This window comes from Tubulanus polymorphus, chromosome 11 (assembly GCF_964204645.1).
Source record: "Tubulanus polymorphus chromosome 11, tnTubPoly1.2, whole genome shotgun sequence".
Classification (NCBI taxonomy): Eukaryota; Metazoa; Nemertea; class Palaeonemertea; order Tubulaniformes; family Tubulanidae; genus Tubulanus; species Tubulanus polymorphus.
This window is the reverse complement of record NC_134035.1, coordinates 8676939-8964541: the sequence shown is the minus strand read 5'-3', so window position 1 is coordinate 8964541 and position 287603 is coordinate 8676939. Positions and strand designations below refer to the sequence as shown.

General features: G+C 39.8%; 25 protein-coding genes and 1 non-coding gene across 35 annotated transcripts; 13 read left to right on the top strand and 13 right to left on the bottom strand.

The window, feature by feature from the left end:
- Positions 1-20762: 20762 nt before the first annotated feature.
- Positions 20763-24218, top strand: LOC141913278 (protein lin-7 homolog C-like). The gene is made up of 6 exons (XM_074804758.1): positions 20763-20924; positions 21267-21308; positions 21467-21615; positions 22087-22296; positions 22812-22866; positions 23262-24218. Exons 1-6 carry the CDS (start codon positions 20888-20890, stop codon positions 23354-23356), a joined length of 588 nt encoding a protein of 195 aa, XP_074660859.1. The 5' UTR covers positions 20763-20887; the 3' UTR covers positions 23357-24218.
- A 30236-nt stretch (positions 24219-54454) lies between these two features.
- Positions 54455-67276, bottom strand: LOC141912582 (uncharacterized). Its single transcript, XM_074803871.1, has 8 exons — positions 65653-67276; positions 63154-63361; positions 62456-62503; positions 61203-61606; positions 60190-60346; positions 59542-59677; positions 59317-59455; positions 54455-58725 (listed from the first exon to the last, which is right to left on the bottom strand). The coding sequence occupies exons 1-8, from the start codon at positions 67163-67165 to the stop codon at positions 58457-58459; spliced, it is 2874 nt and encodes a 957-aa protein (XP_074659972.1). The 5' UTR covers positions 67166-67276; the 3' UTR covers positions 54455-58456.
- A 494-nt stretch (positions 67277-67770) lies between these two features.
- On the top strand, positions 67771-71262 carry LOC141912513 (very-long-chain 3-oxoacyl-CoA reductase-like). The gene is made up of 10 exons (XM_074803761.1): positions 67771-67982; positions 68111-68157; positions 68301-68376; positions 68463-68573; positions 68659-68723; positions 68822-68866; positions 68957-69073; positions 69573-69638; positions 69724-69873; positions 70373-71262. The coding sequence occupies exons 1-10, from the start codon at positions 67796-67798 to the stop codon at positions 70487-70489; spliced, it is 981 nt and encodes a 326-aa protein (XP_074659862.1). The 5' UTR covers positions 67771-67795; the 3' UTR covers positions 70490-71262.
- Positions 71263-71443: 181 nt separating this feature from the next.
- Positions 71444-75602, top strand: LOC141913027 (transmembrane protein 237-like). Its single transcript, XM_074804465.1, has 6 exons — positions 71444-71884; positions 72285-72400; positions 73208-73401; positions 73799-74120; positions 74488-74665; positions 75331-75602. Exons 1-6 carry the CDS (start codon positions 71444-71446, stop codon positions 75511-75513), a joined length of 1434 nt encoding a protein of 477 aa, XP_074660566.1. The 3' UTR covers positions 75514-75602.
- A 177-nt stretch (positions 75603-75779) lies between these two features.
- Positions 75780-78519, bottom strand: LOC141913060 (uncharacterized). The gene is made up of 5 exons (XM_074804502.1): positions 78393-78519; positions 77495-77616; positions 76787-76901; positions 76563-76696; positions 75780-76101 (listed from the first exon to the last, which is right to left on the bottom strand). The coding sequence occupies exons 1-5, from the start codon at positions 78438-78440 to the stop codon at positions 75927-75929; spliced, it is 594 nt and encodes a 197-aa protein (XP_074660603.1). The 5' UTR covers positions 78441-78519; the 3' UTR covers positions 75780-75926.
- Positions 78520-78747: 228 nt separating this feature from the next.
- LOC141912885 (uncharacterized) lies at positions 78748-81348 on the top strand. Of its 2 annotated transcripts, none has more exons than XM_074804307.1 (4): positions 78748-79249; positions 79829-79889; positions 79975-80071; positions 80818-81348. In XM_074804307.1, exons 1-4 carry the CDS (start codon positions 78792-78794, stop codon positions 80949-80951), a joined length of 750 nt encoding a protein of 249 aa, XP_074660408.1. In that variant the 5' UTR covers positions 78748-78791; the 3' UTR covers positions 80952-81348. The 2 variants fall into 2 exon arrangements, with proteins under 2 accessions (XP_074660408.1, XP_074660407.1); XM_074804306.1 differs by having other exon boundaries at positions 79802-79889.
- A 2124-nt stretch (positions 81349-83472) lies between these two features.
- On the bottom strand, positions 83473-86250 carry LOC141912664 (lysoplasmalogenase TMEM86A-like). Its single transcript, XM_074803988.1, has 2 exons — positions 86144-86250; positions 83473-85927 (listed from the first exon to the last, which is right to left on the bottom strand). The coding sequence occupies exons 1-2, from the start codon at positions 86162-86164 to the stop codon at positions 85211-85213; spliced, it is 738 nt and encodes a 245-aa protein (XP_074660089.1). The 5' UTR covers positions 86165-86250; the 3' UTR covers positions 83473-85210.
- Positions 86251-96802: 10552 nt separating this feature from the next.
- On the bottom strand, positions 96803-103560 carry LOC141913169 (uncharacterized). Its single transcript, XM_074804633.1, has 15 exons — positions 103490-103560; positions 102524-102689; positions 102328-102403; positions 102107-102194; positions 101684-101827; positions 100603-100930; positions 100264-100338; positions 100049-100182; positions 99740-99832; positions 99582-99650; positions 99166-99267; positions 98419-98663; positions 97718-97890; positions 97539-97634; positions 96803-97213 (listed from the first exon to the last, which is right to left on the bottom strand). The coding sequence occupies exons 2-15, from the start codon at positions 102659-102661 to the stop codon at positions 97118-97120; spliced, it is 1857 nt and encodes a 618-aa protein (XP_074660734.1). The 5' UTR covers positions 102662-102689; positions 103490-103560; the 3' UTR covers positions 96803-97117.
- Positions 103561-104046: 486 nt separating this feature from the next.
- LOC141913025 (uncharacterized) lies at positions 104047-105030 on the top strand. Its single transcript, XM_074804462.1, has one exon. The coding sequence runs from the start codon at positions 104047-104049 to the stop codon at positions 105028-105030; it is 984 nt and encodes a 327-aa protein (XP_074660563.1).
- Positions 105031-108818: 3788 nt separating this feature from the next.
- Positions 108819-155495, bottom strand: LOC141913095 (CD9 antigen-like). The gene is made up of 7 exons (XM_074804548.1): positions 155242-155495; positions 140429-140629; positions 122675-122749; positions 116270-116365; positions 115338-115529; positions 114039-114122; positions 108819-113045 (listed from the first exon to the last, which is right to left on the bottom strand). The coding sequence occupies exons 1-7, from the start codon at positions 155305-155307 to the stop codon at positions 112941-112943; spliced, it is 819 nt and encodes a 272-aa protein (XP_074660649.1). The 5' UTR covers positions 155308-155495; the 3' UTR covers positions 108819-112940.
- A 439-nt stretch (positions 155496-155934) lies between these two features.
- LOC141912648 (trans-1,2-dihydrobenzene-1,2-diol dehydrogenase-like) lies at positions 155935-161296 on the top strand. Of its 5 annotated transcripts, none has more exons than XM_074803966.1 (8): positions 155935-155980; positions 156478-156583; positions 157114-157225; positions 157799-157962; positions 158839-159088; positions 159713-159837; positions 160412-160562; positions 160646-161296. In XM_074803966.1, the coding sequence occupies exons 2-8, from the start codon at positions 156485-156487 to the stop codon at positions 160738-160740; spliced, it is 996 nt and encodes a 331-aa protein (XP_074660067.1). In that variant the 5' UTR covers positions 155935-155980; positions 156478-156484; the 3' UTR covers positions 160741-161296. The 5 variants fall into 5 exon arrangements, with proteins under 5 accessions (XP_074660067.1, XP_074660068.1, XP_074660069.1 ...); XM_074803967.1 differs by having other exon boundaries at positions 155937-155980; positions 156481-156583; XM_074803968.1 differs by lacking the exon at positions 155935-155980 and adding an exon at positions 156034-156125.
- Positions 161297-163272: 1976 nt separating this feature from the next.
- Positions 163273-171476, bottom strand: LOC141912781 (caprin-1-like). Of its 2 annotated transcripts, none has more exons than XM_074804176.1 (13): positions 171257-171476; positions 170410-170559; positions 169650-169811; positions 169485-169561; positions 168748-169025; positions 168253-168380; positions 167583-167757; positions 166972-167037; positions 166682-166893; positions 166075-166198; positions 165258-165446; positions 164900-165031; positions 163273-164437 (listed from the first exon to the last, which is right to left on the bottom strand). In XM_074804176.1, exons 1-13 carry the CDS (start codon positions 171368-171370, stop codon positions 164319-164321), a joined length of 1926 nt encoding a protein of 641 aa, XP_074660277.1. In that variant the 5' UTR covers positions 171371-171476; the 3' UTR covers positions 163273-164318. The 2 variants fall into 2 exon arrangements, with proteins under 2 accessions (XP_074660277.1, XP_074660276.1); XM_074804175.1 differs by having other exon boundaries at positions 166075-166201; positions 171257-171445.
- A 697-nt stretch (positions 171477-172173) lies between these two features.
- Positions 172174-172263, top strand: Trnay-gua (transfer RNA tyrosine (anticodon GUA)). The gene is given in 2 exon segments: positions 172174-172210; positions 172228-172263. It is a non-coding gene; the product is annotated as a tRNA-Tyr (tRNA).
- Positions 172264-173292: 1029 nt separating this feature from the next.
- On the top strand, positions 173293-182061 carry LOC141912680 (uncharacterized). Of its 2 annotated transcripts, none has more exons than XM_074804009.1 (12): positions 173293-173445; positions 173651-173821; positions 173908-174073; positions 174860-175008; positions 175469-175648; positions 176155-176269; positions 176962-177379; positions 177943-178091; positions 178190-178293; positions 179484-179695; positions 180422-180644; positions 181181-182061. In XM_074804009.1, the coding sequence occupies exons 2-12, from the start codon at positions 173784-173786 to the stop codon at positions 181398-181400; spliced, it is 1974 nt and encodes a 657-aa protein (XP_074660110.1). In that variant the 5' UTR covers positions 173293-173445; positions 173651-173783; the 3' UTR covers positions 181401-182061. The 2 variants fall into 2 exon arrangements, with proteins under 2 accessions (XP_074660110.1, XP_074660109.1); XM_074804008.1 differs by having other exon boundaries at positions 173905-174073.
- A 661-nt stretch (positions 182062-182722) lies between these two features.
- Positions 182723-187523, bottom strand: LOC141913084 (small ribosomal subunit protein uS2-like). Its single transcript, XM_074804527.1, has 7 exons — positions 187414-187523; positions 186429-186595; positions 185338-185543; positions 184433-184591; positions 183670-183798; positions 183451-183573; positions 182723-182995 (listed from the first exon to the last, which is right to left on the bottom strand). Exons 2-7 carry the CDS (start codon positions 186559-186561, stop codon positions 182816-182818), a joined length of 930 nt encoding a protein of 309 aa, XP_074660628.1. The 5' UTR covers positions 186562-186595; positions 187414-187523; the 3' UTR covers positions 182723-182815.
- Positions 187524-188001: 478 nt separating this feature from the next.
- Positions 188002-193772, top strand: LOC141912808 (uncharacterized). Its single transcript, XM_074804210.1, has 6 exons — positions 188002-188969; positions 190098-190140; positions 190673-190865; positions 191388-191551; positions 191836-191929; positions 192388-193772. The coding sequence occupies exons 1-6, from the start codon at positions 188260-188262 to the stop codon at positions 192510-192512; spliced, it is 1329 nt and encodes a 442-aa protein (XP_074660311.1). The 5' UTR covers positions 188002-188259; the 3' UTR covers positions 192513-193772.
- Positions 193773-194975: 1203 nt separating this feature from the next.
- On the top strand, positions 194976-196760 carry LOC141913024 (glycoprotein 3-alpha-L-fucosyltransferase A-like). Its single transcript, XM_074804461.1, has 2 exons — positions 194976-196042; positions 196400-196760. Exons 1-2 carry the CDS (start codon positions 194976-194978, stop codon positions 196758-196760), a joined length of 1428 nt encoding a protein of 475 aa, XP_074660562.1.
- A 4153-nt stretch (positions 196761-200913) lies between these two features.
- Positions 200914-204714, bottom strand: LOC141913022 (uncharacterized). The gene is made up of 8 exons (XM_074804460.1): positions 204707-204714; positions 204562-204624; positions 203147-203239; positions 202973-203054; positions 202605-202698; positions 202310-202507; positions 201700-201917; positions 200914-201560 (listed from the first exon to the last, which is right to left on the bottom strand). Exons 2-8 carry the CDS (start codon positions 204608-204610, stop codon positions 201284-201286), a joined length of 1011 nt encoding a protein of 336 aa, XP_074660561.1. The 5' UTR covers positions 204611-204624; positions 204707-204714; the 3' UTR covers positions 200914-201283.
- Positions 204715-205257: 543 nt separating this feature from the next.
- Positions 205258-207627, bottom strand: LOC141913021 (uncharacterized). Its single transcript, XM_074804459.1, has 5 exons — positions 207566-207627; positions 207170-207317; positions 206371-206568; positions 205950-206167; positions 205258-205531 (listed from the first exon to the last, which is right to left on the bottom strand). The coding sequence occupies exons 1-5, from the start codon at positions 207625-207627 to the stop codon at positions 205258-205260; spliced, it is 900 nt and encodes a 299-aa protein (XP_074660560.1).
- A 3198-nt stretch (positions 207628-210825) lies between these two features.
- LOC141913020 (angiopoietin-1-like) lies at positions 210826-211821 on the top strand. Its single transcript, XM_074804458.1, has 2 exons — positions 210826-210868; positions 211193-211821. Exons 1-2 carry the CDS (start codon positions 210826-210828, stop codon positions 211819-211821), a joined length of 672 nt encoding a protein of 223 aa, XP_074660559.1.
- Positions 211822-211919: 98 nt separating this feature from the next.
- LOC141913019 (uncharacterized) lies at positions 211920-216936 on the bottom strand. The gene is made up of 9 exons (XM_074804457.1): positions 215362-216936; positions 214936-215004; positions 214635-214832; positions 213735-213929; positions 213531-213606; positions 213199-213379; positions 212926-213123; positions 212584-212801; positions 211920-212339 (listed from the first exon to the last, which is right to left on the bottom strand). Exons 1-9 carry the CDS (start codon positions 215465-215467, stop codon positions 212069-212071), a joined length of 1512 nt encoding a protein of 503 aa, XP_074660558.1. The 5' UTR covers positions 215468-216936; the 3' UTR covers positions 211920-212068.
- Positions 216937-217023: 87 nt separating this feature from the next.
- On the bottom strand, positions 217024-220070 carry LOC141913066 (putative G-protein coupled receptor 139). Of its 2 annotated transcripts, XM_074804509.1 has the most exons (3): positions 219836-220070; positions 219512-219589; positions 217024-218921 (listed from the first exon to the last, which is right to left on the bottom strand). In XM_074804509.1, exons 2-3 carry the CDS (start codon positions 219562-219564, stop codon positions 217856-217858), a joined length of 1119 nt encoding a protein of 372 aa, XP_074660610.1. In that variant the 5' UTR covers positions 219565-219589; positions 219836-220070; the 3' UTR covers positions 217024-217855. The 2 variants fall into 2 exon arrangements, with proteins under 2 accessions (XP_074660610.1, XP_074660611.1); XM_074804510.1 differs by lacking the exon at positions 219512-219589 and having other exon boundaries at positions 219836-219845.
- Positions 220071-221498: 1428 nt separating this feature from the next.
- LOC141912703 (melatonin receptor type 1B-like) lies at positions 221499-222966 on the top strand. Its single transcript, XM_074804040.1, has one exon. The coding sequence runs from the start codon at positions 221551-221553 to the stop codon at positions 222577-222579; it is 1029 nt and encodes a 342-aa protein (XP_074660141.1). The 5' UTR covers positions 221499-221550; the 3' UTR covers positions 222580-222966.
- On the bottom strand, positions 222895-227381 carry LOC141912702 (uncharacterized). The gene is made up of 3 exons (XM_074804039.1): positions 227294-227381; positions 225012-226555; positions 222895-224901 (listed from the first exon to the last, which is right to left on the bottom strand). The coding sequence occupies exons 2-3, from the start codon at positions 226546-226548 to the stop codon at positions 223121-223123; spliced, it is 3318 nt and encodes a 1105-aa protein (XP_074660140.1). The 5' UTR covers positions 226549-226555; positions 227294-227381; the 3' UTR covers positions 222895-223120.
- Positions 227382-227429: 48 nt separating this feature from the next.
- LOC141912700 (testis-expressed protein 52-like) lies at positions 227430-230266 on the top strand. Of its 2 annotated transcripts, none has more exons than XM_074804038.1 (3): positions 227430-227672; positions 228591-229152; positions 229438-230266. In XM_074804038.1, exons 2-3 carry the CDS (start codon positions 228597-228599, stop codon positions 229749-229751), a joined length of 870 nt encoding a protein of 289 aa, XP_074660139.1. In that variant the 5' UTR covers positions 227430-227672; positions 228591-228596; the 3' UTR covers positions 229752-230266. The 2 variants fall into 2 exon arrangements, with proteins under 2 accessions (XP_074660139.1, XP_074660138.1); XM_074804037.1 differs by lacking the exon at positions 227430-227672 and adding an exon at positions 228259-228413.
- Positions 230267-244734: 14468 nt separating this feature from the next.
- LOC141913018 (homeobox protein DBX1-A-like) lies at positions 244735-252668 on the bottom strand. The gene is made up of 4 exons (XM_074804456.1): positions 252299-252668; positions 250091-250327; positions 248596-248795; positions 244735-245861 (listed from the first exon to the last, which is right to left on the bottom strand). Exons 1-4 carry the CDS (start codon positions 252666-252668, stop codon positions 245523-245525), a joined length of 1146 nt encoding a protein of 381 aa, XP_074660557.1. The 3' UTR covers positions 244735-245522.
- Between the last annotated feature and the right edge of the window lie 34935 nt (positions 252669-287603).

The following is a 287603-nucleotide window of genomic DNA, read 5'->3' as shown; positions in this document are numbered from 1 at the left end:
TAAGATTTGGGATATTTTGCCAAACTAAGGGTAGTTAGTGTTGATATACACTACCACCCGTCCTCACCTTCACGACTAGTTAGCATTGGCAACTATTCCTTTTACTTACAATGAAGACAGTCAATTACCTCGATTGTCTTCAGGGTGGCCACTTTCTGACCGTATACAAATCACCAGAGTTTTCACTGATTTTTCCGTGTGATTACACACAGAATTCCCGGAGCGAATCAGAGGAATTTCTAGGTTTCAAACGCGTAACAATTCATTTTTCATCGAATCATGTATCGATAAAAAAACACCTGGTAAGCAGCATTATCCGAATTCCTTGAGTTCTCCAGGTTTTTGGTAAAATTTGTCAAATTCATTGAGTTTTCCAGTAATTTTTTCATGAATTTTTCCAATCTCTGTCAGTATCAATCAAATTGCCTGGCTTGTCAACAAGTCAAGTCGCTTGGTTTCCGAGGAAAAAGAGTCAATACCCGTCAACTGCCAGGACCGGGCAGTCAACTTCCCCCTTGATTCATAACAAGGTCCGGTAGTCTACTGGTTTCTTAAAAAACACTAAGGATAGTCCGCCATGCAACTCGTCATTTTGTCAGCAAATCCCACCCATAACATGCAACAAGGACGATCATCAAGGCTCTCCACTGTAACGAGGACAGTTTCAAAGAACCCGCGCCCTTGCATCCATATAAATACATTTTGCGTGTGCAGAGTCGATCCAATTTTTGTAACATAAGTGCTGCTGATACTGGAAAAAGATGTACCCCATTATGAAACTGTTCGTTATTGATGGCCGCCCCGAGTCGCGTTCTTAAATCCGGATTAAGTAGGTTCGCATGGCTGCCGGGCGAGCAACAAGTTTCAACTTTTAATCACCATAAACTAATAGAAAATCGCTTGAAAGCGCGCGCGCGCGCACGCCAAGCGAGTTCGTTTAAACTGGATATAAAAACTGTATAATCCTATCAACTCAGCCGTTATCTCGCTCGCTAAGACGATCCATACCGCCATCGAAAAGTCGCATAAAAATGCAAATTTACGACACGTTTAGTCGAATTAGACGACGAGCTTAAAAGCGAAATTTTTCCGACGCGATCAACTTTTAAGCATGAAGATAAATGGCTCGAGTTATTTGCATGTCTGAATACGATAATCCCTCGTAATAGATTTCATTTCAGACACTAATTCCGTGAGTACTGAATAAAATCATCCCGACTAATGCGCTGAATTGATGGATCTTAATAACAAAACGGCAGACAATGAATCATCTAGAAAATACTATTATCATATCAGTTATATCAGAGCTGTACAACCAGCTCTAGCGGGGCATCTTCCTATTCATCCACATCTAGCGGGGCATCTTCCTATTCATCCACACCTAGTGGGGCATCTACCTATTCATCCAGATCTAGTAGGGCATCTACCTATTCATCCACATCTAGTGGGGCATCTACCTATTCATCCACATCTAGTGGGGCATCTACCTATTCATCCACATCTAGCGGGGCATCTTCCTATTCATCCACACCTAGTGGGGCATCTACCTATTCATCCAGATCTAGTAGGGCATCTACCTATTCATCCAGATCTAGTGGGGCATCTACCTATTCATCCACATCTAGTGGGGCATCTACCTATTCATCCACATCTAGTGGGACATCTACCTATTCATCCAGATCTAGTGGGACATCTACCTATTCATCCAGATCTAGTGGGACATCTACCTATTCATCCACATCTAGCGGGGCATCTACCTATTCATCCACATCTAGTAAGGCATCTACCTTTTCATCCACATCTAGTGGGGCGTCTACCTATTCATCCAGATTTAGTGGGATACTATCCATTCACCAGATCTAGTGGGATACTATGTATTCATCCAGATTTAATGGGATACTGTCTACTCATCCAGATCTAGTGCGATACTTTCAATTCACCAGATCTTGTGCGATACTATCAATTCACCAGATCTAGTGCGATACTATCAATTCACCAGATCTAGTGCGATACTATCAATTCACCAGATCTAACGGGGCATCTACTATTCATCTAGCTCTAGTGGGGTATTTATCTATCTATCCAGATCTAGTGGGGTATTTATCTATCTATCCAGATCTAGCGGGGCATTTACAATTCATCGGAGCAACTATCTTATGTAACCTTTGTATTATAAGGAGCAATAAAATAAGAGTTCAAGTTCAAGTATTCATTCATCCAAATCTGCGGACATATTCATCCTGCCCTAGAGGGGCATCTAGCAGTGCTGCTTCGAAATGATACAGTTAGGATGTATTACAGCTGTCCCCGGATAATAATTCAACTCGAATTTAACACGATCAGGTTAATCGGTGCAATCCCGAGTTCTTATCATCGAAATCCAGACGGGCAGGAATTTGATTATACCTCTTGATCGGAATACAACATTTCATAGCTATTTCATTCATCTGATGGGGTCCTGCTCGACTGGCCGTATCATTTCCCATTTTATTAGCAATTCAGCCGCCGATAAACATCTATTTCCTCATAAAACGCGCAAAAATATGGAACATTTCTCACCGCAAATACAGGATAATTGTAGGCCTCTCATCGGATCTACCACGAAGAGAGAATATAAAGAGCTAGCACTGATCATCATTATCTAAATTCACGTCTACCCGGGCTAAACATAATTGTAAACCAGAGTCGCAATTTAAACAGTATCCGCGTTGATCAGATGTTACGATTCGTCTTCATTAATGTCGAACTTAATTGGTTTAACTGCGCTTCGTAACCACCGAATTACAAGACTGCTAATCGATTAACGATAATCACTGCACGAAGCTATTCATCTCGCGACACAGATAGGCAGGAAAAGAGGCGGGATGGTTTGGGAAATAGGTGATCAGGAGGTGGAGGGAATCAGTAGGTGGACAGAATCAGGAGGTGGAGGGAATCAGGTGGAGGGAATCAGGACGTGGAGGGAATCAGGGATGGGGGAATCAGGAAGGGAGGGAATCAGGGATGGGATGGGGGAATCAGAAAGGGAGGGAATCGGAAGGGGAGGGAATCAGGTGGAGAGAATCAGGAAGGGAGGGAATCAGGTGGAGGGAATCAGGAGGGGAGGGAATCAGAAGGGGAGGGAATCAGGAGGTGGGGGAATCAGGAGGTGGAGGGAATCAGGAGGTGGAGGGAATCGGGGGAATTTTTTTAGGAAAGGGAGCCTCAGGGGGAGGCAGGACAGTGAGGGACACAAAAGACCCAGATGGTGTAAAATTTCTAAGAAATAGAGCAAAAGACAGATATAACATGTGAGGCAATTAGAAGCAGAGAGGGGACGAGAGAGAAGAGAGAAGAGAGAAGAGGGAAGAGCGGAAAGAGAGAATAAGAGTTGCCGGTAAGCGCCGGGATAGAACAAATTCCACCTAATCTCACGAAACAATTCCCAGCAGTAATTTGACTATTCCCCGCGGATGTACATTAATTTCGGCGCTATTTTTCATTCGCGAGGAATCTATTGTCAACTTCAGTAGATTAGTTTCATCTAAACGTGCGCGGCTCTAAATGAATGGCCGTATAAAACGCCGACGCCAGAAATTGGCCGAATCTTATGTCGTATTTATGCCGCAACAGTAAACCCTGATTACTATGCGCGGAACTCATCCCCGTACGTAGGTGGTCGAATGACTGAAACGGAATGTCATCAATCCCGCGTTGTCGTTCTCGTTGTCAGCTTACCGAGGTTAAGACCGCCAACGTACTGCGCTTTATCTCATTCCATATACACGACGAACGCTTAACACGAATTGCTGAAAGTCTTTTTTTTAAATGAGTCAAGTTATTCAGTCGTGTATTTTTCGATGGCTCGTCATCAGTCTGGAAGGTAACGTACTCATCTCACGCATGGATTCCATTAATTTGAATAGCTAGTGTGAGAGAGGGACAGAGAGAGGGAAAGGGATAGGGAGAGAGGGAGAGAGGGAGAGAGAGAGAGAGAGAGAGAGAGAGAGAGAGAGAGAGAGAGAGAGAGAGAGAGAGAGAGAGAGAGAGAGAGAGAGAGAGAGAGAGGGAGGGAGAAAGAGAGAGGGAGGGAGAAAGAGAGAGGGAGGGAGAAAGAGAGGAGGAAGAAAGAGAGAGGGAGAGGGAGAGGGAGAGGGAGAGGGAGAGGGAGAGGGAGAGGGAGAGGGAGAGGGAGAGGGAGAGGGAGAGGGAGAGGGAGAGGGAGAGGGAGAGGGAGAGGGAGAGGGAGAGAGAGAGAGAGAGAGAGAGAGAGAGAGAGAGAGAGAGAGAGAGAGAGAGAGAGAGAGAGTCTCATGTAACGCAATTAGAAAACTAAATCAATTTTCGGTTTGGAAGAATGAACTAATAGTTCATCAGGAGATAATTGAGATTTCAGTAGAGTAAGATGAGAACTGGCAGTTAATTTGCTGTCGAATCATAGCGAGATGGTAATAGTAACTATACCGGGTAGAGTAGTAATTAAAGGAAACCTAAAAATAACAGCGGTTCCAGGGAAGACAGAGAATTGAAATATATGACGGACAAAAAGGGAATATTCAGTCGAAAACAGGGTTGGAACCAGAGGGTAATTTTGAAGGGCACGTTATATCCCAAAAGGACACTTTGATATCCAAGAAGGCAATATTAGGGGGCACGTAACTTCCCAACTTGCCCGGTACAGAGATCTAAGTGGAAAAACCTAAAAAAAAAACGGAAAATGGTGAAACCCTAAAGAAATAAAGGCCGATGGCCGATACCAGAGTGAGAGATCATTTGAAAACAGCAAGTTTAAAAACATAAAACGTACTCATCTCTGTCAGTAAAGGCTTAGATGTAAGAGGTTTTTGGTTCTAGAGAAACCGTCCTAACAACAAGGGAGGTGGTTCACTCCCACCTCCTAGTAACAACTTAAGACCAGCAGTCAACATTGCTTGAGACCACGAGTCCCAAGTGGGCCCATGAAGAAGGCCGGATATAAATGGACAGAATGGACCTGAAATGAAAAAGGTTTATTTTCTATTAGCGCACCGACAGATGCCTTGTACGAAGACGACGCGGTCAGATAAACTGGCTTTGACAGCAGCACAACACGACAGCCTGTGGGTAGAACGTGATGTAGGTGAAGGCCTAGACAATACATACAGAAAACCCATAAACTAACCATAAATAAGCACGCAACAACCCATGTTTTTATAACGAAGAATTCTTGTGACTTCTTCTCCGCTGCCGGGAGTCAGTCGGTGGATTGAGTTGCGGTAATCAAAGACATTAGGTACTACAGAAAGAAGCCACATACGCACCTGCTGCTGAAGAGACGGCAGAGATGATTGTTTTTGTACACAACGTGCATAACTTTTGGTAATGACATCTTAACTCGTGTATAGAGAATCATACACCCAGCAGAGCTTCTAGTCAACAGATGTTGACGTATGTCTAACACATTAAAAGGGCCTTCCATATCTCTCAAATTATAATACATATACACATCGATGTTCCCCTAATTCCAGGAGGAAAATAGTACAGTCTTTCCTCGGGAAGACAATAGCCGTGTTCACATGGAGATGATTCGGCCCGGGCCAAATTCGTACGGATCAGACCCGAGCCAAACTCGTCCCGCGTCTAATTAGAGAAAGCGTTCACACACAAACCACCACTCACTCGACACTTAAGCGAAGTGAGTCACTTCCGGAACCAGTAGTAATTCATAAGCAATGATTTGACCACTGCTAAAATTCGGCTCGTTTTTGGTCAGGCCAAATTTGTCCCAGGCTAAATAGGCATCTGGGCCAAAAACGCTCGCGTGATTGTGGATTATGCTTCCTATATACTATTGACGTGATCAGCATCATCAGGTTTAGCGTGCTTGTCTGGCACACAGGTGCGCCTTGAAGAACCAATTATTTCAAGATCGAAGCAATTGTTATGCATATCTCCAATATCTATTCAAAATGTTATACACTTTAAATGCATTAAGATATTCGCCCATTTCATAACGAGATCCACACGAGATCTTCTCTGAGGAACTGAGGGAATCAATTCAGTTATGATATATACGATACATATATATATCTATTAAGACGCACATATTCGCCGACATCTTTCGAACAACAGTCACCGGATCTACATGAAATTAGTTTCGTGAATAATTCATTAGTTGTTTCGGTGTACGCCGACGAACCGAGCGGGCATTCACGTATTCATATCATATCAATATGATTCGAAGACTTCCGCGAGGAGCGATGACTTCTCAGAATGAATACGTATAACGGCGTTTCGTAGAAAACTTTACCGAACTTCAAATTCACTCCGACCATGTTTAGTTATCTAGAGAAATACGATTATAAATTCAGCCAAAAATGAAAAAATCTATATCAAAATGATGTATATATTTCATTCTGTTCTCAGTACGCCTGATGATGGCTAATAGTATTTTGCCGAAACGTTGCTCAAAATATATATTTCAATATAGAACTTTTCATTTCTGGCTGAATTTATAGTGGGATTTCTCTCATTATTCATCATACACAGATATCGTGTATCTTCTCGTCTCAGGTTTAGTCAAAAGTTCTATCGACGTTGAAGTGAAGTTACGCGACGTGTTTCAAACTTTTTAAACCGCGATCCCATAAACCTGAAACAAAGACGACGCGGTAGACGGGGTCGGAAATCTTAGAGGACTAATCTTCAATTCACACATCGAAATAAACGTTCTCTTTAACTGTAGAACGGCGCTGCGGATAAAATGCTAAGTTTTTAAGCCCGTTTCGACCGAATCTCCCGAATCAAGGCTTTAGAAACGGCGTTCGAAGATTCATCGCGCGATTGTTGAAGGATGGCGGGGTTCGTTTTCAGGGGGTTACGTCCGCGACTGTCTGATGGTAGAATTGCGTAACAATTTCTTCTCTTCGACAAATCTACCATAAGCTTGAAGACGCGAGTCGGCTGCCGTTCGCTATCGGCGCGGCTAATTCCGGTTCCGTCTATGACGGAAGAAGCATTTTGATTTCTCTAGCGCGAGTCCTAATTATTGGCCCCTTTAGCGGTAACGATGTCGAGTTGGTAACACACGCGCGCGCCAGTCATTCCAATAACAGACCAGTTTTGCCGAGTTTTCGCGTGGAGCCAGTTTTCTAAATGTACGAACCCTTAACGTCGTGCTGAAGTAGACAACCTTCCACAAACGACGAAACACTCGTCGTTTTAGTTCCGTGACATCGATACCGTTTTGCTGCTTAACGAAATCGAAAATATCGCCTAAGCAGACGACGGAACCGCAAACATTATCCAAATAACCTCGCACCATCAAATCAAATCTTAAAGTATCTAAATCAGAAATGTCTTCTGCGTAACCCGGCGAGTCTCTTCAACACCCGTAGAGGTTTCTATCGCGATCAAAATCATCGCAAATATTCGAACGGGGTTCGATTTTAATCGCGTTCTACAAGGCTTGATTCGTACAACTCGAGATATTATCTCCTCCACATACGAGATCCTCCATTGTCCAGTATGCGGGCCGCGTCAATGTTCGGTGTTATCCCAGTTTGCCTTCGATCTAAGTTTCTTATCGAGAAAACACAGGAAAAAATCTAATCGAAAATAATCCGTGAAATGATCTGCAAATATATGCTATGTGCCGAATGTAAAATCATCTACGATCTTCTAATCGCGTAACAATTTATCTTGCAAAATAGATTCATTCATTTCTAATGGTAAAATCAGAATTCCTGTAGAGAGAATCCCACAATAATAACGAAAAAAGAGTCCGAAAATGTCATATTCAGGGTTAATCACATTATTCCTGAAGATGACTATTAGGATAGTCGAAACGTTGAATTAACTACTAGCTCAAAGTAGCATTTTCGGACTATTTTTCGTTATTGTTGTGGGATTCTCTCTACATCGCTTCAACACGGATAAAGTGTTTTATCATAGAACTATAAGCGAACGGGAAGGCCAAGTCCTCAAAAATCCGCTAGTAATCTTGTGTTTTGTTCAGCGCCCTCAACGTTGGCGATAAACAATAGATGTTGTAGACTGGTTGCCGGTCTCTTTTCTTAATTTAGCGTTTTTCATTGATTTGTTTAAGTCTTAATACGAAATCTTCAAAAACGGTAATGTTCAATGCTCGCAGAGATTAATATAATCGAACATATTTCCGAGAACCTATTGTTCATCGCCACCGGTGAGGGCGCTGATCAATTTCGAAGATAGCAAATGCAAATGTATAGTGACGTAACGGAGTTTGACGCGCTTTTTCGTCTTTTTTCAAGTAACATTCGAGAACTGAATCGAATCGAACCGATGCGTTTTACGGAGATAAACCGATCATAAGATTTTCAATAATCGTCGTCCGACTACGTTATCATCGTCGCTCTCCTCCTCGATTCAACTGAGAATCTCTTTGATATTCCTCTTATTAACCCTTTCAGTGCATCTACACCGCAGTGCGTTGTACGAAACAGTGATGGATTTTGCTAGTACACTGCACTGCGGTGTATTGATTTAATTAGTAATTACTAATTATCTCTATTGAAAGATGGCAGCACCTGTCAAACAAAGTGAAATATTAGCAACTAACGATACACCGCGCCGCGGTGTAGAGGCACTATAGTGGTATTCCCGTTATTCAACACACTAGGGTGGAATTTTTCAGAATTTTCAAATTATCTTCAGCACTATAGGGTATTGATTAGTCAGCACTGAAAGGGTTAAGCAAAATCGACCGTTTTCATTCAAACCGATATCTCGCGGTCCTCGCCGTCGAGACGAGGACGTTTACCTCGTCGTTCACGAGACTGAAACGAATTTAAATTCCGACGGTGTCAGCAGACGACGACGTCGCGCTCTCCGACGAATATGCTCGTATTTATCTACGATGATTGATCGTCCGGGGACGCCGCGCGCCGCCGCGGAAACCGCTTATCGAAAAGAAAAAACAACTTGAAGTATCAATGAAATCTACGCGTAACGGGAAACTTCGATTTGATTCAGTTCTCGAATATTACTTGAAAATGACACGAAGCGCAATGAAGAAAATGATGTTTTGTCGGTAGAATTTCTATTAGTCATTGAGATATTATTGAATGAACGAATGAATCTCTGTTTCGTGGTATCAATGATTATATAAATATCATAAGCAATATATACGATATTCTATAAATTACCACCTGGCACGCTGATGGCTGGCTGTACATTTTAGAAAAGAAAAAGAGATAACAATTAGATGCGCATGCTCAATAAAGGCCATGCATTGCTCAATTTTCAAAATGGCGTTTGACTGTGTCGCACAGGGACAGCGCCACAGCGCAACTCCGCACAAGTACAGCGCCATAGTGCGACTCCCAAAGGGACAGTGTCACGGCGCAGCTCCGCATAGGGAGAGCGCCACAGCGCACCTCTGCACAGGGGCAGCGTCATACCGCGACTCCGCACATGGGCCGCGTCACTGCGCGACTCCGCACATGGGCCGCGTCACTGCGCGACTCCGCACATGGGCCGCATCACTGCGCGACTCCGCTCAGGGGCAGCGTCACAACGCGACTCCGCACAGGGGCACGTCACAGCGTGACTCTGCACAGGGACAGCGCGACTCCGCGCAGCAGCAGTGCCACAGCCCGACTCCAGTTCCTGCAGCCAATTCTTCATATTCCAGCCTCACTTATCCAGATATCAAAAAGTAACTGATCAGGCAGAGTCAAATGAAACACGGCCTAGCTCCGTAGAAGTAAGCTTTTTATTTGACTGATACAAGATAGAAAATAAAATCAGTTCCCCCAAAGACAAATCTGTTCTAGATAACTAATAATAATAATGATAATAATAATAATAATGATAATAATAATAATAATAATAATTACAAGCCCGGTAGTTACTGGTTGGGCGGCGATGCTATATCGCCGTCGTCATCGGCGACTTAATGGATACAACGGATAAAAACGATGTTTCTTTATCAGAACAACCGACATACAGCGAGAGCTTATTAACGAGCTATCATTGAAAGCCCAAAGGGATGTTACTGGTTCGTGAAAGCTTACAGTAGAAAACGTTGAGTAGATATTAAGCAGAGGCTATTAACGTTATTTGCCTGCAATTTTCATCCACTTCATTACCGGATAATGATTTTTTTTCTCTCCGTCGTTTCTCGTTTATCTGGTCATCCGACCCGGTTTCAATGAGATCAAAATATTCTCGATAATCCATCTCCCTCTACCCTCCCTCTCTCCTCGCCCTCTTCTCTCCCTCCCCTCCCTCTCCCTCTCTCTCCTTGCCCTCTCTCCCTCCCTCTCTCTCTCTCTCCTTGCCCTCTCTCTCCTAGCCCTCTCCCTCCCTCCCTCCCTCCCTCCCTCCCTCCCTCCCTCTCCCTCCCTCCCTCCCTCCCTCCCTCCCTCCCTCCCTCCCTCCCTCTCTCCTTCTCTCACTCCTCCGCATTCAAAAATAAGAACAATTCATATGCGCAATAAAAAATAAACAGATTATCTATTACTGTTTGGCCCGACCAAAAATGTAGGACCAGCATGCGACAAATGACCGTGTTTGAATTGCAACTGGTTCGGGAAATGATTCACTTCGATTTGTGTGATTGGTTTACGTGTAAACGCGCTTTCTTATTTGGCTCGGGACTGATCTGTGTCAATTTGGCCCGGGCCAGTCTCCGCATGATGGCCGCTGTTGATCTCTAGTATGCCTAGGAAACGGGTAGAAAAGCTTAGTAGTCCAATAAAACACTTTAATCCTTTAACAAAATTTATCAAAACAAAACTACAATATTTCAACATTAGTCAACAGCCAAAATGTTGTGGTTTTGTTTTAATAAATCTTATCAAATACAAATCTACTATGGGACTTATTCATTCAGAAAAGGTTATGTCCATTGATCCAGTTCTACCGAAAACCTCGGTGATTTTTTTAATGATAATTTCTTTGAACCTACAAGGGTCAGCTTCTATACTTCTTGGCATTTCCCTTGAACTCTCGAAGCACGCATATGATCCGTGTTATCATCGGATTTTTCTAACAAGTCTTTCGCGTCCTCATAGTCCTCACAGTTCACTCGAGGCATCACTTCTGAATAGTTACTTCGACTTCTAAGGAGATCAGATAGAAGAGGCCTGAAGTATTTTCTTATATCTCGGCGTAATAATCAATTGACAGAGGTCTTCAAGGGTTATGTAAGATTTAGAGGGAGAGAGGTGAGAGAAGAAGACCACGCGCCAGGTTGAGAGATGGAGAGGCGAGGTGAGAAGGAAATGAGAGAACAATGCCAGAGGAGAAAGAAAGGGCAGAGAGGTGTCAGGAGAGAAAGGAATGAACATGGACAGGATGAAGAGAAGAGGAAAATGGATAGAGCTAGAGGGCAGGGAGGTGTCAGGAGAGAAAGGAATGAACATGAACAGGATGGAGGGAAATGAATAGAGCTAGAGGGCAGGGAGGTGTCAGGAGAAAGGAATGAACATGAACAGGATGGAGGGAAATGAATAGAGCTAGAGGGCAGGGAGGTGTCAGGAGAAAGGAATGAACATGGACAGGATGAAGAGAACAGGGAACTGGATAGAGCTAGAGGGCAGGGAGATATCCGGAGAAAGGAGTGAGCATAGACAGGATGAAGAGAAGAGGGAACTGGATAGAGCTAGAGGGCAGGGAGGTGTCAGGAGAGAAAGGAATGAACATGGACAGGATGAAGAGAAGAGGGAAATGGATAGAGCTAGAGGGCAGGGAGATATCAGGAGAAAGGAGTGAGCATAGACAGGATGAAGAGAAGAGGGAAATGGATAGAGCTAGAGGGCAGGGAGGTGTCAGGAGAAAGGAGTGAGCATGGATAGGATGGAGAGAAGAGGGAAATGAATAGAGCTAGAGGGCAGGGAGATGTCAGGAGAAAGGAGTGAACATGGACAGGATGGAGGGAAATGGATAGAGCTAGAGGGCAGGGTGGCGTCAGGAGAAAGGAGTGAGCATGGATAGGATGGAGAGAAGAGGGAAATGGATAGAGCTACTTAACTGAACACAGAGTTAGAGAGACAGATCCATTTGTTATAACAGATAGTCTCGAATCAATTTCCTGTGTATCCGATAGTCTAACCTCGGCTAACGATTTTCTGACAAAAACTAAACTAAGCAACTAGTCGATATATCTGTCAATTAGGCTTAAATCACAGCTGATTAGGCAATCAATCGCCTCGGCGCTGGTGGGTACAATGCCCTTTCAAAAAAAAACAACAACGGCATCGCTGCTGATAGACAGGGTCTCTACAGATTGGCTTATCCTGGATTTAAGGCATTTCAGAGAGGAAAATTTTAAATTTCGAAGAAGCATTTGTATCATTTTCTTATCCCAATTACTGTATACTCCTCGGCGGTCTTGTTGTAGGCATATTTTTATCCTATACACTATCTAAACTCGATTTCTAATTCGGTATCGTCTATAATTGAGTTAAAAAAATCCTGGTCCCAACTATACCGATTTAGGCGAAGTCTACTGTACAACTACAAACTAGACAAAAATGTCTAATAGTCTAATCTCAAAATTGAAAGTTTTAAAGGAGTTTTTGGCATTTTGCTCAAAGTTTTTTGCATTTTGCTCAAATCGAAGGAGTTTCGAGCAAATTTAAAAGCATTTTCTGTTTAGAAAGAGTTAAAAAGGAATCAAGGAGTCGTAACGACCGCGATAGACGTTCATTGCGACGATGATTTTCCGATAAGACAAGAATTAACCACCGGCGACAATCGGTTCAGAGCTGCAACGATCGCGCGGCACTGATTAGCGCGATCAATTCATTCGTAATCCGATCGAACGCGAAAAGAAGGATAAAAGAATTTGCCGATACGAGTTCGAAGATCGCGTTAACGCGCGAGTCTGCGCCGCGTTTGAGAAAGAATCAACCGGCAATCAGACCACTATACGCCGAGGAGAGAACGCCGCGCAGTCTCGGCAGACGACCCGTGCGGTAATTGCGACGAGCTTCAAACGAACGTAAATCTATAACGCGCGCGCGCGAAGATGAACAAACGAATCGAAAAAGACGACGATTTGTTTTTCGTTTCTCGACGACCGAGACGAGAGAAGAAAAGATTAAAAGCAGTTACGGTTTAAGACGGTATCGTGAACCGTATTCAGCCGCGGATTAATGACGCGAGCATTCGATGAAACGACCCGCGCAGGTAAACAACCACAGCGGATGAAAATATAACAGCATCTCCGGATGCGTTTGAAACGCTGCTGTGCGTATATATTGTATTCCTGCCATAAAATAGATCAAAACAAGGCTCAGTTTTTATGAACTTTTGATAAAAGCCTTTGCAATGTATTCACTGACTTGTCATGATTTTCATGCGTGTGCTTGTCCAAATGCGATAGTTTGGTGAAAGGTTGTGTGCGTGTGTGTGCGTGTGTGATTTCCATGGGTGCCAGGGCCATGTTTTATGGTTACAAGTTTTTAACTTCTCCTGGTATCCATCGACTCATATTACATTACCATATTATTATCTGTAATTTTCTAATTTAATTTAACCCTTTCAGTGCCTACTAATTAATACCCTATAGTGCTGGAGAAAATTTGAAAATTCTAAAAAATTCCACCCTAGTGTGTTGAATAATGGGAATACCACTATAGTTACTAATATTTCACTATGTTTGACACTTGCTGCCATTTTTCAATAGAGATAATTACAAATTACTAATTACATCAATACACCGCAGTGCGGTGTACTAGCAAAATCCATCACTGATTTATACACCGCACTGCGGTGTAGACGCACTGAAAGGGTTAATTCGTAAATAAAGAATAATAACAATAATGTTTTCTACCTAAGAACTTCTAGTGTCATAGCGCAATGGAACAAATTCAGACAAAACTTGTAAAATCTTGCCCCGAACTTGATTATCATAATCACAGGGTGGCCACAAATAATCATCAAAATTCATACAAAATAAAATGAGTTAAAATACAAATATATTTAACGACAAAATAAATACCAAAATTCACAATTGTATTTTTTTATCATGAAATGCCAATGTTGATGATGTAGCGCACATCGACTCACACAGAACCCCCTTAGATAACATCGTGCTAGGTATTCTTATAATGATATTATTATAACAGTTTTATGGTGTAGAAAACCCACATAATCTTCGTGATCAAAATTGATAAATTGTTCGGCAGAATTAATTGCAGGCGAAATTCGTCAAACTCTTAATACGACAAACCGGTAATGAGAGCGCAAGACGTAATTGAGTGGAATTGAGTAAATGTTTGATTAGCAGCCGGAAATCCAGTTTGAAAACCATACGCAATCATCGCGAGTAATCATCTACTGAAGAGCACACTTCAATTGATTCCTCTTCGCTCGATTTTTATTGCCGGGCAAAACTTAATCATAATCATGTATCGATGAATGCTTCAGAGATAGAGAGGGAGAGGGAGGGGAGGAGGGAGAGGAGAGGGGGAGAGAGCACAATGAGAGGGGAGTTAAGGGAGAGAGCGCAGAGAGAGGGAAAGGAGGGAGAGGAGAGGGGGAGAGGGCACAATGAGAGGGGAGTTGAGGGGGAGGGGAGAGCGCGCAGAGAGGGGAAACGGGTAGGGGGCACAATTATAGGGGAGTCGAGGGGGAGGGAGGGGAGAGAGATAGGGAGGGAGAGGTAGGGAGGGGAGGTAGGGCAGGGGAGAGTCAGGAGTGGGAAGAGTGCGCAGTAGAAATCGAGCTCTCATCGCGCACTGAAGAATAATTGCATCTGAATTAAAGCCCTTTCAAGCGACGAGCGAGCGAACGAGATGAAGTTGAGCGCAGATGGTCGGATCTAACCTCTCCGTATTCGATGATACTTCTCGTCATCCGGTGTCGTATTATAGAACAATTTTTCAATAAAAGCGAAATATCTGCGGCGCAGCTCGCCGCGTGGAATTGATATAAATTTCTAACGGCTCTTTGCGGGTTTCCAGACGGTAACGAAGAATTTCAAACAACTCGGTCATTATTGATATTCGACACGCGGGAATTTTCATTCGCACGGTCCTAGATTCCGGACTAGCCTTGCTTAAATTTGAAGACTTCTTTAAGAACCTAGTCATTTCAAACAAATATCAATCATAACAGACCTATCTCATCTAAATTAGACCTAATCGAGGAATTTGGCCCGGAACAACTGTATCATACAGGGGCCAAATGGACCTGTGCCTGTTTGGCCCGAGCCTAATTTTAGCACGGGTCAAACGATTGCGTTTGAAGTGTTTCACTTTGCATTCTTATAATAGTATCGAGTGAGTGATTTTTATGTAAACCTGCTCCCTAATTAGGCACAGGCCAAATTTGACTGTTTGGCCCAGGCCAAATGGGTGCAGGCTTAATCGTCTGTGTAATCTTGGCTATTGAAACACTTGTACAGGGTCCATACAAATTTTGAGGAGTGTCTGCATCACTTTTATAACCTAATTAATGTAGACTCCTCCTAAATCAGCACTATTTATCTCGGTAAACTGTTAATCCTGCGGTTTTATGAGCACATTTTTTTATCCATCACACTCTAAACCTGGTTTCAAATTGGGTAACAAAAAGATCATGGTTCCAAATGTAGCGATATAGGGGTAGTCTACTTTACTACTTCTGAAGTATCCTATAGGCTATTTCTCAAAATTGATTGAGATTTAAAGGAGTTTAAGGCATTTCGCCCATTAAAGAAGTTTCAAGCACCTTTAAAAGCATTTCTATTAAGATACTTTTACGGAATCATGGATTCGCGGGGACCCCGTTTCAAAGCCCTCGTGGTTTCAATAATCCATATCCGATGATCGATTCAAACACTGAAAGCTTCGAACATCTATGAATACTTACTCGATATAGTAAACAGCGCCCTCTGGCGTGACGCTTAGTTCCCATCCTGTAGGTAAACCTGAAAACGGTAAGAGATAAGATTTTTTACAAAATGCAAGATGCGAAATATCTTGAAACGAGCCATCACTAAATTCTATAATCAGGGATCGTCGCGGTCAGACTAAGGCGAGCGCTTTCTTCCTGAATCCACAGATCTTCCCGGCATCTTTTAACATCAACAATTTAATTAAGCCATGGAATAAAAGAAGATGCACTAGCATTCAAATTCAAACTATATTATGAAGAAAACATGATCACTTAAGTTTTTTGAATAAGTTTGTGTATAACCACAGTAGACGGCAAAATGTCAGTACAAATTTTCTGTTCAAAAAGTCAGTCCGTTAAAGCTCTTTTGGGATTTTACCAGTTAAGCAAGTACTCATCAGCGCCTCCCAAATGTTTATAAAGTAAGCACTTGACAGAGTTTGTCAGACGTGCTACAAACCATGATTATTTCTATCACAGGGTTCTTACGGGTTGCCCAATTTCATTTTCCATACTTTTACCATACCCGGATAATAAATTTTCTATATCCCTAAATTACCTATCACCAAGCTAGAACAGGCAATATAGGCCTATTCAAAGTGCCAATTATCAATATACCATCAACAAAGTGGTGACTACCATGAACAATAATGCGTTATCCGGAAAGTGAGAATTCCCTTTTTGTCAACAAAATTTTAAGACAATTACGCATAGCCTAAAGTTCAAAATAGAAGTAAAATAATATTTTGGGACCATTTTCTGATTTTCCATAGCAAATTTCCATAGCTTTTCAAGGGCCAGGAAAAAAATTCCAGACATTCCAAAACCCATAGAAACCCTGCTATTAGAAAAAAAACTTATTAACAAATTCAGTGAACGTTTGTTCCGGTATCCTAAGATCCACGTGTCGTTGGAAGTCGGGTACTTTTTCTACGCTCGCCGCAAAAAACAAGAGGCCATCGCTTTTGAACAGGATTACGTCGCGGCTTCAACAAGAGACCCTTAATGTTCATATCGCCCGGCGACGACAGCACGCAGGAAGTAATAAAGAATTTACCCGGACATCAACAGGAAAAACCTACGGCGATTTCTTGCCAGAAATAATCCGACAAAGGAGCAATTTTTCTCACAGTCGACGGCGTGCATTAATAGCCGCTAGTTTTAACGCAATCCGCAGCAGCTCAATTATCACAGCTCCGTTAAAGACCCAACGTGTTACGTGTGCCATAATATGTGTTCTGTTTATAAGACAGGGTTTGCTTGCTTTTTTGGCACCCTCTTAAGACATTACATAAATCAATGAGAACCATAAAAACTTTTCATAAGCCACTACAAATGATTTTTTTTGTTGTTGGTAAATTTCGTTTGATTTTCTGATTGAGTGTCTTACAGACCCACCACACCTGCCGGGAGCGAAACAGGGGGTTTGATTTTGAAATCGGAAATCGAAGTACAGATATAGTTGTGTGATCGGCGGTCGAGTTTACATATTTTTTTGTTTAAATCGAAGTACATGATTGGGAAATTCGGTTCCGGTTCATTCAAACAAATGAGAGATTTGAACAGTCACATAAAACGTCATCGAAACATCTGCATTATAGTTTACAACCAGCAGTTACAAGCAATTAACCCACTCTAATACTGTAACCTACGAGGCACTGGGTGCAGCAAACATGAAACAGCTGCTTCTTTCCTATCATTCCTAAAGGCAGCAAATTTGATAATGACAAATTATTGCAAATAATATATAAACCATGGATTGACACACCTAATGAAAAGTTATAACATTTAGTTAATGACAGCTGACGTATTGTGGGTGATGCCTAACTTTAATATACACCAGTATTATAATCACATCCATTTTTTCATTCATTTGACAAACTTCTGATCATTTATAATACAAAAACAACAGGTTATAACGTTATAACATAAGTTTGTCTGGGGATTCAAAAAAATCCGTTATGATTGTCCAGTTGAATCCCCGAACATAAGAAAATTAAACAGTTGTTCACCAAGTAAATAAGGTAAGAAATATACATCTTTACGTATGTGACTTTACAAGTATATATAGTGGCAATGGTGACATAAAGTAATACACCCTATTAGAATGATTAGAGAACACAAAAGGCAACGTGACCAAAGTGACCATGGTGTCCGTGGACCCCTAGTAACATTAAAAATCCCCAAATACACAAACCTCCATGTCACATTTCACCTATATCTACATATTACTACATTCTCCATTTTTCCACCAGGCGCCAATATTTTCTTTGTAAGTATTTTTCTTGTCCCTGACTATTCCCTGAAATCTACGTTGTTTTCCCTGACTCAAACTGCTAAGAATCCGATCAATTAACACAGTCTAATACGTTAAAAATAGACAGAAACGGTTTAATTCTATGCGCGATCTAGCAATCTCAGCAAATCTCCCAGACTTTTCACTGATTTTTAGCATTTTCTAAAAATGAAATTCCTTTTTTTTAAGGAAAATAAAATTCCCTGATTTCCAGGTAAATGGCTGTAAGGACATAAACGCACTGGTGAATAATTTGTTTAGTGTGCACCTTATCATGGTCTCTAAAAAGGTTTAGAGTTATTATAACTGTGACAATGAAGATCTTGTCAAACGCGAATATTGAAGAAATTACACGAATATTGCAATTGCCTTTTTTCAGATTTTCACGAAATTGCAGGATTTCAACATTTTTTCACATCATACAATAACATTTTGAGCGGTTCCAAAGAGATTCAAATGAAATCTGACCCAGCTAGTGCATGATTTCTGAACGGCATAAAACAGAGATCTAAATATTTTGAGACACTTTTCTTGAATTTTCACACATTTGCGTCGTTGATTATAGATTTTTCTTATTTCAAAATTTTTCCAGGAGAAATCTATCTTCACGATCGATCCCAACGACTGCGATTCAGAGGAATTTATTACAACAGCAAATAAGATAAAAACGCACTATTTACAGATTAAAATAATTTAAAAACAAGAATTTATTTATTCAATCTAAAATATATATTAGACACGACGTTTCGATCTCACCCTAGAGATCATCGTCAGGTGTGACGAGTGTACTCTGACGATGATCTCTAGGGTGAGATCGAAACGTTGTGTCTTATCAGTGTTTTCAATAAGAAATTAACAAGCCAGGTCCCTTTGAAAAGCAGGAGGGTCCCCCCTATGTCACAGTCCCTGAAACGAAAGCTGGTTTGAAAAAACAGGCGGGTCCTTTACAAACAACAGACAGGTCTGGGACCTGGGATCTGGCTCTTATTGAAAACACTGCTTATATATATATTTTAGATTGAATAAATAAATTCTTGTTTTTAAATTCTTTTAATCTGTAAATAGTGCCTTTTTATCTTATTATCCATTCACCATTGTTTGAGTGTGGTCATCGTTCTATTATTACAACAGCGCTTTTTCATGAGACAATAGTAGTTAGAGTGCTCGTCGTTAGTGACGGGAATTCCACAGTATCGGTGTCACGACTCTTGTGACAAGATCGCATAAATGTCAAACGGACTTTCAGAGCACGATGCTGGTCTAGTAATAGGAAATCAGCTGATGAAAGATCTCTCCAAGAGAAGGCAATTAACATTGAATAAGTCCGTATTCCGGAGACTGCACAGTTTACATTATACAAGTTCTACTCAAGAACGCACCATGTAAACAACCGATGTTAATTAAGATTTGTAATTAACGGAATTTAATGAATGCCGATGAGATGAGTTAAAGATAAATATAATTAAGGTTAGAAATTAATTGTTCTGGAAATAGCCAGCAGAAAAACTCAGGGGATTCAACTGGTTGGTTGTAGATATGATTGTGAAGTATAGGATAAAAATACATAAGCTAAACTAATGTGGTCCAATCGTTAATTCTTTTTTTTTCATATCAAACACCAATCTACTTAAAATATGCTACCCGTAATAAAGATCCGTAATTGAAGGCTCCCTTTTTGTTTACATGATTTTATTTAAGTTTTATGCTATTGGACTCGACATAATCATTTATCATGTAAATGATAATTCACATTCGATTTTAATAATAAAGGAAATTCATGCTAATAATTCTCTTTTATCTAAATTTCAAAGGGCCGGAATGCAAGTCAATGCCCAAGTTCAAACCTAACTGTAAACATTGACATGTGGTCTCAGCACACTTTACCTGTAGCTGTCCTGAAACCGGTTTGGACAGGATTCCGGGTTGCAGGATGAAGCCAACTCGTCGTCTTTGTCTTATCACTGAAAAAAGACAGATTGATAACGATAAAGAAAGTGTAGTCTACACTGGCAGTTGAGGATAATGTATCAGTGTGTATAGAAGTCTCACAGTGATATGACGACAATCGTGCCAAAAACTTCTTTGCTATCTGATTTCTACTTTGACAGCGTATAAAAACTACAACAAAAATTCAAAGGACGTAACTCACTTTATGAAATAAATCCGGCCATCGCTGGTAACGCCGTAAATCCACGGATAAGGCAAAAATCCACGAGTTAAATCGGCGGCAATGATCGGCATGTCTCAGCCGCGAAATCCGCGAAAAATTCTGACCCGCAAAAATTATCTCCAGTTTCGCGCGCGCGATCTAAAACGTAGACCGTCTAATCGGAACGAAGGCTCGACGATGAATGACGATGACGCGCGAGAATTCATCCTCAGTCTCCTCCAAGCATTTCCGCTGGTTACGAATGATATTGACTATTTTCTTCTGATACTACATTCTATGTGGCACTTTCAAAAAGATTTAATGTTTCATTTTTTTTGACGAATTGGATTATGAGGGCACTGACGATCTCGCTGGAAAGTCCGTTGAGGAGGCCTCATACGGGAGGCCATCACTCAGCCCGAAACTCGTGTTTATACCAGCACGTGCTGCCACCTAGACAAGTTCAACTGAGCTGAAGGTCGTGTGGATCTGTTTGGCATAACATTAGGTTTTTTGTCAAATATTTGGCAACTAAATCACCGACAGGGCGTTTATTCTGAAGTTCATAGCCACGTATTTAGTTTAAACACTGAATTAAAGGATAGTTCTACATATCTATGTCCAGGATGGCTGAACCCTTAACGTTAGAAAGAGGTAAAATGCAATTTAAATGAATCGATAATCGTCCCTTGCGTTTGGTTTCCGGGTTTTTGGGTTCGAGCCCCGCTTTAGCTGCTGATAACTACTAAGATATTTCTAAGTTACAAAACTTTTTAATGAAGAATTGTTCAATCAGCCTCTAAATTTGCAAGGATATGCCAGTGTTTGCAGGGCGGGCTGCTTCGCTGGGATGTTGTTCATCCGATCATCCTTTCAATAGACATTTCGCCCCCATTGACAATCAATGCCAGAAGTGGTTACGTCCACTAATACATACAGATACAGATACAGTTGTTTGCCATCTGTAGTTGCTGATTTTTCTATTGTTGATTTCAGATGTTAACCGAGCTATTGAGTTACTTGAAGATTTACAAAAAAGTGAGTGAATAATTAAAATAATACTCTTTCATAACTGATTTTCAATTTGCCCGTCCTTCAGTCAAGTAATCAGTATGATTCTGTTATTCCGACGTTGGACCAGCGCTGATCAGTGCTCAATCATGTCAAATAAATTCGTCATACTGATGTTTCTTTAGATGACAACATTCAATCCGCGAAGCTAGCCAGTCTTCAGAAAGTATTACAGAGTGATTTCTTCCACGCCGTGCGCGAGGTTTACGAACATGTTTACGAGACTGTGGATATTTCCGGTAGTCCCGAAGTGAGGGCGAATGCTACTGCTAAGGTACGGTAGCCATTACATGATTGAAAAATCATGAAAATGAATGAAAAATCGGAGGAAAGAGTCCGTGAATCACTAATCATAAAAAAACTCAAACGTCCTCATGATCGTACAGCCTTTACAGGCTCTGTTCAGGTCCCTATATCAGCAATCTACTAGTTCTGGACATTCCATTTGTGATATTGTATTCCTTTAAATTGATGATGAAATAGATATTATTATTATTTATCCCCTTTCTATGGAAAAAACTATACTATAGTGTAGCTCAGAATAGTCTTAAGATTTTATGTACTACAAGCTGAGTCAAAATTGAAGAAATTTTATTTTGATCCGTCGAAATTGTGATTGGTAACCGCTGAAAATGTTACTTGCACCTTGAGTGATGTGAATTTATGTACACATGAATTTATGCACATTTATGTAGAAATATGTGAAAATTTCAGACTTCATCAATCAGATCCGCGTATATTTCAGGCGACTGTTGCAGCGTTCGCGGCAAGCGAAGGTCATTCTCACCCTCGCGTAATCGAACTGCCGAAAACAGAGGAAGGGCTCGGTTTCAATGTGATGGGCGGCAAAGAGCAGAATTCGCCGATTTATATTTCGCGTATTATACCACAAGGTGTCGCTGATCGTAACGGTGGACTGAAACGAGGCGATCAACTCCTTTCCGTTAACGGTGTGGTATGTATTGACATGGTCCTTACCCCTCCTTGATTCCTCAGAAACTCCTTAACGGAAAAATGCTGTTTAATGGTGCTAGAAACTACATTCATTCAAGCAAATGCATAAGAATCCTTTCCAATTCCTTCAATTTTGAAAAATTGGCAATTAGAAATGTTTACGGTTGTACTGTAGACTACCCCTAAATCGATACAGTTGGAACCAGGATTTTTTTCACCGGTTACCGAGTTAGAGACCAAGTTTAGGCAGTGTCAGAGATTAAAAAAATTGCTTACAAAACCAACAAATTTACGGTTTGCCGAGATAAAAAGTATGATTTAGGTGAAGTCTACAGTAGCTGGGATATGAAAGTGGTGCAGATGCTACTCAAAATTTGAAATATTCTCCTTTAACATTCCATATTTTCAGAATCTCCTTTTATCCTAAACGTTTCTTTAACGTTTTTTGTCTTGTTCATATTTCATTAACGGTAATCCTGTATATCTCAAATATGGTATTGTTTTCTCTGTTTGCAGTCAGTCGAAGGAGAACATCATGAAAAAGCAGTTGATTTACTCAAAGCTGCTCATGGTTAGTACATTCAGATCTTAGTTTCAGTGCAGTAGTCTCTGCTGAAGTCAAATCTGATCAACTCGTATAACCTTTTAACAGTTTGTTGAAATACTATTGTGATACTTAATATGAACTAAATATGAAATCTATGGGTATCTTGGTTGTCACTCAAGTCACACAAATTTTCACGTTTCCAAAAGATCTGACTTGAGCGGAGTCTACTTTATCATCCAACCTAGATATCACTCTCAAGTCAAAAGATCCAACTCGAAAAAGGCTTTAGTATATGGATCCGATGGCACTTGCCTGAAGCCTCATCTCATTTAACTTGTTCTTGATATGAGTAATATGTGATCAGTTATTTGATGAATTCATTCCCAACAATTATCGCTTTTCATAATTCGACTTTTCAGGTACGGTTAAACTAGTTGTACGATACGCCCCGAAAATCTTGGAAGAAATGGAAGGACGTTTCGACCGACAGCGAAGAGCGAAATTCGATAAATAAACACGATCTACACCAGTAACGCTCATACGTATCAACCACAAACACTAAAAATGTTTGAAATATCGCAGAAAATATTACATTGTAAGTTTTGTAAACCTTTTATATGATAATAGTGTATATCTTAACTCGATTCGGAAAGAACACTTTGAATCATTAAAATAAGCTATTCAACCATCGGTGCTTAAGATGAATAATGGAATGGGAATGTGATAGAATACGTGTTGTTCGCGAGTCCGTTATAACTGGTACCTTCATCATATGAATTGTATATATACATACATATTCAAACTTCTTAAAAACATATCACCGAAAATCTTTTTCATCTATTTATAGTATTATAGTATATAAATGTCTTTAATGTTAGTCTTACACGTTATAGTGCAATCTTTCACTTGATGATACTGTTGATACAGTTTGTTTAAGTAATCATTAGATAAGTCGTATTACGTGTAAGTCATATTACCTGAAATACCACTATTTTGAGTCCCAATTTGTGTATTTCCAATTCTCAATTTACTTAGTATAAGTTGTCATTTGGATAAGTCATTATTAAATGATGGTCTCACCTACGATGACTGATGCAAGTTTGACTGTAACAACAAGTTTTTAGAAATGTTTGCGATCTCGAATGAATCGTGTCTAAATTGATCTCGATTATTGAACTTTGGAAGGAATCTATTTGTAAATTCCACCTACAAGTGAGTAGCGTTTGAAAGTTTCAATTTAAGTTTATGAATTCAAATCTGTTCCATCAATTTGTTGTGAGGGTAATTGTTCTTGAAATTGAGTTGTATATAGAAAGATTGTCGCCCTGATTTATGTAAGACCTTATATTATGATTTTACCAATAAATTCATATTTATACCTGATCTAATTCTTGATTTTGATATAAGAGTATATCATCTTTCATCTGTGGAACCGAGCCCAGGTTAAGGATCTTTACCGCAAGGGTTGAAGTCATGCCCATGATAATTTATGAGAAATTCCAAAAGTTTTTTGATATCAACAGCTGTTGACTTAATGAAGCATCCTTGTCATCAGGGGTTGATATTCTTGAACATTTCATAATGATTTTGAATATAGAAAACCTGAAGGATATCATATGATTTAATCAGGGAATTCTTGGCCACAAGTCAGGAAAATTGTCGATTTCCTGATCTGTAAGAACCAAAGAAAGTAAAATTATTTTAGAACATACAAACATTATTTACAACAAACTATTAACAATATACATACTATGGGAGGGATCTATATATATCCAGACCTGTTTTGATAAATTAAGCCAAAATTTAAGTTAGATTTTTTTAAACATTTTTTGATTTTTTGTAATTTTTACGGCATTCTTTTTTATCAATTTCAACTGATCACTGAACATTTGAAGACACTGCAACATATTATACGGCAGTATACCATGAGCTACGTGTGTGTATCATGAAATTGCCAGTGTCTACAGTTTCTGGTTTAAAAACTGACAGCGGAATAATTGATTTCGCATACATGAATGTCGTTTCATCTGTTGTACATCACGGATTATATGAGTTTCTTAGGCGTACCCTGTCAGTATACACTAAGTGATGGAAACTATTTCTGAAAATGCAATTTTGACAACACTGCTCCACACTGCTGCAGCTTGCATTATGTGCTGCATGTGCCGCGCAATATTCAATTTATATTGAAATAGCTAAGTGTCATCGGATTTAATTTAGCACGTATTCAGCATGATAACTTCATCTTTAACTTCATATGCCCACAAATGGGTTATGATAGGATTCATTTTGCCTCCTATACTGACAGTCGGAGTTGGTTTAAACTTGATCGTTCTCATTGTATTCGTCAAAATGAAGACTAAAAACCGCTGCATCTATTTACTGAAATGTCTCGCTGTTGCTGATAACATGTTTTTGGTAACGAAATTCATCCAGGGCCCGGTTCGCTATTATATTCACTACGCTACGTACGGTGATATGACCAAATATTTCAATGCGACGTGGGTCTGCCCTCACATATACATATGGATGACTATGTTTAACAACGGATTTCAAATGTTCCGTAACTATTTAACTGTTATAATTCAATGCGAAAGATTAGTTACGATGATTTTCATCTTAAAGGTTCAACGCAATATCTTCATTAATTTTATCGTTGCCTTTGCATGTATATTTTCAGTGGCATTGTGCTCATATTACCCTATACTTATGCGAGTTATATTCCAAAAACGATCCAGACTCGGTCCTCACTACAGAACGTACTACTCACCTGACAGTAGTTTTATCCTCATGAACCGTTACGTTGACCCGATCTTCCGAATCATTATACCGAATATATTAGTTTTCGCAGCGAATATAGCGCTAATCATTGTTTTACGAGTCAAAGCAAAACAACGGAAATTTCTTACAGCGACTAGTAAACCAGAGTCAGAAAAACAGGGCATGTCGAAAGCGACGAAAATGGTGCTGACAATGAGTATCATATTTACGGTTTTGGAATTTCCAGGTTTACTCGGTAAAATGGGAGGACGCTTTCCTTTACAGGAAATATTGAACACAACCTACCTCTTGACATCGGTCGTCAATTCTTCTGTAAATCTACTCATTTATTTGATTGTAAACAAACAATTCAGAAAAACTTTCTTTCAGTTGTTGAAATGTTGACAATAAACTGTCAGCGCGACGTGGTGCATCCAGTCTAATGTAATACGGTAAGAAAATCCCTGGTAACCTTTTGTGTTTCTGATCATGGCGATTATGGCAATACATAATTCGTCATCGGATTCAATAGAGTCGGTTTCAAACAAGATATCATGTCTGAAATTTCGCTAGCCCCTTCAAAAATCAACTTGCCCTTCATTGCAGTTGTTTAGTTAACCAGTGGATAGTTGACATAGTGACAATTAAAAGTTCATTGTCACTATGTTATTTATCTGCCGGTTATCTTAAACTAAACTCTTGAGCGACTGGCCCCTGTTGTATCGAGTGGCAAAAAAAGCTTTGAGACATAATATTGTACTAGTCCAGTGTCTGAGTGGACAAGTGATAAAATGATAACCTACTTGCCCTAATGAAAATACACTTATCCCGGGCTATCAGACTAAGTGCTTAGATTGGACCCTGCGTAATATTACCTACATTTTTGATACATTCTACTAGATAACTTGTATAAGTCAGAAAGTAGCTCTCTTCAGCACTTTAGTGAGAAGTAAGCACTAATCAGGGCCTTCACAAAGTTTTCCCCAAGAAAGCGCACTGTGTAACGCTGAAGTTTCATTCATTGATTACGTGCGCACAAAATTTGAATTTTCTAACTCCCCTCCCTGCCATTTTTTCACATAGGTACATTAAGCCCTCTCCCTCACAAAGTGCACGCAATAAATGAATGTCACTGAGTAGACTTCAAAACATAAGAACTACGTTAAGTCCAAAGAAGTAGAAGTTTTTTTGGAGTCACGCACTTTACTGATTCATATCACTTGGCAATTAACAAAACTAACAATACAAAGTGTGTACATTTCAACAAGAAATTAAAACAAAACAGAATTTCTATAGTTATCTGTTTATCTCTATAAAGTCTCGGGACTTAGTTTCTGGTTCAACCGAATGTTGAGTCGAAATACGTATCAAAATGATAAAAAATTGTACTTAAAAATCTATCCAATCTTTAACCCTTTCAGTGCGTCCACACCGCAGTGCGGTCTATAAATAGGTAATGGATTTTGCTAGTACACCGCACTGCCGTGTATTGGTGTAAATAGTAATCGGTTTTTATCTCTATGCATGGCAGCACCTGTCAAACAAAGTGAAGTATTAGTAACTAACGATACACTGTGCCGCGTTGAAGATGCACTGAACACACTAGGGTGGAATTTTTCAAGTCAACTAAAAAGTGAACATTAAATGTGCCTCAACACAACAATAATGAGTTTAGGGGGGGGGGGGGCATTCCAGGATTTTGGGCCAATGAGATGTGGGGCTATATAAAGCAGAGTAACCTGATCAAAAAACAAAATCACAAATATTTATTAAACACCAAATCATATTCCCATGGCATAAGGAGGAAAACTTAACTCCACTAATACTTGTAGGTTATATGGGAATATTTTGTTACTTTCATGATAAGATAAGATAAGATAAGATAAGATAATTTTATTCATCCTGACAAAGTCAATCGTATAAGGACAGAAAAACATGCATATCGATACACTTAAAAAAATATTTACAGAACATCTCAACATATCTATAATATTATTCAATAATCATTTAGTGTCATTCGTATTCAATAACTCGTAATATTTTATCTAGGTCGGATTTTCGTTATAATAACTAGTAAGGTATCTTCTTCTCAGCTTGGTGTGAGAATCCTGACAGATCAATGGTGTTCATCACTAAATTCGCCTGAATTGCATGTCACAATAATCTTACCATAATGTTCTGCCGCTATGCTCATCGTTGGCGGATTTTTCATACACTAACAAGAGTCGACTCTGGCAATCGTACGTATGTGATTGCCAGAGTCGACTTTTGTTAGTGTTTGAAAAGTCCGCTAACGATTAGCATAGCGGCAGCACCTTACGATATAATGAGACAGCACGTTGATCGCGTAGCGTGAGTCATTCCGTTCGTTAATTTAATGAATTTAGTCCGGGTTTCACAAGAAGTTAAAAAGAATGATAACATTGTAAGATTGATAAACATCTCAGTTTGAATTACAAAATGCTAAAAATGAATTAGAAATGAAAAGGTAGGTGTATAGGAACAACATTTGACACTAATCAGATCAAATCGTCAAGGACTGATCAGATCCCAATGGTGAACATCTGAAGACACTCGGCAACTTATCATACCGTAGTATATACCATGAGCTATAGATTTGTATGTGATACCTGTGTATCGTGAAATTGCCAATGTCTACAGTTTCTGGTTTAAAAACTGGCGGCGGAATAATCGATTTCGCGTACATGGATGCCGTGCTGTTGTACATCACAAATTATATTAGTTTCTTAATCTTAGGTTTACTCTGTCAGTAAGTGGTGGAACTATTTCTGAAAAGGCAATTTTGACAACACTGCTGCACAATGCTACAGCTTGCATTGTGTGCGGCATGTGCCGCGCAATATTCAATCTATATTAAAATAGCTGATCAGATTTAATCTAGTACGTATTCAGGATGATAACTAATTCTACTTTAACTTCATATGCCCACAAATGGGTTGTGATAGGATTCATTTTGCCTCCTATACTGACAGTCGGGGTTGGTTTAAACTCGATCGTTCTTATTGTATTTCTCAGAATGAAAACTAAAAACCGCTGCATCTATTTACTGAAATGTCTCGCCGTTGCTGATAACATGTTTTTGGTAACGAAATTCATCCAGGGCCCGGTTCGCTATTATATTCACTACGGTACATACGGTGATATGATCAAATATTTCAATGCAAAGCGGGTCTTCCCTCACATATACATATGGATGACTATGTTTAACAACGGATTTCAAATGTTCCGCAACTATTTAACCGTTATCATTCAATGCGAAAGATTAGTTACGATGATTTTCATCTTAATGGTTCGACGCAATATCTTCATTAATTTTATCGTCGTCTTTGCATGTATATTTTCAGTGGCACTGTGCTCATATTACCCTATAACCATGCAAGTTATATTCCAAAAACGTTCTAGCCTCGGTCCTCACTACAGAGCGTACTACTCACCTGACAGTAGTTTTGTCCTCATGAACCGTTACGTCGACCCGATCGTCCGAGTCATTATACCGAATATATTAGTTTTCGCAGCGAATATAGCACTAATGATTGTTTTACGAGTTAAAGCAAAACGACGGAAATTTCTATCTGCCGCTTGTAAACCGCCAGAGTCAGAAAAACAGGGCATGTCGAAGGCGACGAAAATGGTGCTGACAATGAGTATCATATTCACAGTTTTGGAATTTCCAGGTTTACTCGGTAAAATGGGAAGACGCTTTTCTTTCCAGAAAATATTGAACACAACCTACCTCTTGACATCGGTCGTCAATTCTTCTGTAAATCTACTCATTTATTTGATTGTAAACAAACAATTCAGAAAAACTTTCTTTCAGTTGTTGAAATGTTGACAAACTGTCAGCGCGACGTGGTGCATCCAGTCTAATGTAATACGGTAAGAAAATCCCTGGTAACCTTTTGTGTTTCTGATCATAGTGATTGTGGCAATACATAATTCGTCATCGGATTCAGTTGGAGTCGGTTTCAAACAAGAAATCATGTCTGAAATTTCGCTAGCCCCTTCAAAAATCAACTTGCCCTTCATTGCAGTTGTTTAGTTAACCAGTGGATAGTTGACATAGTGACAATTAAAAGTTCATTGTCACTATGGTATTTATCTGCCGGTTATCTTAAACTAAACTTTTGAGCGACTGGCCCCTGTTGTATCGAGTGGCAAAAAAGCTTTGAGACATAAAATTGTACTAGTCCAGTGTCTGAGTGGACAAGCGATAAAATAATAACCTACTTGCCCCAATGGAAGTTTTTTTTGGAGTCACGCACTTTATTGATTCATATTACTTGGCAATTAACAAAACTAACAATACTAAGTGTGTACATTTCAACAAGAAATTAAAACAAAACAGAATTTCTATAGTTATCTGTTTATCTCTATAAAGTCTCGGGACTAAGTTTCTGGTTCAACCGAATGTTGAGTCAGAAAAACGTTTCAAAATGATAGAAAATTGTACTTAAAAATCTATCCAATCTTTAACCCTTTCAGTGCGTCTACACCGCAGTGCGGTGTATGAGTAGGTGATGGATTTTGCTAGTACACCGCACTGCGGTGTATTGGTGTAAATAGTAATCGGTTTTTATCTCTATGAATGGCAGCACCTGTCAAACATAGTGAAATATTAGTAACTAACGATACACCGCGCCAGGGTGTAGATGCACTATAGCGGTATTCCGCCCGTTAATCAACACAATAGGGCGGAATTTTTCAAGTCAACTAAAAAGTAAACATTAAGTGTGCTTCAACACGACAATAATGAGATGGGGAGAGGGCATTCCAGGATTTTGGGCCAATGAGATGTGGGCTATATAAAGCAGAGTAACCTGATCAAAAAACAAAATCACGAATATTTATTACACACCAAATCTTATTTCCATGGCATAAGGAGGAAAACTAAACTCCACTAATACATGTAGATTATGGGAATATTTTGTTACTTTCATGATAAGATAAGACAAGATAATTTTATTCAACCTGACAATGTCAATTGTATAAGGAGAGAAAACATGCATATCAATACACTATGTAAAAAAAACAAAATATTTACAGAACATTTCAACATATCTATAATATTATTCAATAATCATTTAGTGTCATTCGTATTCAATAACTCGTAATATTTTATCTAGGTCGGATTTTCGTTATAATAACTAGTAAGGTATCTTCTTCTCAGCTTGGTGTGAGAATGACAAATCAATGGTATTCATCACTTATTTCGCCTGAATTACATATCATAATAATTTTACCATAATGTTCTGCCGCTATGCTCATCGTTAGCGGATTTTTCATACACTAACATGAGTCGACTCTGGCAATCGTATGTATGTGATTGCCAGAGTCGACTTTTGTTGGTGTTTGAAAAGTCCGCTAACGATGAGCATAGCGGCAGCACCTTACGATATAATGAGACAGCAGGTTTATCGCGTCGCGTGTGTCGTTCGGATCGGTAATTTAATGAATCTAGTCCGGGTCTCACAAGAAGTTAAAAAGAATGATAACAAAGTAAGATTGATAAACATTACAGTTTGAATTACAAAATGCTGAAAATAAATTAGAAATGAAAAAAATGAAAATGTTAGTGTATAGGAACAACATCTGACACTAATCAGATCAATCCGACAAGGACTGATCAGAACCCAATGGTGAACATCTGAAGACACTCAGCAACATATCATACTGTAGTATATACCATGAGCTATAGATTTGTATGTGATACCTGTATATCGTGAAATTGCCAATGTCTACAGTTTCTGGTTTAAAAACTGGCGGCGGAATTATCGATTTCGCGTACATGGATGCCGTGCTGTTGTACATCACAAATTATATTAGTTTCTTAATCTTAGGTTTACTCTGTCGGTAGTTGCTTAAGTGGTGGAACTATTTCTGAAAAGGCAATTTTGACAACACTGCTCCACACTGCTACACTTGCATTGTGTGCGGCATGTGCCGCGCAATATTCAATCTATATTAAAATAGCTGATCAGATTTAATTTAGTACGTATTCAGGATGATAACTAATTCTACTTTAACTTCATATGCCCTCAAATGGGTTATGATAGGATTCATTTTGCCTCCTATACTGATAGTCGGGGTTGGTTTAAACTCGATCGTTCTCATTGTATTTCTCAGAATGAAGACTAAAAACCGCTGCATCTATTTACTGAAATACCTCGCCGTTGCTGATAACATGTTTTTGGTAACGAAATTCATCCAGGACCCGGTTCGCTATTATATTCACTACGCTACGTACGGTGATATGATCAAATATTTCATTCCAAAGTGGATCTTCCCTCACATATACATATGGATGACCATGTTTAACAACGGATTTCAAATGTTCCGTAACTATTTAACCGTTATCATTCAATGCGAAAGATTAGTTACGATGATTTTCATCTTAATGGTTCGACGCAATATCTTCATTAATTCTATCATCGTCTTTGCATGTATATTTTCAGTGGCACTGTGCTCGTATTACCCTATAACTATGCGAGTTATATTCCAAAAAAAATCCAGACTCGGTCCTCACTACAGAGCGCACTACTCACGTGACAGTAGTTTTATCCTCATGAACCGTTACGTTGACCCTATCTTCCGAATCATTATACCGAATATATCAGTTTTCGCAGCGAATATAGCGCTAATCATTGTTTTACGAGTTAAAGCAAAACGACGGAAATTTTTATCTGCCGCTTGTAAAGCGCCAGAATCAGAAAAACAGGGCATGTCGAAGGCGACGAAAATGGTGCTGACAATGAGTATCATATTCACGGTTTTGGAATTTCCAGGTTTATTCGGTAAAATGGGAAGACACTTTCCTTTCCAGAAAATATTGAACACAACCTACCTCTTGACATCGGCCGTCAATTCTTCTGTAAATCTATTCATTTATTTGATTGTAAACAATCAATTCAGAAAAACTTTCTTTCAGTTGTTGAAATGTTGACAATAAACTGTCAGTGCGACGTGGTGCATCCAGTCTAATGTAATACGGTAAGAAAATCCCTGGTAACCTTTTGTGTTTCTGATCATAGTGATTGTGGCAATACATAATTCGTCATCGGATTCAGTTGGAGTCGGTTTCAAACAAGAAATCATGTCTGAAATTTCGCTAGCCCCTTCAAAAATCAACTTGCCCTTCATAACAGTTGTTTAGTTAACCAGTGGATAGTTGACATAGTGACCATTAAAAGTTCATTGTCACTATGGTATTTATCTGCCGGTTATCTTAAACTAAACTTTTGAGCGACTGGCCCCTGTTGTATCGAGTGGCAAAAAAAGCTTTGAGACATAAAATTGTACTAGTCCAGTGTCTGAGTGGACAAGTGATAAAATGATAACCTACTTGCCCTAATGAAAATACACTTATCCCGGGCTATCAGACTAAGTGCTTAGATTGGACCCTACGTAATATTACCTACATTTTTGACACATTCTACTAGATAACTGGTATGTCAGATCAGAAAGTAGCTCTTTTCAGCACTTTAGTGAGAAGTAAGCACTTATCAGGGCCTTCACAAAGTTTTCCCCAAGAAATCGCACTGTGCAATGCTGAAGTTTCATTCATTGACTACGTGCGCACAAAATTTGAATTTTAACTCCCCTTCCTGCCATTTTTTCACATAGGTACATAAGCCCTCTCCCTCACAAAGTGTACGCAATAAATGAATGTCGCTAAGTAGACTTCAAAACCACATAAGAACTACTTTAAGTCCAACGTAGAAGTTTTTTTTGGAGTCACGCACTTTATTGATTCATATTACTTGGCAATTAACAAAACTAACAATACAAAGTGTGTACATTTCAACAAGAAATTAAAACAAAACAGAATTTCTATAGTTATCTGTTTATCTCTGTAAAGTCTCGGGACTCAGTTTCTGGTTCAACCTAATGATGAGTCAGAAAAACGTTTCAAAATGATAAAAAATTGTACTTAAAAATCTATCCAATCTTTAACCCTTTCAGTGCGTCTACACCGCAGTGCGGTGTATGAGTAGGTGATGGATTTTGCTAGTACACCGCACTGCCGTGTATTGGTGTAAATAGTAATTGGTTTTTATCTCTATGAATGGCAGCACCTGTCAAACATAGTTAAATATTAGTAACTAACGATACACCGCGCCAGGGTGTAGATGCACTATAGTGGTATTCCGCCCGTTAATCAACACAATAGGGCGGAATTTTTCAAGTCAACTAAAAAGTAAACATTAAGTGTGCTTCAACACGACAATAATGAGATGGGGGAGGGCATTCCAGGATTTTGGGCCAATGAGATGTGGGGCTATATAAAGCAGAGTAACCTGATCAAAAAACCAAAATCACGAATATTTATTACACACCAAATCTTATTTCCATGGCATAAGGAGGAAAACTAAACTCCACTAATACATGTAGATTATGGGAATATTTTGTTACTTTCATGATAAGATAAGACAAGATAATTTTATTCAACCTGACAATGTCAATTGTATAAGGAGAGAAAACATGCATATCAATACACTATGTAAAAAAAACAAAATATTTACAGAACATTTCAACATATCTATAATATTATTCAATAATCATTTAGTGTCATTCGTATTCAATAACTCGTAATATTTTATCTAGGTCGGATTTTCGTTATAATAACTAGTAAGGTATCTTCTTCTCAGCTTGGTGTGAGAATGACAGATCAATGGTATTCATCACTTATTTCGCCTGAATTACATATCATAATAATTTTACCATAATGTTCTGCCGCTATGCTCATCGTTAGCGGATTTTTCATACACTAACATGAGTCGACTCTGGCAATCGTATGTATGTGATTGCCAGAGTCGACTTTTGTTGGTGTTTGAAAAATCCGCTAACGATGAGCATAGCGGCAGCACCTTACGATATAATGAGACAGCAGGTTCATCGCGTCGCGTGAGTCGTTCGGATCGGTAATTTAATGAATCTAGTCCGGGTTCCACAAGAAGTTAAAAAGAATGATAACAAAGTAAGATTGATAAACATTACAGTTTGAATTACAAAATGCTGAAAATAAATTAGAAATGAAAAAATGAAAATGTTAGTGTATAGGAACAACATTTGACACTAATCAGATCAAATCGTCAAGGACTGATCAGAACCCAATGGTGAACATCTGAAGACACTCAGCAACATATCATACTGTAGTATATACCATGAGCTATAGATTTGTATGTGATACCTGTATATCGTGAAATTGCCAATGTCTACAGTTTCTGGTTTAAAAACTGGCGGCGGAATTATCGATTTCGCGTACATGGATGCCGTGCTGTTGTACATCACAAATTATATTAGTTTCTTAATCTTAGGTTTACTCTGTCGGTAGTTGCTTAAGTGGTGGAACTATTTCTGAAAAGGCAATTTTGACAACACTGCTCCACACAGCTACAGCTTGCATTGTGTGCGGCATGTGCCGCGCAATATTCAATCTATATCAAAATAGCTGATCAGATTTAATTTAGTACGTATTCAGGATGATAACTAATTCTACTTTAACTTCATATGCCCTCAAATGGGTTATGATAGGATTCATTTTGCCTCCTATACTGATAGTCGGGGTTGGTTTAAACTCGATCGTTCTCATTGTATTTCTCAGAATGAAGACTAAAAACCGCTGCATCTATTTACTGAAATACCTCGCCGTTGCTGATAACATGTTTTTGGTAACGAAATTCATCCAGGACCCGGTTCGCTATTATATTCACTACGCTACGTACGGTGATATGATCAAATATTTCATTCCAAAGTGGATCTTTCCTCACATATACATATGGATGACCATGTTTAACAACGGATTTCAAATGTTCCGTAACTATATAACCGTTATCATTCAATGCGAAAGATTAGTTACGATGATTTTCATCTTAATGGTTCGACGCAATATCTTCATTAATTCTATCATCGTCTTTGCATGTATATTTTCAGTGGCACTGTGCTCATATTACCCTATAACTATGCGAGTTATATTCCAAAAAAAATCCAGACTCGGTCCTCACTACAGAGCGCACTACTCACGTGACAGTAGTTTTATCCTCATGAACCGTTACGTTGACCCTATCTTCCGAATCATTATACCGAATATATCAGTTTTCGCAGCGAATATAGCGCTAATCATTGATTTACGAGTTAAAGCAAAACGACGGAAATTTTTATCTGCCGCTTGTAAAGCACCAGAATCAGAAAAACAGGGCATGTCGAAGGCGACGAAAATGGTGCTGACAATGAGTATCATATTCACGGTTTTGGAATTTCCAGGTTTATTCGGTAAAATGGGAAGACACTTTCCTTTCCAGAAAATATTGAACACAACCTACCTCTTGACATCGGTCGTCAATTCTTCTGTAAATCTATTCATTTATTTGATTGTAAACAATCAATTCAGAAAAACTTTCTTTCAGTTGTTGAAATGTTGAAAATAAACTGTCAGTGCGACGTGGTGCATCCAGTCTAATGTAATACAGTAAGAAAATCCTTGGTAACATTTTGTGTTTCTGATCATAGTGATTGTGGCAATACATAATTCGTCATTGGATTCAGTTGGAGTCGGTTTCAAACAAGAAATCATGTCTGAAATTTCGCTAGCCCCTTCAAAAATCAACTTGCCCTTCATAACAGTTGTTTAGTTAACCAGTGGATAGTTGACATAGTGACCATTAAAAGTTCAGTGTCACTATGGTATTTATCTGCCGTTTATCTTAAACTAAACTTTTGAGCGACTGGCCCCTGTTGTATCGAGTGGCAAAAAAAGCTTTGAGACATAAAATTGTACTAGTCCAGTGTCTGAGTGGTCAAGTGATAAAATGATAACCTACTTGCCCTAATGAAATTATACTTATCCCGGGCTATCAGACTAAGTGCTTAGATTGGACCCTGCGTAATATTACCTACATTTTTGACACATTCTACTAGATAACTGGTATGTCAGATCAGAAAGTAGCTCTTTTCAGCACTTTAGTGAGAAGTAAGCACTTATCAGGGCCTTCACAAAGTTTTCCCCAAGAAATCGCACTGTGCAATGCTGAAGTTTCATTCATTGACTACGTGCGCACAAAATTTGAATTTTTAACTCCCCTTCCTGCCATTTTTTCACATAGGTACATATTAAGCCCTCTCCCTCACAAAGTGTACGCAATAAATGAATGTCGCTAAGTAGACTTCAAAACCACATAAGAACTACTTTAAGTCCAACGTAGAAGTTTTTTTTGGAGTCACGCACTTTATTGATTCATATTACTTGGCAATTAACAAAACTAACAATACAAAGTGTGTACATTTCAACAAGAAATTAAAACAAAACAGAATTTCTATAGTTATCTGTTTATCTCTGTAAAGTCTCGGGACTCAGTTTCTGGTTCAACCGAATGATGAGTCAGAAAAACGTTTCAAAATGATAGAAAATTGTACTTAAAAATCTATCCAATCTTTAACCCTTTCAGTGCGTCTACACCGCAGTGCGGTGTATGAGTAGGTGATGGATTTTGCTAGTACACCGCACTGCGGTGTATTGGTGTAAATAGTAATTGGTTTTTATCTCTATGAATGGCAGCACCTGTCAAACATAGTTAAATATTAGTAACTAACGATACACCGCGCCAGGGTGTAGATGCACTATAGTGGTATTCCGCCCGTTAATCAACACAATAGGGCGGAATTTTTCAAGTCAACTAAAAAGTAAACATTAAGTGTGCTTCAACACGACAATAATGAGATGGGGGGAGGGCATTCCAGGATTTTGGGCCAATGAGATGTGGGGCTATATAAAGCAGAGTAACCTGATCAAAAAACCAAAATCACGAATATTTATTACACACCAAATCTTATTTCCATGGCATAAGGAGGAAAACTAAACTCCACTAATACATGTAGATTATGGGAATATTTTGTTACTTTCATGATAAGATAAGACAAGATAATTTTATTCAACCTGACAATGTCAATTGTATAAGGAGAGAAAACATGCATATCAATACACTATGTAAAAAAAACAAAATATTTACAGAACATTTCAACATATCTATAATATTATTCAATAATCATTTAGTGTCATTCGTATTCAATAACTCGTAATATTTTATCTAGGTCGGATTTTCGTTATAATAACTAGTAAGGTATCTTCTTCTCAGCTTGGTGTGAGAATGACAAATCAATGGTATTCATCACTTATTTCGCCTGAATTACATATCATAATAATTCTACCATAATGTGCTGCCGCTATGCTCATCGTTAGCGGATTTTTCATACACTAACATGAGTCGACTCTGGCAATCGTATGTATGTGATTGCCAGAGTCGACTTTTGTTGGTGTTTGAAAAATCCGCTAACGATGAGCATAGCGACAGCACCTTACGATATAATGAGACAGCAGGTTTATCGCGTCGCGTGAGTCGTTCGGATCGGTAATTTAATGAATCTAGTCCGGGTTCCACAAGAAGTTAAAAAGAATGATAACAAAGTAAGATTGATAAACATTACAGTTTGAATTACAAAATGCTGAAAATAAATTAGAAATGAAAAAATGAAAATGTTAGTGTATAGGAGCAACATTTGACACTAATCAGATCAATCCGAAAAGGATTGATCAGAACCCGATGGTGAACATCTGAAGACACTCACCAACATATCATACTGTAGTATATACCATGAGCTATAGCTATAGATTTGTATGTGATACCTGTGTATCGTGAAATTGCCAATGTCTACAGTTTCTGGTTTAAAAACTGGCGGCGGAATAATCGATTTCGCGTACATGGATGTCGTTTCATCTGTTGTACATCACAAATTATATTAGTTTCTTAATCTTAGGTTTACTCTGTCGGTAGTTGCTTAAGTGGTGGAACTATTTCTGAAAAGGCAATTTTGACAACACTGCATGTGCCGCGCAATATTCAATCTATATTAAAATAGCTGATCAGATTTAATTTAGTACGTATTCAGGATGATAACTAATTCTACTTTAACTTCATATGCCCACAAATGGGTTGTGATAGGATTCATTTTGCCTCCTATACTGACAGTCGGGGTTGGTTTAAACTCGATCGTTCTCATTGTATTTCTCAGAATGAAGACTAAAAACCGCTGCATCTATTTACTGAAATACCTCGCTGTTGCTGATAACATGTTTTTGGAAACGAAATTCATCCAGAGCCCGGTTCGCTATTATATTCACTACGCTACGTACGGTGATATGATCAAATATTTCATTCCAGAGTGGATCTTCCCTCACATATACATATGGATGACCATGTTTAACCACGGATTTCAAATGTTCCGTAACTATCTAACCGTTATCATTCAATGCGAAAGATTAATTACGATGATTTTTATCTTAATGGTTCGACGCAATATCTTCATTAATTCTATCGTTGTCTTTGCCTTTATATTTTCAATGGCACTGTCCTCATATTACCCTATAACTATGCGAGTTATATTCCAAACACGATCCAGACTCGGCCCTCACTACAGGGCGTACTACTCACCTGACAGTAGCTTTGTCCTCATGAACCGCTCCGTCGACCCTATCTTCCGAATCATTATACCGAATATAGCAGTTTTCGGAGCGAATATAACACTTATGATTGTTTTACGAGTTAAAGCAAAACGACGGAAATTTCTATCCGCCTCTTGTAAAACGCCTGAGTCAGAAAAGCAGGGCATGTCGAAGGCGACGAAAATGGTGCTGACAATGAGTATTCACGGTTTTGGAATTTCCAGGTTTACTCGGTAAAATGGGAAGACGCTATCCTTTCCAGGAAATATTGAACACAACCTACCTCTTGACATCGGCCGTCAATTCCTCTGTAAATCTACTCATTTATTTGATTGTAAACAATCAATTCAGAAAAACTTTCTTTCAGTTGTTGAAATGTTGACAATAAACTGTCAGCGCGACGTGGTGCATCCAGTCTAATGTAATACGGTAAGAAAATCCTTGGTAAGCTTTTGTTTCTGATCATGGTGATTATGGCAATTCATAATTCGTCATCGGATTCATAAGAGTCGGTTTCAAACAAGATATCATGTCTGAAATTTCGCTAGCCCCTTCAAAAATCAACTTGCCCTTCATTGCAGTTGTTTAGTTAACCAGTGGATAGTTGACATAGTGACAATTAAAAGTTCATTGTCACTATGGTATTTATCTGCCGGTTATCTTAAACTAAACTTTTGAGCGACTGGCCCCTGTTGTATCGAGTGGCAAAAAAAGCTTTGAGACATAAAATTGTACTAGTCCAGTGTCTGAGTGGACAAGTGATAAAATGATAACCTACTTGCCCTAATGAAAATACACTTATCCCGGGCTATCAGACTAAGTGCTTAGATTGGACCCTACGTAATATTACCTACATTTTTGACACATTCTACTAGATAACTGGTATGTCAGATCAGAAAGTAGCTCTTTTCAGCACTTTAGTGAGAAGTAAGCGCTTATCAGGGCCTTCACAAAGTTTTCCCCAAAAAATCGCACTGTGCAATGCTGAAGTTTCATTCATTGACTACGTGCGCACAAAATTTGAATTTTTAACTCCCCTTCCTGCCATTTTTTCATATAGGTACATATTAAGCCCTCTCCCTCACAAAGTGTACGCAATAAATGAATGTCGCTAAGTAGACTTCAAAACCACATAAGAACTACTTTAAGTCCAACGTAGAAGTTTTTTTGGAGTCACGCACTTTATTGATTCATATTACTTGGCAATTAACAAAACTAACAATACAAAGTGTGTACATTTCAACAAGAAATTAAAACAAAACAGAATTTCTATAGTTATCTGTTTATCTCTGTAAAGTCTCGGGACTCAGTTTCTAGTTCAACCTAATGATGAGTCAGAAAAACGTTTCAAAATGATAAAAAATTGTACTTAAAAATCTATCCAATCTTTAACCCTTTCAGTGCGTCTACACCGCAGTGCGGTGTATGAGTAGGTGATGGATTTTGCTAGTACACCGCACTGCGGTGTATTGGTGTAAATAGTAATTGGTTTTTATCTCTATGAATGGCAGCACCTGTCAAACATAGTTAAATATTAGTAACTAACGATACACCGCGCCAGGGTGTAGATGCACTATAGTGGTATTCCGCCCGTTAATCAACACAATAGGGCGGAATTTTTCAAGTCAACTAAAAAGTAAACATTAAGTGTGCTTCAACACGACAATAATGAGATGGGGGAGGGCATTCCAGGATTTTGGGCCAATGAGATGTGGGGCTATATAAAGCAGAGTAACCTGATCAAAAAACCAAAATCACGAATATTTATTACACACCAAATCTTATTTCCATGGCATAAGGAGGAAAACTAAACTCCACTAATACATGTAGATTATGGGAATATTTTGTTACTTTCATGATAAGATAAGACAAGATAATTTTATTCAACCTGACAATGTCAATTGTATAAGGACAGAAAACATGCATATCAATACACTATGTAAAAAAACAAAATATTTACAGAACATTTCAACATATCTATAATATTATTCAATAATCATTTAGTGTCATTCGTATTCAATAACTCGTAATATTTTATCTAGGTCGGATTTTCGTTATAATAACTAGTAAGGTATCTTCATCTCAGCTTGGTGTGAGAATGACAAATCAATGGTATTCATCACTTATTTCGCCTGAATTACATATCATAATAATTTTACCATAATGTGCTGCCGCTATGCTCATCGTTAGCGGATTTTTCATACACTAACATGAGTCGACTCTGGCAATCGTATGTATGTGATTGCCAGAGTCAACTTTTGTTGGTGTTTGAAAAATCCGCTAACGATGAGCATAGCGACAGCACCTTAGGATATAATGAGACAGCAGGTTTATCGCGTCGCGTGTGTCGTTCGGATCGGTAATTTAATGAATCTAGTCCGGGTCTCACAAGAAGTTAAAAAGAATGATAACAAAGTAAGATTGATAAACATTACAGTTTGAATTACAAAATGCTGAAAATAAATTAGAAATGAAAAAAATGAAAATGTTAGTGTATAGGAACAACATCTGACACTAACCAGATCAAATCGTCAAGGACTGATCGGATCCCAATGGTGAACATCTAAAGACACTCGGCAACTTATCATACCGTAGTATACCATGAGCTATACATTTGTATGTGATACCTGTATATCGTGAAATTGCCAGTGTCTACAGTTTCTGGTTTAAAAACTGGCGGCGGAATAATCGATTTCGCGTACATGGATGCCGTGCTGTTGTACATCACAAATTATATTAGTTTCTTAATCTTAGGTTAACTCTGTCAGTTAGTGGTGGAACTATTTCTGAAAAGGCAATTTTGACAACACTGCTGCACAATGCTACAGCTTGCATTGTGTGCGGCATGTGCCGCGCAATATTCAATCTATATTAAAATAGCTGATCAGATTTAATCTAGTACGTATTCAGGATGATAACTAATTCTACTTTAACTTCATATGCCCACAAATGGGTTGTGATAGGATTCATTTTGCCTCCTATACTGACAGTCGGGGTTGGTTTAAACTCGATCGTTCTTATTGTATTTCTCAGAATGAAAACTAAAAACCGCTGCATCTATTTACTGAAATGTCTCGCCGTTGCTGATAACATGTTTTTGGTAACGAAATTCATCCAGGGCCCGGTTCGCTATTATATTCACTACGCTACGTACGGTGATATGATCAAATATTTCAATGCAAAGCGGGTCTTCCCTGACATATACATATGGATGACTATGTTTAACAACGGATTTCAAATGTTCCGCAACTATTTAACCGTTATCATTCAATGCGAAAGATTAGTTACGATGATTTTCATCTTAATGGTTCGACGCAATATCTTCATTAATTTTATCGTCGTCTTTGCATGTATATTTTCAGTGGCACTGTGCTCATATTACCCTATAAACATGCAAGTTATATTCCAAAAACGTTCTAGCCTCGGTCCTCACTACAGAGCGTACTACTCACCTGACAGTAGTTTTGTCCTCATGAACCGTTACGTCGACCCGATCGTCCGAGTCATTATACCGAATATATTAGTTTTCGCAGCGAATATAGCACTAATGATTGTTTTACGAGTTAAAGCAAAACGACGGAAATTTTTATCTGCCGCTTGTAAACCGCCAGAGTCAGAAAAACAGGGCATGTCGAAGGCGACGAAAATGGTGCTGACAATGAGTATCATATTCACAGTTTTGGAATTTCCAGGTTTACTCGGTAAAATGGGAAGACGCTTTTCTTTCCAGAAAATATTGAACACAACCTACCTCTTGACATCGGTCGTCAATTCTTCTGTAAATCTATTCATTTATTTGATTGTAAACAATCAATTCAGAAAAACTTTCTTTCAGTTGTTGAAATGATGACAATAAACTGTCAGCGCGACGTGGTGCATCCAGTCTAATGTAATACGGTAAGAAAATCCCTGGTAACCTTTTGTGTTTCTGATCATAGTGATTGTGGCAATACATAATTCGTCATCGGATTCAGTTGGAGTCGGTTTCAAACAAGAAATCATGTCTGAAATTTCGCTAGCCCCTTCAAAAATCAACTTGCCCTTCATTGCAGTTGTTTAGTTAACCAGTGGATAGTTGACATAGTGACAATTAAAAGTTCATTGTCACTATGGTATTTATCTGCCGGTTATCTTAAACTAAACTTTTGAGCGACTGGCCCCTGTTGTATCGAGTGGCAAAAAAGCTTTGAGACATAAAATTGTACTAGTCCAATGTCTGAGTGGACAAGCGATAAAATAATAACCTACTTGCCCCAATGATAATATACTTATCGCGGGCTATCAGACTAAGTGCTTAGGTTGGACCCTGCGTAACATTACCTACATTTTTGTCAAATTCTACTAGATAAATTGTATAAATCAGAAAGTAGCTCTCTTCAGCACTTAGGTGAGAAGTAAGCACTAATCAGGGCCTTCACAAAGTTTTCCCCAAGAAATAGCACTGTGCAATGCTGAAGTTTCATTCATTGACTACGTGCGCACAAAATTTGAATTTTTAACTCCCCTTCCTGCCATTTTTTCACATAGGTACATAAGCCCTCTCCCTCACAAAGTGTACGCAATAAATGAATGTCGCTAAGTAGACTTCAAAACCACATAAGAACTACTTTAAGTCCAACGTAGAAGTTTTTTTTTGGAGTCACGCACTTTATTGATTCATATTACTTGGCAATTAACAAAACTAACAATACAAAGTTTGTACATTTCAACAAGAAATTAAAACAAACAGAATTTCTATAGTTATCTGTTTATCTCTATAAAGTCTCGGGACTCAGTTTCTGGTTCAACCGAATGATGAGTCAGAAAAACGTTTCAAAATGATAGAAAATTTTACTTAAAAATCTATCCAATCTTTAACCCTTTCAGTGCGTCTACACCGCAGTGCGGTGTATGAGTAGGTGATGGATTTTGCTAGTACACCGCACTGCGGTGTATCGGTGTAAATAGTAATTGGTTTTTATCTCTATGAATGGCAGCACCTGTCAAACATAGTGAAATATAGTAACTAACGATACACCGCGCCAGGGTGTAGATGCACTATAGTGGTATTCCGCCCGTTAATCAACACAATAGGGCGGAATTTTTCAAGTCAACTAAAAAGTGAACATTAAATGTGCTTCAACACGACAATAATGAGATGGGGGGAGGGCATTCCAGGATTTTGGGCCAATGAGATGTGGGGCTATATAAAGCAGAGTAACCTGATCAAAAAACAAAATCACGAATATTTATTACACACCAAATCTTATTTCCATGGCATAAGGAGGAAAACTAAACTCCACTAATACATGTAGATTATGGGAATATTTTGTTACCTTCATGATAAGATATGTATGTGATTGCCAGAGTCGACTTTTGTTAGTGTTTGAAAAGTCCGCTAACGATGAGCATAGCGGCAGCACCTTACGATATAATGAGACAGCAGGTTGATCGCGTCGCGTGAGTCGTTCGGATCGGTAATTTAATGAATCTAGTCCGGGTCTCACAAGAAGTTAAAAAGAATGATAACAAAGTAAGATTGATAAACATTACAGTTTGAATTACAAAATGCTGAAAATAAATTAGAAATGAAAAAAATGAAAATGTTAGTGTATAGGAACAACATCTGACACTAATCAGATCAATCCGACAAGGACTGATCAGAACCCAATGGTGAACATCTGAAGACACTCAGCAACATATCATACTGTAGTATATACCATGAGCTATAGATTTGTATGTGATACCTGTATATCGTGAAATTGCCAATGTCTACAGTTTCTGGTTTAAAAACTGGCGGCGGAATAATCGATTTCGCGTACATGGATGTCGTTTCATCTGTTGTACATCACAAATTATATTAGTTTCTTAATCTTAGGTTTACTCTGTCGGTAGTTGCTTAAGTGGTGGAACTATTTCTGAAAAGGCAATTTTGACAACACTGCTCCACACTGCTACAGCTTGCATTGTGTGCGGCATGTGCCGCGCAATATTCAATCTATATTAAAATAGCTGATCAGATTTAATTTAGTACGTATTCAGGATGATAACTAATTCTACTTTAACTTCATATGCCCACAAATGGGTTATGATAGGATTCATTTTGCCTCCTATACTGACAGTCGGGGTTGGTTTAAACTCGATCGTTCTCATTGTATTTCTCAGAATGAAGACTAAAAACCGCTGCATCTATTTACTGAAATACCTCGCCGTTGCTGATAACATGTTTTTGGTAACGAAATTCATCCAGAGCCCGGTTCGCTATTATATTCACTATGCGACGTACGGTGATATGATCAAACATTTCAATGCAAAGTGGGTCTTCCCTCACATATACATATGGATGACTATGTTTAACAACGGATTTCAAATGTTCCGTAACTATCTAACCGTTATCATTCAATGCGAAAGATTAGTTACGATGATTTTCATCTTAATGGTTCGACGCAATATCTTCATTAATTCTATCATCGTCTTTGCATGTATATTTTCAGTGGCACTGTGCTCATATTACCCTATAACTATGCGAGTTATTTTCCAAAAACGATCTAGACTCGGTCCTCACTACAGAGCGCACTACTCACGTGACAGTAGTTTTATCCTCATGAACCGTTACGTCGACCCGATCTTCCGAATCATTATACCGAATATATTAGTTTTCGCAGCGAATATAGCACTAATGATTGTTTTACGAGTTAAAGCAAAACGACGGAAATTTCTATCTGCCGCTTCTAAACCGCCAGAGTCAGAAAAACAGGGCATGTCGAAGGCGACGAAAATGGTGCTGACAATGAGTATCATATTTACGGTTTTGGAATTTCCAGGTTTACTCGGTAAAATGGGAGGACGCTTTCCTTTACAGGAAACATTGAACACAACCTACCTCTTGACATCGGTCGTCAATTCTTCTGTAAATCTAATCATCTATTTGATTGTAAACAAACAATTCAGAAAAACTTTCTTTCATTTGTTAATTTGTTGACAATAAACTGTCAGCGCGACGTGGTGCATCCAGTCTAATGTAATACGGTAAGAAAATCCCTGGTAACCTTTTGTGTTTCTGATCATGGCGATTATGGCAATACATAATTCGTCATCGGATTCAAAAGAGTCGGTTTCAAACAAGATATCATGTCTGAAATTTCGCTAGCCCCTTCAACAATCAACTTGCCCTTCATTGCAGTTGTTTAGTTAACCAGTGGATAGTTGACATAGTGACGATTAAAAGTTCATTGTCACTATGGTATTTATCTGCCGGTTATCTTTAACTAAACTTTTGAGCGACTGACCCCTGTTGTATCGAGTGGCAAAAAAGCTTTGAGACATAACATTGTACTAGTCCAGTGTCTGAGTGGACAAGTGATAAAATGATAACCTACTTGCCCTAATGAAAATACACTTATCCCGGGCTATCAGACTAAGTGCTTAGATTGGACCCTGCGTACTACATTTTTGATACATTCTACTAGATAACTTGTATAAGTCAGAAAGTAGCTCTCTTCAGCACTTTAGTGAGAAGTAAGCACTAATCAGGGCCTTCACAAAGTTTTCCCCAAGAAATCGCACTGTGTAACGCTGAAGTTTCATTCATTGATTACGTGCGCACAAAATTTGAATTTTCTAACTCCCCCCCCTGCCATTTTTTGACATAGGTTTATTAAGCCCTCTCCCTCACAAAGTGCACGCAATAAATGAATGTCACTGAGTAGACTTCAAAACATAAGAACTACGTTAAGTCCAAAGAAGTAGAAGTTTTTTTTTGGAGTCACGCACTTTACTGATTCATATCACTTGGCAATTAACAAAACTAACAAAACAAAAAGTGTACATTTCAACAAGAAATTAAAACAAAACAGAATTTCTATAGTTATCTGTTTATCTCTATAAAGTCTTGGGACTCAGTTTCTGGTTCAACCGAATGTGGAGTCAGAAAAACGTTTCAAAATGATAAAAAATTGTACTTAAAAATCTATCTAATCTTTAACCCTTTCAGTGCGTCCACACCGCAGTGCGGTCTATAAATAGGTGATGGATTTTGCTAGTACATCGCACTGCGGTGTATTGGTGTAAATAGTAATTGGTTTTTATCTCTATGAATGGCAGCACCTGTCAAACAAAGTGAAGTATTAGTAACTACGATACACTGCGCCGCGTTGAAGATGCACTGTATTCCCGTTATTCAACACACTAGGGTGGAATTTTTCAAGTCAACTAAAAAGTGAACATTAAATGTGCTTCAACACAAAAATAATGAGTTTGGGGGGGGGCATTCCAGGATTTTGGGCCAATGAGATGTGGGGCTATATAAAGCAGAGTAACCTGATCAAAAAAAAAGATCACGAATATTTATTACACACCAACTCATATTTCCATGGCATAAGGAGGAAAACTAAACTCCACTAATACTTGTTGGTTATGGGAATATTTTGTTACTTTCATGATAGGATAAGATAAGATAATTTCATTCATCCTGACAATGTCAATTGTATAAGGACAGAAAAACATGCATATCAATACACTAGAAACAAAATATTTACAGCACATCTCAACATATCTATAATATTATTCAATAATCATTTAGTGTCATTCGTATTCAATAACTCGTAATATTTTATCTAGGTCGGATTTTCGTTATAATAACTAGTAAGGTATCTTCTTCTCAGCTTGGTGTGAGAATGACAAATCAACGGTATTCATCACTTATTTCGCCTGAATTACATATCATAATAATTTTACCATAATGTGCTGCCGCTATGCTCATCGTTAGCGGATTTTTCATACACTAACATGAGTCGACTCTGGCAATCGTATGTATGTGATTGCCAGAGTCGACTTTTGTTAGTGTTTGAAAAGACCGCTAACGATGAGCATAGCGACAGCACCTTACGATATAATGAGACAGCAGGTTTATCGCGTCGCCTGTGTCGTTCGGATCGGTAATTTAATGAATCTAGTCCGGGTCTCAAAAGAAGTTAAACAGAATGATAACAAAGTAAGATTGATAAACATTACAGTTTGAATTACTAAATGCTGAAAATAAATTAGAAATGAAAAAAATGAAAATGTTAGTGTATAGGAACAACATCTGACACTAATCAGATCAAATCGTCAAGGACTGATCAGAACCCGATGGTGAACATCTGAAGACACTCAGCAACATATCATACTGTAGTATATACCATGAGCTATAGATTTGTATGTGATACCTGTGTATCGTGAAATTGCCAATGTCTACAGTTTCTGGTTTAAAAACTGGCGGCGGAATTATCGATTTCGCGTACATGGATGCCGTGCTGTTGTACATCACAAATTATATTAGTTTCTTAATCTTAGGTTTACTCTGTCGGTAGTTGCTTAAGTGGTGGAACTATTTCTGAAAAGGCAATTTTGACAACACTGCTCCACACTGCTACAGCTTGCATTGTGTGCGGCATGTGCCGCGCAATATTCAATCTATATCAAAATAGCTGATCAGATTTAATTTAGTACGTATTCAGGATGATAACTAATTCTACTTTAACTTCATATGCCCACAAATGGGTTGTGATAGGATTCATTTTGCCTCCTATACTGACAGTCGGAGTTGGTTTAAACTCGATCGTTCTCATTTTATTTCTCAGAATGAAGACTAAAATCCGCTGCATCTATTTACTGAAATACCTCGCTGTTGCTGATAACATGTTTTTGGTAACGAAATTCATCCAGGACCCGGTTCGCTATTATATTCACTACGCTACGTACGGTGATATGATCAAATATTTCAATGCGACGTGGGTCTTCCCTGACATATACATATGGATGACTATGTTTAACAACGGATTTCAAATGTTCCGTAACTATTTAACTGTTATCATTCAATGCGAAAGATTAGTTACGATGATTTTTATCTTAAAGGTTCAACGCAATATCTTCATCAATTTTATCGTTGCCTTTGCATGTATATTTTCAGTGGCATTGTGCTCATATTGCCCTATAACTATGCAAGTTATTTTCCAAAAACGATCCAGACTCGGTCCTCACTACAGAGCGTACTACTCACGTGACAGTAGCTTTGTCCTCATGAACCGTTACGTCGACCCGATCGTCCGAATCATTATACCGAATATATTAGTTTTCGCAGCGAATATAGCGCTTATCATTGTTTGACGAGTCAAAGCAAAACAACGGAAATTTCTTAGTGACTAGTAAATCAGAGTCAGAAAAACAGGGCATGTCGAAAGCTACGAAAATGGTGCTGACAATGAGTATCATATTCACGATTTTGGAATTTCCAGGTTTACTCGGTAAAATGGGAAGACGCTATCCTTTCCAGGAAATATTGAACACAACCTACGTCTTAACATCAGTCGTCAATTCTTCTGTAAATCTAATCATCTATTTGATTGTAAACAAACAATTCAGAAAAACTTTCTTTCAGTTGTTGAAAAGCTGACAATACACTGTCAGCGCGACGTGGTGCATCCAGTCTAATGTAATACAGTAAGAAAATCCCTGGTAACCTTTTGTGTTTCTGATCATAGTGATTGTGGCAATACATAATTCGTCATCGGATTCAGTTGGAGTCGGTTTCAAACAAGAAATCATGTCTGAAATTTCGCTAGCCCCTTCAAAAATCAACTTGCCCTTCATTGCAGTTGTTTAGTTAACCAGTGGATAGTTGACATAGTGACCATTAAAAGTTCATTGTCACTATGGTATTTATCTGCCGGTTATCTTAAACTAAACTTTTGAGCGACTGGCCCCTGTTGTATCGAGTGGCTAAAAAAAATCCAGACTCGGTCCTCACTACAGAGCGCACTACTCACGTGACAGTAGTTTTATCCTCATGAACCGTTACGTTGACCCTATCTTCCGAATCATTATACCGAATATATCAGTTTTCGCAGCGAATATAGCGCTAATCATTGTTTTACGAGTTAAAGCAAAACGACGGAAATTTTTATCTGCCGCTTGTAAAGCGCCAGAATCAGAAAAACAGGGCATGTCGAAGGCGACGAAAATGGTGCTGACAATGAGTATCATATTCACGGTTTTGGAATTTCCAGGTTTATTCGGTAAAATGGGAAGACACTTTCCTTTCCAGAAAATATTGAACACAACCTACCTCTTGACATCGGCCGTCAATTCTTCTGTAAATCTATTCATTTATTTGATTGTAAACAATCAATTCAGAAAAACTTTCTTTCAGTTGTTGAAATGTTGACAATAAACTGTCAGTGCGACGTGGTGCATCCAGTCTAATGTTATACGGTAAGAAAATCCCTGGTAACCTTTTGTGTTTCTGATCATAGTGATTGTGGCAATACATAATTCGTCATCGGATTCAGTTGGAGTCGGTTTCAAACAAGAAATCATGTCTGAAATTTCGCTAGCCCCTTCAAAAATCAACTTGCCCTTCATAACAGTTGTTTAGTTAACCAGTGGATAGTTGACATAGTGACCATTAAAAGTTCATTGTCACTATCGTATTTATCTGCCGGTTATCTTAAACTAAACTTTTGAGCGACTGGCCCCTGTTGTATCGAGTGGCAAAAAAAGCTTTGAGACATAAAATTGTACTAGTCCAGTGTCTGAGTGGACAAGTGATAAAATGATAACCTACTTGCCCTAATGAAAATACACTTATCCCGGGCTATCAGACTAAGTGCTTAGATTGGACCCTACGTAATATTACCTACATTTTTGACACATTCTACTAGATAACTGGTATGTCAGATCAGAAAGTAGCTCTTTTCAGCACTTTAGTGAGAAGTAAGCACTTATCAGGGCCTTCACAAAGTTTTCCCCAAGAAATCGCACTGTGCAATGCTGAAGTTTCATTCATTGACTACGTGCGCACAAAATTTGAATTTTTAACTCCCCTTCCTGCCATTTTTTCACATAGGTACATAAGCCCTCTCCCTCACAAAGTGTACGCAATAAATGAATGTCGCTAAGTAGACTTCAAAACCACATAAGAACTACTTTAAGTCCAACGTAGAAGTTTTTTTTGGAGTCACGCACTTTATTGATTCATATTACTTGGCAATTAACAAAACTAACAATACAAAGTGTGTACATTTCAACAAGAAATTAAAACAAAACAGAATTTCTATAGTTATCTGTATATCTCTGTAAAGTCTCGGGACTCAGTTTCTGGTTCAACCTAATGATGAGTCAGAAAAACGTTTCAAAATGATAAAAAATTGTACTTAAAAATCTATCCAATCTTTAACCCTTTCAGTGCGTCTACACCGCAGTGCGGTGTATGAGTAGGTGGTGGATTTTGCTAGTACACCGCACTGCGGTGTATTGGTGTAAATAGTAATTGGTTTTTATCTCTATGAATGGCAGCACCTGTCAAACATAGTTAAATATTAGTAACTAACGATACACCGCGCCAGGGTGTAGATGCACTATAGTGGTATTCCGCCCGTTAATCAACACAATAGGGCGGAATTTTTCAAGTCTACTAAAAAGTAAACATTAAGTGTGCTTCAACACGACAATAATGAGATGGGGGAGGGCATTCCAGGATTTTGGGCCAATGAGATGTGGGGCTATATAAAGCAGAGTAACCTGATCAAAAAACCAAAATCACGAATATTTATTACACACCAAATCTTATTTCCATGGCATAAGGAGGAAAACTAAACTCCACTAATACATGTAGATTATGGGAATATTTTGTTACTTTCATGATAAGATAAGACAAGATAATTTTATTCAACCTGACAATGTCAATTGTATAAGGAGAGAAAACATGCATATCAATACACTATGTAAAAAAAACAAAATATTTACAGAACATTTCAACATATCTATAATATTATTCAATAATCATTTAGTGTCATTCGTATTCAATAACTCGTAATATTTTATCTAGGTCGGATTTTCGTTATAATAACTAGTAAGGTATCTTCTTCTCAGCTTGGTGTGAGAATGACAAATCAACGGTATTCATCACTTATTTCGCCTGAATTACATATCATAATAATTTTACCATAATGTGCTGCCGCTATGCTCATCGTTAGCGGATTTTTCATACACTAACATGAGTCAACTCTGGCAATCGTATGTATGTGATTGCCAGAGTCGACTTTTGTTGGTGTTTGAAAAATCCGCTAACGATGAGCATAGCGGCAGCACCTTACGATATAATGAGACAGCAGGTTCATCGCGTCGCGTGAGTCGTTCGGATCGGTAATTTAATGAATCTAGTCCGGGTTCCACAAGAAGTTAAAAAGAATGATAACAAAGTAAGATTGATAAACATTACAGTTTGAATTACAAAATGCTGAAAATAAATTAGAAATGAAAAAATGAAAATGTTAGTGTATAGGAACAACATTTGACACTAATCAGATCAATCCGACAAGGATTGATCAGAACCCGATGGTGAACATCTGAAGACACTCAGCAACATATCATACTGTAGTATATACCATGAGCTATAGATTTGTATGTGATACCTGTATATCGTGAAATTGCCAATGTCTACAGTTTCTGGTTTAAAAACTGGCGGCGGAATTATCGATTTCGCGTACATGGATGCCGTGCTGTTGTACATCACAAATTATATTAGTTTCTTAATCTTAGGTTTACTCTGTCGGTAGTTGCTTAAGTGGTGGAACTATTTCTGAAAAGGCAATTTTGACAACACTGCATGTGCCGCGCAATATTCAATCTATATTAAAATAGCTGATCAGATTTAATTTAGTACGTATTCAGGATGATAACTAATTCTACTTTAACTTCATATGCCCACAAATGGGTTGTGATAGGATTCATTTTGCCTCCTATACTGACAGTCGGGGTTGGTTTAAACTCGATCGTTCTCATTGTATTTCTCAGAATGAAGACTAAAAACCGCTGCATCTATTTACTGAAATACCTCGCTGTTGCTGATAACATGTTTTTGGTAACGAAATTCATCCAGAGCCCGGTTCGCTATTATATTCACTACGCTACGTACGGTGATATGATCAAATATTTCATTCCAGAGTGGATCTTCCCTCACATATACATATGGATGACTATGTTTAACCACGGATTTCAAATGTTCCGTAACTATCTAACCGTTATCATTCAATGCGAAAGATTAATTACGATGATTTTCATCTTAATGGTTCGACGCAATATCTTCATTAATTCTATCGTTGTCTTTGCCTTTATATTTTCAATGGCACTGCCCTCATATTACCCTATAACTATGCGAGTTATATTCCAAAAACGATCCAGACTCGGCCCTCACTACAGGGCGTACTACTCACCTGACAGTAGCTTTGTCCTCATGAACCGCTCCGTCGACCCTATCTTCCGAATCATTATACCGAATATAGCAGTTTTCGGAGCGAATATAACACTTATGATTGTTTTACGAGTTAAAGCAAAACGACGGAAATTTCTATCTGCTTCTTGTAAAACGCCTGAGTCAGAAAAGCAGGGCATGTCGAAGGCGACGAAAATGGTGCTGACAATGAGTATCATATTCACGGTTTTGGAATTTCCAGGTTTACTCGGTAAAATGGGAAGACGCTATCCGTTCCAGGAAATATTGAACACAACCTACCTCTTGACATCGGCCGTCAATTCCTCTGTAAATCTACTCATTTATTTGATTGTAAACAATCAATTCAGAAAAACTTTCTTTCAGTTGTTGAAATGTTGACAATAAACTGTCAGCGCGACGTGGTGCATCCAGTCTAATGTAATACGATAAGAAAATCCTTGTTAACCTTTTGTTTCTGATCATGGTGATTATGGCAATTCATAATTCGTCATCGGATTCATAAGAGTCGGTTTCAAACAAGATATCATGTCTGAAATTTCGCTAGCCCCTTCAAAAATCAACTTGCCCTTCATTGCAGTTGTTTAGTTAACCAGTGGATAGTTGACATAGTGACCATTAAAAGTTCATTGTCACTATGGTATTTATCTGCCGGTTATCTTAAACTAAACTTTTGAGCGACTGGCCCCTGTTGTATCGAGTGGCAAAAAAAGCTTTGAGACATAAAATTGTAGTAGTCCAGTGTCTGAATGGACAAGTGATAAAATGATAACCTACTTGCCCTTATGAAAATATACTTATCTGGGCTATCAGACTAAGTGCTTAGGTTGGACACTGCGTAATATTACCTACATTTGTGTCACATTCTACTAGATAACTTGCATAAGTCCGAAAGTAGCTCTCTTCAGCACTTTGCTGAAGTTTCATTCATTGATTACGTGCGCACAAAATTTGAATTTTCTAACTCCCCTCCCTGCCATTTTTTGACATAGGTACATTAAGCCCTTTCTCTCACAAAGTGCACGCAATAAATGAATGTCGCTGAGTAGACCATCCAAAGAAGTAGAAGTTTTTTTTGGAGTCACGCACTTTATTGATTCATATTACTTGGCAATTAACAAAACTAACAATACAAAGTGTGTACATTTCAACAAGAAATTAAAACAAAACAGAATTTCTATAGTTATCTGTTTATCTCTATAAAGTCTCGGGACTCAGTTTCTGGTTCAACCGAATGTTGAGTCAGAAAAACGTTTCAAAATGATAAAAAATTGTACTTAAAAATCTATCCAATCTTTAACCCTTTCAGTGCGTCTACACCGCAGTGCGGTGTGTTGGATTTTGCTAGTACACCGCACTGCGGTGTATTGATGTAAATAGTAATTGGTTTTCATCTCTACGGATGGCAGCACCTGTCAAACATAGTGAATATTAATAACTAACGATACACTGCGCCGCGGTGTAGACGCACTATAGTGGTATTCCCGTTATTCAACACATTAGGGTGGAATGTTTCAAATATTCCAAATTATCTCCAGCACTATAGGGTATTGATTAGTCAGCACTGAAAGGTTTAAGAATCCCGACATGAACCGTGCTTTAAAGCACATACTTTTTTCGTAAATAATTTGACAATCAAGATCCCGGACCTTTCATGCGATGAACTAATATGATAGAATCTGGCACCGGTACAACCCTGCAGCTATCCGCAATAGAAAATTCTCTCTCACTACAAAAAGTGTGAAAAAACACAACATAAAAAAACTCTAAATTTACAACGAAAACAAATCATCGAATCGTTACACAATATATATATATATATATATACGTAAATATATATGTACGGGGTAATAATAACCTTTAAGAATGATAACCAATACTCTACCAATACTCAATAGTTAATGACTGAAAGGGGACAACAAAATTCACTCCTGATGTTCATCGTTATAAAGACCAGGGGCCGGTTGCACAGTCACGGCTTAGACTTAAGACCAGTCTATGACCAACTTAGTTCTATAGCCAATCTAACAACTTAAGACTGGTCTTAAGATTTAAGACCACTTTTGGACCTAAGTCATGACTGTGCAACTGGCCCCAGGGTCCAGTTTTACCGGTACGAGAAAGTTTAACTCAAATTTGTTGTGTAATTGCTATTGGTTACTGCATTTCTTCGATGACGACAACAATTCAAACTTAACCGTTTTAGGCTTACCCTTTTTTGTAAAACTGGGTCAAGTTTCACGAAAAACTTTAAAACCCAAATTTCTAGTTAAATCGCTATATCAGCTACATCGTCGTGTTTTCGCCGAGACCAACAATGGGATCATTCATTTATTACGTACGCATAAAATTTGAAATTTTCAACCCCTCCTCCCCCTCTGTACACAAAATCGGCCATTTTTTCATATACATTAAGCATTACAGTACGCAATTGCACTGACCCCCTCCCCCTCCCCTAATGCGTACGTAATAAATGTATGACCCCAATTCAAACGTACCCGTTTAAGGTTAAACTTTTTCATGAAATCGGACCCTGCGACCAATTACTCAAAGAAGAGTTGGATAGAGTAAACTGAGAGATAAACAGCATCGATGAAATCGTAATTGTCATTTTAGTCAACTATTCACCAGTCTCAACTCTACAGCGGAACTTCGTTACGACGACCTCAGATATAACGATCTCTCAGTAAGTACAAATCTAGCATTCCATCCCGAATATCGCAAATTCAATATTTTTGTCCGGGATATAACGCATAATAGCTAATATGAACAGATTTTCCGATCTCCTGAAGTTCGTTGTAATGAGGTTCCGCTTAAATCGAGGTTTGAGCAATGGCCCCTGTACGATTAGAAGAGATTCAATGAAAAATTCTAGCTTACAACACAATTAATAACTTTAGGCATACCTGATGACCTTCCAACTGTTTTGACCCTATCCCCTAGTTAAAACCGGTACTTTGAAATGATGAAATTTTCTAAACGGTCAATAATCCCGAGTGCAGAACACTGACTCTTGAAATCTAAGATATCTGTGTTATCACTGGGATACTGAATCACTGTATTTCTGTACAAGGCTCTCGCTCTCTGTTTTCTCCATTGTTTTAATATAGCAAAATTATTTAGAGGCGTATTATGCATGATTGTCAATTCAAATATAAACAACATAGCAAAATGAACCGCTTATTTCATCATAGTAGTCGAAGTTTAGAGGCTTTATCACATATTTGCTGAATAAGGAGAACATAGCCGTGTCTACACTATAGAGCCGACATACCCGCAGGCGAGACATCCCGAGCGGTTCGCAAGAAGCAAATCCAGATAAAAATGAGATCTGTCATTAGGCGGCCTATAAAATGCCGGGGTCGGCTGCTGAAAAGTTGGTTAAGATAACCAGCGGGTGAATACCATAGTAACAATGAACTACTAATTGTCAATATGTCAACTACCGGGTATCCACTGATTAACTCTAACCAACTTTTGAGCAACTGCAGACCCTGATTTATCGGCTCACAGACTCTCTCTAGTGTAGACAAGGATCATTCATTTTTATACATTTGATAATATTAATAATAATAATAATTATAATATCTATGATGATAATCATAGTTATTTTTTTCATATATTGATTGCCTTTTCATGATTTTACAATATCAAAGAATATAAACACTAAGTGTATTTTCACCACTATAATTTACATTATTATAATACGTCCCTCCATAAAAAGACTAGAAAACCTTATTTGTCACCACAAAAAAAAAACGCACTTTGGACTATGTACAACATATTACTGGTACAATGAATGCAAGCTGGACTGCACTTTGTTGAAGTACTTTACAAGTAGAAATTAGAGGTTTCACTTAAGTTTACCTTGCTTAATATCCGGACCTGATGTACATTGCTCGTAGACTTTAACAAAATATCGAAAATAATTGAGAAAATTCTGTAATCGACCAGTTTTGACCAGATTAATTACTGGTCGACTTAAAACCCCGAACATATTCAAACAGGTCGTCGGAATTAGGCGAGGTTCAACTTTCATTAGAATATAAACGGGTACATAGCGTTATCATGTGTTAAATGCAACTGATATGATGATGATGATGAAATTCAGGCACTGCTAAGAACAGATATTTTTCAGATAAGAATAGCACGAATGAATGCCTTATATCATAGTAGAGAAAAAATACTGATTTTAGAAAAAATATTCCACACATCGATCGATGAAGCTTGAATATAAGTGAAGTACTCGATAAGGCAATTGTAACAACTGTTGAAGAATTTCTCGTATTTCGTTTGCTGCCGACGTGTTCGTGTGAAACCATTATTATAAAAAGTTTTTCGCAACGAATGACGAGATTGATCGAAAAATCCTGTACAAATATTTGAAATGACGCGGTTGAGTATTTGTATATGTGAGAGATTGAGAAAGGACAGGGTTGGGTTTCAGTAGTATAAGACTCCATTCGCTACACGGAGCTGATGACCTCGAGTAAGCGAATGCCCCCGGACGATATATCCGAAATTCTCCTCCGCATGCGAAGTTTCTCGGACTGGCCTGGAGATTTATTGGTCCCGCGTGATTCAGGTCAGGCGGGGTCTAACGTGAATCGAATTTCAAAAGTCGAATCAAATCTCATAACAACGAACGGATTTCCACAGTCAAGCCGAACTCAGGTCTCACTAAGATCTGATCCGATCCTGATTCCGATCGTCTACGATTCAGTCTTTACAACGCTCATATCATATCAAGAATTCGAGTTGCTGATTCGGGCACCGGGTCACCCGCGATCATTTTGAACTGTCACTTGACGTGTACATCGTGGTTCATTGGCTAGTTACGATTGGTCTAAAGTACACTCGGGTCACATAGGATCCGATCATCGTAAGAAATGCAACATGTCCGATCGACTTACGACTGGTCTGCGACCGGTCTGATCTAAAGTTCATTCACGTCGCAAAAATTCCCAGACTGAAAAATCAGCGACTTGTTTCCTAACGCTCTGATGACCGAGTCGAATCTTAGGTATCCTGAGTTAACCGAGACAAATTCTGCATCGGACGTAGCTCCGGTTCCGTATTCACCCACGAGATTCTCAGACCACGTTCAGAGGATCGGCGTCGACGGTTGACACGACCGTCTGAACGCACCCGTAAAACACTTCCTGCAAGTTTTTACTCAACACGTGTAGATACCCGCGTTCCGTGTTGCTATGGTCACACAGTATCACGCTGATACCCTTCGATACGGCGTCCAATACGTCGTGGTGCGACATCTCGCCGGTGAGGTAAAGGTCGGCCGGCGTACCTTTCAAAACGCTCGCGCCCGATCCGGCGCACACCGCTACTGAACTCACTAACGAATCTATAATTAAAATACAAAATACACTAAATCATACATTCAATATTAGATATTTTGATAGGCCTGAACTAGTTTCTAGTTGAACTTCAGTTTCTTTGGCCGAAACTAACAATTGAATTGTCAATCTAACACATTTCACAAGTGCTTTCTTGCAACTAGGAGGTTGTTCCCATTTTCTGACTATAATTTGGACTAATAATCTGTATCACTTTTCACAGTTCTCTATTTTCGAAGGTTCTCCATTCATTCTTGGTGTTACTTCAAGGTGTAACATTGCGTGCACAAAAGACAAATTTTTAGAGGCTTGGAATTTGATTGAAAAGGAAGCTTAATTTTGGAGCAATCTCACATTAACCTACTACTTTTTATGATATTATTATCATAGAATTGATAGCAAAATAATATAGAACATTGACATCAACAAGAGGGAGAGCAGATCTTTTTACAGCAAATCTTCAGAGGGGTTGGTGTAAAAATAATAGGGTCGGCGTATGGAGAGAACATTAGTTGATGAATTGCAAATACAGAAACACGCCTAGCGACTGACACTATGAACTGACGCCATCTGGTGGCAATATAGATCAAATTGCTTACCCATATCTAAACCGGTACCGATGGCGAGACGAACGTGCGGAATTTTCAGATGAGTTTTCACTTTTTCGACCATCATTCGCAACGAAACGTCCTGATTCAATTCGCCCACTTGACCCATACCAAAATCGGGCATCGGTGGCTGAAATGAATAAATGATACTTACAGTCAGAGACGAGGTCTGACATTGTTTTCATGATATAGAACGAGCATTTCTGAAAAACGTACCTTTTTCAACTGGAATATTTCCATACTACGACTGACGGACGTGTTACTCAAACGTAAACACTGTACGGCTTTACTCAACATGTTCTCCGTACAATTCATACTCAATTTCACTACATCTGAACCGTTACTCTTAATCCTGAAAATACAATATTATCAGTATTATGGATCAGTTATCAAGGGGGGTCAAACGTCGCGCTAACATTATTCATATATGAATTAACTGATATCAAATCGTTTGAGGTGTTGTAATCAAGCACTTCAAATAGCTCATTCTCTTGTTAGAGCACTTCCATTAGGTGGTATCATTACCCTTAGCCTATATCCATAACTTTTGATCAGTCATCTCTCCCTGAAGACAAGTGATTTTGGTTTAATTACCCCTATATTATATCAGTAACTGTGTATCAATCATCTCTCCCTGGAGAGAAGTGACATTGGTATTGTTACCCCTAGCCTATATCTGTATCTGTGTATCAGTCATCTCGTCATAGGGACATCTCTGCCCGGGAAGAAGTGACATATCTGCCTGGGAAGAAGTGACATCTCTGCCTGGGAAGAAGTGACATCTCTGCCTGGGAAGAAGTGACATCTCTGCCCCGGGAGAAGCTATCGTACTACAAAAGCGGACTGAAGAATTATCGTACATACTTGTTTTGACACATGACGTCCGTGCCGGTGACCGTTTTCAATTCGTTACGTAACGTTGAACTACCCGACGCGTCGGCCCACGCTTCTAAACGGAATTCACCGGTGCAGTGGTGCGTCGATGATTCCGACTGTTTTATCGGACGACTCGACTTGACGGCTGGAAATAACATGATAATTGAATAAAGATAAGATTTGAAAACTGGTTCATATATGGTAACATTGATTTTAAGGAGGGCCTGTTCCACCGTTGAAAGCAAAATTCAGTACTTAAGGATTTCAAATATCTAACCCTGAATCAAAGTTTGAGTAATGAACTCGAAAATCCATAATTCAACTGTTTAGTAAAATCTTAAACCCTAACTATTGAACTGGATCCAGGGGGATTTGTAGTTACACGATAATCGTGAACTGACTCGTGACATTGTTTAACCCTTTCAGTGTGTTGACACTGCAGTACAGTGCATAAAAAGGTGATATGCTTTGCTAGTACACCGTATCATGGTTTTATCGATGTTACTAGCGATTAGTTTTTATCTTTATTGCCAGATGGCAGTACCTGTCAAACAGTGAAATATTAGTTACTAACGATACACCGTACTGTGGTGTAGACACACTACAGCAGTATGCTCGTTTTTTAAAACACTGGGGGTGGGATTTCTCAAATTATCTCCAGCACTTTCAGGTATCAATTATTCAGCACTAAAAGGTTTTAACCCTTTCAGTGCGTCTACACCGCAGTGTGGTGTACGAATCAGTGATGGATTTTACTAGTACACTGCACTGTGGTGTATTGATGTAATTACTAATTATCTCTCTTGAAAGATGGCAGCACCTGTCAAACATAGTGAAATATTAGTAACTAACGATATACCAAGCCAGGGTGTCGACCTATTCCGGTTATATAACACACAAGGGTGGAATTTTTCAGAATTTTCAAATTATCTTCAGCACTATAGGGTATTGATTATTCAGCACTGAAAGGGTTTCAACAGGTTATTTTTCAGGGTACTTACAGAATGCAGATATAAGCCATTTATTAACGCCTTTATCGAGAGCGTCGTACGCAGTGTGCGGCGAATAAACGGCTAAACGATTCTCGATGCATTTCACGATGATTCGTTCTTTCACCGACGACTGCGTCAGTCGTTTCAACGGCGCAAAAATCGGCGGATGATACGACAAGATCATGTCGCACTTGGCGCTGATCGCCTCGTCGAGCACCGGTTCGGTAAGGTCGTTCGTCAGTAGCATCTTGCGGACGGTATGCGGCGCCGACGGTTCGACCAGTAAGCCGACGTTGTCCCAGTCCTCGGAGAGACTCGACGGCGCGTACGTCTCTAGACAGTTGACGACTTCTTTCAGATCCATTCCCGGTGCCGTCGATAGGTGCCGATGCAGCGTAGGATTTGCACGCGATCTGAAAATGACGAGGAATGACATTGCAGTTTTAATCTTTTTCTTTCCAATTTTACGTTAAGTGCAGAGATTACATGTTCTAACATTAACCAAAATGGAGCAGTGAAAAAAAAAAAATTTCAAATACGATATTTACAACAAACTTCACTAAAAATGATATTGAATAATCTAGGCCTACTAAATTACATGACTTTTCGTCGCAATGTTTTCATATCATACCATATCACTGAATTCCATGAGTAACCAGATTTCTAGGGAATTGCAACTCGTGATGAACGTCAAGAGCCAAGAAATTGATAATCAATAGAGACCAGAAAACATGAAAATGTGATTACAACAAAAATTCCCCGACGTGAGGGCTTAAGAGCTGAAATTCCCTAACTATCAAAAAAGACCTCAAAAACTAGTTTCAAATTCCATGACTTTCCAGTATCTCAACTGACAGGAACCCTGCTCTATTTATTTGTCCGAGTATTCCAAATTCGTTACATTCGATTCAATTATGATTCGTGGACCTGTACTCTATATATCTATCTATACATACGTGTGTGGCTATGGTAAAATAACAACCTGGCAAAATGAATAAGTATCCGTCTGAAAGCTACAGAGGTAACACATGTTCGAGAATAATGCCATTTAAAACAACGTTGTCGCAACATCTGCCGCGAAGAGAAATATTGACGTATAAAACATCGCCGCAAATATTGATCAGACAAATTATATCGGGTGATCGAGACAATTATATCGGTAATCATCGTCACAAATCAAATACTGACTTCATTATACTGAAAACCGTATCAGCGGCTCGTGGGTAGTAAAAGTGGTAAAACCATGCGACGTATACACTCACCTGAATTTCGCTTTAAGCAATGATTTAGCGCTTTGTGAACCAATAGCCCTGTAAAGCAAACTCAAAACGCTCATGCACGTGACAAAATGAATCAAGGAAACCAAATCAGAAACATCCGAGTCGAAAACCGCTTAAATCTCGATTTCGATAAGAATATTTCGACGCTATTTAGACTACAGGACCCGGTTCCGCAGTTGTGCGAGTTAAGATTTGACTCGGGAGTTAAAACATTGAAAATGAACTGATTTTAACTCGAGAGTTTAACTCGGGACTGTGGAACCAGTTGTACCGAAATATACGCGCTAAGAAACTGTGATCGTTTTATTTTTGTCGAATCAAAATGATCAGTGATTTAAACGGGTTTCGCTAGAAAATACGAACAAAGCCAAAACAATGACGAAAATAAAGATGAACAGAATATACTACTACGGAATTTATAAAATTAAAGAACAGCGATAATAAAGCTTTTTTTAAATCTTCCAGAATCTACCGCTTATGCGCGATGAAATTAAAATAAAAAGTTCGGAACTAGGAAAAACTCGATAACCGAGTGATCGACAACAAAAAAAAGATAAACGAAATTTATCGAAATAAAAAAAAGAATTCACGACATGCACAAACACACCACACGCACAAAAACACCGTAACAACGTCGTATATATATATAGATATATATATATATATCGTTTCAAACTCACAAGGGCGTCATTATTTTACTCGTCGACGAAATACGCTCTTCTCGCAACGGTTGTAAAGTCGTGATCGGCGATGGCTGGAACTCGGTGAGCGGCGTGAGACTGTCGTCCGAATTGTGTCCGTTGATCGCTTCATGTTCGGCGATGCTGGCGATGATCTGCTGTTGACTAGACGGCTGTTCTAGCGGCGCGTACACGTTATACTCGTAATCTACAACGAAATACACACGTACGCACGTTCAGAGACAAATATCACGATTTTAAATCATCTTCCGACTTTAACTGCCGCGCGCGTCGTGTTCGGTCGTCTCGTCGAAGATCAGAAATCTCCTACGTTGTGGTAGGGCCTGATGGTGACTATCCGAATATAGTTGAAACGTCGAATAAACTACTAGCCCCAGGAAAAATTTTCGTTATTATTGTGGGATTCTCTTTATACATTAGAAATTTCTTATAAAACAAGAAGACAGGCATTTCAACAGCAAGAAATGACACGAGACAATATTCGACAATATTGAAGACAAGCGGCGGATACCAGACCAGACCTGATATACCAGTTTGTAGTTAAGTTTTCACCAGAGTTTAATAGTTTAATAGAAAATGAGCTCGAAATTATTCTGATTTTCTAGGTATTTTTATATTTGTTGAGTTCTTAAAAAGAATGGAAACTCTACTCTCAAATAGAAGTCGTAGTCAGATGTGAGATATCGTTAACAAAACTTGAGGTCCTCATATTCATATAATTCTCTAACTGAAAGAGACCTAGGCTTATCGATAGATCACGTAGAGTTCATTTAAAGAGATCCCTCGGAATCCCTCGGATCATCTGGTTCAGACTTGAAACTAAACGTGACTGCTGTACGATGGTGCCCTCTAGTGAGCCAGTCACTAGTTACTGAAAGCAGCTCTCAGTGGGCATGACCGACTGAGATCTACTCAGATAACGGTTACCGCCTGTTCCCCGCCCTGATGCTTATGTCAGCAGTCAGTGTGTATGAAATCAATTCCTAAAGCCTGTAGGCATGGCTACAGCAGCGAGAGCTGAGCGCCGAGTAGTACAGATGAATAGAGTGGCGGACTGCAGGCGTTGTACTGTATACAGAGCATATACATCGCCGCAGTTATTGAGAGAAGCCTGATGTTTACTGTGTATGTGAGAGAGAGAGTGTACTGTAACCCGCTATACACTAGCCGTATACGTGACTCATACATTATTGGTCATCTCTAAATGTCAGCCTTTTACCATTATCGCATAGCATAGCATAGCATACCGAGTCCATCCGTACTTTAAAACCAGCCCTCGAAATATCCACAAACCAGATCCATCAGTAAATCAAATAGCATCCGCAACGAGGGGGCATAGATTCCTGATAAAATTATATCGCTTCTCATTTGACCTAATTTTTTCACCGTATTATTTATCGAACAAAGGTTCATTTTGCCTAATACAGTAATCCAGCCTAAATCAATAATAAAGGTTCAACTATCAATCATATAGGGAGACTAAATGCATTGCGGTCGAATTTTCAACAGGAAAAAGTCACTCGATGAATCGATCAAGCACGACCACTCAAGATAATAGAAAAACCTAATTCTCACAGAACTTCGCAATACATTCTATTCGGCGATTCTGCGTAACGATCAACCCGTATAATCTGTATAGGGCATCAATAAAGTAGTGATGGTCTTACATAAAGACCATTGCGATACACAATGACTAGCATGTGATGCACCGCGCAACTAGCCACAGCTGCTACAAGCGAGGCCCAAACTATGAAAGTGGGTCCTATTCTTATAATAACAGGGCGATTCAAGAGAAATTCTAACACGTTTCTAAGCAGGCCTGACATCATCGATTAGCCATACTAAACGCGCGCGTAGAGGCTCTCAATCCTTCTCGAATATTCTCATATAACAGGGGCATTGAAATTGTAACCCGTAGCAACTGTGCCTCTGAGGAAAATCACCTGCCACATACATCCACCAGCAGAACAATAAACCTTGACCAACTCAGAATAAACTGGTTACACCTTAAACTGCATTCACAATATCAGCTAGTGGTCAATACTAATTTGACCCATACTTTGTATTGACCGAATTAACACCAGTAGTTTTCGAAGAATTTAAGCTATTCTCGCCGGTCCAGCTGGACACGCGGAGAAACGGCCCACTCTGAAATTTAGAATGAACCTCGATCAGACTTTTCGGTCCATTCGATGGAACAGATCTAACCTATATAGGACAGGCTTTTCAAATAAATGCTAATGCTTAATCCGTTCCCAATAAATACTACCTAAGAAAAATACTACCGACAAGAAATACAACCGATTAACAAAAGACACCAATATTTTTCGAAGAATTTAAGCTATTCTCACCGGTCCAGCTGGACACGCGGAGAAATGGCCCATTCTGAAATTTAGAACCGACCTCGATCCGTCTTCTCAAGTCTTATTTGAACTAGTCTGAATTTCAGCGGAACCCTGTAAACGATCGAATACTTACCAGAATCCGGAGTGTCGCACGTTACGATTTCGACTTTATTTTTTTTCGTCGGCGTCCGGCGCACCGGCGTGTCCGACTTACGTTTTTTGTTCGACGACGTACGTTTTTCGATGGCGGCGGTCGGCGTTTTGACGGGCGGCGTCGGCGGCGCGCGGTACTCTTCGCCGTTCGTACGACACGTACTGCCCGACGTGTATCCGAGCTCCTCGGCGACCGTGTCGGCGATCTGTCGTTTCAACGTCGCGAAGTCGGCGTACTTCGACGAGATCGCCGCGCTGAACGGCGTGAACCCGAACTCGCCGAGCACGTTCAAACACGTCACGCGTATCGAATAGTTCGTGTAGATCTGCGACAGTTCGGCCTCCTTCGAGATCACCTGCATCATCTGACCGAGATTGTTTTTGCCGACCGGACGGTTTTCGAACCAGACGCCGTCGGTTCGCGAATACGTGTCGCGCGGGTACTGAAAAAATGCATTGCAACACGGGTTCAACTTCGACACGTATAATTCGAACGCTTTCACCGGGCAGAGCGGGTCGCCGGGCCGTTCGAACATGACGGCCCCGCTCACGTCGGCCGTATCGTCCTCCTTCCAACCGCTGATCAGATCGCCGAGGTAGTTAGTTCCGTCCGTTAGCAGCACGTATTTCTGACCTGTGTCGTCCTGGCGCACGATGAACACCTCCGTCGACACGTGTCGCAACGCCTCGCGACCTTTAAACCCTAAAAACGTGATGAAATCGTAGAATATTTTCTGCTGCAGTTTCTTGTTCGATTTGTCGTAGTCGAGGAAATACGTTTCGATTTTTTTTATGTCCGATTTGATGAGAAGCGGTTTTTGAATCTGAACCGACTGCGCCGTGTTGTTGCGCGCCGGGTCTTTGCAGACGGTCGCGAAAATCACGTTCGCGTCTTTGAACTCTTCGTCCTTCACGATGTCGATACCCGTGCCGAGGTTCAGAAAATGGCGCTGTAACCCGTGGCGTATGCACTGCAGCGATTTCTTCGTATAGAGGGCGCCGCGTCCCGTGCGAACTTCCTGATAGAAACTCGTCAACAACGCTTGTAAACAGGACGACGTAAGTTCGTCGACGGCGGCCGGCGAATAGCTTTTACCGACGCAGAAATCTTTGAAAACCGACACGGCGTATTTGGTGGCGTTTTGCGTCGAGATTCCCGACGGCGACGACAGCTGAACGCACGCCTGATCTAACAAACTTGAGTCCTCCTTCGCGAGCAGCGAATCGGCGCCGGTCAGATCGGAATCGAGTTGATCGGCGTTCACCAGCGAGTAAGGTTCGCCTATAGCTAATCCGGTCTCGTTGATATCTCCATCAGTAACGTCATCGGCATCAGTGGGTAACACTACATACGTATCTTCATCTATTACAAAAGCTGTACCATCACCTCCTGCATCTCCGTATTCAAAATCCAAAGGCTCTGTTTTGATCATAATGGCCGCCATTGTAGCGTTCCCTGCAACGGCTCGAGATGCTGCACAACTAACAACCATCAATGCCCAGCACCAGCTCTAGTCTACTCTATCTTTGTTCAGAGAATCGGGTCATAGCATTGGCCGGTAATTGACCTGGTGATGACGTCGACTATTCATAGCATCAGCCAGTCAGCATCACGTGTCGGACCGCCGCCGCTGCCAGTCAATCATCATCTCATTATGCATGCAGCCCCCGCTCAGAGCGGACCCGGTCTCTTCAACTCATACACTACTCAAACACAATCCGATAACATCCAAACACACGCACGACACACACTAACACTAACAAGACACACTAATTACACCCAAACTCACCTGTTAATTACTGAGTATACTCCACCGGTAACTGGTCGATGTATTATTAGGACCGAGCTGATTAATTTTATGCCTCGCATAATACATTCAACGGGCGGACCTCACTATTTACGGCGATACCGCTGTACCGCGATTTCTCTACCTTTCAAACTCGTCGAACTGTCATTCGTTCAGGATCAAAGTTTGATATGAAATGTTCTTTAAAAATTATGAATAAATAAATAGAATCGGTTATTGAGCCGGAAAATTGAAATTCTTTATCGGTATAGTTGGGTTTGCTAAGAGATAAATAGGTTTCCTGCGAAGCCATCTTTCTTTACGACAATTGAGAAAATGGGGGCGGTCATCGACTTGAACTTTTTGGGCAATTTTAGTCAGATTTTCACTCTGATCGGCACTGCAGTGTCCGGTTATTACAGCGTAAAGCTTCTACTGAAAGCATTCCGTATTGCCCAGCTGTATTTATTTAATGGCATCCTCGGGCCGGCTATAAATTTGAAGAAATGTGGAGAATGGGCCGGTAAGTTGAACCCGGAAATAAAAACGATTTAACCCTCTTTTCGCAGGCACTTCTTCATGTCCATCTCTTATACAGGGATACTTATACTAGGTTACATGGATACATTTTAAGTTTTATATTTTCTATAGTTGTGACAGGAGCTACTGATGGAATAGGAAAAGCCTACGCTCATGAGGTGATTACAGTATTTTCCTCTTCTTCTTGCCCGGCTCATTACTAATTACTTTCGAAAAAAATGTTTTCTTTTTTAGTAAGATAAGTTGTCTTCAAGTTCAATGTCAAGAACAAAATGTACAATTTCTAAATATGATTTTCCAGCTAGCGCGGATTGGTATGAATGTGGTTCTTATTAGTCGAACATATGAAAAACTATTGGATGTCGGGCAAGAAATTGGTGAGCATTTCATAATTTGATTTCTGATAATCAATTGACAAACGCTTGTTGCAAGTTAACAATGTTTGTATTTCAATTTCTTTCAGAGGCAAAACATAAAGTGAAAACAAAAGTCATCGCGGCTGACTTCACGAAACCAGATATTTACGATTCAATTATTAGACCCGGTTTAGATGGACTCGATATCGGAATTCTAGGTTAGGTTTTCGGTTTTCGGCGGAAATGTTTGCCCCAGTCCAGATGCATGAGAGAATATAATTTATATATTTGTTTATTTTGTAGTGAACAATGTTGGCATGGCTTATCAATATCCAGAATACTTTACTGAAATAACCAACCGCGAAAAGGTAAACGATTAATCAATTGATTAGCGCTAGGATTTGTATAGACAACTTATTATTTTGGTTACGCTTTAAAAAACATTTTTTACTTAATTCATTTTCAGTTTTTCTTGAATATGATTCACTGCAACATGACTTCTGTAACAATGGTAAGTCGCACTGAAAGAATTGTATCGATCTTCGGGATTTCATGTAAAGCTCGTCTTGAAATTACTGATAAATTACTCTATTGTTTTCAGATGACCAGTATAGTTTTACCAGGGATGGTTGAAAAGAAAAAAGGAGTTATCGTAAATGTTTCATCCGCATCAGGAGCGATGCCCACACCTCTACTTAGCGTGTACTCTGCTACTAAGGTAATTCAACAATTTAGCAGACCTGCCTACCATATTCATAAACGCTTACTAACTTAGTTAGTTAAAGTAACTAAGGAACTGAGCTACGCTTTTTACAAGAATATGGCTTCTGGCTACCAGTACTATTTGAGAGCAATAACTACTACTTTGAAAGCTAATTTATCTTCTGATATAGCGCAGTACTAATTCAATTAGGCCTAAATCACAGCATTTTACAAAGTATAAAAGTATAAGAATCATTAAGGTACAATAAAACATTGAGAAATTAAGTAGGATATAAAAAGATAATCACACACACACAGAAAATGATGAAATAACTCAAAATAAGAATCATTTCTAGTTCATTCGACAATAACTTGAGTTGAGCTGAAAACTACTACAAATGGAGGTAGCCAGGTTTGAAAGATGCTTCAAACAAAGCCTGGGTATTTGAGTGAGGAGTATTAGGGTTACTAAGTGTACTTTAAAATCTTTTAACGTATGATTTTCATCATTTTAGGTTTATGTCGATTTCTTCTCTCAAGGACTTCGCAAGGAATACGAATCTAAAGGAATTACAATTCAGGTATTATGTTTCTCGATATCAATTTCGACGAAAAGTCGTTATTTTCTCTCAATCGTTCGTGCGTAATTTGTGTCTTTTTCTGCAGTGCGTGATGCCATTTTTCGTCGCGACGAAATTGAGCGGAATTCGTCGTTCGAATTTCATGGCTCCGACCCCAAAAACGTTTGTTGAACAGACGATGGCTACGATTGGACGACAAGGAAGAACATTCGGCTGTTTGTCACATGCGTTACAGGTAAACGATCATTTATCCACTCCCTGTGGGAAACTGAAAACATGCAGAGGATCTCTACACAGGGTCCCTATGACTTCTTAATTCCTTAGAAACTCCTTATAAACAGAAAATGCTTTTGAAGGTGCTTGAAACTCCCTTTATTTGTCCAAAATGCCTGATACACCTTCAATTTTGAGAAATAGGTTATAAGATACTTAAGAAGTTGTACAGTAGACTACACCTAAATCAGTATAGTTGGAAACAGGATCTTTTTTTACCCTAATTGGCGGTTACTGAATTAAGCAACCAAGTTTTGGTAGCGTAAAGGATGAAAATTTGGTAATATAACCAATGGTTTCAGAACCGATTTAGGAGGAGGCTACAGTAATTTGGATGTGAAAGTGATGCAGAAACTTCCTCGAAATATGAAATTTTCCTTTAAAACTCATATCCAGGAATGAGTGATCTGTAGGGACCCTGTAAAGGTACTCGGTATGTATTTCAATGTCATATTTTTCAGAGCATGGTCACGTTGCAAGTGCCAGAAGATCTGCACATGACGCTGTCGAAAATGATTCTTAGCGGACCGAGGGCAAAGGCCTTGAAGAAAATCAAAGCCCAACAGAAAAAAGAATAACTTCATGCAATTGTAACAATGAGGCCAAAATGTGTTCATTTTCGATGGACTGGATTTTTAGGTTCGATCAAATCCAAATATCAAAAAAAGGATTGTAAAATTGACTTTTCCACTCAATTGTAAGGTATACTTGGTCACAGGCACTTGAATATGGGATTTGATGACTTGCAGAGATTTGTTATTTCTGCTTCGATCATCTGCTATGCTTTGTTAGGAATTTACCCAACATGCGCAACATGTCCTTTCTATACTATATCGGTTTAGTACAGATAGACGATTAGTGTGTATTGGATCATGGGCAAAACAATTGTCATCATGGTCAATTAAGATGGCGAATCTGGTGAATTTTCTATTTATAAATGAAGATTATGGTAAATTTTCATCATTTTCATACACCAACCACGTCATTCAAGTACCTGTGACGTTACGAAATACTAGAGAAATACTTGGTGGATCCCTGAAGATTCCTTGCACGCACCTCATTGTTTTAGCATTTTTAGATCTCGATGAAATGTAGAATACATCTGATTATCTACACATATCTGAACAAAACTGATTGAAACGATTAAACATCGAATGAAGAACGTTCAAACCGTGATTTTTGTTATTTAATTAAATCTTTTTGTAAATTCTTGCACTTTTTGTGAATGATATAGTTGTTATACATGTGTTTAACGAATGGTTGAAATGTATTTTACGAAATTACGAAATATTGTAAGCTGAATGGGTTGAGTATGAACGCTAGAATTATGATAAATATTCAAATACATTATATTTATAATTGAATTTTATGTGTTTGATTTCTTGTTTCTTGGCGAGGACTTTTTAACATTCTTTTGTTTAATTGGGGTTATTTCCGCAGTAGGTCTGTTCGTGTCGATAAATAATCTCCGCGCAACAATCTTATCATTACGATTCGTTACAGCTACTGCGCTACAATATTTTTGTTTAAAAATGGCGGACGATGATAGCAACAAACTGGACGGAATTCGTCGAAAATTGCCCCCTTTAGCGGGTACAGGCGAGGGCGCAGGACCCGCAGAACCGACAGAAAATAAACCGAAAACAAAGAGAAAGAAAAAACGTCCAACTTCAGCCAGTAAACCGGACGAGAATTCGGCTAACCTGGATGAAACTAAAGATGCCAGCGAAAAAGTGCCAACTCCTCGTAAAAAGAAACCCGCTGTTGGTGGCAAGAAAGGTGCAAAGAAACAACCGCCAGACGGCGAAGACAAATCAATGACGGCAACCGACGGCGAAGAACCGATAAAGAAAAAACGAACGAGACCAAGAAGTAAAATGAGAGACGAAGATAGGGATGGAGCAACGACACCCGACGATGAGTTAGATGAGACGCCGCGACGACGGAAACGATCTCCACGCAGAAAAACTAAAGTACGTCATTCATAATGACTTCACCTGAAATCCTTATTACGACTAACAACACTGAGGAGGTGCTGTAACCTTCTCCCTTGCATTTTAGTTACCTAATCATTGGTGGTAAGCTTTAATAATCGAATGAGCTTATATAAATGATAATAAGGGCCAAAACACTGTTGGAAAAAGTAAAGCTTCAAAAGTGTATTATCTATTGACATCAGTCCACAATTAATGGGTTACTTCACAAACTAGCACTGGTACCTTTTGAAATACGCCGAACCTTTTGTGGTTTGTGAAAATATCCGATCGTGAAACTAAACCACAGACAGGTTACCGACTAACTTGCACTGAAACATACTTTTTCTCTTTTTTGTTTGTTTAATGATGATGATCTGTTTTTTATTTGTTACAACAGGAACCACACGGGAGTCAGAATAGTTTATTGAGTGGTGCTGATCAAACCGGCGAAACAGCCGGAGAGAAACCGAAAAAGAAGAGAGTCAAAAAGAAGAAACCAGTAGAAGCTTCCGGGTAGGTCTACCGGTAAATTGAATGCACCAATATTTTTGTTGTTTTTAGCGTACAATTTTGAAGTCTATACCGCTTGTGGCCCCTTGGGTGTTGTTCTTGAGCTACTCAAGTATGTAATGGTGTAAGAGTTATGACTGCAGTGAACTGATGTAAATCTCAGTGTAAATAAAGTTAACGAATAAAACCCACAATTACTTCTGTAAAAACAGTTTATTACCTTACAGTTTTGAGGTTCAAACTATAAACCTCATCATCAGGACCCAGTTCCACAGTCGTGAGTTAAGATTTGACCCGGAGTTAAAACATTGAAAATGAACTAATTTTAACTCAGAGTTAACTCTAACTCAGAACTGTGGAACTGGGTCCTGGAGGAACAAAAAATACGGTATAAGAGTTATCTCTAAGGATAACTGGTCAGGTATCGATGTCGCTATTAGTGACCTTTAATCTTTGTCGGTAAGTCTTTACAATTAAATGGGCTTATACAGTGGAACTTACTTAATTTGCATTTTTCAATCTGGATTTCCATTTAATTCGGATGAAATATTCGGTCCATTTAACCTGGAACCTTGTATAAACTATAATTCATAATTCGGAGAAATCTGGGCGCAGTCTCTAGTCATCCGAATTAAGATAGGTTACTGACTACAGTGTGGCAAACATGTAAAAGCTATGACAAGGATGAACTGAACAGTCAATTTGTTCTCAAATTCTTACCCCTAACTTTGAAACTGGATCCAGAATGTGTGTGGAGTGAAATACTTGCATTCATTGTTAAAACTCGTATCCGTTCTCTCTAATTTATAGAGATGAAGAGTCGCATGAAAATCAGGGATTAGCGGCGGAATTAGCCGATCTGAAAGACGACATCATCGTCGACAAACCGAAAGAAACCGAGGATGAAGATGAAGAGGAGGATGAGGATGAATCGTCGAAGCCTCAAACGACGGCTGCTGCTCTGAAGAGTCAACCGGTCGGGCGTTTATTCATCGAGGAAAGAGGTCGGTTTAAAAGTCAACCAACTGCTATTGCCTATCTTATCATAAATACAGTCAACCCCCCGATATATCACCCTCACACCTGGCTACCGCCCGGTTTTCTCATTGTACATCTCAATACAAATACATAGTAGTAAAACACCCCCGATGTACTGTCCTCCCATGTACCGTCACCACCGCATACCGTCAGGTTTTCTCAATATACATCTCTCTACAAATACATAGTAAAACATCCCCGATATACCGCCCAAATTGTTGCGCACCGATGATGGCAGTATATCGGCGGTTGACTGTACTTACCGTAGGATCAACTCTTGAAGTCAAATACTCTCGCTAAAAGAATAAACTCTCACTAGAATCGCGTCTATAAAATCTATTTTCTTTACTATGGACTTAAAAGGTGGATTTCGCAGCGAGAACAAAGATAAACTGGCTCGAAAGTGGGAGGAATTACAGTCTCAACTAGACGACGAATACCTAGATCAACCGGACCGGACGACGCTGGCACTGGCGCTGACTACGCACAAGGTTATCCAGACGTTTTCTCTATTCTGTCACGGGTTGCTGGCCGGTTTCGCGTTCTGGCATTGCATCATGGTGTTCGTGTTGGCTTTGAATTTCGATTACATCGACTTTTTGAAACACTATCAACGCGTCGCTTTACCTACGCAAGCTCTCTACTACTTACTGTTTATCATTTGTACAGTTTCCGCCTTCGATCGGTAAGTTTAATTCCAGCGACCACCTCAATATACTGCAGGGTGACCACTTGCCTGGAAATCAGGGAATTTTATTTTCTTAAAACATGTATGGGAATTTTATTTTCTTTAAAATATCATGTTGATGTGAGAAATAGGGAATTTTGTAACAAAGCTAAAAATCAGGGAAAAGTCATGGAAATATATTGAGATTGTTAGATTGTGCATACAATCAAACTGTTTCCATCTATGTCTTACGTATTTGACTGTGTTGATTGATTGGCTTCTTAGTAGATGGATAAAGTCCAGGAAAACAATGTGCATTTCAAGTAACCATCCTGTATACTGTTGTTCGTAATATTTGATTGTTGGAATCGTATGTATTTTTCAGCTATGATATCGGCCGACCGACGCGACTGTTTTTCTTGCGCTGCATCACGTTACAATCCGGCGCGATTTCGTGCATCGTTTATTTCATCACGATGATGTTGAGTTTGAGTATCGCGGCGATCGATGATAAAATCAACTTGTTCGAGGATATCAACAACACTTTATGGAGTTCGCAACAGGTCAGTGTCGGCTTGCCTTCCGTTTATTGTCCCTACGACTCCTTGATTCCTTAAAACTAAACAGAAAAATGCTTTTAAGCGTGCTTGAAATCACTTTGAGCAAAATTCCTGATTGAGAAATAGTCAATTGGAGATATTTAAAGTTGTACGGTAAACTACGCTTTAATCAGTACAGTTTGGACCAGGATTTTTGTTTACCCAATTAGACGGTTACCGAATTAGAAACCGAGGTTAGTCATATAATTTATAAAGTATAAAAATTTGCTTACACAACCTTGGAATTAATGGTTTACTGAGATAAACAGTGCTGGTATTGATTTAGTTTGAGTCTTCGGTATATGAAAGTGATGCGGACACTTCCTCAATATTTTGAATTTTCTTCTTTAAAACTCCTTTATATCCAGGAATGATTGATTGATCTGTAAGCATTATGTAATAAATGTGTAATAAGTTCATGAATGGATCTATGTTACGATAGATGAGTTGTTTCCTGGCTCCAGTTCCACAGTTCTGAGTTAGAGTTAACTACGATTCAAAATTAGTTCATTTTCAATGCGTTAACTCGGAGTTATATCTTTACACAGAACTGTGGATCTTGGTCCTGCATTTTAACCAACATACCCGTGAAAATGAAAACATAACTAAATTCATCGATATATTTGTAGGAATCTGAAGCGACGTTGAATACGTGGAGAATAATGAACGCGCTACGAGCTGCGGGAGCTGTTTTCGGTTGGATAATAATCACTATTCAACCGGTGAACGATCGATTGCGTAAAAACCTCGAGTCTACCGATAGTATTATCAGTGGAGCCGAAAACAAGAATGTAATGATATCTGCGGCTTGATTCAATTCTATATTTACCGCAAGAGATTTGTTTGTAGACTTTTTTAGCCGAAAGAATGAATATTTATACATTGTATACAGCTATTTGTGTTATTGTACATAGAAAAATATATATGAAATATGTTTAGTATGAATGAAATTTCTTGTTTTGTTTCCGAGAAGGAATCTTTATCGTCGGGAAAAAATTGTCGGCATCGAGTCAACAGCAAAAGAAGAAGAGGGAACTAAAAACCGATGATTGATAATTTTAAATTCGTATCTTCCAGACATAATAAATGATATAAATAAAGATTTTATTCATTAAAAAATTCAGTATAAAAAAGTTTTGAACGAAATATGAAGAAATGTATGTAGTTTAGTACCATCCGGTAATTGTGAACAAAACGGAATCGAGTGTCGGAATCGGCGTGAGAATCAGTCGGAATCACTATCCGAATCTTCGTGTTTATTCACGGATTGTCGACCGAATATAGTCTTTTTATGAACATCTTCATCTTCAAAACTGATCACACCGCATTCAGCGAGCTTTTTTTCTAATTCAGACGTTTGGAAATCATCCGTGCTTCCGAGATCTTGAAATCCAGTGAGTCTGAAAGAAACGATAAATACCTGTATTTAGGCATTTCATTTTTCTAAAATTACTCGGAGCACGCATTCTGCCCTCTCCCAGAATTCTGCAAAAATTATCAAATTTAGAAAAAAGATTTTTAGTTTTTAGGCTTTCACGTTTTCATTAGAATTCAAAACCCTGCCTGACTAGCCCGAGTGCGCAACTGCACACGAAGCTTCGATGTCTTTGATATTAGCAAATCAGATATTCCGTTTTATTTCAGCCTGGGTTTTACCGTGAATAGTTCTTCCATGAAATTTATCTCAGCGAATATACAACAAGCAATCTGATCAGTACTGCCAAGTTTTCATGCAGCAAACCTGTGCACCCGGCCTAGTGTGGGAGGGTTTCGTGCTGTGGCTGAGTGTAGCGAAGCCACAGGTTCAAATCCCTGCCGGGGGAGGATGTCATGGTCCTGGCAATATGTTATAACATATTACCTTTTTACGACAATGCCTTTTTTAAAGCAGATAACCGTAGGCAGCACTTGGATACTCAATTTCTTCCTGAAAAAATCAGCTTTTTCCGCGTTGATTTTCGCGAATTTCACCTCGAAATATTTTTCCGCTAACGTCTTAAGATAAAAACACAAAACCTCGATTATATCTAACTGAAGAATGGATGAAGCGGCATCAGAATTAGCGACAGAATCGTGGATACTCACGCTCAAATGTTTATCCATAATCGCGCATCTACGGAAGTCGGAGTGATAAAAATGCACTACGCAGCTGTCTTCAGACCGCGATAAATCGAAGAAATCTTGTTCCGTGCTGAGATCACTGAAATATAAATATTGACGCTTCATTACTCGGATTATGGACGAAGCAGTCGCTGCTCTCATATCTATAAGACATATACATGTAACCTATAGAGTAGTTAGTTACCTATAAATCATTGGTGGTAAGCTTTTTATAATCGGATTATATATGTGGTTTGTGAAAATATCCGATCGCAAAACTAAACCACAGTCAGGTTACTGACTACCTATAGAGAATCCCACGATAACGGCGAAAAAATATTCAAAGTCTTAGAATGATTCCTCGAGGTACTAGTTTATTCAACATTTCAACTGTATACTAATAGTCATCTTCTGATAGTCCTCTTCAAGAATACTGAGTTCTAACATAAGTTATGAAATCGATATAGAATCCAGAGACTAATTCCAGTAATCAGAAGTGATATGAACTAAAGGAAAATTAACATACAAACAGGTAACAAGTTAAACAGATTAGAGGAGCAAACTGGGGGTAATATAAAAATTACTAGTTCAAGATTTTCAGACTTTCAATTATTTTTTCACTATTATTGTGGGATTTCTCTATATATTATCATTACAACACGTATATAGCGTTTCATCAATGGTTATACATACCGATATTTTCCGTGCCCTTCTTTAGAAAGATGAGCGTGTCTGATTTCTTGTTTCAATGATTCCAGTCTGGCGTGTTCTATATGCGCCGGCATTGCTTCATTTTCAAGCATCTCAAACAATTGCTGCAACAATGAGGAGCAGAAGAGAGTGAGAATTAAACATCCCTGAAGTCCACAGTCACCACTGCCGCGGTCTTCCTCTATTTGATAACTTCATAAACGTGCTAAGCAAGTGGTTGTGGTTGCGAGTGGTTAGAGCGTTCGACTCTGGCAAGCCAGGTCGTGGGTTCGAACACTGTACCGTTGTGTCCTCGGGCAAGACACTTATCCTCATTGCCTCTCTCCACCCAAGGAGTAAATGGGTACCTGGCCTGATAGATGACTCCTGAGCACCTAGCAGCTGCCCGGATGTTACCTCTCCCCGGGCAGGGAGAGTTGACTGATACGTGGAATAGAGTTACGTGCTGGGAGGAGGGGGATAATAATACCAAATTTGGAGCGCAGTTGACCTTTGGGATACCTGCACTATATAAATGACAATTATCATTATCATCATTAATACACTTATGCTGAAGGTATATCAGCAATGATAAGAGATTGTTGTTTATGATGCTGTTACCATGGTGATATTCACTTTTAGAAGTTTTGGTGCCAAGAAAGGCCTTTCTTCAGCAGCACATAACATGTAACTGAAAGCCCAAACAATCACTGTTCCCATTATAAGCATTTTCTGTGTTTCGGGTGATGATAGTTATGGATTATCTCAGATTGGGCTAGTGCAGGGGTGAAAACACGCCGCACGGTATGATTGTTGTTGACATTTTTGACAATTCTTTATAAAATAAATCATCAATATCATTTGGTGATCGAGACTTGCTCGGGGCGGGGTTAGTATTTACCTCATCGGTCAACGATTCATGTTGTTGATTTTCGTTGGCTTCGTTCATGATAAACGGTGATAAACGGTGTTAAACAGTGATAAAATGATGAATTCCTGCGAACAACTACTTCACTTTCGGGTTTACGGCAGGTGCTGCCCTCTCTAGCGAACTTTCAAAATTACCCACAAAAAACTGCTGACCCATCGCCAAAAAAGGTTTCAAATGATACAGACTGAGAACTAGTTATTCACATATAAAACAATGATCAAGAAGGGCTTTATTGTAAAATGCAAGCGTCAATAAACTTCTATTGAATTGTGTTGTATGAGCCGACCCTGGCAAGCAAACTTTCTCGATCAATTCAATCAAAATTTATTTCAAGAAAAGTTCTTTTTAGTTTTCGTGCAGTATTAAACGATGGATTGTGAAAATAAAATCGTGGAAGAAGTGAAAATAACGACAGATTATGACGAAGTGAAAATAAAAGTAGAAAATGACGAATTCGAGCAAGATGAGAACATGCAGGAGGTTGTTAATGTTGGTGAAAAAAGTCGAGTCGAAAAAAAATCCTCTTCGAATTGTGAGGAATCTGCTGAGGAAAAGCCTATCCTCCAGCAATCTAAGAATACAGATGCTGGAGCCCCAAAAACCGAAAAATCGGTGCCAGTCGTCGATGAAAAGGATAAGAAAAGTTCGGATCGTGGAACGACAAGTGGCGATAGCGGAGCTACTGCGCCTTCTGCCGCACTCTCGACCTCGAAGACGACTCAAGGAGAAGCTGCCGCTGCTGCCGATGAGGAGCGCAATGATGATGGTCAAGTGGCTGCGGCTAAATCCAGGAAAATCAAACAAGAGGAAGAACGTCAAAAACTGCAGTACGTGTTGCAGGGGGTTCTTGCGATCTTATGGACGAGATCATACGGGGAGGGCGTTCTAATGGTGTGATAAAAGGGGGTAGTCAGGACCTTGTCTGTCGTTAAATTTCATGATCGGATATTTTTAAAACATCCGATTATAAAAGCTTACCACCAAAGATTAGGTAACCAACTCGTCTGAATACCAGTCGTTGTTACGGGTTCACAACTGATTGATTGATTGATAGATATTCTTTATTTCTGAATGATTTGAAATTACAAGTAAACATAAAAACATTATACGTAGAAAAAACGTAAGTTACACTATATAATAGTCTAATGGGTGGTAAATAATTCCAATATAACAGCAAGGATGCCAAAAGAAAGCCAAAGCTTGTCAAATTGATGGCACCTTAAAAAAAGAAAAAAAAATTTTTGGGAACAACAGCTAGGTATGAGACTAAAGCTGATCCAATTATGAAAGCTAAACTACAAACGATTAGTTTGCCAGGGCTTGTTTGTTGCTCTTGCACTTTCCTGATTATAGAGTCACAAATGTTTATTATCTCACAGATTACTTGTGTCTAATTTCTCGGAAAGTCAGCTGAACAGATATGAAATGTTTCGTCGAGCGGCTTTTCCGAAAGCTGCCGTTAAAAGAGTAAGTAACTAATGATAATAATTGGGTCTTCTCGTTAAAATCTGTTCGAAATTGAATGAAACGTGATTTCTAATTACATTTCTAGTTAATGCAGTCTATTGCTGGTACATCCATCTCTCAGAATGTAGTGATAGCCATGTCGGGAATTGCCAAAGTTTATGTCGGTGAAATAGTCGAAGAAGGTAAATAGTAGTTTCTCATTTGATCGGATTGTACAGGGTCCCCATTGGAATATTCTGTTTTCAATGAATCTCTTGATTACAAAAATTTTGTCCTTTATGGATGTTCAGTTGTCTTATTCACTAATCACCCTCAAAGACATCGGTCCAATAGTGGTGGATAACTCACTGATAGTTGACTTCACCAGTCTTGTTTTCCGTGATGCAGTAGATACCAGTTATCACTTACGTATCTTTCACCTGCCAATACTATAGAACCCTCTTGTTTCAAAACACTAGACTCCTAGATATCAGTCACTCCACTCGGTGCCCATAGAACCCTCTTGTTTCAAAACACTAGACTCCTAGATATCTGACACTCCACTCGGTGCCCATAGAACCCTCTTGTTTCAAAACACTAGACTCCTAGATATCTGACACTCCACTCAGTGCCCATAGAACCCTCTTGTTTCAAAACACTAGACTCCTAGATATCTGACACTCCACTCAGTGCCCATAGAACCCTCTTGTTTCAAAACACTAGACTCCTAGATATCTGACACTCCACTCAGTGCCCATAGAACCCTCTTGTTTCAAAACGCTAGACTCCTAGATATCTGACACTCCACTCAGTGCCCATAGAACTCTCTTGTTTCAAGACACTAGACTCCTAGATATCTGACACCCACTTGGCTCTCTATTTAAAAAAGCAAAACTCCTATTCAATTGTTTTTATGATGTTTTTTATTTTTTGTTTTCTATTTTTGCAGCATTGAATATGAAGGAGAAGTTAAATGAAGAAGGACCCCTTCAACCGAAACACTTACGAGAAGCCGTACGAGTAATGAGACAACACAACGCAATACCTAACACGAAATATAAAAAGAGAGCGCGATTTAGTTGAACGAACTCGGAAGTTTGAAATCAGAGATTCGAGTTCGTTCATTGAAGTTGAAATTTGTCGACCAAATGAACTCTATAAACAGTGAGGGCTATTCCGCACTGACAGTGGTTGTTAGTAATAGTAACCTCAGAGCTCATCCAGTCATAGATAGTTGAATGAATTTTTTTCATCAGAAAGATGAGATATCTTACAGTACGCCATGAATTCGTCAGATAAAGTAATGGTTCCAGTGATGTATGTATTGCATAAGCCTGAAGCAAGTATGCTAAATTTTGTGTGTTGTTACTTCAAAACATTGATCAATTCTCTCAGACATTGCCTCAGTCCTTTATACGCCTAACTATAACATCAAAAATTGTTACATTTTCGGATGCGAATATGAATAAAAGAACATTTTATCGTGGAAAAAAATATTTTTTTGACAATTTTTTCTTTGAATGCGTTTGCTGTATAGGTGATGTCTATGGCGTAACATATGATTCGATATGACGCGGGGAAAAAATTCACGCAAAAACAGTTGTCATAATGTGCGTATTATAGTACATGTCATACAACAGCTGTTCAGTTGTCAAATATAGAACCCTGGAGTGAGTTCACCCAGCAATGAATTGAACAAAACTAATCAACCGACACAGGTGGTTCCATTTCTGAGAATCTGTAAAGCACTGCCCTAGAAAAAACTGCACGATCAATGTGTACCAGGACTACCAGCTGACATCAGTAAGACCACCAGTATGTCAGCACTACCAGGACCATCAGTTGACATCAATTGGACCAGGACCCCCAGTTGACATCAGTCGGACCAGGACCACCAGTTGATGTCAGCAGTACCAGGACCACCAGTTGACAGTAGTAGGACCAGGACCCCTGGTTGACATCAGTAGGACCAGGACCAAGTTCCACATATGGATTTAATAGTTATTATCATGGTTAACTACATCATGATACCATGGTAACTAGCTGTCGCTGTCTATTCAAAAATGTCCCCCGGGGTTTTGTCAGTAGCAAAACCTGGAAATCTACACCAATGAATCAATCAATACGTGTACCATTGTAACGGGTAATTCCATGAAATACAAGCGATTACACGCCTTTTTCAATTGAAGTGGAAATACGTATGAAACCAGTTCTGATGGGTAAAACACTCAATCTATCCATAATCATTGTAATCATTGTCGTTGTAATACAATAAGGAGGCTTCATAAACTTCAGTAGTAAAGGGGTCGATCTCTGAATCCATATCTCGTTTCTCTAATGCCCCCGATATGCAAAAGAATCAAAACGAAAGATCGTTTTTGAGGAAAATTCACTAAATTTATTCAGATTTCTCAAAATTTTATGAACAACAACAAGAACGATGAGTACAAATATGTAAGACGTGCTTCGCTTGTAAGACTTTAAACTTCCAATACTATATATTCTCATTATAACAATAGAAATAAAGTGTGCTATTAAAATGTACTTTGGAATCAAAAAATTTATCTGGTATTTTAGTGGTGACACAAAAAATCTTCAGGTTACAATAAGTTGACACGACTTAAACAGATTAGATTAGTACACGATATTACAAAAAGCATGTGACGACTTGACTCATTTTCACTTTTCGTTTGGCGAACAAAAAAAAATCGCAAAGGTTGGCAACCTCTAACAATCAAACGAAGCTATAGTCTAGAAACCTTACATAGAAGTATTGACAATCGGGGCAGTAGTATTCTATAGTAATAATACATTTTTGGGGCGCACAAAAAATTCATACAAATATCCTTTTATTCATTCTTTCATTCACCGGGTCTAACACCGACTACCGACTGAAATATTTACATTACAGTCTTTTTTCATAACACGAACAGAATATTCATACAAAATACAGCAATTCGATCTACTTTACACATATACAGATATATATATTATAATTTTGCATTGATAGATGAAATTGTGGAAATGACGCACGTCTAGAGACTATGTACATCAAAATGAAATAAATACCGGTATTTAAATGTCGTTTATACCGTTATAAGAAAACGGCGAACCTCTTCTATCGTGTTGATATGTTATGTATCTTCGCTTAAAATGCAGAAATCTGAATATTTTCCGATCGAAATCGAGGCACATGTTCGCAGATTGTGACGTTATCTACGTAATTATCTTATCCGACTCGCGACTTAAATGCCTTTGATTCATTTGGAAAACAGGCAGCTGTACTACATATTTACACGCTAGTTTTATTTTCCTTTCTGCAGCGGATTATTATGTTTTCAATGACTTGACAATGGACCAGCTGTTCCTGATGCGAACAACAGGATTTCGACCATCAATGTTTTAATAACAAAACATGACGCGCACCTCGACAAATCAGATTGAATCCCCCCAAGAGAATTTAATTTAGTTCAGTGCCAGATTTATAATAATTCAAACATATTCTCTCGTAACAACAAATATGGCTCGAGTCCAAATGGCTCAAGGGTTCTATTGGGCCCCCCCCCCCCCCCCCGTGAAAATGAATTGAAAACATTACAATTAGTTTAAGCTCCTACTTTATGGACATCAGCCAAATTAGGAGAAAACATTAGGTTAATTCTGCCCCTAGTTAATGGACATTAGCCAAATTTGCTGAGAATATTATGACCGATGGTACACGCACGTGATGAAACTAACAAACCGAAAAAAAGTTGGAAAGGTCAAAGATAGATCATGATGACATGAATGTACGAAAAGAAACCCTTTATCTTTTTAAGTATCGAACAAAATCTGATTGACAAATTTAAAACGCTGCCTTATTCTTCAACACCTTATTTGTTCCTTTATAATTAATTTATCACTATAGGCTCTATCTGCACTATTCATCATCCCGGTAAAACTAAGTGTTCTAATTCTCTCGCCAAACATTCAGTGCGCATATATTGGCTAAGAAATATTGGTGAAAAAAACCTTACATGACATTTATATTATGAGCCAAAGTATACTTATACATTACGCAACCATGAACTTTGCTTGACACTTAACCCCATATTTAACTTAAACGTATCATGTGCCTTACAAGGATATCGTGCCAATTTTTCAAGCAGAAAACCAAACATTTCAATTACAATTAAAAACCGTAAATGCTAGAGCCAGTCGCTCAGAAGTTGGTCAAAGATAAGCTGCTGGATAAATACTATAGGTCCAGGTCCACAGTTATGAGTGAAGATTTGACTAAGAGATAACTCATTGAAAATGAACTAACTTTAACTCAGAGTTAAGTCACAACTGTGGAACTGGGTCCATATTAACAATTCAGATTTAAACGTCACTATGTCAACTATCCACTGGTTAACTCTAACCATCTTTTGAGCAACTGCAGCCCCTGGATTTTTGTTACAGACCATTTTTAAACGCATCGGATAGAACTTAAACCTAGAGGCTATCCCCCCATTCTAAGTAATCATTTACATCAAGTCCTTTTAATCATTACTCGGTTATCGATACAAACACTTTTTACAAATAATGTCTCGTTTTAAGAGGATAAAACTGTACAGAAAAATGTCCCTGAGTGAAATCTGGCTAGTTTATATTTAATCCCACTCCGGTACAACACGCGCAACTTCAATATCGACGGAATATTCCGTTGAAGAGAGAAACTGCTTTACAACCAACAGGACAGCCACAGCACAGACCAAATATTGCTATATTCCTATAGTATCATTAACAATCTAAAATGCCCCTTTTTTGCTTACATAGGTATCAATCTGCTGCCTTGACCCTGCAGCCCCTTTCGATATTTTATCGCCCTTCTTCTAATTTTTGATCATCCAGGCTTCGGATTTCACCCGACACATTTTAAGTAAAACCAGATGTTATACATTCTATCAGATACTTTCAAAAACTGATCGTCCACGCTAAACATGTTTTCAGCATTAAGAAATAGCTAATTGAAAATGAACTACGAACACCAGGCATAAGACATCTTATCAGCACACAATCAAAAACTGATCGTCCGCACTTCACTTGTGTTCAGTACTTCACCCGAGACATTTTCAATCTAAAATGAACTATAAGAACCTGATTTTATCGACGCGTTTTCAAGAACCGAGTACCAACGCTTCACGTCGAGGGGGAGCTGGATCCAGGCTGTAGATTGATACCCAAACTTACGCGATCATTCAAAATAGCAACAACTTTCAGTTGCTTTCAAAAGATGTTATGATAATACTGAAGGTCTACTGCTCCTAGTTCGTAGTCCTTAATAGGCCTAGTTTATTTTACGTGCGATAACTGTCTTTTTAATCGACCTTAATCGGTCGCGGCTTCGTCGTTTCGATGAGGGAATCGACGTGACTGTCGACGACCGAAAGCGTAATACCCAACTGCGCTCCGTAATACGTGATCATGATGATCGTCTGCGACAGCGGTATGTCGATGACGAATTTATCCAACGCGATTATCATGTCGGAAATCCCGAACAGGATCGCGCCGCCGCAGCTGCACAGCTTCGTCCACGTCCACAAGTCGTCGAATAGCTGTACGCGCGAAACGGCGCGCCATACCATTACGCCGATCAGCGCCATGTACACGCCGATCGCCGGCGATAAAACACCGGTGATCGCCGGGTAGAAAACGAACGTGTAGATTATTACGCCGAGGGACGCGACCACGCCGCCGGCCTTGAAGTTAAAAGGGCGCATACCGAACGCCGAGGCGTATAGTAGCTGAGCGACGCCGAAGAGAGCGACGCCGTGAAGGAAGTAACCGGCCGTTTTATAAACCATGCAGATGTCGCCGAGTAGCGAGAACACGAGACCGATCAGGATGCGTCGCGAATACGAGTAGACCTCGGAGAAATTCATGCCGTGCAACAGGACGAAAAATATCAACGATATTATCGGCAGGCACTTGAATATCGCGTAGAATATCGACGAGTACGATTCGCCGCGGTACAACACGAAGAACAGCGCCACCGTTTTGAAAAACGGAACTAACTTCGGTCCGACGCTCTTCAACTGCGAAAATATCAGAGAGAAATTAAATATTATATAAGGACTTGCTATAACTTGAAATACTCGTTTAGTAGCTTAATCTGAATTCAAATCAAACCAAACAAACGATTCGTGACAGAAAGTTTTTAACAGCTGATGCCTGATGGCGGATTGGCAAAATCCACTTTTTAATTTTCATTTAAAAATGATACGCAGATAAAAAAACAGCAAAACACTTACCACTGTAAGTGGACGCGTCATGTTGTTTTCGTGCTTTTTATGTCGAGCTTCTCTATCTATATAGTATTAGTGCAACGAGTGAATGAACTGTTGGTTCAATCAAACTGGTTCATGTGTGTGGTACTGATTTCATGTGACTTTTCTGTTTATAAATCTCTCTATGACGTCATATATCGACCCGGTGACCTCGATGTTTTGACAGATTGCCAGCTTGAAGATGGCAGCACTGTACGGTATATGCGAGTATTCAACAGTGGCGGGATGGAATGTACCGATTACCCTACTGATTAAAAAGAATTTTGAGTTTGAAAATACATACCTCATTGAGTCATTATTCAATGATCTGTCATTCTCACAACACTGAGAAGAAGATACCTAACTAATTAGTTATTATTGCGAAAATCCAAACCGGGCTCGAGTCCGGCCTGAGGACCCGAAATTATCAATGAATTTCATGGGGGATATGTTGAAATGTTCTAACAGAATTTGGACCCTATTTTAAAGTATCACCATAGCCCGAATAGCTAAAAGCGGCCACAGACAGCCATTTTGATGATTTTCTGACAGTTTCGAAATGTACAGTTGTTATAAGCATTCCTTCATTAAATGCGATATGAAATACAGTGGTGTATGATTTCAGGGTTTGTTCAATAGGTGACACAATAAGCAGCAAACCGGGTTTTAAATACCCGCTAATGTTTCATGTTATAAACACATGATTTGATGTTTATCCTCTGTATTTAGGGCGTCAAAATATAATTATTGAAGAACTATATCTGGGCGGAAGGATTATTTGCCCTCCGGTATAAAATCGTTAGGCCGAATATAGTTCTGGTCACTCTAGCGCGAAACACAAACTACTGGACACGGGCGACGACACCGCACCGCACCGAGTTCTTCAATTATTAAAACCTTTCTTTTGAATTTGTACTACAAATGCAAACGACGAAAGTTTCTCGCATGGAACAACTATCGAAGACAGTAAGTATAATTCTCGATTTTATCAATACTTTAATGATCTAAATCAAACAAAATTTGTGTCGGTTTAGATTTTGTTGCTTCCTTTTGATTTTACGCGCTAAACTTAAACTCTCAAACAGTCAAACTCTTTCTGTGAAAACTGTATTCGATTGTTCTTTTTAGAATCGACATTTAACTTATTTTATCCTCTGAAATATTCAACATCGGGAGACTTGTTCATCCATAGCATTTACAAGGCCCGTGTTTCATGATTTCAGACATTCAATACTTTTTTAAATTCGTTGAAAAAATCCAGCAAATTCCGGATGATTCAATGTTTTCAAGATATTACAATGTATGGCTTTCGATAGCAAGATTTTGTTTTAAAATCTCTGATTTCATTTTTGTGCACAGGTTCGCGGTAATACGTCATATCAGCGCGGTACGATCCATGCTTCAACGAACTTCTATATAACCTATGTGACGTAAGCAAGAAGACACTCAATTCGGAACGCGACTGTAAGGATATTTATTGTTCTACAACAACTTGAATGTTTGCTCCACAAACCACTGGCCCACAAAGAGAACAACTCAGCCGTAATGTGTCAACTGATCCAGTAATGGTGAGTATAGAAACCATTGATATTTAACTTTTGCAACTTAAAAGATGATCCTATTATCGACGTGCGTTCATATCTAAACTTATAGTATATATAAAAACAACATAGAATTATTGAACAAGCAATGGATCTATTGGACAAAATAAATAGGCTTCATCAATTTAGAAAAAAAGACAGCGAATGAAGCGTTTCTATATCGCCGGTCACTCGTGTAGCTTTAAGTTTAGTTTATTGTTCCTAGATATACAATTCTTCCGATCGAGCATAACAAAATATGATATGAATACAACTATATACGAATCGAAGCTGGCTAATTTGTACATAATAAAAGCTCTAGCTATAACAGCCGGGTAGTAGTAATCTATTTAGATAGACTGTTATCTGATTAAATTCGAAGTGATTTGCACAATTTTTTATATCTGTTCGATAAACACAAATTCCTAACATCGCTGAAAAATTCACACTCCACTATAAAATGGTATTCGGCGCCAATTGTATTCAGTTTGCATTTATTGCAAACTCGTTCGTTCCGTGGTTTTTTTTCCATATCTACCACAGAGTCTCTAATGGTAATTCATGGTTGATGCAACATCTAAATCTACAGAGTGAGATTTTTTGGCTTCACCATATAATGATGTAAAGTATTGTTCTTGTCCTCGAATCATTTTGTACATTCTGTATCTAGAGGTATTCATTCTATGCAGAGGTATTCTACATTTCATACGTACATTTAGAGGTTGATATCATCAATCCATGGCAAGTCTGTTAGAATTCAGATACAGTATATCAAATAACAGCCCGTCGATACAGGACCGCTGGCTGTCTCACTTTATTTAATTTCGAATGCAATAACTTTAGTTTTACTAATATCAATTACCAATTTTCACTTTACATAAGCGATTAACATTTCAAGGATTTTCTGAAGTGTAGTTGCGTTGTCGGTCATTTAGATCGTATCATCATCTGATGATGATACGATATCAACAATATACTAGCAGCTGATCTTCCTTCGGACGGTCGCAATCTCTAACCACTCGGAGTTGATTTCTAAGTCGCAAGCTGTTGAATTTGTCTCTTAGTTCTGGTTAGTTCTATGTTACCCGGTAATGGTTTTAATTTTGATCTAAGTTTTGTAGGATTACAACTCTTGTAGGATTACAACTCTTGTAGGATTACAACTCTTGTAGGATTAAAACTCTTGTAGGATTAAAACTCTTGTAGGATTAAAACTCTTGTAGGATTAAAACTCTTGTAGGATTACAACTCTTGTAGGATTAAAACTCTTGTAGGATTATAACTCTTGTAGGATTAAAACTCTTGTAGGATTAAAACTCTTGTAGGATTAAAACTCTTGTAGGATTAAAACTCTTTCAGGATTATAACTCGTGTAGGATTACAACTCGTGTATAATTATAACTCTTGTAGGATTACAACGTAGGATTACAACTCTTGTAGGATTACAACTCTTGTAGGATCACAACTCTTGTAGGATCACAACTCTTGTTTGATCAATGTTCTTTCCGAGAGAGGGGGCTAGTCTGTCCAGCACGGGTCGCTGTCGGGAAGAGTCAGCTAAGGTTTGTAAAGGGCCGCTACATTTCTCAAAAGGTTATTACATTAAGAACCTTTTTAACTGTTTGAGTTGAAGCTTTTGAAGCGTGTATACAGAAACTCAGCTTCGAATATGACACACTTTGAGAAGTATCATTCCTGATATTTTGACACATGAAAATCTTAAAAGATTGACACATTCATTTCTTTTTCCGTTGGAAGTATTTTGAGTCTTGCGTGCGCTTTTGTTTTCCTCGTAAAACCGCGAATATACTCGTCAAACGGATGTCAGTCAGTGGTGGTAAATTTCAAGGGCTGCTACATTATTTTTCTCAAAAGGTTTTTTAGAACCTTTTTAACTGTTTGAGTTGACGCATTTGAAGCGTTTACAGAAACTCAGCTTCGAATATGAGACACTTTGAAAAGTATCATTCCGGATATTTTAACACTTGAAAATCTTAAAGATATTGAGACATTCTTTTCTTTTTCCATTTGAGGTATTTTGAATCTTGTGTTCGCTTTTTTCTCCCGTAAAACCGGAAATAGACCGGTCAAACGGATGTCAGTCAGTGGTGGTAATTTCCAGGCTTTAGTTAGAAGAATTTCGACAGAGGCTCCGCCGTTGCTTATCAGATACTAGTCCAGGGTTCACACGGTTTTCATCGGTAGGTCTGGAGAGGGGGCTAGTCTGTCCAGCACGGGTCGCTGTCGGGAAGAGTCAGCTAAGGTTTGTAAAGGGCCGCTTCATTTCTCAAAAGGTTATTACATTGAGAACCTTTTTAATTGTTTGAGTTGACGCATTTGAAGCGTTTACAGAAACTCAGCTTCGAATATGACACACTTTGAAAAGTATCTTCCCGGATATTTTAACACTTGAAAATCTCAAAGATATTGAGACATTCATTTCTTTTTCCATTGGAGGTGTTTTGAGTCTTGCGTGCGCTTTTGTTTTCCTCGTAAAACCGCAAATATACTCGTCAAACGGATGTCAGTCAGTAGTGGTAAATTTCAAGGGCTGCTACATTATTTCTCAAAAGGTTTTTTAGAACCTTTTTAACTGTTTGAGTTGAAGCTTTTTAAAGCGTTTACAGAAACTCAGCTTCGAATATGATACACTTTGAAAAGTAACATTTTGGATATTTCAACACTTGAAAATGTCAAAGAGATTGAGACATTCGTTTCTTTTTCCATTTGAGGTATTTTGAATCTTCTGTGCGCTTTTTTTCTCCCGTTAAACCGGAAATAGACCGGTCAAACGGATGTCAGTCAGTGGCGGTAATTTCCAGGCTTTAGTTAGAAGAATTTCGACAGAGGCTCCGCCGTTGCTAATCAGATACTAGTCCAGGGTTCACACGGTTTTCATCGGTAGGTCTGGAGAGGGGGCTAGTCTGTCCAGCACGGGTCGCTGTCGGGATGAGTCAGCTAAGGTTTGTAAAGGGCCGCTACATTTCTCAAAAGGTTATTACATTGAGAACCTTTTTAACTGTTTGAGTTGACGCATCTGAAGCGTTTACAGAAACTCAGCTTCGAATATGATACACTTTGAAAAGTATAATTCCGGATATTTTAACACTTGAAAATCTCAAAGATATTGAGACATTCATTTCTTTTTCCATTTGAGGTATTTTGAATCTTGTGTGCGCTTTTGTTTTCCTCGTAAAACCGCAAATATACTCGTCAAACGGATGTCAGTCAGTGGTGGTAAATTTCCAGGCTTTAGTTAGAAGAATTTCGACAGAGGCTCCGCCGTTGCTAATCAGATACTAGTCCAGTGTTCACACGGTTTTCATCGGTAGGTCTGGATAGGGGGCTAGTCTGTCCAGCACGGGTCGCTGTCGGGAAGAGTCAGCTAAGGTTTGTAAAGGGCCGCTACATTTCTCAAAAGGTTATTACATTGAGAACCTTTTTAACTGTTTGAGTTGAAGCTTTTGAAGCGTGTATACAGAAACTCAGCTTCGAATATGACACACTTTGAGAAGTATCATTCCTGATATTTTGACACATGAAAATCTTAAAAGATTGACACATTCATTTCTTTTTCCGTTGGAAGTATTTTGAGTCTTGCGTGCGCTTTTGTTTTCCTCGTAAAACCGCGAATATACTCGTCAAACGGATGTCAGTCAGTAGTGGTAAATTTCAAGGGCTGCTACATTATTTCTCAAAAGGTTTTTTAGAACCTTTTTAACTGTTTGAGTTGACGCATCTGAAGCGTTTACAGAAACTCAGCTTCGAATATGATGCACTTTGAAAAGTATCATTCCGGATATTTCAACACTTGAAAATCTTAAAGATATTGAGACATTCTTTTCTTTTTCCATTTGAGGTATTTTGAATCTTGTGTTCCGTTCTTTTCTCCCGTAAAACCGGAAATATACCGGTCAAACGGATGTCAGTCAGTGGTGGTAATTTCCAGGCTTTAGTTAGAAGAATTTCGACAGAGGCTCCGCCGTTGCTAATCAGATACTAGTCCAGGGTTCACACGGTTTTTCATCGGTAGGTCTGGAGAGGGGGCTAGTCTGTCCAGCACGGGTCGCTGTCGGGAAGAGTCAGCTAAGGTTTGTAAAGGGCCGCTTCATTTCTCAAAAGGTTATTACATTGAGAACCTTTTTAACTGTTTGAGTTGACGCATTTGAAGCGTTTACAGAAACTCAGCTTCGAATATGAGACACTTTGAAAAGTATCATTCCGGATATTTTAACACTTGAAAATCTCAACGATATTGAGACATTCTTTTCTTTTTCCATTTGAGGTATTTTGAATCTTGTGTTCGCTTTTTTCTCCCGTAAAACCGGAAATAGACCGGTCAAACGGATGTCAGTCAGTGGTGGTAATTTCCAGGCTTTAGTTAGAAGAATTTCGACAGAGGCTCCGCCGTTGCTAATCAGATACTAGTCCAGGGTTCACACGGTTTTCATCGGTAGGTCTGGAGAGGGGGCTAGTCTGTCCAGCACGGGTCGCTGTCGGGAAGAGTCAGCTAAGGTTTGTAAAGGGCCGCTTCATTTCTCAAAAGGTTATTACATTGAGAACCTTTTTAACTGTTTGAGTTGACGCATTTGAAGCGTTTACAGAAACTCAGCTTCGAATATGACACACTTTGAAAAGTATCTTCCCGGATATTTTAACACTTGAAAATCTCAAAGATATTGAGACATTCATTTCTTTTTCCATTGGAGGTGTTTTGAGTCTTGCGTGCGCTTTTGTTTTCCTCGTAAAACCGCAAATATACTCGTCAAACGGATGTCAGTCAGTGGTGGTAAATTTCAAGGGCTGCTACATTATTTCTCAAAAGGTTTTTTAGAACCTTTTTAACTGTTTGAGTTGACGCATTTGAAGCGTTTACAGAAACTCAGCTTCGAATATGAGACACTTTGAAAAGTATCATTCCGGATATTTTAACACTTGAAAATCTCAAAGATATTGAGACATTCATTTCTTTTTCCATTGGAGGTGTTTTGAGTCTTGCGTGCGCTTTTGTTTTCCTCGTAAAACCGCAAATATACTCGTCAAACGGATGTCAGTCAGTAGTGGTAAATTTCAAGGGCTGCTACATTATTTCTCAAAAGGTTTTTTAGAACCTTTTTAACTGTTTGAGTTGAAGCTTTTAAAGCGTTTACAGAAACTTAGCTTCGAATATGATACACTTTGAAAAGAAACATTTTGGATATTTCAACACTTGAAAATGTCAAAGAGATTGAGACATTCATTTCTTTTTCCATTTGAGGTATTTTGAATCTGGTGTTCGCTTTCTTTCTCCCGTAAAACCGGTAATAGACCGGTCAAACGGATGTCAGTCAGTGGTGGTAATTTCCAGGCTTTAGTTAGAAGAATTTCGACAGAGGCTCCGCCGTTGCTAATCAGATACTAGTCCAGGGTTCACACGGTTTTCATCGGTAGGTCTGGAGAGGGGGCTAGTCTGTCCAGCACGGGTCGCTGTCGGGAAGAGTCAGCTAAGGTTTGTAAAGGGCCGCTTCATTTCTCAAAAGGTTATTACATTGAGAACCTTTTTAACTGTTTGAGTTGACGCATTTGAAGCGTTTACAGAAACTCAGCTTCGAATATGAGACACTTTGAAAAGTATCATTCCGGATATTTTAACACTTGAAAATCTCAAAGATATTGAGACATTCTTTTCTTTTTCCATTTGAGGTATTTTGAATCTTGTGTTCCGTTCTTTTCTCCCGTAAAACCGGAAATAGACCGGTCAAACGGATGTCAGTCAGTGGCGGTAATTTCCAGGCTTTAGTTAGAAGAATTTCGACAGAGGCTCCGCCGTTGCTAATCAGATACTAGTCCAGGGTTCACACGGTTTTCATCGGTAGGTCTGGAGAGGGGGCTAGTCTGTCCAGCACGGGTCGCTGTCGGGAAGAGTCAGCTAAGGTTTGTAAAGGGCCGCTTCATTTCTCAAAAGGTTATTACATTGAGAACCTTTTTAACTGTTTGAGTTGACGCATTTGAAGCGTTTACAGAAACTCAGCTTCGAATATGAGACACTTTGAAAAGTATCATTCCGGATATTTTAACACTTGAAAATCTCAAAGATATTGAGACATTCTTTTCTTTTTCCATTTGAGGTATTTTGAATCTTGTGTTCCGTTCTTTTCTCCCGTAAAACCGGAAATATACCGGTCAAACGGATGTCAGTCAGTGGCGGTAATTTCCAGGCTTTAGTTAGAAGAATTTCGACAGAGGCTCCGCCGTTGCTAATCAGATACTAGTCCAGGGTTCACACGGTTTTCATCGGTAGGTCTGGAGAGGGGGCTAGTCTGTCCAGCACGGGTCGCTGTCGGGATGAGTCAGCTAAGGTTTGTAAAGGGCCGCTACATTTCTCAAAAGGTTATTACATTGAGAACCTTTTTAACTGTTTGAGTTGAAGCTTTTGAAGCGTGTATACAGAAACTCAGCTTCGAATATGACACACTTTGAGAAGTATCATTCCTGATATTTTGACACATGAAAATCTTAAAAGATTGACACATTCATTTCTTTTTCCGTTGGAAGTATTTTGAGTCTTGCGTGCGCTTTTGTTTTCCTCGTAAAACCGCGAATATACTCGTCAAACGGATGTCAGTCAGTGGTGGTAAATTTCAAGGGCTGCTACATTATTTCTCAAAAGGTTTTTTAGAACCTTTTTAACTGTTTGATTTGACGCATCTGAAGCGTTTACAGAAACTCAGCTTCGAATATGATGCACTTTGAAAAGTATCATTCCGGATATTTCAACACTTGAAAATCTTAAGGATATTGAGACATTCTTTTCTTTTTCCATTTGAGGTATTTCGAATCTTGTGTTCCGTTCTTTTCTCCCGTAAAACCGGAAATAGACCGGTCAAACGGATGTCAGTCAGTGGCGGTAATTTCCAGGCTTTAGTTAGAAGAATTTCGACAGAGGCTCCGCCGTTGCTAATCAGATACTAGTCCAGGGTTCACACGGTTTTCATCGGTAGGTCTGGAGAGGGGGCTAGTCTGTCCAGCACGGGTCGCTGTCGGGAAGAGTCAGCTAAGGTTTGTAAAGGGCCGCTACATTTCTCAAAAGGTTATTACATTGAGAACCTTTTTAACTGTTTGAGTTGACGCATTTGAAGCGTTTACAGAAACTCAGCTTCGAATATGACACACTTTGAAAAGTATCTTCCCGGATATTTTAACACTTGAAAATCTCAAAGATATTGAGACATTCATTTCTTTTTCCATTGGAGGTGTTTTGAGTCTTGCGTGCGCTTTTGTTTTCCTCGTAAAACCGCAAATATACTCGTCAAACGGATGTCAGTCAGTAGTGGTAAATTTCAAGGGCTGCTACATTATTTCTCAAAAGGTTTTTTAGAACCTTTTTAACTGTTTGAGTTGAAGCTTTTAAAGCGTTTACAGAAACTTAGCTTCGAATATGATACACTTTGAAAAGTAACATTTTGGATATTTCAACACTTGAAAATGTCAAAGAGATTGAGACATTCATTTCTTTTTCCATTTGAGGTATTTTGAATCTGGTGTTCGCTTTCTTTCTCCCGTAAAACCGGTAATAGACCGGTCAAACGGATGTCAGTCAGTGGTGGTAATTTCCAGGCTTTAGTTAGAAGAATTTCGACAGAGGCTCCGCCGTTGCTAATCAGATACTAGTCCAGGGTTCACACGGTTTTCATCGGTAGGTCTGGAGAGGGGGCTAGTCTGTCCAGCACGGGTCGCTGTCGGGATGAGTCAGCTAAGGTTTGTAAAGGGCCGCTACATTTCTCAAAAGGTTATTACATTGAGAACCTTTTTAACTGTTTGAGTTGAAGCTTTTAAAGCGTTTACAGAAACTCAGCTCCGAATATGATACATTTTAAAAAGTATCATTCCGGATATTTTAGCACATTAAATCCTAAAAGATTGAGACATCCATATCTTTTTTCCATTAGAGGTGTTTTGAGTCTTGTGTGCGCTGTCGTTTTCCCCCGTAAAACTGCAAATATCCCTGTCAAACGGATGTCAGTCAGTGGTGAGTAAATTTCGAGGGCTGCTACATTATTTCTCAAAAGGTTTTTAGAACCTTTTTAACTGTTTGAGTTGAAGCTTTTGAAGCGTTTACAGAAACAGAAGAGATTGAGACATTCATTTCTTTTTTCCATTGTAGTTATTATCAAGTGGACAGGAATTGTTCCCTGATTTCTAAACTGTGTCTGACTTGAATGATTCCATGTGTTTTGTATACGTTTTTTTCCTTTTAAATTTTTTTTTTTTTTTTACATAGTATATCAATATGCGTGTTTTTCTATATCCTTATACAATTGACATTATCAGGATGAATAAAGTTTAATACCGTATCTGAGTAGGCCCGACTTCGAATTCAACTTCGCGGGCGAGTAATGCGCGAGTATCCAGTATTCACGTGTTGGGGCACGGGACACTTTCCAGTCTATAACTGAATGGTTTTAAGTTAATGAACTAAAATCTTAGATTTCTTTATATTTGATGGATTCATATTCAACATACAAAAATCGGTTTAGGATCTGTCAATCGGTATTTTTCACAGGGGTCTGACACGAAAAAGTCTTTGAAGCTGAATCAAGGATAGTACTTAAATTCAGAAATCAAAACCCTATCAATGATGGCCAAAGTCATGAAAATCGTCCAAAACTTCCCTCAACTATTATCAATTGTTTAGACGAGAATAACTTGTCTTTTACGCAGTGCGAATCGGGTCAGGTTATAATTGACTGTTTTATTGATAATGCTCTGACGAAATATCGTACTTTATCGTTATCACGGGTTCTTAAGCCAAGAACCTGAAATGGCAGAGTACCTTTCAACCAACTGTACAACGATCAATAAATCGTATCAATTTTTCTTGGTTATATTGGTAGTCTTATCAGGCATGATACTCGGTAAGTACAATTACCACGAAACCGCGGTCACGAGTGACGAACCGACAGGACAATACCCTACTGACATTTTAATTCAAGGCCAAATTCATATTCATATCCTGCTCTTGACATCGTGACAGGAGATCCCAAAAAATCAAACATAGACAGCAATCTAATTCGAGAACTAATAATTTATTTAATCAATCAACAACATCTAAGTAAACATCATTTACAAGGTTTTCTGGCAAGTACTTTAAACTTTCGATTCGCCCAAAAATCAGACAGAAATAAACTCAGAACTTTCATTATTCTAATAAATTAACCGTTGTGCAACACTAAACTTTAACAATTTAAATAGTGATACAATAAACATGAAAAAACTTTCTAGTATAGAATACTTAAACAAAATGAAAACAACGTATAAAGATTTCGAAAATGATCAAAACAAACAAAGATTTAACTGGAATCGATTAAATGCGCTGCTCTGGGTTTGAAGCATAGTTTGGTTACTCTTCATGCAGCGGGAGGTTCAATGATAGCCGTTTATTGACGGGAACACTGAGATCAAGAGGATTGATCAACTGCCAATCATCGGCGTCAGCCTGAAAAATAGACAAATATTCGTATATTTCACACCATCGTAAGGAGGGGCCTAAACACTGAGAAACTGTGTCTTAACCCCATATCAGACTAGTGAGGGATTATGGGGCCAGTTTTGTAGACTGGTATAAACTAACCCAAGAGTAAGGGCCCGGTTGGTTAGACTGGTATTACCTTTAACCCGAGGGCTAACTCAATTCATGATCAATTGAGTTAACCCCCGGGTTAAAGGTTATACCAGTCTATAAAACCAGGCCCAGGGAACATCTTTAACCTCGGGATTAAAGATGTTCTCTTCTATAAAAGCGGCCACTGTATTTTACTTACTAGTGTCAGAGCAATCGGAGAAGATGCTTCTAGAGTTTTCTCATCAAACATATGTTTGAACAAATCCATTTCGAATCCGGATACCCATGGCAATGACTGAAAGTGGAATACATTGGTCAGTAACGAAAATAGAAATCTCAACAAGAAAATCCTCATAAGCGTCGTCGCTATAAACAAACCTCATTGATATTTGACAAATCGAGATTCTTGAAATCGGGAGTACTGAGATTCAATTTTGGTGGCGACGTATGTTGTCCGTCGGTTTGAGGGGGTAAAGCGTCGTGAAGGTTCGGAACGGTACCATTCATTAAATCATTCACCGCGCACAACACATCCGCGTCTATTTCATTAGCTGAAAATGAATGCGGAACTTCATGGAAAAGGGAAAACTTAATTGTAAACAAAAATCTGATCATTTGCCGCCCTGAGCCTGCACTTCAGACAGTCGAACATTGTATTGTAAAGTACAAGTGTCAACAATCGCTTCTAAAAAATTTACTGATAAAATGTCTAAAGTCTAGCGTTTGTAGATCAATTTCAATAAAAATGTCTCAGGTGAAACACTGAACACATGTGAAGTCTGGACTGAAAAAAACCGGGAAAAATGGAGAGTACAATTATCTAGCTGCACTAAGAAATTCTAATTCTATTCTAATGGAATTAGCAGATAGTACTTAGGGGTGTTATTAATGAATTTCTCTAAAATCTCTATATAATAAATCCGGATTGGCTTAATCCGGACAATATTTGCAGTCCATTTGTTCATCAAATATACCGCACAAGAAAATGACTTTTTAATCCGGATTTCCCGTAAACCGGATAAATTTTGTTGGTCCCGAACGTTCCGAATTAAGCGGACTCTACTTTAATTTCAACTTACATCGCGCGGTTACATCGACAAAATCGTCATCGCAAATCGGTTCCAAGCGTATATCGTCCAAATCTTTGCTCAACGATTTATTCAATTCGCCCATCATCGCCATGGCGACCATCGCGTTCCTCTGATCGTCGGGAAGTTGTTTCCAAACTTCTAATATCGTGTTGTTCATCGATTCAGAATTGACCTTCTCGGGCGGTAGATAGATTCGCAGTTGTTCGGACACTTGTCGATGGAAGGCGGCATAACTGAAGAGGAAACCACGGAACGTTTTTATTGAAAATAGCGAATGGGAAAGTGTTATCGGTAACCGTATTAGAACCATGTTCACAATTAGATAATTTCATAATTTTTTTGATAAGTTCATAATTTTGCCGATCGTGATTTTTTCAAACATATCTCTAATCGACTATGACAGCTGCGTCTAAAACATTCATAAACGAAGTGACGCAATCAACCTGAATCAGGATACCGGAAAACTATCGTCCCAAATAGCCCCAGAGCCTACGAAATGTAACCCTTTGAAAAATATCTTAAAAAATTTCTCCGAAGACCCCCGAACCCCTTGAAAAAAATAGGTGCGTATCTTTGCACGATAAGCGCCTAGGCTGTCGGATATGATGAACTTGCTTCCGGCGGCGCAGAACTAGGAAACTGGCTCTACAGATAGGTGCTAAACGTGTCTCCATCTTTTTCTCAACTAGCCAAGGTATTACTGAAGGTTCGATGGAACTGTGCCATGGTACTTACCCACTGATAGAAGACGAACTGATGACGTTATCGACATGTTTACACGGACTCACTAGCGTTTCACAGCTAGACTTCGTTTTCATTTGTTCTTCAGGATACAATCTACAGCAGCAGATTGAAATTAAAAACAAGACTTATCATTGCGTTCATTCATTAATCTATTAACCAATAAGTAAGTTCTCAGAAGAAAGAACAAGGACCAAGTTCCAAAGTAGGTTAACTCTTGACAATTAAATTCATTCCTGGGCCCGGTTTTATCGACTGGTATTACCTTTGATGCAGGGGCTAACTAAATTCATTTTCAATTGAGTTAACCCATGATTTAATGATAACGCCAGTTCTATAGAACCAGTTTCTGACGTTTTAAGATGCAATCTAATCCAGAATTGTGGAATCAGATACTAAAATATACGCACCGGTCTAGTCTAATTCTACATTTGGGATGCTCTTTCCTCAATTCGACCGGCTCTTTCACCTTTGTGGGGCTGCAATAGACACGTTTATCAATCTTAAGGCATTTCCTTCAATAAATTCGACGAATAAACCGATCGAGAAAATATCATCGATCAAATACCTGTCGTAGGTTGTTAACAGCAGACGCCTACGAACTCGACGACTAGGTTCGATATTCAGTCTTCGGCGTTTTGGAGTTCTCGGCATCTTCGAGCTAGAATTATGCAACAAGACAAAATTACGGTATGCGTTAAACTCAGCACCCAGTTCCACGCTTACGAGTTAAGATTTTGCTCAAGTTCCACGCTTACGAGTTAAGATTTTGCTCAGAGTTCACTCATTGAAAATGAAATGAGTGTATTCAAACTCACAACTGTGAAACTTGATCCGGAGACTAACAGGCAACCGATTTGACTGACCGCGATCGTACCTGATTTCATCGAAACCCTTCATTAACTCGGAGCAATGCGCGCTTTCGTCGACCTTCGCGATAAATTCCGATCGACTGTTCGGAGTTCGAGGCAGTCGAGGAATCGGCGTAAATCCCGGTGATGCGGCTTGAATCTAAACATCGTAATAATAAATAAAGCATACTTGACGATTCGTTAATTTTCTTTCGAGCGGAGAGCGTGCAAAAATTCTTACCCGAAATGCAGATTGCCGATTGACTGAAGCGTTATCGTTAGGAGTGCTTGTTATTACCAAGTCACGATTCTCTTCCTATTTAGAAACAAATTCAATTCATAAGGCTATACAATAATACGAGCTAGCAATCTCAACAAATTTTCCGCATTTTCCCTGATTTTTTTAGCTATTTTCCAATATTCCCGGACTTTTTAGAAGAAAATTCCCAGACTTTTCCTTGATGTCCAGGAAAGTGGCTATCCGGTCCTATTGCCACATAAACTTTTCCTTAAACATCCTACATTCTTTTCAAGGCGTCATATAATTAATTCGTAACAAATTTTCCTCGTTTGTACTTACAGGTTCAGTCATCGAGGAACACTGTTTCGCGGGAGTTTCAAAATCCAACGCGCGAGCGGCGATTTCAGCCTCCGCCGCATTCAACGGTCGATCAGCGCTCGGCATCGTTAAACTGTTCGTTTTTAACGCGGTTCCACTCGAAGAATTCACCGGTTCATCGGGTTCTTTCTTCGCGATCGGTTCGGTAAACGGGGTTAGTTTTCGTATTTTGGTTCTCGGATACGCGGCCGAATTGTAGCGAATGATTGAATCGATCGCGACGTCGCGACGACGTTTCATTCGATCGTTCAGTTCGATTTGTAAATCTTCTCGCATTCGATGAAACATCCTGCAAGAATAGATAAACAAGAATCGTCACTCTGTGACTTAAACTCATGAGTTTGAGATCATTTTCAATATTTTCAACTGTTAACCGGGTGTTTAGATTGAAAAGTTTACCCATTGAAAAAGGACCAAGTAACTCATAACTAATGAACTGGACCCAGTTCCACAGTTCTGAGTTAAGATTTGACTTAAATCATTGGAAATGAACTCATTTTAACCCAGAGTTAACTCTAACTCACGACTGTGGAACTGGATCCTGGTTTCTGCAAACTCATTGAAAGCGAACTGGTTCTAACTTCCAGTTCAGTTCAACTCACAACTGCAGATTCCACCGTTGTGAGTTAAGACTCTTTGAGTTGAGAATAGTTCATTTTCAATATTTTCACTGTTCTAGGTACCGGTACTATTTTAGATTACTGAACTCATTGAAAGTGAACAGATTGTAACTAAGACAGGTTTTGATAGAACGTATTCCGGTTTAGGATTTGTAATTGTGGAGTACCACCTCCCTACCAGCCTCATTAACAAATAAAGCATTTCTGGAATAGGTAGAGCGTATTCTGGTCGAAACGAATGCATTGTAAGAGAATTCCAGAATCGAAAGAGACCAATCAAAACCTGCCAAAGTCAAAACTGTAGAACTGGTTCCTGTTAACCAAACTGAAAGTGAGAAATTTTAGTAAAATCTCGTTGAAATGCGGAATGGAATTTCCGATTCAATCGAGATCTTCATTCAACGCAGTTATAATACACCTACCATTCGGGTAACAGTTGAAGTCCACTCGATTTCAGAAACGGACTCGGTAACTGATACGACGGCTCCGAATCACAACAACTCGAAATATTCGACCCGTTGAAAAAAGCCAAGTGTTTATTGCAAGTAGTTTTGCCTTCTTTCACTCTGGAAATACGACCGTAAACATTCTACCAGAGAGTGGATATCAATATTCTATCAATGCTGATTTAATTACTTTGAAATATATCGAGCTAATGTGAAAAATAGAAGATTTAGGTGTCCTATATCAAAATTTAGTTTAATTTTCTGTATTTTTTGGGAGATCGGAAGCCTTAACTAGTTTAGCACCCATGATGCCATACATTTAACAATGAATGCAGCCTCTTCAAATTCTTGCATAGCCTGTATGGAGAACACTGAAATGAAGACAGAAACGAGACATACTTTTCTTTTCTGTGCTGTTCGGCGCAGGCGAATTCATCCTTCAGAGAATCGAGCGTGACGCATTTTTGTAAATCTGATTTACTTTGATCTAAATTTAAAAAAAAAACGATAGCCAAATGATTATCGTTCTTGGTTATGATGAGTAGTTTTCTTTAAGGGAGAAAATTTCAAGGACGAGTCCGCATTAAATACAATCAAACCCACGTGAAATGAAAACCTACCACAGACGTCGAGTAGAAAAGTGATAGTTTGTTCCAGGAAATTCAGGTGTTGGTTGCATTCTTTCAAAACTAAAACCTAAAAAAAAGGAATAAAGTTTGTATAAAAAATTACACTCCAATTCCACCTGGGAACAGTCAACAGTGGAACTGACTTGTTCGACATACTCATGATACTTTTGGTCAACTCGTAACCTACCTTTGGTATTTTCTTTCGCGGGTAATCATTCGGTGTTGGTATTATCTTTTTCAAACTGTCGTAGCAATGAGCGATGTTTGCTCTCCATTTTGCGTCTGATGCTCGTCGCTTGATTTTGGTAGGTGCCTCTTGATCCATCGCGGTCCGGGGATTGGCAGCGTTGATTCTATGAAATCAGTGAAAAATCGGGAATCGAACCTTTTTTAAATCATATTAGTTTGTAAACTTCTTGATTGTTGGTAGGCTAATACCAAACGGCAATTGTGGATTGTGAAAATATCCGATTTTGCATGCTGACAAGGTTGGCAATATTGCATTTACTGGAGTACAATAATGCCAAATTAGCACAAAAGTGAATGTAATTATCAGGGGCGGATCCAGCATTTTGAGAAGGGGTGCAAATGAAATCAAATGGGTGGCCAAGCCATTCCAGCACGAGTGCTGAAGGTGCAGAGCCATTTCAAGAACATTTTGGAAAAACAGCTGCAATGAGGGGCATTCAGAGCATATTTTGCACTAATAGAAAGAAAATAATTCATTTGATGATGAAGATTCGGTCAATCCTCCATAAAGCAATTTGAATTTGCAGCTACATCCAGTTAGTTACTAGTGGCTTGAAAAAATAGCCAATAGGGGGGGGGGATCCGCCATTGATTGTTGCATATAGGGATGATTTTACGACTGGAATGGACGTTTCTGGAGTCTCAACCCATTCCTAATCAGTAAAGCGACTAACCACTGCAGCACAACCTAGGCCGGGTACATCGTTGACGATTGAGTCGAGTAGAGGGGCTTAATTTGCTAATGAGTTAGACTTTAGTTTGTACTGCGCCGACCACGATTCTGGCCACGGTTTGGCGCTATTGCACTTTCGTACCCCCCTCCCAAAAATGTTTATTTTAGCATATTATTTATCAGTGAGGTCTTAGGAATAAAAATCAGTAATTTTTATCCAAAAAAACTTACTTTTTTTGGGTCAAAATTTTAATATTTTGGGCCTGAATTAGAGCCGTTTTTCGACCGAATGGGACGCCATATTGGTTTCTCCGACTCCACAGTCGTGCTAACTACCCCCGAAAACCGTCCTATGGAGCACTCCCACGTATGGAGCGCTCCGGCTACGGTCACCGAACGGACACGTGCGACGCGCGCCGATTGACACATGTCAAGCGCTGCAACCCGCCCACGCATCGTTTGCTAATTGGGATCGGTTAAATAAAGTTTATAATATTTTCAAACTGTGACCAGATTCTTAAAAATAGAACATATGTAATATACATTTGAAAAATATAAACAAAGCTATAATTTGTATCATCTACTTGTTTATTCTTTTTCTGCAGCAATTAGAGCATTTTATTTTTTAATTTGAATGTATTTTCTTCTGCGTACGTGACAAAAATCGGAAGGGTTACTGGTTCCCATGTCAATCAAGCCAGGATCAAAGACTTTACATGAGGCAATCCCGGTGCTGGTGGCCGTGAGACTTCTGGATTTTCTCACGGGTGAATAGTATATAAGTCGTCATGGGTCTGCTCAATTCGTTCATAACGTCTTATTTCTGCGAGAAGATGGCCCGCGTTCCAGATTTGGCAGAGTTCGACTTTGTTTCGTTGATTCAAATCGGCGCGAATTTCAAGGATGACAGAGAACACACGATCGGCTGGTGTAGACAGCATGGCCTGCTGGCGAATAATATGGTGTGTCCAAACTGCGGAGGCCAATGCCGAGAACAGGGTATGGCGCGTTACGTCGACGGAGTGGCTTGGAGATGTACAGCACGACGATGCAAGCGAGTTTTTAGTATTCGACGTGGGAGTTTTTTCGAGAAGTCGCATCTTCACTTGTGGCAGCTGCTGGGGCTCACCTACATCTGGAGCCGAAGTGCTGGTTCAAGCCGTGGCATGAGTGTTGCCGACACCATGCACGAGCTTGAAATACAGTCGGAGCATACCATCGTCGATTGGAATCAGTTCTGCCGCGATGTCTGTGTGTCCTACTTCGTAAATCATCCGACACAGCTTGGTGGACCAGGTAGACTGGTAGAAATAGACGAATCTCTTTTTGCTCGGCGAAAATATAACCAGGGACGAATCGTGGCGGAGCAGTGGATATTCGGTGGCTACGAGGCAGAGACGAAACAAGGTTTCCTTGTACCGGTACCCAGGAGAGATGCTGCCACGCTGTTGCCAATCATACAACGATGGATTCGTCCCGGCTCCACCATATGGTCTGATATGTGGCAGGCATATAATCAGATTGGCCAGCTGGGGTACCAACACGGCACAGTCAACCATAACAACTTCGTCGACCCAGCCACAGCCGTAACGACAAACCGTGTGGAGGCGATGTGGCAGCGAGCCAAGGCGAAATTTAAAGCGATGGCTGGTCCGTCAAATCGCGCGATGATACCCGATTACCTAGCCGAATTCATGTGGGTCCAACGTTTTGGTGATCATGCCTATTTCAACTTTTGGAATCAGATAGCAACTGATCTTTATGTCGTCTAGTCGTCTAGTCCCTCTGTCATCCTCCCGTCAAAACGGCCCTTTTAAGGGCCAACCTAAATATCCAAGAAATGGCTGGCTATGCCTGAACCACTAGCTTGCTTCATTGAAATAATCCATATGAAAATACACGAGTTGTAACACTCCCGAAAACCACGATCCCGCAGTTTTCTCTGACCGAAAGTGGGAGTGCTCCATAGGACGGTTTTCGGGGGTAGTTAGCACGACTGTGGAGTCGGAGAAACCAATATGGCGTCTCATTCGGTCAAAAAACGGCTCTAATTCAGGCCCAAAATATTAAAATTTTGACCCAAAAAAAGTAAGTTTTTTTGGATAAAAATTACTGATTTTTATTCCTAAGACCTCACTGATAAATAATATGCTAAAATAAACATTTTTGGGAGGGGGGTACGAAAGTGCAATAGCGCCCACGGTTTTTCACAATTCACAATTTTTCATGGCCAAATAAAAAGGATTAAGAATATTGAAAAATCCAACCTCAATTCAAGCTAAAAGGCAAATTTTTGAAGAGTTAAAGTCAATTTTAAGTCGTATAACCCGGGAAATAAATGTTAAGCTCAACGACCTTGGAAATGCAGTTAACGACGGACTGGTTACTCACATGCCACAGAAGGATTTGAGTGCAATAATAGACTGGTTATCGGTGTCTATCTTCGATGAGACAGACCAGCAAATAGAAGAGACACAGATTTATGACGTACTGACTGAATAATGCATGTGTTCAACATATTGCCGGAACCAAATACCACAGAAACACAAATTCACTTCATATTTAATTTTCAAATCTGCTGTTGAATATCGAATGATCTCCGACCTGATCGGCCGAAATCCAACTATACTAAGAACTGGCGAACCGTGACACTTTTCGTTAAATTGATCTCGGGAAGGTGTGTTGTATGTTCCGGTTTCAGTGTCAGTATCAGTATCAGTTTTAATTGGTCGTATATCATAGATTGCCAACTGCGCTGAGATTGACTGACTCTACAATATGAGGTCCGAGAGCGAGCGATTACCGGTACTACTGTAGCCGTGGTACTCAATACGACCGCATGCGACACAGCAGTCGTCGATACAGCCCGACTTATCATCAGCCTCGCTTTAGCCATACCCAGCGTTATCGGTAACTGTTAATCGTTTGCGGTGATGACGATAAGGAGAACCGGTGTCTGACTATGAGTTGCTTGGTGGCGAACCTGGCGATAGTCGATACGATTCTGTTGTTGGCTTTCCTTCACGATTAGGCTATCTGTCGACGGCTCGGATTCACGACACCCAACATCCGCGTGTTCTATTGTCAGCTGGGCGTGTTTCTCGGTAACCTCGGTGTCACATCAGCCGCTTGGATGGTGTTTCTGATGACGGCCGAGCGCTGTGTGGCGATCCTGATGCCGTTAAAAGTTTCGCAGATTTATACGATGATAAACGCTCGCATATCGGTTCTTGTTATCTACACGGTCGTCGGTGTGTCCGTGAGACATATACCTTCGTTTTTCTTTTCCAGCACGACACTCGACGCGGCCTCGGGCGGGAATTTATGCGTGTTCGGCGTACTTAGGCAACGATGACGCATTGGTCGCCGACCGGTATTCTGAAATTAGCTTTCGGACCGTGCGTGCTAATTATCATAGCCAATATGATTTTCCTGAGTTTGAGAAAACATCGGCAAATGACGAGTTCTGGCGCAGCAGACAAACGACGTTTACAACAGCAAATCACTCGTAGCTTGTTGTTTGTGTCGATTACGTTCAATTTTAATTTATTTCTACGGAAAAGCGGTACATTTTAACGAGTAAAACAGCTCAAAAAGAGGGAAAAAATATACCCGGTTATTCACGGTCTGGTCGCTCCGCGTACAGTGCGGATATTAGTGCGCAGGCTGTCGACCCGTCTCCTCCCGCCTCGCCGTGCAACTAACTCATTGTCTTATAGCAAGGACAGAATCATGGACAAAATTCTTCCCGGTCTGCTGTACGTAAACCATGGTATAAACTTCTTACTGTACTGTGTAGGAGGCGGAAAACGATTCCGAAACGATGTCAAGGCCGTTCCCCCCAAATGTCAACGAAACTAAGGCCAAAAAGATATTTTTTCTCCCCTTATAATTTATACCCACTTAAGTGACCAAGCAGGACTGGTAGGCGTCATTTCAGCATTTAAAAAAAAAGAAACAAATTTTCGGAAATTCTGCACCAGACCTATTCAAGTTTAATGAGTCCTAAGTTCATAAATATTCCAGTTCGAATTAGAAAATATCACAAATAAAAGGTTCGTTAATTTTGTTGATTGTAATAATTCATCGTAACGAAAGCTTTCATTGCACAGTTCAAATATATTGCAGTTATTGCAAATGAAATGTTGCTTTGAAATATACTGGAAAATCAAGTCAAAGTCAAGTGGGGATTTTTACCTTCTTTCAAGATTTGGGGATTTTCAGCAACAACTTATGACGTCATAGTGTCCCAGATTGCCACGCTGCACTTGTCAAAATGTCGGTATCGAGTCTTAATCGAGATTGAATCCTTTACAAATGAAATTTATTGGTCCATGAGATCTGAGACAAGTGCAAGCTACTCTGTCACAAGAAAATTAAATTTGCTTTAAATTCTTCCTCTGGCGTGTGAGTCTGTCGCTTTTCGGATGCTATAACACATCCGCTGAGAAAAGAGTTCCAATAAAAAATGGCTTAAATGTCATTTTTAAAAGTATATTCCACTCAAAATTAAGCTTACAAATTGACACAATACATAATTCAAAATGAGTTAGTGTTGGACGATGAATGAAATTTGACTAAAGAAAGTATCCGTATTCCTCGCATGCCACAGAAAAGTGGTGAGACTGTTAGACCTCGGCCCTTCAGTGCTGCCCCTACAAATAACGATGGCGGAATTTCTGTGAACGAAAATAGTAGCACAATTTGAATTTCCTTATAACGTACAAAACAGACAAGTGGCATCTAAGTCTACTAGATTTCAAATTAAATTTCCATGTCTTCCTTTTTCAGGTAACGATACTTACTCGAATCATCCAAAACGACAAAATCACCAACCCTCTCCACAACAAAAATAGAAATATATACCCAGACAAATTTACTTCTTTTAAAACGTACTTTACTCTGTTCGATCCTTTTAAAAGAGAAATTGCCAGTTGTAGTTTCGGTGCTGTTTTAATGTTTTTTTTCGGAATCCGTCTCGCAAATCTACGTGCGGTGGCTGATTCGGGCCAAGTTAAAAAAAAAATTCCTTGCAATATGCCATGCAAAAATATATTTGCTCCGTTTCTTCTCGCATTTTGGCGCGTGGTAATTTTCGTTTCTTGCGGCGAAGAAACGAAAGAAGAAATGACGTTCGTTTCGAATCTGTCGGGCGAAGGAACGAGAAATCACTTCCGCGAAGAAACTAAAGTTCTTTTTTTGCGCTCATTTTGGTGTTTTTTCGCTTGAAATTTTCGTTTTTTCGCGTCGAAGAAACGAGGCAATATATTTTTTTTTGCATAGCATATATATTGCAAGGACCTTTTAAAACATTTGGCTCGAATCAGCCACAATGGCCGCTTAAAGACTCTGACAAGCGATTATTATGTTGTTATCTTTTAGCGGGTATTGTCGACCATGGACATCAATTTCTGCATCCAGTATTTTCAATAGTTAATTTCTTAGTTTTAAGAAGCTATTAAAACCAATAAACCCGCATGGATAAAGGAGATAGAAAACATCAGAAAATATCTTTACACAATTGCACATTTTATTGAAATATACATTGATAAACTCATGATTAAAAACAAAAAAACAGCACGGGAAGTTAATCATAATAAGCAACTAACTAAAGAGTAAATTAATCTTCGAATTAGTAACAATTTCATCACACATGCAAATAAAACAAGAATAAAACCAGAGACAGCTGATGAGCGATTCTAAATATAAATCTGTTTAAATCCTCTTAATATCATATGGTAAATGATCAGTCATATTTTAGATACATAAAACCTTAGTTCGCCATTCTGCAGGTTTAAACCTGCTGGTATAAACCACTTTGAATCCATCCTCCCTCAGCAGGCATTCAGACTTGGCAGCAGCACGAAACCCTGCCACACTTAACGAGGTATGCAGGTTTACTGCGTGAAAACTTGCGGCACCAATCAGATTTCTTATTGTATAATCATATAAATGGAAAAAATAAAACGGGATATCTGATTGGCTAATAATGACATCATCTAAGCTGCGCACTCAGTCTAGAGTGGTAGGGTTTCATACTGTGGCAGTCTCAATGCTTTCAGGTTCGACTCCCTGCCGGGGATGCCTTACATCATATCGTTTAAATAGCTGATGAAACGTCTTTCTTGTTTTTAGTATATCATTCTTGTTTTTAGTAATTCATTTTCGATGAAGAAAATGCTTGAGATGCCCTGAATGTAAGCAGGGTGCAGGGTCCAAGCTGCATATTCGAAGAGATGTCTTCCAGCTTTAAGGAAGATGTCTTCCAGCTTTAAGGAAGGTCTCTGTAAGAGGAACAGCTCAAGTGACTGAATAGAGTCACCACAGATATCATAGTTCTCATCAAACAAATAAACTACAATGAAGCTGTATCATTTCACTTCAATGGTGCATATTTCATATAATACGCGGAGATTGTCAAGTCAAGAATAAAATCATGCAAATGAGCAAATAATGCCTGATGATGATTACGAAGTGTTCTGTTGGATTATATTTCGAACAGCGCTGACTGAAATTTGCCTAATAGTTCAAGCATATATAATACCTCATTTACATGTAGAAATACATACTCTAATAAAAATAAAAATGTGTAAATTTATACAATTTCTTCCACATTTTTTTTACATATTTACTATAAAGGTAGAGAGAATTCTAGTAAAAAAAACCTCATAGCCGCCAGTGCTTTTTTATAGTAAAAGCTAAAATATGAATTTGTGCAACAATTTCATTCTAGACTTTTTTTGACGTAAAGCACATTAGGAATTCAATGAAATGCTATAGTTGATAATATTCATAATACGAATAGCTACATTTAAACGATGTCTTTTTAGCTACAGTTAAATTTTTCAAATATTCTTGAACAAAATGCGTTTCATATCTAGATAAATGAGTTATTTTTCCATCTATTGCACAGTCGTTGAGTATCTAAAATCAATCAATCTGAAAATACCAGGGTAGTTTTAAATAATATAAATATAGTATCGATATACAATTAGATCAGAGCTTCGTAACGAAAAATAATATCGTAATAGTTCTAGTAATCAAATTAGAATGTACCGTCGAATTTCGAAAACAAATATGATCCTAGTCGACAAATTTGTAACATTTATACAGGTTCTATATACATGCACAGGGATTAACATATTCATATCTGGATTGAGGATCCACGTAGTTCTCAGATAAGTTTCACCGTTGAGCCAAATTTATTTCATTTTAGATCAATTGGTTTTTTCTGCGCAGCGAAACTTCGCCGAAGAACTGCAAGGAAGAGTCATCGAGTTTAACATTCTGTACAAATACGATTTCAGAGACTTATCATTTACTAAAAATAACAATCTATGAACTACAGTAATAGACTCTGCTCAAGTCGGATCTGACCGATTTCGGATCACTGTTCGATTGGAATAGTGGTTTGAATATTTTTCTGATACACTCAGATATCACTGAAGTCAGACAAATTTAGGCTGGTTTTTTTTAATAAGTTGGATTACCCATCCGCCGATGAACTTTTCCGATTTTAGGAATAAAAAATTTAATTTTCATTTTTTCCCACCACTCCCTCATTTTTGAGCATAGATATGAAATTTTTTTCCAAATTCCCCTCCCTGATCGCTTAATTAGTAATGAATTCTTTGAGTAATGATTTTTTTAAGAAAAACAATTTTTCTAATTGTTTTAAGTCCATCAAATCCGTAATCCAACTTATAATAATATTCTTTAAAAGATGGTCTAAAGAACCCTTGTCATAGATTGCACTTGAGTGGAGTCTACTGAAGTTAAATGGCAATGTTCGAAAAAACCCAGACTTCGTCATCCGAGAAAAGGAAAATTTTCCGAAAATGATACCTCAATTAAACACAGAAACGTCAGTAGGCCACAGCCTTATCCAGATAAAAACGTTTGTTCCCATTATGACCATTTTCGATAATAAAAATCTATATCCAGGAATGATTTTCAGCGAAAAGCACACGATCTTTTAGATTTCCAAAAATATCATCTCCAGAAAAAAAAAGCAGTTCTGAATCTATCATTCATCGTAATAAAAGTTCACGAATATATAAAATCTTTATAACGGAATGATTTCTAGGGATGAAATTGTACAGGAATGATGAGAGGACTGCGCTAGTAAAGCTAGAATGTATAAGTACTTTGAAAACATATGAAAATATAAATAACGCAATATTTCTAAAATCAATTCTAAACATTCTTTCGATTACGCGTATAAAAATTTTGATTTGATTCAACTACGTTCAAAAACGTTTACCGATCGATTCCGAGACATAATAGCACAGCTGGACCGAGTTCCACAGTTGCGAGTTGGATTAAACTATCTAAATTACCAGGTAGTTTTTATTTAAATGCAGAATTCTTGAGGGAAAAATAAAACGCGAGAATGTGGAACCAGGTCCAGGTAATCGAAATCAGTTTCTTCTTTCATAACGTCGATTCAATAGTCTAATTTAGATAATTCACATCAATTTCCCATCACATTTGAAAATTGAAATGGGCACTTAGTTTGAAAAGGGCAGATTTGGCAATGCGAGGGGTGCAAGCAAAACTTCGCAGGCTTTCCCACAGAAAATCTAAGAGGAAGAGGGGCTTTCTGGTCCTTATCAGGCCCGTTTAGATTTACTTAGGTCTTTTTATAATTTTCTTTGCAAAAAATCTTTTCCAGATTTTCTGGGGGGCATATTCGAATTTTAAGGGGGTGGACCAGCCCACCCGGTCAACACCCATTAATCAGTCCTTTGTAATATATAGATATTTAGTCATATACACAACTCAAATCTTTAGAATAACAATTCTCTTTGAAAGGAATAATTCATAATCGTTTTTCTAATTGAATAAGCATTTACCGACACATCGATATGGATGTTAACATCATCATTTCCGAAATGCAAATATGTGTCAGTAACTTGAAGTGCGTCGAAATGACTGAAACAGAGAATGCGTCCGCAAATTTCCGTTCATTAGAATCCACTTTGTACGTCGTGTGTGTGTTTCGTATAGCACAGCGAAATCGAAGTAGTACATGCAGGATTTGAAGGATCATCAGGGCCAGCTGGCTACTTGTTTTCTACATATATATATCAAATATAAGAATAATCTGGCCTGAGTATACATCATACATATATACATACATATTCAGACATCGTACATTTATAATAAAAGCATTTCTGTACAAATCAATAGTAGTTAAAGTAGTGTTTTTCAGCAAAGTTATACGTTGTACGATTTTTTAAACAGTTTTTCGTCTCTTTTTCCACGCGCGCACGCGCCCGCGCAAAGAGCGAAGGCAAAAACCGACGTAATAATATCGTTTAATATAAGTCCTAACGAGGTGTCGTTGCTTGCGATTCTATCTAAAGAGTATCTACTAGCAGAACGTCTGTCGCCGGTCGCTTGCGGTCTGGATTCACACTAATCGTAGATGAAATCCAATGAAGTCCAAAGGGCGGCAAAAACAATCTCCCTATATTAATTCAATTTCACTATTAATCTATAGTCGATCGATAGTTCAGTCGGTGCTGTAGGATTCTAGTAACTAGCGGCTGCTGCTGCTGCGGTTTATTCCGATGTATCTAATAATAATATTAATTGTAATAATAATCTACTTGTATGCCGGAGGTCATAGACTCGTGACCCTCCATTCTTCCTCACATTGTCGACGAGACCTTAATTGCTAATTGGCCTTACTGTACATATACTCGCCGTGTTTGTCGTACGAGTACGAATTGTCTTTGCACAACGCGCAACACAAAACGATCGAGAATATGAGTCCGAGCACCTGAAAATAGTGACAAAATCAAACATTAGTACATGGACGCTACGGATCAGTTATTCCTGGATATAAAGAGTTTTCAAGAATTTTAAAGGAGATCAATTTCGAGAAAGCATCTGCTTCATCGCTTTCATATCCTTATTACAATTGACTCCTACTAAATCGGTACAGTTTATCTCGGTAAACTATTAATTCATTGGTTTTGTAAGCAAATTTCTATCCTTAACACTACCCAGACTTTTCTTATTTGTTATTTCTTGTTTCTTATTCAGTTTTTTTCTAATAAGTTAAAAAACGATTTCGAGGTCCCGACTGTATCGATTTTGGGGTAGTCTATTGAGCAATCGAGTGCTTGGCATCTCCCGTGTGCTATCACTGGAGAGGCGATTATTTTTCCGGGCAAATATCTATATCATGTGACTTGTCAATATGGTCGCGCTCTGCCCCGCAAGTCGCCATATTTGGAAGTATCACATGATAATTATTCGCTCACTCATTGGCTAGTTCGTGAGTTGCTTGGCATCTCCAGCTGCACACACATACATGGCAACTCTACTTGAGAATTGCTCGAAAACATCGCCCACGTGCGCACCGCCAGGCTTTACTTTTTCTAGGTCGTCTGCCAGGATATATAAAACACAGTGTATATGCTGGATTGAAATTTGACAACACGGTAGTTTTAGAAAATAGGAGACTGCCGCAAACTGAAGAAACACGTCTAAATCAGTAATATGGGATAGATATCAATCATCGAGGGAAAGCTGTTACATGGAACACTGAAGAAGATTTCTTCTATTTTCATCCCAATTACAAACAAGCGACATCTCAGCGATGCTCTACAGGTGTATCTCATATTCATTTGTGAATTAGATATTTTTATGGTATCCTGTTACAACGATGTCCATATACTCGGATATTTATGGTTTCGAGCCACACCTTAGAAGCGCGTCGGTTTTTGTCGCTATAAAGAAAAGGGAGGTTACGCGTCATTCTGCTCACCTGTATTGAAGCTACTCCTAAACTCACTCCTATCATTATGTGCAAGTGCTCCTGGAAAAACTCGATTAATTTCGGACCACATCCCTGAAATACGCCGGTAATGAGAGATCAAATCATTGGAAAAAAGATTTAGACAATGCTGACTTGGGCAATTTTGGCATGCCTTCGAGTCACAGAGGCTCTACACTCTACACACAAAAAAAAAAAACATTCTGGCATTATTGAATTTTCCACACAGCGGGGATCCTACAACCCTTGGGGAACATTTTCAATTTCTCTAGAAATCTGCAACTTATTGATAGCACAGTGCGAAGCCCCAAGGTTATGGTTCAGCCCTAAGGCTAACTTCAGTACGAACCGGGTTCACCAATGTACAAAATAAATACCTCGAAATACCCCCAAAAAATTCCTAATCCTAAAACTGATCAGGAACCAGCTTTCCACTGTTTTTGGGCTCTTAAGGTAAAAAAAAAACAACAATAAAAACGTGCTAATTGAAACTCTTGAGTCAAAAGTCAACAAAGAAGTAAGGAAATGGTGAGCTTCATTCAAATTTGACTTGACTAGTCTTTAACAGAGACGAAGAGCCCTGGGCTGGATTTCATAGCCTGGGTATCAAAGTAATCCCTAGTGATAAATCCTCAACCAGGCCCACCTTCATTGACTGGGTATCAAAGTTACCCCTAGGGCTAAATCCTCAACCATCATTTAGTCATGTCAGCCCTCTGGTGGCCATTGTTATTAGCTAGGGTTCTGCCCGAGGTGATGCCCTACTCGTGTACCGAGTTTGATAACAATGGGTTGACAAAAGCCTCTAGGCTGTTAACACCCCTCGCGGCGGTGGCGTATTCAGACGTGAGTAAATCTATATGCCCCCTCTCAACTAAAGTTGTGCCGGGGGGGGGGGGGGCATAAGAAGTCTAAAAAAACTGGCTTCAGGATTTTACCTTAAGACAGACATTAATCAGGACCCAGTTTCACAGTTCTGTGTAAAGATTTGACTAAGACTTAACTCATTGAAAACGGACTTATCTTAACTCCGAGTTAACTGTAACTCAAAACTGTGGAACCTGGGCTACAGCTTACCACTTGATGAGTGGCCAGCGTTTAATGTTTCTCAAGTCTAATGTGTCACAAGTCTAAAAAACTGGCTTCAGGATTTTACCTTAAGACAGACATTAATCAAGACCCAGTTCCACAGTTCTGCATAAAGATTTGACTGGAGTTAACTCATTGAAAATGAATCTTAACTCCGAGTTAACTGTAACTCAAAACTGTGAAACCTGGGCTATAGCTTACCACTTGATGGGCGGCCGGCGTTAAATGTTTCTCGTCGACTAATCCGGTCATGTCACAAGCCTCCTCTAGCTGACCTTGTAAATGCATGACGTCTTTCTTACAGCACGTTTTCGGCAGACGGCCGTTGTTGTTGTTTTTGTACCAATCCGACGCTGGATAGTCGTACGGACTTTCGCCTCCGCAACATTCCAACTGAAGACATTTGAAAAAAAAAACACGAACGTAACTCTCATATTTCAGGGCAGAAGTAGAGACAAACGATGCGGCGTTTCATAGCATTTCAACTGGGGACATTTGAAAAAGAAGATAACATACATATCAGGACAGAAGGAGACAGAAAAGGATTCAACGTTTCAAGCGATTATATGAAAAGGTCACAGATCTTATATATTTGTTTGAAAGGGATAGAGATCTGGAAATGTCACATCTTTATTTCTAGCAAATAACATGGTTCCCACAGTTATATGAATTCAAAATTCCCAAGTTTTTCCCAAGTATTTCATGGGTGATTTTTCAATTTTCCCAAATGCAAATGAACACATATCGTCATGCTTCACTCAACATTTTAGCGGTGACTGGTTGATAAAGGCGATTTTCAAGGGAAACTGCTGAAGAAAGTTGCCCTTGGCAAATGCAATACGTGAAATGTAATGAATTTCCCAAATATTTCCCTGATATGAGGAGAATTTTTCAAATTCCCAAATATTTCCAAACCAGGAATTATTATTTCAAAATTCCCAAGTTTTTCCCAATTTCCCTGTTCTGTGGGAACCATGAAATTAAACCATTTCAAAAACTCGATCATCCAACCATTCAGGTGCAGCTGTTGAGATCGTAATATACTAGTAATGTTGATAATCTTTTCAAAAGATGATTTACAAGTGGTCAAAAATATGAAGGACACTACCGAGTATACCCCGGCAGAAGCGTACCGTTCGTTGCACGTAGTCTATCGACTGAGTGCGGCCGAGGTCGCCGTAGTCTTTCTGGACACTCCTTTTAAACCCGTCGTTAATACTCTTAGCAATCTGAAACGAGAAAAAAAAAAATCTAGACCCGTAATTCCTCGGAGCGGGAATCAGATGTTCGTGTATTCGGTGACTATGAATATACGTGTATATATACGTTGTAGCTGGATGATTACGATTCGATAAAACAGTAATAAAGAACGCAGTACGCTAACGGTTAGCTCAGGTGTTTCCCCGGCGCGAGATGTTACGAGCGATTTTTTTCAACATGAATTAGTCGGGGAATTTATTGTACACCGGCGCACACGCGATGTACGGGATACATGAAATAATACGCCACGTTCGAAAACATATTCAGCCACTTATAGAAAACAGTAATTTCTCGCAGGGGCGGAACCGAGGGGAGGGTACAGAGGGTGCGTACCCCCCTTAACATGTTGCTACCTACAAAAGTTTTAATTCATTAGCTTCTTGTCCGTATTACCCAACCACGAGTTAGAGGGTTTTCAGAGCTTTCTTTCGGGGGTGTCCTTTTAATAATGATGATATGCCCTATTTTGGGGATGTACCCCACCCTGAATCAGACCCTAGATCCGCCCCTGTCTCATCAAGTCAAACAGGAGAGTGAGGATGGTGATATGTTTTGCGACCACTGGCCTGAAAAACTCACGGAATCAGAAAATCTAGAAAAAATCAGGGAAAACTCAGAGAATTTGACGAATTTCACCAAAAATATGGAAAACCCTAAGAATTCGCGGATAATGCTATTTGACCATGTGTGTCTTTATCAGTATGTGATTCGATGAAAAATGAATGGATTTTAAACGTAGAAATTTCTCCGATTCAGTCACGGAATTTTGTGTAATCACATCAGGGAAAACTCGGGGGATTTGTAAACGGGCGGAAAGTGGCGTTCTAAAATACAAGATCTATCGAATACGTACACACGGAATAATACAGCCCGCAGTGAATCTCGAAATCAATGAAAGCGTCTTCTTTGAATTTAGTCGATAAATCTTTAAATCGGAAAAATTTCAATACAATCTACTGTTGATAACGACGTGTAGTAATGGTATACGTTTGACGGACTGGCTACGCGAGGCACAGATGTTTTTGTTGAATCGAAAATGAAAAAATGTTTTACGACTATATGTAATTGTATTCGCACGTGTGTTGAGGCTTAAATCATTGGTTGCATATGTTTATATAACGAGGTTTATTCATTCGTGACAAAAAGGCAGAATTTTGAAAAAGTTTCATATCAGTTTCATGTATATTTACTGGGTCATATAGTCGATCAATTCATCACACTTGTTTTTCTGTAATATTTCCCAAATTTTAGTAGGAAGCACCTAGCAGTTAGTCATATAAGAGCCAGGTCCCAGGTCCCAAACCCGTCTGTCATTTGTAAAGGACCCGCCTGTTTTTTCAAACCAGCTTTCATTTCCGGGACTGTGACATATTATAGGACCCTCCTGTTTTTCAAAGGGACCTGGCTTGTTAATTTCTTATTGAAAACACTGATATTATTCATTCCAAAAATCTCCGGACTCGTGCCGAACCAAAGATATCTGCTAATTCTGTCCTGTTGTGCAAGATTGCAGGAAAGAGTTCCCGAAAGGAGCATGCGATTTTGTGAAATAAACGAAATTCAACAAAATATTTCGGTACAAATTGATATCCTCTTCAAAAACATGAACATCATGGTTTATAGGCGCGGTAATAATGTCAAAAATCAGTAAATTCCTTCAACTGCCAATCACACAACAACTATAATGTACTTCGATTTCCAATTTCAAAATTAAACCCTGTTTCACTACCAGCTGGCGTGGTTGGTTTGTAAAAGGGACACCGAATCAAAAAATCAAACGAAATCTACCGATCAATTAAATAACAGGTTCAATCCCTATTTTAAGATCACGATATCCGCGATGAAACAATAAATCTTAAATCCCACAATTGGAACCATTTATTAATCATCGGAAATATTTCTAGTATTTTAGATAAAATTTTCAGTCTACATGAGATTTTACATTTATGGTGACGTAATGTTAAACTTAAGTTATTTCACAAAATGGCGGCTCCGTTCCCTGACTGGAAGCTATTGAACGTATAATTTACGAAAGTAAAAGGTGTGACTACTCGAGCTCTTTAACGCATTCATTTCTTCCATTTCCTTTTACTTCTCACCGAAAATCACTGCGGACTTGTATCTTAGCAACGGCGGTGAATACTCGGGGCGCCGGTTTCAGATTAGATTGTGTTTCTCTCCGTCTAAAGCATGCACTCGTCGTCGTCGCACGGAGAGGTAGAGCTCTACCGACGTACCTCTCTCACTCTGCATGTATACGCGGGTAAAAGATGATGTGTCATCATCGTCGTCGTCGTCTATCGGCGAAAGCCTTTTGCGCCCGGAAAAGCCGCGCAGTCGATGCAAATTTTCAAATCATAACCGACAGCTAAGAAGCACCGGCTCGATATAGACTTAAGCGGAGATACCGATTAAAGGCTCTTAGTCGAAGTACTGCCGCACGAAGATCGTGGGAGTAAAAGATGTTTTAAGTCGTCGACTAAAAGCGGTATATATTGTAAGCCGTGATCGCGCGGAGACGATTCGGCCCGGGCTGAATATTAGCGCCGAGCAGGCCCGAGTTGAATTTGGCCCGTGCCTAATTAGAGAGCGCGCTCACGCGTAAGCCACTCACTCGATACTAAACAATGCTTAAACAAAGCGAAGTGAGTCATTTCCGAAACCAGTTGCAATTCAAACGCAAGAATTTGACCCGTGCTAAGATTTGGCCAGGGCCTGGTCCGACGTTTTTGGTCGGGCCAAACAAACACGGGCCCATTTGGCGTACAGTTGTTACGGATCAAATAAGGCAGCGGCCAAAAATGCTCATGTGATAAAGTAATAAAATGTGGGGTTCACGAAAGACAATGTTAGAATCTTAAATGTTATTAAACCCTTCATTGTACTTGCGTGTATACATCGGAATGAAAACCCAGCGCGGCGATGTCGTCATCATCGTTAGCAGGCAATGGACGAAATAAATGAAGAGTTATGATGAGTAATTGGTCTGGTAATATCCTCAGGAGTGCGTTCAATGATTAATGGACGCCGGATAGAAACGTATATTGTGTAATTGTTTTTTATGTTCTCTACTCGACCGCCGGAAATGACCACACATCACGTCGAGTAATCGACATTACTTATTTACTCGCGAAATGGAGATGAAATGTACATTTTCTATCGGCGACATTTAGCAATTCGCGCAGATCGAGTTCCGTTTCTTCATTGAGGTTTTCTGAAATGAATACTAGTTATGGGATGGTCCTGTTTTTGACATCTGCAGAATGGGAACAATATTCTGGGGGGGGGGGGTTAATTGGAAAAATGTATGAATATATGAATTGAAACTTCATTGATACGATGAGAAATGGAGGAATTCATATCTTCACGAATATTTCGAATTTTGTTCTGAACAAATTCGAGAAAGCTAATAAGTACATTCACCAAAAGTACAGTCAGATCATAGATGGAAAAAAATTATATGAATGTGTCTACATGATAAAGTGTAGCAAAGAAAAAGGACATAAAGGAACCCCAAAGGGTGCATACTTTTTAGAAGGAAGCCTTGCCCAGGCGTAATATGAATGGTACCAAAAATAAATCAAGAAGCCTCTGTATTTTTGATAGTAAATGTATCATCAACAAATTGCGAGGCTATAAAAGTATGGCTACGTCCTGGCATTATGTCAATAGTAAAGGTCGAAATAAGGATTGACTATTCAATAGGGGGATTTCGTTTGATTTGGCGTAAAGGTTTGTTTTTAACGGTGATATGGATTCTTTCACGGTAAAGGTGATTACATCAGCTGGTACTGTACAGCAATATCTCTTATACGAGATAGAGGAGAGAGAGTGGGAATGAGTGAGAGTGAGAGAGAGAGAGCGCATGAATAATGGAAATCATTGGATGTAAAGAGTCGTTAGCTTAAAGCTACGACGACATTGATGAGGAGGCAGGCGGACGAACGAATAAAAGAAAATAGCCATCACAACCGCCATCATCGTACAAACGACGACGGCGAACAACCGGTAAAGATGAGCCGTATCATAGTAACTCTTCAGATCGTTCGTGTGGTGTCCACTGTTGTCATAGACACTAAGTCTATTCTACGAGATGATGTCGTCGTATTATGAGCCGTTGTTGTTGCGTTGAATTAATCAGCCACAGTAAAAAACCGATTGTACTCAGCGTCGTCGTCGTCGTCGTTTATCACAATACGGGGATCGCGTTAAGCGTCGTCGGTCTGTGGGTCAGCGCCGATAATTGTTACCCGTAGATTATTGATAATACGAATCAACAGCACGGTCATCGTGCCGAGGCATCGGACAAAAATGTCCGGATCTTGTCCTGGGGCCAGTTGCATAGTCATGGCTTAGACTTAAGACCAGTCTAAGACCAACTTAGTTCTATAGCTAATCTAACAACTTTAAAGACCAGTCTTAAGATTTAAGACCACTTTTGGACTTAAGTCATGACTGTGCAACTGGCCCCTGAGGATCAGGGAGGGGGGGACATTCGAGCCTGTACCTAAAGGGGTGCATTGGGTGCGAACGCAACACCCCCCCCCAAAAGAGCCGCAGTTCCGCTATTTTTGTCAAAGAAAATTCATTAGATAAAATTAGTATTTCAATGACTTGGTTATATGAATATGTTCACTAATATAGACTGGAAATAGAATCTAAAACCCTTCAAGTTTTTGAACACTGTTGCAGGCTACATCGTCAAATGAGTTCTGCGTTATCTAAATCTGCATCCCATCCAAAATAGTGGGTGTATACGGGCCTGACATTTTATGGTTTTTTACTTTGGGAAAGCAATGTGTCGGGCTAGCCTTAAATATATGGACTGCATTCGATGGTATACAGCGGAACGTCGTTAAAGTGAGCTCCGGGGCACTAGAAAATCTGTTCTTTATAACCAATAGTTCTATATCCAGTGGAAACTCGTGGTTACTTCAGAGGACCAGAAAATCTGTTTGTTAAAACCTATACTATCAGTATATCCAGTATGAAATTACCAAAATCAGTGATTTCAATAAGAGCCAGGTCCCAGGTCCCAGACCCGTCTGTTGTTTGTAAAGGACCCGCCTGTTTCTTCAAACCAGCTATCGTTTCAGGGACCGTGACATATTATGGGACCCTCCTGTTTTTCAATGGGACTTGGCTTGTTGATTTCTTACTGAAAACACTGAAAATTGTCCTATTTGGGATGAGAGATTTTAATTGCCAATAAATCTGGGGTCGCTATAACAAGACTCCCACCGTACAACTCAATAACTCAAACACCGGGATGCCCCATGGTTTTTCAATTGTTACTCATTATATTCCTCGGCGGGATGTCGCTAAAATTGGCTGTGGCAGGAATGCTCCAAAAGCATTTTTTACCCCCAAATTAAAGATAACAGCAAATGGAAGCAAATGGATTTTAACTATTTTCGTTCAGACTCTCGAGTTGCACGAGTTTCGATGAATTATTAATTTCAGCTATTATCAGGAACGGGTACGGTTTCGAGAAGAGACGGTTTCCAATTTGCGAAAACCGCGCAAACTGCATCGTACGCGGGCGCATTTAGACGGGTAATAAGTTAATGGATTTACCGACGGGGAGGCCGCTTATGATCGAGGAGCATACGGCACGTTTAATTAAAAGACAGGAACAGCGCGCGAGAGAGACTGCGAGAAACTACCGCGCGAGCGACAGACATCGTCATTGATGCGACGGAAATTCACGAAATTGATAATAGAATTATCCATTTCACGACTGTCGAAACCAGAAAATTGAATTCAATGTTTCCGATGCGGACAAGCGAACTCCAGGGAAAACTAGCGAGTTTTAGTCGAAAGTTCAATATTTTCATAACGCTGTTAATTCAAAAATGGTATGGCACAACAACCTCTAAGGCTATCGAATCCAAGGCTGGTGTCGTATTGTGCCGAAATTTGAGGTCCGTACGGATTGTTGTATCACATCATTATCAAGTTAAACATCTTCGTAAAACTCTCTTGTTCTTTAAAGAGTTTGGTATTCCGTATTGGGAACATTCAAATTTTCAATCACTATTGGCTATGTAAACTACGAAACAAATTGAATGTTTCCGCTTTTGCTTAAAAGTCTGAAAGAGGTTTTGGCCTGCTCGAACTCAGGAGGAAAGAAACTGTTCCATATGATGGATGGCTATTCGTGAAGGAAAGAAACTGTTCTATGCGATGGATGGCTGTTCGTGACTGACCACAAATTAAGTTATCAATGTAGGATTAGAAAGACGACTCGCGCGTGTGTTCTAACAAATTAGACTTACCCGTTGATTATAGAGGAATGCCAACACACCAGCTGATATCTCGCCGCACAATATGAGGAAGAGGAAGATAAAAAACTGCAACGAGAAATAGAAATTATCATCAAAACAATAGCAAAACTACATCAAACATCACGTTTTATTGGATAAGGCATTTGATTCTCAACCCAGAGGAGGTGGGTTTGAATCCCGATGAAACCATGTCATGCGACCATGAAATGCATCGGTGTTATCTGCAGACTCACTGATCCAGCAACAAAAGTCCTAAACTATTAAGTCACCAGCATATTAATGTTGTGTAGTGATCTGCTAGAATATTCAGACATTCAGATTTCATGGTTTCCTTCAGGGCTGGATTTATAGGGAGCCCATTAGTTGCCGGTGAACCCCCCTAAAAGCCTCTTTCAAAATTTGGGATCTACCTTTCCAGGATTAGAAGGTAAAATGTACTTATTGCAGAAGCCTAGCGAGCCCAGCTAATTACAGCCCCAACAATTACACCTCAGACTGTGTCTCAGAATGCCAAGTTCTTAACATTTTCGGCCATTTGAATAAGCATGAACCCCCCAGCAAAATTCCTGGATCCACTCCTGTCCTTGTTTTCAATTCTTCAAACAAGTTTACTTCATATTCAAGCACGTGATGACCATACTGTTAAGGTATATATACCAAAGGATGTTATGAAAGTGAGGTCAGCTAAATTTCTTGCTCCACCAATAAGCAAAATATGTTAGGAATTCAGGAATTACCTGTTCAAAAAAGATGATGGTCAATTGATACCAATGATAGCATATAGATATAGCTGTATAGTGAATTAAGGCGACGAAAAAACCTTTCAGAACCAGAACGGGTGGTTTTGCGCAGACAGCATAGGATAGGTTTTTTTTTGTAGATTCGAAACAGAAGCCAGATATCGACCCCGGGAGAATTGTGTTCAGTGTTCAGTAAAAAGTAAAAGAGTACCGCGCTCGCGCATCTGTCGAGTCTGATCTCGACGATAAACCGTCATGAATACACCTGAGGCTGAGCAGTTGAAAAATGTCGAACATCCATTAGTATCGACGATTTTATCGTCTTATAATTTCGATCAAGGGGGGCAGGTCCTCGAGGCTAGAAATATATGTGTGTTTATCAAATCACAGGAAGAAAGGCGCGAGAGAGTGCGGTGAAGGTGAGAGGAGGGAGTGAGTGCGGGGGAGTGATATCTACAAGTAGCTTCGATCAAAGCGCATATTGCCGTACTGCAGTCTAAAGCGAAAACTAATGTCGCTGATTCGGATGTGAAGAAGTCGTTATTCAACCCGTCTACCTGCGTCGAATAGAAATCACTGATGGAGAAAACGAACGCAATTTGCCTAAGTAATGCAATTACTTTAAAGGGCAATTGCATTTCAATTCGAATGCGCTAATGATGATCTCTGGCTTCGTATAAATGCGCGAACGCCGCCCGACGACGCGTCCATAGAACCGGCTTAACGTCATTATTATTATTCATTATTAGCCGCGATCACACGGAGAAGATTCGGCCCGGGCCAAATTGGCACCGATCAGGCTCGGGCCAAATTTGTCGTCACGATCACGCGCAAACCATTCACTCGATACTCAACAATGCTCAAACAAAGCGAAGTGGATCATTTCCGGTGCCACTTGCAATTCAAACATTATGATTTGTCTGGTGCTAAAATTAGGCTCGGGCCTCGTCCGACGTTTTTGGTCGGGCCAAATTTGGTCCGGGCCAAACAGGCTCAGGCCCATTTGGCACCCGTGTGAACAGTTGTTCCGGGCCAAATTTGGCCCGGGCCAAAAATGCTTGCGTGATCGTGGCTATAATCAACGTCTTCGAACTCACAGTTTAGACTGTGGTCCCTGCGTGCCGACTTTCTAAACTCGCCGACAACTTTAAAAAAAAACCTGTAGCTCGCGAGTCTTTGATCTCGGGAGAGATAATTGAATTAGACCGAGTCGACCCTCGAGGCGTTGATCGATATTTCCAGTTCGTTCTTTATCAATTATTACCTTGGATTGTATACGTCTCGATATAAAGCAATGATAATAGTTATGAATAGAAGATGGCAATCGATAGATAAGATTGTTTAACGCAGTCACAGGGCATTGAGCTCGACGCGTCGGGAACTGAGCCAGTTACAAAAAAGCGGAAGGCGATACAGAACATGATTAAGACATGTTTAAGACACCTCTTCGAATACATAGTTGACACATGAAGTGAACTGCTGGAATATTGCGGATTCGGATTACTGATTTTTTTCAGAATCTTATTTCGTTGCTGCTATCACCTATGCAGCCTGCTGTAGAGCCCCATTACAACTGCATCACAACCGCTGGAGTCAGGTGGGAACTGTATCACATAAGGGCGGATCTAGGATCCTTTGAAAGGGGTGGACCTTGAAATTCGAATGGGCACTTAATTTGAAAGGGCAGATTTGGCAATGTGAGGGCTGCAAGCGAAACATTAGTAGGGGTTCTGGTGGCCCTCCCACAGAAAATTTAGGACAATCAGAAGGGCTTTTCTCATAAGGACCCATTTGTATCTATTTTTAGTCTTTTAAAAATTTTCTTAGCAAACAATTTTTTTCAGACTTTGGAGGGCACATCGAATTTCGAAGGGGATGGACCAGTCCACCCAGTCTACCCCCCCTAAATCCGGCCCTGTCACACCCACTGGATGCAGGTGGGGACTGTATCACACCCACTGGAGTCAGGTGGGGACTGTATCACACCCGCTGGAGTCAGGTGGGGACTGTATCACACCCGCTGGAGTCAGGTGGGGACTGTATCACACCCGCTGGAGTCAGGTGGGGACTGTATCACACCCACTGGAGTCAGGTGGGGGCACTCGAAAAATTCTTTATACATCGAAAAATAGGAAATTGTGAAAATTACTCCGTTTAAAGGGATGTTGACCGATACAACACTCGCCGATGAAAGTCTCTCCCCGATGAACAAGTCTTTATCTCTCCTTATAAAGAACCAGACATCGGCCACATTAAGCGGCATTCGTCGGAACATTAATTCCAATTATCCATATACACGTTCCCCTATATAGCATCATTGTGCGGATAATTCACCGCAACGATTAGTTCTTTCGCTACCATTAAAAGAATGTTTCTGGCTAGAAACGATCGTCAAATATTCCTATTCTATTTCCATCATATTCAGTACATAAAACGTGATCGGGCATCGCATTATGAAGTAAACGCAGCCGCCGCGCCGCTGTCGAAGCCACCGATGATTATTTCACGCTGAGTTCGGGCAATTAGCTTCCATCCACATCACAGCGTGGCCCCCGATTGCGTTTGAGTTCGAAATTCTGCGTCGATTATAAACGAAGTTCGATAACGCGTCGCATCAATTTCAACGGCGAGGTAATTTGAAAACGCGCAATTTATTGTCGTACGATCGTCAGGCAGATTAATTCTCAATATAGCAGTCTTTCTTTCTTTCTTTCTTTCTCTCTCTTTCTCTCTCTTTGAGGGTCGATAAGCAGCCGTATTCATTGTAGAACAATGTATGCCGAGTTAGTACTTTTTGATCTCTTTGAAACATTAAATGAGTTTAATTGAAATTTGGTAGTGCTAGCATAGCTTACAAGAGCACTTTTTAACCTTTTCAATGTCTACTTCTCAGTGCGGTGTATTAATTTGGTGATGGACTTAGCTAGTACACCACACTACAGTGTATTGATGTCATCAGTAATTAGTTTTTATCCCTACTGAAAGATAGCAGCAACTGTCGAAAAAAGTTATTAGTAACTATATTTATAATATTAGTAACTAATGATACACCGCGCTGCGGTGTAGATGCGATATATTGGTATGCCTGTTATTTAATGCACTGAGGTGGAATTTTAGAATTTTCAAATCATCTCCAGGGGCTGGTTTTACAGAATCGTATTACCTTTAACCCTGGGGCTGTGTTAAAGGTAATACCAGACTATAAAACCGTCCCAGCACTTTTGGAAATTGACTAGTCAAAGGGTTAATAGCATTAGTTTTAGCGATAGTTTAGTTTTTCGCTAGCAGTTTTTTCACCCTCTCTTTGGTGAAATGTGAGTATCATTGTCCCGCTATAAGCCGTATAATTCAGCGTGGCCTGTAATCACGTGCACATTAACTCTCGCTGATTTTGCTTTCATATTTCAAAGGATTTCGAGACCGTTTCGCAAAGATTTCCGCGCTTCTATCTTCATCTTCGCGAAGACCCTTCCGACTCAACGGACGATGCATTATCGACGAATCGCCGGCAATCTTCTCAAGATAACCGCAATCAACGCGTCGATGAATAACCATTATTTATACCTTTCATCTATAAAACGGCCGTCGTTCGGCAGTAATCCGCGATCGCCGAGCTCGGTCGGTCGCCCGGTCGTATAAACGTTGATTACAAGCTGAAATTCGTGTCGAGTGTTTCGACAGGCTATTAATCGCCTGAGGACTCATCGGAGAAAATTAGTAGCCACTACGTAAGTACGCGGCGGAGCTGCGGGTTGATTCCAGGTAGATTAAAAGAGCGACTGTCGACTGGGATGGTAACCGTCGATCCAATATCGCCGACAGAGCCATTATATAACTGAAGAATATAGGGAGTGGCTACTTTCCACCTATTTACAAGTCCCTGAGTTTACCAAATCCCCGAGTGAATCAGAGAAATTTCTAGGTTTTAAATGTTACAATTGATTCATTTTTCATTGAATCCCACACTGATGAAGAAACATGTGGTCAATAACATTATCCAAATTCCCTGGAGCTGGTTTTATCGACTGGTATTAACTTTAACCTTCGGATTAACTCAATTGCAAACGAATGGAGTTGGCCCACGGGTCAAAGAAAATACCACTCTTACAAACTCGCCAGGGCCCAGTTTCACAAAAATGATTAAGGCCTAAATCGATTTAAGATAAACTGAATTCACGAAGAAGTTAAACCGATTTAAGAGTTAAACCTTTTTGTGAAACTGGACCGAGAGTTTTCCCGGATTTTTTCCCTAGACCTTTCTGACTCCTCGGGTTTTCCAGGTCGGTGGTGCCACCAGCCTATAAAATGATGATGAAGAAGGAACGACGGTTTGACTTGGTTAAAACCGACTGAGTCTGGGACGATATCTGTCGCTATTGGTCGGGTCTCACCATCGCAGAACTTCCGAGAGAACGATGTAAACCAAATACCTGGCCAATCCGCAATTGCGTACCGCATTCGCGAAAAACAAATCAGCATATTTCACAGCGATAATACGTCGCATGTTCACCTTTTAATCCCCATCGGAAATATAGACGCGTTGATTAAATAGCTCGGCGAGAGGGTTTTCGGTTAATTTGTATGCAATTATTCCCCATTAGCTAGTGTTGAGTTTCTTATGCATCAGTCTAGTGGTCGCTCTAGTAGTCGCTGCGGTTTCACCAACGTCGAAAACGTCCATGATTGGAAGTTTCCCGATATGTCAGAACAAGCGAGAAGTAAAACATACTACAATCTAACGCGGCACGTAATGGCGTTATCAGCGCGATATATCCATCTTTTACATTGGCATCTACAAGGTCGGAAGTTGAAGGCCAAATGTGATATAGCATTGGTGGCGAGGCATTAGGGAAACGAACCGAGTTGCCTGAGGACTAGATTGCCAGCCTGCCAGAGAATGGCATCTCCGTGTATCTAGTCTCACCATACGAGCAATTGCTCGTAGGTCTCACTGAGACTGGTCAAGTAAAGGTATCATGTATGAGGTCGCAGTACATATAGGATGTCAAGTACCGGCTGTAAAGAATATGTTGGCAGTGCCAATGTATGTGATTCTAGGGTATTCTCACTAAGTCCGATACGACTAGTCAAATTTTACGGCATTTATAGAGTTTTAAGTTGATACTCAGCTTCGATGTTGCTGTGGAGAATATGAACTAATAAATCAGTTGTCTAAGATTGAGTCGCTCACCTGCAGGATGAGAATCAAGTTCTTTCAGTGACTGGTAGGGAAAGAGGTCTTAAATGTGATGTCACATTATTTCTATTATCCTTATTGCAAGGATCTGATTTATCAAAATTATGTATACATCATAATCTATATAATTTTTCTTTTTTCATTATTAGTTTTCAGGGTTCATCCCCTTTCTGAGTACAGCCTTGTTTGGCTTGGGATGAATCCTTGACACATTTCTGTACATTAATGACTGATTTATATTTGTGTGTATATGTATTCTCCTCTGTACTTTTGTGTCTAAATAAACTTCACTCACAGCATCCATAGCGGGCACGAAGCGGTAATTAGTGAAAGGTAATTGACATACAAATTACGTAAATGAATGAGACATGAGTGCAAGACATCTATATTCATAACCAACCACTCGATAGATAGAAACTTTTTTTCTAAAGTGTGGCTCGATCAATTTTAATGAGATAACCACGCGAGGGCTGTCGTCTGGTTGAGATTCACCAAATTCATTGAATTAAACAGGAGACATCGACGTGTGCCATCGATGTGTGCGTCGTTGGTGGAATACAGCGAGTAAAAACTGATTGAGCAGCACGATTTAAATAATCCATCGGCCGCGGCGCTGTCAGCCAGCCTGCCTTCAACTTTAAATCTGCTACGCGAAATTTAATCATCGAAATCTTTTCCATTTAAACATCGGCGCGGTAAAACGGCGAATAAATCAAAAACAAAGTGACTCATCTAATTAAAACTATTGATTACCGTAAGATAGGGGATAGATCGAGAATAGCGATTAAAAGCCTAAGACGAACGAACCGGGATCGACGTGCAGTCGGTACCGTAGATCAAACCCATGTTTACCTAGCTAACAAACCGACGCATCAGCCAGTTTGACATCAGGCATCCGCTTTCTTACAGTGCTGGCGCAACTCCTTCACTACAGTCAGTAATGGAGACCGAACGAAGCAAATAGTGAACGTGAAATTAGTGTTTGACGAATGGTAAATATAGCGCGAGGAAAGGAGAGAGGAAGGAGAGGAGATAGGGAGGAGAGGGGAGAGGAGTGAAAGAGAGAGATAGAGAAAGAGAGAGAGATGGACGGAGATAGGGAGGAAAGGGGAGGGGAGTGAAAGAAGGGATAGGGAAAGAGATGGAGGGAGATAGGGAGGAGGGGGGAAGTGAAAGAAGAGAGAGATAGGGAAAGAGAGATGGAGGGGGATAGGGAGGAGAGGGGAAGTGAAAGAAGAGAGAGATAGGGAAAGAGAGATGGAGGGAGATAGGGAGGAGAGGGGAGAGGAGTGAAAGAAGAGAGAGATAGGGAAAGAGATAGAGGGAGATAGGGAGGAGAGGGGAGGGGAAAGAGATAGGGAGAGATGGAGGGAGAGGAGAGCAGAGAGGAATAGGAGAGAAGAGTGACAGAGGGAGGAGAGAGATAGGCAGGGAGGGAGAGGAAGTGAGAGGAGATATTGATAGATGGAGGGAGGGAGAGAGGAGTGAGAGGGAGGAGAGAGATAGGGAGAGGAGGGAGAGAGGAGAGATAAAAAGTTACAACCTCAAATTTCAATAAGTCCCAAGAAGCCGGATAATGAATTATGTACAGAAAAATGTGACGTGCAGGCTCTAATTTCCAGTGATTATTGATAACTATAAGAAATGAGTTCATGTGGGCTACTTTATCATTTTCATCAGGTTTTTTAGACTTGTGGTCCGAAATACGACATCCGAGTATAAGAAACACTAATCATTCGACGCTCTATGGATTTGAACATGAAACTAAATCTACCGAAGCCGAATTACCGTACTCGTACGCGGGTCCGCTCGGTTAAACTCTCAGCTGCTCCGGTACTTGTAAATAATTGCGAATTATAGGCATTCATATCATGTTCGGCATTCGCGCCGGCGAAATACTGATGAAATTATGATTAATTTCGTAACAAGATACCTACAATAGTTATGAACAATGCGAATTGAACTAGAGATTGAAAATTCCGAGAACCACTACAGACTACAGTTACAGACTTGAAGGTTACGCGCGTCAACTTCATCCACTTTATATATATATATATATCGATATATAGATTAATTAGCGTTTACCACTGTAAGATAACTAAGTTTGACACATACGCATTGAGAACTGTCGAGATATCTTAATGACAGAATTATCGACGCGTACATCGCAGTGTTATTATTGATAATGTAAAATGAAATGAGTTTATCGTTGAACACATCAAGGGGGCGAGCGAGGAATATAAATGTTACGCATATAGCCCTAGTACAAGCTGTATAACCTCCTGTACTTAAGTTCACTAGTTCTATCGGTCTTAGGACGCTTGCAAGGGCGGATTTAGGGGGAGGGAGGTGTTCCGGGTGGACTGGTCAAAATCTGAATGTGCCCTCCAAAAAGTCTGGAAAAAACTATTTGCAAAGAAAATTTTAAACAGACTCAAAATAAATCCAAATGGATCCCGATATGGACAAGAAAAGCCCCTCTGTTTGTCCGAAATGTTCTATGGCAGGGCCACCAGAACCCCCAACGTATCGCTTCCAGTCATTGCATTGCCAAATCCGCCCTTTCAAATTTATTGCCCAACCGAATTTCAAGGTCCACCCCTTTCAAAGAATCCTGGATCCGCCCTTGGCTTTCATTCTACGTAAGACCTGGGTTCGATCCCCGGTGAGTGCATGTAATTTCACTGTCACTTTCCCCTGATCTTTTTTCGATTCCCCGAGTTTTCCAGATTTTCCGGGTCAGGGACCAAAACTGCTTAGAAAGTGCCGAGGTTCGGAAGGCAATGACTTAACGAAAAGATTACTTTTTTGGGGGCTTAAAATAACGAAATTGTCATATCCATCTAAGGCTTCTTCGAAGAAAGTTTTGGCACGCTCGAACGCCTACATTTAACTCAAACCATTCCCAATATGTCAGAGATGAAACCTACAAAATGCAATTTATATATTGCTGGCGACCACAAACTCAACAACCGTTCAATTGCAATTAATCAACATTTAAGCAGCAGTCGACAAATCAATACTGACAGAAACCGGAATCTTTTTCACGGGGAAAGCGTTATATCAGAACATCTTACTGTATGTATATATGATTAGAGTGAGAGAGGGTGGAGAGATGGTGGAGTGGGGAGAGGTGGAGAGGAAAGAGGGTGGAGAGAGAGGGTGGAGTGGAGAGAGGTGGAGAGGAGAGGGTGGAGAGGAAAGAGGGTGGAGAGGAGAGAGGGTGGAGAGATGGTGGAATGGGGAGAGGGTGGAGAGGAGAGGGCGGAGAGAGATGGAGTGGGGAGAGGTGGAGAGGAGAGGGTGGAGAGAGAGGGTGGAGTGGAGAGAGGTGGAGAGGAGAGGGTGGAGAGGAAAGAGGGTGGAGAGGAGAGAGGGTGGAGAGATGGTGGAATGGGGAGAGGATGGAGAGGAGAGGGCGGAGAGAGATGGAGTGGGGAGAGGTGGAGAGGAGAGGGTGGAGAGAGAGGGTGGAGAGGAGAGGGTGGAGAGGAAAGAGGGTGGAGTGGAGAGAGGTGGAGAGGAGAGGGTGGAGAGATAGGGAGAGGGTGGAGTGGAGAGAGGGTGGAGTGGGGAGAGGTGGAGAGGAGAGGGTGGAGAGGAAAGAGGGTGGAGAGGAGAGAGGGTGGAGAGATGGTGGAGTGGGGAGAGGTGGAGAGGAGAGGGTGGAGAGGAGAGGGTGAAGAGAGAGGGTGGAGTGGAGAGAGGTGGAGAGGGTGGAGTGGAGAGAGGTGGAGAGGGTGGAGTGGGGAGAGGTGGAGAGGGGAGGAAGAGAAATGACAGGAAGAGTGGAAAGGAGTGGAAGGGAGAGAGGGTAGAGAGAGGAGAGCAAGAGGTGAGAGGGAAAAGAGGGGTGGAAAGAGAAGGGAGAGGGTGGAGGAAAGAGTGAAAAGAGGTAAGAGGGGAGAAGAGGAAAGAGGGTGGAGAGATGGTGGAGTGGGGAAAGGTGGAGAGGGGAGGAAGAGAAATGACAGGGAAGAGAGAGTGGAAAGGAGTGGAGAGGGGAGGGTAGAGAGAGGAGAGTAAGAGAGGAGAGGGAAAAGAGGGGTGGAAAGAGAAGGGAGAGGGTGGAGGAGAGAGTGAAGAGAGGAAAGAGGAGAGGTAGAAGAGGGTGGAAAAAGAAAGAGGTAATGATCGATACCTCCGCGAGTTTGTGAATCAACAACAGCTCATGGTTCATAAAGTAAATGCACACACGCAACCGATAATAAGCTCTTTACGTCTAATACATCTATACAGCCAATCATAATACACGCTTTTATTTCAGAGTAATCGAGACCAATATTCGTCGAGTTCTTGATAAGATTTACCGGGAGAGAGAAGAGCATTCTATCGATCGTAAAAACATAAAATACAAACGCATCGTAAATCGTTTTATTTCAGTAAAGGAGCATTATAGCGGATAAAAATTAATACGATGACGGCCGTGTACGGATCGGAAAATACATGATACAAAGTTTAAGATACAACTCGACGATTTTAAATGCGCCGAGCGATCATTATCGGCGGGGCAAATCCTATCGAAACGATCCGTTAACGCTGAAGACTTTCAAATTCAAGGAGCAGTTTAAACCTGAGAACCGCGAGACTATCCAACGTTAAGGGGCTGTAATCATAGGTCAATTTCAAACCATTGCGCACACACACGGACACTAATTTGATTATCCTAATTGAATAGATGTTACAGTAGGATAATACATTGTACGTAAGACAAGAAGTTTAACTCGATCATCTGGATTTAGCTAAATGCTATAAATACTTCCTACGTGAATACCCCTGATAGTCGACAAACGACAAGAATCTGCGTGCGCGCAGTCACCGGTTCAATCTAATCGAAGAGATAAGGATGAATATCTTATCCTACGACGTCAGTAAACCAGCTGGGGCCAGTCGCTGATGGACAACCGACGTCATAACTGACAACCATACCGGCAATCATAACTTCATTATTAAGCTAGAAAAAGAAAATGATGCCTTTTGCTTTTCGTAATCGGTCGGGTCATTTCTATAAGCTGCAATGAAATTTGTAATCAGATCATTTCCATAACTGCTGATTGTGATTTTAAAGAAAAAGTAATGCTGAGCAGAAAGGTGGCCGGGCTGGTTCAACTTTTAAGCTGAGCAGAAACGAGAAACAAGGTATCAATTTTTTTAGCCTTAGTATGCCGTATGGTATTGCTTCGATGATTGACCACCTTCGAACAACCGCCGCCCAGAACTGCGCTCTGTTGTCCATCGAAGAATTGATAGGATTGCGAAGGCGAGTAATTTGTGAATATTACCCGAGTGCAGTGTTTAACAACGACGATGGACAAACACTGGTTACGCTGTGCACTGACCGCCGACCGCGCCATGACAAACATGACTCTCGCGCTGACTCCAATACGGCAATATCGACCGACCGCGGCTAATATATACACAGCGAGCTTTTCACACAAAGTAACATCGTGTAACGCCATCATTTTTGCCGATAAACGGACGTAAGCCGCATACGTATGGATGTGTCACATTTAATCTCAAGCCTCACTCGCCAGCGACTGCTGCCGGCGAGAGAGAGGCTATATCTATCGGTACAGCGACGGACAACGGAAGGAGAACTAATACCTCTTATCTCTATAAATACATTGATATACACCAGCAATACCGGGCGATACGGGGGCTTCAAACAGTGTCACCGACAACAGCAGCAAACGTATAAAAACAATAAGACGAACGATCCAATCTATACGAGATGATTGATCGAGATATTTACGAAGACGTCATACAAAAACCCGTATTACTGATACACGTATTACAGAAATCCGTATCACAGATCTCATAAACCCGTATTACTGATACACATATTACAGAAACCCGTATTACTGGTACACGTAATACAGAAACCTGAATCACATAAACCCGTATTACTGATACACGTATTACAGAAACCCGTATTACTGATATACGTATTACAGAAACCTGAATCACATAAACCCGTATTACTGATACACGTATTACAGAAATCCGTATTACTGATACATGTATTACAGAAACCTGTATTACTGATACACTGATACACTGAAACCTAAACCTTGTATCTCTCGTTATTAGAGATACCACCGTCACATGCAGCGAAGGGAAATGACAACCATCCCCCCCTGATTACATCTTACTGACGTACGAATTATATTGACAATCGGCCGCGATAGAAAGCGGCGCGTGTGTATACGCGATCATTGCGGAAATTACGAACTTCGCCCGCGGACAACACGAGTTCGACCATTAGCGCGACGACGTTTAAACAGCCACGGTAACTGTATCAGTGATATATATATATATATATATACATACACTCACACACCAATAACCAGTAAGTCACTACATACTAATAGCTCATTAACTGTTAATGAAGTTTTCTCATATAACATTGACCGGAGTCTCCGCGGCGGTCAATACGTTAACCGATGCTACTTGACACTAGCGCTGATATCTATCCACCGGGGTGTGAAATCACAGGCATCGATGGCTAACGCTGACCGGTAGCCCGTTGTACAATCATGAGTCTTTGACCTAGGTAAATCAGAGATATTTCCCTAAAATGTTATAGCTCATTCATTTTTCGTTGAAACACGTATACATGGTCAATAACGTTTTCCGAATTCCCCGAATTTCCAGGTTTTCCAGGTCAGCGCAGTGGTCACCCTGTTTGATTTGACTGGTCTTTAAGGCTATTCTAGTTCTACAACCGATCTGATGACAACTTCAGACGAGTCTTCAGATGATTTTGGTTCTTAAGCCAATCTATACAACTTTGGTCTTATGATTCAAGATCACATTTGGACTCGAGTCAAAACTGTGCCACACGCAGGGCCGGTTCTTAAATCATGACTTCGACCTAAGATCCAGTCTAAGTCCATCTTAATTCTATAGCTAATTTAACGACCTAAGACCGGTCTAAGACCATCCAAGTTCTATACCTAATCTAATAACTTGAAGTCTTTGAGACCACTTCTTGACTCAGGTCTCGACTGAGGAACAGGGAGACTCCTGGGGCCGGTTGCATAGTCATGGCTTAGACTTAAGACCAGTCTAAGACCAACTTAGTTCTATAGCCAATCTAACAACTTAAGACTGGTCTTAAGATTTAAGACCACTTTTTGACTTAAGTCACGACTGTGCAACTGGCCCCTGGTGTAACACTGCTGCTACTAGTTGCGGGCCCAGTAGAGCTTAAGTCATAAATCTAGGAGTCTAGGAGGGCGGTGTCAATAAGTTAATTATCGATCATTTAAACTTTTCAGCATCGAATGTAATAAACCTATCGCGTATAATCCACGCTTTCTCGTGACTCGGCAGTCGATCCCATCACTGGATGTCACATGACATAAATAACAGCGCGCGAAAAGGAAATCCTCTTTTCACGTGTCTTGAAATTAGTCCGCAACAGTAACTGACGTTCTGAGCCTCACTTCAATTAATGGAAGTGTCTCTCGTTGAAGAGGTTACTGGCTCCGCCGGCTAAAAAACTGAACATTCAAGTCCAGACCGAGAAATACACGAGATTTTAATGGAAATCCATTAGACGCATGAAACTTCACATATATACGGTGTATTCGGGCGGAAATTGAATACCAGTTTTTTTCAATTTTTAAAACGCTATAGCTCGCGCGCATATACTTTTCTCATCCCCGGAGGCATCATATTTTATTAAAGTTCGATATCTAGAAAACGAGCGTTCGATATTCATTAAACTAAAAAAAAAAACTGTCATTCTAATCGGGTCTGGGTGTGTAGAGAGATAGAGAACTGCAGCGCGGGAATTAAACTTGACATTTCAATGGCGATGATAACAATAGTTTGATGAATGAAGCTTTCGGCTGATATCGGTAATATTGTAATATCAGCAGCTGAAATAACAAGCTGTATATTACACGAGGGATGATAGGAACTCTCTACCTGTCACTGTCGATATCATAGACAGGCCTAATAAATGCTGTCACCCAGGACCGTGGATGACAGGACTTTTCTACCTGTGACTGATAAAGATACACGGAGAACTGGTCAGGCCTATTGATGTGACCCAGCACCATGGACGACAGGACATCTCTGCCTGTGATCCAGGAACAGGGATTGCCTGGATGACAGGACCTTTCTACCTATGACTATTACAGGCACATGGAGAAGCGTGGTCAGGCCTGTTGGTGTGACTCAGCAACATGGATGACAGGACATCTCTGTCTGTGATCCAGGAACAGGATCGCCTGGATGACAGGACCTTTCTACCTATGACTGCACATGGAGCACTGGTCAGGCCTATTGCTCTGACCCAGCACCATGGATGACACAGCATCTCTGTCTGCAGATATGCCAACTTATTAGTTACTGCATCGACGACAAAAAGATGATTTTCAGGGAGACCAAGAGGAAAATTAAAGAATGAGAACAATTTCTAAAGGGGCTGTAGAAAATAGTTTCAGGGACAGCAATAGATTTTCCAATAGCATGAAAAACATCCTTAGGGACAGTGAACTATTTCAGGGACTGTCCCTGACAATCAGGGACAGTGCTGGCAGCTCTTTACGTACCTATGACCTAGAACCAGGGACCGCCTGGATGACAAGACCTTTATACCTGTGACTGGTACAGTACACTGTTAAAACTGAGTCATCTCCCCATCACAGCAACGTTGACATAAACGATGAACGTCTTCTCCAGAAACGACGACAGTGACGGAAATGCAAAGCACAACTCCCTCGGGCTGAGAGGAACAAACCGGTGAGAGAGATGAGAGAGGGGAGACAGAGGGAAGAGAGAGGGGAAGAGAGAGGGGAAAGAGAGGGGAGAGAATAAGAAACATGACAATGTTCAATCGAACAAAAACAGCGCAAGGTGCTACTACAGACTTCTACAATGATGCATTAAATATGAATTTGGCTTTAAAAACAGAATCGATTCATTTTGAGAAGATATTCACGAATACCGGGTAATCTGAATTCATGTAAGGTACGCAGATTTCTAGTAGTCTCTAGTCGTAAAGTAGAACGTCGTTAACAATTTATCGGATCTAACAAAACCAGGATTTGTAAAATTTCATTAATTTGATACTCGATATGATGAACTATCACACGGGTAATCATCGAGCCTATACCTCCATTACCGCTACACTGGTACTCATAGATGAACAAAGCTCAAAATATCCCCTTCAAATGTGCGGAAAATAGAACTTGATGTCCCCACAAATGCTCACATTATATCCAAAGGCAGTAGGGGGAGGTCCCTATACCTGTGTGGTGTTATGATATTGGACTGAACGGTACTTAGGACCTGAGATGAAACAATGTATCGGAACAAACAGTTTCGCTGTCGCTGACCTGAGAAGTGGACCTGAGAATGGATGAACCCAAGTATTGGAACAAACATTTTCCTTGTGGCTATAAGTTGTGTTGTTACAAGTGGACCTGAGTTTGGATGAACCCATGTATCAGAACAAACAGTTTTGCTGTCGCTTTAAGTTACGTTGTTACAAGTGGACCTGAGGTGGGATGAACCCATGTATCAGAACAAACAGTTTTGCAGTCGCTTTAAGTTACGTTGTTACAAGTGGACCTGAGGTTGGATGAACCCATGTATCAGAACAAACAGTTTTGCTGTCGCTTTAAGTTACGTTGTTACAAGTTCCCCCTGTGACTCTTATTGCCACATTGAAACGAGCAATTTCTACAATAGTAAACCAGCTCGACTATCGACATTGATGCAGCGCGGCTAGTTACGAAATTGAATACATCGTGGAACAAGAATTCAGTATTAGCGGATATCGTTCGTACTCGGCGAGCAGGTGAAACATTTCACGTTTTATCGGTTTTCCTTAGGTTTATTATGGAGTAAATGGCGCCGCAGCCAGTTCGTTAAGAGCCGTTCGACGTGTCTGAAGCGCGCTGTTTCGACGACTGAAATTGATCCAGTTAAGTCTCCGAATGAAGCCAATTCCTGACAACAACCGACTTCGACGACGGGACCGCGCGCGGAATATACACTTTTCGGAAAAAGCGAAGAACGAAATCGGCGTTTGATTGACAGCTCGCGTAATGAGAAAATGTGGAATGCACCGGGACCGGCGGTCGTCGCTGGTCGGGTATACTGATTGCTGATAGAACCCGTTATTAAATTCTTTACGCGCTCATACACGCGTCGTCGTTGAAAGGTAGAGATGTGAATTGCAGCGACGACGAAGAGAAATGAATGCAATATTCTCAGCATTCATAGATTCATTGCTGGAAAATATTCCTAACATTACACGTGACCGTGAACATATATATGCAGAAGTTGATGAAAGTTTGAAAAAACAAGGCGGCCATTTTTATTCGACTCGCTTTTTCCCAGACTTTTTGTACATTGTTTTTTCCCGACTTGATACAAATACGACATAAATAAGACATTAGACGGAAACTGTTTGATAGCGATTGCACTTCTAGTTCTTTTTCTCTTACAAATTTCTCCTACTATTCCCTGATTTGTGGAAGACTCCTTCCTTCCTTCTTTCTCTGTACTCTGCTGGATTTTGCTAAATTTTACAAATATTTCTTGATATAGTCAAAACGTCGAAATAAAATGCTATTTCGAGGAAACTTTTCAGGCTTGGGCCCGATTTTATAAACCTGGACCCAGTTCCACAGTTGTGAGTTAGAGTTAACTCTTGAGTTAAAGTTAGTTCATTTTCAATGTTTGAAAAAAAATATATTGCGGGATTTTTTGCATCCTCGATCTTCAAGCATCATTCGGACATCTCGGTGAAATATAGCCTAATACAAAATTGAGAAGTGAAATGCAAAAACAAACATGAATTTGCTCAGGAGTTTTGAGCAGAGTCGCCGCGAAGCTAATAGGATATGTAGGGATGTAGCAATTAGTGAGTATAAGGATCACACGTAGATTAGCAAGCTTCGAGACTCAATTACAAAACGAATGTCGGAAATGATATCAAACGAGATTCGGACTGTAGGAAGTGCAGACATCGAGGGACTTCATATCGGCAATTATCAGAACGGCTAAGGATCTTACGTAGTTAATGAGCTGCTGTTGTATGATAGAGGACAAGCTGTATAACCACTGGCCAAGTGGACTAGTTCTTTTGGTCTACTGGTTAGCACGCTTGCTGTCTACATTCGAGACCCGGGTTTGATCCCCGGTGAGTGCGCGTAATTTCACTATCAGTTATCTGGTGCCTGATATAGGACAAGCTGTATAACCACGGCCAAGTGGACTAGTTCTATTGGTCTGCTGGTTAGCACGTTTGCTGTCTGATATAGGACAAGCTGTATAACCACTGGCCAAGTGGACTAGTTCTATTGGTCTACTGGTTAGCATGCTTGCTGTCTACATTCAAGACCCGGGTTTGATCCCCGGTGAGTGCGCGTAATTTCACTATCAGTTATCTGGTGCCTGATATAGGACAAGCTGTATAACCACTGGCCAAGTGGACTAGTTCTTTCGGTCTGCTGGTTAGCACGTTTGCTGTCTGATATAGGACAAGCTGTATAACCACTGGCCAAGTGGACTAGTTCTATTGGTCTGCTGGTTAGCACACTTGCTGTCTACATTCGAGACCCAGGTTCGATCCCCGGTGAGTGCGCGTAATTTCACTATCAGTTATCTGGTGCCTGATATAGGACAAGCGGTATAACCACTGGCCAAGTGGACTAGTTCTATTGGTCTGCTGGTTAGCACGTTTGCTGTCTCCGTACGAGACCCGGGTTCGATCCCCGGTGAGTGCGCGTAATTTCACCGTCACTTCTGAGTCGTTACGCCGCGACCGACAGTGTATATACTTACAGTTCCGAGCATACAAGCAGATTCTTGGAACGCACCGCAGCAGCCGACGAAACCGACAATCGTCATTAATCCACCGGCACCAATTAAAACGTATGTACCGATATAATAGATCTGTAATCCGTCGAGAGCGTTGACGAACTGCATCGTCTGCGGATCCAGACGTAACCACACTCCGACGCTGAGCACCATTAAACCGATCAACTGAAACGAAAAACAAAAACAAACAATGTATTTATCGATATATCAATCAACGCGACGTAGAGCTCAGCTCCTTTGTACGATCACCTCTTCCGGGATCTCGAGGATATCTATGCCTACTTTCTATAATAGCCATTACCAGGGGCGGAACCACGGGGGACTTGTGAGACTTGTATAAGTCCATCGAATCTTTTTGAGCGTCCTATTTCAAGATAAAAACCTACTACGTACAATTAAAAGAATTTTAAAATCGAGAAATTATTTCTAAAATGTAATAATAAACATGACATTTGAGATCATCGTCAGGTGTTTATTACATTTTAGCGACAAATTCTCGATTTTAGAATTCTTTTCATTGTACATAGTGGGTTTTTATCTTATTATCCGTTCACCACGTTTGAGTGTGGTTATTGTACTATATTGTCCCATTTCAATTTGTCAACAAAGATTATTGGTGCATTTCAGTGCAGGAGTAATAATATTGCCTTTTTACTCATCAAAGTGCCCTTTCGGGATCAAAACAAGTAAAAATAAGCCTCTGGATCTGCGGGGAGGGGGCTGCTCAATTTTCGAAGATTGCAAAGGCAATGTCTGGTGACGTCACAAGAGTCGTATAGATCAACGGTTACTCTATTGCTTAGCGTCATTCTTAAATGTAATACGAATAGGAGAATAATAAATTTCTCTACACGCAGTATGAGATCGCGGGACTAACGACTCCCGACGAACGCCTTTCAGTCATCAATTATAGTCTCATCGGATGATGCAGCAGCCTCGGCAGCAGCGGCGGCGGTGATACGTTGCGCTGTTCTCTCCGGCGCGCGCTGCGAGATGTACACCGTTACAACCTGGATACGCGAGATATGCTCGATATCGCGGCTGATGAATTCTAATCAGGTCGGCGCTCCCGCGGGGCGATAAGTCATCCGAACGGTCGATGTACGTACGTATACGTCTCGAACGGCAGACGTGTAGCGAACACCTCGCGCGCCCCCCCCCCCCCCCCCGGTTTCGAACAGCTCTCCGCGTACGAGGTGTCCGCGTTTGCGACTTCGCATTTATTTCCGTCCAATCGCGAATAATCGAATACGTGACCGTTAAGGTAGCGTGTGTAACCAGAACTGTCGCGCATAGCGGGGGATATCAATAGATAATAGAAAAAAATACGCTCGACAAAGTTTTTCCAATCTGTCGGCGGGAATATGATAATAATTGATATTTATATAGCCAATGAATCTGTTACGATACAGTTTGATCGCTTCCGTTTATGCCCCTATTATTACCACTAGTCAGTCTATATCTGTAACTGTGTATCAGTCATCTCTCCCTGTAGAGAAGTGACATTGGTTTTATTACCCCTTCTGTAACTGTGTTTCAAGCCAGGTCCTATTTGCTCCTGGGTGGGGATAGGCAATGAGGATATGTGTCTTGCCCAAGGACCTGGCTTTGGTCAGAGACGAATGCTCTAACACACTAACACATACCACTTCACAAATAATGAACTAAGAACTAACAGTCACTGCACTGTGGGTACGACTAACAGTCGCCGCACTGTGGGTACGACTAACAGTCGCCGCACTGTGGGTTCCACTAACAATTGCCGCACTGTGGGTTCGACTAACACTCGCTGTACTGTGGGTTCGACTAACAGTCGCCGCACTGTGGGTTCGACTAACAGTCACGGCACAATGGGTTCGACTAACAGTTGCCGCACTGTGGGTTCGACTAACAGTCGCTGTACTGTGGGTTCGACTAACACTCGCTGTACTGTGGGTTCGACTAACAGTCGCCGCACTGTGGGTTCGACTAACACTCGCTGTACTGTGGGTTCGACTAACAGTCGCTGCACTGTGGGTTCGACTACCAGTCACGGCACAATGGGTTCGACTAACAGTTGCCGCACTGTGGGTTCGACTAACAGTCGCTGTACTGTGGGTTCGACTAACACTCGCTGTACTGTGGGTTCGACTAACAGTCGCCGCACTGTGGGTTCGACTAACAGTCACTGCACTGTGGGTACGACTAACAGTCGCCGCACTGTGGATTCGACTAACAGTCACGGCACAATGGGTTCGACTAACAGTTGCCGCACTGTGGGTTCGACTAACAGTCGCCGCACTGTGGGTTCGACTAACACTCGCTGTACTGTGGGTACGACTAACACTCGCCGCACTGTGGGTACGACTAACAGTTGCCGCACTGTGGGTTCGACTAACAGTCACGGCACAGTGGGTTCCACTAACAGTCACGGCACTGTGGGTTCCACTAACACTCGCTGTACTGTGGGTATGACTAACACTCGCCGCACTGTGGGTATGACTAACAGTCGCCGCACTGTGGGTTCGACCAACAGTTGCCGCACTGTGGGTTCGACTAACAGTCACGGCACAGTGGGTTCGACTAACACTCGCTGTACTGTGGGTTCGACTAACAGTCGCCGCACTGTGGGTTCGACTAACAGTCGCCGCACTGTGGGTTCGACTAACACTCGCTGCACTGTGGGTTCGACTAACAGTCGCTGTACTGTGGGTTCGACAAACAGTCGCTGCACTGTGGGTTCGACTAACAGTCGCCGCACTGTGGGTTCGACTAACAGTCGCCGCACTGTGGGTTCGACTAACACTCGCTGCACTGTGGGTTCGACTAACAGTCGCTGTACTGTGGGTTCGACAAACAGTCGCTGCACTGTGGGTTCGACTAACAGTCGCCGCACTGTGGGTTCGACTAACAGTCGCTGCACTGTGGGTTCGACTAACAGTCGCCGCACTGTGGGTTCGACTAACAGTCGCTGAACTGTGGGTTCGACTAACAGTCGCTGCACTGTGGGTTCGACTAACAGTCGCTGTACTGTGGGTTTGGATATTCATCTGAAATATTCATAGCAGGCGTAATTCTGTTAGGACGGTGATTTTCAGAGCCCTGCAGCACTATAGTCTATATCACTCTCTCTCTCTCTCTAGGCAGTGAAAGACTTAGCTCTTAGAGAATGCAATCTCAATCTAATACTCGTCTCGTCTTGTCGTTACCGAAATGAGGCGATGATGTAATTTGTCGCGAAGTGACAGGAAGAGTCATAATTCCGGCGTAAAACCTTATAAATGACTTTCATTACGAAACGTCGTCGACTAAGCGTAATACGCTCGAAACTGTCGACGAAAGTTTATCGCCGAAAACGCCGAAAAACGTTCCGCGCGGCGTTTTATTGGCTTCCGCGTCGGGGATCGTTTTAATTATTTCACGAGATTCGCGATCGACGAACGGTCATTCGCAGCGGAGACTGATGAAAAAGTTGAACGAGATGACGGTCAATTTTAAATATGACTCGTGAAACGCGGAATCGTGAAATGGGATTACCATGTTTACGGAAATGCGGCAACGATGTTTGACTAAATTAGATTTTGATTCTATTAACCCTTTTACGGTCAGGCCGCTCAATCCAACTACAATATCTATATCGATGTATAATGGAAGCACTGAAATATTACGTCGAAGTGGCTGTAGATACCCTGCATACCCGACATAATAATGCCTGATTGGATTCCTGATTCATACAACCCTGTGACGGCCATCCAACTGACGGTCATCGAAATCAAAGCAATGTTCAATGACATATGATTGAAGTCTGAAAGGTTTCCTCGAGCTAAACTACTGGACCCAGTTTTATAGACTGGTATTATCTTTAACGCGGGGGTTAACTCAATTGAAAATGAATCATAAGTTAGCCCCCGGGTTAAAGTTAATACCAGTCCATAAAACCGGGCCCCGGGTTTTCAACTATACCCTAATAGTCATCTTCAGTCGTTATTCTCGAGGACGACTATCGGGATATAGTCGTCGAAACGTCGAATCGAACTCCCGATTATAGTTCAAGGAAACCGTTCAGAATTGTTTCATATCCACAGCAAACATTGATTCGTCATTTCAAAGGTTTAAAAGTCGATCATCTTTCGAACTTATAACGAGAAAGGTTTAAAACCGTTTTTTTTAGTTCGTGTAGGATGTTTATTGTAGATAAGATCACACAGACTGCACCAATAAAACTACAAGTTTTGAAATATCTACGGGGTAAATATTTACTGTATACATGAATGTAGATTTAATGATGTTGACTTGTTGTTACTGGTACCTAATAATTGAGTGGGGACTAGGAGTGGGGACGGTCGGTCGGTCGGTGGGGTTAAAAATGATTCAAATTACTGCTGTAGATGAAGTGGGGGGAGGGGGGTGGGGTTTATGAGGGAATAGTGTCGATACCGGTTGATCACCTGTAAACACTAGAAAAGCATTCTCCGGTACTGGAACCGACTTCAAAGCTCTGATTGAGAGGGTAAACGGTAAACATCACTGTGGCGACCATTAACACCAACACCTTCTCTATTATTCATCATTAGCTTCTCCAGTTCGAACCACTTTTACCAAGAGATACAAAACAATACGACGTGAAAAACAATAACCGAATAATACCGAATAATAATATAATCTCGATATCTGAATGAGAAATGAGCTTATAGTTTTACAATAACTATAGTCTGTTTACGTCCATTTTTTAACGTTTAAATGGATAAATTTCGGATGATTTGATCTTTTTTCCCACGTGACGAATCAAGAAAAGGTCAAGTCCCGAGATGAATGAGCTTTTAATGGATTTATTAACATAACACCGCAATTGACTCTAGACTCAGCGTAATCCAAGTTTCAAAAATTTTTAGCAGAAAAATCCGACACGAACCTTTCGAACGTTTTGAAATTGTTTTTTTTACCCGCCGGGTCGATGAAAGGAGGTATAGTCTCGTTATTCTGAGAATAGAGGTAATAATTCTAATGATTATTTCGTCGAGCGAAGCTATCGAACGCAGTCGCCGCCGTCGCTGTACTCACCCGGTACATATGGGAAAAACGCAGGTGACAATGTTCCTAGGGAAAAACATAGAGAGAGAGACAGAGAGAGAAGAGAGAGGAGAGAGAGGGGAGAGAGAGAGAGGGGCGGAAGGAGATGTGCTGGAGGTAAAACAATTCTGCCGAGAGACAGATGAAATGGAATGCCCATCTGTCCGTGCGCACATATACACAGTCAGTTTTCTCCACAACAGGTTTTAGCGGAGCGGCCAACCCTTTCATTTTTTACATCCACCCCACTGAAAATCAGCTACTCCTTTTCGAATACCTACTGCCCCTACCGGAGAGGATGTCAATATTCGATCAATGCTGATAACTGCTTTTAAATCCATTGAGCTAAATGTGAAAAACACAAGATTAAACGAAAATAAAGGTTGAATTTTCTGTATTTTTTAGGCGGATCGATAGCCTTATTACTTCAGCAACCAAAATGTCATAGACTGAATAATGAATACATCCCCTTTAGAATTCCAGCATATGAAGAACACTGATATCCGGCGTTCAAGCATTCGGTGTATAAATCGACAACACAAATAATACACTCATTAACGAAGTCTGCAGAAGAAAAAAAACCTCGTCCAATTAAAACAACAGCTAATGACACGCGGATAACGAATGTCTTCGGCTATATGAACCGATGCATAATCGACGCGACACTAATCATATGCAATTATTTAGCTGAGCATAGAAATAATGAGGAAATTCATATATACCTGGATCTTGTAAACACAGGACCCGTATCTAGAGTTATTGGTTGTATTTGAGGCTTTGAAATTCCCATTATTTCATTTCATTTCAGAGACCATTTCTATAACCCATGCCCGCAGAAGCCGCAATCACATGGAGACGATTTGGCCCGGGCCGTGCCCTGAGACAAATGTGGCCCGTGCCTGATTAGAGAGCGCGTTCACATGTAAACCACTCATTCAAATGCTCAAACAAGGTGAGCCATTTCCAGAACCTGTAGCAATGCAAACGCAATCATTTGGTCCCTGCTAAAATTTGGCTCGGGCGGCCTGGTGCAACGTTTTTGGTCAGGCCATATTTGGCATTTGGCTCGGGCCTGGTCTGATGTTTTGGGTCAGGCTATATTTGGTACAGGCCAAAAATGGATATAGTTGTGGATTAACTTGAAATTAGTTCTGATGATTTGAACTCCAGACCCAGCAACGCGGTAAAACAGAATCCGAACAAGTACACGTTATATCGTTGAACTCGTGAATGATGTTGTTCTGTGTGGGCACAAATGGATAAGCATGATTGTATCGATTCGATACTCCGCGTGCACGTCTCACTAACTTCATCAATTACCAGTAAAAAAAAAAACCAACTCGGAAGAAATTCCAACTTGAATTCATCGAGCGATCATAATCAATAAATCAATCGCTGATTTCAGTTTGTTCGTGGTCTACGCAGTTCAGTGTATTCTCATTCTGAATCAACCTCAAATCTGTCACTGGAAACTGCTACGATTGTCAACGGCAAACAGTTTCAATAGACTTAATAACCCTTTCAGTACGTCTACAGATTAATAGATGGCAGCACCTGTCAAACATAATGAGCATCTACACCACAGTGCGGTGTATTGATGTTTAGTTGTTAATCTATATTAAAAGATGGCAGCACCTGCCAAACATATTAGTAACTAACCATGCCGCGGTGTAAAAATACTAAAGCCATACACCCAATATTCAACACACTGGGGGTGGAATTTCTAAACATTTTCAATTTATCTCCAGCACTTTTGGGTATTAATAATTATTCATCACTGAAAGGTTTTAACTGACCCTACGTGTAGTTTCATGAAAAAGTTTAAAATAAAAACAGAAGTAACTGTGACTAAACAAATAAACAGGAGTTTGACTGAAGCGGACCTTCTGTATGGTATGTACAGCAATTTTACTGATTTTTGATAATAAGCATTAGCCTATGTGGATAGGAAGAGGGTACCTTTTCATTCAGCTCCGTAGCATGAAACTGTATTCATCAAAAGGCAAAAAGTGCAAAACAGATATAAGTAGGTCAGGCACGATGCAGGCATCAGGTTTCAATTCTGCATTCGGTTTATGATTTTTCATCCGAGAATTCGCTCGTATTCGATAAACTGTGTAAGGATTTAGAATAGATTCGTTTCGAAATTCGATTTTCTCTGGAAACGAAACACGAATTCTCGTCGTCATCGTTTAAGAATCAATCATCGCGCAGCCAGTCGGTCGGTCGGGCGCCGCCGTCAACGATCAACGACGCGTCCTAATCTACCGTCTCTTCGTTTCGTGAAAAATAAATCATAGAATGAAAAACAGTTCGATCACCGCGCTCTGGATATACAGGTAGAGGGAAGGCAGGGGGGAGGGGAGGCAGGGGAGGGGAGAGAGGTGACAGGTCTAGCGCCGTAACTGTGATAAATATAGCCACTATACAGTCTGGATATTGAATATCTATAACAAATCACCAATTAATTATATAGATGTATATTTGAGCTATTACAGCAGTATAAAGCTATGTACTAACCACAAAGGGCAGGTTCCAGTCAAAGACTTAGACTTAAGACCGATATAAGACAATTTTAGTTCTATAGCCATATCTAACGTACGCCCAGATTAAAGACTTATGTGGTAAACCACTCTTATAAATAATATATATATATATATATATATATATATACAGGCTCACGGGGTTAGTGTGTATTTCCTGAATAATAATCAGTTACTATACATCGTTTCACCGAATTCAGTCGTTCATCGTTTCTTTTCTGTTGAGGATCGTTTCAAGTGATGATCGCCGCAACTTAAGACCATTTTCGGTCTGAAGTCTGGACTATGGAACCGGCCCCAAAATCAACTGGGGCCAAGTATCTTATCACCGTTAAGTGAAACTTTTGACCCCAGGGGGCGGCTTCATATTTGAGATCTACGTCCGAAAGTGGTATTTTAAATCTTAAGACTGGTCTTCAGCTGTTAGATTAGCTACAGAACTAAAATGGTCTTAGACTAGTCTAAGCCATGACTATGGAACTGGCCTCAGGGTTAAAACATTGAGAATGAACTAATTCGACTATTTGGACACTGTGGAATTAAGGGGGTTAATTCATCAGCCCGTTGTAGTTCGGTGGCACTCTCTCTCTACCCTCAATCGCGATCAACAAATTCGCAGGTATTATAACCGCGCCAGCCTATAATAAACATTAGCCTCGGCTGTCATTATTGCAAAATGAGAAATTTTGTAACGACTAATTTATAGAACAGATGTAGCATAATTGTCATAGTCAATTACGACTGCTATTAATCAATGTTGACAAGTAATATGTTCAGTACGGTTGTTCGAGCGAGCGATAGATTGAAAGCCTGTCTGCCTATTCCCCGGATAGTGAAGGTAAGATGTACTAGATACACAGATTTGTGGCAGGAACCCTACAGATCAGATATTCCTGGATTTTAAGTTTTGAAGGAGAAAATTTCAAATTTCTAGAGAATGTCTGCATCGCTTTCATATCCCAATTACCGTAGACTCAAACTAAATCGATAATGTTTATCTAGGTAAACCGTAATTCAGTGGTTTTGTAAGCAAATTTCTATCCTTAACCCTTTCAGTGCTGACTAATTAATATATTGTTCCTATAGTGCTGGAGATAATTTGAAAGTTTTTAAAAATTCCAACCTAGTGTGTTGAATAACGGGAATACCACTTTAGTGCGGTGTATCGTTAGTTTCTAGTATTTCACTATGTTTAACAGGTGCTGTCATTTTTCAAGAGAGATAGGCCTAATTACAAATTACTAATTACATCAATACACCGCTCTGCGGTGTACTAGCAAAATCTATCACTGATTTATACACCGCACTGCAGTGTAGGCACACTGAAAGGGTTAAAGGGTAACTGACAGATATTTTATTCTCGCATAACATCCTTGGAAAAAATATATATAGAACACGGATTTGTAAAAGTTTTTTGCTCTAAAAGTCATATATCTAGACTAGGTTTCTTATTCAGTAACTGACTAGTTGGTTCCAACTGTATCGATTTAGTCGAAGTTTACTGTACAACCATAAACATTTCTAATTGCCTATCTATCAAAAAATTGAAGGAGTTTTTGGCATTTCGCCTGAATTAAAGCAGTTTCAAGCATCTCTAAAAGCATTTTCCATTCAGAAGGAGTTTTAAAGGAATCAAGGAGCCACAATAGGGACCCTGTCAGTTCGTTTAGGCAGAAGATTGGAAGCCTGTCTGGTCTATTCCCCAGATGGCGTCGCGGAAAGTAAGAAGGACCAGATGTGTACACAGATTTGTGGTGGAATTATAAACACTAAAACCTCGTCTCATCGAATTAACATCGAGATATCATCCGTCTGTACGCGACGACGACAGGCGTCTTAATCGAAAATCAATACCTGTTCATTATACGGTACGAACCCAATGGCAATCATAACGTATTGCGCAATCTACGAACGATAAACCTCGTTTGTATTGATGAGACGATATTTCGAGCGATTTGGTTTCGCTATTCAACGGTTTTCCGATAGTTTTTCGATTAAAAAAAAAGAAGAGGAAGATATCTGCTTCTCCATCTCGCCGGAAAGAGACACGATTTGAAAACCGTTTCACGAAATATTTGCGTAATTCGTCGTCCATTAACAACTCGATTCAGCGAGTACGATCTCCCGATTCAAGATCCTCAATATTATCAGTATCCCGCCATTCAAAGTTTGGTATCCCTTTGACTTGTGAGACTTGTGCAAGTCCATCAAATATTTTGAATGATCTATTCATTTTGTCAACTAAGATTATGATTGATGCATTGCAGTGCAGGAGGACACCAGTTGCCTGTTGGGACATCACAGTGCCCTTTCAGGATGTCGCAAGTCCTTCAAAACTGGCCTCTCAGTGCGGGATTACACATGATGCCTTTTTCAACATCAAAGTGTCCTTTTGGAATGTGACAAGTTCTACAAAACAGGTCTTTGGATCCGCCACTGGTATCCCAGTTTTCAATCGAGAAAACATAGGAAAGAATCGAATTAAACATCTTCTTATGGTGAGATCATACAGCAGAACCCGCTTAATTTCGGATCATATGCGACCAACAAAATTCATCCCGTTTACGGGAAATCCGGATTAAAATTCATTTTCTTGTATATATTGATGATCAACTGGGCCCAGTTTCACAAAAAGGTTTAACTCAAATTTTTGGTGTGATTGCAATTGGTTACGTCATGTTATCAATGAGGACAACAATTCAAACTTAACCGTTCTAGGCTTAAACTAGTTCGTGAAACTGGGCCCTGGTCTGCATATATTGTCCAGATTAGACTGAAATCCGGATTAAGCCAGTTTAACTTTATACCAACAAAAAATCTAGTACCAATCAACAACTATTCGAACACGGTTCAGGATTCATTCTCAATGTTTTTAGGCAGAAGATAATTAACCACTAGTCAAATATCTTCACTCAGTAATTTAGATTGTGTGTAATTAGTTATCTTTGTATTGTAATTATCTTGTCACTCAGTAATTTGAAATTGTTTGTAATTAGCTTTGTCTTATTCTATATAAATACCAGTATGATATGTAAATTTAATCACTTGCGCTATGCCTGAAGAGGGGATAATGTAACTCCCGAAAACGTTCGCTATAATAAATATATGTTACTCATTAGAAATGAGATTTGTACTGTTTTTGCTGCTATGGATTTTGAATTATCTAGACACTCTACCTAAGATTAACTTTCAAAGTGTTCTACTTTACGCCTAGTACCCTCGGGATACCGCAAATTGTCGTTTATTGATAGAATCGTTACAAATAACACCGTTTATCATATCTACAACGAAAATGAAATATCAGTCAATAATTCAGCAACGCGCGGTCGTAACGCGCGACCATTTTCTGGTCTTAATACGTATGAAATTCGATTAGGAGTGATGAGCGAGTGAGTAATGAGTTACCGAACGCCGTCGCGCAATCTTACATCCATTTACGACTCTATGAGCAACGCAACATCGATATATATCACAATTCACGAGATTACAACTGTTCATCTTAGATTACCAATAACACTGTCTTATTTCACGGGCGAGTCTAATCTGGGTTGCTGCTGCGTTAGTTTCAGAGTTATCTCGAGGGCGTGATGACAAATTGCTAGTATTATTCATCGCCTCCCCCCCTGTTTGTGTATGTTTTTTCAAGGTTTCGTCCTTGTCTGGTTGGATTGTGTAGTAAGTGTGATTGTAATAACGCTCGCGCGCGACGATGGCACCATGCAGCAGTAACACGCTGAATCATCATCCCGAAGAGTGTCGGGTTCTGTGTCACCACTAGCTGCAGCGGCATTGATGATAATCAATAGTCGCTCACAAAGACGATTTGTATCGGCGCGAAACAAAGATATCGTTGTACGGCGTGACCCGGCGTTGCGCTGTAGGAGAGTCTCGCTATTGTATCTGAATGCGCGCGGCTATTGTCTTAATCAACCCGGAATGGCGGTGTGAATATCCCTCGCGTCTCTTTATTGCTTTCGTTTTATAACTCCGTCGCATTTATTATTTAGACTCATTATTTCGAAACCCCGTTCGACGTTAACAGAAGTATATCCGTTGGGCAAGTCATCCGTTGAGAGACCGGAGACGACGCGTTCGTTTCGTGGTCTGTATATCCGAAATATCGCCGCACCAAACCCAAAAATCAAAATCGAACTGGGATAGCAAACTTTGACGCTGCAGGATAGGCCTACAGGGTGTAAGTCACTTTTATTTGACTAGCTTATCCCCGACTATTCCCTGACATGCATGTTGTTTTCTCTGACTTGAAGAATGCAATCAATTAACACAGTCAAATACATAAGACGCAGACGGAAACTGTTTGATTTTACGCGCGATCTAGCGATCTCAACATATTTCCATGACATTTCCCAGATTTTTAGCTTTTTCACAAAATTCACTGACTTTTTAAAGAAAAGAAAATTCCCCTATTTCCCTGCCTTATTAAAGAAAAGAAATTCCCTGACTATTTCCCTGATTTTTCAAAGATAAGAAAATTCCCAGACTTTTTAAAGATGAAATGAAAATTCCCTTTTTTCCTGGCTTTTTCGAAGGAAATATATTTCCCTGACTTTTTAAAGAAAAGAAAATTCCCCTGACTATTTCCTGGCTTTTTCGAAGGAAATATATTTCCCTGACTTTTCTCTGATTGACAGGTGTAAGTGGCCAACCTGATGGAGCATTTTTCGTACCCTGATAAGATACTCTATAGAAATCGAGCCGCGTAATCAGTATCTAACCGAGACATACGGTCTGCGATCATTTTTGTCGATTCACGATGGGTTTTTTTTTTCTCGCCGCGACGATCTCCGGCGTATAATCCGGCGCGGTAAGTGGATTCATCGATTGTTGCGAGCGCGGCGGGTTCACCGGAGAACTCTGGCAGGTCATCAAACACCGACTGCGAATTTCCATCTCGGCGGCGAAAAACCGGCGCGCGCGACCGGAATTTTAAGCGATTCCACGGCGTCGATATAGATACATTTATATTCACCGGACCGGATCGTAAACGAGAGCCAAGCAGAAAATAAGAGAGATAGCGAGCTATCATCGGTCGACTACGCAGGGGGAACCAATAACTAAGTAATCACCGAGTGCTTTTTACAGTTGATGACGATTTGTTATCTTCCTGGTTGATGTTGAAAGGACATTTATTTTCGCGCAGTTGAACTGTCTCGGCGAGCGACGTTTCTAAATTGAATTTAGCACGTTTCGCACCCATTAGACACTACTACGTTATTAGGAACTTTTAATTCAACAAATATGTTACATCGACAGGGTGAAGATTTTAAGACACATTTGGCCAATTTACATATTAGTTCTCTGATAGACTGAGGATCGCAAATCTCAAATTGAAGGGGTTTAAATGTATTTTGGTCACTCGCTTCTTCCTATTCCTGGACAAGCACGTTGTTTTCCCTAACTCGACCCGCTCCAATCAATTAACACAGTCAAATACGAAAGACATGATCGAACTAGGCCTATCTCAAAAATTCCCCTGACATTTCCCTGATATCTAGCTTTTTTTTTTTACAGAATTCCCTGATTATTCTATAAGAAACAATAGGAAATTGACTCAATAGGAAAATGTAAAGTAAAAGACGATGTAGCTACAAATGCCAAGTCATCGGTCTGATAAAACGCTTAAAAGGTCGGACTTTCGAAATCGAAGATTAGAAAACAACACTTGATGACAATTCATCAAGCGACTGATTGTAGTATCATATCAACTACTCGACCAGGAAGCTGATGTCTATCTAGCATCAGGTCATAAATCCAGGAAATGAAAACTACCAGGTATTAGAAAGCATGTTTTAGATTTTGAAACATTAGGATAGGCCTACGGTTTATCAAAATTGGCTCATATTCTGACTTATAGGATTCAAGCCTTGATCCTGCACATCCAAGATGGTGAATTACCTGGATCTCTACATTTCTGGTTTCCGACAAGTGCGATTAATCTTACTTTATTCATCATTCATCACAATTTGAAGAAATTACGAATAGGTTTTTACGACTACAGCATCTTTGGGTCTAAGGTGTTTATGCTCAAGGGGTTAATCTTTTTGGTTTCTTCACAATCAAAGATAAACAATGGCCAATGTATCCACAATGTTACATTGCTGGGTTCACAGTGTGGCTGCTGGCCGACATTCTTGTCACAAGTCAGCAACAACAACCTTCATACAATCACTACATAATGGTTTCACCAGCAGGAAAAATTAACCCCAATTAAATGGCTTGTCCTCAATACGTATATCATAATCATTTCTGATATAGGGGTATGTGTTACACTGATTTTTATGATATCTAAGTACTGGTAATCTCAAACTTTCAAACACGATAGGCTTCGTTAGCCTAACCATAGACACGTATAATCTAGTTTATGTATACATGTTGTCTAATAACCATTAAATCTAAACTGACAGATAATCTATGGCACCCAATCCATCAATTCGACAGCTATACACATCTCTGACAGTTAAAAATCAGACTTGAAATTAAGATCTCAAAAATCAATGGATGAAAAAGTAATTGTCAATATCAGCAAGGAGAGAACAATATTGTCTATTGTCTGACTGGTCACCATACTGACCACAAGTCTCACAATATTAAGACAAACTTTCAAACTCTTGGGTCGATTGCATAGTCATGACTTAGACTTAAGACCAGCGTAAGACCAACTGAGTTCTATAGCCCATCTAACAACAGCCCATCGGTAAAAGTGCAGATCCGCACCTCTCGGCGTAAATTGTTCAATCAATTACATTAAATATCATTGTTTCAGATTCAAAATGTCATCAGCAATTCAGTACATAGCGATTGCCATTGGTTAAGTTTTAAGATATCTTTTCACTTGAAAGATTTTAGCCTGGATTCTGTCATTCAGTAGATTGCATCAATCACAAGAGGTGCAGATCTGTACTTTTACCCAGCCCATCTAACAACTTAAGACCAGTCTTTAGATCCAAGACTTCTTTTGGACATAAGCCTCGACTGTGCAACTGGCCCCTGACTATCAAAGCCCAGAGGCAGGCAGTGCCAGTGGTGTCAGCACACTGAGACGAAGCTGAAGCCGAAGGCTAGAATTTTATTCCCCGGTATTCAACATCAAATACAGATGCCCATGTGGTATGTACACGAGAAATCCGATAAAACAAAATTTCATTTCAGATATATAATACTTACCCAAACAATCAAATTGAAGACTAAAACCAAATATTTCATGAACGACATACATCCCGTCAGCGCCATCCTGCCTCAAACTAAGAGCGTTTTATACCGGGTTAGACGTTATTTCAGGAGGTATTCATTTAGCTCGCTCGTTCCCAGCATCGGCGACAAAACCAGTACACATCGACGCGTTGACTGTCAACTACTGCAGCACTAGTACTGAAAGCGCGCGTTATCGATGGATGTTTACTGCCGCATGCAAGCCTGACTACAATCTGACATTTGAATCAATCCGCTCAATTGACCGATAGATGGCGAACGAGTAAAGTGGTTGCATGTTATCGAGGGAAAAGAGCAATTCGAAACTGTGATAATGTTCTACTCAATGATTGATGAATTCTATGAGCAACGATATTGATACATGTATGTCCTATTATTGTGTATACGATTGTCTCAAGTGTTGAATTGTTGAAATGTTCGGTGAATAAATTGTTTTCTACATATTGCCTTCAATACGCATGTATTTCTACTATAGGCTTATTATTATACAATTTACATTGTCCTGAGGATGAATGAGGTTATCATATATCTTCTCTTATCATATATCGTGGGATTCGTACCGCGTCGATTAATAACATTACGACCGTATGCTAGCGCCACAGTAGAGGTCGATAAGTCCGGGTCGATTTCCCATTTATGGTTATCAGTAACCGGCTTTCTAGGTCGTTGAGCTATCAGATAAAATCATTTTGACGTAAGTAATTTTTAAAATTTGTCTTGAATTTCAATAGGTTTTGGATCAATTTCTTAAATCCCTATTGAGCCCCGATTAACAATAATGTCAATAGGTACCTGTCTCACATCTGTCTTTAAGTTGACATTCACCGGTAACAGCTGTTGTACGTGGTTTGCGTTGTTTATACGTTGTTTATTGATTTGATTGATTGTCAATTCTCTGCTGTCTCACTCTCATGTCAGTCAAGTGAAGTCAGCTTGACTTGTTGGTCCTCATCATGTCAAATATTTACTGTTACTCTATTTGTTTATACCATTGATTTTGATAGAATGGCTGTTATTTGATCATCTCTAGATATAAATTCTAGTATTGTGTGAGTGACTCAATTATATAGTTATAGTGTCCATACGAACCAGTAACCAGTTCCACAGTTCCGAGTCAACTCTAGGGTTCAATAATCTGATAACCAATTTCAACTCTGTGATCAAACTTGTGGAATATTATTTTTTTTTAAGCAGGAAAATGGCACCGTTGAGATGGGGTTTGGCCGGAGCTGGTGCAATTGCTCATGATTTTGTATCTGCCATCGAGCTACACGCACCCGATGAAAAGAAATTAATGGTAAGTCTTAGATACAATGAAAATATAATTGGAAGTGGATATTTTGCCAATGTGGCATTATTTTTTCGTAAATGCTATATTTTGCCAACGTGTGACGTAATTTCCAAGGGAATTCCATCAACAGGTGATTTTGGTCGTAGGGTTTGAATCCCGATATTATCCAATTACCAGTTTTTTTTGCAAAATATCCGTTCATGGACCTAAACCACTGACTGGTTATTGACTAAACTGGGACAATCATTATGTTGGCTTATTATTTCAAGCACTGTTCGCTTACAGTTCTATATTGCTTCTTGTCCAAATGATGACTTATACTTAGGAAATTAGAGATAATCTACCGGTAAGTAATGTGATGACTTTCAACCCGGTGATGAATGCACAAAGTGCAACACTGTATAGGCTTAACTGCTATTGTTACTTGTTATAAGTGCCTGTGGTGTTAATAATGCGAAACAGAGATGAAAAAAATGTATATAGCAAAAGATCTCGGGATATTTCTTAATTATTTTTCGTAATGAATTTCTGTTCAGGTTCAGGCGGTTGCGGCGAGGGATTTACAGCGAGCTAAGACCTTCGCTGAAAATCACGGCATTGCGCAGGCTTATGGCTGTTATCAGGAGATAGCCGACGACCCAAATATCGGTAAGTGACTCGTCGGGGAAACTCATAAAAATGTGCATTGATTTTTTTTTCGTGGAAGGGAAAATCAGAAAATTCTGATTCTTGATAATCATGCAAAAGTCGTGAACCTCTTGATAAGAAACATCCCCCACAGAAAATCTTACAATTCCATGGTGTACTGGCACACGCTAGTGGCGAAACAATGCACTCAGTTATTGATATTGAATATTAGTTGATTTTTAATAAACTTTGAACTGGCTCCAAAATGGAAATTTTTTCAAACAAGTCATCAAATATATAAGCAGATTGGCGTCCAAAATTAGTGGATATAGTTTTACTGAAAAAAAGATTTGCGAATGAGAAAAGTTGATACGAATATTATTGAAATGTAGAAGAAATTGAAGCCTGGCAACCGAGTAACCACTAGCGAAGCTGGTGGATCCTCACCTGCCATACAAGGAATCCTTGATTGCCACAGTAGCGGTAACAGTACCCAATTCAATCAGGAAATTTTTGGATAATCAGAGAATTTTGGATTCCTTGATCTGTTAGAGCCCTGTTATCATATCAAACCTTTTTTCATATTTTCCATAGATATCATTTATGTCAATAACATCACTAATCATCACTACGAGGTCTGCATGCAGATGTTGAAAGCCGGAAAACACGTTCTTTGTGAGAAACCGCTGACGATGGACATCGAACAAACTAAAGAAATCCTAGCTTACGCCAAACAGCAGAAAAAGTTTCTAATGGAGGTAAGCTGCATGCCGGCTCATTAGTCGAATAGGTGCAACGTGGGTATCAATTTAAACACATCCATTCGCCAAGCCACAGATATTCACCATTTCAGCGTGAATTCTTGGCGAAGTACCTAAGTAATGTCTCAGGCGAAAAGTTCAGAAGAATCAGCAGTTTAAGCGGTGGAGGTAGTCTAGGCAGCTGATTCGTCGTGCCTAGTTACATTGTAAAATTTGCAAGCCTTAAAATGCTTGGATGATGTTATAATGCTTAATTACCTCATTGAGAATGAACCAAGAGTGAACTCTTTGACTTACAACTCTGGTGAAACTAGGTCCATTTCATATAGTTAATCAACTTAAAACTAAAAAAATTGACACCTTGTTTCTCAAAATTATGATCAAACTAGCCGTATCAGATCCGGCAGTTATAGAAATGAATTTTATTGCAGTTAACATAAATGACCTAGCCGATAAGGAGAAACAAGGCATCATTTTATTTTAGCCTTATGTTACTATTGAAAATTAATGGCAGCGTACTATGGAATTAGGCCAGGGGAATTTTGTATTAATCTTAGATAATCATTGATGACGCGAGAAATCCCAAAATAATGAAGCCAAGATTGAAAAATTCTATATCAGTATGATTATATTTGAGATTTGAGGAGCGACGTTTCGGCTAAAAACTGTTAGCCATCATTGTCAGTACGCCTGATGATGGCTAACAGTTGTTAGCCGAAACGTCGCTCCTCAAATATAATCATTCCAATATAGAATTTTGCAATATTGGCTTCGTTATTGTGGGATTTCTCTCGTCATCATCATAGGCGGATATTGTGTATCTTCTCGTCTAATAATCATTTATGTTTTTTATCAGTGTTTTTTCTTTTTCAGGCTGTTTGGAGTAGATTCACGCCGGGTTACGAACAACTCAGAGCGGAGTTGTCTCGCAACGCGATCGGCGACGTACGATTGGTTGACGCTAAATTCAGCGTGAATATCGAACACGTTCCTCGAACGTACGAGCCGAACCTCGGCGCTAGCGTCATATTCGATTTAGGAATTTACACCATTCAGTTGGCCACGATGGTCCTCGGCAACAAGTGTAAAAAAATTCACTGCGCCGGTACCTTATTCCCAACAGGTAAACATAGATAATGTGGCAACTGGAAAATCTAGGAAAAACCCGGGAAACTCAGTGATATGTTATTGATACTGCATTTCTTTATCAATATGTGATTCATTAACCCTTGCAGTGCGGTGTATGAATTGGTGATGGATTTTGCTAGTACACCACACTGCCGTGTATTGATGTAATTAGTAATTAGTTTTTATCGCTATTGAAAGATGGCAGCACCTGTCAAACATAGTGAAATAGTAACTAACGATATACCGCGCTGCGGTGTATACGCACTTTAGTGCTATTCCCGTTAGTCAACACACTAGGGTGGAATTTTTCAAAATTTTCAAATTATCTCCAGCACTATAGGGTATTGATTAGTCAGCACTGAAAGGGTTAAAAAAATGAATCGATTTCAACATTCGAAACTAAGAAATATCTACATTCACCTGCTGATTTTACTCGATAATTTTATTGTAACATGGAAAAATCAAGGTCGGGAATTTGTAAATGGGGGAAAGTGGCCACCCTCCTAGATCCATTGTCTTTTAAATCTTCATTGAGGTGCGATTTGAAACTAATGACATCGTTTCACAACAACTGCCTCCAGAGGTGTATATCAAAAATGCAATAATTTCTATCCATCAGGAATTGAAAACATGTCCAACATAACGTTGATATACGATGACAAAACAATAGCCAGGTTATTCTGTTGCGCCAGTCAGAACACTGAAAATTCTGCCCAAATATACGGAACAAAAGGAAAATTAGAGGTCAGTTTTTGTTCTTGTTCGAGTAAATCACATATTTAGTAAAGGGTTAACTGTATTGGTATAAGGCGCTTTTATGAAATTGAATCTGATTCGATTTAGCTAAATCCGATTCGATGTCGGAAAACAAAAGGTTTAGTAAATCGAATCGTTTTTCGTAAATTAGTCGAATCAATTTATCAATTTAAAGGTCGCGATTCGAAAGAAAATGGGCGTCAATGGTGACCGAATTATTGATAGATGATGGTCTGCAATAGATGTCTTTAGCCCGCGGTTGAAGAGGACGCCATGTTGGATTTCACTGACTAAATCGCCACTAACTTGCTCGCCGAGCAAGTTAGTCGATTTAATAAATCAATTTACTAAACCGCATCCATAAACGAGTTGATTTACCAAATCGGATTCACTAAACCGCGTGTCGTAAACGTGAAACTTAAATCAATTTACAAAGATTCAGTTTCGTAAAAGCGCCTATAACAGACTCTGCTCAAGTTGAATTTTTTTTGTATCACGGAAATTTATGAGAGTAATATCAGAGTTCAATGGTATACAACTTACATCTCGATTTTTTTCAAAGTTCCAATCTACAATGTGGAGCCCGACGGAGCTAGTTACACCGAGTGGATTCCATCAGTTCCACATCCCCGAGTCAGAACATCAGTTTAATTTCGTGAATAGTGCTAACCTTTACTACGAGTTCAAGGCAGTGAACGAAGCCATTCAAAAAGGTACTGTACCGTATTTCACTGTCATCTCATGAAATTGATAATTTTACCACACCTCTGTACATTGATATATCGTTTATTTATAGGCTTATTGGAGCATCCTCTAATGACACATGAAGACACATTATCACTCGTGGAAATAGCTACTGAATGTATTAAACAGATCAAATCAGCTGCATAATGTACACTATGGGATCATTCATTCATTATCTACGCATGAAACTTGAATTTTGCAACCCCTTTGTACGCAATAACGGATGCGTACGTAATGAATGAATGCCCCATATCTTATAGTATATCGCAACATACCACGGTGTACAGTAGAATACGCGTAAGTCAGATCGCTTGGAACCGTTATTTTTGGTCCGACTTACATCGCATAAGGCACGTATATTCAGATAATACGGACTTTGAAATTTTTTTATCAGACATGTACTACCATTTCTCAATTGGACCGAGATTTCATCCGAGCCCGACTCGTGAAACCAGACTTAATCATACATTTTGTGCTATCTTGTTCCAAAATGGAACAGGACTTCAGAAATTCCCCGACATGCGTATATCCAAGCTGAGCATATCCAACTTATCCGTATTCTACTGTATATGTTTAGACTTTAGTCTTAAAAGTAACACTCCAAAGTCCGCCATAAAAGAAAGGTGCCTATTTTATCGAATATTTTACCCAATAAACATGTGTAATTGGTGATCAGGTTTATAACCGAATAAACATTATTTATTAGAGAATTACTCATTTTTCAGTTTTTTTGTGATTTGTAGTAGCAGGGAGCTAAAATCTTACAGGGGCTCGTCACAAAACTGGGGTACAAAACCAAAGCTCCATGAGAGCATTCCAGCTAACATCTCGCAAGGGTTTGGTCACAACACTAAGAGATAGCGTCCAAAATCAAAGCTCCACTTAAGTCTCTGTAAGTACTGGGGTGTATATGCTCTGTAGCTATAGAATATCTTAGGATAATATACAATATTTTGTATTCCTGCGACAGCTCCTATGCCCGAATAATCCTAACCGTGTGATTTCTAGGCAGATTGGCTTTCCTAGGAAAATACTGAGAAACAAAGGCGGATCTAGGATTTGTGGAAGGGGTATACCTGGAAATCGAAAAGGGCTGATTTGGCTTACCCGAGCCCGTTTGGCTTTATTTTCTTAAGATTTTCTTTGCAAAACAAAATTTTCCAGACTTTGTGGAGGGCACATTCGAATTTTGCAGACCAGTGGACCAGTCCCAGATCCGCCCTTGCCAAATATGAATTGGATAGATAAAGAGGAGCTGAATACAGCGATCAATGAAAGGAGACGGCAACGAATGTAGATAATTTTAAATACGACTGTTGCTTTAATTTCTGTCGTCATCAGAGAATACAAACATAAGAAACACACGCGCGCACACACATGCGCACACTAGAGCCCTGCGTGTGCGCGCGCGCGAGCGAGCGAGCGAGAAAATCGAAACCACCATCGATGTAAATTTTCATTATTCGTATCGATATATCGTACTACGATTTACAAAACGATTTATTCTAATGCGAGAACAGAAATAGAAGCAATGATGATGATGATAATACTCCGGATACCCCTCACCCACCCACTCACTCCCGCGACACCGGTCAATCACTGCTCAACATCGTTTATACCGTACAAACTAGCTGTATAATGTCACAGTTTACCCTCAAGTTATGAACACATTTTCGGTCGCTTTTTTGTTTTAAATGAAGTTATCAGCACGAATTCAAGGCCCAATTGCACAGTCAACACTTCAAGACCTCAGCTGCTGGGACCAGATGCTCAAAAGCTGGTAAGAGTATCGATGAATAAACTAGTCTATACGTCGATGGTTAGAGTTAACTGGTGGATAGCTGACAAAGTGACGATTAAAACGGAACTTGCCACTTAGGTATTTCTCAACCCCAGCAGGATAAAAGCTCATTTTTGTTCCAAAGCAAAGGTTTTTGAGGCCAATTCCTGGCTAGTTGGTTAATGATATTAATCTGTGGATAAATACCAAGGTAATGATAGACTTATCATTGTTACTATCCGCTGGTTAACTCTAACTGGCCCTGGTCAATTTAAATCACGACTGTGCAACTTGACCTAAGTTTTTTTTTTTTACAAATTAGCACATTTACTTATTACTATCAATATCCTAAACAGCGAAAAGAATTTTAACGAGATTAAACAATAAATGACAGTTTCTGAAACATTTTACGAGTATCAGACATTGACAGAGAAATGTTTAAATTCTTCCGATATTTGTTAAGAAAAGCGACGCGTTTTTGTTCACACATAATCAATAATTATCACAGCAAATAAGGGTTCAAATGCTAATCTTTCGTTGAAGATTTTCACGAGTATAACGACAAAGAAGGCAAAGTCAGAATATTCGTTTCAAAAACGGGCCACCGTTACTAAGCAGCACCACAGGTGGGCTATACGTATGCAAGTTATTGCCAGGGCGAGCAACCGAACACCGGAAAATGCTAAACACTCACGATAGGTAAAACACAATATCCGTGTTGACGCGATGAGGAGAGAATCCCACAATGATAATAAAAAGTCCGAAAATGAAACTTCGAGATAGTAGTTTATTCAACGTTTCGACTATATCCTAATAGTCATCTTCAGGAATAAATATTCCTTTATTCCTGAAGATGACTATTAGGATATAGTCGAAACGTTGAATAAACTACTATCTCGAAGTTTCATTTTTCGGACTTTTTATTATCATTGTGGGATTCTCTCCTCATGCTAAACACTAACAATGTTGAAATTAAACAGCGATCAAGAAAGATTCCTCGACTTCTGAACACATTAAACGAATCAAAACACATATTTTTTCTCAGGTAATAAGAATCACAAATAGGGACGATCAGGAACAGTTGCAGTAACTCCGATATATCCAAGACTTACTTGTGGATGAATATTTGAATGAGCGATTTACAAGTCTTCTTTTCATTGATTATACATTAATATTTACAAATGAAGTAGCGGAAACTGTGACATTTATCAGCATTGAGCAAACATGCAGGCGGGAGGGAGGGTTGGAGGGGGGGTGTCAGGATCGCGAAATTACAACGTATTCTGTTTAAATATTATACCGTACTACTACACGAGACACTGATCAGTCGTCTATCAATGAACGATGTTTTATCCCAACCAGAGAAAGAAAAGTTGGAGATTTTTCTTTGGCTGGTTGTTGTTGTTGCGATTAAAGTTCAAATGTTGTTGCTTTTGAAAGGCCTTTATGTACACGTCTCCCCGCCGTTTGTAAAACTGCGACCGACCGACTGACCGAACATGTTCAAACAAAATAAACAGCTGCCGACAGCATACTGACGCAGTGCTGGGCCGTTCGTCTCTCTCTAACCCTTATTTACAATGAGATAATTCGTACATAAATACACTGAAATACGGAACAGCTTGTGTTCGAAACGATTGCATTCAATTTGAAGAACGTTAAGATTATCGAAGAAACTGAAAATGCGAAACTAAATACGTTAGGAACTTCAGCGCAGAATTACGCTCGAGTTCCCTGTTATTATCTAATCTATCTACTACAAATGTGAAATGAAATAAGGTTTGCGTTTTTTTCGCGGGGCTATCTCAGCTCTAGTTAAGTATAACAAACGATCGGAAAATAAAATAAAACCCGGACCCAACACTCTCAGAAAGCTGGACGTACAGCTGTTTAAATCGGAACACGTTTTCACAGCGATCGCAGAGTTACCGATCGGTCGTCGTAGTTACTGTTGGTTGCTGTTATAACTTCCCATCGGTTTGCTTCCGTATCCGGCTCCACGGCTGCCACCAGAGGACGCACCACCTCCGCGACCTCTCGACGATCCTCCGTCGCGATTGTACCCTGACGAAATAAAATCATTTTTAAAACTCATTGGATTTAAACCAGGTCCTTACAGATCAGCCATTCCTGGATATGAGTTTTCGAGGAAGGGTCTGTATCACTCTGTGTCATATCCATATTACTGTAGACTACTCCTAAATCTGTACTGTTTATCTCGGTAAACAGCAAATTTTTATCCATTACGCAAACCAATTTTATTGTTTTTAATTCTGTAACTGCCTAACAGAGTAAAAACAAATCCAAACTCTACTGAGATTTAAGTTGTAGTTGTTAACTGTACAACTACCAACATTTCTTATCGCCTATTTCTCAAAATTGGAGGAGTTTATAAGCAGTTTTGGGCATTTTACTCAAATGAAAGGAGTTTCAAGCTCGTTTTCTGTTAAGGAGTTTTAAAGGAATCAAGAAGTTAAATCGCCTAAACGCTTAAACAGATGATGGTCTTCTCAGATGAACACTTACCACCACGTCCTCGATTGTTAGGTTTATTCTGATAACCGCCGTACGACGACCCGTAACCTTGGTAACCGCTGCTGCCGCCGTCCGATCGGTTGTAATCGTTGCGACTGTTGTAACCTTGACCTTGATATGAACCTATATCGACAGAGACGACTGAATGAAACATTCAAACTGCGACAAATAACCGCGAGATCTACGCAATGAGGTAATGAATAAAATAACTCAGAATTTTCTGAAATTTTTTTCTTTCACTGAAATGTGAATCAACTGGATTTTCAGGCTTCCAAGTCCAAATATTATCCAGACAATCCGAAATTCTTTCCTTCGACCAAAAATTCTAAACACAATCAACTTCATTCACCTCTTCCTGATCCACCTCGATTATTTCCACTATTGTATCCACCGCGGTTTCCACCGTATTGTCCACCACGACTGCCACGCGGCTGGTAGCCGTTCGACGAGTTGCCGCGGTTACCGCCTCGACCTCCGCGTCCTCTATTGTTGTAGCTGTTTCCGCCCGAGTTTCGAGAATATGAATTATAGCCCGACGCTGAAAGTTACGTTAACTCAAATTGTTTGAATTCAGAAATGCTTATAAAACACGGATGTAAACCTCTGAAATGTGCTATCAGTAATAAATTGAATTTTTTTTCAGCAACATTTTTTCAGTTACAATCGTCAAATCAATCAGTAATCAGGTAAGGCCCTCAGTAACATTTTTCAATTAGAAGAACTGCGATGATTTGAAGATAAATACAATAATACAAATTCAAATCGATCGAAGTCAGAAATGCTTCAAACAACATCTTTCATCTTAATCGCCAGGGCCCAGTTCCATAGTCATGGCTTAGACTTTTGACCAATTTAAGACCATCTTAGTTCTATAACCAATGTAACGACTTAAGACCAGTCTTAAAATTTAAGACCATTTTTGGACTTAAGTCTCAACTGAGGAACTGGCCCCCTGACCCTGATTTGAAGTTATCAATACGCGACTAAGACAGCAGTGGAAGAAAGGGCAATCTCAGAGGTACATTTTACGAGAGATTTAGCGTCGAATTTTGTAGATTGCCGATATCACTGCGTTCACGTCACAAAAACTGCAAATGGGTAGACAGAGGTCCAGATGTCGCGACGGGAGAATAGAGCTGGATTACGCGTCGTTATCGGACACTTACAAGAACTGTTATAATCTGACGATTGTTCGTTCATCTTTTCATCCATTTCATTGAATTCACCGCTGCCTCCGTCGTACATCGATCGGAACACGGCGGCGTTCGCGTTCATCTGGAACTTCTTCTCCTGCTGAAATATCGTAAAAACAACAGTGATAAAAGAGACTTAATAACAACTAGTTGAACATTCAGTTAATGAGGTTTAGTTCAGTTACTAAGTCTGGAGGCTTAGATTTTAGACCAGTCTAACAAACTGATCTCGTTTTTAGATCCAATTCAACAAACAAACGAAACCATTTTCGGACCTAAGTCTGGGTCCAGTTTCATGAATAAGTTTCAACCCTTGAAATGGATCTAATTTCTTCATTCATTTCGTCTTAAATCGATTAAGGATTTAATCTTTTAAATGGATTTAGGAATGTGACTTGTCAAACTTGCTCAAGTCGTCATAGCTGCAATGATCATCGCGGTGAATGACGACTTACATGTTTGGTTGAACTAGAAACACAAATTGGGACTACAAAATAGTGACCGAGTTTGACCATAATCGAGAAACTATACGTGTAAAACAGGACCCGGTGTTGATAAATATCAGTAGTTGATGAAATACCTCAGATGTTTGTGATTGATTTGGCAATGGAATAGGCTGTGGAACGTCAGGTGTTTCCGATTCCTGCGACACGGCTGTAGATTGAGACATCATGTTTTGACCGTAAGATTGTGACGTGTAGTCGGTCGCGCTCGCCTTTTGTGATGGTTTCTGCTCTTCGAGCATTTGATACGTTTGCTGTTGCTGACTAAGACTCGTGTTTTGAGTTAAATCTGGAAAATGAAATCACAAATTAGTACCGTCCAGTACCATTTAGTACCATCTAGTATCGATGATAAGTTTATGAATACCTTGTTGCTGAGTGTGATGAGGGTTTAATGGATGGGCTGCGAGTACTGCTGGGTCCATGTGCGGAGCTACAAACATCAAATCAGTTACAAATATATAATCTATCACCATATATAAATCAGGGTGGCCACTTATATTTGACTCGCTTTTCCCCCCCGACTATTCCCTGACATGCACGTTGCGTTCCCTGACTTGATCAGTTAAGAATCCAATTAATTAACACATTCGGTAAGACTTACACGAAAACAGGCCGAGTATACGCGCGTTTTAGAAATCTCCTAACTAATTTCCCTGATTTTTAGCCATTTCACTCCTGACTGTTTCAGGAAAAGAAAATTCCTAGCTAACTGGCCACTCTGTATATCGAATATAGAGTATGAACATTATTCATCAACCCTTTCAGGGCGTGTACACCAAATACTAGTAACTATTGATATGCAGGACCACCGTTTAGACACTAATATTGTGATATGCCCAGTGGCCATGGTGAATGGCAATGTAATTCAATTAAATTCAAATCATCTCATGCTCTTTTCAGTTAGATTTATGGAGGTTCTATTTAATATGATTTATCATTTTTTTTTCAAAATGCGATGCGATGGTATGTACTTACATTCAGGATCGATGACTGAATCTTGTAAGAAGTTGAAACTGCCCTGTACAGAGGAGACGATTTCGTTAGCCGGTCGTTGCTGTGGCGTCAGTTTGGAAGGAGGAAACGCAGGCGTCGCGGCGAAGAATGAATCATCAACGATTGTAGCTTCAGTCGCATCAGTCACACGTTCCTGCTGTTAGATATATACACGCGAAGAGTCAGTGGGGTATATAGACGAAATACGATGACCCGTTGAGGCATGGGTGATCAGGTTTCAGATCCACAGTTATGAGTTAACATGTCCTATCTCATAATAATTTAGCCAAGGACGAAAACTCTGAATTTGAGGGCTTTCATATCCACAATATTGAATTTTGGAATTTGATGGTTTAAAAGGTGGTTGTAGGAAACCTGACATTGAGAATGAACTAATATCAACGCAACTCATGATTATAGGAACTAGGTATTGGTGAATAGTAAATTAAAAGGTGTGGTTCTGAGATAACTTCATGAGATAGTTTGAGTGTTAACCTCCAGGGAGTCCTAATCTGTGTAATAAGTAACTCTGGGAATGTGGGTTCAAGAACTGCACAGTACTGCAGGCATGACAGTTATCATCGTCCCGGTTCTAAACCGGAAATACAAAATTCTTAGGGCGCAGAATGAAACCATGAAACCCGATACTAACCTGTGACGATAACATTGGATCTGGAATGATAGCCGATACTTCGGGGAGCTCTGTCGGGACTAATCCAATATCAGCTGTAGTCGACATGACACCAAAATTGTGTTCAACGGGAGCCATTTCTTCCGGTTCTGAAACGTAATAATTTCAAATTGAACATGTTTGTCGAGCAACTAAGGCGTAGTTTAAATCTGTCTCTTCAAATACAAATACATCGAGTCAGATAGCATGACGACAGTTGATGAACCTCCCATTTTTTTTTCCGGGTTACAACTCAAGATACTGGCCATTTCTTTCAGATTCACAGATTAAGCTATATTCTGGATTAGGTAGAACGTATTCTGGTCGAAATAAATGCACCAAAGGAGAATTGCGGAATAGGTAGAGACTTATCAAAATCAGCCTAATTACACAGGCTCCCTAGAGATCATCATAGGGACCCGGTTATAGTCAAAATTTGATTTCATTCCAGTTTACGAGTGAAGGGACGCTGCTCACCTGCAACACCCAGAACACCGTTTTGATCGTGGGGTTTATCGTCGGTATCGGGGGTAGTTTCCGTAACGCTCGTCGGTTCTTCGACCGGTTCCGTCGCGGTCGTCATCTCCGGTTCGGCGGCCGCGACGTCATCGGGCGCGTTGAAATACCCGCTCTCGGAAATCGTCGTCAGTAACGCGCGCAACGCGCTGTACGTCGTGCCGAGAATTTCTTTCTCTTTACCGTCGACAAGATTCATCAAATGTTCGGAGCACGACGCGAACTGTTCGTTGATGTCCCTACAATCACAATTCAAACCGATTAAAATTACTTTACTTATAAAACTATGCGTTATAGTTACACAGTCATTGCTTTCACACCAGTCTCGGACTATAGGGTTCTATAGCCAACCTAGCAACAATCCTTTAAGAATTAAGACCACTTACAGACTTTTAAGTCAAGTCACGACTGTACAACAGTTGCCAACTGGACTCAGGGTAAAAAGGACCAGGAGTCAAAATAAATGAGTTTGAAAATGAACTGAGTTCGACCCCAAGTAAATTTCAAATCCAAGCTGTGGATCTGGAAATTCTTTTTGCCACTTACTACTACGAAATCAGTTTTAAAATACGACTTTTCTCATGATTCCACAATCATGATTTATGATTGAGACAAGAGCAGCTTGTTTAGCGGAAGAGAAAGAACGATATAATGAATGGAGTAAAACGATTAAACCTATTTCAATGTATGATACATACTTATCATTGTCTTCTCGCGATGGACTAACAAGTTTATACAACTCGTCCAAACTATCCAACTGTTCCTCGGTCAATTTCTGAAATAGAAAACGTACAATTCCAATCCCATTCGTTTTCAAGGTAGATATATTTCATATTTTAATAAACGGCGTATCGGCGACATACCACGGCGTTGTTGGAGCCGTTAGTGAAATCTTCGCGAGCCGTCTCGGAACCCATCGCGTCCAGCATATTCTGTATGAATAGAACCTCCTGCAGACGTCGTTGCTCTTCGGCTCTTTGTTCTTGTCTCTCTCGTTTTTTGGCACGTTTCTGTTCCTTTTCCAACTGAAAACAAATTCAAAAAAACTTATCAACGTTGAAAATGATTCTAGTATGCGTGAACCAATTCCCAAAGTTTTCCAGGTTTTTCTTAATACAAAATTTGTCAACTTCACCAGGACCCAGTTCCACAGTTCTGTGTTACATCTGACTCTTGAGTTAACTAATTCTAAGTCAGCGTTAACCCTAACTCACAACTGTGGAACTGGGTCCAGAGTTTTTCTAGATATTACTGGTTCCCTGAATTTTCCAGGTTTTCCAGGCCGATCTCACCCACGGCCCGAATCGTAAAATATGTTTCGTCTGGACTCCTCATAGGCCTAACTGAATGAATTTCATATTTGACGAAACCAAATTAACTCAGGTTCCTCGACACTAGGCATCGACAGTTCGAATCTCGGGAAGGACAGATATTTCTTCCTGTTACATTTGGAGACGGACAAGCCCCCAAATGTAACAGGAAGAAATATCTGTCCTTCCCGATATTCGAACTCTCGATGCCTGGCGTCCAAGGCAGACGCTCTACCGCTGAGCCAAAGGGAATATTCCCGCTAGCTGAGCTAGTAGGAACGCTGTTATACACTCCGTCTAACTCTGAACTTACGTCCGTCAGAAATTGAACATATTGCTTGTGTAGGTCGCGCAGAAAGTCCAAATTAAGGGCGACTCCGTCGTATTTGCTGATTGCATCCTCTTGATCAGCGTTCAAGGTCGCACCTTGGTTCACCTTTTCTTTTATCGAATCAAGTTTTGTCTGCAATTGAAAGAACGGAATTCCAGAAATGAAACAAACAAATATCTGACTATAGTAAACCTCGCCTTACTCAGCCAAATTGGACCTTTGACTACTCAGACAAAAACCAAATCATACTTCTGAATTTCTAACCTTAACTCAGACCAATTTTGCCGGTTTGAGTTTGTTAGAATGAGGCGAGAATTACTGTAATTACTTAGGCTTTTTTAAATTGTGCTCTTCCAAAACAGGAATCATCTCTACTTTATCTTTTGATCGCCGCGATCAGGAAGTTTCTTCAAACTCATCCGTATCTCAAGTGTCAGTGACGGCAGAAAGACTACCGAGAAGACTATTCTATCTTCCGGAAGAGCACAATAATAAAGGGCCATAGTCATCCATTGTGGTTGAAGAGTCAGGCAAATATTCTTATCACATGGCACCCGCCCTCCTCCCTCGCCTCGAAACACAATAATACTGCCATCATAACTACATTTATTTGTTGTGTTAAAATATCTGATAATCTACAGATAACTTAATACATGGATCAAAATTCACCACGAGCAAGGTCGACGACTGAGTAACGAAAGCACTTTACATAGTAGGTCTACCCCAAGATAGATTAAAGATAATTTGAATTGAGATTGATCAAAGAAAAGGGGTGAAATTTTCGACGTTAAAAAGCCGATAATACGACGTGAAACGCCATTAAACATACCTTCTTCTTCTCTAAGTTTCTGATCTTTTTGTCGATGGTGACGAGAAACTGTTTGTTCGGGTCGGTAACGTCTCCCGACGCCGGTTTATCGGCTTTTGCAGAGGCGGAGGGCATCCTTCAACAGCAACAACGTTCAGTTGGTATATAGTAGCTTCTGCGGAATGTGTACGCTCATGACGTTCAAGACTCGGCGCCTGACATCACCACACCATAAGTCGCACTAAAGCCGCCTTACTAAAATGCTCAACAGCACTGAACCGATGAGCTGAGTTCAACTCGAATTTTCTGACTTTTATGAAATAATTTCATAAGAAGAGTTAATTTTTCTCCTAATGATAGCTTTTTAAAGTACGTTATTCTATGTAAATTATACGTTTGAATGCTATTAATTGATCTTTAATACACGACATTTCGTATTTTCATATTTTTGGGTTTGTACTTTTATCACGACGGTATGGGACCAGTCCGCGCGGTCGGGTAAAGTGTCAGGACTCGATACAGCAAGCTCTGCGCAATCTATACATGATATACGCCGTTCGTGGGATTTTTTCACGTGGTTTCAGTCTAGGGGAAGCCCGATATCACTTTTCTTCGATGTTAGAGAATTAAACTTGTAATCATTACTTTGTAGATTTAAGGATCAGATATAATGATATTCATTTGTATTCGATTATACCTACTTCACGAGAACGAAATTTAACCCTAAAATCAAATAATGACGTCATCGATCATCATAGATCATTTCCTGATTAACTGACAATATAATGACGTTGAATTATAAATGTTAACTCTCGGCAATATTAGTCTCCCGACAAAGTCAGAATTAAGATTAGTCGATACTGTTTTTAAAGTACGACAAACTCCAATGTAGTTTAGAATATGTTCATATTGTGTTTAATTCGCTCGCCCCGTAACATCCCTCGATAGCTCAGTTGGTAGAGCGGAGGACTGTAGAGGCATTGCGAGCTGTCATCCTTAGGTCACTGGTTCAAATCCGGTTCGAGGGAGATTTTTTATCGGTACTGTCGGGTTTATTTTCTGATAACCATGGCTGTCATTAGCAGCTAGTGATAAAATAAAATCGGTCTATATAATCCTTTTTCATTTTATTTCATTCTTTAGCCTCTTCCAATAACAAGTTTTGGAGGCCAGTCTGCATTCTACTGGTTTTTAGTCTTTACAGATTGGGTTCTCTAGGGAATATATGAAATATAATCAAACATGGTATTTTGACATAATAAAACAATTTCAAATCTTGTTAAAAAGCTGACCGACGACCCCCACACTCTTCACCCAGCACTGGCAGCGGTTGTCTCCACCAGTGATCTCCGTCGCTCTACGATCCTAGTGTAACCAACCACCCAGACGCGTGCATTCAAATTCGCTGTACAGTTGCCGACCAGAATTTGGTCGGCTTTTTTGTCCGTGTTCAAACTGCGATATCTCAGCAAATAAACAACCGATTTTGATGAATAAACTATCTACACTAACCTTATGATGTCTTACGTTTGTTCATTATAACATTTTGACGATAAATCTGATTTTAGTACGATTAAATTTAAGATACAAAAATGATGCGCTGTTTAGCGATGAGACACGCATCGCTCAAGTTGTCTTGTTGCTAACGAACTACAGTGTTACAATGCCTAGTTTCAAAGTGAAAAAATGGTGTCATTTTTGCTATTTCTGTATTTATATCGCATCAAGCACGGACTATGATGAATGAACCTCCAAATGAATATAATAATAAGAAAACTGAATGTATGAGGTTTGTAACGATAGTTTATTTTTCACAATCGGTTTAGTGAAACTGGATTTCTGGTGGTTTAAAGCTGCAGTGATCTAAAAGTATCGAGAAAATGTCGTTCGCATCTTAGTGTCTGTGGTACATCAGACACTAAGATTCTTGGTGAACCACACTCGTGACAGGCTGGTCGCCCGTTCGGATGCAGACCGGACGTGCCCGACGGTTCGGACGCAGACTGGACAGGACAGGCACTGGCAAGTGTATGAGTAAAAAGAATGCAATATGGCGGACGTTGGGGACGCTTTTCCCGTTGCTATCCAAACATCTGTGTCTTTTGCGTGATTAACAACGATTTTTCCCCTTGAACAATGGTAGAAACAGACTCCCGGCGTTCGTAGTTTATTGTCACGCGTTTGAGAAACTCATTTAAAGGCGAATACCGGTAAATCTAACGTAATTCATCAAGTATGCGTCTGCACTTTTGTCAATTCCAATTCAGTATATTGATTGTATCGATCTTGGTCGTATCCATGTAGAACTTTGCAACTATCCGATATTATTCCCTATTTGTATGCATTGTCTCCTGAATTATAAAGATCAATGGTGGCATTGAAAAGTACTCAGTTCACCTGATTTTTATATTTCAGTAAAAACAATACGGAAGAAGTTAGATTCATTCACTTGACTTTTTCCCGGGCTAGCTCACGGCATCAGGTTGCTCCAAACCTGTAAATCAAGTAGAAGTTGAATCAAAACAACATATTTTGCCCCTCAGTTTCGATGGCTTTGGCGCAAGAATATTCTGTTCAGAACTACAGGTAAAAAAAATGAGATATCGTACAAATGTAATAAAAGTTTTTCTGGTTTCATCCATGCATTAATCAATCGGTCTCTATTTCAGCAGCAGTCTGCCTACGTGTATAGTGAATGACGTGATGGAGAGGCCACAGAGTGCCCTCGCTCGGGGCGTTCAGATCCGTAGTTTTGAAGACTCGCACGTTAATCCAGAACCGATTACTTTAGAAGATACGGATATTCTGCTCGAGGAATACCTGTCACCTCGAAAACTGGTTCGTATTCCTTCATAAACCCGTCATCATTGAGATATACAGGGTCCCTACGAATCATTGATTTCTTAACTTCTATACAGAAAATGCTTTTAAAGCTGCTTGAAATTTCTTTAATTTGTGCAAAATGTCAGAAACTCCTTCAATTTTGAGAAATAGACAATTAGATACTTTCAAAGCCGTACAACAGTGAACTACACCTAAATCAGTACAGTTGGAACCAGGATTTTTTTACCCAATTTGTCAGTTACCAAATAAGAAACTGAGTTTAGTTATTGTTGACGATAAAATTTGCTCATAAAACCACCAACTTATTTGTAGTTTACCGAGATAAATAGTACTGATTTAGGAGGAGGAGTGCAGCAATTGGGATACTTCCTTGAAGCAATTTTCTCCTTTCAAACTCTTAATATCTTGGGTCCAGGGCCGGTTCCACAGTTGTGAGTTAGAGTTAACTTAGTCTGAATACCAGACGTTGTTACGGTCCCCTACAACTACTAACTAATGTCTGAGAAACAACGGCTAGATACTAGACTAGAGTTAACTCTGAGTTAAAGTTAGTTCCTTTTCAATGTTTTAACTCCTGAGTCAAATTTAATTCAGAAATGTAACTGGGTCCAGTTCCACAGTTCTGAGTAAACATTTGACTCTGATTTAACTCATTGAAAATGAACTAATACTAACTCAGAGTTAACTCTAACTCACAACTGCGGAACTGGGTCCAGGGAATAACTGATCTATAGGGATATGGTTTTGTCGTGTATTGAATATCTGTTTAAATGTTTTCAGAGAGCATTAACCGGTGTTGATGATCTCGATCAAGTGAAATATCTAGAAATGAAAGTCGACACTAGTGAAACTAGTTTGGGTAATTTCGGTGCTTTGCTGACAAATCTAGTACAGCTGAAAGTGTCTAATAGTATAATCGCTAGTGTCAGGTACGTTTAAGCATTTTTATTTTTGGAATAGTTCAGAATCCGCTATCTGAAACCCGGTGGTACCCTGTCAGACAATTGTTGCCATTTGAATTGTATCCTGATAAAATAGTGATTAAGACTAATTCATTTTCAAATAGAAGAATGAGTCCTGATAGAAGTCTTGACAATCAGGGCCCAGTTGCTCAAAAGTTGGTTAAAGATAACCAGTGGATAGATACCATAGTAACAATAAACTTTTAATTGTCACCATGTCAACTATCCACTGGTTAACTCTAACCAACTTTTGAGCAACTGGCCCCAGTTTTGCAAAGATGGCGATTGTCCATTGTCTACAGGGTGTGGATACAGAAAGCAAATTAACAATATGCATAAGATGCAGTGTAGAGACTTCTGAAATTAAATTTTTCTTTGGTTGGTTATGAAGTTGTAATTTTCAAAATCAATGGTATTGTTATTTCAGAGACCTAGGCTCCTGTTTGGATAATTTGAAGGTGTTATGGATGGCACGGTGTGCCCTGCAGGAATTAGACGGCTTATCCTCGATGTATAGTCTACGCGAACTGTATCTTGCTTATAACGAAATATCAGATTTAAGTCCAATCAGCATGTTAGAACATATCAAAATACTCGACTTGGAAGGGTGAGTTCATCAAATTCATTTCTGCAGGGGCGAATTGTGAAGAATCACATACAAAAAGGGCACTTTGATGTCCAAAAAGGCAATATCAGATCACTTCTGCACTGAGCTCTTAGTATGTATACCTCCAGCTGTTCTATGGTGACAATTTTTATCCCCGCTAGTAAAAAGCAGGAAAGCAAAAAACCTATATAAAGCAGGAACTGAACTTGTCACATCTCTCAAATGGGCACTTTGATGTCCAAGAAGGCTATATGAAACATACTCCCACACTGAATGCACCAAATTTTTATTGGCTGACACAATGAAAAAGGGCATGCAAAAATTTGATGGATGTGTACAAGTTTCACAAGTTCCCCGTGGATCTGCCCCTGTTTTCATGCAAAAATTTGATGGACTTGCACAAGTTTCACAAGTCCCCCGGGATCTGCCCCGCGTTCTGTGGATTTCAATTGAACAAGTGTAATCAAGAATCGCAATTATTCAGTAATATTCTCATCATATTTCAGCAATAACGTGGAAGAATTTTCACAGGTCGAGTTTCTAGCTATGGTCGGTAGTTTGACTAATCTTACACTCGACGGAAATCCAATATGTGTCACACCTTCCCCGGACAGAGCAGATGTAAGTAGCATGTCACAATAGAGAACATTTTAAACGATTTCAAGCTGTATTGTGTTTGAGGTCACTCTAGTCTTTGTTAGAAATATAAACCGATGAGATAAGCAAAAAAATTGCGTATATATATTGTAACGATTTTTTAGAAAAAGAGTTTTATTGAATTGTCGACCGCCTTCCTGATTTCTCATAAAGTTTAACAGGGTTCTCTCAGGGACCAGGAAAAATCTGCGAATTCTGACTCTTTTCTTGAATATCAGGGCAAAGTCATGGTCTTTGAATCTTGATATCTTGTTTTTCTTGCTGATGATGAGTGGAATACAATGAGCCTCTTGATGAAAAAGAGCTTCCACTGAGGATATCTTACAGGCGCGTTGGAAGCAATTTTTAATTGCTGCGACCAAATGCCGATTTAGGACTGGTTCTACATATTGCTGCGGCGAATTACCTACTTAATTTTTTTTCAAAAAGATGGTATTAAAAAAAACGTCATTTAGTAAAATATTGCCGCTGCACTTCCAACTCCACTGTCTTATCAATTAATCAGGGAATTTTGGTTCAATGTACGGGAAAATATTGGAGAATTGTTGTGAATGTCGTGTCTTTGTCTGTAAGAACCCAAGTACTCATGAACCTACCGTATTATTTGTCAAGGCAACTCTTTTATATATTCAATTCTCTTTTCTTTAACAAAACAGCCCAACTATGATTATCGGCAAGCGGTACAGAAAGCTCTTCCCAATCTACAGGTTCTCGATGATGAACCATTTTCCACTGAAATTCATCAACACAGTAAAGCGATGTCGGTGTTCGATGCTGATTGGGCGTTAATTAATGAACTGATGGACGAAGGAGATTTAATCGATTCTCGCGAGAGTATCGACGTCGGGAACACTCCGACGAACAGTCGCCCGGGTACGGCGAATAATCGTCCATTCACGAGTACGCGAGCTCCGGGCGGATACCGACCGGGTTCAGCGTTAAAACAGACGGCTGTTAAACGACCGCAGACGTCGCTGTATGCGGCCGCGCCATCGACCGCGGCGGGTCGACCGGGTTCGGCGTTCGCTCGACCCGGATCAGCTAATAGACCTACTACCGCTAGACCTGGTTCAGGTTAGTCTTCTTACCCTAGTTCTCATAAAATAGCTGTGTATGGAACTTCGACTAATGACCTAAACCTGCAGTTGATGCAATTTATCTGACAGTTTCAAACTTACTTTCGACTAAACTTCAGCAGAGAAATGAAACTATCACCGACTAGTTGTGAACATGGTTCTCACAGTATCAGGAAATCAGGAAAACTAGTCAATTTCATTGAATTGCGTAATAAAACCTATTTCCCTGTTTGGAAATATATGAGAATTTGATATATATCTTTCTCTACTCCGGGAAATATTTTGGAAACTCTTTTCACATTCCGCATAGCATAGTTCTGGGATGTTTGCTTGACTTTGTCCACTTTCTTCAGCAATATTTCTAAAAATTAACCAGTCACTAATAAAGTTTTGTCATCCCTGTAATACGATGGTTTAGAAAGATCCCATTTTTGAGTGGGAAAATTGCAAAAATTGCCGATATGAAATAATTTTGGAATCGTGTAACCGTGTGAACCATAATTTAGTGATCATTTCTCATGACACAAACAGAAAAGCTGTAACTTTTCGATCACATTCCAGGAGAAGCAGAACTGAATGTCGACGAGACTAGTGAACTTACACAGGGTCAGGTAGTTTGTGGCAATCCGTCTAAAGCGCTGAGAGGTCGCCGTAAAAGAGAAAATCCTGTAGCAGCAGCAGCAGCGGGAGGATCTAACATGTTTGCTCAAGTATGTGATCCTTCTTCAAATGGACGAAATAGATATCATTTGAATACTTTGCTGAAAATGAATACGGAGTTTATTTTACTTGCTGTCAATTATTACAGTTCAAATACAAGCCGGAGCATAGTTACGACACCGAAAATCTGGACGATGAAAATTTGAAAGAAATATTCAATGAGCTGAAAGAATGGAAGAAACATAATGAAATGTAAGTAGCGGACGATTTTAGAGATTTGCTTAAAAATTTCAAATAACCTTTGTTTCAAGCTGCTATCAATAGTTCCAATTCAGGGCCCAGTTTCACAAAAAGGTTTAACTCATAAATTGATTTAATTTCTTCATTTATTTAGTTTACCTTAATTAGGCATTAATCCTTTTTGTGAAACTGGGCCCAGTAATCCGGACCAAAGACTTGGTATACAGAATTTGAAAAAATCCACCATTACAATGAGAAACTATTGTAATAACTGCCAATTTTCAATTTGTTCGCAGGGATTATTTTACCCTCACTTCTATGAAACTCAAATCCTAGGGCTGGTTTTATAGACCGGTATTAACTTTAACCCTGAGGCTAGTTCAATTCATTTTCAATTGAGTTATCCCCTGGGTTAAAATTAATAACAGTCTATAAAACCTGGACCCGGATATTATTTGCCTTCACATGTAGAGTATATTCTGAACTTCACTGAGAACCTTAGTGTCAGTGGTATATCGCTAACGCGACCCCTGACACTAAGTCGCGGAAGCCATATATGCGGTGATTTTAAATTCTTTTTAATTCAACTCTAATTATATCATCACTACTCAGCTCTCATTCAACCGATTTCAAAAAATAAACCATCATTGCAAACCTCTGATCTTTCTTGTTCTTACTGTTGTGTTTATTTAGTCATTTTGTCATCGTATTTTGTGTATGAAACGATTTTTCATGACTTGTCAAATATCCACGAGTTGCGCAGAGCGGTATCTATTGTTGTGTTGCTAAGATATTGATTTTTTCATGCGGGTGAGTCTCGCGAGGAACCGTTTTTTAGTAAAACAAAAGCGGTACTAAAATATTTCTTGAGGCAATTTCCAGCCACTTGAACTTCAAATATATTCTTTGGAGTGTAAACAATGAAAAGATAACAACATAAGGACAGTGTAGGTAGTTTATTTATTGAAATCGGATGAGTAGTTGCCGAGTACTGAGTGGTTAAAGTGCCGACTGAGCGCCAGTCGGCAATTTCGACGTAAAATAACGACTACGTGACTGGGTGGGTGGTTCACGCGAGCTCTTTAGAATAGGCAGTATACGGAGCTCCGCGAACCGCCATTCTCAGGACTGGGTGAAATTCTGAACCTGTTGATCGGGATCACTGCAATGTATATCGTATTTCGCATTTCTGAATATTTCAGTTTCAAAGCTCAAAGAGAACGAGATCGAGCCCCTCAAGTTCTACGAATCAGCGATGATGAATCGGTAAGCTCATCGTCCGGTGAAGAGGAGGAGGAGGACAGCGATGATGAGGATGTTGATGAATTACGTAGTTCGGTTCAAATCGAGCAGAGAAGACGACTGGGAATGGCTGATGAAGATGTGGACGGTAACAATATACAGATTGATACAGGTATTCATCTAATTACCTTATCTTTAAAATTTATCAGGGGCCAGTGTTGTTCAAAAGTTTGTTAGAGTTAACCAGTGGATAGTTGACATAGGCATAATTGAAAGTTCATTGTTATTTTGGTATTTATCTGCCAGTTATCTTTTGAGCAACTGGCCCCTGGATGATAGTTTAAAAACCGAATCGCGTTCCACAGTTACAAGTTTAAGTACACTTTGAGAAGATTGGATATTAACTGATTTGTGTCTAGGACCCAGTTCTGTAGTTCTTGAGTTAAGATTTGACTTATTGAGAATAAACGAATTTCAACTCTAGAGTTAAATCTAACTAACTGCTGGGGAATCCAGTCCTGTATGGCAAATAAAAACATTGAGGTCGTTACTTTGACATAACCAGGAGCCAGTTGCTCAAAAGTTCATTAGCGTTAACCTGCGGACAGTTGACATAGTGACGATATAAGAAGTTCATTGTTACTATGGTATTCATCCTAAGGTTTAGTTAGTTACCTGATCATTTGTGGTAAGCTTTTATAATCGGATGGGTTTACTTATGTAAACTTATGTGGTTAGTGAAAATATCCGATCGTGAAACTAAACCACAGACTAAACCGCAGACAGGTTACTGACTGTCGACTGTTATCGTATCCTGGTTCATTATAACAAAGTTTTCCACTACTTCCGCAGCAAAAGGAATCGATGTTGAATATAATGAACATTTTCTCATTATCAGGAATGAAAAAGCCGGGAATATCGGGGAATGTTCGCGCGAGACGTTATCGTAAACCGGAACCATCTCTCGTCGATTCATCCGATAATCAACAACAACAACAACGATCTGCTGTAATTAGTCACAGTAATGATAATATAGATAGTTTTAATAAACTCGCTATCGTTGATGACGGTGAGAGTCGGCCGATTTCTGGTCCAGCTGCCGTCAAACGGGAAAAATTCAGGTATGGAAATATCTATAATAATATGGAATTTATCGCTTGTCACGAGCCGTTTTGATAGTCGTGGCTTAGATTAAGATCAGTCTCAGACCATCTTAGTTCTTTGGCCAACCTAACAGCTTAAGATCAGTCTGAAGATTTGAGATGATTTTTGGACTCAAGTCTTGAATGTGGAATTAGGTCTGTAATTTGGAAGCAAATTCTTACCCGTGATACTACTAAACCCAGTTTCTAATTCGGTAACCGCCTATTAGTTAAAAGAAGATCCTGGCCCTAACTGTATTGATTTAGGCGTAATCTACAGTACCACGTCTAAAAATGTCTATTACTCAAAATTGAAGGAGTTTTAAAGGATTATCTGGCATTTTGCTCAAATTAAAGGAGTTTCGAGCACCTTTAAAAGCATTTTCCGTTTATAAGGAGTTTTTAAGGAATCAAAGAGTTGAAGGGACCCCGGTATACCTTATTGATAGGCAGAATACAGTGGAACCTTATATCAAACTCAGACATGAACAATCGTTTTGATTTTTATTTTTCAGAGTCGTCACCGAAAGTCGGGATGTACTAAAACGCAAGCCGAAAGAAATCACAAAACCAGTCATCAAAATGTCGAATCAGCTACGAGAGCTGATACCACCACCTAATGTTCCTCGTGCGAGTACGGCGCGCGCCTCGATGGCGCTACCAACACCGCTGAGAGTCATCAAACAACAGCAGTTATCTTCGATATCGCAGATGCATCCGCATCCGCCGAAATGATCGTCGCGAGGATTGTTTTAGTAATACTACGATCTTAACGCTTTAGTCGATAATGTTTTCTTCGTATGATTTTTTCGACCGCGAAGGCCGAATCAGAACTTGTGCAGTGAATGACAAATTATCTTAGTAATCATAAGACAAGCTTAGAAACATGACTTCTATAAACCTCTTCTTCCATGACTTGGGCTGTTCATATAGAGCGTGAAATTGTTGATATTCGCAGAGTTGTCAATTTTGGACCTCTACATACTTGGACACTGGCCTTACTACAGTCGAACCTCGTTACAGCGAACTTCACGGGACCAGAAATTATGTTCATTATTACCGATAGTTTGTTGTTTCCAGTATAAGATTGATTAAACTTTCTTACTGGGGAAGAAATTCTATACTTGTTGAATCATTGTAACCGAGTTCGTTGTAACGAGGTTCCAATGTACGACACCCGACACATTCCACTGAAATCCGTCCTTAACGATGAAAAGCCGTCATCTAAATTTTATTGATTTTTGTATTTTTAATCTGCTCTATTGTGTGTTGATATTTGTGTACATAATGAGAGTTTATTGTGTACAGTTGTAGATAGAAAAGCTGAATATTTTGTCGATTATTTTTGAGCATGTTTTTTTGCTTTCATTGATAAATTTTGGAAGTCGTATCTTGTAAAAATAAAATGTGCTACTAACATAATGGATATTTTAACTAATTCTGTAATATATGAACGATTGAAGCTGATGCGTTGTCTTAAATATTTTCATGACATCGCCCTAGGATTTTCTGCCCTCTTCAAGTGAGAATAACTTCTAGGATCTTCAGACAGGGTTCTTAGTCGAACACTATAGGAAATCCAAATTCCCCGATGCCTCCTTCACCAATTGAAATTCTCAGCAGGGCCAGTTTCTTTTCAAGAGGTTCCTTTTGGCATTTATCAGCAAGAACAGGACGTCACAAGAAGTCAAATGCCCCGATTTCCCTAGCAGGGAAAAATAGATTGGATCGCCAAATACAGAGAAACTTCGTTTTAACCACTTCAGATATAATGCAGGATTTATCGGTTATTACGCAGCTAGAATATGGTCCAATTTCAATAATTTCATACTGGATATAACGAACTATCGGTTTCTAAACAGATTTTCTCGTCCCATGAAGTTCGTTTAACGAGGTTCCACTGCACTGAACCGATTTATTCCATTCCTTGCATTAGTTTAACTGAAATTTGCTGAACTCGGGCCGCGAGGGGATCAATGAAAATTCATCCGTTTACTTTATTCCTATGACAACTTGGTAAGATCTAACTCGATATATATAAACGTAACTAATCATGATTTCAATTCTCAAGAAGACTTTTATTTCTTCATCTCAACACCAAATACGAACAGTATTGTTATTTATTGATACGTTTTAGTCGAATTAAAGTTTTAATTCCAGTTCTCGGTACTGCCACCCCAAGTGTTCTGTGGTTGTTCACTCGGTTGCGGTGTCGATGCAGCCCAATCAGTTGTGGTTTCCGTCGCCCAGTCCTCGGTCGGCTTGAATCCTCCAGTAGCCGGAGCGGTACCGGCCAGGGTCGGCGCTGGCAAAGCAGCTTCAGCGGCCCACTGCGAAATAATAATAGCGAAATGTTCATTGCACAGGATCCAGAATACATACATGGGAACTGATCGAAAATATGCAATTTCTGAAGAGGATGAGCGTCAAAATCAGCAGTTTAAACAACAGGGTAACCCCGAAAAGGATGACCGTCAAATTGGCAGTTTAAACAACAGGGTAACCCCGAAAAGGATGACCGTCAAATTGGCAGTTTAAACAACCGGGTAACCCCCGAAAAGGATGACCGTCAAATTGACAGTTTAAACATTAGGGTAACCCCGAAAAGGATGACCGTCAAATTGGCAGTTTAAACAACAGGAGGGTAACCCCGAAAAGGATGACCGTCAAATTGGCAGTTTAAACAACAGGCTAACTAGATTTGCAGGTATAAATGTTCCCTGCGAATTGTGTTCATGTTCTCTAACCCCTTTACACCCCCATACACTTTCCTATTGATACTTACGTCGGTAACCTCTGGTTGTTGTTGTCCCATTAAAGGCGCCGTGTTTGTGTCCCAATTCTCATTGGTGAATTCATCGCCTTTAACGGTGTCCTTAGCTACGACGGCCTGATCTTCCTTCTCGACCTGTAAAACATTCAACACAGATAATCAAACTTCTATCTCCTAGAAGAGAGAAGGTCAGGAAAGGAGGGGGAGATGTAATCTCTCCGTTCTACGCACCTCATCGGGATCGCGGTAAATGTACAAATCAACCATGACGTCCCACGGAACTTCGCGACTGATCGATCCTCTCAAGCGCAGAACTTCACGAGCCAACAACCACCACATCAAACCGATCGAATGACTACCCTAGAAAATACGAGAATAAACCTTTACGACGATGAATACGACTTCAGTTGTCAAATATTACCCAGTACTCCAGGGTATTACAGTAGACTCCGCCCAAGTCGGATCCATTCAACTCGGAAAACCTGGTCGCTTTTTTTAAATATTTTCGTGACACTAATAAATGCATAACATCAAAGAGAAAGAAAATAATAATAAATATAATATTTTAGAGGGGGCCGGGTTGCGGAATTATATCTTTTTATAGATTGTTTTACAGCTTTGAAACTGGCCAGGGAGGTTGAAGGATCTTTTGTCGATTGCATAAACCTATTTCAAAGAATCACTGAGTAACTTGAATAGGCTAATATAAAAATCAGAATAATAGATGCAGCCATCTTTCTTGAATGGTCTTTTAGTAATCTGATGATGTCATCAGGGGATTTATAGAGGCAAACATCTTTTCTGAAAGGGTCGATAGATCAAACCACTGGGAAATTTGATGATGTACAAACTATACAATTGTATTCTTAACATCTAACTAGGATATCGCTCATCTCGGACTCAAGCGAGGTCTACCGTGTAATTATTCAGCACTGAAAGGGGTCATAAGGAACTGAACCGGGCGTAATCCCGGCGAGGAGAACGTTGAACTGACCTTGTTGTTAGCCGGGATAGCGATGTCGACGTATCGAAGCGGCGAGTCGGTGTTACACAGAGCGATCACGGGAATATTCACGTACGAAGCTTCGATCACCGGCTGATGATCCGTTCGAGGATCGGTTACGACCAACAGACGCGGCTCACGGAAAGCAGCCTGAAATGAGGAAATCATTATCATACATCGGTCAAACCGGACACGAGTGACACTTTTATCATCCATTTATTCTAAACTCTATCGTATACTCCGCAACCAGGGGCCGGTCGTGGCTTAAGTCTAAAAGTGGTCTTAAACCTTAAGACTGATCTTAAGTCTTAAGACGTTAGATTGGCTATACGACTAAGTTGGTTTTAAGTTTAAGCAATGACTAACAACCAGACCCTGAGAGGATCGATCAAACACAAGTAAACTCCTTAACTACATGTAGATAGAGCAACAGTGACTTTTATTCGAACTAGTATTAATGCAAACCTGGGCTCAGTAGTTACACAGCTATAGCTTCGAATTTGACCAAAATTCAGGGTCAGATCTAAGCACTTGTCCGATTGCCCGGGACAAGTATATTCTCATCAGGGAAAGTAGGTTATCATTATCACTAGTCCCCCGGGCTAGTGCAACTTTGTGTCACAAAGCTTTTTTCCCACTCGATACAACGGATGATGGTGCCACCAATCGGACTGCCTGTGTAGGGCAAGTAGCCTTTGGAGGGGGCAAGCGAAATTTCAGATATGCTTGCCCCCCGGGCAAGTGGCTTTCATTCCTTAGATCAAACCCCGAGATTGAACAAACTGGGCCCCGGACTCTTTAACCCATTAGCCCACATTAAGCCACACGCATCCACCCTGCAAAGTATTACTCAAACCGCCCGCAATCCCGACGTGCTAACGTATTAACAAACTTACCTGAATTTGATTTGTGAATGTTCCGGGAGTGAAACGTCCAGCAATAGCTGTCGCTCCGGTAGCTCCGGCGTATTTCAGCACGGCGCGTTGAGCGTACGGACGAGCGGAAAGGACGCAGACGTCCGCCGGGTTCTCTACAGCGGCGATAGCTCGAGCGGCTAACAACAGCTTCTCCCACGTCTTACGCAAGTTAATAATATACGTACCTGCGAATATACAACAACAATAACACATCAGAGGTAACCCTTAAACCAGCTATCCTGCTAATGTCTATTTCAACCTGAACTGAGAGCATGCCGGGTGGCCTAGCTCAGTCAGTTTTGGTGGTACATACCTGATAAAAGTCTTATTAGGACTAGAATGCATTGACAGTCGACCTAAATCATCACTTTTTAAACTGTATTGAAGGATAGCCGAAAATCTGCATTGAGAGGGGTTCCTGAGAGAAAAGAGACTCCATGATTTGAAAGTGTAACAATATGTCTCCATGCCTACAAACTGAAATTTGATACGTAGGCATGGAAACATATTGTTAAACTTTCAAATCATCGAGTCACTTCTCTTCATTTCAGTGAAGTCTTTTTGGGTATCCTTCAATACAGTTTCAAATGGATTAAAAAATGATGATTTAGGTCGACTGCCTGTCATTTCTGGTCCTATTAAGACCTTTATCAGGTATGTACTATCAAAAATTAGCGAGCTAGGCCACCCGGAATGCTATCATGTCAGGTTGAAATAGACATTAGACACAATCAGTTCATTTATTAGTCAATTATGAACTTGAATTTTAGGCTCCTGAATTTATACATTTTCACAGTGAGAACCCATCATAAATATTAAACAATTCAATTTTTACGATCTTTTAATAATGATAAATAATCAATTAAATGATTTTTCTACTTGTTTAGTTTTAAACAAGCACCAATAGGTCTGGTCAGGGTCCGGTTCCACAGTTGTGAATTAGAGTTTTAGTTAAAATCAGTTCATTTTCTATGTTTTAACTCACTCCGCGGAGTCAAATTTAACTCAGAACTGTGGAACTAGATCCAGAAGATCAATCTATGAAATAAAGAAGATTTTAAATTACGAACCATCGGGTTTCCTCTTGTAACAATACTGTTCCATTTGGAAGTCGACGTTAGTGGCCCCGAGATGGGTTCCACAAGCGAGGAACTTCACCACATCCTCTTCTTTAAGCGCCAGTACATCTAATCCTCCAGACATTTTGTGTCGATCGGTGAGAGTTACGGTGATCAACCTTTCAATAACAAAACACACGACGATCAGAAACTGGGAAAATATTGCCATCGATATATCTGAGTAGTGACAATAATATAATGAGAATCCCGTTATAATGACGAAATAATAATCAAAGTCAAATAAATGTTTCCTTGAGCTGGTACTAGTTTATTGGACGTTTCGACTATACTAAAATAAAACTTAAGTTTCGATTTCACATTAAAAAACGAAAATTCAATATTTGTGTTTTGGGATTTTCTCTTTGCGTGTATTGTAGGCCTAGCAAGGTGGTTTTTCTGATTTTATTGCAGAATAACCACTCAAAACCCAGACTCATAATCAATAACCCCAGGAAGAACAGTATTCCAAGCCCATCAGCTAGCGCCTGGGAGTGACTGCAGTTTAGGTGTCCCTAGTGGTTATCTACCTAACCTTTACCATAAACGCTATTCTTTAAAAACACTAGCGCCACCCAGTGGATAGGTGACCCAAACTGCAGTTAGACCGATTATTTAATTATTCACACTACACCATCACATTTAAGGATATTCATCATTCAGTTGCTCTGGTGACATGAATTAATTCAGAAACGCAGGTATAAAACCAACAGAGCATATTGAACACGATGGGCGAGCGCCCCGGCCTAACCGTAACCTACTCCTTGACCAACTGTCTTCATTTTCCAATCTATTCATTCATCTACCCCTTATTAACATGCATGAAACTCTTGTTTAATCAGATAGAACACATATACGTGAGCAATTTAAAACATTTAAATAGGGTGTGACAAGATAAGTAAGACAGAAATTACGAATTTATCAAGAGAAATTTCCTCACTTTTAACAACGCCAACAGAGTTCGCACCGGAAAAGGAAGTGACATACACGTGTATTATGATGCGCATGCGCGTAAATTGGGTTGGTATTCGTTGTCAGCATCGATGACCTGATTATCAGCGGTCGAACCCTCAAAAATCGTATTTCTCGAGTAATCGTGACCTTTCCACGAAGTTTAACATTTATCGTGATTTTTTTTTATTAAGCAAGGAAAGGCTCCTGCTCATTCATTGGTGCGATGAAAGATTCCACACACACATTCGAATTTAAAGGAATTCCACTGTAACTTTTCATTGTTCTTTTTATTTTAGTCAGGTTTTGTGTGCAAAATATTTTTTCAAACTATTTTCACGGCTCAGGAGCTGATTCAATCAAAGGTCTAATTTTTTCAAAGTTCGTAAAATCAACCGCAAAGACGAGATTGAAACCGACCTCGGACTGTGAATATATCTTGCACGCTATAAATAGCTATCGGACTAGTGCATCCATATTCAGCCAATCACAGAACAAAAACAAAACCACGTGATACTCATCGTCCAATCACAACCGTCCCCGCTTGCCGTAGCGTGTCTTTGTTTTCGTACGTAGATATTTTTCTGACGGATTTTCCGACGATTAATCTACGCTCTACGTGTTATTCGCCCGCCTAAATACGAAAATCGATGCAGGAAATTTGTCTATCAAAACCATCGAGTTCGCTGTTCGAGATCCGGTAACACTGTCTCCAGAGGATGATACAAAAAAGGAACTAATTGGTGAATATTTCGCGCTTTCTACGGCCTACTTGACACAGAGAATATTTATTTGGAGTAACAAATTTCCACAATAGAGATTGCGCGCACGAAAGATGGAATTTTTCAACGACCAAAATGACGTATCTTTACAAGAAATGATCGAATGCGACATCAAGACGGAAATAGAAGAGCTGTTAAAAAATGGAAATTTATCGACGGAAGATGCCGATCACGTTGAAATAGGTAACGAGGAATATTCGAAACTGAGCTCGTATTGGAATTCCGCGATGGCAACTGACATTGACAGCGCGTTAGAGATGGATTCATCCAGTACTGATTTACGAGACTTTTTGATGCAAGTTGAAAATAATGTTATAATGCAATCGGCGGCGAATTGTACGGATGATCTGGGTGAAAATAAAAATCCGAATTTACTGGTGAATCCGCAGACGGTTATGCCCGTTCTTCAACAACAACAACAACACCAGCAGCAGACGCGATTCCATCATGTCAGCGGATTAGTATCATCGCAACCGTCCCCGTCATCAGTAGCTACATCCGTGAAGATTTCAACGACGACCCCGACGAAACCGCAGCTTCAATTCACCACTTTGACTCCGAATAATATTCATATCAGACAAAACTTCGTGCAACATCATCAAATTCGTAAACAACCTCAGCATCAACAACAACAGCAGGCGCCGAAATTGGAAGAGAAAATATTTCCGAAACCGGTGTATTCGTATAGTTGTTTGATCGCTATGGCGTTGAAAAATAGTCAACGAGGACATTTACCCGTTAGTGAAATTTATAACTTCATGACGTAAGTATTTTTTTGTAGGATTCTCATTTGAATTGTGCCTAGGCTATACTTTTAAACTTAACTCGCTAGCAAAACAATGAATGAACTGATTCGTTGGACATGTGTAGTATAACAAACAATTCATTATTTTTAGATGACCTATTGTAGCATAAAAATTACGATTTACTACATGTATACGTATCAAAAAGATATAATGATCGTGTCTGAATCGTGTTTGGCATACTCGTGAATCATTATGAAGAAATACACTTATGATCCACCCGGTCTGGTTGTTATGTGACTGGTTTCCATTCATTTTCTAGTGTTTATATTACTGTACTTTTGTCAAAAAAGCCCGCGTTCGGCTTCGGTCTAGGTCTAGAGTCGAAAAGGATGGGAGTAGAGTAATTCAAATGTGCTTGAAAATCCCTATTTCAAGCGTCCATATTTCCAGTATGGGGATCTAGCTGGCTGTGTTGTTGATATGAATAAGGAATCTGACACAAACAATACGCTTTGATCTCATAATGCATATTATATTCTTGACGGTGATAATTACTATTTCGGTGATAATGGATGCACGTGTTTGTACTCAGCTCGTAATTAATCAAATTCGCCTCAATGGCGGAAATTGATGACTCAGAGCAGCGCTGTTACGATGACTAGTGTTTCTGTTGGCCACGCCCTCCTAGATGAACTTGCGATATATTATTTATACACGTTCCTCGCACATCAAAAATCAACCCAAAAATACACGCGTGATATATTATCAAACACGATTTAATCTGATCGTAGTATCGACGGCAGTTGGCCCAAATAGTTTTCATCAATTGTATTAGCGTTTCGGGTGGTGTTATATTATCGGCCACCCGATTCAGTCTGGCCCTTTACAAATCTTTTTGTGCTATCTCCCGGCGTTATTAGTACGGTACCCTAGATACACACATTATATATATATATATATATATATATATATATATATATATATATATATATATATATATATATATATATATATATATATATATATATATATATATATATATATATATATATATATCATGTCATCATGTTTTATCTGCCGAATTGTCTCGAAAATTCTTCGTACAAGTTAAAAGATATTTTATGCTACGACTCATATTTTTACAGGCATAATTTCCCGTATTTCAAAACGGCTCCTGATGGATGGAAGGTTAGTATTATTATGTAAATCATAATTCTCATGTAAAACTATATTTTGACTAAAGAAGTGTTTATTCTGTAGCCCTTGTTGCTCGTTGAAAATTAAAAAAAAAGGAATCATAAGGCAAAAAAAATTGATACCTTGTTTCTCCGCTCTGCTAAGCTTAAATGTTGACCCGGCCGGCCGCCTATCTACCCTAAACATTACTCTTTTTAAAATCGTGATCAATTTTACCATAACAGACCCGGCCGCTATAGGAATGAACTGTTTATAAATTTTATCATATTTTACAAAAATGACCCGGCCGCTGCGGAGAAGCAAGGTATCATTTTTATTTAGCCTAAAATCATAAATCATATTGGATATATCAACGCAAAAAGATTTCTCAATAGAGACGACCGTCCGACTGTTGCTTCTCGGGATTTTAAATGTTTCCTGAATTTACATATTATCATGCTCAAATATTTTTCTAGAAGCGCGCGTTTAGAATCTTCTATCGTTATTTGCTCGAATATCTCAAACATATTTTCATATTTTTCAGAACTCCGTAAGGCACAACCTATCGCTGAACAAATGTTTCGAAAAGATCGAAAATCCGACCATTTCAGCGGGTAACACGCGAAAAGGATGTTTGTGGGGTTTGAATCCGGCTAAGATTCCCAAGATGGACGACGAGATTGCCAAGTGGCGTAAAAAGGACCCAGTTGCGATTCATCGCAGCATGGCTAAACCAGGTAAAGTGTTTGATTGGCTATCAATGTGTGAGACCAGTATAAATACCTCATACCACCTACTCCATCAATTAAGAATTTGTTACCATCACAGTATCTCTCCCCTATCCACCTACATCCTGTAGGTGGTTCCACCTTCCATTGTCTCATACTGGTATACGTTAAAAATGTTCCGGAAAAATTGTTTGGTTTTCACGTACGAGAAAACAAAAAGTTTAGAATCCTCGCGAGAGAAAACAAAAAACGGGCAAATGTGAAAATGTTTTTATCGTTCCTCTAGACGTACAGGAAAGCTTTTTAGTATGACAGTAGAATCAGCCACAATAAATATTGTTTGGCCTTCACATTTCCTTCAAAATTTGTTCTTTTCAAATATGTAATTTTCTGAGATAAATAAATACGACAGGGCGTAGGTTTGAGCGATAATCATAACGAGAAAAGAAACCGAACAAAAGTCTCTCTGTCTTCAATTCCAAGTCAATCTGCCATACATAAATATAATCGTTTTACTGTGATTTTATTTAGATGATTTGGATATGATCGAACAAGGATTGAAAGGCACTCCGTCAGAACCGAAATACGGCGAATTAACTAAAAGCAATAACAACAACGACGACGATGTTCTTCTTGGCGAATTGAATATGTTGAATAACGATATACTGGGTCAACACGGTCTTTTTGGTTCGCAGGTACAGTGCAACGATTTCTAAAATTGAAGATTGTATCACAGTAAAAAGGGCGCTATAGAAATTTAATTACACATGTACTACTATTAGAACAAAAACGTTCATTAAGCCAGTGACGTGTCCTAAACGGTTTAAAACCATTTGCATACGGATTCTAGGAATCATCTTCAGACATATACATGAAGTATAAACACCCTTTCTACATTTCAAATATATCTTAAATTCAAAACGTTTTACATATCAGATCGTTACGTGTATATATTATGTATTGATTGTTCGAATTTCAGAACGTCATGTGGAACGAAGATGGCGATCTAAACATTGACAATGTTACAACATCTTTACCGAGTCAGTCGCCGATAACATTATCAAGACAAGTTGGTAGGTACATTGTGTTGTACATGTATTGATAATGTCACATTGTTTTGGGTCATTTTAGAATTCATCTAACGTATTCGTATTTGTTAAAACCTCTCCAAGGGAGTCGATGTTTCTACGATAGATTATTGATTTTGCCGTCATGAGTAAAGTTGCAAAATCTTGCTATACATTTACTATGAAATCTGAATCGATTTTCATTTTGTATCGTAGATTTTACCACATTTCTGTGGGAACACCAATTGAATTTTAAAATCTTTAAAATCTGAATCTATTTTCATTGAATTGAAATTAATTTTAGATCGTAGATTTTACTAGATTTCTGTTGGAACATCATCAGTCGATGCCATCACACAGTTGTGGGTTATCAGCGGACTGAATGAAACTCACGGCTGTAGTTGATTTGATACCGATGTAGTAGTAACTTAATTTCAACTCGATAAACGTATTTATATTTGCAGGTCTGAGTGATTCTTCGACATCGTTACTTTTCGCCGCTCAATCCCCGTATCTATCCGTCGATAACTACAATCAGTCGAACATTTTCTTAAGTCCATCCTCGAGAATTCTATCGGCGCAGACTTGACCGTAAAGAGACTTTCTGGGAGAAAAATAAACTCCCGTTTGAATCCTGCCACGTTCCAGTGTTCTGACGTCACTGTATCCGAGCGTTCTTCATTGTTTTTATATATTTTGTATATTACCGTTGTAAATTCGTGGTTTTACCTCATCTATGTTTTGAATGATTTTGACGATGATGGCAGCAATTTACTCTTTTCTAATCAGCTATATAGGAACAATTTATATTTTTGTATTCTTTTACGCTGAGGTAGCATTTAATTAATTTCGCGTATTTTCTACATGCTTCGGTCGTTGAGTTGCAGAAGACGAGCACACGACTTATGATGAAAAGTAACGACTGGTGAAATGGGGTACCGGCACACCACCAGATGGCGCAACAATGCACTCAATTATAGATGGTGAAAATTATTTCATTTTCAATCAGCTTTGGACTGGAACTTAGAGAATTTTGTCAAACAAGTCATCAAATATAAGATTAGCGTCCCCGATGAGTGTATGGAATAGTTTTACTAAAAAAGATTTGCCGATGAGAAAAGTTGACTCGACCCCGGTACCCCATTTACAAAATACCGATTGGTTACTGAGAAGAGTCTTTCGTAAGGCGATGGGGGGGGGGGGGGGGGGGTGGTTTGATCATTTGTTCCTTTTTCTACACATTTATAACAAATCGATCTCTTCAGTCAATTCGTATGTTGTAGCACGCGGGTTTTGTGGTAACATTTTGGTGCGACTTGTCGCCACAAAACCTACAAATTGGGGGGACCGAAACTTTCATTTTAACACATATTTGTTAGCGTAATCTTATATATCGCAGGCCGTCGACATTGATATGTTATGTCTGTCTGTATCTATTTGTTAAGATATTTATAATTTGACTATATATGTATAGATATGTATATTTTCAATATAACCAGTTAAACTATCACTGCCAGTGTTATAGTAAATATATATTGATACATGTATGTATGAGTTTTGTATGGTTATCGATTGTAGAAATATTGTTCTGTAATTACGATCATTTGAGATGATTTTAGGTATTTATTGAATGAGAGGTTGATGCATGTTAAAAAATCGCCTATAGTTAATCCGAAGATGACTCTATTTGATTATAAGGGAAATATCGGGTGCTAATAGGTGTATATATATATATATATAAATTAGGAAAAAATGTATTTTAATTAATCATGGAAAATAGTTACTATTTCAGTCAACCCGGAATAGTTTCATCGCTGTTTTGCCATTTTATTTTATTGACTATATTAAATTCGCTGTATTTGATTCGTGTGTATAGATAAATAAATGATGTACATTATCACTACTAAATTCAGTTCTCGTTTTGGTTGTACGGTTATTGAGTGGACGGTTATGGAATTAGTTCATCGTTATTGAATAAGTCGAGATCGTTCGGTAGCCTGTGAAATTGTCTCGGGGCTCTTTGTAATCGAAAATTCGTGTGATCAAAAAATGCCATCTTCTTTTTGAAATCGATATAAGGATATTTAATCCTCCTCCTGCGATGGGTGAAATTGAACTCATTTTCGAATCGATTTAAGAGTTAATATTATTTGTGTAACTGTGTTGAAATTTAACTCAAACATTTAATCTTTTTTGTTGTGAAACCGGACCTAGGGGCCAGTTGCTCATAGGGTGGTTAAAGATAACCGGTGGGTAGACCCTTATTTTTAGTAACAATCATGGACTTTTGATTGTAATTATGTCAACTATCCACTATCCACTATGGTCAGCTTATCAACCAACTGGCCCCTGCTGTATTCTTCTCAGATGATGAACGATCCTTATGAGCTATTGATTAAGATGAATAAAGATTTCAGTTGAATCATGACTCTTCGTTTTAGAGTCCATGGTTGAATTATCGAGATACAGTATCGATGTTTGTATCCTCGTCAGCGCGCATTGTTGCGGTAAGTATCCAAATGAATGACATTATAAAAAGATAATTATCAGCCGGTTTGATCGACATTTGCACTTTGTCTCTATCTCCATTCAATCCAGAGCTATGAACGAAATAAAAAAATCAAAAATTCAACAATGTCAACCTAGCGAGTACCCAAAAACTGGTCCAGTTCCACAGTTCTGAGTTAAGATATGACCCTGGGTTAAAACATTGAAAATGAACTAACTTTAACTCAGAGTTAACTCTAACTCGGAACCGGTTCATGGCGCCTGGAAAAGGCTTTGTATTTGTCTGCTTTTGATCTTCATGATCAAATAAAGTATCAGCTGATGCGAATTAGTCTTTGATAATGGTTTACGAGCGCGTAATCAGCAGTCCTTGACTAAACATTATGACACATGTTGACGGCATTTGGGCAGATGTAATGACGAAATCGTCATCATTTCCATGGATTTCTGACTAGAGCAAGTGAGCCATAATACAGAGATTCGGGAAGTAATGTATCTGTACATCATTTAGAGAAGGGGAAACGGATTTGGACACTTTTCGGATATGGATTCATATATGTCGAAACGATATCAGGTTTACTTCATCGGAATTGTTTTACTCGGAGTTGTTTTCATCATCTGCGCGTTCAACGATGGTCTACTTCAAAGCAAATTGATTCGTCCCGAAAATGCCGCAATGTCACGTATCAATAACGGAGGAAGGCGTTCAGATATTGTTAGTGATACCTCCCGCGATGGATCGGGCGGTGGTGTGCATCGGGAGGAAAGCGGATCAATGTCGTCCGTCAAATACGATATAGGAACAACGAACAGCCTTCACAGACGCGCTTTAGAATTTGTTAAAGCGGAACGACTCTTAACGCTATCAGACTCTTCCGCTATATGGCCCGAGATGGATAGCGGTCGAAGACTAACAGCTCAATTACTACACATCCCCAGACAGGCGGCCGAACGATCAAAACTACGAAAGCCGAAAACAATTTTATCGTGGGGAGGAATCAATAATTCTTTCATTTATGAACTAGGTGAACAAGTGTTTCAAAACTGCCCGGTGAATACGTGTAAAATCATTGAAAACCGTTTTGAATCTAGCACGGCTGACGTCATTTTGATCGAACGTCACGTAATCGGGACTGAAACCCCCGAACCGAAAGGTCCAAGACCAGCTCATCAAATACGAGTGATGTTTGCAGTAGAATCGCCGCTGCATACTCCCCTACACAACGGAACCGGTTATCAATCCGGTTTAAACTGGACGGCTACGTATCGACGCGACTCGACGATTCCCGTTCCGTACGGAGTGTTCGTTCCATTCGACGAATCGGTTCGATTCGATTCTCCCAAAAAAAATTACGCCAGGGGTAAAAGGAAAAAAGTCGCCTGGTTCGTTTCGAATTGTTACGAGAAAAACGACCGACAAAATTTGGCGAAAGAATTGTCCAAGTATATCGACGTGGATGTCTACGGCGATTGCGGTGCGCTGAACTGTACCAGAGACAGGGAAAATGAATGTTTAGATTTGTTGAACACGAGCTACAAATTCTATCTGGCTTTCGAGAATTCCAACTGCAGAGAGTACATCACGGAGAAATTCTTCCTAAACGGTTTATCGTAAGATATATCAAAACTTAGAGCAGCTGCATCTTTCCCCTCTTTCGCTAAGTAAATCATTTCACAAATGGCATTGTTTCTATCAAATCTTCGGGGAGGAGGGGGGGGGGGGGTTGCAACCCCCTCTCGTTTTGTATACTTGACAAGTCTTGTAACCGCTGGTCAAGAGGATTAGTTCGACTTGGCTGCATGGACTATAAAACGAATATAGTCCATGATAGTGGTTAGCACGCTCGCTTCATGCATGAGACCCAGTATCGAAGTGGTGATGGTTCACTGTCACTTTCCGTCCTTTTTTGTTGTTTTTTTCTTCTTCAGATTTAAGATAAATTCTAGGATTGAATATTTCTCTTTCAGTCGAGATGTTCTACCTATAGTCTACGGCGCTCATAAAGATGACTACGAACGCGTTTCTCCACCGCATTCGTTCATACACGTCGACGATTTCGAGTCTCCGAAACAACTAGCCGAATATCTGCACATATTGGACCGAAATGACGATTTATATAATTCGTATTTTCGATGGAAAGGAACCGGTCGAGTCGTCACTAAACGTTTCTTCTGGTGTCGTCTGTGTATGCTGGCCCACGCCGACGACGCGCTTAAAACGCGCTACGTGTCGAATTACGATCGTTGGTGGAGACCCGAGGGCATATGCAAACTGAATAGCGGATATCAAAGATGGACGCCTCCTACTTACGGTACAGCGTGGTCCTAGCAGCATCTGCTCGAGAAACGCGATCGGGTCGCGTGACGATCGTGACGAAAGAAACAAAACAACTATTTGTAAGGCCCATCAATAATCGAAATAACAGTGATTTGAAACAATGACGGAAGATGGTTAGACTGTAACTGTTTGTTTTACTAAAACACCGTCATCAAATCTGCTATTACCGCCGTGATGGATGTTTACTATATAGCTTGCATCCGAAACGGCGTGGTCTCGAATACAAACTGAACGAACTTATTCTCTGAGACTTCACCGATGTTGGCCTTTGTCATATCATCATATCATCATTTATCATCAGAGATAGAAGGCAATAGGTCTATGTAGAGACAGCCTCTTAGTTCAAATTTTTAGTGTCCTTTGTGATGTAGGTACCTCTCTTGAATTCAAAATACCTCTCTTAAGTAAATTTTACTTACTTTAACTACATCCGTATGCTTAACTCCTTCTAACGTATTGTGATAACAATCCTGTGTGTTGGGCCAGAAAATTCAGTGTAGATTAAAATATGTGTTTTCCGGAAAACTTCGAATGCCCGATTCATTTTTGGAATATCACGTCAATGAACAGAGTGTTTTTGGTAAAAATAGATGTATATAGCTCTCTTTTTGACTGAATAGCTCGTTCGTTTTGTCACGGATTACGGCCGTTTCTTAGACAAGCTTTCAGTTGATCGCGCGCGCATCTTACCGGCTTCGTGTGGTAATGATTAGAGTGACGGTAAAGCCGTCATGGGAATACGGTTCATTAAACTTTGCATCATTTTCGTTGGTTTACTGACAGTGAAAAGCTGCGTGAAAGGTACGTAAAGATTTTGGCTAAAATCGGATCGTTTCAACGATTCAAACGGTGATTCAGAACTTCGACTGATATTAATCTCAGTATTTAGAGTTAACTTTATAGTGAAAATCCGCAGTTTATATCAAAGCGTTTATTGACTAACGGTTTCGGAGTTAATCTAAACTCAATCAACGGAGAAAAAAAAATTCAAGATGATGGAGTTTAGATAAACTTCCAAACTGTCAGACAATAAACGCTTTTAGACCGCGGGGTTTTACATGCGGAAAATTTAGTTAAATTGAAAAAAAAAACGTACTATAGATATTCATATAAAATGCTTCATCTAAACATTTCGATGAAATACAGATGTCGAACCAATCTGCTCGCTAGGGCTATTTCATTATAGTTCGGAGTTTGGCATCGATTCATCAAAATTTTGATGACCACATCCAGTGATAGAAAAACCGCATCAAACACGGCCAATAGTCCGTTATGGATATTAGTCAGTCAATTTTCTCAATTGGGTTTGGATAAAAATTCGAGAAAATGTTTTGTTTTCGTAACTATTTCCATTCGCATGCGTTGTTTGTATGATTCTATTCTTGGATACACTTTGCTTCATGTGCTGTTCCTATATATTATTTACACCATGTACACAAGACCGAGTAAGGCTTGACATTCGTCTCGGCGGCGGCGGCAAGGAAAGTAATGAAAAAAAATCCCGCAATTTCAGGATATTGTGCATTTAATCCCCCGAACACGCAATTCCCATCGAGACCTTAACTAAACGTAGAATTTCTCCATAAGAAAAACCGCACTGTGCAGCTGTCTGGAATAGTGTATAAAATTACGGGAGCCATCGATCTGAAGTAAAAGCGATCTAAAATTGGTCGGGATTTAGACTGTAAGGAAAGAAGATTGAGCACCTATGTTTCATCGAAGCGGTTGCCTGACAAAGAGATTAAGCCAGTGATCTATACCGGAGTAGCTCAACAACGGGCGCAGACGGCGACGCAGGACAAACATCTTAATATCTTATAACACGTTCCCTGCAGCTTCTTGCGACATTTACGTAAAGGCTAAAATAAATGTAGGCCTCTCTCAACGCGTTAAAATGCCGGGGCCCATTTCATACAACAGGTAATACATCAATCCTCAGGGAGCATGTCTACGCGTGTCCGTGGTGAATTCAAATCGTTGTCATCTCTCAGTGACTTGTCCCATCTATACGCGGGGCTCTCAACATAGGGGAAAGAAACTTTGTTTCCATATAGAGCCAGGGGTGGATCTATCTAGGGTCTGATTCACGGAGGGGTACATCACCAAAATAGGGCACATCATATTGGCACACCGAAAGAAAGCTCATCGCAAATCATGAACTCATCGTTGGAAATACAGATGACAAGCTTATGGATTTTAACTTTTTCAGGTAAAAGTTCGATGTTTTTCATTTTCCCGTGAAATATCAGGGTAAATTGACATTTTTAGGCGGGGGGGGGGGGTCGCACCCCTGCACCCTCCCCTAGGATCTGCCCTGTAGACGAGTGACTCTCAATAATTCAGTTTGAGAAAAAGCCACAAATTATGAAGAAAAACTAAGGGAGCATCGACATTTCCATCCAAGCAACCACAGTTACAAACTGTTTTTAGTCTTTTACAAAGGTTTTGAAAATGGCTCACGTATAGAATTGAGTCGAAATGTCACGACTCTCTTAGATATGAAAATGGCTCATTAGTCGCAACTATTAGTTTTTCTTCGTAAAAAAGACGAGAACTTGTTGGTTCATAAATTGAGAAGGTATCTTTCGTCTGACCTTGGAGTAATCTGTGAAAGATGGTAAAATTACCCGACAAGGGGGAAGACGCACCTCACTGATTGCGAAGAACGTGACAATTAACGCCAAAATACACGACGAATTATAAATCGCTAAACAAGACGAGGGAAATAAGCTTTATTACTGAATTCTAGCACAACATACACACAATTAGCGAATGTTAAAGAGGTTTCGGTGACGCTTTACCGGAGAATGCTAATCACTGAGAAATTCACGCGCTGATTTTCTCAGTGGAATGCCTCGTGTCCACGTCGGCTTATGTTCCCTATAATCTAATAACCTAGTAACGTTTTTGGTAGCTTTGAATTTGAGAGAGCGCTTCGAAGCATCAAAGCGACTCTCTGGTGTTGGTAGAAGCGCATTGCCGGCGGGTGGATGAGAAAATGGTGAACCCCGTAGAGAGAATGGGAGTGACATTGCAAATCTCAAATTGTCAATATCTACCGTCTGCGATTCATATGCCGTAATGTAAAAATGTTGTTCTCGAAAAACAAAATCATTTGCTGGTAATATTAATATTGAAAATACCCTTTTGTTCCTGAGGTATGATACATTTTTGGCTTTTTGACTGAAAAAGCTATAGTATAGGCTAAAACGAGAAAGTCTACCTCATTTTACTTCATACATTCATTCAAAGATTTTAAAACAAGATCGGTCATCTCAGGTTGTCAGTCAGGGGTGGATCGAGACGGGAGCTGTCACAATTTTCCAGTGCCCCTTTAAAAATTCAATGGTAATATTTTTCAGGGCACTTTTTCGAAACTTATAAGACAGCGGTCCGCAGCACGAGATTTAGTTTATATTTTCTTCAATGTCCCTCAAGTGCCCAGAAGTTGTATGAAAATGCACTGGATAATTCTTAGACATCTCTTGTCCCATTTTTAATAAAGTTGATTTCGCTTGTTCTGTTCACAGGTGTAGCGTGTATCATGTGTTATCGGTGTGTTAGCACGGTCAATCCAGGCTGCGGTTACCCTTTTAATCCGTGGAAAATAGTGCCCACTCGATGCGGGCGTCACGTCAAAACATGCGCCGTACAAGTGCAATATCCGAATCGAGAAAATTGTAAGTGTAGGCTCACACCATTCATTGAGCTCGTCGGGTTGAAATACAAATTATTTCATTTATCTTTGAAGGTGTTCTCAATATATCTCATAATATCACCGTTGATAAAACACTACCATAAAGATCATCCATAGAAAATACCACAATAAAAAAGTCCGAAATTGTTTCCTTGAGCTAGTAGGCCTAGTTTATTCAACGTATCGACTAAATTTTATTAGTCATCTTCAGATCTTCAGGAGGAAGATGACTACCGGAATATAATCGAAACGTTCAATCAACTTCTAGCTCAATGAAAATTTTTCGATATTATTGTGGGATTCTCATATCTATATATATAAACTGTATAAAGTATTAGACGTATGACAATAATGACAATAATTCATTTGTCGCGCGTAAGACCATTAACAACATCTCCGGATTCAACACTAATTCTCTAGTAAAAAAGAAACTTCCAGTTTATCGGTAAAGATCTTTTTTTCACCTTCATTGCACTTATACTTGTTTTAATGTTTTTTCAGTATACATTATAGCTGCCGTGCGTGGATGCTATCTGGACAACCAAATCTTTGGGCTCAATTTCACAGATGGTTGTCGTAAGTTCACACATGGTCATTACACAGCTGTTTATTGTTTCTGTAGCCACAATTTGTGCAATTCATCCGTCATCAACAGCAACAGCTCCACGAAACGTAATTGGATCATTTTCATCCATTGTTTTATCGTTGTTTTATTGGATCGGTTTATGAAAATGTGTTCTGACTAATTACCAGAAATCACTCAGGAACAACGCGCGGTAAAGTTAAATCGCTGGAAATTCATCACTGGTTGAGTTCTCTATTCAAAATGATAGCGATAAAATGCGGAAATCGCGGCCGCGACCTTCCTGCGATAGTCATTCACATCTTGGCACCCGTTCGGCTGATCCCGGACTGATTTCGGGAATTCGAGCTGGATAGCGTTAAAAGTCGGATGATCGCGTCCATACACCTTACTGGTGTAACCGCCGGTTAGTGTGTACGTTCGTTTCGGGTTATTGTCGTCGCTTTCCTGCGTTGGATATTTAGGTGACGGTATTAAATCAACGCGCGTGTTCTCTTGTTGTAGATAGTGACTAGAAAACATTGTAATGATGATTATCGTTGATCAAAACCTAGTCGAATAATATTTGCGGAATACTAGACTGTTTGTTAAATGTAAAAAGCACAACGATCTAAATGAGAAAATGAATGTCTTATTTCACGATTTCTTACCCCAAACTCTTATCCCCGCTCAACAAACTCTTAAAACCACGGCCGGTTTTTCTACGATACGTTCTGTATAGGTTTCTTATCGACGTATGGTTCGAGTCGATTTTTCCACGATTCAGTAATCGCGACGGAACAGCATATCCCATCTGGACCCAGTTGTTCCGTAAATGACCGTGTATATCCAATATGAGACCGTTTTTGCCGCTAGTTCTGCTTATGGCCTAAAACGAAAGTAAGTGGAAAACCCCACAACCAGGAGCAATAACTATGATAGCGTGCATGCATATAACATTATATGCATGTAACGTTAACATTCAGGATATGCAATTCCAATAGATAAGTCATTTATAAGTAAGGATATGACCGGCGTCAAAATATTTTCTTAAACGCAATATATACATAAAATGGCGACGTCATCAGATCCTGCGTATTCAATTCCAATACAAATTCAATAAGTTCACTGACTGATTTAATATGGTGGTCGTTTGAACAGTGCATTTCGCAGTGCGTACCTATTCTATGAAGCTATTCTATGAAGACAATTTCTGTCATACTAAAGCTATTAATTTCGGTTAAATACAAATTGTATGGAGCTGATGTGCTCCCGTCTCACCGATTTTATGATGTCAGTGTATTCGTCAAAAACCGTTTCAGCGGCTTTCTGTTCGTCCTCGTAACGATCCTGGTCCTCGTAACGATTCGCATCCAGTCGACTGCGATGTAACAGCATTAAAACAACAGTCGCTCGAATATCATGATCGACCTTCAGATAATGAGCAATTGCGAGAGTCATTTCAATAGTGCACGAATCCTGAAAATATAACAATCGGGCTCTTCTCCAAAGACCAGTTGCACCAGTTGAAATTACGAATACCCAAACTATAATTCCTTTGGAATACGTCACGTACAGCCTTATCGTTGTAACAAAAACTTCCATTACGGCAGCCCTTCCTTACACGTCGTCGGATATCATCAGCCCTATTATAACCTCCGTGAGGAGCTCTGAAATAGTTGCAGTGTAGGATGCACTTTGAATAACGGGTATAAAACTCCCTTGGACTCAAAACAAAAGTACAGAAACTACATATATGGGAAAATATTTAGTTTCATCTATAGATATACAAACAGCGCAGAACTTTTAGGTCTGGCTTTATGAAAAACTGGTCTACGTCACCGCAGCCCCCGAAGTACAATATAGTACTAAGTCGATAACATGAAAAAAGATCAAAGGGGTCCGGTAACCTTTAGAATCCATCTCAAATCTAATGATATTTACGTCAATATGAGTTGACTATCGCCTTGTCTGTATGCCACGTAGCGACTCGGAGTTCGACTCAACAGTGTGACTTTTTCCATTTCTTAGGTAAAAGAGTTGATAAAGACGTCTCATAAATAACTGGGTATTTCATAAACACTATTTAGTAGCGTGTAAAGTGTAAGTATAATATACCTGCTGAGTATTTGGATATTCTGATATCCCGAGGTAGTTTCTTGTTCCAATAAACGCGACACGTCGAAAGCAGATATAACAACGTGGAATATTCTGAAAAAAATAACATACGCATTTCCGGCGAATTGGCTTCTTATTTCGTTTCAAACGGGTTGATTAACTAATGGTACGATAACCACACTCAAACGAGATGAACAGATGATAAGATAAAAACCCACTATTTACAAATTAAAAGAAATCTAAAATCGTGAATTTATTAATAAACCATTTTACAGTTGCTAGCCGCCATTTTGTTAGGGTACTTTTGTCCCGTATTGTTGGGTCATTTTTTTCTCTTTTTTTAAAAACTATCCGTGATGTGTGTTGTATCTTATTTCATCTGTCCATGAATGGATTTTGACAGTTACAGCAACATTCAAACCGCGTGAATCTCTAGTCTCTATAAGAACACGACGTTACGATCTCACACTAGAGATCATCGTCAGGTGTACGTCGTGTTCTTATTTTAGATTGTTTCAATTAATAAATTCTCGATTTTTGATTTCTTTTAATTTGTAAATAGTGGGTTTTTATCTTATGAGTTGATTAACTATTTGTTTACTAATGATACAAACTTCGTTCAAACGGGTAAAAATTGATATCGAATATATGGTTCGAAATATTGGAAAAAATCTACGCATGTCGAGTGACCCTTATCTAGAGCAATATTGTTTAAATCATACGTAACGTCTGTAGAACTCATACGAAAAAGATAAAAACGTCTTTGCAACGTCCACGTATCTTTGTTATCGTTAGGCTTATTTTTGCCAGTCAGATGGAAAACAATCAGGTTATATTTCTATTTTGAACTGGAGCTAAATAAGGAGCTGGATCAGTCAATCATGAATTCTCATTATATTGGTCGATGAACCCGCGACATGGTTCCGTCGAACGATGTTATTTTGCATTCAGAACACAGTTCTCACTTCGCATCCAAAAAAGTTATTCCGATTATCCTGTACATAGGCGACAGCAGTTCTCGGGTTCAGACTCAAACTCCGAAATTACCACGCGTAAGTTCCCATTGCATTTTTGATTTGTTGTATCGCGGACCCATGGCCAAATTTTGTCGACTTTTTGAATTTCAAACCTGTTCCTCAGTTTGGAGGTCATCTTCAAGGTCACTTCCATGAAAAAGAGTTTCTAGTGCCTAGTTTCGTAGCTAAACATCGCACTGGGCCTATTTTTTGCACTGCATGACTAGACCCCCGTACCCAAGTTTCTTCAAGACCGACTTATTATTTACGAAAGTAAGTTGCTGTAAGACAGACACTGACTGCTGACAGACAGACAGTTCACGAGAATAAGGGTTTCTCTTCATATCAACGACACGGAAGGCGAAGCCGGGATCGATCTCTGTATATTGCCCTACTTACGTGAGATGAATAGTGCCACTAGGAAAAACAGTAAATATCTCCTAAACATATCGTTTGTTGAACCTGAATATATTAAACCTGACAGACAGAACGAAACCCCATTTTCAGAGATGAATGTGCTTTTTACCTATATAGGCAAACTCACAATTTACAGATTTGTGTATACGGCGTGACTATATTATACCCGATTTATTGTAGATCTAATTGATAAGTATGAATACACAGCAGATGTCTTCTACCGTTTTTACCGTTGACATTATGATTTCTATTGTACGGAATAAAATACACCTGTCGCAAACAAGTTTAATACCATCACGTACTTTCTGATAAATGTGTATCGATCTGGATCTACTTCAATGAGATACGGGAAAATACAGTCCCGATTAGAACGGATATAATCAATAGTGTCGGTGTCTGATAAAGTTGTATTGCAGGTTCACGTTATTCCTACTATAACTATACTATCTTTATTCCTGAATAGATTACAGTTGATTATGAAATAGTAATACGCTTTATAAGTTACATAATGGTTACATTTATAATAACTGCAATAAATCAGCAAGGTTTCCAACTTCGAATATAAACAAAAAAAAAACAAAATATAGTTTTACTTTTTCTTATTTGCTGTTTAGAGATTGTAGTTTATTCTTATTATCTATTCTCATACACTAAGATGAAATAAGAGAGAGGACGTTTCTATTCGTAATGATACTTGTAAAAAGCGGCTATAGCGGCTGCGACCTTCCTGCGATAGTTATCGGTATCCTGGCAGTCGTTCGAAGAATCCCGCATTGATTTCGGTATTTCCAACTGGATGGCACTAAAAGTCGGATGATCGCGTCCATAGACCTTACAGAAATAATGACCGGTTAGTGAGTATGCTCGCTTCGGATCATTGTCGTCGCTATCCTGTGTTGGATATTTGGGTGACGGGATTATATCAACGGGTATGTTTTCTTGTAGATAGTGACTAGAAGATACACAAAAAAACGTTGCATTAAGATCATGGATTATTACGACGATAAAAATGAAGCCGGTATTGAACATAGTGATACCTTCAAGGTCTGCGATAAAGACACAAATTCGCTCTTAGGCAGCCTAGTCTGATCTCACCTCATGGTGAAAAAACCCCTGGACTAATTTTCGTATCTAATCGCTTATAATACATATATAAACTGGTGGCCGCTTAGCGGCAACCGGCTCACCCAAGAAATCCTGGGCGGTGTAATAGACCATGGACTTAAGTCCATAAATAGACCAAAGAAGGTCTTTGGCCAAGGTAGCTTCGGCGGTAGGTAATCAAACCCTTGCAAGCGAGGATACCCTGGACTAATGACCTTGTCAGGACGGTGGGTTTATGTTGATATTCGATTAATAGTTTCTCTTACCCGAAACTCTTATCTCCGTTCAGTAGGCTTTTGAAATCGCGTCCGGTTTTAGAGTTGTATTTTTCGAACAAGTTTTTAATTGAAGATTTATTCGGATCGGGGGATCCATTGTTCAAAGCAGAGGAAGATATAGTGTAACCAAGCTGCAACCACGAATTCTTCGCCTGTGCATGCATGTCCAGCATTATACCACGTTTATCCGCGCTGCTGTTTATCATCTAAATAATCAAAAATAAAGATATTTATACCGTGAAAAATATGCGTTCTCCGTTTTCCTCATTTCAACCATTTTACAAAGTCAATTTTCTATTAGTTTCTTCTGGTGTATTTTCTACAAGTTCTTCAAGCAGGAAATCTATTACCTACTCAAGAACTATTATCCAATATTTTCAATATTGTCAAATTTACAAAAATCTCTCACCGATTCTATGATGTCCGTGTATTCATCGAAAGCTTTCTTAGCAGCTTCGCGTTCGTGTTCATAAGGTCCTTCGTCTGGATAACGATTCGCGTCCAGTCGACTGCGATGCAGTAAAATTGCAGCCACCGTTACCGAGATGTTGAAATCTTCTTTCAAGTAGTGAGCGACGTCGAAAGTAATTTCCATCGTACACGAATCCTGAACGAATTCAATAGGATTTGTTTGATCTATAATCATTTACTGGGTTTTGGGTGAAGACTTCACTATGGTGGCTGATAAGGGCCAAATGCATTAATTTTTACACGACCTCGATTATAGAAAAATGCAAAACGAAACCTATAGAGCAAAAACGAAATATTATAGCGCAAAAACGAAAAAAAACGTTTTTGCTCTACGAATTTTCGTTTTTGCGCCATAAAATTCGTTTTTGCTACCCCGCAAAAACGAATTTTAACGCGCAAAAACGAAATATTATAGCGCAAAAACGAAAATATTAGTTTTTGCTCTATGATTTTTTATTTTTGCTCCATATTATTCGTTTTTGCGCCCTAGCAAAAACGAACTTTCGTTTTTGCTCTATTGAATTATTGTTTTTGCTAGGGCGCAAAAACGAAAAATCACAGAGCAAAAACGAATATGTTCGTTTTTGCTCTATAATATTTCGTTTTTGCGCCCTAGCAATAACGAAAAGTTCGTTTTTGCTCTATAAGTTTCTTTTTGTGTTTTTCTATTATTTCGAGGTCGAGTGAAAATTATTGTATTTGGGCCTTATCAGCCACCATACTTCGCCCATACTTACAGACAAAATTCTACGTTTCTCACAAACATTATCGGATACAGGATCACTGCAACCTTCAATATATTGACAATTCCCGCTCGAATCCAGGCACGCTGCTTCTACTCGTGGTGTTATCTCATCCGCTCTGTTATAACCGCCGTGAGGGGCTCTGGAAATATCAAATGGATATTTTTCTGGATTATATAAAGGTAATGCGCGAATTCGCCAAGTGCAAGAAGTCAACTGATGTAAAAACATCGCAGTTAGTTGACTGTCATTTGAAGGAATATAACTGTGACACGTGTAAACTTTGCGGGCTACCTCAGGCAACCCGCATGTCAAATAGACAAGTCAATAAAAACGTTTATCGGAAAAAAGACGTCGAATGAAAATAAACCAGTTAAAACTTTTACTTACGTCAGCATAAGCCGACTATCTCCTTTTATATATGCGACGTAGCGACTTGGAGTGAGTTGCATCTTATCGGCATTTTCTGAAAGACGATATCTCAAATATCTACTGTTGATTTATTCTCAGTTAAGTCTACCGATTTTATGCAGTTTCGTCCCCCCGATATAACGAGTTAATCTTTCCATTTCCAGGCCACTCCCCTTAGAGATACTTCTTTCAGGCGCATTGGCAGGCTTACAGACTTTCAGACTTTTTGTAAGTGATCTATCATTTCTATATTATTCATCGAAATGTCCACTATCTATTCATTTCAGCGAAGAGAAAAAATTGATCATTTATCATCACGAATATATTTACTGATGCAAAACGGACGATTTGACCAGATGTTTGTACTTGTATCGGCGTCGTATTCGCAGGTGACCAAGTGATTTCCGAATAGTCTGTAAGAATCACTGCAAGCGTAGTTCACTGATCCTCCGCATGTTTTATCTGTATAAGACGCGCGGTATCCGTTACTTATAGAACGTCTGGATGTACAATCAGTAATACCATCTAATAGAAATACAGCAATATACACATCATTTTATTATCAAACATATGGTGTAGTTTTGTATACGGATGGGACCCGATTCCACTCTTCATATTTAGAAACTGGATTGAGATGTATTTAGACAATTGGGCAATATTTCTTTCCACAAATCTAACTAAGGATACATCCCGGGGACACCAGGGGTATTTTCTTTTTTTAAATTTCGGTCAGTGTTTTTGTTCACCGTGAATCTTATATATGTGCAAGGAATCCCCGAGAAATAATTCTGATCGGAAAAACTCGTAGACAATTCTAAGAAAAATGTGTCTTTACGTGTCTTTGGGGAATACTTTCATAAAGAACTGAAAGTTATGAATGCTCCATATTCCATTCCTTATAATCATATCGATACTGACACGAACCTTTACAGCACGCCGGTTTCGGCGACCAGCGACCCGTATTTTCATCGCACTTTATCGTATCGACATCGTCTCGTAATGTGTAACCGTCTTGGCAGGTATATTTCACCTCAATGAATCTATCAGCTACATCACAATCAGCGATGATCTGAGCTGCGGCCGAATTCCGTACGAATGGATAATTACCACACGGCGAATAAACTATTTGTAAAAATCAATACATTTCAGAAATTATTCACATTGGTACGTGATAGTTTGTCGTTCACATCTCGGAATGTTAAGAATGAATGTTTATCGAACTTACGCCTTGAATCGACGGCAGAAACTGATATCACTACCAGTATCAGCGAGTGTAGAAAACCAACGTCCATTTCTGAAAAATTGCTATCTGTTATACATTGAGAAAACCAAGAAATTTCCGAGAAACAATCGGCAAATTAAGCTAGCATCTTTAGGCTAGTGACGTTATCATTTTGTAGAGTAAGAGCGGAGGCTATTCAGGCCTACAAAATACTTCTATTATTCTTCATAGCATTTCTTTCTTTTTTAAAAATTGCATTAGAACGACATTAGAACTATGTTTCAATGATATGTTTAAGTTCATACTACAGTCTGTATTACGTGATAGAGGTGAAAAAGAGGCCTAAAAATGGACATAACACCGAAACGGCGAACATATCTGATAACTGAAAATAATGATAGTTTTCGATGAACCCACCTAACGGTGTATCAGCTCTTGCGGTTGATATTTCTCCAAGAAGACGAAGCTTTTCGATAAAGACTTGCGTGAAGTAACAAGCGTCTTTTTATACATTACATACTCGATATTAACGAAACGATCTGTGCCATTACTCGAGTAATTATCACATCATTATCAAATATAACACGAAATAGATCAATTTTCAATAACCGAATCGTGATGCGAGGCAGAGAAAAATATCAGGATTCTTTAATCAAATCGTCTATAACATGTACGATATAAATCATTCTTGTAATACAATCGTTTTTTCGTGGTAAATCTTTATTAAATCGACAAGAATTTTTCAATTTCGCAGGTGTCCACGCGTGCTAAAAACATTTTCGCACATACAATCGACCAATTTAAGGATCTTATGTTTTAGCGTAAAGTATACCTCTTTCACGAGGAAGTTGTAAGAATTCATGTAATTCTTTTACATGGTTTGCTAAAACTTGTGAGACCCAAGCATGAATATAAGATTTGTATACGTAAGATACTTGGGTTACAAACGTCACGCCATTAAACATCAATACGTTTGGATTAATGTGAAATTTATGAGCTCGATTTGAATCATAGATTATCTCGCAAATTTGCATTGTTCTCGTGTTCTGACAACTTGGGATAAATCGCTCTTTCAGTTTAACGGGCAAAACAGAAAAACTACATTGATAAAATCGTTGGAACAAAACGTGTGCCATTCAGTCATTAGTTAGCCTCTGGATTGGAATCTTGCATTTCTTAAAGGTCCTACTTTCACCTGAAGATGTTCAATTGCAAATTTCTTTCATTAACGCTTATGTATGCTAGCACTCTGTGCGCTCGAGTATTTGCAGACTTCGCTCCTCTTGACGTAGCGCGACTGCATTTTCGCAGGACACAATGCGTCGTTCAACCGGCAATAAACGTAGCATCGACCGCGACCAGGAGGAGTCTAATAACAACTGCTCGGAGTCTGATCGAGTGTACGAGATACTGCGCAATTCACGATCGATGTAAGGGAATTAAATTCTCAAAAACTGAGACAACCAACAACTGTCAACAGCTGCAAGATACCGCTTCTGATTCGCGGTGCGAGGCTGACAGAAGCGGTTGGAAGACATTTTATTTGGTAAGTCGTTCCTTTTCGTTTCCTATTCAATTATTCTTCTCACCTCTTTACCTTATTGTATTTTCTATCTTTTCTAGGGCTGCTTTCTTGTACATAAGCTAACCGTTGCTTCGAAGCAGTCCTTCGTCTAGTAGTATTACATGTCTAATGTACCTTACCGTATCTATAAAATGTACGTTTGTCGAAATCTTTAGGATAACCCCTGTCTGAATGGAGGAACGCTGAATCGTACTGGTATGTCATGCATATGTGCACCATCTTACACCGGGCAGAAATGTGAAATACTGGCTACAGGTAAAAATATGATAACACCCGACTTCATTCTACGCGAATTCGATAAATCAGGAACCATTTCAACTGTGAAGTTTTTTTTTCTGAAAATAGTTCATTTCCAATGTTTTATTTAACTCTGAAGTCAAATCATACTCCAAACAGTTTTGAGTTTATCACATTGGACCTCAAAATAGGAGGATGGAACCATTACGCGTTAACGAAGAACAGAACGCCTCTGAAGGTGATAGAACTATATCAAATAAGGTTAAAAAAGATTTATACCTTGTTTCTCATTTTTGCCGAACTTGAACTTTTTAAAAATCATGATCGAGCTAACTAACCATAACAGACCCGGCAGCTATGGAAATGAACTGATTACAAATTATATTATTATTCTTTATTTATGAATTAAATTACATTAGAAAATTACAGATAATAATACGGTAATGTAATATAAGTCGATGGATACCAGGAGAAGTTAAAAACTTGTAACCATTAAGCATGTGCATATTCTAGGAGAAACAAGGTATCGTTTTTAGCCTAACTTGATATATTTTCATTTCAGAATGTGATGATTACGTAAGAGCTGGTACATTTTCAACCGCTGGTTATAGAACGGTGTTTATAAAGCCTCGGTTATCGCCGTCATCAGTTAGTGTGTTGTGCTATTTTTTCGAGTACGCGCGAACTTGCGCCACTATCGTCCTGTCCCGTTACAGCAATGGCGGATTCAACAGATCGTGGGTCGAGTACAAATACGGATTCGGTACTGGAGTTCGCAGTTATTGGCTCGGTAACGAAAATCTATACATGATCGTCAATTCGAACCCGGAAAAGCATTTCATGCTGAAAATCGATGTCATTATCGAAGACAAGTTGCTTCAGAGTTTTTGCGAACATTTCCGCGTAGCAAACGAGTCGAACAAGTACAAGGCGTCGTTCAAAGCGAGCTGGGTGCTGTCTCAGATCAATACGACCGACCGGGATCTAGATTTCAATGGCTCGTATTTCAGCACGTTCGACGAGGATAATGATAATTCAGACGAACAGAACTGCGCGTCGTTGATAGGCGGTGGATGGTGGTATAATAACAAGTGCTCGAAAACCAGACCTACCGGTGAATCGTTTACGTGGTTGAACTACACCGACTTGCTAATCAACTACATCATCATGATTCTTATCCAGATCGACTAGAAAATTGTTCGTTAGAATGAAGATAAACTGACGCAGTTCTTTGTAAGATCTATGCCATTTATTGATTGGAACATCATGATAAATGTCAGTGTCAGTTAAAGTTGTGATACTACGTTATTCAAACTTCGAATATAAACAAAAAAAACTACCAAAAGATAATTTTAGTTTTTCTTATTTGCCGTTTGATTGGAGTTTATTCTTATAATCTATTCTCATACACTAAGATGAAATAGGAGAGAGGACATTTCTATTCGTAATGATACTTGTAAAAGGCAGCAATAGCGGCTGAGACCTTCCTGCGATAGTTATCGGTATCCTTGCAGTCATTCGAAGAATCCCGGACTGATTTCGGGAATTCGAGTTGGATAGCGCTAAAAGTTGGGTGATCGCGTCCATATCTCTGAGTGGTATAACCGCCGGTTAGGGTGTACGTTCGTTTATTGTCGTCGCTTTCCTGTGTTGGATATTTAGGTGACGGTATTGAATCGACGGGCGTGTTCTCTTGTTGTAGATAGTGACTAGAAATATACACAAAATGTCCATTAAAAAACTATTGATTTTAAACCATCTCAAGACTAAGAACATAGTTGTATGCTGAACCAATGTGATAAGTTGAGGGTTCACGATAAAGATTTAGATTCGAACATCAGCTATTCAGCAGCCCGATCTCACCTGATACCAAGGTAAACGTTTGGAATAAGATCTCGTATAAAATGGGATAGTTTTCCCCAGCTAGTGTGGAGCTCTATGTATGTTTCTTACCCGAAACTCTTGTCTCCGATAAGTAAGCTTTTGAAATCGCGTCCGGTTTTTGAGTTGTATTTACCGAACAAGTTTCTAATCGAAGATTTATTCGGATCGGGAGAACTACTGCTCAATTCGGAGGAAGATATAGTGTAACCAAGCTGCAACCATGAATTCTGTGCATGTCCATGTACGTCCAGCAACAGACCACTTTTATCCGGGGTAGTGTTTATCATCTGTAAATAAATAACAAAAAATTAAGAAATCAATTCTGCATATTTTCTACAAGTTCTTCACGCAAAATATCAATTTCATATTAATAAACAATTCCAATATTTTATATGTCAATAAGTGTCTCACCGATTTTATGATATCCGCGTATTCTTCGAAAGCTTTTTTAGCAGCTTCACGCTCGTGTTCATAAGGTCCTTCGTCGGGATACCGATTCGCATCCAGTCGACTCCGATGCATTAAAATCGCAACTACCGTCGCCGAGATGTTAAAGTCTTCTTTTAAGTAGTGAGCGACATCGAAAGTAATTTCCATCGTACACGAATCCTGAACGAATTCAAGATATCTAGGTACGAAGCAAATTTACTGGGTTTGGGTTAAAACTTTGCCTATAATACTTACGGACAAAATTTTACGTTTCTTACAAACACTATCGGATTCAGGATTACTGCAACCTTCGATATATTGACAATTATCGCTCGAATCCAGGCACGCTGCTTCTACCCGTGGTGTTATCTCATCCGCTCTGATATAACCGCCGTGTGGGACTCTGGAAATTTTGATTGGATACTGAGACTTTTTTCTGAGTTGAGTTTAGTTTCGTTTAACTAGAGGAAATGGTTATGGCATCCCAAGAAAATTAGAATAAACGAAAATGTATGTAATAGCAATCGAAATGTCCAATATACAGAGGAGTAAACGAATAAGATTTATCTGGCAAAACGTTTACTTACGTCAGCATAAGCCGACTATCTCCTTTTATATATGCGACGTAGCGACTTGGAGTGAGTTGCATCTTATCAGCATTTTCTGAAAAACGTGAAGACGATATCTCAAATATCAACAGTTTATTCGTTCTCAGTATGTCCAAATAAATTCACACATTTTTTTCTTCTCCAGTGAAGAGAGAAATTAATTTTACTCGTAAATATATTTACGGATGCAAAACGGACGATTTGACCAGACGTTTGTATTTGTATCGGCTTCGTATTCGCAGGTGACCAAGTGATTTCCGAATAGTCTGTAAGAATCACTGCAAGCGTAGTTCACTGATCCTCCGCATGTTTTATCCGTATGAGACGCGCGGTATCCGTTACTTATAGAACGTCTGGATATACAGTCAGTAATGCCATCTAATAGAAATACAGACATAAACATATCAATTCATTATATTGAGAAATACATCCCTGAATCTTTTAAGGGCAGGGGAGTTTTCTTGTTTGGCTTTTTGTTTGTTGAATAACTTTTTGATCTCGTGATTGCAGGTTTTATATTTTAACTAAAAATCATGTGTGGAGTGCTTAGTTTCCTGGCCCCAGTCCGATCTTATAATTCTACACTTAGGTAGATCTATTGCTGAATGATTTTTTTGAATAAAGTTTTTAGTAATGTATAGTGTTTATATGTTATGTTACGTAACTTCAATCCGGTCAATGGGAACCATTCACCTGATTAACTCATTAAAAACTGCACCTAAAATAAATCTGTTACTGACCAAGTCCCAGCCACAGTACTTTAATAGACGTATGTTGAAATATTTTATGTCGTCGTTAGTTGCGTAGGAATATTTCGACTCTAGAGTGGATCCGAAAAGGAATTGGCTATTTCGGGCCAAGAGTTTGATCCGTAGCATATCAAACAGATGTTGAATATTTCGTATACAGATAAGATCCTCTACCAATATAGCAACAGGATCTAGATGTGCTTAGACGATGTCTTTGGAAAGAAAGCTCAGAGAATTACTCAAAAAATACGAAATTAGAAAATCCCGAAAAACGTGTTATTCTTTTATAAAGAAGTTAAAGCTAAAGAGTTGGTTCTATTCCATAAATACGAACCTTTACAGCACGCCGGTTTCGGCGACCAGCGACCCGTATTTTCATCACACTTTATCGTATCAACATCGTCTCGTAATGTGTAGCCGTCTTGGCAGGTATATTTCACCTCCATGAATCTATCGGCTACATCACAATCAGCGATGATCTCGGCTCCGGCCGAATTCCGTACGAATGGATAATTACCACACGGCGAATAAACTAATCGTAATAATCAATACATTTCAGAAATCATTAACATTGGTACGTGATAAATTGTCATTTAGATTTCGGAATGTAAAGAATGAATTTTTATCAAACTTACGATTTGAATCGACGACAGAAACTGATATAATCACCAGTATTAGTGAGCGTAGAAAATCAACGTCCATTTCTACAAAGAAAACTCCAATCTTTTATACATCGAGAAAACTTTCTTTAAAAAAGGCCCAAGAATGAGTTGGCAATTTAGGCAACCATCTCTTTAGTGATGTTACTATTTTGCCGAATTTTGCTGAATAAGTATTGTATCAGGGTGGAGGGTATTTCAGGCTTAAAACTACTCTTATGGATATCGTACTAATGGAATTTATAATTTGGAGTACTATCTTTTAATGAAATAATTTACCATTTGTATATCAGCCAAATAACATGTGATATGCATGTGATGTGTTCGAAATACATAGTCATAACGTCGATACGGTAATATCGACACTGATAACTGAAAATCTCAATGATGCGTCGAACCCACCTAACGATGTATCAGCTCTTGCGGTTGATATTTCTCCAAGAAGACGAAGCTTTTCGACGAAGACTTGCGTGAAGTAACAAGCGTCTTTATACTCGATCTGTGTCATTACTCGAGTAATTATTACATCATTATCTCAAATAACACGAAACGAATCCATTTCAATAATAACCAGGTCGTGATACACGGCAGAGCAATCTCAGGAAACTTTAATCAAATTATCTATACTTGATGAATGATATTAATCGCCATATAATGAATTGTAATAAAATCGAGTTGTTTTTGTGGTAAATCTTGATTCAATCAACAAGAATTTTTCAATTTCACAGGTGTCCACGCGCGCTGCAATTTTCGTACACGCAATCGTCAGATTCGAGCATCTCGTATTTCAAAATATTTTATAGGAATAGCCGCTTCTATCGCGAAGGGAATCGTTGTAAGAATTCATATAATTCATTGACGGAAGTATTTCCCAAAACGTGGGTTGGACTCTTATGATTCAAAAACTCTGCTGCACGGTATACTTGTGTTGAACGTGGCTATTTCATTTTCAGAATTGACTTGATTCACTTATTGCGTAAGTTTCATATGTTCATCCAAAAAGCCCCATGCGACCATGTTGCAATCAGACTGGTCAGTGCAACAAATACATCGTATTTTGTTTATCCGAACCCGATGTATTTGATAGTACATCGGGTATTTGATGCGTTTATGTTTTTTTTCTCTATTTTCCAAAGGGCACTTGAACATCTTGAGTCCGTATACCTAGATACGGATAAAAACTGCCCAGACTATGCGATTTTCCGCTGAATGGTCAATTCAACAATGCCCCACCCTCCCACGAGGTCACGATGAAATAAATACATCCCGTTCATAAGCCGTATATCCGGGAGTGTTTCCGCGTGTGTTTGTGTCTCCTCCCGGTATGACTAACCAAACGACAAACATCTGATAAGCCCTTCTCTAAAAATGGCGACACTCGAATTCCCCCACGAAAACATCATCTTGGTTTTATGTTTAATCAATATTTGCGACACGAAATTAGTCTATGAAAATATTGACAATTCAGGCGGTTTTTACATTTACTAGCGAAGTATCCATCCAAAGAGGAGGTAGTTGTTATAGAAAATAAATGGGCGGAACGCGATGAAGCCTTCTGAGTGACTATTTTGAACACTGCTGTCAGTCTGAACGCCAATTAGTAATTTGCCAACTCCACTGTTAGAAAAGGTGAAATCCGTTTTTAAAATGCCCTTCTTTGAAAGTGGCGACACTCAAAAATCTCCACGAATACATCAGCTTGGTTTTATCTTAAATCAATATATACGACACGAAATAAGTCTCTGAAAATATTGACATTTTCTGGCAATATTTACATCTATGCTACCAACGCAATGTTCCCTCAGTCTGATATCGCTATACAGGATCTCATAATGAATTATTACGATATACAGGCGGTCGGCTTTACGCGTATAGGAAATGGACAAAGAGGAAATTGAATATAGGAAACCAATGATGCAAAAACGGTTCGTAAAATCGAAAATTAACATCAAACGTGAAGCAGAAGGCACTTGAAAAAAACGTTATTCACTCCAAGATATCTCGAATTATGTATGAAATTTCAAAAATGGAACAATTACAGGTTCTAACATTGAAAACCACCGAACTAATATCGATTCCCGACAACTTGACTTAGAAAACCTAAGCCGATACAGATGAGGAGCGTCTAAAGGAGATTCTGTAGAGGTCTTGTATGTGACGTCATAGTTTGTTTGCCTGTCAGTGCTATGGAGACTAGCCGTACATGACAAAGCAATAAACGATGATCAGGGGATTTACGGATTTTGAGCGTCTGTTTGAATGTGTAAACTATTGTGTTTTTGCTAACCAATATGGCGTCGGTCATGGCAAAAAGCAGGTAATAACCTCTATACCAAACCCATTGGATCGAGAAATTTGAATGTTTTTTTTTTTCAATCTAATTTTTCTAGAAAAAAAGCAGAACTACAGTAATGGTTATGTCTACATGATATCTATTTCGCGGTGGTTGGTTGGAGGATTATCACTAATATGAAAGTCAAGCATGCTTTACTGCATAATTAATCACGCAAATATAATTACAAACGGTAGAGTTCAGTGCATTGTAAATACGATTATAGAAACCAACTATGGATAGACGGGGTCTATCATAAATTCAGTTCGGGGGAAATACATTGTTAGACCGTTTGGCTTATTAATAACTACGGTCCGATATCTTCATAACAGTTTCGAAAATCGCCTATTTCTAAAGAGTGATATTCAGGAATGACAATAGCTCACTGATTGATTGTCGAAAAGTCTTTGTTACTTTCATCGGCCATTAACATTCAGTACAGTTCGAAGTTTCCTGTCCCTCTAAGTATTGGGGAGAAGGGTGGAGAGTAGGGGAGGGGGGGGGGTACTTTGGCAGCGCGAGGTTCCTCCTATTGCTTGTTGAATCTAATGGAGTGTCTACTTATTAATATCTGTCCGCCGTTCTAGAGTTACTTAGTTCGCCTCCCGGGTTCGTTCCATCCACCGGAGACACCCTACTCCGAGACGGGCAACACGAGCACAACTTCAGAAACTCTTCTCTGAAACGACGGCCCGTGATACAATACAGAACGAAGTTAACGGAATGATTTGAGTAGACGAGGATCTCAGTAACGGCGAGGGTTAGATACAATCTAGCTCGGTCGTGCATTCCAGTTCCCCAATACGGTATCGATATTACCACGCTAATAGAGGGCGTTATCAGACATAGGAATGTCAGCGAAATCGCCAGAAACATGCCCGTCATACTGTTAACCCGCTTGTTCCGATCGGTCTTTTTCGACGCTTGATTTACGAGTTTCTTCTTTCGGATTTTGATCAACGTATAAACGATGGCGATGTTGCACGCGAAAATAATCGATATCGGCAAAAACGCGTACAGCGTGAACGCGATCCACGGCCGAACGAACGCCTCGAAGTATTCGAACGGTTCGAGGAACTGGCACCGATGCGCGTTGTCGAGAACGGGTCCTCTCGTGAAAAATATGTGCACGTTCTTGATCGTCGCCAACGCGCATATAATCGCGATGGCTACCGACGCTTTCTTCTTCGTACAGAAATACCGGGCCTTCAACGGAAAAACCACCGATATAAACCTGTCGATAGTCAACGCCACGACTAACCATACAGCCACCTCGGATACCGAATACAATAGAAACTCCATAAGGTGACAAATAAACGTGCTTCTTTTAGCCAGGTTGATGTCGAACTGCGCCTGAAGCCAGGCGGGTAGTAATCCGGTATAGACGGTACAAGTGTCGGCTACGGCGATGGCCGACAGGTAAACGCTAGCAGACGATTCGCGCAGTGATTTTCGGTTCATCAATATCAAGCACATCGTGTTGCCGATCGTGGCGACGATGATGCCAATAACGGGGAATATGCGATAAATGAACCGACCGATTTGGTATTCGGTGTAGTTTTTGATGGATGGTTGACTTGTCACTGACGCAGTTATGGGCGTGGTCATTGTGTAGACTTCGTAATTCAACCTGTAAACCAAGAGTAAACTGATACTAAAAACATGATTTTATCATCTGCACATAAAATACATAAAATACATAATTAACATTAGTCATAGTCTATATGTAGTGTGTATATCAAAGGTTCGCAATATTGGTGATTAGCAACGGAAATAAGTTACACTGATGTTTCGCATCTTCATTTCAAATAAATCTCTGCGGATGGGTTGAAGCATTCTCAACTCATACTAAAATCCACGGGCCGGTTTTATAGACTAGTTTTACCTTTAACCCGGGGGTTAACTCAATTCATTTTCAATTGGATAAGCCTCAGGGTTAAAGGTAATAGCAGTCTACAAATCCGGCCCCTCGATTTTACCATATACACCTAAATATAATCGGATTTTAAAGTAATTTGTTGGTCTTTATCTTTAAGTGAAATGTGTGAAAAATTTATCATATCCTCCGCGAGAACCTGAATCCCCCAATCGCAGTTTTCTTGCAGTTTTCAAACAAACTTTACAGTTGAATTTAGAGTTTATCTCTGCCTATCCTCTCATCATTCTGTAGAGAAATTAGTGTAATACAATTAGTGGAATACACGATGAAAAACCACCTACCTCAATTGTTTAGAATTAAATGGCAATATTGTGGAGATAGTGAGGTAGCTCATCAGATGTTCCCTGATGGATGAATCCCTGGGGAAATGACGATAAACATTCAATCTAAATCTCATGAATAATTGAATAGAAACATGATGATAGCAATAACATGAAACAAATTCAACGCGGTGTAAAGAGTGTATCTTTAAAGATTTAAGCATAACTTAACGCCTAACAATTCAAACACCATAAAAGGTTAACTTACTGATTCGTAAAAAAAGAAAAGAAAATCTGTACAACGAATAGACGTGAAACATAAAATGTCAGATTACATTTACTCACCTGTTCAGTATCAACCATTTCCAATATACATTTCCAATATGAACTTATAGAATCAACTAATATATTTCACGTTTAGCCAAATGCTGTTAGCAATCTAAACTTTCGCGCCGTATTGTGAAAATTCGCTCCGTCAACAAATGCATAATGATCGGAGAACAATCACACCGGTTTTCATATATAACTGAAAGCGTAGACGCTTAATGACCGTAAACACAAATATGACGCGAGTTGAGTCGATCGGTGTTTGGGTTTAACTGAACGATCGACGCGATTGTGATACCGGCTGAATATACGACAATCTTCGTGTTTTATCGCGTGATGCGGGTAGAGTTCAGTTTTATCTCGTCGGATAAGCTTTACGGTCGCTAGATCGGCAGCTGATAAAAAATCCAATTTAAGTGATCCATAATCGGGCGCATTATCTTTACAGGTGTATACACGTAATTCACATTTAGAGCGGCCATTTTGGAAAACGGAAGATTCCCGGGAAAAAGATGGTCTTCTTATCCACTAAAGCCTTTCTTAGTCTAACATCGATTTATTTGGTATATAGTTCTTAAAAGCTTGGAACACATGCCTCAATTCGGTCGTAATACGATCAGGCAGTGAACCTGTGCAGTCTAAATACACCATCGTTCTTATATCCATTTTACACTGTATTGAAGGATTGTTTAAAAGTCTTCTTTAACACATTTGAATCAGAAAAGAAACTCAACTAGATAAACTCTGTTTAATGAACTAAAGAAACTCTGTTTTTATGATCTAAAGAAACTCTGTTTAATGAACTAAAGACACTCTGTTTAATGAACTGAAGACACTCTGTTTAATGAACTAAATCAATCTTAACAAAATGTTATCATGCCTATCATTTGAAATTATTTTCAAATCATCAAAAATAATGGTTCGTTAGTCGTAATATGTCCTCTCGTCAAAATCGAGAGGCATCCAGTATGAGCAGCACTATAATCTATTACATAGGTGGATAATCGATCGATCTTTTGTCAGACTTGAGTGTGATACTGTATCGCTAGAACAAATAGTAACTCTGTGATCATTCTACCGCCTAAAATCTATCGCCTTATTCGTGTGTGTTACAGACAAGGATACAGATCAATATGTCCCTCTTTATCTAGGAAAAAATATGTAGATAAATAACAGCAGTTTTGTGTATATAGTTTCAGTCTCGAGTGTTTTAAAAATTTCTTAGTGGTTTTCCGGCCCGCCGTCAATGGTGACAATCAGTGACCGTCAGGTGCTGCCTCTCTGTTGAAATTAAATTGAACTGTGGCGCGCGAGTAATAAACTAGTTCGCATATTCACCGCTTACGATGTGTATAGGGGCGGCACTTGACGGTTGAGGTTTCTCACAACTATGGCATGCGAGGATGATACAGATTTTTCCGTTCAAAATTTATATCAAACGACATTCATCGGAACATGAGCGCAAATGTTATTATTCGTGGAACTGCATATAGAAAGATGATCTATTCATTTTAAGAACGATTAAAATGAAATAAATATCAATACTCATCAATTACTTCCTTGTCATTTAGTCACATTGTCTAACCCTATGGATTTTCCACAATAGTTACAAATAAACAAACAAAAAAACATTTCCCCCTCAACGGATATGTTGCGAAATTCATTGCAGTCATGCACAGAATCCAATGCGCACATTCATGAGAAACTGCCGTTCAGTTTGACTGACGAAAAAGATGGGCGCAAACGACATCGTACAAATCATCACGACTCTGTTCGTCATATTCGGTAACACCTCGCTGATAACAGTGTTCGCGTTGACGAAACGAATTCAAACTTCGACGAACATTTTCATCATCGTAGTAGCGACGTCTGACCTGCTGGTGAGTCTGGTCCTCGCAGCAACCAGGAGAACCCTCGGAAGGCGTTCCATCGATCACGGCAGCAATCTCGTCTGCACGACGGCCGGCACGTGTATGTACGTGACTTTTTTCGTGTCGTTTTTCGGCCAAACGGCTATAGCCACGAATCGGTACGTGAAGATATGCTGGCCGAACGCGTACAGCAGGATTTTCAACCGCCGAAATGTTATTTTGATAACCGTAGGAATATGGCTATTCAGCCTGGTGTTGGTCGTAGGATCGGCTACTTTGGGTTGGGTCGTGTATTCGTACGACGAGCGAGTTAAACTCTGTTCGATAGATCGTCGATATCCGACATTCGCGGTGATTATGATCATAGTCGGAGTCTTGGTTCCGTCGTTCATCAATCTCGGTTTGTATACGATGGTGATTAGAAAGATCAGGAAATCCGGACCGGCTGTGTCTAAACCCCGGCCGCCGGCAAATACGTCATCGTCGACGACAAACAGGACGAAGTATGGCAGACGAGCGCAGTCGGGAAACGTAGATACAGTCTTCCGCAGCAGCAAACGACTGAACGCCAAGACAAGAGCGGTAGCCGTATTGTTACTAGCGTTCGTAGTTTATGTCATCCTATTCTACCCGGTTGCGGGAGCTATCATCGCTGACTTTTACACGACAGCAGACCTCGATGAAGTATTAACATGGACGATGTTAATGGCGTACGCGGGCTGCGCGACCAATCCGATCATCTACGGTTTCTTGAACACGAACATCAAAAATGCGTACAAAAACTGTTTCCGTCGCTGTTGCTGTCGTTGTCGATGTTGTCCCGGATATATCGTACACGAAGAACCATCGTCGGAAAGAACCACGAATGATACCGTTTCAACATCCCTTTGAGAGGGAGCATGCAGGCGCTATTGTGAACGTTTCCGTAGAATTAACTTTGGTGATCGTGCTTTTTCGGCTTCTGGTCCCAAACTTTGGAATTCCCTCCCTGCGGGCTTAAAATCACTGGAATTTATCAATAGTTTAAAATCACAGCTCAAAACATGGTTGTTCCACAAACACTTTGGAGAAACAGCGCTTTGGGCATGTAACATGGAAAGGCGCTATATAAATATTCTTTATTAATATTTATCATTAATCATGCATTGATACACCACCAGAGAATCCCGAAAGAAATAAACTAAACAAGTCGACAGTATATAATATTGTAACTATAAATTATTATAAAAAGATGTGTGATATATTAACATTTTTTCTGTCTGATAGAAACTAACGGGGTAAACATACAAAAACATTTCGTGTTTATAAATACGTGAATACGTGGTATGAAAGTGATTTATTCAAATAAATAGGAAATTGTTTTAAGATTGTTTGGCACATTATCTGCTTTGCTATCCATCCGGGTTTGATTTTTTTTTGTCTTTTGTGTTTTTTAAACGCTATCCTCATCCGAGCACAGGGATGTAATAAAGAAACCGTCATTATTTAATAAAGGCGCATCGGTTTCATTGTAATCCTTCCTGCCGTTGATGACATCGTCCAACTGGCGACTTAAACTATCGTTATCGGCGGACTCCCGTTTAGTTCCGGATTCCTCCGGTGGCGGCGTAACGTCTGACGACCCGCTCGACGGCGTATCGTCCATCGTGTAGACGAGTTTCGACGCGCCAAACGATACTTTCTTTTTACCGGGTGGTGTCGGTGGAGGCGTTGGGACCGATTCGTCGCTATGACCATTTTCATCCCGCGCTTTGTTGCATACCGGTTCCTCGGGTCGGTCGCATCCTTGCGGCTCTGGTCGTTCGACGTTCAACTTATCGTTGATATACTCGGAATACTCCTCTCCTTGCTCGGTAGACTGGCGCAGCGGCGTCGGAGACGTCCATTTACGACGTCCCGATGATGGACGATCACTAGGAGCGGAGGACGGTCGTTTCGGCGACAGTTCACTGGTTAAATCGTTCAGTCTAGTTTTGTTGTTTGGTGGCGGTGGTTTCGACGTATTTTCGGCTATCTGGTCCGGGATCTCTATACAATGTCTGGTGGGGATCGCACCCGGGGTATCACGCGATTTAACAGTTCGTGGCGAACGCGGTTTTGACGATGACGGAGGTCGCGTTTGTTTAGGTTCTTTCCAAATATAGTTACCAGTCGTTTGTTTCGGTTCTTGATTTTGGTCGGATCGTTTCGGCCTCGGATAGGAATTCGCCCGGCGATCTATTTCCGGTAAACCGGTGTCGATACGTTTTTTATTCCTATCGATTTTCTCGCATCGATTTTTGGCCAAATCGGGAATTATTTTGACGTATTCGGGATCCGCGCGATTCGCTTCTTCGGCTTCTTTCTTTTTCTCGTTACGTCTTTGTCTGATCGCTTCTTCGGCTTTCGCTTTCAGCCACTGATCGTACGCTATTCTCTTCTTGAGAAGTTCATCCCGTCTACGTTTCTCTTCCTCCATAGCGAGTTTTGCCGCCTTTTTCTGTGAAACGCTTTTGTAAGTATACGAAGATCGGGGTCGACCACCGTGAGATAGTTTAGACGCTATTTCAGCATTAGTGGGGCCGTCTCTGAACCTACTGTCGACGCGATCGGCTTCGAATCTATTCACTCCATCAGCAGAATTCCCAGAATTATAAGAAAGGTCTGTTTTCAGCCGATTACTGGTCTCCTCCGGCTCTCTGGTCGATTCCTCAGTTTTCCGAAGACGTTCCTTTTCTTTCTTCTTCCTCTTTTTAAGAAGTTGTTCTTCGTGGCGCTTACGTTTCATCCAGCCCAACATAGCATCGTGCGCTTCGCTTTCTCGTTCAAGTCGATCGGCTGCTTTTTCGGCCAGTTGTTGTCGCTCCTTTCGTTTCTTCGCTCGCTCTTGTTTACGCTGTTGCTTTTGTAGTTTATTTTTCTCCTTCAACCAAATTAAGATCGATTCGTTATCGGTGTCGGCTAATCTGTGATCGGAGCCGTAGAATTGTTGCCTTTGATGCAAATTGGAGTCCCCGCTATTCGTCTTCTCCGGCGAACGTACTCTTTGGGCGTCTGGTCTCTTGGGGCGTCCAACTCGAGGCCTCGTACCATTAACTTCAACGATGATCGGGCGCTTCAAAATGCCTACGTCAGACTTTTCCTCTCTGTTCGAACGACCGGAAACTTCGATATTACCGTCAGAAAATGTCACTCGTTTTGAGGCCGACAGTGAACTTTCGCTGCTTGTTAGTTCTGCAGAAAGAGGAGTCAGAAATATGAACATAAAAATCACAAAAGGGGAATGTACTGTATAACCGTATAAAGATGTAAGAACGATATCATTATTTACGATGTACACTTACCACTTCCTTTGCTAAACACATCGTCATTTTCATCGTCATTATGATCATTAACACCTGTACCATCAGATCGAGGTGTTTGCGTACCACTGTCACTAGTATCACTCTGTCTACGGTGGTTGCGGCGGCGGCGATGCTGCTGTTGCTGCTGCTGATTATCAGTTCTATCTATGGATCCCGTCTCTTCCTCGTCCACGGCTTCCTCGGCGGCAGCGTCGTCTCGATCGTCTATTTTGCACAGTTCTTCCTGATAATGCTTCACGACGTCGATTGTTTGTTTCAGTTGATTACGAATCAAAGATTCAGACTCGTGTTTGAATTGCTCGGTCAGTAGATCCTGTAGATGTTTATACTTCGCTTCGAGATTCGAACGACTGCGTCTGAGATTCGGTTTACTACCGCATTCTCGATCCGTTTTATCGTTGGCGGTTGCGGTCTTCGGTCGGCTGCGGGAATTCTTCTTACCGATAGACGGAACGAACACGAACTCGTCGCGGTTACTGGATCTGTCGGTAGAAGCGACGGAATCGTCTGCTCCGTGAACCCTCACGTAGTTACTGCACGATCCGTTGTTGTTGTTTTTCGCATGGTACGATTCGACCGGCATGAATTTGTTCACTTTCTCGCCGTACATGTGAACGACTCTTGATTGTAACGATCGAAAAGCTCGTCGATCCGTCTGTCTCAAAATCGACATCAGTTCGAGATATTTGATATGGAGTTTATCGTCATTGCTGGCTGGTTCTGGCTGGTAAAGCGTGCTGGATACGGGTACCGGAGACGTGTCCGCGGTTTTTCGCCTGCCGCCTCGGGCAGCCGATTGCTCGTTGCGCCTGCGCCTTCGATTTGCCACGCCATCTATCGCCAGTTCATCTCGTTGCGCTCGTTCGTGTTTCGAATACCGAAAATTATCAGAAGACAGCGACCCAGTCGCTAACACATCCTGTCTATATTTGGCACTTTTGGAACGCTTACGTTTCGGTTTCTTAGGTTTCGATTGCGACTTTTCGCTATTAGCGGCAACAACGGTGTTTATAGCGATAAAATCGTTGAATTGTTCTTTTTGATTATCATCATTTACCGCATCGTTGGGAGACTGAGCATCTTCGACGACTCTGGGAGATTCCGACTCTTTCGCGACGATATCTACTCCCTCAGTTTCATCTTTAGCACATCTACTGGATACGTTCTCGACGTCAGCATTGTCTAACGTGTCGCCGGTGTCTTTATCTGTATCTATAGCGACTCGCTCCTCTTTTCCGTTGACTGTATCATCATCATTCTCGCTATCATCGGAAGAATCGGACTTGATCGTTCCAGAATCGTCGCTGCTGTCGCTCGACTGATACGAAACGCTACGCGTCGATTCACTGTCACTGCTTTCGCTTTCTGAACTGCCCGATCTGGGAGTTTTCTTTCTCGAGGGTTCTGGCTGGTCCTGTTCGCTACTCGTCGCACTCGCGGAACTGTCGGTACCTTGGGTATCCAGAATGGTGCGCAAAAGTCGCCCGTCGCCTTGATTCATATCGACTGAAGCCATTTCTGCCCTAGAATCACAACAAAATTGACATTATAGATCGAGATGATACACAATATCCGTGTAAGATGAACGTATGAGGGAAATCCACAATAATTCAACCAAAAAATGTAAAGTTCTTGAATGGAAATGTATGTATATATGTTTGAGCAACGTTTCGGCTAAAGGCTAATTAACTACAGTATCGTCCTTACGCCCGATGATGGCTAATTACGAAACGTTGCTCAAAATATATACTCTTTTACTATTGAACTTTATATCTTTGGCTGATTTATTGTGGGATTCCTCTCGTCACACAATTTACATTGTATTCAATGTAGAAAATGGTAATTTCAGTTCAGGCTGAATTATAAATGTATACGTGTTATTTACTTCTACAAGCCCTATGCTAATATCGACAGGTAGGTTTTTAATTATAGATAGGACCTAATCTACTCTACCATACAATTACATATTGTTTACACCGTCTAGTGAAAACTGGTTCGTCATGATGGTATATTTCTCATGCATTAGATAGATTAAAGTACGACTCATATTCACGTTATTATGTCAAACGAGTAATTTCTGACAAAATTGATATTGAGATTGAGATAAATTGAGAAATTCGTCTACGATTGAAGTTAATGAGAAAATGCTGAACAATGTCTAAGCTTAGACAATATGAAGACATATACTCACCATAACACGAACACGTGTACTGTCAAGTCTTATCTATCCCGATATCAATATATTACTGTACGTGTCAGACCTGTCAATATAGTTATTGATCGGCGTATCAATTGATTTCCTAATACAGGTATGTTCACAGTTAACGATATACGGTTCTTCAACGTGCTGTTTCAACGGGCAACGCGAGCGTGAACTACCAGTACTATACCGAGACGAGCTAATCATTCGTCGCACTCCCGCCGCGTCGACGCGGTATTTCTATATCGGCGAGCGGGTTGACGTTTCCACACGGATCAGCGCCGGAGCGTCGTAGTTTCTCTAGCAACGGCCAGTAACACCCTGAAAATGGCGGCCATTCACAAGGTAAACAACGACCTACTCGACGACTAATGGACGAGTGTACCCGGAAATAAAACAACGGATGCAAACACGTCAATATACCGTCGCAATAAAATTAGGTAAGCAATCGAATATTTTCGTGCTTCTTCGACGTCAGATGAATATATATCACCCGATCGATAGGTTCTGATAGATCGTACAATAATTACACAGACATATCGAATGTATCCTGATACACGTAAAACTAATTTTCGACGTCGGTGTGTCTCTTTCCGTCGCTCAGTCGGGTATTAGAATCTCATTAGTTCGAAGAAATGCATCGATTCCATAATGTAAAGGAATAATAAATCAGAGCTTTTATACAAGTACGTTAATGAAATAAACTGCTATAAAATGCTTTTATCACTTCGAACACATTTCCATGATAATAAAATCATGAAATTCAATTTCGTCAATTAAAATTCTTGCTATTCTTTAAGATATGGAATATGATGAATTAGTTTGAGGTCAGTATATATCTCGAGGCTGTGTAAAATGACAGTATACTGTTCGCGTATGAATTTGATTGTTATTTACATAAAAGTGTGTCACTGTTCGGATATATTTGTTTATTCATATATCAAAATGATTAATCGCGCCGGTGAATAAAAACCAGTTTGACAATGCGTGCGCAGTGACACTTTGGAGATCTCTGGTAATTAGAACTACTGTTCTCTATCTAGAGGAGCTATATACGATATAGCCTAGAAACGCGAACGCTTTGACTCAGTAAAATGGCAGGGGGTAATTTGAAAACTAAAACTCTTGGATGTAATCGCGTCGGCGTTTTGAAACGGAGAGCGCGCCACAAACAACTATCGGTGAGATATAATGGCACATACATGATATAGTTGTCTTTCAGGAATTTCCATTCATTATTTTCATATTTCAGGAATGTTTTTTTTGTCACCGTAATTTCTACTTTTTCAGCATCGATTTTACGATGTTTTGACGATATCCACGGATTTAAAGTTTCGTTTATGCGATCTTTGTTTTAGAAAAAGATGAAAGACGAAGAAGAAACTAAACTTCCTAGTCTGGAAGAGCGGGAGAATCTGATGAAGGAGGTGACTCCGAAATATTCCGGATTCACGCCGCGACCGGTCGAAAAGCTGGCGGTAACCCGTCGGCCCAAATCTATGCTCAACATCGAATGCAATCATGTTTTACGAACTGATCGCGCGGATTCGGTTCACCTGAATCCGTCTCTGCAGTATAAGTTATGGCTCGAAGCTGGAAAACACAGCGCGCCGCATCCGTCGAGACCTGACGACAGTTACAACAGCAACATTTGGCGCAACTTCCGTAAAAACTACGGATTCGACAGTGGCTCCGACGGACGGAACATTACCGAACTAATCGCGTCGATGTACCCGATAAACATACCGAAACCGTCGGCGGTTTCGAAAAATACTTACGATAAATATATACGCGAATCTGACGTGTTTAAAGACGATAAACGGAGGGCGCTGGCAATAATTCGATCTAAAACCGATATTTCAGAATTTCGGAGACTGAGAGCGAAAAGCGAAGCGCGGTATCCGCCTATTGACAAAGATGGTAAGTCTATTGACAAATATTTAATGGTGCTCAGTATCTTAACAATAAACGAAAAAGTTGCACAGTTGAAATGAAACCACGACGTTTCGGCTGTTGTTGACAGCCGAAACGTCGTGGTACATTTTACCTAATAAAACATCATGGGACTTTTTCATTTATCTACAGGTAACACAGATCAAAGTACTTCATTCGACATCTAACGTCTTCATAATGTTTCAGAATTCGCTAACGCTCCGATGCTTTATTCTGAATTTTTTGCTTTACTCTCTTTTTTTTCTTCTATAGGGAATATCCTCCCGCCGCCCGATTTCGAACGTTACGTCACGAGGTTCATTCCGCCCAACGATTTTTCGACCGGCGTCGACCCGGCTACGGAGATAACAGCCGACATGAGGCCGGACATGTTCGGTCGGTACATCCGGCGACACAACAGGGACCCCCATCTGTATAAAATGTCGTACAGACTGAACAACCCGCAATACGCACGCTTACAGGAAGAAATAGAGCGTCGTAGAAACATGCCGAAACAATTCCCACCGGCCGCCATGGATTCTCGCTCTCCCCGAATCAGAAGAGTTTCCATCGGAATCGATGTTTAACCCATCGAAATCCGTTCCGAAGAATCGTGTTTATTTGGGTGCAGTTCCATTCAATAGTCTATAGACAGACAAAGGGTTTGAGTTCCATCAGTGGACTGCAGTAGAGACGGCTGTGAGCCATGAAAAGTACCCCGCCGTCTTACTCAGCGACAGAGTTTGGGCTTTTCACCGAGTTGACCGGGTACAAGATTGAATCCATTCCGCGTCAAAAGCCCGGTTTATAAGGCCTTGCGTACGAACTTTGCTCAGCACAAATTGTGTACGCAAAATGCGCTCGTGTGCCGGCGCCTTGTGGAACCAGTCGTAATCGCAATTTTTTTTGGGGTTAAATATTCATTAGACGAGTCGGTTGTATATGTGATGTGCTTAGTTGTTGTTGTACTATATACAGGTAACAAACATGCTGTGATTCCCTTCCAATGATTGATTGTTTTTTTGTAATAGTTTACCAAATATCCGACAAAATCTAGACGCACATTTCGTATGATTTAATAAACTCTGTTTTTTATTATGTATTCTGTTGGTTGTCTTTTAGTTATTTCCGGGTTGATATTTTTCGTTAGTCGTGTTAGTGAACGCTGTTTGTCGCACAGTCGTTTCTTGTGTTGGCGTTCTCTTTTAGTTACCGAATTTTCCGTAGCGTGGCGTTTTGTTACATCGGAGCAAACCAATTTCACGCATATAGCCCTATAGATCGATTTCGTACACTGTTCACATTCGTCATATCGGCAGTTCTGCGGGATATAGCGATAATATTTGCCAGAAGGCACTTCTCCATCCCTCTGCTAAATACGACCCTGACAGACAATTCCATAAACGAGGTGAACATGTACAGTTCAAAGTCACGATCACCATACGTTATGCGTGTTCTTTAGATACCATAAGCGCATCTGTATTAACAGATCTTGTGCACATATACAGGAACTATATCATGGACGCGTTTTAAGATGTAGTCTACCCAAAAATAACTGTCTTTTAAAATAACACACTCCCGTATTCATGCAATGACGGAAGCAACGGGAAATATGTTTTATTTTTGAAAAGCCGATCGAGTCTATTTTTATCGTTGTGGCTTTGTGTCTAATCATTCGATAATATTCAATAGTTCATTTTTCCTCGGAACGAAGTATAATTAATAGCGCACGCGTATATCGCTTTTTGCTTATCGACATTGGCAACAAATGGATCTTCGAATGTCGAAATCGAATGCGCCTTATCGACTTATCGGGGGCAGTAGAAAAAGATAACTGGTCCGCTGCCAGTATTATTAACATGCAAAAGCCTGCTTAAGCCTCAAAATCCGCTGATTAGTCGCCTATCTTGTCATCAAACACCCCATTACGTTGAATATTTATATCGGATCGTATGTAATGATATGCAAATGAGTCGATAACGTCCGCGTTCGGTTCCGAGTTTTAACGTTGTTGCGTTTGATTTATTGTTAATAATCGTTTCATTACGTTCTCGAACATGAAGATATTATTTGTTAAATACGAAATGATGACGAGCTGCGCCGGAAGCGGAATTCAACGATGACTACTGTTTCAGCGCCCCTATCTCTCACGTCGATCGCGCAGCGGCAACGTCTATGATTCTCAATCGTTAGTTAACTTGTAGGATTGCAGGCGCTGGTTTCGTGAAATGATTACTAAAACAGCTTACATGAACTTTATGGTTGGGTTGGTTCATGACTATACGTACATCCACTAACCTCAAGCTTATTGAATAGCCCTGGCTCTATCGTTGGTCCATGGTTACCTAAATCCACTAACCTCAAGCTATAGATATAGGGGGTGGCCTCAGGAGTCCGGACCCCAGCCTTCACATTTACGTTGCCCTTTTCGTCAATTCAAAGATTGTTAAAACCTGTAAATTTGACATTCATTATTTCGGAAATTGCATATTTTCGGATATATGTATCAAAAATATCTATAATACCACCAAAGGTTGGAGCCCCTATGAAATGGCTGCTTTATCCAAAAATGCTCTTTCTTTTCTGTACCGCGGCCTCTCAATTTTCCTAGAACCACCCCTGTAAACTAGATGAAAACTTAAATTGGTGCTTCATCTATATATGTTCCTACTGTTCATCAAAATTGAACTTCTGTTGCAATTAGAGCTATAATACGCGTCATCGAACCGTTCGACTGCTTGTCATCAGCATTCGCGGCTAATGGCTGACAGATCCGTTCGCTTGCTTAAACTTCTTCATAAAACCGAGCAATAAAGCCATGATTATTTTCCTGTAGTTGACGTTTCCTCAATACGTGCCAAATATCGCCTCACTTACCAAAGAATTACATCGATTTTCTGCCGTGGGCCGATGTTACCGTCGCAAATTGTTATTCGACCGTAGACAGCAAAGACACTTTGCTGCCATATTATGGAGAATATTCGCCGAATATCATTAGCAAAGCAAATATTGTTGTAATCCATCTAAGCCGGAAAGTTACTGGAAGGGAAAAGTGTTTTTTTTTTCGAAGAATATTTTCGATTGATTTGCAAGATGAGAAAGTTCTCTCAACTATTTCAATTCAAGAATTGGTTCCTGTCGAGACCTGCGCAGCTCTTCAATATTCAACTCGCAAGTCGAGTTTTCAATTATCTCAAATATATTTTCATTACACCCAATTAACTTCATTCAAAAAGGTCTTTTCTAATTTCGTAATTGTGCAATTTTCAATTTTTAACGACCTAAAATAATGTCGGAACCTATCGATAGGCGGTAGCAGAATTAACACGTATTTAGTTGAGGTATATTGAAAACGTTTTATTTACAAAAAAAAGCCCGTGGCGTATAGAATATATACGTTTTACCGCGCGTAATTAGTACCGCTAATTACGACCAGATGTGGAGACACGGCCAAGTCGCAAATCGTGCGTGGAGAACGTTTAAAGCGCACAATCCAATCGTCGTCGTAGACGTCATTCGTTACTATTATAAGCGAATCGATTATTGCGCGAAATCACGGTAATATAACCGTTTTCACAGCGCATTGATGTATGCTAATGAACGTTAATTTGCGGCCAAGCTGACGTCGCGTAATTAAATTAATGTAAATGAATAATGGCCAAATCATCGACTGCGAGCACAGACGTTGTTTATTGTAAGTTGTTTCGGTGTATTTTTTATGATAATATAGCTGCGGCGAAGCGGCTTATTTCATGATTCAGGTTCCAGTTTACTACCGAAACGTATGACACTCGCGGGCATTTAGAGGTTCGTTATTTGGTACCGAAACAGATTCTGATTTACAAAGGGGTTGTTATACGTATTGTAATTATTCTGATTCAAATTATAGAGGCCCGATTTCAATGGGTTCAAAAATACGGATGAGTTCATCAAATCGCGATGAATTCAGGGTTTGAGCTACGAATGTTGATAGGATTTTCAACAATGATTAATTTGCACTAGAATTTAGCTCTTGTAATTTAATAACCTTTGTTAACCTTAACTCAGGGCGGATCTAGGAGCTACGAATCCCCAAGATGTCAGGTTGCCTTGAAATTATACCGGGAAATATTTAAAAAAAATCATATTAAACCGAAACCAAAAAACTTTCAAAATTCATGAGGAGCTTTCTTTCGGGGCACCTTTGTAACTATATGATCTGACCATGCAATATTTAGGTGTACACCAGTCCCTAAATCAGACGCTTTAAACTGTTATTTCTCATCTATCAGAGATGAGGTTTTTATTGTTATCGCTACTATGGATGTTTGGCTTCCTGTACAATATTCAGTGACTAATTATGAAGGAGGACGAACTTAATTCAGTAATCAAAATAACGAAGAAAAATATAAACGATCAATATGTGTATATGATTAGTTTATTGTCATCTTTTATACATAAATAAAAGCCAGCCTAGGCTTACAAGACAAAAAGGAGTTCTGTTGGGTAAATGCATTATGGCGGTGCATATATAAAACGATATATCTACAACGTAGGCCTACTAATGAATATTGAGAAGATTCGTAGAGTAGCCTTGTTTTAAACGGGTTAAGAATAAATACAGGACGATTAGTACTAATAGTTTAACTATCTATTTGGCGCACGAGCTTTCGCTACTAATGTATAGACGCTTCATCAGACTCATTCACCCGATGAAGCTTCCATATATTGGTAGCGAAAGCTCGTGCGTCAGATAATCAATTAACTTATATAGTACTACTCGACTGCAGTGAACTGATATAAATCTCAGTATAGTTAACAAATAAAAACCCACAGCAGATTTGTAGAAAAAGTTTATTTTCTTACAGTTTGTAAGAAAATAAAGGTTGATTCTAAACTTTTCTTTTTGAAGATGAGGTTTAAAATTAACCTCGAAACTGCTAGAAAATTAACTTTTTCTACAAATCTACTGTGGGTTTTTATTTGTTATTGTACTACTCGTTACTTAATGAATATTGCTATATATACATATATATAGTATTTCATCCTAAACAGATCGATCGATATCGATATATTACTAATGAATATCGTTCTTTATGCCAACACTACTCTCTGTCTCTCTATGCATGTACATTATGACATAAAACGTTGATGTTTTTGTCAGCTGTTAGTGACTATATCGGGCATCGAAATCTGAATAGAAAAACATATAGAAATATATGTAACTAAGTGAATAAATATGACATCCGAAACCAAGTGCTCGCAGTAGAACTCTCATTCCATATCAGCAAACCCCATTCCGCACAGTAGCTAATGCAAAATGGGGATGATTTTTAATTTCGGGGGCTATAGAAATTGGTAGTTTTTGTACAAGTTTCATACTGCTCATGACTAATCGCGTTGTAAAAATTGGGTTGTTTTTTGCATACGAATAACGTTTAAAAACATCGCAATGAAGTAATAGATTAATGCATAATAAACAGAAATAATAACATCGTGAAAAAATGATGAAATCTGTGCCACCAGGTACACGCGCGCGTAAATAGAGAAATTAGTTTATATATATTTTCGCTTTTTATTTTCAATTCAATCATTTCTGAATACATTGGTTTATATAAACACGAGCGCGCGCGCACATTAAATCCGAAATCATTTAAATCCAATAAAAATCTGTGTTTATGCCGTTTTGAATGTATCGACAATTAGTTTAATGAATACAGTTTACATAGTCATGTCAATACAAACGCAACGAATGGAAGTCTATTTAAACTGTGAAATCATCAGGATTTCGTTACAATGTTGAATACATGTGCGCCACGCATATAGTCCAATCTATAAATGCGTTTCGATCATAAGGCCATACGAATGACGGATCAAAAGTGACGTGTTATAATGATTTTCTGAGCGGATTTCAGAAATCTCAATTGAAGTCAGAAATTCGTGAATTTGAGAGACCAATTTCTATACACCGCACGCTCTGCCCGAAGACAGGATTGATCCATCCGTTGTCGAGGTTGGCGCTCTGCCCCATCACGATCCCCTACCCCAAATTCGATCCCATAAACTGACGGTGTACCTTGATTTTAAGGCTTATCGACCGAGTTTTATTTAAAAAAAAAAAACGAGGTCACGTTTACACGAGGACCCGCTTGAATTCGACTCTCGCGTTAGAAAATTAAAAATCAACTGGTCGTTATTCAGTTGACTCTAAACTCTTAACTGTGGAACCGGGTCTTGTAAATGAAGTGGACGCGCACATGGCTCACACTTCACCGTCCCCTAAAGTATGCATATACACTTAACTATCGATTCAAAGATGACCGATTATTAGAAGAAAATGAAATTATGTAACCTTTTTTATAAACTTAGTATGGACTTATGAAATAAATTAAACGTCCGCGATTTTAGTGAATGACCGACGCGTGGCACGGATCGCGCGCAACGTTTTAACGCGGGATTTTGGCTTGTGTTCCACCTAAAAGTGTCCACTATCATCCCATCAGCTAAGCGTAGCCCATGAAAAGTTAAATAGACATACTTGCTGTCGAGGCAACAGTGGAAATGCTTTGCTTGCCCTAACAACATTTAGATTGATCTTGTAACAGCTGTACACACTGGGGGTTAGACAACAGTACAATCACAGATTTCGTTGCGGAATATATAGAACTAATAAAAGTAAGCAGCCATTTTATTTGCCGCTTGTGCCACATATGCTGTTTAATTGAAATCGGATAAATGCTGTGATGATTGATTTTCACAAAGCCAGTAAGTCTCATAAATTCAATAGAATTTCTATTGAAAGTGTATGCGTACATGAGCCGCCATTATATTTTTCGATCGAGCGCATCGCGTTTCAAACTGAAAAAAATGGGATCGATACAATGGCGCACCACTGAATTACCGGGTATTGAATGAATATTGTTTTTTGTAGAAAGGATTTTTTTTCCTTGAAATAAAGGATGGCACGACGAGCATTCAGTCATACGTTGTCAAAATTAGTTCATTTTCGATTAACTTTGAACTGAATTCTTAGGCTAAATAATCAATACATTATCAATGGACCTACCAAATACAGGTTATATAGAGTTTTCTACTCAGATATCGGTATAGTTTTCATAAACGATTGATTTATTTAATAATTTTCGGTTTTCATTGAAATGTAGAAGAAATTGGACGCGGAAGACCGAGTAACTACTAGCGAACCCGACGGATCCTCGCCTGCCATGAGTGGAATCATCGATTGCCACAGGAGGTTGGAGATGTTGAAGAATGCATTATTATGAGCATTTGAATATAATTTGAAATCATTTTCAGATCACAATAGTTATATTTTGCAAATTACCAACTCGCCATTAGCCAAACAAGCGAAGCTATATGTGCAGTTTGTAATCTACTACAAGAAAATTGTATAATAAAGAATTTTCCGTATTTTTTTCAACTACCCAAGGCTTGAATTGAATAATGTATTTTGCATTTCCAAAATTGATTTGACTTCATATGAAATGTTATGAATGGCCGATTGTATTGTTTCTAGTTGTCACAGAGGCTATTACTATTTGGGACCATGAATGTTTTAAGGATAGAATTATCCACGAAGTAATGCCATTAAAGCAACTGTAAAAGAGATTTTTTCGAATAATGGAAATCGACGTCATCGAATCCGCCACATGATAAAACGGAGTCTTCAAATAAACACATTCACTTGTTGTACGTTGTATAATAGATGCGAATTTGATGAATATCATCGACGTATTCATGCAAGAAATATCTGGCGGCATTGTCTGGCATATCTTAGCTCGAATCTAATTGAATGAATATTTAGCGAATCTATGATTTTATATTCGCACACCAGGCTTATCTCGTCCGCCGATGAGACCATCCGCTACCGGGTAGCTCGCAGCCCTTGTTTCCGCCAAGAACAGGTTTTTGTAACGAGGATTCTAGCGGAAATTAATCACATCCATAACGATATGAATATAAAACGTGCCATCATTATCAAACCTGGCTTTAGAGCGGCCTAGGTCGCGAGTATGTATCCCGGCTTCGAGCCAGATATTTGGATTTTGAGAGCGCGCTTGAAAATGCTATGACGGGAGCTAAATTCGAGGGGATCTATTGGGAAAAAGTTTGATCGTAATTTCCTAATAAAATCGGGTAGGATTCGATCCCATTTGAGATCAAATCATTTTTACCCTCTATGATATCTAACGCGGTGTGCTTTAAATAAATCCATATATAAAAGCAGTTTTTAATGCTTTCTGTAATATGATGAAATAAGACAATCATGTACGCATTAGGTAACAGACTGTATTCATACGTTAGATGTCTTTAAAAGTGTGGCAACATCTGCATGGATTTATACACAGAAGTAGAGTAGCCGATATTCGATCTATGTGCGTGTATTGGTTCTTACCGAATACACAAACCAATGTCGCGCAAAAGAGGCCACAGCTTGCAAAGTAGAAAAGTAAAGACAGTCGGATTCTCTGATTCATAAACTCATGCGAATACATAGAAACAATTAAAAAAAGCCTTTCGGCATATGTATAAACGCCACATGCTCGCGGGAATAATATTCGAATTGGGGGGATGCATCGCAAAGGTTTTGAGTATAGGTTTTACTGGATTGTTCCATGATACTGACACTAATTTAAAATCCCCGAAACGATGTAAAATGAAAGATCAAACTTAGGTTTAGAGATGGACTATCGCAATCTGACTGTTGACCATAATCGCACCTGATAATGGCCGTCAACATGGTTTTCAACATGCCAATGTAGACTCTATCAGATCATGGACGTTTTATACGTCCATGATCAGATTAAGTGTTAAGACTTGATTTTAGTTTGCGAAACAAATCATTAAATGAGAAACCTTATGCGCGCCTCGGTAGCAACACCGCTATTAGAAAGAGACTATTAGAAACAGATTTCTAGGCGATAATGCACGGATTGCATCTAAATCGGCAAATTTACTAATCATCACAGACAATGTTTGTTTGCCGAAACGAATGGAGAAAAATGTTTGTGTTTGGATTTATCGAGTAGACACCGGAGCCATACCGGACAATGATGGCGTCTTAAGCGCAAAAGGGAAGGTCCCAGATTGAATATTCCGTGTTCAATATCTTGTATTAATTTGCAATGAAAACAAACAGGATTTCTTTGTAAATTTCTAATGCGGGCGGGTATGTTTTACCCGGGGCCACGGCACCTACGTGCTCGATACTCGGATTCAGAATGGGTGTTTTTATTTGCTCCACACCGTGAAAGTTTATCAATAGAGCGGGTGCAGTGATGAGATTTCGAACTCCCCCCGGATGCTGTGTGGCTATATGGGTTCTACATCCGCTATACCCACCGGCCAATCCAATACAAAACGTGTTAAGTGTTCGCTAAATGGGCTTTTATTATGCGCCATCGAAATCTACTTGTAAACACCGAAAATGTTGTTTGGTTTACCGCCCGGTTCGTTTACTGGCTAATAATCTGTGAAATTCGAAATCGCGAACCGCGACTCAAACGATCAGCTCACACAAAACGACTGTGAATGCTTAGAAAAGCGCCTCCGAGGTATGGCGAATCGAGCCGGTATAATATCATCGGCTATACAGCAGATTTATCGCGTTCCGACCTATAGAAATACTAATCCCGTTTTGCCGACGGTGTTTATTTTGCGGATCTTGCCGTTCTCACAACAGTCATGCCGCCCTAAAACAGCTTTTAATCGTCGCAGGGTTTTTTATTCTAAAGCGCGTATTATATTAATTATGTTTATACGCATAAGCTGTAATTGGACAGGCCGAGTATCGCCCAACACCGACTATATGTACGCGCGTGTTTTTCGAAAGCATACGATAATCCTTCAAACACGAATTGAAGTAGATGGGAAAAAACTACAAACGCATTTCACAGCAGATAAAGTCGGATTAAGGTCTATGAATAGCGCCTGCGGGCCATAGGCCACAAACTGAGAACCTTTAATGATTATGAGATTCGAAGATGTATTGAAAGAAAAGCCGACAGACAAAAAAAAACACCGATCAATATTTCGCGGATATTTCATAGTCGCGTTTAAAGCGTCATGATTGAAAATGTAAATAAAACTTCACTCGGTGTATTGTGATTTAACAAAGAAATATTCTTATTGTTGAGTACATTTAAGTAGCCATTGTGGAAGAAGGACTCATTCTGCCCCGATCAAAGAGAATTGTCGGTTTTTTAGTTGCCTAACTATTGCGGAATATAAGGATCATGAGATACCCCCGTATTTTTAACAATGAAAATATTTCCATCAATTTTAATTGTTTTGGGCATCATTTCAGTACCGCAAGTTCATTCTTAAAATTAACCTGTTTGTCACTTGCGATATGTTGGCAAATAAGCTTTGAGTATACGACACATTTCGAGGCAGGTGAGAAACCTTGAATCGGCCACGAAGATTTATGGACAATAGTGTAAAAAAGGTGTGTTTTTTAACCCATCTGACACGCACTCGCACACTGAACCCATGCATCTCTGAGGAGAGGATTGTGACACAATGAATTGATTATGTATAGATATCATAAAGCATTTCATTGACGTTTTTGTTTTGTCCCGATAGGATATCATGAAATCCATCTGTGACACACCGCGCGGAGCCCGGTTTGAACTTTCTTCGACTTTCCGCGAACTGGAAACTGATTTATTTCTTTCGAGAGCGAATTTAACGCCCGCGTTTTGTTTCGCTACCAGCGCGCGATATTCATAGAGGCACTGAAAAGATGCGCCAGTCACACGTAGAAAAAAAGGCATGATTTATTACCGAAAATATTACGAAGTATAATCACGACTGTTAGTAAACGCGTGGATGCGTGACGACTTTCCTATGCAGTGAACTTTTGCCCCGGTTTTCGATCGACACCAGCCGTCGTCTTTCTCAAGATCAACACGTGCACCGTATATGTATCGATACACGAGTAGAAATGACGATCGCGAACAGTAGAATGTGATTAAAATCAGGTGCGGGTCCGGCGACCACTATTATAGGGTATTACAACTTATATAAAGAATAATTGATAATACACAACAAATGGGGGTCTGGAGGTCCCGGCGGAAAACTTTGAAAATAACTGCATTTTTTACTTAAATTCCCATAAGCTATGAAGTCCTGATCTGAAATGCTTTCTAGAAAATTTACTGCATTGAGATGTAGTTTCTATAGGCAATGATGATGAAAGCCCGAAGAATTGTGTTACAAATTATCCGCCTTGTCTTGTGGAAATCAGGATTGTTAGTCGACTAAAAGTCCTCTTTCTTAATTTTCGGAATTGATCGACGACTGAATGTGTCGTATCGCTTGAAATCTCTTCGTCTTTATCTGCTTCGTCTTGTAGGAAAATGTTCCCTTTTCTTTGGAGTCAAAGGGACGACCAAATGTGCCCTTTTTACTTTGGGGATGAAAAACGAATGAAAAAAGGGCACGACGGGTTTTTCGCGATGGTTGCACGTACCTTATACGGCGCTATCGTCTGAATCCGCGCCTGGAAAATGATCAGACATGAACAATGAACAACTATAGGGGTCATTTATGCGCATTGACGTACGACATGCTAACCCTTATCGAATTTGAAAATGTACCGTAAGTGTCAAATGGATTCATGCAGATTGAATTCAGTTCGGTCATATATTCAATTTATGAATTTGCGTGCAAATTCCTGGTGAACAGGTGCGCAGAAGAGTGGATGGAGAGCCAGGGTTTGTCAAATGTTATGACTTTTACAATTTTTCTTACACGCAGCCGCTGTTTTTCTATACACGCGTATTAACAGTCAATATCGAACGGAAAAAGAGAACAAATCAATGCAAACAGGTGCGCGTAAGGGTAGCCGGTCGTATCAGGTGTCTCAACGACCGGATCTCTTTGATAGGTTCGTGTAAGACACGGCTCCATCACATACAATTGCCGTTGAAATATTCGTGAGAGCAATTTTCAATTTAGTCAAATGACACCCGATATTCTGTAATTTGAGCGAAAATAACTCAGCGATTAACTCAATAAAATGAGTTAGATACTTCAATCCATATGGCATCAAATAGGAATGATAAATCTGTCCGAACATATTTTGATGTTGTGATCATGGGAATTTGAATACCTAACAATTCCTGAAGCATATCATTACGACTTTGTTATGTTGATCAATATAGATTCAGAATACACGTACTAGATACAAGAAGACAATTTTAGCAGATTAAACGTTAGCAATATCATTATACTGATTCGGCAATTTTTTTTCTGAAAGTGTTAAGTACCCCTAAAAGGTTTGACCGAGTCAGGCTCAACGAACCGAGGTTCGTAAAGGCTGGCTTATGTCGACAAGCAACGCGACGCCTACCGACTCCTACCGACGCAACTGAGAGCAACCGCGATCGCAGCCCAGCTTATGTCGACTGCGCTCGGATTCGCAGCAACTGAGGCCGACTAGCGGGATCTGAGATCGTCCCAGTTGCTTCCCTGCTTATGCGATTACTAGCAACTGCAACGGCTCAAATGGTCACGTGATAAGCATTTTGAGAATAAATTTGAATTATTAGGAAATATATTTCTATTAGAAAAGCTATTTCTTTAAGACTTTGATCTTTCTGATTCTGCTTTGAATACAACGTGCTAGCGACATCATATAAAGATGGCCGCTCACACCATGATTCTACAAATTTCGTTTCTAGATCTTCGGTCCAGTCCTCTGCCGTGCTGAAGGTTTGGTTTACGTTTTGAACTACTTGAATTTGAAAGTTTATGACTAATCACGATTGACGCTAACTAGTGGTGATAATTTGTACTATGTATATGCGGTCTTTCATTGGCTGGAACCCCTGCGCTCAGTTCCGTCGCGTCGCAGGTGAGCTTATGTCGGCTGCGATCGAAAGCAACTGCCCGCCTACCGTAGGCCGGAGTAGAACATGGGCAACTAGCCGGATACGGCTTGCGACGAGTCGGTAGGCGTCGCGTTGCCGTCGCAAGCTGGCTTATGTCGAACCGATTGAGGAGCAACTGGCGCCTCTCGTAGGCCGCTAGTTGCCGCTAATCAGCGATAAACCCAGTTGCGTCGGTAGGCGTCGCGTTGCTTGTCGACATAAGCCAGCCTTAATGCCAACTGTGAAAGAATCGCGCGCGATGATTTGAATCGTCTACAAATCTTTTAGTCTTTCTATTATTGCGATATCATTGTTTCTATAACGAATCAACGTTCGCATTAAGCCATAAAATTAAACAGTTGATGATTCTATTAAATAGCGACCAGCGATGCGCGTAGAAATGGTCGGCGTGTTAGGGTCAGCAGCCGCGCGTCGACGGCACGGTAGTCCAGTCACAACTCGCACCACGTGCACAAGCTCTCGACAGCCGGTGAAAACTGGTCAGTTGAAACGCTAACAACAGTTTTATCGCATAATCGACATAATAGGCTGTCGGTGGACCATGGCTGGACACATGTTGAACTCCGTAAAACGATGATGCAGCTTCGTCGTCACAAACAAATCGGTCGCACGTGTTTATTGTACAACAATAACACATCAGTAGTATACGTATCGTTGGTCACATATGGATCAAAATGTCAAACTAATCATAAGTGTCCCTATTGACAGTAGCGTTGAACATCGAAAACATTATCCATTTTGTTATCATTTCGGCTTTTCAATCTTTTCAATTTAGATGAATCATTCGTTATGTACTTCTGTATTTCACGTTTCGAAACGTTCTGACACAGCCCGTATGAACAATTGATTAGGAAACAATAGCGCGAAGCTTTATCTGGCGCGCGGGTTCACCTGGGACCGGGTTCCGTGCGATGTCGGTTCGAAAACGACAAACAAGTGCGAAAAGGACGTTGCGCTTTCCTAAACAAAACAGTTTTAGTTCAAATCTAGTCGTTTCAAACGTGCCTATAAACGAATGATATATCGGCGTATTTTAGACAAATTTATTAATTTCATGCGTTTGGATTCATTGTTTTCCGGCTAGTTTTCACCGGCTGGTGAAGGCTGAACGAATGCCAGGCACGTGTCGCTATAGGCCACAGGAGGCGAAGAGACTTCAGATTTTTGAGTTCAATGATACGAATTCTTTTCACCGTCAAGTCGTATTTCATACATATCGAATCACAATGCCGAGGCGTAATTTCATTGACGCGAATAGCGTTTTTATGTCTCGCGCGCGGATGATAAAAAGACTTTTTAACGGAATCTTAAATCATGAAGAACAATATTCGTTTTTCAATATGTTTCACAGTTGAAGCCGTGCAAATCGCGTTGCGAAAATAGACGTGGGCGGCGTCGACTAAAACTATATCACCCGTAAACGAAAGTCTTTGTAGTAATGACATGCTTTTCACTGAGTTTCTTCCCGCGCAGTGAAAGTAGTAAATCTTCGAATCTCTTCGGACAATTTCACTAAAATAACCCATCGTTGCTGCTGCTGCTGGTGCTGCTGTCTCACTTAGTTAATGGCGGCGGAGATACATTTCGGTTTCGGCTCGATTTCACCGCGGATAACGCTCCACCGACCTCGACCAGATGCCACTCTATACGATGTAAATGGATCGTTAAGTATTCGGCTCATATCTACGGGTCTTTTGGTGTCAAATTTTCGCTCGACTCATTTCGTTCACATCCGTCTTCAATAATTGCCTCCCCCGGTATAAAATCAACATATCTCTCGCGCTGCAGTCGATGAAAATATTCAGGTCATTTCAAGAAATTACAATAATCTCGAAAATCATCGTATCTTTGAGGATGTATACTCCCTGAATCTTGTATATGTAATGTAATTTTTTAAGTACAAGGATTAATTCATGTCAGTAATATTTTAGAATTATTGGGTGTTGCATGTCATCCTCGGCGCCATCCTTCCTATATACAGTCAACCCCCGATATACCGTCCACATCGGTGCAGACCGATTTTGTCGGTATAGAGAGTATGGCGGTATATTGGGGGGGGGGGGGGTTACTATGTATAGACATATACATTAAGCAAACCTGGCGGTAGGCGGGGGTGGCGGTAAATGGGAGGGTGGTATATTATTGGGGGTTGACTGTAGTTGTGCTAACATTTTTATCATCAGACTGAGGTGACAATGAGAGAATTGGCGAAACGGCACCAGTCTGGACTTCAATACGTCGAACATGCGTTCATTTTACAACATTTCGGTCGTGGTTTGTTTCGCAGGGAAGGTCCCTATGATACGACGCGTTGGTTCCTTAAAAACTCTTTCAAAACGGGAAATACTTTTAAAGATGCTACTGACTCCTTTAATTTGGACAAAATGCCAGAAAATCCTTTCGAACTCCTTCAATTTTGAGAAAAGGCGTTAAATGAAATGTCTTAAATTCTAATACAGACCGACAGTTGTGTTACCGGGTGCAAAGCTCGTGATAAACATAATAGAATCACAAAAAACCACTGATTTTGAATTATGCCGATTATCTTTATTAAATAGGTTATAATAATCAATTTTCGTGATATGTACAAACTATGTCGATTCCTTTATAAAAACAACCTTAGACTGAACTTGTGCATTCAGTGTATATTTACATGGTTATTTTTGTATTTCGCTTGACTGATTATCATTATAATTTTCGATGAAATTATTAATTTTAAGTCATGCCCCAGTAATTCATTAAGCACTAATCATGAAAAGATCATGAAATCATTGGCACAAATAAATCAACATGTTTGGAGATGAGATGCGTATATGTTTAAAACTGGACAGAGACTTTTTCTAAAGAATTCACGATTTCCACATGGAAAATAAATACAATATGATATCCATCGTTCAGTTAGAATTCGATGTGACATTTCGACATTTTCTGCGATTGTGGATTCTACAGACATTATATATGACATTTCAGATAAGTTAAAAAGGCTATCGAACGAGATAATATGATTATCATACATCTGCGCTCCTGCAAGCGACATGTAGCCTAATCAATGCGTATATGAATGAATTGTCTTTTAAAAATCGGAATTACAGATGTTCTTGTTTCTATCACAATCGCGACTAGCACATGTATTCGTTATCTATAAACATAGTAGATTAACCACTGTCGAATGATAGCTATCCACTTTCATATTGACTCCTTCATTCTTATTAAGGCTGGGCAAATAAATTATTGAAAATATCATAATCACAGTAGTTAATTATGAGGAATACGGATTCATCTTTAAGAGGAAATAACACAAAATCAACCCACAATAGAGGATATCTTGATTTGCGGTCCGGTGATTATGTACACAATGTATAGATTCGAATTGCGCTTTAACATAATGTATGATGTTTATACACAATATATTACATTATATAGTGATCTATATTCTATTATATACATATACACTGTGACTGTTTACTACGATACTGTTATCTCTTCATCGTCATCGTCATCGTCGTCGTCATCATCCTCTTCCAACAGGATCGGATCGTTTTCTTTGCTGCGATCCGGCGGCGCGATCATCATCAGCGGCGACCCGCAGTGACTAGACACGGGGCTAATTACCACTCGTTCGCTATCTAAACTCAGATTGTCAAGCGGCGACGATTTCGCGTCGACGTTCATCACGTCGCTCAAGTCCGGATTTTGATTTCCCTTGCCGGGCAGGGTCGACTCCCGACTTCCGCCCGACGATAACAGTTCGCGTTCTTTCGAATTTCGCCATTTCATTCGACGATTCTGGAACCAGATTTTCACCTGCAAAATACGAAGCAAAAATCCTGATTTATTAAACTGCAGGTTTCTTAAAGTCGTGGTTAAGTAGTTAGTACATTCCCATCCGAACTGAAATTTGCATAGATTCTGTATTAACACAATCATTAATCTACAATGGTGGAATTGCTTTATCATTCAAGCTATATCGTATATATTCTAAGGGAAAATTTTCCAAAATCGTTCTAAAATACTTCAAAGGTTTGTTGTTGGTTTCTATAGACAAACGTCTGATACCGATTAAGTGAAAAAGCCACAGATTCTGAAAATGACCCATAGAATCGAGTCGACTCGTCAGTTTGTTTCATCTAATTGTGGGTTTGTTGTTTGTTAGATAGGGTAAGAACCAAAATGGGTTTAAACCGGTCATCGATCTTAACTCCGGTTGATCACACTGATGATAGCTATAGCGAGAAAATCTATTTATACGCGGGTGTCAAGTCTAAATCGGATATCGACTGTCATCACAAACGGACGCGCATCTGTTAAACTTCTAATCGAATTAAATTACTGAATCAACTACCACCGACACATCGTTGACAATCGCCGTCAAAAATGCGATCTTCGCTTCGGAACGACGTTTGTTTGAACGACGCCGGGACGAGCCGGCGCGATCACGTGGTGTAAATAAAGCCGTTGTTTCGTATTTCGTATCGTATTCAAGCGAACAGAACACATTAACAGTCGGGTCATTCCGTTTTATCCGAATACTTTATTGTATTGACAATGCGATTTCCTATGGGAACCGAGCGCATGGTCCGTCAGCTTTTTTGTTGACATGCGGCTCTGAACAAGCATCGTAATATGCGCGCGTCTGAACGATCGGTCGCATCGATCGGGTCACTTCGCGCGCTATCGACCCCCGAAAAAACTCGGACGCAATTGAAAGATATCACCTCGAAATACGTCGACGAATTGTCTTTGATTGACGTGTTCGTTGTTTTCGCGTGGAAATCAAAACCACATCGTCAACAGTAGATCGGTTTCTTGACTTGAATAATTGATATTCGAATTAAGAGGTAATGAACGGATTTAAGCCTTCTTTTCAAAAGAAGGCTTCCGGTCCGTTTTTTTTGGACGACACGTCCAGTCCGCGAACGCGTCCGTGAGACTCGACCCAACAGACGATAGACACGATGGATGACGGCGAAGAATGCGGGACAATATTCCAAAACCACGGCCACCGATTGCACAGAAACACGTTTAGCGAAAAAAAACATACAAAAGAGACACTTAAAAACCTGACTGATTCCCATTAAAAACTCTTGTTTGGCGACTATTATACTCGGTGTTTCATCGTATGTACATGAAAAAACCTCTCGATGTTTTGAATACTCGTGTATATGACGTTCTACAAGTTTCAATAGCGCCCCGAATAGCGCGTTTTGCGTCGAGTTTCCACTTCAGAATGGACCCGATTCTCGAGTTATTCGACGTAACAGGTGCGTGTGAGTGCCCCGCCACCGAGCGTGGTGCATTGATTTCAATTCTGCGACGCGTTCGCGAATGCGCGCTCAGTATTCGAGCGGTTTTCGACTGAAAAGCCGAAACAATTCATTTCTTTGAAATGAAAACGATACGTTATATATATATATATATATATAAGTTATACTGCAAATCGTAAATTTGAGAACCGAACTGCTGCTAAATCTGAAGGGTTATTAGCGGACATAAAACTCAGATAAACAGGTCAAAACTAACGATTCAAACTAGAATTACACATGTGCCGGATTACGGTTACATTTTAATTGCCGCCTATTATATTGAAAATTGAAACTCCAGATTGAACAAGAACCAAACATTGAAAAACATAATTTAAAAATTGAATTCACGGAACCACGTGTCGCTGATTTTCGATATTTACATTTCACGAATTCATATGTTTTCATCTTTAAATGACGTTCACCCGACGTTTGCAACTGTAACGCCTGCGACGTCACGGTGTAAGTTAAGTAACGCATGAAGCTCTATTTCACACGAGGCCGTAAAAGTTTCAGCGATGCGATATTGAAATTATCCCATTTAATGATGATGACAAGGCGAATAACGCCGTTTGTCGTTCGTTGTATCTATTGTTTAGTCGACAGCGGCGCCCGGCTCCACTTCGACGAGTAATTTCGAAGCCGTATTAATGAAAGTAAGACACGACAAGGGTTAATTAGACCGGAGTGAATCCAGCTTTAGACTCCCCCACAGTTTTCTTCGATCAAAACATCGCGTATGAAAACAGCGTACGCTCGAGTTGATGGAGATGTATAAGTTTTTGAGTACCGTTCAGTTTTGGAAGTGTTACACCAAAGCTCACGCAGAATTCAGTTGATACAATTCACAGTTTTGTGAAATGGGTTTATATATTTTTGGATGTTCACAATCATTAGCTATGTTATTCTCGACGAAGACAGGCTTTGATTTGGTGTTGAAACCGTAGCGACTGCAGCGGTAATAATTTACTGAATGACGCTTCTCTTCTTTGAATATCATGTTTTTGACGGAATTGAAGTAAATTCGTGGCGATCAAAAATATTGCTTCCAACGCGCCTGAATATTTTACTTATATTCATGCTATTCATGAATATTCGTGCTATGCTATATCAAGATTATCTCACGATATAATCTATTTAATCTATTGATCGATTTTCATATCGTCCCCGCTTGAAATAAAGTTGTTTTTTGGAATATCATGGTGTTATGTTTCGATGCGATATGAAATTTGTTTTACCTGCGAGTCCTTCAAGCCCAACTTCGCTGCCAACTTTTTGCGGTCGGGTTTACTGATGTATTTCTGCTTTTGAAACGTCTTTTCCAAACCCTTCCTTTGTAGGTCGGAGAACACCGCTCGTCGGAGCATTCCTCGTCTCGGTTTTCCTCGCATGTTGCTCAGGAATGTGAAAGCGTTCGGTAAAGGTAACATGGCAGAACCTGAAATGAAACGTTTAGTTCAATTATAAAGGAATTTCAGTCATCTTTTTTGTGTGAATTTTGTAGGACTTCAAGTCAAAATTGTTAAAGCTATTGAAATTCGTATTGTGCGGGCAACACAACACTTGAAAATAACTTTTACAAGAGTCGTGTTTACATATTACATATATCAGACCATAATTCAGTCTTCATGAGACAATATTTTCTAAGTCCTTGTTCAGAAGTTGTTAGTATGCGTAGGGTGTTGCGAGTGTACCTATGGAGGTATAACTAATTCTATGCTTGAGCAATGTTTGACTATAAATGTTATACTTTCTAGTGATAGTAATAAGTATGATCTGATGTAATTTTCAAATATTGATTTACCCCACAAAATTAAACAATTAAATTACTTTTGACTTATATATTAGTGTATACAATGCAGTTTCTATGTGGTTTTGGTAACGCATGAGTCAATGATGCCATAGTTCAAAATTAACACCATTCCGTTTATTATCTTCAATAATCAAGTCAGGTTTCAAAATCATTTGCGGGCTTAACTTTTATAAACCAAAAATGAACGATAAATCATCCAGCGTCTGAAACCAGGGCCGTCTACGACTGACGAAAATCGTTTCATTTGAAGGGTCGTTGACTCGTGTCGACTCAAATTTCATTACAACTATATTTTCCATGTCAAGCACCATTTTTGACAATGGCAAAGTTTTATTTTCGACGAAAGTTCGTCAATCGGAGAAGAACGCGGGAATCAATATTGCGATCAGTGGGTGTCGAGGAGGGTAAAGAGAGTTGTTATGATATCAGCACGTGTCAACACCTTTTATATTTGATTATATCGAAACTTTTAAAAGTCGACGCGAATGAATAAACGCCATGTACGGATATAGGAAATAAGATACAATAACGAGATACAAATATGAAAATACGATTATATCATGAACAAATTTTCAACAGTGTGGATCTATACTAATTAGACTAAATTGTGAGTTAATATATTGATAGTTGAGTTCACATTGGCCAGGTGAAAATCAGAGGTTTCGATCATGGGAGTTCGTAGTTGACGTTTGGAAACGTGCTGTAGCTTGGTTCCTCGAACATCCCAGGAACTAAATCTATCAAAAGAATGTTTATCAATATAACTGCAGTTACTGGGATATCGGAGGATCTTACTTATTACACAACTACACACTTCAGCAAAGAGCGCCGATGGCTTCGTTTTCGAGGTTAACCATGGACTCTAAAACCATTTTAGAATCGATGGTTTAACGCTGTTGAGTTGAGGCGGGCATGTTTACCTGGGAAGAACGGGTGTCTCATCATAGCCGGGTGAATACACGGATTGTCGTAGAGCGGTCGCGGTCCGCACGACGTACAGTTCATACCGGCAGACGTTAGATTACAGAATTTATGATGATGATGATGATGTTGATGGTGTGACGGAAGTGATTGTTGCGATTGCGCGAGACAGTTCATCGGCGACGAGTAGCTGACGAATGCGCTGGAGCTCGTGTTGTTTTGAAATGATCCCGAAGCTGAAAAAAAAGCGAAGAGATAACTGAACACGCTGATAATACGCGTTAAAACGGCGATACACGGAGAAGATATAGATGACAACCATCTGCAAAGTGGAGTGTCAATGTATAGTTATACGCAGGTGCGATGTCATCATAGGGAATCCCGAGTGGCACTTTGATATCTACGATTGTAAGCATGGCATGCGCGCAACCGCGAGTCAAATGATCAAATATACCCTGCGTAAACCACTTAAACAGTGACAGGCGTAAGGCGAGGCGACACAGTTTCGGAAATAGTTATTACGAGATGTTAATTTGCTCTGCGCTAAGTAGCCGGCAAAGTTTCTGTACCTTTTTCAATATGATATGATGGAACATTCGGGAAAAATCTATATTGGTATATGACCTGGCAGAATAACACGCGTTTGGTGATTAATGTTTAAAAAACCTCACTAGAAATGCATTTTAATCGTTTTTTTTAATATTTTTATCACTCAAGTTTCGCCACAGTCATTTTTGGGTGAAGTTTTCTAGATGAAAATGGTGGAGATGATTTATTTACATAGGCGTCTCGAGCTTATATAAAACGTATTGAATATTTCAATAAAAACTCTATATAAGTGTTAAATTGCACGCCTCTTCAAACGAACTAAATCATTTTAAAACGTGCGCATACGAAGCTGTATATATGATATTTCATCTGTGATTAGACGATGATGACTATAATTCGCTTTATTAGCCCCATGTCAATAACGACAACCCGCTGTTTCGCTTGTCATTGCGCGCATTGATTACTTCAAAAATCATTATACACCATACATGAATAGATAAAACTATAAACGACGGCTGGCATTTGAAATCAAAACAACATCCAATTCCAAACGGCCCGCGTTTAACACAACTGTTTAACATTTAATATAGTTGAAGTTAACAGTTAATTGTTAGTCCTGACATCGGGGTCCGACAAATTCTACCCAAAGAAATCAATGTCAGAAACGATCGCAGTTTCATCGTGTATAGATTCGCAATTTTGTGATTCGAATGAACCTTTAATATAATGTATAATGTATCAGGCCTATGCCGTATGGAGGTTCTTTGAATTTTGTAAATCCGTGTCAGCGGCCATCAATCGAATCAGGGAATGTCTACAATTCATATACATGATTGAATTAACTCGAAAAGATATAAGTCAATAAAGATGTGCAACAGCTTGTTGTATTATTTGCCGGGCCCATAAGGTGAAAGGCTCTGTGATTCTTATGAGCAGCTATTTCCACGCAATAAAGCGCGCCGCTATTGTTCCGCAAAGACAACATATGCGTCGCGGACAAAGCCCGCGTTACGATCTTCGTATTTCACGCGAGTAAAATTCGACTTTCGCAGATTCATCCGATCGGGAATTAATGATAATGATTACAATGATAATAGAAGCTTTGACGCGCAGTGAAAATCACTTTAAAAGAGCCATCAGAACGGATATGTTATTCGGGTTTATAATAGGAGTTCTTTGATGAATTCGATATAATGATTAAAACCTGTTGAGCGCTTGGTCATTTAGATTTAACCTTCATTTCGATTTAAGCAATTGATTTTTGAAGTAAAGTAAATTGAAAGTTTTGATTGTAAATTTTACTTTCATTTTCGACTATTGCCGATTGACTGATTAGAGATCTAGTTTACCAAGTTGACCGTACTTCAGAACGAGTTCACTTGTAATTGTTCAACTTAAGATTCACTTTTTAACTTATAATTACAGAATTTCGAGTATTTCGACGAACGAGATTAATTTTCATACCGAAAATCTCCGGTAGAATTAACAGTAAACTTGATATTCAGTAAAATAGACCGATTTGAAAATTAAAGAAGAAAATCAACTACATATAGAAAGGGCCATAATCTTGCAAACAAAAAAACACATGCTACAAGTGACACTTGACGTTGCGTAAACGAATTTGAAGTAATAATAAACCATGTCAAGATTCAACTTACTTGGACTAGTCTTCGGCGATATGTCTGGTGATAGTATAGCGTTAACTCCGAATTTAAGATAAGGCGTCGACGGCGAACTATTACTACTGTCTTTACTAACCGATAAGTCTCTGGTATGTTCTTTCACCGGGCTAGGCGACGCCCGGTGCAGCGGCGGACTGCCGCCGGTCTGAAGTCGCGACGGCCGAGATGTCACCATTCCGCCGTCCCGAAGCAAGTTCTCCACGAGAAAAGAGTTCGACGCGTGATTGATGAGAGGTTGAGGCAGGGCGCCTTGATGGTGAAGCTGGGCCGCCCGGAGAACGTTCTGATACAAAGGAGAAGGCGCGATCACTCCTCCGTACATTTTGGCTAAATCGTGCGCAAGCATGGTTCTACTTGGCACCGAAGTTTATGCACAAATTACGACGAATAGTTCGAAATTATCTGATCAGTTCTAATCCTTAGCTATATTGTGACATCAGTTTTAGAAATGGATCCTCTGTTCTCTTCCTCGTCCTGAAGATAGTCCGTTAAACTGAAGTCGGTTGGTGGTGCGAGGTATTTTAACGCGTGGTGATGGCTTTTCTTTCGTGTCGAGTATAATGCCCGTAAAGAAGTCAAGCTTTCGGATTTATACGCCGTTTTGCGACAGTCGTGCAAAGCTGTGACGCAGCTTATTGGCCGGCGACCGAGCGATTAATCCCTCCCATTAGCGTACTCATAATTCACATTTAAATACGACGGTAGCTCGACGGCTTCGCCGAGGAGGGGTTTACCGGTAAAACACGGCTTTTCGTGTCCGCTCGATTGAGGGAAATTACGGATAATGCGCTCGTAATGAGCCGGTCGCCTTTTGAAAGTGGGTGTCACTCAATTACTTCTCGTCATAAAGATTAAACCGTTGTTGTGTCGGAGAAATAGATTCCGCATCTCCTCCGGGAGTTGAGGAGCATTCAACACATTTCGTATTGTAACCGATCAGGATGCGATCATTGTAGTTTATCAATTATACGGCAGTTTTATTATCTCCTTTCTACATTTATGGGTACAACTTATAGACTCGATACGATATGTTTCGACTCGAATTTGTCAACAGTAAAACACTGATTCCTGAATACTCTACGATATCATCAATGGACCACTAGCGAACTGTTTTAGTCACTACTTTCCCTCCAAATGAACTATCAAATAACAGTTCTAAATTCTACGAAATCAATGAATGAACAGAAAGTCCGAATGGCCATTAAGTTGTCTATTTATAATTTTTGAATTGCAGTAGCCCACATGTATATATTGTCATAGATTATGTTTGATGACCGGGGCTAAAGGGATAATGTGCCCATATTGCTTTAGTCACAAAGTACCAAACACGTTATGTCCTAGTTAAACTCAGTGTAGCCTACATTGTCGCGGTAAGATATGGGTAATTCATTTTAAGCACCCGTTCGGCAATATTCGAAAACTATACTTTCAAATCACATAAACGCGTCGATTATGAGGAACACGATGTAATTGAGGTTTTAATATCCATTTGAACGTACTATTTAATGTGATATCACCACACAGGTGCGTTAAATTGGCGTCTGAATATTTCTAAGTATCAGGCGGTCATCAAATACAGTGCTGCGAATCATGCATATATTAATACGAGTGTTTGGTATATTCCAGCCATTGATACGTGGCATGTGCTGAATCGTTTTAAGAAAATGGAAAATGGTGAAAATATGAACTTTTTGCCTGAAAAGGGACATTGCGACCAACTTTCACCGTGGTTTGTCAAAAGTGAGGAATCAAAATTGATTCTTTTTCAAATATCAATAATGAATAATCTCGCCGTTGTTTGTTATGTGTATCCAGATCTTGTTAAATTAATTCACGATCACATTAAGCACATTCAATCTATAATGATATCTATTCGATTAATTAGAACAGCTTGAAATCATATATTCTGTAAGAAGAGCTTTGAATTGCGTCCAGGGAATCGCAATTATAAACTACGTTGAATAAATCAATTCGCCGACATAAGAACCTAATTAAGAGTCAATTTATGAATATCGTCTAGTTTTTCTCTGATTTTGATCCCATCTTTAGCTCGAGGAGCCGCCGTCTTCTACAGCTGACACGACCGCTAGGCAGTCATAATTAAATTTTATTGGAGTGCGCCGATGAGGTATGGAAATGGATATTGGGATGTGATTGCCCCGTGTATTTCTACTCTAATATCGACGCTGTCACCTGAAACTGACAGTTAAATGGCTTTAGATAAGTATTAGCATTAACGGCAATGTTGATGGGGTGAATTTCACGTGGAGCGAGTGATCGATCTTAAGCCTGAAAACTACTCGGTATATAGCAGAACGGAACGAAGCTTTTTGAACATGGCAGTTACCAGGCAGTTCTTTTCATCTTTGGCTGAATTTTTCATATTTTTTTTTTCGTGGCTGGATTCAGTTCCATCGCTTTCATAGTCATATCAGTCACTTCCTAAACACTGGGTCGCTCGAACGATTCGGATATTTTCATCTTTAAGGCATATTCTAAAAAATCCTGCGAGAAACGTATTTAATCGTGAGAGTAGTATACAAAAGCATTGAGGAAACTCAGTCACCCTAAACAAGTAACTAAATACTACACAAAAAGTTATGATGTTCGGTACTGGCATGGACGTGTCCATGGTACTGGTTAGTTGCACCATGAACGATTTACAGGCTAAAATTATTCCGTGGAAATTTTCACCAAATTTTGGGTATTGCGTTAATGTTTTTATAAATAAAACTAATGAATATCGACTATAATTACATCGGATCGAAAATATGTTATTTCGTCAATTCAATTCAATTTCGTAATAATGATTTTTACACGGCAGGTAATAGAGAGCTATTACGAGGAGAGGTGTAAGTACCATGGAGCCGGTATATTATATAGTTAGACAGGAACCCGACGACGTCAAACGGCGATATAAATGCGCTCAATGTACAACTGTTCCTGACACAAGAACGATTGGAATTATGAGGACGGATAGAATCTCAGGTATATCGGTAATCCCTCCCGTCGGCGTCATCCCGCGTTCTGTTCACGATGCTTCCATCATCTCCCGTATTCATAATTATACGTCATTAAAGGACTTATTTAAGTTTCAATGGGCCGGATTTGAAATCAAGACCAAGCTTCCATTATCGATCAAACCGATTTTCTTTCGTCATGCACTCAGCTTATTTATTAAAGAGATCTGTGAAAGCCACAATTTGACAATTTCATTACAAAGATCCCTGCAGTTCGGACTGCGAAGACCCTTCAAAAGTATTAAGGTTCTAAAAATATAGTAAAAACCCACTTTTTACAGATTATAAGTTTTAAAAAAACCGATAGTTTGTTCGGTTAAAAAATATATTGAAAGACACGACGCTTCGATCTTACCCTATTTATAGAGATCGTCGTCAGGTAATGAATGAAAAATCCACAGTAGATTTGTAGAAACAGTTTATTTCCTAACAATTTCGAGGTTAAAACTAAACCTGATCTCCAGTTCCACAGTTGTGAGTTAGAGTTAACTCTGAGTTAAAGTTAGTTGATTTTCAATGAGTTAACTCTAGAGTTAAAATTAACTCAGAACTGTAGAACTGGGTCCAGAGGAACAAAAAATGCAATAATTTTATTTGTATTATCTGTTCCTCATGAAGATGAGGTTTAGTTTCAACCTCGAAACAGTAAGAAAATAAACTTTTTCTACAAATCCACTGTGGGTTTTTATTCGTTAACTATACCGAGATTTATATCAGTTCCTTACAGTCATCATCGTCAGGTGTTGTCTATGTTTTTGGACTCAATGAATTATCGGTTTCCAAAACTTTTTAATCCGTAAATAGTCGGTTTTTATCATAACGTTCTCTCCCCGCGCTTTATCGTGGCTTTTCATAATGTGGTTCTAAGAAGTCTTATTGACGGCGGTATGTTTTTTTTTCTGCAAGTTATTATAGATAAACTGGTGCAATTAGTCTTAGAGAATAATGTAGTTAATAAAACAGTAGTTTGAGAAAATGTGGAAAAACAGAGAAGCCGGCAGAAAATCGACAAATCAAATATCACAGCGCACCAACCCCATCGACTCGGCATTCAGAACACGATTAACTAAATGATCGTCCCGCAGCCGGATTATTAATTGTAATAATTTGTTTTTGTGACTTTTCCACGTTACGTCCACAAAGTTAATTATAGAATAATACAACGATTTGTCAAACATTACCGGAGTAAATACGGCGAACGTTTGGCCCTGACAGGTTCAGATGTTTGCACAATCGAACAAGCGCCGTGCCCGGCCACAGACCGACCTGACTTAAAACGGCACGTCGGGATTTCGGAAATTTAAAACCCATCGAGATGAAATTAAAATATAATAAGCCACCGTTCCGTTTCCTTGAATCTTTAAGCCGGGTTGATTGAGGATATTTAACCCGGACTCGTTTTTGATTACGTTTCAATTGTGGGGACATTTCCTAATGTTCTCGGCGAAGTACCGCCACACAATGCGACATCCACTGGCGACCTGAGCGCGCACGCGCCGGAGTCAGACACGTGCTCCGGTGCACGCGTCCGGCCCGTAGTCAGTGAGTTTGTTTGCCAGCAAGCGTCAACGTTCCAGCTAGTTTTGCATGAAGCAATTACCATTTTGTATCCTTTCATTTCCACTTGGGCGGACAACATTGTCTAACGACTTTCCATCCGGAATCGGGCGACGACGATTGGTCAGTTCGTCTGCGCACGTGGTCCGAACGGTGAAACTTGATAAACGGTCTTTTAAATTCGACCGCGTGTCCGAAAACAAAAGACACGACGATTTGAATTGATTTCGATCGCCCGATTTCAATAGGGTATTCGAAACCCAATTCGAAAGTAGTTCGAAATAGAATGAAAATTACATGTACCGAATTTCACATTACTATCCTAATACCTGCTTCTCTCGTATCCAGTTATAATTATCTTCCTTCCCCCGCAATTCGCGCGCTAAGTGGGGACTGACAGGGGGGTCGGGACTTCGAAGAGATCAGTCACGTTACCATCCTTAACAAAAAGTGTGTTTCACGAAAAAAAGCGTTCTTTAACGACGCAGGCCGAAGCTGTCTCGGAAACAAAAGACAGAATAGAATCAAATGGAAGATTCCCTTGACACTTAATTGCGTATTAATAGTAACTTCTCATACCAAGACTTCATACATCAATTAGTATACATTTTTCAAAATTCATTATATAATGGAATTTTTCTTTAATCTTTCGGGATAGTGTGGACGTGTATTTGGCTGTGTGAGGTGACCCATTATTACAAGCGTTTTGCTTCTTGGGACATTACAATTCTGCAACACATTCATATATTTATCTAACTTAATTATACATGATGCTTGTTTTATTATGTTATAATTTCAATGTAAAAAATAGATTATTATCATAACAATTATCGTAAAGACTCAATTCCCATCCCTCGAGCCTAGATACAAATCACTGACGCAAATTACCGGAGAGAATGACGAATGGCCAACGTAGAAAATATCGAGAAGAATTATACGAGTTAATGTGCTTTCGAGGGATGGTTTTAAGCGACGATGATCGCGGGTTTATGCCACGAATGTCGTAAACAATACCAATTATCGACACATAAATCGCCCGTCGATGCAGACGATGGTCAAGACGGGGAGTTACACCGCGACAAACACCGGTCAACGAAATCAATAGCGAAGCCACACGAGGCAACTAAACGAAACCAATTATACAGCCATAAAAGACAAGTTTTTACCACTGCGCGTCGGAGAGGTGAGCCTTCCGGTCAGTGGATATTGTATCCGAATTCTGACCAGTCCAGCTGACCGTCAAGTGTAAACGTTCGCTTAGTAACCATTATCAACTAGCCGAACACTCGAGCGAGCGCACTACCGGAATCGTTCATTCGGCCGACGTTTCTTTATTTCGACTGTTTTAATGATTTTTATGATGTTTGTCGAGTGCTCTATCGGCGATTCGGATTAATCTTGATGTCGATTCGCTCTGAGGACTAATTTCTTCACAGCATATTGCCCAAATCATATTGCTACATTAACCACGACCAAGTGGGTAATATAGCCAGCAGAACGATAATTCACCGATATTCTAACATCGGCTGCTGATATCCAGATATCACCAGAGCGAATAAAGAAAAAATGTTGACTCGGATCTATTTTTTATTCCGGCTAAAATCTGATTCTAATAATTACGATTCAGTCTTAATGCAGATTATGAGATAACACGTGATGGTATATATAAAAAAATAATCATTGTTTACTGATCTTAAGAACTGATCTCCTGTCCCTTTAGCTAGAACATCAGCACGCGATCGGTTCCGATTAAGAACCTAGGGCTAGATGCACGATCGTGGCTCATTAACATTATCTAATTCTAATTCCACGTTTCAATCAACGTCAGGTGGTTGAAATTCCATCAATTCTACGCTACGAGTCAGTTGATTTGACTTTCAAATCAATCAAAATTGATACATAAAGGATGCGTTTGGACTGAAAATATCTCATCTTTGAGATCGATAGATTTACGAGTAGACCTGTATCGAGTTAAGGTCGTCTACCCTAAGTATGTACTAGTACTTAAACCCATAAGAGATGTACATGATTTGTAAAGCCGAACGAATTATTTTCTTACCCTCGAATTGTAGGTATCAATTTGCGGCAACTTTTGCGCTCGGGTTTGTCTTTATTTTGCTGAATAAATCTTCGATCAGACAATAGAAGAAGGTCCACGAGGAAATTCCTTAACCTTACCAGGCCACACGTTGACCAATGGACCGACTAATCTTTGACACCTATGACAAAGCGTTATAAACGCATCTATGTCGTATCGCCCGCGAGAAAAATACCGGACCGTCAATGGACGAGGTCGGCATCGATTCGGCACAATACCAGCCGTCCGAGCTAATCCGATCGCTATCGTTCATTATCTGACGCGTTGATTTCATCCCGTCACCGAATCATAATCAAATGTTGACCGGCTTCTAAATGGATGCGGCTTAATAACAGCATAAGCTGGTTATAAATGACCGGGCTATTGGTTACTATTAATCATGTTATGGATTATAACATTATACGGTCAGAGATTAGAAAAGATTTGGTAAGATGAAGTCAATGGATATCGATGACCACGACCGGATTAGTGTAAGACAAGGTGGTTAATGGCGTCGGTTGAATATTGGTAAAATCTGGCCATGATTTTCGGTCACTCGCCGCCACGCCGAGCCGCAGTCGTGAGCGTAATTAAACCGTTTACGAATCCCGGTTTTAAGCCGCGCTTTGTCATTATGACCCTGACAGTGACAGAGTGGATGAAAAAAAAACCCAATCATTGTTTACTGATCTTAAGAAGTGATATTTTCGTCTCTAGCTGGAAAACCAGCGCGCGATCGGTTTCTTCTTAGGTTCTAGATGCTCGGTCATGCTTTAGATTAAGAACAGACTAATACCATCTTAGTTCTATAGCCTATGACCAGTCTTAAGATGCAAGACGACTATGGGCTTTAGCCACAACTGTGGACCTATAGCTCCCGGGTAATTTCACTAATCAAGACTGAAGTCAAAAAGTGGTCTTCGATCATGAGATTGGTCTTATGTTCGTTTGGCTATAGAACTAAGTTGGTCTTAGACTGGTCTTACGTCTAAGCCATCACAATGAAAATGACCCCCGACATTCCAAGACATTCTATATAGAGTTAGCTTAAGTCGAGTTGATGAAACTGTATCCTGGGCCTAGATTAATAGACTGGTATCTTTAACACGGGATAACTTCAATTAACTTAACCCCCGGGTAGAAGTAAACACCAGTCTACAAACCTGACCCTGACTGGGTTTTAAACTCAAATAGATTAGAAGTAAAAACTGGGCTCAATACAATATTGTTACAGGAACCTTTACATAATCAGAACAGTCCTTTTAAATTCGGGAAATGCCATCATGTATATTTTTCAAGCTATTAAAAAACATTTTCCGAGCTGATTTCCTATTTCGGTGGTCACCTTTGGTGTGGAAAGAGTTCACCTCCTAAATCTGTGAGTCCTCACGCAGCGCGCTATGTGAATGTTTCCCTGACTGGAGATTCGTAAACAAGATGTTGAAAGTAACTCGGAGGCACGGCAAACAATCAAACAACCCGTCGTTATCGTTTTTATGAATTTATGAAAAAACCACAGTTTTCTCATCTGATTTCCTTTGATTCTTTTGACGCGACCTACAACGAAGCGACAATGCGATGGTGAAAGAGTTTATGTAGTTATAACACATTACGGTAAATTTGATGACTATTTTATGATTCGGGTTTATGCGTTTGTGACCGCGGCGTTTTGTTTCGCGTGTCGTTTTACGATCAGTTCATTCACAATAACCGCGTGATAGCGCGAGCATTGACTGAAAATCCAGTCAGCCCGGGTCCCGGGCCGATAATATCTGCCGTTTATTGATTTCTAATAATGGTCTCATCATTTATTGAGCTATCAGTGCGCGCAACACCCGAGGCGCGGCTCTGGTCAGCGAATGATTTTTGGCAACCACACCGAATAACATAAAAGCACATGATCGTTTAATGGTAACGCGTTAAATTTATGATGGCATTTTTCTTATGGCGACGAAACCGAGAAGAACATTAATACGGGCCCCTCGGTCGTAATTACATCCATTAGAATTGAGCTTCGTTGGTTTAGAACGACATTTATGTTTGACCACTCTTCGAGAGTGAAACGTCCGATGGGCCAAGAAACCGCGAGCCTTTGACAATAGACTATTTTCTGATCGGGCTAGTAAAGTTTCGCCGGCCGTGTCGAGAAGGCTCGATGCAAAATGCCTTGCAGGGTGATGCGAAATGGCCATTCGGGACTCATCGGGGGGTCATGTGCCACAAGCACCCCGCATTTGCCTGCGAGTTATAAACTAATGTCCACGAGCCACGCTATATACTTCAAAATGAAGCCAATTACACGAATATTGAAAGCGACGCCATAGCAACTGTGGAGCAACTTCAATTAAGTGTCAAATTCGCGTTGATCGGTTTATTCTGGGTGACACGCGAAATGAAATGGTCATCACATTTTCATAAAGTATTCAGGGTAGAATTTCACATGATTACATACCCGTAAATTATAGTCACTCATCAGATTTATGATGCTAATGATCGATGTATTCATTGACAATATCTCAGTCAGTATATTTACATTTAAACCACTATGAAATAATCGAAAAAAATCTAGAAAAACATGCAGTGTACACTTTTTCTTGTAAGTTTTCTACGTTTGAAACAATGCCAGAAGCCCACCTATGATAATTACAACGAGATAAGTAGTACTTAATAGGTTAACTTTTTCATTTGACGCACAAGCTTTCGCTACAAGTGTATAGTAGCTTTATCAGGTGCCCATTCTACTGATGAAGCTGCTAAATACACTAGTAGCGAAAGCTCGTGCGTCAAACAAAATAGTTAATCGATAAAGTATTACACATCTTCATTGGCTCTCATGTGTTTTATTCTTTTTTTTTGTTTTAACCTCTTGTATGAATGCACAAAGTCGGGCACAAGAGTTGTACACGTTTTAACTGAATAAAGTTTGAATTGAATTGTATTTATACTATACCCGGTCAACAAGGTTCTTCTGCGGATCTACTTATAATACGATTGTAACGGGGTGGAATATTTCGACGAAAACAGCCTTGAAAGCCGTTGTTCTTGTCATTGTCATCGGGATACCTCCGACGTTGGAAACTGGATTTCACTCGTAACCTGTAATTTCATCATTTCTTTGCCGAACAACAGTTTTTTTTGTGTTCGAACTTAGTAAGTAGTAATCATCGGTCACGTGACCGTCCGGTGTCCAGACACAGCCCACGTGGAAAATATGCCTCGGTTGATGAGGTCGGTGATGAATTGAGACGATGTCCGTTTGAACACCTTATATACCGGCATAACCAGACATTGTATGCAAAATCGGAGATATTTGCAAAATCCTTAACCAGACGCCTGTAATATCTTTATAAACTCGTGACTGGTCATTGCCAGGGTGGGCACATCGAGGGAGATACCTCATGTCACCTGTCAGGCCATCGCTTACTTTCAAATGAAATGAGCAGGATAGTAATTCAATATATGTAAGACTATATCTCAATACATTAATGATAGTATATTATTTGTTATGGTCTTTTAATCATGAAGTGAAAGTTCTTGCGTATCGAATGTCCGTCAGAGACATACGTGAAATATCAATTTCATGTCGACAATATCGGTTTCATCTCATTCCGAAAACATTCGTCGCGTCCACTGTTCTCTTTTTTGGATACAATGATGGTCGTGTGTGAGAAAGATGACCGCCTACCCTTCTCCCGAATACCACCTGTCTGACCCGGGGCCGTGCATTTCCCAATCATTCATTTAACTTCTTGACGGCTCGGTGTCATCTTCTATTATCGACGTTTGATTTGAAAAACGAGAAAGACCATTCTCGGAGGCTGGAAATACCTCGAAGAATACGACTCGACGACAATGCGCGCGTTGACCATGTTTCAAAGCAACGACAAAAAGCGTCCGACATAATTGACCGAATTGCTCTCGTGTCACGGACAACAATGCGCGATGGCCCGAAGCGACTCGAAACGTCACATCATTCATATATCGAAGCTACGTTTCTACGACTTCTTGTAATCTGATTTCAAATTGGGATTTATCATACTTTGTATTATTAGCGGGCGAATATAAAATATCTACATCAGCTGCCGGAGATAAAGAGAACGAAGATGCAATATCTGAAATTGATAGCGAAACCTCTTAAGTGATTTTGCATGCAGCGTCTCTATTCATTTCTGCGTGTCTGTGTTCGGGTGATATTAGGTTTATTCAATAAATGGCTGTATGAAAGGTTCTATACGAACGGGTTTTGTAAGGTATTAAGCGCGACTAATGATTCTCATCGGGGAATGATGAGCGTAGATGTCGATGATTCGTGGTGGTTATCAGAAGGACGCAGTGAGATTCATTCGCGTGTTGAAAATCCCGATTCTTTTTTAAATTTTGTTCAAACTAATTTTCTTTTAATAGGAAAAAGATTACGTTCGTTCGGAATTGTTAGGTTGTCTCCAAATCTGTACGGGACTCACATAGCGCTTTGTCTATGTATCTCAGATTGGAGATTCCAAAGTAAGATGAGGCACAACAAACAATCAAACAACACAGAGTGATATGCCTTCTACAAAGTTATAAGGAACTTCTGGCAGTAAAAAAATTAGAACCTCCAGGGGCCGGTTGCATATAGTCATGGCTTAGACTTGAGACCAGTCTAAGGACAACTTAGTTCTATAGCCAATCTAACAACTTAAGACCAGTCCTAAGATTTAAGATCACCTTTGGACTTAAGTCACGAATAGCAACTGGCCCCTGTGGCTTCACTTTCAACGTTCACTAATGTCTACAGTTGGTAACTCGGTTATATTCCTGGCTCCAGTTGCACAGTCGTGACTTAAGTCCAAAATTGGTCTTAAATCTTAAGACTGGTCTTAAGTTGTTGGATTGGCTATAGAACTAAGTTGGTCTTAGACTGGTCTTAAGTCTAAGCCATGACTATGCAACCGACCCCTGGTGTCTCCCGGCAACTGCTTTACTCGACAACCACCTGGAAATCTTCATTGATTGATAAACGGTTCTTTTTTCGAATATCGCTTTCTTCTCGATGTTTGTGAAAACAACGCGCGTGATATACAGCGGTGTGTTTCTTTCATTATCCGACCAGTGACGTCACGCAGCTAGCGATGGATCTCTCGTCGACGTTGGTTGCGGTGTGGGACAAACAGATAATTAAAATGGACCCTGTTGGGACGACTTGCCGTCTCAGAAAACTTACAAACAATCGCACGCACAAAAGAATAGCGTGGTCAGTCTGCGCTCAAGTGGATTCGTTATTTTGTCAGATTTGGTGTCCATGGACTGCATCGGTTTCACTGATGCTCGTGCATCGGAAACCCGGGACAACTAAAAAAAAATGTTTGAAAGTATTTCGAAGCTCGTCGCACTGTTGCTGGTGACAAAGTTGGCCCGGTGCCTAATCTCTAGATGAAGTCGGATTTGATAACAAGCTCTAAACAATACAACCGCGGATTGTAATGCGACCAACTGTGAGCCCGCAAACCTCTGCAAGCACGGGCTGGTATTACGCACAAAAAGATGATTTAGTGCCATTGTTACCAAAAAGTGAAGATGTCAGTACTAATTAGCTCCGAGTTTGAGTTTTTTTAAATGATACCAAAAATAATGATACAACCATTTTTTTCTTGTTTCTATTGCGTGTATTGCACGTGGGTCCAGTGCCTCACGAGTGTTTGTAAGTACAGTTCTGAAAGGCTTGCACTGGGTCCCTCATTCAACATCTTCTCGTTATTCCGAATTGTGAAAATAACCTTATCTTGTAATGTAGTCCAGTGAAAATGAATAAAATAAGTGAAAACGAATAATAATAAATGATTATCATTATCATCATTATCATTACTAAGAACGGATCGATCTATAGTAGAAAAAATAGAATATACATTAATATGATGTAGACAAGCGAATCAAGTTATTCGCGATGATAATTTCACGAAATGCTAAAAAAACTATAAAAAAAGAAAAACAATGAGTAATCATATGGGTATATGGCGGATATTCACTGAGATCATTTCAAAAGTCAAAGTCAGTCGAAATGTTTTCATTTTTGGTTTTCGTAAACTAGAATTCTGCAGCTTAATTATCATCGAATAAAAGACGCTGTATACAACGTTCATGAATGCGAATCAGTGTTTTTTACGCGCTGTCGAGTCGCAGCAAGTCAAAGCGACGTCGTTCTGGACGACGCAAAATATGTGAGATTCTCCGACGCTGGGCGACGCGGCCGCCGCCGCCGGCACATCTGTGATCTTTTCAAAGAAATATCAACAACATTAATTTCACCGCCGTATTGCCAGCGACAGCGTAACGTATTGTTCGGTCGTTACGCCATTACGCTGCAACGCCCTGAGGTCTGACAACACTGATCATAAACAGCGCAAATCTTAGCTAATTATGATGTTACATTGCTACGTGTTACTATTGTATTCGCGTCAGTCGAGCTTATCCGGAATCCTTACGAGTTTCCAGATCGTTTGTTCGGATTCTCGGCCGATTAGTCCGCAATTAAAAACTGCTCGGCGGATTCGGTGCCGTCACGAACAGCCCGCGTTGTCGGCTGTACATAGTACTGCAGACGAGTAGCGCGTCGTTAGTTTTATTGTTCCGCAGACGAACGAAGCGTGAGTAGACATTGCGGATTAACTTTGCCTCATTTGCATCTCGGCGCGGAGAGAGCACTTTATTAAAACCACCGGTGAAATATAACAACGACACGAGGAAAGCCGGTAATTAATAGCTTCCCGTCGATAAGATCGAGCTCATAAACTTTCAGGAAATACAACACTTCCCGCGGACCGCCCCGACATCCTTCCGATTTAGATAAGTTGATTACGTCATCATAATATGCGTATTACGTATCTGCCGGCGTCGCCTATTCATTGAAAATAGTATCATCTGCGATTATGGATCATCTGTGCAGCAATGATTAGATCGACGATCGTGGATTCTAGAACGAATCTCGTCCGTATAGTCCGACATATTAATAGATCGTCAGTTATCATGCCAAACGTAAACGATATGTGAATACTTATTGCGTAACAACCAACGATGAAGACAATCATTCATTCACACCCAACCAACTGTTACCATTTTCCCCCGTAATGCTCTAAAGCACACACACGCAGGTGTGTCAACTGATACCCCTGTTCCAAATCGCAGGGACAGGTCATTGAACTTCAAAATATTTCAACAACGTATGGGGATTGATTACACGAACGGCTGACAGTTATCGCGAGGACACGTATTAATATTCAAACTCCACCAATGATACCGGGTTCCAGCTCAGATGTATGTTATAAAGAAGTTTCCAGTTTCTAGGCGCCATTTTGTGGCGGTCCCTCCCCATTGTTGCGATAATTTGCGCTCATTTTTAAAACATAAGTTTAGATTGAATATCATATAGTTCTGCAGTGCCTTGCTCGACGAAATTAAGGTATACACCATTTTAAAGGAAATGAATGGAATAAACGCAGTGAGTCAAATTGAAAATACGTCCGGTCTATTCTAGATGAGAGAGAGAGCGACTGAGGAAGAGAGAGGGTTCAGCTCCCTTAGTCATCATACATAAAAATATCTGCTTAGCCATACAGCTAGCCGTTGGCATAACAGCTGACCATTTATAGTCAGAATCATCGGTATAGTTATACAAGCACCACTGATTACTATTAATGGGATATTCCTCTGTATCAAAAGTACACGCGTCCGTAGATACCGCTCCAACAGATAAACATCAGCCCCAGACTCTCGTCAGCTGGTGAAAGACTCGATAGATGCAAACATAGATGAGGTGAAGTGTCGTTTGATTGCAGCTGAGTCCAACCCTATCACATCGTCAACGACTTTTAACACGTGCGCTTCCAATAACACGCTAACTTTCACCCGAAATACTTGTAGGGTAGCCATTTCGAACAGTGTTTTCAAAAAGACGTAGACCCGAGTTTACATAAGTCAAACCTGTTTAGACATCGAAAATACACAAAACACTCGCAGCAGACTTGATTCGATTATTTTTTTGAATATTTATTCTGTTTTTGTTTTGTTCGTTACCGCGCTAACACGCGCCTACTGTCTCACCTGGGAGACATATGGTTAATTTACTCGCGGTATAGAACACCAGGGAACGTTAATGAGACGAAGCCCGATTGAGGGAAGTTAAACAACATATTGTCCGACCGACGTGGGCGAATGCTGCATCTTAAAAATAACAACCCTCTATACATGTATTTCAACACGCGAATGTTCGAAATATTGAATCGTTTGTTGTCACGTGTGCATAGCTATTGTAAAATAGGCGGCATTATTTTCTTGCATTTATCGATGGCACTTATAAATATGTACAATATACGCGGTGCGTTCATACATAATAACTATCGTAGTCGATTGTTACGGAAAACAACTCGCTCGACCAGAAACTATATACGTATCGAGTTAAAAATGGACAATGTTTTAGACGTGTGGCTGTATAGGTATCATTTTTGCGGTTATGCGCTATTATGGCGCCGAAGTGGTCCAGGTGTTGGTGGAAATGTATACAAATTGCGGGAGCGGCATCTTGCGTTATAAGCGTTATACATGAAAATATGTATTTCATATTCAGGTTTATGAACCAGTTCAACCTGTCATTCCGTTTTCAATTTTAATGTCGACACCTGGCCGTTTTAACCCAGTTCGACCTCCACACACCACACACAACACAGTCCATGTTCGGTTAGCTAAAAAAGAATTTCGAAAGTCACGAAGAGAAATGATATCTTCAAAAGGCATCAATCCACCTGATGAGGCCCGTTACTATCAACACCTGAAATCCAGCGCTTTCGTAATAAACTTTCGGAGTATCATTTCCTGTTTTTTTTTCGTGTTGAGCTTTCTATCTATGATAAGGGGCGTTTAGAGTAATATGTCGAATTATTGCTTTAGATGATTATAACCGGCTAATGCACTAAAAAGAAGGCACTTCTTCAAAGACATTCGTTGAAACATGGACTCTAAAACGATTTAGAGTCCGTGATTGAAACCACGAATACATGTGGTTACATAATGATAGTAATGTTGATAACTGCCCATAATTATGACGTTTGTAAAGTGCGCGGGTGAAGAACAGTTCTGTGTTGCTGATATATGCAATGATTGTTCATGATTCTCGTAACATCATGTGAGAATATTGAGGCGCGCACTTTCAACTGCACTAACTTTCTCAGAGGAAAAACTTTACAAAAACTGCCTGCAGACGAAGCGTACAAAAGCAACGACAAAAAGTAACGATTAGGGCCGCTGTTCCGAACTGGCGTGCTGACTTAGTTTCGTTTTGACGGGCGAGGAGCTCTATCATCAACACGCATATGATTAACACGGATTTCACACTGACCGGACCGCTAGCTGTTTATTGTCGTCGAATGCACGCAGCAGACGCGGCCGAGACGGAGTTTTTTTTTCTAGACTCGATACGGTATCACAAAACGAGACTTCGGTAAAATGTTTTGTCTACGAATTCATGGTTTTAGTGGGTTTTGTCATCTCAAAATTGATTGAAATTTTTACTGGTAACTTATGAAGCGAGTGCGCGTCTAGCGATGTGAACACCTGCTTCTTGAAGTCATTCATTTTCGGTAGGGAGAACTGACGGTGAATACGCGACTTTTTGCTGTTAGTCACAAAGAAAACAAGGCATTTTGCATCACAATCTCGTCTGTAAACGTAATTAAACTCTTTTTAATGGGAGGGATTGGGGTTTGTACTTTGTGTCAGTGTGTGTAGTTTTTGCCACGCGTTGAATCCCTTGTTATTCAAACCGTCAAGTCGGCCTTTCTCTCCTCGACACCGGCGAGTGTTATTCATAATCTGTATTACGAGTTATTATTTATCTTTATTTCCAAAGGTTGCATTTGTTCCAGGCAGCTGCAAGGGTGATTTAACGTCTGTACCACGTTCGGATCTCTTGTGTTCGGACGGAGTCAACCAGCTAACAGCTGCCTCCGACCGCCCAAAATATATTCCTAATATCTTGTTACGCATTGTTATTGCAGAAAACATTCGTAACGGAAGGAAAAAACACTAACGACCCGCCGAACTTTGTCGCTCACGTGTTACAGAAACGCCAATCGGGCACACGCCTACATTACGTTATGATATTTAATTTTTCATTAATTCGACATCTCCCCGTCACCATAAAACGTACGGTAATTTATTCCGGGGACGTTTTAAGGGCGATCGGACGGCCGACCGCAGACGATCAGGACGCGTAACGGCGCGTTTCTAGGGAACAAACGTGCGCTAGCTCGGCGCGCAGTCGTCGCCGTTTGAAAAGCGCGCGTTTCCGCAAAGTTTACATCGCAGCCTCGCTTTGAATGGTGTAGGAACACAATGAGGTCTCACCTGCAGTGTGTGTGTGTGATCCGTCGATCCGAGCGAGTTCTCGGTTTTCCGGCCGGATTTATCGACTTAATCCCAAACCAAATAACATCCTATTATGAAATTTACACTCTTTTATCATTTCGCCGTTTGTTAAAAAAACGTTTAAAAATTGCGTGACATAAAACCGGAATTCTTATTTCAATGGCGAAACGAATCGGGCTGCGCGTCTCGGTTTTTTTAAGCGAACATTTTAAAGACTTTCATTCGAAACGCTTGTGACGAGCTCAGAAATGACTTTCTTCACCGGAACTAATAAACGATCTACTAGTTAAAGAGAGTAACGAACTTTTCGTTTGGAAATCAAATTCGATATTTCACGAATAAGTCCGATAAGAACGTGTGGAAATTTGAGACTTCTATTCAAAGCGCGCTATTCGTAACGGTTTGAAGTTTCTGCTCGACTTAACTCATCGACAACCAAGCGATAAAAGTGTTCGATTTCGATATTAGATTTCTTTTCTAAAATCTCTAGCGATTTTTTTCTAATCGCCTATAGCGATTTAGGACTAATTATTGTGGAGTTCGGTTTAGCCGTTTATCTATTCAATAAGAGTCGCGGTGTTTTAACGTCGGCGCCGTGTCGGTCGTTGATTTTCGTTTTTACCAACACGCAATTACATAGCCGCGCAGACGCCCCGTACGACTTCTTATTCGAAGTCACGTTCCTCGGTTTCGGGTCCGGTTGAAAAAACCATTCATAAAAAGCACACTAGTTCGTATGACAACGAATGCAACTGTGATTCTAGTTACCTAACAATCAGTAGTTGGTCTCGTCTGAATTCGTAACAGCGACATTTTCTACATCGCAATTATACGTAAATGCCTCGCGCGCATCGGAAACAATAGAAGATTCGATTTCAAAACGTCGTCGAGATGTTTTCACGTTACGGTTTCAATTCGGGAGAGTTTTCAATTGAAAAGGAACACACCGGTTATTGCCCCGTGAAATATCGGTGTACGATTACAATGCGCGCCGCGTATGATTTCCATTAAACACACAGTCGAGATTTGTAAACGAGGAAGTGATCGGTCTCCGGAGGCGGTTTACCCGACGCGCACAATAAACTGCGCGGATGAATTTCACCGGGATATATAGCGTACGGGACCAGTTTCTCGAACGCTCCTGGGTGAAAGTTCTAGGGGGTCCATCATTGGCTTGACCCCGGTCGGTCATGTTTCATTGCGAAACTCGACGATCTTTGTACGAAGTCGGTTATCGAAGAAAAGGTCTTCGGAATCGAATCTAGGTTACGCAAACCGATGTTTAGCGTCGTTTAGCTCCGTTATGACGTGGGACCGAATTCGCCGGTGCCGAATTCGGGAAAATGTTTCCGTTGTTATTTTTCTTTGTTGCACCGACGAGAAAATTCGGAAAAAGTCCAGTCGCATCCTGCATAAACGTGACATCCCTATATGGAAAAGTCCTCTCACGAATGACCTGTTAACAAAAAGACGTAACAATGCAAGAAATATCGCTCTTAAAGATAGTAACGATTATAGATTGTGATTAATATGGCGCAAGGCTCCTTATAAAATTTCAAATACTCTCCTCTAGAAGCTAAAAGTAACTAGCACAAGAATAGAACTGTCTTGCGAGTATGCTCACAAGACAAAGACATGGGATCCGATGTGTCCGCTAGAAAGTTATTCTATAGTCTGGGAGCATATGCGGAGAATGCTCTACCGCCATATGAAGACAAACGGATAATTGGAGCAACCCAGGCCCGTGCCGAGCTTTTTTGAGGTGCTGTTCTATTTCAAGAAAAAGGACACTTTCTATCATGAAAAGCGGCACTTTCCTATTGAAGTAGGACTGATTTTAGATACGAAGTGCCAAGGTACCTGAATAAATCATTTCAGAGAAGCGATACTTTTCAATTTAAAAGAAAAGCATGAAAATTGTATCCGAATTTCGACTCTTGACCCATTTTTTTGACGATGACCTTTCGAAGGGCACCTTTAAGGATACCCCGAATCCCCCTCGGCACGGAACTGCAACCAGTCTCTCCTGATGATAGCAGAACGTAGGGGTAATAGGTTCATAAACTTGTAATAGTCCGGATAAGTATGAAGTAGCCAGGCGATTCAGTGCCTTGAAGTTCAACAGTGCGATCTTATACTGGACTCTAATATACTGGATAAGAAAAACTGTTAGCGAGTCGAATAGTTTTTTTTCACAGTTCGCATATAGAGCATGTGTGCTTTTTGGTTCACTTGATGGGTATCTTTTCGATGAAAAAAAAACTCGGAATCATTGTCAGTGAACGATTGGCCAGGTGTCCACGAGTTATACAAGTCATTGTTTACGTGGCTGTTATTAAGCACGGCGTGGAAGTTGAAAAGCCACTCACGAGACACTTCGTCCGATGTCAATAGTATAAGATTTTAATTGGAAAACGTAATTCATTTTTATATAGTATCGTCGAAGTTTGCGCATGATGCTTCTCGGCGCGTTGTTGAAATAAGGTGTAACCCGCCAGAAGAGCTTCGTTCCAGGAAAGCGGTGAAATATATGTAAAACTCGAGCATACGCGTCTCCTATTAACTCATTCATACTCATCGACACGGACTACTTTCGAAGGTTTTGCACTTAACCGCACTAAAGGACACGTTTTTATAATTGAATTATAATTTTATAATCAATCATGATAATAATGATAAATAGTTCTTATACGGCGCAATGATCCTGTAATACAGTTCAAATGCACCTCGCTGGGATATTCTTATCGTAATAGTTCACAGAACAAGGTGATTTTGAGACACCCGTTAAACTGATCCAGATTGAGATGACAAGAATCAGAAAGACGTGATTTATTCCAAAGTCTTGGCGATAGACGTGAAATAGCTCGCTGTCCAAAAGTTGAAGTGTCTAAAGTAGGTTCGGATGTACATGTAGTCTCTTATGAAATGCTGAACGAAGATTGCATGTATTAGCAACTTAAGCGTCGCCTCTGAAAGTTTGCAGCATTTCCAAGTCGAAAATTTAGTTCTTATAAGAAATAAGATTCCATATATAAAGAGGTAGTAAATGAAAAAAAGTTCCCTCAGAAAGGGGTAACTCTAAAAATGAGTGCCGTGCACAAGACCCCCTGGATGCACGTCTGCCACTGGTATCTCGCTTCACGGCTACACACGCAAATAATTAACTTCATTTTATGTCTACAGGTGACGATCGCTTTTTTATTTAACCTCTGATCGAACACGTCAAACAAATCAATCGCGTCCTAAGTTTCCTCGGGTAGCATCGTCACCCTAGGCTCCCCAGTGAGCGGCGAGTATTGCGGTTAATCGAGCTCACAGTCTTCAAAGTTTGAAATTGTGATATTATCTTCCAAATTTGGTAACTCGTATTAGCGTATTACCGACACAGGTATCGGTCGGCCGGTGACGACGTTCCGCGGATCATCTCTTAGCATATGGAAACCTCCGCGTTATATATTCAGTCGTTGTGAACTTTTGAATTTTGAAAGCGATGAAAAGCGGTATTTTAAAACACCGTAATTCCGTCTCGCGTCATTCAAATCTTTTTCCGCCAGAACGAATTTCGATCCAATTATATCGCGATTACTTATTCGTAAAAGATAATGGCGATTTCGGGCGATGTTTCGTTTTGAACGGCGCGTGCGGGCAGTGAAGGAAAACGCCGTTCAAAAATATATAGATAGACTCGAAAAAACAACTGGCTGATTTTGCATATGAAATCGAAACACGAAAATGACTTGTGAACGCAAAAACGTATTCTATGATGAATGATCTGATTAATACGACATCAATTTCTTGTTTATCTTACTTTCAGTCATTTACATCGCAACGCCAGTCCATGCACGAGTTCATGCGCCTACACACTACCCGGATAGATACTGTTTTTAAATGAAGATTTCTAAATCTCAAGATAGGTTAAACGAAGTAACGAATATGTTTTCTGATAATGTAATGTTGAATGAAATTGTGACTTGATCAGATAGAAAATGATATGAAATAACACTGAACACTCATGCCCGAAAAGTAACAAATACACGAAATAAAATAATGTTTTGGAACAGGAAATATAATTTCATAATTTTATTCCCTTCGTTTTGTTTGTCACTGTAAGGCTCTAAAATCTGAAGCATATTCAAACAGTGTCCCCGTAAGAAATATATACGGCATCGTTTGAAAAGTATCTGCGCCATCAATTACAACAGATATAACAGGACGAGTAGTACTTTATAGGTTTACTAGTTTATTTGACGCACGAGCTTTCGCTACTAATGTATAGTAGATGAAGCTGCTGTACGTAACTTAAGCCCGTGCGTCAAATAAACTAGTTAACCTTTAAAGTATTATATACTCGTTTCGTGGTATTCGTTCAGCACCCGGTTAACACGACTCCTCTATACGAATTAGAAAAGGTTAAACGATAAAGAATATAAGGGAAGGCTACTAAGGGCGATACTGTGACCAGTCTGATCTGGGACCGAACTTTAGACCATGCAATATAGATCACACTCAGCCAGCTCCCAATACCGAATACATATATATACTATATATTATAACCTTGACGGATGATCTGACATCGTAAATGCAATTTCAATCCCTCCTATAGCACCGACAATAAAACTGGTTTCATCTACCCGTCATAAAAGAAGTCCATTCCTCTTTTATTGGCCGCAAACGGCGAAGTTCACACGTTGCGTCATTTCGCTGAAAGACACTAAACACGAGCGACGCAGGATTATGATGAGAACAATAAATTCAAATCGCATTTAATTGTGACAAGTTTTTAGTATTGATACATCTGTGTTCGTTTATTGAATTAATTCTATTTCATTTATTATCCGGTACAGCGAACGTGTGCGTTTTGAGTATGGACAGAATACAATTCATTTTTAATTCTTTGCTACGTTATTTTTTTCTACTATTTAGATTTCACGAAAATAGGTGAAAGCAATTTTGATTTTGAAGAGGTCAACTAGGTGCTTCTGTGAAATCTGTTATCAAATTTGCCAATTCTCTTGCTGCCTATAGCAGATATAAATGAATTTGGTCGAACTTATTCAGAAAAATCTTAAATCTATGATTCTGGATACAACACAAATTCAAATCAATCTAAAATCATTTACATATTGACTAAATGAAATGTTCGACGCCGACCGACCGCCTTTGAAAATGAAACAACGTGGGGTATTGTCACCATGTTTTTTAAAAGATAACTTCCTTTTGGTTAAAAGTCGAGCAAGTCACGAAGCCAGCGTCGATTTAATGAAAAAAAAAGGAAAACATGTTTCGATCGATTGAATTCGCGTTTCTTTTTACAAACGGCTACGAAAAACACGCCGAACTGCGGCACCATTCGAACGCAGCCATGCAAACGGAAGTGACGTGCGCCCCTTTTACTGAATATATGACTTTGAACGCAGCCAGACGTACGACACCCCAAATAGGTGGCCACCGTCATCTAATTAAAACGTTTAAACCCAGATTTATTTTCTTAAAAAAAGAATCCGCTGCCGTTTATTTTCTTCAAAGAGTTCCACTTGGAGGCCTTTAATTTACGAATGGCGTTTTCTTTTGTCATCGCGAATATACGAACTCAAAATGAGATGAACCGACCCGACCCGACTTCCCTCTCTGACAAAAAGAATCACAGTTTTAATTATATGTTTGGTTTTAGGAAACCCGATGAGAAGGAACGAAGCCTCCAAACAACCCGAATTAATGAACAATTAAGAAGAACCATTTATGTAGTTTTTGGTTTAACATTTCACTTTGTACGATTTACTACAAATTATTTCAACTCTGATACTCTGGTCATGGCATAATTGAAGCCTTTTCAGATTTTTTCGTAGGACTGCAATACGTTCACCAGATTCACGCTGCGGTCAAAAATACGCCCTCTAAATCTCATTTTGAATACGTCGCTACTAAATCGTTCGAGTAATTAGTGCGAATAATGATATATGAGGGCATTTCAAGCGAGCGTCGGTAAAAAGTTTCAAATCTAACACACCTACGAGGCAAGTCATAGAAATATGCATTTAAAAAGAAAGGAACGCTATGAACGGTCTAGGAAAAGAGCCATGATGGATTACTGCTACTGATGCTGGTAGGGCCCGCATCGGGTACTGTATAACGTACAACGCTAATTAGTTGATATTTGTCACTTCAAATATGAAAACATGCCATAAATCACGTACACCGCACAAAAAACCGAATAATCACCCGTCAAATACTTATTATATAAGCGAATGATGATTTACAGGTACACAAGGAATGGTCACATTTATTTTTTTTTCCAATTTCTGAAAGAAAGGATTGGTATCTAGTGGAAATAAAAAACATACAGAGGATCCGTTCGATTAGAAAATGCAATACGCGTTCTTGAATTCTAAGTGGGTGGGTGGGTAGATGGTCGCTTTGTCTTCTTTTGCTAGAAAAACCTTGTAAAAGATAACACGGTCTGCCAAATTTAACTGCATAATTCAAACGTGAACCCGTCCGGAAAATGAGTTATATTATGATCTAATCCAAAAGCGTTTATTCTCGGACGGCCACGGGAAAACAGGTTCTCTATAAAGAACGCCCGTTATTTCTCTCCCGGACGTCGTCGAATCGAAGACAATAGTTCGGAGGAAAACAACAAGAAAACCGGGGCAACCGCAGGGAGACTGGCTGCGCCAACGTTACGAACTATCCGACCAGAAGATTCGTCATTCATAACCGACACAGGTGTCGAGTCCCGCGTTTTGTGTGCGTTTTCCTTGAACATGTATTAAACGTTAATTTGTATACAATCAATTAAAAAGAACGCTTCCGTCGTCGCGTGCGAGCCGCAAAACAACGTTTTGAAAACGTTCGCGACGCGGCGAGGGGAAAAAACCGCCGAGCGATTTTTCGGCCAACCTTTATCGTGTCCGTTTGACAGCCGTACTCACGATCGTTCTAAATACTAGAGATTGATTAGGCTTCGTTTTTGACAGACCTACGACGAGACAACGTCACAAATCACGACGTCTGCGAATAGTTTTACGATTAATCAATCATTCCTATTTTTGTGGCACATTATTTCGAATTCATACGGTCACCGACAGGGAGATGGGGGAGCCTTGTCGTGGTGATTTCGCCCGATTCACCGCTTTTCCTGATTTCATTGAATAATAAATTCTAGAAATTGATTAGCATTCCATTAGCATTAACCCTATGAGTACTTCAATTTTGTTTTAATGTCGCTAACTTCTTTTGTGATGGCAACAAAATCAGGAACGATCTGGATTTATTCAAAAAATATTTCGCGTTCATATCAGAGGGTTTATTGTCGCGTATTTTAGTATACTAGAATGCCGGGCGACATTACAATCGAAGACCAATCTATTCAAACATGAATGATGACGAGAACTTCGCGTTTTGAAATGTGGTTTCAAAGCTGCTTTATCGGATCGTTGAAGTGTCTTTGTTTTTCAACCCGCAGTGTCAACACGTCGGTCCAGGTTGACGCGCGAGCACGTATACCCGCGCGAGATTCGACAAGATTTCGACTGGAGATACAACACACTCGAGGTCGAGTCGGGAGCCGTTTGAAAAGGAGTCATTAAAATCCTAAATACGAATCCCGAGGCTATGTATATTGACTGTTCTTTAAAAGATGCATTTTTATTATGCGCCGGTGACGGTTTATCTACGGGCGAATTTCGACGGCACCCCAGCAGTGAGAAGAGCACACCGCAGGCTGGCGCTGCCCCGGGGTTATCCCCTACTGGTATTTGGCCGGTGGCTGTCGAAATTCATTATATACTCACAAAGACTCGTTACTCGGTTTAAACTGCGACGATATAGCGTCGATAAACAGGTTTTTGATTTATATTTTGCTAAATTAGCAGGCGGACCTTTTATGACTTCTTAAAAACGTCTTCTAGTGCCATCGGGGTCTAACTGCTTTTTCATGGGAAGCGTATGGAGCGGGTAAATCGCACGATGAATCCGCATTTTCATCTCGAGTTCAGCCCCGAGGAATTTGTTCGACGCGCTGTTTATTGCACGACACTGCACCGAAAAGCAAGTGTTTTGCCCTTTGTACCGTTCGATTGTTCCTGCGACGAAATTCGAAAGCCATTATACCGGTTTTTTAAAGCTGCTGGAAATAAAACTTGAAATGTGAATGAAATGCGTTTATTTGTTTAAGCTCTTTCGAACGGATGAAAATAATTGATTAATAGAAAACTCGATCCCGTGAGACTGAGCTTAAGCGGCAGCTGGTCTGAAGACAGTGACCTAATGATGGCTCTCTCTCTCTCTCTCTGGCTCATTCTCTCTCTGGCTCTCTCTGGCTCTCTCTCTCTCTGGCTCTCTCTCTCTCTCTCTCTCCCTCTCTCTCTAACCACAATGAGATCAAAAAGAAATTCCCCCGATATTCTCATTAAACAATCGTCATCAAAAAACTCTACGCCGCTTTTCATTCGACTCTGAGAGTCCCGGGACGAATCTCAAGGACGGGCAGACACGGGGTGGATCGACTATAACAGGCGGTGGGATAATTTGTCACGGAAATGTTTGTGATTTCAAACGTGTCCATTGCACCTGCACCTCAGTCAGAAATCGAATATAATGAAGATTTTTTTTTTAGATTAAAAAAGAAAAGAAAAAAACAACGAAGCCACATTGACTGGGAAAGTTGGGAGTAGCCCTGATTGAGAAATATGGTGAATGAATGAAACATTTTTAAATGTTAATTCTACACGGTGGCTGAATCGTCAGTATAGCTGTAATTTTTTTGACAGGATGAATTTTTTACCAGCGTTCAAAAGCGACGCCAGGTGCAACTCATATTCAACAACATATGACGAGTCAAAAATACTATTCTCGGCAAATATTGTATTATACGTTTACCATTTCGTAATTGATATAGGTACTACTGCATATTCGAGTTTGCTTTTCATAAAAAATCGTGATTTATGAGAACAAAAGCAAATAAGTCAATTCATTCAAATATTTACTAATGATATTTATGTCAGCTAATAATGATGGTGATCACTATCAGCTGACAGATGAAGTTCAGGATCCAGTTGTGAGTTAGAGTTAATTCTGAACTCAGGATCCAGTTGTACAGTCGTGAGTTAGAGTTAAGTTCATTTCCGAGTTTAGTTCATTTTCAACGCTGCGCTATTACTGTGATTCACAGATGTAAAATAATACCACATTAATTGAGGATAGATAGAAAATTCTTAAAAATTGATTTTCAAAAATTGTTAGAAATACTTCGGGTGGTCCCTACGACCCTGATTCGTTCTAAAATGATATCTCAACTAAATATGTAGTATATGCAAAATACGAGACACGAATCTCTTGCACATAGTGCATTAAGTAAAAGGGATAATTGTAGAGTACTGACATACTTAGGAAGGAGTGACTGATAGCTTTGCTAAGGTTGACGGAGCGTTCCGCGGAACTGGGTCCAACTGGGTAATAGCTGATGAAATTTAACAGTTTTAAAAAACTTGACTATTGAGATGTGCACAGCTTTGACCTTCAATTTTTCCTCAAAGAAATCCGAGAAGATAAAAAAATTTGCAGTAGGCCTTGAGAATATCAAAGGATCATACGTTTTCATTCGGCGATTCGTCACGATCTCATTTTATTGATGATAATGGGATTTAACGGCAAACCTTAATACAACGATAACATAAACTTCAAACCTTTTCAGGGGAATGATAACATTTACGAAAGAACAATCCACTTTAACAAAACCGCTTTATAAAATAATTTTTTGCTCGAATGCTCTGCGCCGGTCTACAAAAATCCGAGTTGCTTTGGTAACATATGGTAGCGTTCTTTATATTAAAGTATTATCTCAAGCCAAGAGGAAGAACTGTCTATTCACGGGCGCTGGCTTCGCCGCGTTATTTCAATCGGCGTCGATTTTATCGAGGAGGAATCGACGACCGGCAGAAAATCATTGAGACATTGATTCTGAATTCACTCGTAATTGTATCCTATCAATCTTTATGTAAAGTCGATCATTGTTCGCTGTGGATGGCACCAGCGGCGCTTATGAAAAACGCAGGCTTAAGTTCGAGAAGAAATGCTTTGATAATTCTAAACTTCTGGCAGAAATCGATGTGTTCGGCGATCACGTTTTTCTTAGTTTGAAATATATCAAAATATATCGATGAGAGATAATAGATGGCTATAACCCTGAAATGCCCAAACGTACTTCTGGCAGTAGGGCAAACCGCATATTAATTTTTTCCGTTCATTTTGGGTCTCTTATTACAAATCAATATCAGTTTTGGAAATATTTTCACGTTAACTTGGTTTTTTGGGTTAAAGTGGTAAATTCAATTTCACGGAGTGCCACCTGGTGAGTTTTCTACTAACCGACGAGGCTCATATGTAAAATTGGGCTTTTTAGGTAGCACGGGTGCTACTTACCACAGCTAAGAACTCCGGAACCCCACCATCAACAGTTCTTGAATTTATGACCGGCTATAGGTGGGGTCATGACCCGCAGGGCATCCATACAGCAGCCAGGGATCCAGTTCTACAGTTACGAGTTAATATTTGACTCAAAGTTATCTCATTGAAAATCAACTGATTTCAACTCATTAACTTAAACTCCTAACTGTTGTGAGTTAGAGTTCAATCTCAGTTGAAATTAGTCGGAAATTGGCTGATTTTCGATGTTTTAACTCTTTAGCGAAATCTATTGCAGAACTGTTCAACTGAATCGTTTCACATTAGCTCGTAGTTAACTCAAACCCACAACTTACTGTGGCTCTGGTTCCTGTATTAGTAGTTGCGACGGAGAGTCAACGGCAATGGAACTGGGACCCTATATCGAAGCATTCGGAGCATTTCCATATTTTTGGAAGGAATCGAAACTCAGATTTTGAAAGTCATATCGATATCAATTATAATGATATTAATTACATTTTTTGACTACGCAAAACAATACGAAACAGAGATTATCTTTCATCTTCCAATAAACGACTATCGTTGTTTCTGCCGCTAAAATGCGTTTTGATAGTTCATCAATGTTCTATAAATCATCGCGCGTCGTATTTAAATGTAAATTCAACGGTGTATGTTTTTTTTTGTATTCTCGAAAGTCGAACAGACGACCCGCCGGGCTAATCATATAGCAACCGGCGGAGGTCCATGCCGACCAAAACCGTTTCATATACGAACTTAAATATATACGTGCGGTTTAAAACCATCCTCGTATTGATAGTTTGTTTAATGTTGTATAATTATGAATTATCCGTGTTCACTGAATTGAGGGAAGCCACGTTCCGCGGGTTGTCGTATGGTTTTCTGACTTCACGCACGGAGCGATTAGTAGTTTATTAATGACGGTTTAACTACGCTGCCCGTAGACACGCGAAGAAGTGAATTCACTCTTGAGGCATCATAAAGAAACACCTCTCTCCCTCTCCCTCTGCCTCTCTCTCTGCCTCTTCCTCTGCCTGTCCCTCTGCCTGTCCCTCTCCGCCTGTCCCTCTCCATCTGCCTCTGCCTCTGCCTCTGCCTCTCTCACCACGAAAATCTCTTTTCAAATCTAGCTCATATATTAAAGATCTCTCTAATACACTCGTCTCGGCGCGAATCAAATTAGATTAAGTTTCTTGTATTCTCTACTCGTTTATGGAGGTTTTATCTCGTCTAGATTTATAATAAAGGGTTCACCCTCGTGCCTTATCGCGGCTTCATAAATAGTCGATATCTTTAAATTCAGTTAATATAAGAATCGTTCAACTGTTTAATGCGAATAATTCTGGCTGCGATGCCAAATATTCGCCGTTTGAAATTTATGAACATCATCAGGCTGTGATATTGAATTTCGTTTTCAATATTATAAGGTTTTATCTTTTATTTCTGAAGCAACAGCTTTTGATAGCTACAAATCTTATTTTATTTTAGTGCTTTATTTATTTTTTAGTGCTTTATTTTAGTGAACTTGTTGATAAAAGGATATTTCGTCATTTACGGCCTGGTTCGATACGTGAGACAAGGTAAGGCAGAATGTTGTACCGGGGCCAGAGTAAGATCGGTATCATAGTTCGACTGAAAAATAAGGTATGTATCTATAGCCGTGATCACACAAGCGTTTTGGGCCGCAACTATTCATGTGGGTGCCAAATGGGCTCACCCCTGCCAAATTTGGCCCAATTCGACCAGGCCCGAGTCACATTTTAGCACGGGACAAAAAATGATCGCCTTTGAATTGCAACTGGTTCCGGAAAAGACTCACTTAGCTTCGTTTGAGTATTGTTTAGTATCGAGTGAGTGGTTTAAATGTGAACGCGCTCTCTAATTAGGCACTGGCCAAATTTGGCTCGGGCCCGATCCGATCACGGCTTATGAAACAGATCCTGCTGGCCATAGGTTCGAGTCGACACCTAACTCACAGAGGACTAATTTCTATTCGAAGATTTTCATCAAAATATCACCAGTCACTATTCTGAACTCAAGAGTACGGTCAAACCTCGCCTTGCTATAGGATATGTCCAACTCCGACTTTGGAGTAAATTGGACAAACATTGAATAGTAATTCGGACTTCCTAATGTATTTTCCTATTTCTTACTCGGTCTACGCTTACCTAGGAGGCCAATTTTGCTGGTCCCAGTTTTTCTGAGCTTGTCTTGTCTTCGTGGCTCGGTGGATAGGGTGTTTGGCTCACACCCGAGAGGTCGTGGGTTCCAAAACCAGTGCAACCATGTTACGTATTCGGGCAGGACACGGTGTTTCCCGACTCACCGATCTAACAACATATTAAGTCGTACATGCAGTTCAGAGATTCTTCAATATGACGAAGGAAGGGAATTTAATCGGTTGAAAAAATAGTCGAGGTTTGTTGTATTTATCAAGAAAAAAGTTGCAGCATTGTTTAATCGTGTTATTGTTGTTCTCGAGAAACGCGTTTGACTTGATTAGTTTCGGGCGTTGCTGGGGCTAATCATTTGGGGTTGAGAAACGACCGATATTATTTGCGGTCATCGTTCACGGCGACCTCTGTGTGGAAACATGAAATCGCGTTCATCGCGGCTCATTTCATTGCGAATCGATACGACGAATTAGAACAAAACAAAAAAGAAACTGACGATTGTGATTGAGCCATTCGTCTCTCGCTTTACTTCCGCTAAGTTAAACTCCACACGCGAGAAAAACGATCGCGCGCTTCATTTTCCGACGTAGCTCAACCGTATTTTTTGTTCATATCTCGCATTCATTTCGACAATTGATGACCGATCTCTCTTCAGTTTCCAGTAAGAAATCGCTTTTCCGCTTTATTTAATCTCGTCAATATCTGCTCGAGAGACAGAATCCAATCGTCTGCCCGTTAATTGAAGAGAATAAAACCACACCGCACACGTACACACGCACACACATGAAAGTAGCGAGTCCATTCTTTTTTAGATTTCTCCCATTGTGAAAGTGTTAATTGGGGATTTCTTGGAGTGGTGTGACGACTCGTGTGTGCGTCAGGCTTTGTACACTTGTCATTCTGATACCAGGATATGTCATCGGACCTCAGACGTGTTAGTCTGTATCCGGGCATGGCTAGTTTTTTCTTGTATGGATGGTAACCTGCTGGTGATCGGCTCTCAGGAGCTACAATAGATACAGGAAACGTGGGAACAATGTGAGGGGACCATGAGAGGACCACAAGAGGACCCTGTTCGCTTTATGTTACTCCATATCTCGCAGTGAAATGATCCCAATATTTGGAATTCAGATACCAAAGATAAAGCCCTATCAAAATCATGTAAATGGATGCAGTATTAAAAACAATTCCTTGGGTTCTAAATGCTGTGCAAGATTTTTTAGAAAAGGCCAGAGTTCGGTTTTTAAGACCAGCTTTAATCTGACCCAGTCAATATTCGACCAAGATAACCTCGGTGCTAAAACTGGCTAATAAAACCGGCCCCAGGGATTAACGTTTGTATCAGCTTCCTCGTACACAATGTCGGGCCACGAACGGCGAAACATTAAAATGACCAGCGGTCAACAGATAATAAATGACCAGTGCTATCTGTCATCATCGCGGTATTTACATATCTATCAGATCTATCTGCTGACGGTTTGAAAACGGAATGCGACGGTCAAACGGACGCTCGTTGACAACCGTTTAGTGAAAATAAATGGACGTGGAATTATTGCAGCAATCAAACTCGACTATTAACCACTCGGCAACCGATCACTTTCTGTCACATTCGAATGTTTTCTCGCTTTCGTTGATTGACATTCGCTCGTCAAACTTGACGGACTGGTATTGACACTAGACAATTACTTCTATCCGGACCAGGTTTTAATGATAACTCCGAACAAACCGTTATTCTATTTATGGTAAACTGAAAAAATAATCATTAGTTCTATTTCTGCGATTTCGTATTCGATTGACACAAAACGTCGTGGGGTATCTGCGGTCTAGCTCGCAGCTAGAAATCACGGGGCACAATGTTTTCTCATTACAAGATAAACCAATTAATAGTCGGAGAGGTAAAAAACAACTCACTCAATCGCTACAATAGATCAGGAGTTTGTGGTCGATCGTCTTTTGTATGGAAAAAAAACGTTACCAGAGGTCCAGTATTCCCCTTAGAAACGTCGATTCCGGCCCTCCTCCGAATATGATCCTGTTATCAGCGGATAAAAGATCTGATCAGGCGGAAGAGTTAGTGAAAGCTGAGTCGAAGGCAACGACTCGGTTCGGACAAGCCGGGACAGCAGGCGATACCGTCCGGAATTAGCATAAAACACTGACCCGAGTTATCGGGCACCTGGTTGCGTTAATCTAGCGGAAAATTAGCCCTTTCTCCATCGCATACGATTAATCTCATTTTCTTCCAGCATTAAAACTCGCGCATCTCCGGCGACATGTTAATTGCTCGAGTGGAATTATTGGCTAGATTAGCGCGAATTTTAAAAACGTCAGGATTAACGGCTACCAACGCGTGCCTTAACACAAACTTCATTGTCGATAGTTCAATTCGCCGTACTTTTCCATCGCCCGGATACAAAAGTGTTTTCATACATTGATCGAGTTTGAGGTCAGTGTTAAACTGGACAGTCTGCGATCTTCTGCGTACATAACCGACGGACATATTGTCCTTTTTATGAAGGGTGATTTGTAAGTACGGATTATGTATGGAGAAAAGGTTGTTTGTAGGTTTTTGGTCGTCTGTCCGAACCGCACTCACAGATGGTCAATGAATAGATGATCCCGTCGCAGCCGAGCGGAAACGCGATAAAAATATACGATAAAAATGAAATAAAAAACACGGAGGTCATGAGAATTTTCAATGAAATGAATTGATACCGGTATAAGGATATTTATGGAAATCCAGATTTGGTACAACTTTATATAAGGGCATTCGGAATACATCAAAATTCGCAACATCTGTCCTCAGAATCCAATCTAAGTAGGAAAAGAGATTCTTAATCTCAATGACTCATTCATTTCTGCATCTTGCTATTCAGATTTTAGAGTTCAGGATATGGGGACCCCGCAGGAAACCGATTGCATATTTGGGTTTCGGGAACCAAAAGATCTTTTCGGGAAAATTGATTTCAATTTTGAAAAAAATGCTTTCTAATTCGCGCGATGAAAAATGTTCGATCCATATATCAGGCGAAAGGTAAATTAGACATTTGTGGCCTTCCTCAGGTTCCGTTGGAATGATGAACGGGCAAAACAGATGAAAACGATTAGAAGTTGATGGCGATCCAAGAATTATCACTAAAAAACCGACATCTACATGCCACGCTCTTCGAGATCATACCAAGTTCAGATATGCGCGACGAATGCCAATGAGTACTCATTCGCCATCTATCAGACTTTCTCGTCACCACAATCCATTACTATAAACAAAATGGTCAGTGTAAAAGTAAAATCCAATGATATATTTCTCACACATTTGATTTTTGCACTATAAATCTACATGTCCGATCCAGGAGTAGGCTAGAACGAATTGAATAAATCTACACATTAGGAGACACCATCCAGACTGGTAGAGTAGTCTCCTATTGCACGTTTGAACATCTTTCAATCACGATTTTTCCATTTATTTGTTGTTCGCGAGCAACACTTCTACTTCAAGAAAACGGTTCGTTTCATCGTAAAACGGGGCACTTTCCTTGTAAAAGAAAGATCTTGGATAAGATTTTTGATAAGTATCTTTTGTTTTAGTTTATGTTAGCCTAGGTTGATCATTTGAGCATGGATCTTATCAATTTGCTTCTAAAAACATGAAGATGTGTGGCAATTGTATTCAAATTTCGAAAAAATCTTGATGCGAATTTTCTGGCGTTTCATAGTTTGCTGGACCGCCTTCCTATCAAAATGTTCAAATATCCTTGTAGAGTCGGTCAACGAATGCATTTAATACAAACATTCAATTAAATAAAATTACTTCAGATCCATTAGTTTTTTTACATTGTATCTTGTTCAGAACTAACCTTGCTGCGATATATAATGCTATATTTTCTATGAGTTTGAAAAGGACTGTAAGTATTATTATTATCCTTAAGTTCGATCCCCGATGATATGAACAAAGAAACGACAAAAAGACTTATTCCGACACCCACCCGAACGGTATTAATTTAATCTTTATAAAACGAGATCAAATTCTAAGCCACCCGACCGGCAGGTTTTTATTTTACTGGATCTCTAACCCGACGATTTTCGCACCGACCGGAAATGAGGAACGAGGTATCATTGTTTGGACTTAGGTTACCAACTTTTATACCTGTGATCTCGATTCTATATGTAACGTTTTCTGATAATGCCGATGAGTCCTTTAGTTTGTCAGCCATACCCGCGCCCTCCCAAGGAAGAAGCAGTTGAAAATCAATTTTCGCAATTCCCTTCCAGTTAGTGGCCCGAATCGAGCTGCGTATTGCCCAAAGGGATCGCCCTGTCCGCACGTCTGTCAATCTTTTCTTTTCTTTAGTTTCCGGATGAACTACGGTGGAACCTCGTTACAACGAATCTCACGAGACCAGACAATGTGTTCGTTATGACCGCTCGTTCGTTATATCATGGACTCTAAAACGGAAAGTTCACATGGTTCAATCCGGTGTGAAATTGATTGAATTGTCTTACTTGGGACGAAATTCTGTATTTGCCATATCCGATGAATCGTTGTATCCGAGTTCGTTATAACGAGGTTCCACTGATGTGCATATTGTATGTAAGATCTTCGAATTTCAGAATTACTGTACGTGAATATTTAATGTCACGGTTGTGTTCAATGTCCGATCATGTAGGACTCCAAGATGTATCATACTAATAATTGTCAAATCGTTTCATTAAAACTATAACACTATGAATGAACAATAATTCTAAATCTCAATTTGTCGTTAAATCGATGAGACCAACTTCAACGTTAGGGTGTTCATCGTCGAATTCACAATTTGATTCTCGCTCAGAGTCTGAATAAGTATTGCTGAGTGTTGCTGCTGGTATCGTTTTCGCTGCAGTCAGCCATGATACTGTTCATTGTTACGACAGGCACTAGTAGTATAGATATACGATAGAGTCCGTGTCTCCTCATGCGTAAATTCAATACAAAGTATCGCGGATAAACAAAACAGTACTTTAAGTGGGACAACATATCGATGTAGGTGAATTATTAAACATTTCTCCATTATCAAAACATTTTAATTGACGAATGAATAAAGGAAATTGAAATGAAATTGACACGCTTCAAGCTGTGCAAGTGAGCGTCCATATTCAACCCCTTATGATAATAGTGATGAAAAATAATAAAGGCTCCTTATTTCGAATGCTCTCCTCTATAGAAAAGAAACAAGCACGAAATAAGACGTTCGTTCTGAGAATAATGCTTGAATGAATCACAAGTCTAAGACATGTGGTCCGGTATGTCCGCTAAAAGGTTATTCCTCAGTCTGGGAGCATATGTATTAGATAATGCTGCTGTACCACCATATGAAGACAAACGGAAAATAGGAACAATAACCAGTCTCTCCTGATAATAGCAGAACGTAGAAGTCTGACAGGTACAAACTCGTTATAGTACGAATAAGTATTAAGAGCTCTTACACACGTACTTGAATATATTAATCAATAACCGTCAAACACACCGACGATAAAGATGCCAAATAATGATTATCATGTCTTTCAAGATTTCCTAAACTGTAAAGACTTACCTATGTACCACGCGATCAACTTGCAAACGCCACTCGACTCTCATCAGACCCTCTCGTCGAATCATCCCC

Coding starts and splice junctions, on each gene's coding strand:
- LOC141912680 (XM_074804008.1), top strand. CDS start 173,784: ATGGCTTTGGCGCAAGAATATTCTGTTCAGAACTACAG. Junction 173,822..173,904: donor TATTCTGTTCAGAACTACAG/GTAAAAAAAATG, acceptor TCTCTATTTCAG/CAGCAGTCTGCCTACGTGTA. Junction 177,380..177,942: donor TACCGCTAGACCTGGTTCAG/GTTAGTCTTCTT, acceptor ATCACATTCCAG/GAGAAGCAGAACTGAATGTC.
- LOC141913084 (XM_074804527.1), bottom strand. CDS start 186,561: ATGTCTGGAGGATTAGATGTACTGGCGCTTAAAGAAGAGGATGTGGTG. Junction 185,544..186,428: donor TTACAAGAGGAAACCCGATG/GTTCGTAATTTA, acceptor GTATATTCGCAG/GTACGTATATTATTAACTTG. Junction 182,996..183,450: donor AACAACCAGAGGTTACCGAC/GTAAGTATCAAT, acceptor ATTATTTCGCAG/TGGGCCGCTGAAGCTGCTTT.
- LOC141913060 (XM_074804502.1), bottom strand. CDS start 78,440: ATGAACGAAGCCAACGAAAATCAACAACATGAATCGTTGACCGATGAG. Junction 76,902..77,494: donor GAAGGGCACGGAAAATATCG/GTATGTATAACC, acceptor TTTATATTTCAG/TGATCTCAGCACGGAACAAG. Junction 76,697..76,786: donor TTATGGATAAACATTTGAGC/GTGAGTATCCAC, acceptor TTTTATCTTAAG/ACGTTAGCGGAAAAATATTT.
- LOC141912664 (XM_074803988.1), bottom strand. CDS start 86,164: ATGACGCGTCCACTTACAGTG. Junction 85,928..86,143: donor TGACGCGTCCACTTACAGTG/GTAAGTGTTTTG, acceptor ATATTTTCGCAG/TTGAAGAGCGTCGGACCGAA.
- LOC141912703 (XM_074804040.1), top strand. CDS start 221,551: ATGGGCGCAAACGACATCGTACAAATCATCACGACTCTGTTCGTCATA.
- LOC141912700 (XM_074804037.1), top strand. CDS start 228,327: ATGGCAGGGGGTAATTTGAAAACTAAAACTCTTGGATGTAATCGCGTC. Junction 228,414..228,590: donor CGCGCCACAAACAACTATCG/GTGAGATATAAT, acceptor TCTTTGTTTTAG/AAAAAGATGAAAGACGAAGA. Junction 229,153..229,437: donor TCCGCCTATTGACAAAGATG/GTAAGTCTATTG, acceptor TTTCTTCTATAG/GGAATATCCTCCCGCCGCCC.
- LOC141913021 (XM_074804459.1), bottom strand. CDS start 207,627: ATGCAACTCACTCCAAGTCGCTACGTCGCATATATAAAAGGAGATAGT. Junction 207,318..207,565: donor GATAGTCGGCTTATGCTGAC/GTAAGTAAAAGT, acceptor TGATATTTCCAG/AGCCCCTCACGGCGGTTATA. Junction 205,532..205,949: donor AACGGAGATAAGAGTTTCGG/GTAAGAGAAACT, acceptor TGTATCTTCTAG/TCACTATCTACAAGAAAACA.
- LOC141913019 (XM_074804457.1), bottom strand. CDS start 215,467: ATGACACAGATCGAGTATAAAGACGCTTGTTACTTCACGCAAGTCTTC. Junction 215,005..215,361: donor AAGAGCTGATACATCGTTAG/GTGGGTTCGACG, acceptor TTTTCTTTGTAG/AAATGGACGTTGATTTTCTA. Junction 213,380..213,530: donor GATAGTCGGCTTATGCTGAC/GTAAGTAAACGT, acceptor AACTCAACTCAG/AAAAAAGTCTCAGTATCCAA.
- LOC141913022 (XM_074804460.1), bottom strand. CDS start 204,610: ATGTTTAGGAGATATTTACTGTTTTTCCTAGTGGCACTATTCATCTCA. Junction 203,240..204,561: donor AGTGGCACTATTCATCTCAC/GTAAGTAGGGCA, acceptor TATTTTTTTCAG/AATATTCCACGTTGTTATAT. Junction 201,561..201,699: donor AGCGGGGATAAGAGTTTGGG/GTAAGAAATCGT, acceptor AATGTTTTCTAG/TCACTATCTACAACAAGAGA.
- LOC141913095 (XM_074804548.1), bottom strand. CDS start 155,307: ATGGCGCTGACGGGATGTATGTCGTTCATGAAATATTTGGTTTTAGTC. Junction 140,630..155,241: donor TCTTCAATTTGATTGTTTGG/GTAAGTATTATA, acceptor TTTTCGTTTCAG/TTGATCGGTTTAATGGTGCT. Junction 122,750..140,428: donor CTGCTTGTATGCTCGGAACT/GTAAGTATATAC, acceptor TTCTCGTTGCAG/TTTTTTATCTTCCTCTTCCT.
- LOC141912885 (XM_074804306.1), top strand. CDS start 78,792: ATGGATTGTGAAAATAAAATCGTGGAAGAAGTGAAAATAACGACAGAT. Junction 79,890..79,974: donor CGAAAGCTGCCGTTAAAAGA/GTAAGTAACTAA, acceptor TTACATTTCTAG/TTAATGCAGTCTATTGCTGG. Junction 80,072..80,817: donor CGGTGAAATAGTCGAAGAAG/GTAAATAGTAGT, acceptor CTATTTTTGCAG/CATTGAATATGAAGGAGAAG.
- LOC141912808 (XM_074804210.1), top strand. CDS start 188,260: ATGGAATTTTTCAACGACCAAAATGACGTATCTTTACAAGAAATGATC. Junction 190,141..190,672: donor CGGCTCCTGATGGATGGAAG/GTTAGTATTATT, acceptor CATATTTTTCAG/AACTCCGTAAGGCACAACCT. Junction 191,552..191,835: donor ACGGTCTTTTTGGTTCGCAG/GTACAGTGCAAC, acceptor TTCGAATTTCAG/AACGTCATGTGGAACGAAGA.
- LOC141913024 (XM_074804461.1), top strand. CDS start 194,976: ATGGATTCATATATGTCGAAACGATATCAGGTTTACTTCATCGGAATT. Junction 196,043..196,399: donor TTCTTCCTAAACGGTTTATC/GTAAGATATATC, acceptor TTTCTCTTTCAG/TCGAGATGTTCTACCTATAG.
- LOC141912648 (XM_074803966.1), top strand. CDS start 156,485: ATGGCACCGTTGAGATGGGGTTTGGCCGGAGCTGGTGCAATTGCTCAT. Junction 156,584..157,113: donor CCGATGAAAAGAAATTAATG/GTAAGTCTTAGA, acceptor ATTTCTGTTCAG/GTTCAGGCGGTTGCGGCGAG. Junction 157,226..157,798: donor AGCCGACGACCCAAATATCG/GTAAGTGACTCG, acceptor TATTTTCCATAG/ATATCATTTATGTCAATAAC.
- LOC141912582 (XM_074803871.1), bottom strand. CDS start 67,165: ATGGTTGTTAGTTGTGCAGCATCTCGAGCCGTTGCAGGGAACGCTACA. Junction 62,504..63,153: donor AGTAAAATAATGACGCCCTT/GTGAGTTTGAAA, acceptor TTTGCTTTACAG/GGCTATTGGTTCACAAAGCG. Junction 58,726..59,316: donor CGGTACCGGTTTAGATATGG/GTAAGCAATTTG, acceptor TTTTAATTATAG/ATTCGTTAGTGAGTTCAGTA.
- LOC141913020 (XM_074804458.1), top strand. CDS start 210,826: ATGGAACCATTACGCGTTAACGAAGAACAGAACGCCTCTGAAG. Junction 210,869..211,192: donor AGAACAGAACGCCTCTGAAG/GTGATAGAACTA, acceptor TTTTCATTTCAG/AATGTGATGATTACGTAAGA.
- LOC141913018 (XM_074804456.1), bottom strand. CDS start 252,668: ATGCTTGCGCACGATTTAGCCAAAATGTACGGAGGAGTGATCGCGCCT. Junction 248,796..250,090: donor GAGACACCCGTTCTTCCCAG/GTAAACATGCCC, acceptor GTTTCATTTCAG/GTTCTGCCATGTTACCTTTA. Junction 245,862..248,595: donor TGGGCTTGAAGGACTCGCAG/GTAAAACAAATT, acceptor CGTATTTTGCAG/GTGAAAATCTGGTTCCAGAA.
- LOC141912781 (XM_074804175.1), bottom strand. CDS start 171,370: ATGCCCTCCGCCTCTGCAAAAGCCGATAAACCGGCGTCGGGAGACGTT. Junction 165,447..166,074: donor GTCAGATTATAACAGTTCTT/GTAAGTGTCCGA, acceptor CGTAACTTTCAG/CGTCGGGCTATAATTCATAT. Junction 165,032..165,257: donor TCGAGGTGGATCAGGAAGAG/GTGAATGAAGTT, acceptor CTGTCGATATAG/GTTCATATCAAGGTCAAGGT.
- LOC141913027 (XM_074804465.1), top strand. CDS start 71,444: ATGGCGGACGATGATAGCAACAAACTGGACGGAATTCGTCGAAAATTG. Junction 72,401..73,207: donor AAACCAGTAGAAGCTTCCGG/GTAGGTCTACCG, acceptor TCTAATTTATAG/AGATGAAGAGTCGCATGAAA. Junction 73,402..73,798: donor TTTATTCATCGAGGAAAGAG/GTCGGTTTAAAA, acceptor TGGACTTAAAAG/GTGGATTTCGCAGCGAGAAC.
- LOC141913066 (XM_074804509.1), bottom strand. CDS start 219,564: ATGAGCTACCTCACTATCTCCACAATATTGCCATTTAATTCTAAACAA. Junction 218,922..219,511: donor TTTAATTCTAAACAATTGAG/GTAGGTGGTTTT, acceptor CTTGGTTTACAG/GTTGAATTACGAAGTCTACA.
- LOC141913278 (XM_074804758.1), top strand. CDS start 20,888: ATGTCCAGGATGGCTGAACCCTTAACGTTAGAAAGAG. Junction 22,297..22,811: donor TCCTTTCCGTTAACGGTGTG/GTATGTATTGAC, acceptor CTCTGTTTGCAG/TCAGTCGAAGGAGAACATCA. Junction 22,867..23,261: donor TTTACTCAAAGCTGCTCATG/GTTAGTACATTC, acceptor TCGACTTTTCAG/GTACGGTTAAACTAGTTGTA.
- LOC141912513 (XM_074803761.1), top strand. CDS start 67,796: ATGGGGGCGGTCATCGACTTGAACTTTTTGGGCAATTTTAGTCAGATT. Junction 68,867..68,956: donor ACATGACTTCTGTAACAATG/GTAAGTCGCACT, acceptor TATTGTTTTCAG/ATGACCAGTATAGTTTTACC. Junction 69,639..69,723: donor CTAAAGGAATTACAATTCAG/GTATTATGTTTC, acceptor CTTTTTCTGCAG/TGCGTGATGCCATTTTTCGT.
- LOC141912702 (XM_074804039.1), bottom strand. CDS start 226,548: ATGGCTTCAGTCGATATGAATCAAGGCGACGGGCGACTTTTGCGCACC. Junction 224,902..225,011: donor TGTGTTTAGCAAAGGAAGTG/GTAAGTGTACAT, acceptor CTCTTTCTGCAG/AACTAACAAGCAGCGAAAGT.
- LOC141913025 (XM_074804462.1), top strand. CDS start 104,047: ATGGGTCTGCTCAATTCGTTCATAACGTCTTATTTCTGCGAGAAGATG.
- LOC141913169 (XM_074804633.1), bottom strand. CDS start 102,661: ATGGATCAAGAGGCACCTACCAAAATCAAGCGACGAGCATCAGACGCA. Junction 100,339..100,602: donor GTTCCTCGATGACTGAACCT/GTAAGTACAAAC, acceptor GTTTCTAAATAG/GAAGAGAATCGTGACTTGGT. Junction 97,891..98,418: donor TGTCGATGTAACCGCGCGAT/GTAAGTTGAAAT, acceptor ATTCATTTTCAG/CTAATGAAATAGACGCGGAT.